Source organism: Zosterops lateralis (assembly GCF_965231275.1).
Source record: "Zosterops lateralis genome assembly, chromosome: 9".
Lineage (NCBI taxonomy): Eukaryota > Metazoa > Chordata > Aves > Passeriformes > Zosteropidae > Zosterops > Zosterops lateralis.
This window is the reverse complement of record NC_139769.1, coordinates 1,121,932-1,367,910: the sequence shown is the minus strand read 5'-3', so window position 1 is coordinate 1,367,910 and position 245,979 is coordinate 1,121,932. Positions and strand designations below refer to the sequence as shown.

Genomic DNA, 245,979 nt, shown 5'->3' with positions numbered 1-245,979 from the left:
GGGCTCTGTCCTCAGCAGCCTCTCCCACAGGAATTTTCCCCTGGGAATTTGGCAGCTCACACCTGCAGAGTCAAGGTCCCACCATCAGAGCAGGAGAGTTTTTCTCCAGGGACACTTTCAGACTTGGAATCTTATATTCCAATATTTTTTTTGCCATTTTTCTGTTGTTGGTTCCAAATACTCACAGTTCTCAGCCAGCTCATGGTGCTCCTCACAGGAGACCCTTTCAGAGCACTTTTCTATTTTAACAATATTTCTTAATAACTCTGAAATCTCTCAATAGTAGGAAAAACCACCAAATAATGAGCTTTTCTTTTGGTGCCTGCATTTGTTCTTAAATATCACTGCCCTGCTTAAATCTTCTTGGTTTTGCTGTCATTCAGTATTTCAGTTAAACTCGTTTGTCTTCACTCTGCCCTTTCAGGTTTTATCTATTAATTTTTTAAACATCAAGTGGGAAATCCCTGGAGGTTTCTATTGGAATGCCATCCCTGTTTAGCCAGGCAGAGCAGGGATGGGAAGGGAAGGTACAAACCCCCTGCCACCCTAAAAAAAAAAGTCACCACCTCTCTTTCTCCCATTGGAAGCATTTTTAAATGGCTGGAAAATGCACTCAAAAGGTGACAGATTTTTAAGTTACCTAAGAGAGGGTCAAACATTTTTTTCCCTACCTTTTTGGGTTTTTTATGTGAAAATATCTCAGTTAAAAATCCCTAACTTTAAAGCTTGTCATGACCAAAATATGTAATATCATCTTGTTGTACTTTCCTGGTGAGAAAACACAGTCTCAAAGATTTCATTTCCTAGCCAGAATTCTTCTGTTCCACTTTTCCTCCCAGTTTCCCAAGGAAATGACTCCGTGTAGAGCCAGGGAGGTTTTATGATAATCAGGATTATTCCAGGCAGGATTTTAATTCTTCTTTCCCTGCAAGGCAAGGAAAAGATTTGCAGGAATATCCCCCACTCCTGCCTGGCTTCCCTTGTCCCTTTAGGAGAGATGATGGTGCTGGCAGTGGTTCTTGGAGCCACAGATTGATGGTGGTGATGCTCTGCAAAGGTTTATTAACACACCAGATCCCAGTGAGGTTTTTGGGATACCTTGTTCATCCATCAGAAATCCCAGGTTTTCTGGGAGAGCAGGAAGTGCTGTGGCTGTGCTGTCCCTATGTCGGGTTCCTCATCCATGCAGGAAAGGGGTTTTCATTCCCAAATGTTCTAAGGTTGATGAAATCCCCTGGATGTTTGAATGACATCAAAAAAATGGAGAAGTGTCATGGTCTGAGCCAGGAATTGAGTCGGGATGTGCCAGGAATCTCCCAGGGCTGGTGGGAGGAGGGCCCAGGATGTGGAACAACCCCACTGTGACACCCCAGCAGTGAATCTGATATCCCCAGGTATCACCCTGGGCCATTTAATGAACTCCCTCGTGTATAAAATGTTTATAAATATTTGTGGATGAAGATACACAGGTCTATTTTTCAGATTTAAGTTAAATAAGTTAATGAATGGCTGGCCTTTTCTGCCTAAACGTGCAATGAGATATATTATACCTTTAGTCTACGATGGCCTAGGTACTGCTTAGTCTGTGATGAAAACTTTGCTGCTTTCCTACTGTTCTCAGAGAAAAAAATAATAAAAATAAAACCTATAAAAGACGTACAGGTTTGTTGCACAGGGACTACTGCAGCGAAGCTTTGTATTTGACCACTGGTAATATGAATGTGTTGTATTGACTTGTTGAAGATAATCATGAAACAACATATTTTAAATGTTACTTGCCTTATAGATTAGAGTACGACTATGTGGATATCATTTTTTTGTAAATACTGTTTTTTATAAATGTCTCTCCTCCATCCTCCCCTGTCACCCATTTCACCCACTCTCAAAATATGCAATTATTTACCATGCAGAGCGTTGTGACAAAGAAATCCCCATGTCAGAACAAAGTTTATCCATTCTATACATAAGAACCACACGAACTACCCGACTGAGTTGCAATTTAAATGTGATTATTATTTTTTTTTTCCTTGAAAATAAACAAAAAAATGTAAAACATTTTTTTTTTTGCTCTGAGTGAGTTTTGCTTCCACGTGCAGGAGCACCCAGAGGAGTGGGCAGAAGAATTGAAGGCTGGCCCAAAATAGGACCCCTTGTCCCAAAAGAAGGGTCCCTGTTCCAAAAACTGTGAGGATGGATGAAACTTAAGGGAATGGGACTGTGGGGACACGGGTAGGTCTCTGTGGATCCACAGGGATCTCGGGAATCTGTATGCACCCATGGGTGCCATACAGACCTACAGGGCCCATAGGGACATCTGTATGGACCCAGGGGTGCCATAGGAACATCTGTATGGACCCATAGGTGCCATACAGACCTACAGGGCCCATAGGGACATCTGTATGGACCCAGGGGTGCCATACACACCTACAGGGGCCATAGGGACATCTGTATGGACCCATGGGTGCCATACACACCTACAGGGGCCATAGGGACATCTGTATGGACCCATAGGTGCCATACACACCTACAGGGGCCATAGGGACATCTGTATGGACCCATGGGTGCCATACACACCTACAGGGCCCACAGGGACATCTGGAGGGGCTCTGGGGGCCATGGGGACCTGAGGAGGTCACAGGGACCCTCAGGAGCCTTGAGAACACAAAGGAGCTGTGGGGACATGTGGAATCTTTAGGTTTATGTGGGGACATGTGGGAACATTTGGAGGCCATGGGGCCACGTGGAATCTTTAGGTTTGTGTGGGGACATGTGGGAGCTGTGGGGAGCTGAGGGGATATGTGGAAGTTATGGGACCATGGAGGGACCTGTGGGGACACACAGGGACCTGTGGGAGCCGTGAGGATCTATAGGGATATATGGGAGCCATGAGAACCTCTGGGGACTGTGAAGGAATACAGAGACCTGTGGAAAACACGGGGACCTGTGCGAGTCATGGGAACCTGTGGGGACACACAGGGAGCTGTGGGGACACCAGGGACTGACTGCAGGAAAATATGGAAGCCCTGGGGACACACAGGGAGCTGTGGGAGCCTTGGGCACCTCTGAGGGCTGTGGGGACACACAGGGAGCTGTGGGGACACCAGAGACTGACTGCAGGAATATGAGGGAGCCGTGGGGACACACAGGGAGCTGTGGGGACCTGTGGGATCCATGGACACCTCTGAGGGCTGTGGGGACACACAGGGAGCTGTGGGGACCTGTGGGATCCATGGACACCTGTGAGGGCTGTGGGGACACACAGGGAGCTGTGGGGACCTGTGGGAGCCATGGGCACCTGTGAGGGCTGTGGGGACACACAGGGAGCTGATGGAGACTAAGGGGAGCCGCAGGAACAACCAGCCCTGAGGGCGGGAACGCCGGGGCCGGGAATGGAGACGGGGAACGGGAATGAGGCGGGATGGAGCCGGGAACACGGAGGGATGGAGGCGGAGAAGGGGAATATGGAGGGATGGAAGCAGAGAACGGGGACACGGAGGGATGGAAGCCGGGAACACGGAGGGACGGAGGCGGTAACAGGAATACGGAGAGATGGAAGCCGGGAACACGGATGGATGGAAGCCACGGAGGGACGGAGGCGGGGAAGGGAAATATTGAGGGATGGAAGCCGGGAACACGGCGGGATGAAGGCGGAGAAAGGGAATATGGAGGAATGGAAGCCGGGAACACGGAAATGAAGGCGGAGAAAGGGAATATGGAGGGATAGAAGCCGGGGATATGGAGGGATGAAGCCGGATAACATGAATACGAAGGGATGGAAGCCGGGAACACGGCGGGAAGGAGGCGGGGAACAGGACTGAGGCGGGTAACGGGATGAGGCGGGCGTGCCCCACTCCCAGCACCGCCTCCCCTCAGCTGAGGGCCATGGAGGGCGCTGAAACTTTCTCCGAGCCCAGCTCGGGTGAATCTCCATTCCCTCTCCAAATAAAACCCCTTCAGCGCTGCTATTTTCCCTTTATTAACTGGATCTTTGCCCCGCAGGGCCCGGCGGGCGGTTCCCGGCGGCGGCGGTGCAGGAGATCCTGAGGGAGGCGGTGGGCAGCGCCCTGAGGGAGCGGCGCTACCAGCCCGGGCCCTGCCGGGAGGCGGCCAGGGACATCGCTGAGGTGGGCGCCCACAAATATCCCCTCTAAAATAGTGAATAAAGTGTGAGATAAAGGTTAGAGCGGGTGGAGTGGCTCGGAGAGGGGTGAAGATATATATGAGTTGATTAATTGATTTATAGACTGGGTGGAAGGTCATAAAGCTCGTCCAGCCTCACTCCTGCCATGGGCAGAGATAACTTTCGCTGTTCCGGGGAGTTCCAAGCCTTATCCAGCTTTACCTTGGACACTTCCAGGGATCCAGGGGCAGCCACAGCTTCTGTGCCAGGTCTGCCCATCCTCCCAGCCAGGAATTCCTGCTCAATATCGCTCCCAACCCTGCTCTCTGTCAGTTTAATACCATTTCCCCTTGTCCTGTTTCTAGAAACTGATGTCTTGGGAAGGCTGACCTGAAACAGAGACTGGACAGAGCTAAAAGAATAGAGTAGGGATTTATTGAAAGGCCTTTAGGATCCACCTTGGGCAGGACAAGAGCCTGGCCAGGGCTGCACCCAAGGTGGACCCAAAATGGTCAGAAAATGGACACAAAATTGTCACAAAATGGACCCAAAATGGGCACAAAATGGTCACAAAAATGGACAGCTGGTTGCAAGGTTTCACACTTTGATCAGTTTTGGTCCATTTGCACATTGGGGTTTAATTGTCCAATTCCAGCTCCAGGCTGGGAGGTCCCATCCTTCTTGTCCCTCCCTCCAGCCCAGCCTTGTTTGTGCTTTTGGGGCTGAGAGTTGTCCTTGGTGTGCAGCAGGAAAAGGGTTTGTTTTGTGTCCCTGCTGTGTGCAGAGCTGAGTGACACTGACTGTGAGCTCAGAGCTGCACCCCTGGGCACCACAGAACCTGAAACACAGGAAAGATAAAACTTCAGGCATCACTGCTATAAATCCATCCCCATCTTTTTAACACGTAGGGATCGAATATGTTTTTCTCTGCAGGTTGTCAAGGCGCGGGTGAAAGCCCTGGGCGTGCCCAGGTACAAGATCGTGGTGGTGGCACACGTCGGGCAGCTGGGGGGGCAGAGCCTGCAGGTGGCCAGCAGGTGCCTCTGGGACCCCCAGAGCGACACTTTCTCCTCCTACGTCTTCCAGAACACCTCGCTGTTTGCCGTGACAAATGTCTATGGGGTGTATTTTGAGTAGGGAGTTTAACAGCAGGAGAAATGAATATTCAGCCTAACTCTTCCTGTCTCTGTAGCTGAAAGTATCTGTGAAGGATCAAGGTACTCTGACCTGCTTGGAAACGTGAGCCTTTGGATGAATGGAATAAGGGGCTTTCCCAGAGTTTTCTATGACACAGTTTTGCAGCCAATTGCTGCTTTCAGAACTCGCCCTGTAGGGGAAATACTTTCAGGATAATACCTATAAATAATGTTTTCCCTGTTCTCCTCCAGAAAACATTACTGGAAGTACCTGGAGTAGGAAATAAACCATTGGTTTCGCCTGCCTGGTTCTGGGGCTGGTGCTGATGGTTCTGAGTCTCTCCTGTTGCAGCCTTTCCCCGTTGAGGTGGGGTCTGCCTGACCTGGCCCTGAATCTGAAACCAGACTTTTTGCTGCCCCTATTTCCTTGCTGTTCCAAGTCAGAGAACAAATCTGTCACAAATCGCTTTTTTTATTACATTTTAGGTGCAAAGCTGAAACCAGAACAGTATTTAGTTGGGAAGCAATACTTCATTGTACTCACAACTGCAAGTTTAAACACTGTGAAATGCTGACTACCCAAAGCCACTTGGCTGGCGTGCACTGTGACATTTTAACACCTAATTAAAGAACACAACTGAGAGCTGGTTTATGTCATGATTGTTTTAATCTCCGTGAAGCTGCTGCATTTCAGCAGAGCGAGCTGATCTCTCTCCTGCTGCAGCCCACGTTGCAGCAGGATGTGGCCAGCAGCGTGGCTGCCTCACGTTTGTTCAGCACAGGAGCTCTGCTGGTGTTTGGTGAGTTTTGTTGAGGTTTGACATCCTGGGCTTCCTGGCTGTGGATGCCCAGACTGGGCTCGGGGTGTGATGAGAAGTTGATGTCACCCTCGTCCTCATGTGGGAAGAGCTGGGGGTTTTCACTCTCTGTCACAAAATGAGAAACTAAAAGTTGAAAGTCATGAAGATGAGTAATTTATGCTTTTTATCTTTACTAGAAAGACAAGCTACAGCCAGAGTGTTACCCTCTGTTATGATCACCTCATCACAGACTCCTCGCTGTGAGGAACAATCTGTGACCAACATGGTAAAACTGAGCAGTTCAGGGATTTATATTGAGGAGTGTCCTGTGCTGCCTTGAGTTTTACACTGATATATTTGCTTCTCCAGGAAAATCTGGGGTTTGATGTGTCAGAGACTCTTGACCAGCACATTAAGCTGGACCTGAGGGAGTTTCCTGAATTACAGGTGTTGCATTAAGGCATCAGCTACCCCAAAATTCTGGGTGTTCCCACAGAAATTCCAATCCAGCTGCAGTCGAAACACCTCAGTACAGCTGAGCAGTCTGTAAAGGTGTAGGAGTTCTCACTTTTTAAAAGCAAGATTTTGGGGAAGGGGTTGCCCATGTTACCACCTTGGTATTTGTCTAAAGCTGCTGAGAATTTTGAAAATTAAAGCTGCAAGAGGAGTTTCCAAAAATGCAGATGTAGGAAGTGCAGGAGGCCTCTGTTGCTGTCATCTGCCTCAGTTATTTTCTTGTTCTCTATTTATTTCAATCTATCAGAGTACAGATTTCTACCTCTGTGTGTAATGGTTGAATTTTCTGACTATCAAATCAAACTTTTTTGAGTATCATGAAACGTGCTAATAAGTATAAATATACACAAAAGCATGTGAAGATGCTTAAATTGCAGAGTAGATGTTCAACATGCTTGAATTACGAAGTTTTATAAAGTTTCTGTTTTGGGAACAGAAAATGTGGGGAAAGTGAAGACCACAGTAAGACACTTGCACCAAAACTTGTCACTGTCTGTTGCTTTGATTTTCAGCTTTCTTATGATCTTATTTACATACCTTATAATGGAGTTTATCAAAACAAAGTAAATTGTTTTCATTCCTCTCTGTGATGGACTTCTAAATTAACCACTGAGGTCAGAGAGGTGTTCCTGCTGTCCTGCAATCCTTAATCAAATTCCAAATCTTATTTAAACCCCAAATCATAATAAACTCCTCTTCTTTCCTCACTTCAACTGGAGTCAGAGAGGTGTTCCTTCTGTCCTCCAATCCTTAATCAAATTCCAAATCTTATTTAAACCCCAAATCATAACAAACCTCCCTTCTTTCCTCACTTCAACCTGACGATGACTGTGTGGTCCTTTCGTGTCCCTAACAGTGACTTCTGTCACTTGAAATGTGATTGGCAGAGAGATTTTCAGTGACAACCTTGCCTTGAATCCTGTTCCTCAGGTGAGCTGGGAAAACCTTGGTCTAAATTATTTCAGACAAGGTGTGAGGAGAGGGAACAGGAGGAGAGGGAACAGGAGGAGAGGGAACACGAGGAGAGGGAACACGAGGAGAGGGAACAGGAGAAGTTGCAGCTCCCAGCACAACCTGGAGCTGCAGGGATTGAGGGGAGCAGGGGATGTGCTGCTCCCCAGCCCCCCTGGATCCCCTCTGATCCCCTCGGATCCAGGTGCAGCAGGCAGGGGAGAGCCGGGAGCTTTCCGTGGTACTCACCCGGCAGGTGGTGCTCGGTGAGGTGCCTTTTCCAGCGGGAGCCGCCGCAGGTGAACACCACGGCCCTGATGAAATCCCTCCCGCAGAGCCTCACCGTGTTCCCTTCCCCTCTCCCTTCCCCTGCCAGGAGCAGGAGGATGAGGCAGCTCAGAACCAGCACCGTGCCCTTCATGCTGCCAACGTGGTGCTTCTCACCCAGGCCAGAAGGGATGGAGTGGGGAATTCTGCTGGAATATTCCCATTTTTATACCGACGGTCTGTCCACTCCACTGAGTTACAGCTCACTCTGAGGGTGGCAATGTTTGCTAAAAACAAATAAACTGCTTTGTTTCTGGTCATGTTTGAAGTGCTTTGGGATGTCAGTCAGGTAGTAAAGATTTCTGAAGTCTACGTAGCTGCTTTTCTGGGAAACACCTGAGGTGTGACAGTTTATGGGGTATGGTTTAGGTGGGTGCAGTTAATGTGTGTTTTACCAGAGCAAAAGGGTGTTTATGACGTGATTTGTACTTAATGGGTTTGGTGTCTGTGTTCCCTGCACAGCCTCATTCCCAGTGGGGTCTTTTTGAGTTGGTGAGCCCAAAGAAAATTGGAATTAACTGGGTGGAAATTTTAAATCCCATTTAAAAATGGACAAAATGGAATTAACTCCTTCCCGTGATGTTTGTGTTGTCCACATCGTCATTCCCCCACCTTGTTTACTGGTAACTGAGGATGTTTGTGGGGAAAGCCCTGCCAGTGCCAAGCACTGCTGAGAAAATCCACTCCAGAGGGGGTTTGTGCCAGGATTCCTGGTTTGCCATGAGATAGGACATGATGCTGCAGCACATGGAGCTGAATCTCTGCTCTGGGAGCAGAGCTTTGTTCTGAGTTATTGGTTCCTAACGTTGACTTCAGTGAATTTACATTTCTATAGAAAAAATCCTTGCAATAAAATGCCTCTAGGGAGAAAATTTCTCAATTACACGGTCAAAAATTCCATGTTTAAGGACAAAATCCATAAGGAACTTTGGAGATCTTGTGCCTTTCCCAGCACCATAAGGATTTTTCCAGCACCATAATGTCACAGGTAATTAATTTTCACTATGTGCTGGGTGGGTTATGATGTGTTATGGAAAGCTTGTTTTTTAGCAGTAAGCAAACAGTCGTGGGCATGAATGGAAAATACGGGTGTATTTTGGTCAGATTTATAATAATGATTAACAAATGATTCACCTTAACGAGTGGCTTTCTTTGAAACACACCAAGGTGAGTTTTATGCCAGGGGGAAGTTTGCATGGCCCCCGAGAGATGTGCAGCACACAGGAGGAAGTGGATGTTAATGCAGCACAAATGATCCTTAATTCAGTGATGTGTTTGAGTGCTGGCTGTTTATTGTCAGGGTAATGAGAGAGGCTGGATGCTCTGCATCTATAAAATATACGTTTCCAGACGTAATGTGCTCAGCAGCAGGGCTACAACTTGTGCTTTATCACTCCTCTGGAGATGCTCCCCATTTCCTGTGGGCAGGAAGTGCCTGGAAATCCTCCAGCTGGGTGGTTTTGTTCTGGTTCTTGGTAGTCCTATCTAACTTTTTTTCTCAGTGTCATATTTCTGCACATTTTTTTTCTGCTCTGTCCCCCCCAAAAAAGCCAACCTAGGCAGCCAAACACTGGCTGCTTTCAATCCAAGGAGAAAAGACCTCGGGGGAAAAGCAGAAAGGGATAAAGGTCCAAGCAGAAAAGACTATAGAGACATTTCCATGATCAGGATTGCAGAGAAAGCCATCCATGTATGAACACTGATGGTGCAATGAGAGCACTTCCAGGAGGAAATTGAGGGCATTTGAAAGAAGTTTCTGAGCAGTGTGGCTTCAAAGAGAAACTTTATTGACTAAAAAAGGATAAGCAGTTTATGTTCATACCACAGCAAGGGTTTCCTGAAGGAGAAGGGATATCAGCTACTGTTGAACAGCTCCAGCAGGAGCAACAATGTCAGAAAAAGAAACAACCTAGAAAACAAGAGGGAAAAAAGAGCTGATTCTTCTTTGGAATTCTGTTAACACTGGGAAATAACACTTTTTGGCAGGCCAGCTTGGGTTGCATTCATGCTGTCATATTTTCAGCATGTAAACATTTATCTTGTTGATAAAGAAAAATGAATTCCCAGCGGTGTGGCAGCAGAAGAGCACGACCCACCACCTTTTTTTTTTTTTTCACCCTGGTGCTGGAATTGTGACCCCACCTGTTGCAATATTCCCAGAGGAAATGAGGAAAATTTCCCAGAGGAAAACGAGCCCTGTGAGCAGAGCCGTACCTGGTGGGCGCTGGGGACGGGCAGGTTGTGCAGCTGCCACACGCCCACCTGGCCACAGGTGTCCCCCAGGAGGAGGCACTCGGCGTTCCGGGCAAACAGGAGGGAGCTCAGCTTCCCTTCAGGGCTGGCAGCACAGCAGAGCACCGGGTCGAAGCTGCAAATCCAAGAATTAATGGTGTCATGAATTGATCAGTGCACATTTCACTGTCTGTGTTGTAGGTTGGGTCAAAAATTGGGAAGTGAGGCAGTGTTTGGGTTGGGGTTTGCCAGAAGGAGAATCCCAGCTGGTGTTAACTGAGAAATCCTGCTTGCCTAAAATCTGTCCTAACCTGGTGGTTCGTATTTTTATTAGATGAATAATTTGGAGGATGTGGCAGAGCTCTGGATCCACCAGGGCTTCACACTGTCAGTAACACAAAACCCAGAGCAGCTGGACAAGGTCACAGGTAACTGAGTCATCTCAACTTCAGACCAAATCTTACCAAAAGTAAAGATTTTGTTCTTTTCCCTTCTAATTTCTGCAGAAAAGGGGTATTTTTACACTCTATCAGCTCCATGAGGCATCCAGCTCCTTCTCTTCTAACCCCAAATCTCTGGTAACCACCATCTGCTTTTCCACAACACATATTTCGAAACGCAAAGTGAAGTGTGGAGCTGTAATGATCTGATAAAAACACTGATGAGGGAACAATGTGAGACAAATAAGTTTCAGACTCTTCCCTGAGAAGGGTCATTACTCACATGCTGACAGTCAGATCCCAAATCTCCACCCTCCTCTCATTCACTGCTGCAAAGACAAAGGCTGATTTTGGAGCCCACTTGATGTCGTGCACAAAAGCTGTGACAGAAGTGAAGGTTAAAAGGGGGCTGTGGGAATCCCGGTGCCACAAAAGGATGCTCCAGTCTGCAGAGCAGCTCAGGAACATCTCCGTGCTCGAGGGGTTCCAGGCAACTTTGTACACAGGGCCCTGTTTGGAGAGAAACAAAAACACAACTTGGTGTTGCTGTAGAGCTACAGAATCTATTCCAGAGCTACCCAGCCTTCCTCCCACAGGTAAAACTATTTAACTCTACAGGACAATCACATTTCTGATTGCTGTTTCAAAATAAAGCCAGACCTAAAGCTTTAAACCACTTTATAGTACCAATTTTAATAAATTGAAAAAATCCTGACAGCATAGAAAGTAATGCTGTAAGACTGTGATGCTTTATGCTATGAGGATTCATTCCTAATATAAGAGAAGTTCAGGTTTCTTTTGTTGCAGATAAACATGAGCAAAGAAACTGTTACATTTTTGAACTGAGCAGTTCCTGCTGTCCTTGTTTACAGTGCGTCACTCACCTTGTGGCCTCTGTATGTCCCCAGAATCTGCTCCTTGCCTGAGCAAGAGCAGCAGTGGATGTGGCCTTCCTCTGTTCCAGCAAGAAAAATATCAGGATTCTGAAAGAAAGGGAAAAGTAGCCTGGGCTGGATAAATTCATCACTCCTGCAGGTGAGTTCAGAGCCAAGGAGGAGCTCCTGGGAGTGCTGGGTAAAGTGGAACCACAACGTTGCACATTTGCTGGGTGTGTTCTCCAACAGTGCACAACGTGCTGGGGTTTGACTCCTGGAAATCTTGGATTTTCAGCAATCCATGTGGAAAATGCAGGAATTCTTTAAGTGCCCTGTGGAGGAAGTGCTCAGCTGGATGAAGAGAAGCTCAGCTGAGTCCTGGATGTTGAAGTGTTGAACAAATTCTGCCAGGCTTGGCCATCACACAGAGGGGAACTGCCCCAAGGAAATGTAAGTAAGGTGGCTGGGAGGGCAGGGCTTGTTTTACCATTTCACCCATTTGGGGTAAATCTTAGTAGCCAGAAAGGAATTTATTATTTCAAAATAATATCCTTTAAATAGCAGTGCCAAGTCCCTGGCTAGTTCCCATGAAAGCAGCTCCAGCTGAGCATCCCACCTCATCTACTGCTGAGTTTTCCTGGGTAGCACTTCAGCCAGGATGGGCTTTCTGAGCCTACCTCTGGATGGAAGTCAAAGCACATTCCAGCTGCCTGTTGTGATAAGGGAGCTTCACTTTTCTTATCTTTTTCACCTGGTAATTTTTTCTTCCCACTTTCCGTTCGCTTGATTTTCATCACATCTGTGCAAAGAGCAGGAGGTTTTGTCAGAGAGGTGTGAGGGGTTTGTGCTGCTTTGGGGTGCCCAGCAGCTCTGAAATGCTTTGTGGGGTAACTGGGGTAAAGAATGTCAGCTGGGATCAAAGAGAGCAGGTTCAGGTGCTCACCAGAGCAGTCCAGCCTTTGCTGGATGAACCACTGGGTCATCCTCCCATCTCCAGAGATGCACATCAGCCTCTCTTTTTTGTCATCTGCTGTTGCCCCTCTGTCCTGTTCCACCCACCTCAGCTGCCACAGGGGACCTTTGTGTTTATTTAGGGATGTACTGGGACAAAAAAAACCCAACAAAACAACACGTGGTAAGTCATAGATGAGCAAAGATAATTCAACATGTTTGAAAAATAATTAAGCTTCCACTTTGTAATGAGTGTTAAGTCTTATAACAGAAATGTTTTCGCTTTTCTTTTTAAAAAATAGTCTGAACGTTGGTTTTTTTCTCCAGGAAAATGTTTCCTTCTTTAAACTTGTTTGATAATTAGTTTCAGGGCACTGTTTATTTGTTTGCACCATGAAATCAGTCTGACCTTGTAGGGGAGTGCCCAAGACCTGGGGAGCTGCCCTGGGGCAGGTGCTTCCCTCATCACACACCCATCCCCTCTCTCATTTTCTTCTCAATTCCTGCTCACCCCTCACCTACTCTGATGTTCTCTCCATTTTTGGCAAGAGGGATCAGAGAGAAAGCACCAAAAGCTACCACTGGTCTCCCATAAGGATTTATTAGGACAAGGACTATAAATGACAGGTGGGAGTAAATAGCTGCAATTCCTTAAAGGCTGAGGGAATGGCACTGCTTTTTTGCCTCTGTTGGAACCCTGGGCACTGAGAATTCCAGATTTCTGTGCTGACAGGTACTGACCCCCAGGCAAACACTGCATTGACCTGAGGCCGTGGAAAAGGCTCCCAAAACTGAGTGACAGCCCTGGGATTGTGGGTGTGGGGTTTGGATAGAAGTGTGTGATAGCACAGGGTGGAAAACTTAGAGTTTAAGGGTTTAGAATATAGGAATATATATATAAAGCAAGGTGGAGGTTTTAGGGCAGAGGCTGGGCCCTTCTTTTTCACCTTCTTCATGGTCTGGGTGGTGTTTTGTGATTGGATAGAAAAATCCACATTGTGGGCCAGGGGTGGTTGGTTATTGGATTAAAAGTAAAAATAATTTAGGTATCATTTCCTAATTGGACAGTTTATCCCTAAAAGGCCTTGTAGAGAGATAGAGACAGAGCCATTTTCCACTTTGTCAGCTGGAAGTGCTGCAGAACTCATGAAACTGTAACATAGATAAGAATTAATAAACATCCAGACATGAAACACTGTCTCTTATGCAATTAGTGCTGATTCTAACAGAAAAATAAGATTAAAAAGCCACAAAATAAAGCTCAAAAAGCCACAACTAGAAGCTAAAAAGCCCCTTGCCAAGGTTTGCTCTGTCTGAGGTGCCCCAGGCTGACCTGCTGTCCAGCAATGCGGCGTCGCTGCGGCTCCGCACGTCGTAAACGGCCACACATCCATTGGTCATCCCAACTGCCAGGAGGTTTGGCCTGGCCAGGGAAAAATCCACAGCAGTGACACCGTGCTCACAGCGGAAAATGCGCTCTGGCCACTGCCCAGGGGAGAGATACAGCACAGTTGTGAGGTGGGTTATTATTTACCTCTCTTTTCTTAACACTGGGCATTAAATGTGTGCTGGGAAACTCAAATGATGGTGGCCACAGTGATCAGAAATAATTCTCTGTTCTGATTGGAAATGTGTTTCCATGTATATCTGCTAAAATTAAAGAAAAGATTGGGTAGAAGTATGACATTAGAAAAGTTAGGTAGGGCTACTTGAAAGCAAATACCTCTTTTTTCTTAACACTGGGCACTAAATGTGTGCTGGGAAACTCAGATGATGGTGGCCACAGTGGTCAGAAATGATTCTCTATTCTGACTGGAAATGTATTTCTATATATTTCTATGTATCTCCATATATTTCTTGCTACAACCTCTAAAATTAGGAAAAAGATACAGATTGGGCAGAAATATGACACTGAGAAAAAAGTTAGGTAGGGCTACTCCAAACCAAATACCTCTTTTTTTCTTAACACTGGGCATTAAATGTGTGCTGGCAAACTCAAATGATGGTGGCCACAGTGGTCAGAAATGATTTTCTATTCTGACTGGAAAAGTGTTTCCATGTACATCTTGCTACAACTGATAAAATTAGGAAAAAAGATAAAGATTGTGCAGAAATATGACTCTGGGTGTGATGGTGGCCACAGTGATAAGAAATTATTCTCTGTTCTGACTGGCTCCATGTATTTCTTGCTACAACTGATAAAATTAAGAAAAAGATAAAGATTGTGCAGAAATATGACACTGGGAAAAAAAAGTTAGGTAGGGCTACTCCAAAGCAAATACCTAAAAATGTCAATGGTTTCAGCAGGGAATCATGAGAGTATTTGATGTGGTAAAGATGCATCAAAGATTTGGCTCTGCCTGGTTTAAATTAGTCTAATACAGTTTTGGCCAAGAGAAGTTTGTAGTAGAAATCAAACTGAAATGTTGTAATTTATGGCAATTGGAATTTTTTTACTGATTTTTGTTCCTACAGCTGAACTGAGAGTGTAACTGAGATTTCCAAATATTTTTTTTTTAATCCCTGGTTTTAAAAGGGTCCCTTTTCAGATGGATCTGCTGAGGTGTAAATGTTACATCTATGAAATTTCCTCTTTTATTGGCAGTGTAGTGAGAAGTTAAGAGTAAATAATTGTAGTCAAAAGGGAAATAAAGCAGAAATTGCCCAGAGAAAAGCAGATTGCAGGAAAAGCAAACAAAGGGGCTGGTTACCATGGGGTTCTTCAGTGACCAACAGCAAGCCAGGCCTTCCTTCTGATCCTGAGAAACAAACTCTCTGTAACCAACTGCTAAGAGATCCTGCAAGCACAGAGCAACAGCAAGATCTCAGTTCCCCTGGAAGCTCAGCAGGATATTTCCAAAGGCACTTTGTGTCAAGGCAAAGTGTGGAATAACAAAACTTCTGCTCTGTGCAGGGAGGAACAGGAGATTTAATCATTGTTGTTCTATAATCATGTTTTAATGTGCATTATTTAATGGAGCACAGGAGAATAATTCTCATTTTCCCTCTCAAGGTTAGGTAAAAGGAGATTCAGAGAGCACCTCAAACCCCTGATTTTAGTTTTCTACAGTCCAGTGAATTCCCTTCATTCCTTTCCATAGGCAGAAGTAAAAACCACAGCAAGATTTTAGCTTTCAGCTCTGTTGATTTTTCTTTTCTTGCACTCAACAAGTAGTTTGTGAAACTCACATTTTAAAAGTAGCTGATTGTTTGCCTTGTGTTCTAAGACTGAAGTCTCTAAATGTATTTAACTTTTTAATATCTGGAGATTTGGTGCACTAAAAGGATTAAATGGTCTTTTTTTTCTTTTTTCCCTTCACTGGGTTTCTGTTTCTCATCCTCAGCCATTTTAACCTCTCTTCCACTCATTATTTTTGTTTCATAAGTGAGTTTTGTTGGGAAAACAGAGCTTTACATGAGCAGAGTAAAGAAGCTTTGGCTTCTGTGCTGCTTTTGTGCATCTTATCCTGAAATTTTGAGGAATTCTGCTTTTTTGGGAGGATCCTGTTAGAGACAAAGATGTGATGTCTAAACTACCACAAATAAACTCCATCAATGATAATTAAGTTTAGCAGCAGGGGTTAAATTTCAGTGTTAGAACAGACCAACTCTGTTAACATTGCTGTTCAGGGTAAACTGGAATAATTAACAAAATTCTGGGCTAATTAAAGCTGTGATGAGCCTTGTGCAGGCAAAGTGCAGCCTGTGGATAAAAACAGCAAGAAGGAGGGATTGGATCCATCTCTGAGATCCCTCCCAGCAAAGCAGAACCCCCAGAACTCCCAGAATTTTATTGCCCTTGGCCCAGTTTGTGCCCAGCTCAGGAATGATCTGAGCACTCACAGGGTTCACTTTGTTCCAGGCCATGCTGCTCACACTGTGCCCTCTGGTTAAATCACAGCTGTATGACCACAGCTGCTCCAGCCTGGGATTTCCATCTTCTGCTGGGCTTTCCTTTGCCTCTGCCAAAATCTCCTCATCCTCCTCAGAGTCTTCCTCCTCAGAGCCTTCCCCCTCAGTGTCTGAGACAACAACAGGTTCTAGAATGCACAGATGTGAAATCTGAGTAGAAATATTTCACTTACCTCACTCTAATTAGTCACACAAGGAGAAAAATTTGCTCTTTCAGCAAATATTTTGCAGGGAAAAAAAACACCCCCCCAAAACCAACAACAACAACAACAACAAAAAAAAACCTAAAAAAAAACCCTTAAAAAAAAACAACCCTAAAAAAAAAAAAAAAAAAAAAAAGTGAAGATTTGAGGAATTAAGACATCCTAACTTCTAAAACCGTGACTAAAATTAAATTGGGCTGGAGTGAGCCAGGTCTGCTGCAGGTAGGTTTAGCTACCCAGCCCCAGAAATGAGGAATTTCTGTGGAAAATGAGGAATTCCTGCCTGGGAAGAGGCTACTGAGCAAAGAACAAACCTATAAGGACGGGAATCTGCCGATAAAGTGCGAGTTTGGGTTGGAAAATGTTCTCCATGAGAATCCTCTCCATGACAACTAAATCCCGCTGCAGGTTTGCTGAGGTTAGGATTGAATGGAATTCCTTCTCCTCGTGGCTCCTGGCAGCAACAGCACTCTCTGCAATGATTATGGAAGAAGTTGAGTCACAGAATGATGGGATATTCCAAATTGGAATGGATCCATGAGGATCATGGAGTCCAACAGGGCAAACTGCCTGATAAATGAGAGATAAATGGGGTAGAAATGCTTTGAACACGATAAAACTTGACAGAAAAATCAAGGGATAAGAATTCTTCCCTTGCAAAAAGCAGAGAGTTAAAAAAATACTTTTACTATTAATTTTTTCTTGCTATAATTTTTTCTTATAATTTTATTATTTTTTCTTATAATAATTTTCTTCTCTTTTTCAGATATTTCCAGAATTTTTCACAAATGGTGTTTTGCTTCTACTTTTTCAAGCGAGTGCCATCAAACCTTGTCCCTGAGTAATTTCTCTTTATTTAATTTCTGATGGCAGAGAAGTGCAGCCCTGTCCAAGATTCTTTAGCAAATTTTCTTTTGCAGGATCCAGGCAGTGTTTTTCAGGAAGTTTTCCTCCCAAATCCCAGGGACGTGCCTGGTTTAGGAGGATGAGGACAGGGCAGAAATGGAAATGTTACCTTTGGTAGATGGGACAGCCACAGCCTGAGCTTGATCTTCAGCTGTGGGAGATTTGCTGCTTTTCTCTGCTGGGGATTCTGCTTCTTCTGTCTCTGTAGGTTCTGTTTCTGGGGCCTCCAGGGAATTGTCCAAATCCCAGGAAGTCACCATCATCCCTGGGAATGAATTTCCCTGTCACACAGCACTCTTTATTTGTGTTCATTATTTCTGAGCTAGAAACAGCTCTGGTTCCAGAGATGTTGATATTTGAATTTATATTTTTGATTTAATGTTTCAACTTCATATTTTACAAATTTACAGAAAAGGTTGCCTGTGTTTAATAAGAGTCGTTAAAGCAGATAAAATAACTTTCAGGTTCCTCCTGTTGTGTGACTGTTGCAGTTCCATCAGGAGTTTGGTTTTTTTTTTGGGGTGTGGCTCCCCTTGAGCAGGGCCAGCTTCCCCCCAAAATTTGCCTCAATGTGCTCAGGGGGTGGAATGAGCCCTGCTGATACTCCAGGCACACAAAAAAGTGGCAAATAGCTTTTTAAAACAGGTTATTATCCACTTCTAGAGCTTATTCCCTCATTTTACATACACTAACACAAAGGAAAAGTGTTTGGAACAGCGTTCCCCACAATTTTTTTGGCCTCTTGCACACAAAAATAACATTCTCTGGGAGTGTTAATAACAATTTTATTGCAATGGATTCAGCACTAAATTCAAGATTTAGGAGGGACAGAAAAGGCCACCCCAACCCACACTGTACTAAAATTCTGGAAGTGGAGGTTGAGGAAACATGTCCTGTTTAGAGATGGAATTAAAAAAATCCCTTTTGTCACTGTCCTGCCCAGGTTTACCTTTGTCTGCCACGGTGATTTTCTCACATTGCACCTCCTTGGTTTTGGCAGCTCCAGAGATGGTTTGTGCCATTTTTTCTTCAAAGTACTCACTGTCAATTTTAGCATTGCAAATCTCTTCATAAATCTTATTTCTCTCTCTGCAAAACAAAGGAAACATTGGCTGGTGATTCCCTGGAAAAATTCTGCCTGGAATTCTCAGTGTCTTTAACAAGGAGCTGATCAGGAGAGGCTTTTTCCATGTTTAAAATTTCCTGCTTTCTGGATTCCTGGATGTTATTTCAGTTTTTCTATCATCTTTTAGCAGCTTTTTCTGATCTTTGTGATGCTGTTCTAAAACAGGAGTGGCCTATGGGGAACAGAAGCCAAAAAAAGGCAAAAATCCCTTTTCCAGCTGCCTGTGAATTTTGGGAGAATTCAGAGTTCAGAGCTCTCATCACTTGGGAGTGAAAGGCAGAGCATCAAGAGATAAAAAGAAAACTTTTCTATTTCAGCATTTCCACCAAAGTTTTGGAGCTCAGGGAGGACCAAGGGGAGCTGCCTGCTATGTTTAATTCTTCTTAATTAATAAATAATTATAAGCTAGACACACGAGTCAATGCAGCAGTTTGAAATGACTTCCTGTTTTCATGAAAATCAAATTATCACCCTCCTCCACCCCTGGATTTTCTTAACCTGCCATCATTTTTTCGATGGAAGGGAGAAATGATTTCATCAAGAACATGGAGCTGTAAGAAATGGAGGGAGAAGAAACTCAGAGAAATGGGTGCCAGCTGACTTACAGGACTCTCTGTCTCAGGCTGCAGTGGAAGATGTAACCAGCAGTTTGTATTTTATTAGCAGCTGTTAAATCAGGTGGGGCAGAGTTCTTTATCCATTCCAGGACCTGTCCCCCATCACTCTGGGGATCTCTGCTGTTAAACCAGCTGGGGCAGAGTTCTTTATCCATTCCAGGACCTGTCCCCCATCACTCTGGGGATCTCTGCTGTTAAACCAGCTGGGGCAGAGTTCTTTATCCATTCCAGGACCCATCCCTCATCACTCTGGGGATCTCTGCTGTTAAACCAGCTGGGGCAGAGTTCTTTATCCCTTCCAGGACCTGTCCCCCATCACTCTGGGGGATCTCTGCTGTTAAACCAGCTGGGGCAGAGTTCTTTATCCCTTCCAGGACCTGTCCCCCATCACTCTGGGGGATCTCTGCTGTTAAACCAGCTGGGGCAGAGTTCTTTATCCCTTCCAGGACCTGTCCCCCATCACTCTGGGGGGATCTCTGCTGTTAAACCAGCTGGGGCAGAGTTCTTTATCCCCCCCAGGGGATCTCTGCTGCCCAGGGCCCATCCAGGTCACTGCAGGGCTGAGACAATTCCATCATCCCACGGGAGATGCTCCACCCAGGGGGAGGAGCCCGGAATTCCCCCCTGGATCAAACCTGGCATTGGGAACCCCAGCACAGCCTGTTTGGATTCCCAGAGGGAGCCCAGACCCAGCTCAGCACCACTGGACCTTCTACAGGATCATCTCTGCTCCAGCAGAGCCACATCTGGCACTGCAGGAGGGTTTATTGGGACCAACAAGGGGTCAGGAGTGCTCTGACTCTGGCAGGGTTTGCTTTTTTTTGTACTACTGCATTTTTATTTTTAATTTTCCTATTCCCATCTCTTTGCCTGAAAGCCCCTTAATTTCAAAACTATAATAATTTAGAAGGAGGAGTTTTACATTCTCCATTCCAAGGGAAGCTCCAGCTTTCCCTGTCTTTCCAAACCAAAATAATATCACAGGTGACTCACACAATTCTTGCAGCCTCCTCAGCCTCTGTGGACACCACAAGGGTTGGCAGATCCAACATCCAGAGCGTGTCTGTCTCTGACAGGAAAATCTCCACCACCTCCTCCAGCTCTGCTTCTGTCAGGGCTGTTTCCCCCTCCTCCTGCACTCCTGGAAAAACAGGGGAACAAAAAAAATTAAATTAAATTAATAGAAAAATAAATTTTGGAAGTGTTGGAAGGCCCTGGGCTGGCTCAGGGACTCACAAATCCCAGAATATTTCAATTTATATATTATTTATTTATTATTATCTATCTGTACTTTATTTATTTATTATTTATTATTGATATAATTTTATATATAATATAATTTTTATATAATATAATTTTATATATTATATAATTTTATATATTATATAATTTTATATTAAATAGTTTTATATTCTATAATTTATATATATTATATATATATCATATATATAATATATAATATTATATATATATATATGATTTTAAATTTTTAATTCTTGGATGTGTTCTTTCTTTACCAGACAAGCTCAAACCTGGGTCTTGTTGAGGTTCTGTTTCATCTGTTTCAGACTTGGTTGTTGATGTGCTGCTTTCATGTGTCCTTCAGAGATAAGAAACAAACAGGAATTTTCTCAAAAAACTGAAAAAAGTTTGTATTTTCTGGAAGAACTGTGTAATTTTAAGTAATTTTTTAATGTATATTTGCTACTGGTTGATATCCCAACCTCTGGGATTGTCCTTTGGAAAAACTACCCTGGGAAATTTGGCAAAAAAAAAAAGCAACCTCTTAATCTCAGAAATCAATTTTTATAATAGTAATTAGAAATTGTAAATAATCACAATTAATCTTTGCATTTTGATAATGCTGTGGCCCAGGATTTTTCATTTACAACATCAATAATTATATTTATCTTCTTTGCATGACTTAATTGAGTTTGTCAGCCCAAAGTCCACTGACTTTGTTTTTTCCCCTCTGTGCTGGAGGTTTGTAAATGAAAATGAAGTGAAACATAATTCAGGAGTTTTAACTCCAAATTTTTTTTGTTTAAGAGCATTTTTGGAGATGGATGCACATAATCACACAGAGGTAACTTGCTTAAATATTATGAAAGCAGAGAATTTTATTCTTATTTATTTAATTCTTATGATGTTAAAAATATTTTGATAGTTGAACTGATACTTTTAATATTTTAGTTTATATATTATTTAATTTATATATTTTATAATTTTAGATAAAGGGTTATCTGCACTTAATAAATATCATAAAAGCAGATGAAATACTTTAAAATAAAACTTTTCTTGCCTTGGTACAGCAGTGTTTGGGTCTGGATGGATGAGGGGGCGAGGTGTCACATTTTTCCCCTCATCATCAAAAACCTGGAGAAAAATTGAAATAATCAGGATAATTTCCCTGTTTTCCCACCCAAGGAATAGGGAGAGCACTTGGGAGGTGTTTGCATTCCTGTTTTCCTGCAGTTTGCTGGGATTTTTTGGGAAAAGCCACATTCAGAGCCACTTCTGCTGCTTCTCCCTGTGGCTTTTCCAGCTCATTTGTTCCATAGCGACCACCAAGGGTGAATTATTGATCCTGATTAATCCACTCCAATTAACAGGGCAGCCAAAGAAATCAGATGAACAATCTTTTTAATGGCAGTGTTTAAAATATTGGAGTGCAGGGAGGTCAGTGAGGTGTTTAAATGATTCCCAGGTTGGGTTTGGGGAATATTCTGGATTTGGGGTGAAGACAGGAGCTGTTCTATTAACGAATCTCAGGTTAGAAATGTTAATTATTGTCAAACTGGGGCTGCTCCATCAGTGGAAATGTCCAAGGCCAGCTTGGAGCACCCTGGGATGGTGGGAGCTCCCTGCCCTTGGCAATGGGATGAGCTTGGAGGTGCAACCCGACCATTCCAGGGCTTTTTTGTTCTTCCTGCAGTTGAATTTGGGGTTCTTCCCACCTTTCCCAACCCAAGCTTTCCACAGGTGGTTTTGGGACTCTTCCCACCTTCCCAAACCAAACCAAACCAAACCAACCCAACCATGCCAGGACTTTTTGGTTCTTCCTGCAGGTGGATTTGGGGCTCTTCCCACTTTTCCCAACCCAACCATTCCAGGATTTCTGTCATCCTTCCCACAGGTGGATTTGGGGCTCTTCCCACCTTCCCAAAGGTGCCCAACCCAACCATTCCAGGCTTGATTTTGAGCTCTTCCCACCTTTCTCAACTCAACTATTCCAGGGTTTCTGTGATACTTTTCACAGGTGGATTTGGGATTCTTCCCACTTTTCCTAACCTAACCATTCCAAGGCTTTTTGTTTCTTCCCACAGATGGATTTGGAGCTCTTCCCACCTTCCCAAGGATCCCCAACCCAACCATTCCAGGGTTTCTGTGATCCTTTCCACAGGTGGATTTGGAACTCTTCTCACCTTTCCCAAGGGTGCCCAACCCAACCATTCCAGGCTTGATTTTGAGCTCTTCCCACTTTTCTCAACCCAGCCATTCCAGGGCTTTTTGTTTCTTCCCACAGATGGATTTTGGGCTCTTCCCACCTTTCCCAAAGATCCCCAACCCAACCATTCCAGGCTTGATTTTGAGCTCTTTCCACCTTTTCCAACCCAACCATTCCAAGACTTTTTGGTTCTTCCTGCAGGTGAATTTAGGGCTCTTCCCAAACCATCCCAACCCAACCCAACCCAACCATTCCATTTTTGGTTCTTCCCACAGGTGGATTTTGGACTCTCCCATTTTTCCCCAGGTCCATCTCACCTGCAGAGGTCCCTGGCTGCCCACCAGGACCTTCTTCTGTTTGGATTTTTCCTGGGAAGCCACAGAACTTCTCCGGGAGCTCGAGGCTTTGCTGGATGCAGCGTATCCCACCCTGGAATCACCACAGGATTATATTTACATTGATAAATCATCAAATTTAATACTAAATTCAATTCATTTTAGTATTAAATCATAGTTATTAAATTAAATTTATTAAAAATTAAATTAAATTTATTAAATCACATTTATTAAATGATAAAATTATTAAATTATTTATCGTATTTATTAAATTTAATACTGCATATTTGTCAAATTTAATACTAAAATAATATTAAAGGTTTGTCCATTTATTGGGTTATTGTCATTCCCAATTTATTATAATGGATTGTATAATACCAAATATTTTAAAATATGTAAAACATCTATAAAACAGAATTTTTACCATTTCTTAGATATTATACTTTATTTATTTATTTATAGTTATTTTTTAATTTTTTATTTTTATTTATATATTGCCAAATATTTTAAAGGATGTAAACCATCTATAAAAAAAGAATTTTTACCATTTCTTAGACATTATACTTTATTTATTTATTTATATTATTTATTTTTAAAATTTTTATTTATATATTGCAAAAATATTTTAATGGATGTAAACCATTGATAAGAAAGGATTTTTATAATTTCTTATATCTTATAACTTATCATATATTACCAATAATTTTAAAGGATTTTAACCATTTATAAACATTAGAATAAAGGGTTCTTACTATTTCCAATGTGTTATAATTTATTATAAAATAACAATTGTTTTAAAGGATTTTTAACCACTTATCATAAAGAATTCTTATAACTGATCATATATTGCCAATTATTTGAATTATTAATTAAATCACTTCATAATCAATATAATAAAGGATTTTAAACATTAATTTATCATAAACTATTATATATTATGACATATTATAAATGTAATTTGCTATGTAATTTCATTTATTATGTATTGTCAATTATTTTGAGGGATGTAAACCATTTATAATAAAAGATTGTGGGATTGCAGCCATTTATTGATTATAATTTATTATATAATAATTATTTCAAAAGGTTTTACATTTCTAAAGAAAGACTGCAGCCATTTATTATAATTTATTGTATATAATAATTAGTTACATGTTAGCAATTATTGTAAAGGATTTAGACCATTTATAAAAAGGACTTTTGACTATTTATTTGTTATAACATCTTATGTCTTATAGTTTATTAGAGGATATAATTTATTATAGGATATAATTTATTATAGAATGTAATTTATTGTACAATATAATTTATTATATATTACAATTCATTATCTACTACCCATTAGTTTAAATAGGTAAATTAATTATAACAAGGGCTTTTTACCATTGATTTATTATAGAATATAATTTATTACAGTTCATTAAATGTTACCCTTTATTTTAGGGGATGTAAACCATTTATAATTAAGAATTTTGGCCATTTATGTAATTTACTAAATAGAATTTATTATACAATACAATTTATTATGTACTACAAATATTATAATATAATAGATAATAAATTATCTTATTATATTATAATTTATTATATAGTACCACTCAATAATACATTATTATTATTATGTATTACTCAACAATACCTTATTATGTATTACTAAATATTTTAAGAGATCTAAAGGATAATAAAGGATTTTTTCCCATTCATAAATATAATAGACAATAAATTATATGATTATACTATAATTTATTATATAACACTAATCAATAATACATTATTATTATTGTTATTATTATGTATTACTAAGTATTTTAAGAGATCTAATCCATTTATAATAAAGGAATTTTTCCCATTCATAAATTATAATTAATGATCTATTAAAATTGATTCTGTATTATAATTTATCATTTATTCTCAAGCATTTTAAAGCCTTTTAATTCCAATAACGGCGCCGCTCCCACTCACGGCGGAGGCCGCGGGCCCGACATGGCGTCGCTCCGTTACCATGACAACGCCGCCCAAGACGCGGCGCGCCGATTGGCCGCCAGCAAGATCGCCGCTGATTGGTCGATACGCGGCGCGCGGGCCGCGCTGTGCTGGCGGCCGCAGCCCCGGGCCGTCCCCGGTCCCGGTTCGGGTCCCGCCCCCGCCCCGTGTCACCGAACCGGCACCGCCTCGGCCCTGCCCGCGGGGCTGCAGCGCCTCGCTCGGGGCGGGGAGTCACCCCTGAGTCAGCAAAGTCGCGCCCGCCGCTTCTTTTCGGCACTGTGAGGGTTGGTTGGTTGGGGATGCGGCTCCTCAGCGGAGGCGCCGGGCGGGCGTGAGGCGTGCGGGCTCTGCAGGGGCACGGCAGGGGCGTTTAACACAAGGCGGGCCCGCGGTGTCCTCGCCGTGACACGGCCGCGATGGCCGACGTGAGCAGGGGGCGCTGCCCCGCGCCGGCCCCGGGACAGCGCTGAGCCGGGCAGGTGAGGCGGCACCGGGGCTGCGGGGCGGGCACGGCGCGTCACCGCTGCTTCCGCACCTTCGGGGTGGTTTTTCGGGTTTTGTGTTTAACCTAGAGCTGTTGTTGTGTTACCCTAGAGCCTCACGCCCAGCAAGAGTCCCCCCGTTCCCTGAGGACTCCCCGGTTCGCCTCACGGCTGATGAGACACCCCCCGCGCCTCTGCGGCTCCCCGAGTGAGTACGGCGGCCGGGCCGGAGGGGGGAGGCGGTGATGTAGAGCCGGTGCCGGCGGCGGGCGGGGCCGGAGGGGACTCGGGGCCGTGAGGGGCCGTGAGGGGCCGCGGGGAGCAGAGCCGCAGGACCGGCCGGGGCGCGGCCTGGGCAGTGAATGAGCGCCGAGGGGGCGTGGCCTGTGATGATTGGCACCTGAGGGGGCGGGGTTTTGTCCGGGAGCGCGCACGGGGGCGTGGCTTGTACCCAATGACATATATGGGCATGAGGGGGGCCTCGGCGGGGCGGGGGCGTGGCCTCGCCTTAGGAGTGACAGCCGCGTCCTGTGGCCTCCGTGACAGACCAGGGGGCGTGGCCTGTGCGCTTTGATTGACATGTCAGGAGGAGGCTTTAGACTGTGAGTGACGGATGAGGCTTAGCCTGTGCGTTGAGTGACACGCGAGGGCGTGGCCAATCCTCAAATGACAGGAAGGGGGCGTGGTCTCCACATTGATTGATAAATTGGACTAGCGCTATATTGCATGCGAGGGGGCGTGGCCTTCTGATGATTGACAGCCGTGGTGGGCGTGGCCTCCCCTGACTGACAACCACCGCGCGCGCCCTGCCCGCTTCCCGCGGTGCGCGGTGACGTCGTGCGTAACGTGGCCACGCCCCTCCCGCCCCTCCGCCGCTCCCGGTCCCGTCCCCGCCGCTCCCGCCGCTCCCACCGGGACCCGGCGGCGCTTCCCGGCGATGTGACCCTTTCCCGGCAGCACCAGCGATCATGGCTGAGGTGAGAGCGGCGGGGGCCCTCCCGGGAACTTGTTGCGCGGGGCCGTAAGTTTGTTGCGGGCACCGGAGGCCCGCGGGCACCGGGGATCCCGCCCGTTCCCCTCAGGGCCCTTGAGCCCCTCGAACGGGCCCGTCCCGGCGGCTGAAAAGCCCCGAGAAAAGCGGGCGGGACCGAGCGCGGCGCCTCCCGCTTTTTACAGCACCGCCTATGCTTAAACATCGCTTTATTTCCTTTAAATATCTTATTTTTGTGGTGGTTAAGACAAAGGGGGGATTGCTTAAAAGGTAGCGCGGTGTTCTGGAAGGGAGAAGGTTTCTCGTGGAATTCCCTGGATTTGAGGGATGTGGGGGGGTTATTTGGGGATAAAGGGACTTGTGTTGTGGGATATAATGGGGATGGAATATGATAATGATAGGGAAATAATGGGGAAATTGAAAAAAAAAGCCTTTTTATCTCAGTGTTGGGGTGGTGGGGGTTGGATTTGCCCATCCCAACAGGAGCAGCTCTTTGCCTTTCAGGAGGGGGATTGGGACTGATGAATGGATATTCCATTAAGTTTTCCTCGAATTATCCCCAGATCCCAATCTCGAGGCTGTTTGCTGCTTCCAACAGCATCCACAAATGTGTCAGAAATTAAAATTTGAGAACTATGTGTTGGAAAAGTAAAATCTGTGGGACAGGTGTTGCTTCCAGGGCAGGATTCAATTTTATAGATGAAACTTCTCCCCTCGAAAATCCCTGAATATGTGGGGGTTTCTCCTTGAATTCTCATCTCTTTTCCTCCCAAACCAAAACTTTAATGGAGCACTCTTCCTGTTGTTGGGACAACACGTCCTGAGCTAATCTTAGACGTTCTAAAAAACCTGCCTGGGTGGTTTTGTATCTTGAAAGGGACTCACAGCTCTGATCCCCAAAAAATGTGGGTATTTTATTAAATATTTTATAAAATTGGAGGAAGAGTGTGGCCTTTGCTGTGGGAATTTGTGATGTTTGACTGGAATTTTGGTCAATTTTGTTCATTTTTTGGTTAATTAAGCCCAATATCCTGTGTTGATCCTGGTCTTTGCTATGTGTCACTCTCCATATCACCTTCAATTTTGGGTGGTTTTTTTTCATCTTTGCTTTTTTTGGAGGTGAATTCCTTGTGGTGTTTTGGCCTCTCTGAGGTGTAGGAGCAAAAAAAAGGATTTGATTCACCCCTGGGTGAGTTCAGGAGCAGCAGGAGCTCATCCCCAGGCAACTGTTGCATCTACAGGAGAAACAGTAATAATTGAGATGATTTAACCAGGATACAGTTCCCAGCTCAGTTTGTGTCCAGCCCATGGCAGAGAGTTAGAACTGGGTGGTTTTTAGGGCTCCTTCCAGCCCAAACCTCCCAGGATTTTATGAATTTAGGAAATACAGAGTGAGAATTCTCCTTAGTGTGGCATTTCCTCACAGCTCTGTATCAACCACCTGCCTGGAAAATCAAAATATGGATGGGAAAGTGTCAGACTGATGGTTCTTGCCTCTTTCCCATCCTCCCCCAGTGGAAAACTTTGTTCTGAGTGTTCTGAAGGGACACCCAGGAGCTCATCCCTCCCTCAGGAACAATCCTAAAATATTGTATTGCAGAGAATCAGCCCCAGACACAACCCCCAAAACCAGCACAACTCTGAAACTCTGAGTTGCACAGGAAGACTCTTGAGAAAGTGAAACTAAAAATTCACCAAAAACTGCTGCTTCACTTTTTTGCAGAAACGATTTGAATACAGGACAGACAAAAAAAAAAAAAAAAAAAAAGACTTTAAATATATATTAAATTTGGGATTAATAACTTTTATTCAGGTTCTTTTTTACTTTTTCATGATTCCTCCTACTCCAACATGTCAGAAATTTGTTCCGGTCATGAACTGGAAATAAAATATCTCTTCCTTAAGATCAGCTGAAGCTTTGTGACTGTTATTTACGGGGTGCTTTTGGTGGAGGGAATGCTGATACACACAAATTTCCTCCAAAATAACTATTTTAATGCCTCCTGAGAAGAAAAGGTTGGGGTTGAAAAGCTTCATTAGCAGCTGAAACAGATTTTTTTTTTTTTTTTTTTTGTTAATTCAGCCTTTATAACGTTGGAGTGAAATGTAAGTGAGAGGATGAAATCTTCTGATCCCAAAACTGGAAGAGCTGGGCTCAGATTTTGGTGTTGAACAGAGGCAGCTCAACACCTGCTGTAATTTCCAGAAGTGCCCAATTCCTGCTGCTCCTTTAGTTCCAGAAAAGATGTTCCTTTAGTTCCAGAAAAGGTGTTCCTTTAGTTCCATAAAAAGATGCACTAAGGTTGCTACAGGATCCTGAGCATGGAAAACTAAAGGGAAAAAAATGAGAATTTGGGGTTTTTTTTGTTGTTCTTCAGTGAATTAGGAGGAGTACCAGGGTTGCTGTGTGGGAAAGAGGTAAAGATGTGTGGGCAGAGGTGAAGTGGGACCTTTGGGGATTAAATATCTCTGATTTTTTGATTGGCTTTAACTTGGAATGAACTTGAGGCTGCTTTAGGTGTGGATTGAGGTGATCTGACAGGTCCTGGAAGGGGAAATCCTGCTCCTCCTGCTGCTCTTGTGTTGTGATGTCTCTGAGACCTGAAAGATCCCAGAGGGGCTGGAAAGGGGCAGCAGGAGCAGCTCAGGGGGGACTTTGTGGTCCCTGCCAGGAGGAGATTTGGGATCTGCTCCCAAGGAACAGGAACAGGAAAGGGCTTCAAGTTACCCCAGGGAAGGTTCAGTTTGGATATTATGGAAAATTTCTTCATGAAAAAGGTTTTCCATCTCAGGGAAATGCTGAGTCCCCATCCCTGGAGGGGTTTAAAATCCCTGTGGTGTGGCACTTGGGGACAGGGGACAGTGGTGGCCCTGGCAGGGCTGGGAATGGTTGAACTCGATGATCTTGGAGATATTTTCCAACCTAAAAGATTCCATGATTCCCTTCCCTGTGAAACATAATCTCTGTTTCTCCAAAACCTCCAAATCCCAAACTTCCCAAAACAAGCTGAGCAGCTCCTTGTGGTTCTTACCCACAACTCTGGGGTTCCTCAATTTTCTGACTTGCTGAAATGAGAACTTCACGTTTTTTGTTTCTGCAGAGTGAATTTCTGAGGGGTTCAAAATCTGGATTGGTGTTTTATGATATTGGGAAAGTGTGGGAAGGAGCAGGAGCTCTCCTGTGGTGTCAGTGAACAATTAAATGCTTCAACTTAATTTCTTTGAATCCATTTTAATGTTTTTAAAGTTTCTGAAAGTTTAGTTGTTTTCAACCAAAAATCAGTTTATTAACATTTTGTGCTTTAATAAATCATCTATAAATTCCTGTTGTCTGGAAAAAAATATCCCTTTTCTTCAAATATCCCTTTTCTTCAAATATCCCTTTTCTTCAAATATCCCTTTTCTTCAAATATCCCTTTTCTTCAATATCCCTTTTCTTCAAATATCCCTTTTCTTCAAATATCCCTTTTCTTCAAATATCCCTTTTCTTCAAATATCCCTTTTCTTCCTTTTATTTCAGCTGGAGAATTTTAAATTTTGAGAATGTCACTGAATTCTGTTTTTTCATATTTTGAACATTACTTTCTGGTTTCTATTTTGAAGCAGTTTCAGGCCAGAATACATGATCTGATAACTGTTCTTAGTCACCTTTTTACATTCTTGGTATTTTTATTGAACTAAGGTGTAGTAGGAAGCAGCAGGAAAGTTCACACAGTCACTGATGTGTTTGCAAATTGAGATGTTTGAACAGTCAGAGTTTTTGAGGAGCTCCTGGATCCAGAGCAAGCTCAAAATAGATTCAATCTGTATTTCCTACTGATTTAAATCACCATTAAAATCAAGGATTGACATAATAAATCATATTTTCCCTGGTTTGATCTTAACTAATTGGGAGTTTTTGTGTCATTTTGAGCAGTGTTTGTACCTGAGGGATCAGTGAACCTAATGGAGAGCTGAGAATTCTGGTTTTTTCCCTTCTTTGGTGAGGGAATAAACCCCAAAGTGGTTGATTGGATTCCCTCAAGGGAATTGCAGACAACACAGTGACACTCTCCCTTTTTAATCTTAAAAACAGGGTGGCCCTTGAGTTATTTTGTCACAACAGAAGATTTTTGAGGAGATTTTTTTACATTAATAGTTTTGGGCTTCCAGTCAGGACTTCAGGCCCTTCCTGAGGCAGCAGAGGGATTTAGGCAGAGGCTGGAATAGTTGTAAAATTGTTTCTTTTTGAGCCTTTTCCTGGCCAGAAGCCCCAGGCTGCATTAATATTTCCCTCCTAATCCATCCACGTCACAAATTATCCATAGGAATGTTTCCTTGTGGTGCCTGACTGTGGCTGCTTTCCTCTGGAATTCTGTAGCAGGAATCCTGTCACTCCACAGAATCCCAGATTTCTTAGCAGGATATTTTAGATTATTCCAAGAAGTTGAGGAAGATGCTGAAGAGAAAATAAATAAAGGGAAGTGTGGGATTGTGGAGTTCTGACTGCCTGTGGTGTGGTGAAGTCCAGAATTCTCTTGGAATGGGAAATTCTCCTGGTGAAGTTGCAGAGGGAACATTGTGTGCTGTCCTTTCTCAGCCTGCAGCACCAGCACTTCCCTGAGGACCCAATTCCTTGGGAAAATCCTCTCTGGATTTTTGTCCTTGGGAAAATCCTCCCTGATGTTTCTGGAGTGGGACAGAACCTCCCGTCACCATCCTGGTGTTCCCTGGGCACCTGCAGCAGCTCTGAGCTCTCCCTGGGAGGGGATTTCAGGCTGGGATGGACCTGAATCCTTCAGGGCAGGGATCCAAAGGGGATCAGTGGTGTCACTGTCACCTCTCTGTCCTGCCCTGTCCCCACTGCACACCCCAGAGCCCCTGGCAGGGCCTGAAGGGGCTGCAGGAGAGCTGGGGAGGGACTGGGGACAAGGGATGGAGGGACAGGACACAGGGAATGGCTTTAAGCTGGAATTGGGGAGATTTAGGTGGATATTGGGCGGGAATTCCTGGCTGGGAGGGTGAGGAGGCTCTGGAATAGAATTCCCAGCTTTGCTGTGGCTGCCCCTGGATCCCTGCAGTGCCCAAGGCCAGGCTGGAGCAGCCTGGGATACTGGAATTGTCCCTGCCATGGCAGGGGTGGGATTTAAGGTCTCTTCTCCAGGCTGAACACACACAGCTCTCTGAAAAACCTCAAACCTCCTCATTATGGGCTGATTTGGGGTGGGAGGAGCTCAGGAAGTCTCTGCCCTGACCTTCTCTGCTCTCAGGGCTCCAGCGTGGTCTTGAAAACTTCCAAGAAAAAAAAACAAACTGGGAAAAAAAAAATCCCCTTGATACAGGAATGAAATCTCAGAAGGGACTGGCCAAGGCAGGGCAGCTTTGCTGAGGTAGAAACTTCAAGGCTTTGATGTTACATTTGGGATCTGTGAGTTCAGATATTGCACTTGGTCCTCATCCTCTGGAAGAACAGGAATTTTTTTATGTAAAAATCCATGGATGTAAAAGCTTCCATTTGAGGGGTGTCACTGCAGTTTGGGCTGTGCAAATATTCACATGTAGAACTGGAAAAGAAGACCAGAAGTGGTTTTTTTTTCTTTTTTTCCTTGCTTCAATGCTTTGCTGTTTTCTCCCCAAGATAAAAATGGGGATTTATTTTATTTTTTTTTAATGTATTTTAACACCAGTTAATTTGTAACACAACACACAGAGAGGGGCAGGCTGGGACTGTAGCCTTCCTCTTCTGGAAAGGGACACGTTCCCTCTGGAATTAAATATGTTATTCCCTATTTTACCAGTTCTTATTTTTCCCAATTCTTTTCTCCAAGCCCAACTCACAGGAGAGTTTATTAACTTTGGGAGATTTTCCTTGTTGCAGAGTTCACGACCTGAACAAATTGATGGGCTTGTCAGGCACGTTGCTATCAATACAAACAGAATTTAATTCTGATTTTTAACTGTTTTATGTAACACTTGAAGAGCTATTAAAGACAGCTGAGTCAATTTGGACAGGATGTGTATTTGTCTTGTAGATTATTCTGCAGATTTTGAGATGTTCCATTATTCATCAGTTGTGTTAAATGGTGTGAAAGGTGTCAGCAAAGAGTTCTGTGGGTAGAAGTGAAACTGTGCCTTGTCCTGGCCCTTCTGCTCAGGTGGTTTTGCTGGAGGGGAAAGAGAGAAAGCTCATTCCACTTGGAATATCCCAAGTGCTGGAATGAGACCTGACATCTCCTGGCAGCCTGCAGCACTGGGAATTGCCTGGAATTAACTAAATCAACTGTCCCAGTGCCAGCTCACTGGGATTGTTTCATTTCCATCCTAAATTATGGGATCAGACACATCCCAAAGTGCAGGGAGATGTTTTGGGGGAATGCTGTGGATGTTCCCATTTCTACTGCATTCACCTCTAGGATCTGTCCCATCTATTCCATATCCAGGGAATGGATGGGGTGGGATCTGTCCCATCTATTCCATATCCAAACCCTTGGGAATGTTCTGGGATAGGATCTGTCCCATCTATTCCATATTTGGGGGATGTATGGGATGGGATCTGTCCCATCAATTCCACATCCAGGGAATGTATGGAGTGGGATCTGTCCCATCTATTCCATATCCAAACCCTTGGGAATGGTTCCATATCCAAACCCTTGGGAATGTTCTGGGATAGGATCTGTCCCATCTATTCCATATTTGGGGAATGTTCTGGGGTGGGATCTGTCCCATCTATTCCATATTTGGGGAATGTATGGGATGGGATCTGTCCCATCAATTTCTTATCCTGGAGAATGGATTGGATGGGACCTGCCCCTTCTATTCCATATCCAAACTCTTAGGAATGTTCTGGGATAGGATCTGTCCCTTCTATTCCATATCCAAACCCTTGGGAATGTTCTGGGGTGGGATTTGTCCCTTCTATTCCATATTTGGGGAATGTACTGAATAGGATCTGTCCCTTCTATTCCATATCCAAACCCTTGGGAATGGTTCCATATCCAAACCCTTGGGAATGTTCTGGGATAGGATCTGTCCCTTCTATTCCATATCCAAACCCTTGGGAATGTTCTGGGATAGGATCTGTCCCATCTATTCCATATCCAAACCCTTGGGAGTGTTCTGGGATAGGATCTGTCCCATCTATTCCATATCCAAACCCTTGGGAATGTTCTGGGATGGGATCTGTCCCATCTATTCCATATCCAAACCCTTGGGAATGTTCTGGGATAGGATCTGTCCCATCTATTCCATATCCCATATATCCTACATATTGGAAATCTATTGAATGTGATCTTCTGTTTGGTTGTTGCTGCAAGTGTCCCTCACCCTGGGAAGTCCTGTCTTTGCTGAGATTCCTGAAAATCCCCCTGGAATAAAACAATGGCATTCCTGCAGTGCTGCTGGTTTGTCCTTTTTCTCTTCCCTTCACCCCTCAGCTCTGGGGTCTCCTCTGGGTTCCAAACCTGCTCCTGGCTGTTTCCATGCACAGCAATCCTTGGCACTGGAGTTTTCCCTCACTGTCCATGAGTTAGGAGTTCCTGGATGATTTTTGAGCTCACCCTGGACTGTTCAATATTCCTTTTGCTGATGGTGCAATTCCAGGACAATCTCAGTGTGGATTGTCAGGATCCCATAATTTTCTCTCATATTTTTCTTTCCCTGGCCGTGGATCCTGTTTTATCCTTTCATAGGTGACAATTCTTTGTTCCCAGGAGTGCCCTCGAGGTCAAAAGTGCTTTTTCCTGGGAATGTCTGAGCAGAAAATGAGGATCCACTGAAGAACAGGGATCTTTTCCCAGGAATTCCCAAGCCGGAGCTAAATCAGCCCTTGGTGCACGGAGCAGCCAGAATTCCCCATGGATTCCCACAAAATCTATTGATTTATAAACCCAGAAACTGCTTTCCAGCAGCTGAGACCTTCTCAAAACTCCTTTGTTGCATCAAAAATTACCCAGGGAAGCAGGAAACATTTTGGAAAGAGTATTTATTTATTTATTATTATTTTTTTTTACAAAGTGGGTGTTAATTTGTGTAAAAATCTCCCAATAACATTCCAATGGTTTTTAATAATGGTTATTCCTTCATTCCGTGAGGAATTTTCATTGTGGTTTGGGATTCCTTTAAAAAAATATGTCCCTAAATTGAAGGAGAACAGGGAAATAATTTTCTTTTAAACTGGGATTTACTGGCAGTGGAATCTGGGTTGTGGAAAGGGGATTTATACCTGAAGTTACATCACAGCTAAAACTTAAATAATTTTAATTTAAGAGGAGTTCTGAGATGATCTTTGCAGAATTTATTGTTTACTAAAGAAAATATTTCATCCCTCATAAATAACATAAATGACATAACTATAAATTTTATCCCTCATAAATAATATAAATAAAATAAATTCTCCTCAGGCCTTTCCAGGCCTTTAAATCTTGGAAAGGGCAGGGTCATTTCTGGAATAATTTTTTTCATCATGGAATTAAAGTTGGAAAAGATTTTTTTAAGATCATTGGACTTTGTTAATTGAATTAATTTAATTAATGATTGCAATTCTGTTAATTACCCAGCTTTATCAGCCAATCAAAACAGCAAATAAAGTCCTGATATTCAGCTCCACATCAGTAAGGCTGGACTCTGGAATTTGTTAAGATAATCTTTTGCAAATAAATATCTTTTTTTGGGTGTAGTGATTAACAAAACTTCCCCTGCTGTTGTGCAACCAGCTGCAAAAAAAAAATGTTTGTGGTGTTTCCCCACTTAATATGATTTTTTTTTTTTTTGGGAATGCAGGAGAGCTGGATTTGGGATAAGGGGACACAGGGAAAAATGGGATATTTGGCAAGAAATTCAGTGTTTATATTCTTTATTTTCCACATTTTGAGTTCATTTCTACATTAGACACTCCCACAAAAGGGAGGCAGATGTGTAAATGAAATTATTCCCTAAGAAATTCTCTTTCTTCTCACTTTGAAGAGTTTTTAATATAAAAGAATTTCAAATTAGACACAATTTTTTTTTTCAATTTCATATTTTGCTTTGCTGCATCACCAGGCTGATTTGAGAAAGAGGCAAATCCTTTAAAAAACCAAATTTTTTTTCCTTGAGGACATCATTATATATTAATTAAAACAACAATATCCACAGTGCCAAACAAGATTTGAGTTTGCAGGAGGTGACAGGAGCACCGCAGGGAAAATTCAGCTTTTCCTGCCTTGGAAATAAAACACTTCATCACTCCCTGCCTGAAAAAAAAAAGAAAATTCATTTGCCTGAATTATCCAAACAAATGAGCTTTGAATGGCTGAAATGCAAATTTCCTCCTCCAGGAGGTTAAAGAAAGGATTTTATAAAAAAAATTATAAAAGAAAAAAAGTTATAAAAAATTATAAAAAATTATAAAAGAAGGATTTTATAAAAAAAATTGTTTGTGGAGGTGATAAACATAAAGTTACCAAATTTTGGGCCAAACAGGAGCTTTGGTGTGTGACTTATTGGGGAAATATAATTTTATTTATATCAAAAATTGTGTTTTTTGGGTTTTTTTCCTCATATTTGGGTTGGAGATTAAGATTAAATTGATTTTTTTCCTTTATTCTGTAAGGAATTCTTGTTATGATTTGGGATTTATTTCAAAAATGTGTCCCTGAATTGGAGAATTGAATGGAAGAATAATTCGTCTTAAAATGGGAGTGGAATCTGGGATATCCAGATTTATATATATATTTTATATATGGGGATTTATATATATATATTATATATGGGGATTTATATATATATATTATATATGGAGATTTTTATATATATATATTTTTATATGGGGGATTTTTATATATATATTTTATATATGGGGATTTTTATATATTTATTTTTTATATGAGGATTTTTATATATTTATTTTTTATATGAGGATTTTTATATATATATTTTATATATGGGGATTTTTATATATATATTTTATATATGGAGATTTATATATATATATTATATATGGAGATTTATATATATTTTATATATGGGGATTTTTATATATATATTTTATATATGGGGATTTTTATATATATTTTTTATATATGGGGATTTTTATATATATATTTTATATATGAGGATTTTTATATATTTATTTTATATATGGGGATTTATATATATATATATTTTATATATGGGGATTTTTATATATGTATTTTATATATGGAGATTTTTATATATATATTATATATGGGGATTTTTATATATATATTTTATATATGGGGATTTTTATAAAAGAGGATTTATATATATAAGAATTTTATATACCTGGAGTTACATGACAGCTAAAGTTAAAATATTATTTACCTTGCTGCATTATTTATAAAAATAAATATTATTTATAAATATAAATTATTATTTATAAATTATTATTTATAAATATATTTTTCTGCAGTGAGTTGTTCTATATCAGCTGAATAATTTGATTTATACAGGTTCAATAGAGCAAAAATAATTTCTTTTCTTTTTTCTTTCAGCCTTCTGTTGAGTCTTCAAGCCCAGGTAAATATTTTTAATAATTTTTAAAGGTTTTTTGGCATTTTATGAGTGAAAAAACTTTCCAGGAGTTCCTTCAGCTGGTTCATTGTTGCCTCTTGAGGTTTTATTTCTTTCAGAGAAATAATTAATTGTTTCATAATGAAACCTTGGAGTCACTTCTCCCTGTCACAGCCTTAGTGTGGGGACAAGGTGTGGAAAATGGAATTTCAATTGTCAGGGGAAAAAAAAGGGGGAAAAATATGAGGAGGGTTGAGATTAAAAATCAGTAAAAAAAGGAGAAAATGTGAGCAGAGTTGGGGGTTAAAAATCAGGAGAAAAGGGAAAAATATGAATAGAATTTGGATTAAAAATCAGGGAAAAGGGAGAAAATACGAGGAGGGTTGAGATTAAAAATCAGGAGAAAAATATGAGCAGGATTGGGATTAAATATCAGGAGAAAGGGGAAAATATGAGCAGAGTTGGGGTTAAAAATCAGGAGAAAAGGGGGAAAAGATGAGCAGGGTTGGAATTAAAAATGAGGAAAAAGATGAACAGAGTTGGAACTAAAAATCAGGAGAAAAGGGGGAGAATATCAGCAGGGTTGAGATTAAAAATCAGGAGAAAAGATGGGCAGAATTGGGATTAAAAATCAGAAATTGCTGAGTGACATCTGCCAAACCTTTCCTCCCTTCATTGCTTTGTCCTTGTCACCAAATGGAACCAAAGAATTGAGGAAAAAATAAAAAACTTCAAAATAAAACCTGCATAACTGGGAAAAAAATTAGTCAATGTACAATTTGGAAAAGGCTTTTTTTTTTATTTTTTAATCTTTGCAGCTGTAAATGAGGAAGTTGCCTGAAAATAAAGGAGTTTTTATTTGCTGAGTTTTTTATTTGCTGAGTTTTTTACTTTGTGTAGAGCTCGATTGAGGCAGATTTAAGATTATTTCAAAGTAAAACAATGACAAATTGAATTTTGCAAAGATGATGTGCAGAAAGAGGGATCTGGAAAGAGGGATCTGATCCTCCTTGCCAGGATCTCAAATCCCCCTGATTTGATAAATGATAAATGATAATTTATCAAGGATAAAAGACCCAGGTGACAATAATTTGAATTTTTCCTTTTCAATTCTACCTCGCGCATCACCTAAAAAAAAAAAAACAAATTAAAAAAAACTCTGTGAGGCTGTGATAGAACTAAAAATAGAATTAAAACCTGATTTTTGGGGATGTTTTTGACCAGGAGGTTCAGCAGCATCTGACGACCATGAGTTTGACCCATCAGCTGATATGTTGGTGCACGACTTCGATGACGAGAGGACTTTAGAGGAGGAGGAGATGATGGAGGGAGAAACCAACTTCAGATCTGAAATCGAGGATCTTAACAGGGTAAGGGGGTGGCCTGAAGGAATCCACAGATTAATTCCAGAAAATGTGCAGGGTTTTATCCTTTATTGGTGGCATTTTTTGGAAAAAATCATCCTAAAACCATTAAAAATAAATAATAAATTTACCAAAATTTGGAGAGAATCAATGGTAAATAAATATTAATAATGTGGTTGGTTAGCTGCTTTTTGCATCTATGGGATTTGTATTTTAGGAGTCATATAAATGAAAATATCATTTAGATAAACTCGTGTATTCCAACTGCACCTGAGCCTGAAGGAATCCCCAAATTAATTCCAGAAAACATTCAGGGTTTTATCCTTTCTGTGTGAATTTTTTTGGAAAAAATCGTCCTAAACCCATTAAAAAATAAATAATAAATTTACCAAAAATTGGGGAAAATAAATGGTAAATAAATATTAATAATGTGGTTGGTTAGCTGCTTTTTGCATCTATGGGATTTGTATTTTAGGAGTCATATAAATGAAAATATCATTTAGATAAACTCGTGTATTCCAACTGCACCTGAGCCTGAAGGAATCCCCAAATTAATTCCAGAAAAAGTGCAGGGTTTTATCCCTTCTGTGTGGATTTTTTGGAAAAAATCGTCCTAAACCCATTAAAAAATAAATAATAAATTTACCAGAAATTGGGGAAAATAAATGGTACATAAGTATTAATAATGTGCTTGGTTAGCTGCTCTTGGATTTGCATTTTAGGAGTAATGTAAATGAAAATATCATATTCCAACTGCACCTGAGGCTGAAGGAATCCCCAAATTAATTCCAGAAAAAGTGCAGGGTTTTATCCTTTATTGGTGGAATTTTATGGAAAAAATTGTCCTAAACCCGCTAATAAATAAATAATAAATTTACCAGAAATTGGTGAAAAGAAATGGTACATCAATATTAATAATGTTCTTGGTTAGCTGCTTTTGGATTTGCATTTTAGGAGTTATATAAATGAAAATATCAAATGGCTAAACTTGTGTATTCCAACTGTACCTGAGGCTGAAGGAATCCCCAAATTAATTTCAGAAAACGTGCAGGGTTTTATCCTTTATTGGTGGAATTTTTTGGAAAAAATCGTCCTAAAGCCATTAAAAAATAAATAATAAATTTACCAAAAATCGGAGAGAATCAATGGTAAATAAATATTAATAATTTGCTTGGTTAGCTGCTTTTTACATCTCTAAGATTTGCATTTTAGAAGTCATATAAATGAAAATATCATATTCCAACTGCACCTGAGCCTGAAGGAATCCCCAAATTAATTCCAGAAAATGTGCAGGGTTTTATCCTTTATTTGTGGAATTTTTTGGAAAAAAATCGTCCTAAACCCATTAGTAAATAAATAATAAATTTACCAAAATTTGGAGAGAATCAGTGGTAAATAAATATTAATAATGTGCTTGGTTAGCTGCTTTTTGCATCTATGGGATTTGTATTTTAGGAGTCATATAAATGAAAATTTATATTTCCATATACTTTTGTATACTAAACTTGACACTCAACTTGTGTATTCCAACTGCACCTGAGCAGTGCTTGGAGATTTTTATTTGAAAACAAAAAAAAATTATAATTTTATTTTATATTGTTCTGCATTATTTTGTTTTATATGATTTTATTTTTAATTTAGTTTTTTAAAATTTTATTTTGTTTATTTTTATTTTTAATTTGAAAACAAAAACCCCTCATAATTCACATTTCTTGTGCATTTTGATACAAATATCTGTCTAATCTTGTAGAACACCCAGAAATATCTCTATATTTAAAGACAAATTATGTCCAAACCCTATTTAACATGAATGATGATGCCAATAACACTTTAAATTAATTTAGTGCATTTGATCAATATTTCCAGTGTAAATTCTAATTTCTCTTTAGTTCTGTGTTTTCTTTAGTTATTCCTCAGGCAGGAATAATAATCTTAAATGACCAAGTAGGTTCATTAGAAATGCAAATTAATTGAGATTTTCTTGGCCTCCAGGACAGATCATTAATGATTCACAGGTGAATATTTGATGTACAAATCCTCTTTAGCTCAAGTGATTCTGATTCATTTACTCCATTTAATCTTTATTTCCAGTGGAAAATGATTTTTTTTTTAAATCTGTTAATTTGCAGGTTGATACTGAATGGAAAAACATAAAGAGAAATAAATAGTTGGTGAATCTAAATGTGTTTAATGGGGATTAAATGAGGAGTGGAGCTCCACAAGTCTCTCATTGGGGTTTAAATTGAAAATGTGCTTTTTTATCTTCATATTTCATGTAATTCACCACATTACAACCCTTCAGTTTATCCTTTCATTTCCAGTGGTTGCTTCTGATTGTAGGTAAATAATAAATAATTTATATAAAATAAATAATAAATAATTTATAATATATATAATAAATAAGAAATAATGATAAATAAAAATTAAAATGAAATAGAATAAAATAAAATTAAATTAAAATGAAATAGAATAAAATAAAATTAAAGGGAAATGAAATAAAGTAACATGAAATAGGATAAAATGAAAAAAATAAAATGAAATGAAATAAAAAACAAAATAAAAATAAAATTAAATTAGATTAAAAATAAATTAAAAATGGACTTAAATAAAATAAAATGGAAATAAAATAAAATGGAAATAAAATAAAATTAAACCAAATAAAATGAAATAAAAATAAAATGAAAATAAAAATCCCCAGTTTTCACCCCTGGCCCTGTTGTTTTCACCCGGCACAACCAACCCCACTTTTGTCATTGGGATTATTGGGATTTTTCCAGAAATTACATCAGGGCAGGCCCTCAGGATAGGAAGTGTAAGGTCAGCCAAGAACTAAAAATATCTGATTATCAGCCAACATCTGCATTAAATACGGAGAAAAAAAATATTTAGAGCAAACAGAGACAAGTCCAGATAATAATCCAGATATTAAACAAAGGATTTGATGTTTTGAGAGAGAATTTTGAAATTATCCCTGAAAATTTCTGTGAGGGTTGATTGTCCTGAAGGCTGGACAATGAGGATTAAAAGGAATAAAGGAATTAATTAACAGAATTAATTAACAGAGCCAGCAATTTTTATTATTAAAATTTTATTTAAAATATTTATTAGTGATTTTTATTAATAAATAGAAGAGTTTGGGAGCTTTTGTTGTACTTGAATTAATTTGAGAATTGATAATATAAATTGAAATGTTTCCTCAGAGAGGACCAGCTTTTTAATGATTTTATAAATAAAATTTTTTTAAGGTTTTAGCAGATTTGCTTCCAGCTGGGGGATGGATTTGGAGCCAAGCAGCTTAAAATAAATGAGAAATAAAAATTCCTGCTGTTTTTATATCAAGGATCCCTCGCCCCACCCAAACTGTCAGAAAAAGGAGAAATACAAAGACACTGAGAGGAGAATTTGGGGTGGGATTTTTAAATTCCAGAATTGGGGAATTTAAACTGGAGAACAACTTCCCCTAAAAGATGGAATTCCATGTATTTACAATATACTTATATATATATATATATATATATATATAAAAGTATATTGTAAATACAAAATTTAATATAATATATTGAATTTTATATTATAAATATATATTGCCAATAAGTATATATATAATACATATATTAGAAGTATGTATAAGTATATATATTATATTTTATATATACTTTAATAAGTGTATATATATATTATATTAAAATATGGAAATATCTATTACTAATAAATATTCCAGTAAGGAATTTGTGGGTACTGAAGGTGTTTGATAAAACCAAACCTTTTTAATGAGTTTTATTGCCCTTTGGAGATCCTGTTGGGGTGGAAGATTTGCTGGAAATAAATCAAGGATTGGGAAATAAATGATCCCACATTTTCCTCAGAGCCCAAAGTTCTGTCCATCCCTTTTGGAATGACCATTCTTGATGGTGCCCGTGATCCCTGTGGTTTGATTTCTGTGACAATTCCTGTGAAATTATCCCAGTTAATTCCCAATTTTTGTTGAGGTTTGGCCCAGGAGAGCAACATGCCCATCCAGGAGATCCTGTTGGGGTAGGAGATCTGCTAGAAATAAATCAAGGATTAGGAAATAAATTATCCAGCACAAAAACCCCAAACATTCTTCTCAGCAGTCCAAAGTTCCCAATTTTGCCAACCCATCCCTTTTGGAATGACCATCCTTGGTAGTGCCAAGGTGATCTCTGTGGTTTGATCTCTGTGATAATTCCAGTGGAATTTCCTTTCTTAATTCCCAGTTTTTATCTGGATTTTGTCCTGGAAGAGTGACATGCCCATCCAGGAGATCCTGTTGGGGTGGAAGATCTGCTGTAAATAAATCAAGGATTGAGAAATAAATGATCCCACATTTTTCTCAGCAGTCCAAACTTCCCAATTTTGCCAACCCATCCCTTTTGGAATGACCATCCTTGGTGGTGCCAAGGTGATCGATCTCTATGATAATTCCAGCAGAATTACCTCTGTTAATTCCCATTTTTTTGTCTGGATTTTGTCCCAGGAGAGCGACATGCCCATCCAGGAGATCCTGTTGGGGTGGAAGATCTGCTGTAAATAAATTATCCAGCACAAAAACCCCACAATTTTTCTCAGCAGTCCAAAGTTCCCAATTTTGCCAACCCATCCCTTTTGGAATGACCATCCTTGGTGGTGCCAAGGTGATCTCTGTGCTAATTCCAGCAGAATTACCTCTGTTAATTCCCATTTTTTGTGTGGATTTTTCCCCAGGAGAGCGACATGCCCATCCAGGAGCTGCTGAGCCGCTATGGCTACGATGGCACCGTGCCCCTGCAGGAGGAGGAGGAAGAGGAAGAAGAAGAAGAGGAGGAGGAGGAAGGAGAGGAGGATGATGATGTTGATAACGATGATAACAGTGGCTGCAGTGGGGAGAACAAGGTAATTAGGTGCTCATTTGCATATGTAAATTAATTATTTGCATACCTGTGCCACTCAGTGTCCCAGGTCATGGCACAGCTAATTTGTAAAAGAGTTGATTCCAAGCCTTGCTTTGCTAATAAGGTTTGTTCTTAATTACCCATCTGCATTTCTCTTAATTGCTCCTCTCTCATCCCAAACTGAGGCAATTGAAAATCCAGGGATGCAGCTTCGTGTAAAGGAGGGGAATTGGCCTTCAGACCTTCAGCAGTGACATTTAAATGCCTGCAGGCACCAACTTCTTACTCTTGAGTAGAAAAGCTGATTATTGAAGCTGCACAAGTGTGGAGTTGGATTAAATGTGGCTCTGGGGCTTGGAAATCCTGCAAGTTTTCCAGCTTGAGCCTTTGAAATTATATTTTTCCAGCCTGGTTGGACTTGATTTAACTGAACCTAATGCTTCAAGTATCTTTGCAAAATGTTTCTGTTTGGGCTTAGAATCTTCCAACTCCTTTTTTGTGTTCTTTTCAAATAATTTTCTGATTTTAAAGAAGAGTTTTTTTCTATTTGGGATATAGAATCCTGTCATGGGCACAGCTGCTGCATCCTGAATTCCACTAAGATCCAAACCCCTTGGAATTCTCAGTGCCACAAAAGCTGAGGATGTTTCATTTCCTAATGTGGCTTTAAAAAAGATCCATTCTGAGTTTTTGGTACCTTCACCTGTTTTAGAATCCCTGGAATGGCACAGAGGGATGAGGAATCTGAGTCAGGAAGTGAAGCTCCTGGGGTTTACAAGCTGCCTTGACAGATGCTGGAGGAGATTGTTCTTTGTGGGGGTTGAACAGTTCAAAAGGAAGATCCAGAGTTAGATTGGAGCAGGAAAGGTTCAGGAGAGGGAGAGAAATTTATGTAACGTGAAGGGTGCAGGGAGAATTCTTTCAGAGAAAATTCTTGCAGGAAAATTCCCTCATGGAAGGGGCTGGAGTCTCCTGGAGGTGTCCAAGGAGCCCCTGGATGTGACACTGGGGGTGACAAGGTGGGGATGGGTCCCTGGATGAGCCTGGAGGGCTTTTCCAACCTCAATAATCCTGTGCAGGATCAAACTAAGGCCCAGATGTTCATTTTGTTGGGCTTGGTGCTGCTCCTGAAGTGTCACTTCCTTCTGTGTCACTTCTTAATCCCCTCCTAAGACAAATTCCATCCTGGAATGTTCCAGCCCTGTCCTCAGGGTTCTGCAGCAGCCGAGTGAAGGTCCTGTGCTGTCCCTGTGTCCCCTGCAGGGCCACCCTCCACAGGGACAGGGCAGAGCTGGCACCTTCCTGCCCCTCGGCAGGACTGGCCCAGTTCACACCAGTTCAGCCCAGCCCAGCACTGGGATCAGGCCCTCCCCAGTCCCATCCCAGTTTAGCCCATCCCAGCACTGGGATGAGGCCCTTCCCAGTCCATCCCAGTTCAGCACTGGGATCACACTCTCCCCAGGCCCATCCCAGCCCTGCACTGGTCTAAAATCCAGCTGTGATGGGACTGGGGAGGGCCTGATCCCAGTGCTGGGCTGGGATGGGAGTGGGATGGACTAGGGAGGGCCTGATCCCAGTCCATCCCAGTCCCATCCCGGCCCTGCACTGGGATCAGACTCTCCCCAGTCCATCCCAGTTCAGCACTGGGATCAGGCATTCCCAATCCTATCCCAGTTCAGCCCATCCCAACCTAGCACTGGGATCGGGCCTCCCCAATCCCATCCCAGTCCATCCCAGTTCAGCACTGGGATCAGACTCTTCCCCAGTCCATCCCAGTTCAGCACTGGGATCAGACTCTCCCCAGTCCATCCCAGTTCAGCACTGGGATCAGACTCTCCCCAGTCCATCCCAGTTCAGCACTGGGATCAGACTCTCCCCAGTCCATCCCAGTTCAGCACTGGGATCAGGCCTTCCCCAATCCCATCCCAGTTCAGCACTGGGATCAGGCCCTCCCCAATCCCATCCCAATTCAGCACTGGGATCAGGCATTCCCAATCCCATCCCAGTCCATCCCAGTTCCGCACTGGGATCAGGCATTCCCAATCCCATCCCAGTCCATCCCAGTTCAGCACTGGGATCAGACACTTCCCAATCCCATCCCAGTTCAGCTCATCCCTGCACTGGGATCAGGCATTCCCAATCCCATCCCAGTCCATCCCAGCCCAGCACTGGGATCAGGCCCTCCCCAGTCCATCCCAGTTGGATTTTAGACCTCTGATCTCTGAGGTGCTGCAGGCAGCTGTGGGGGTGGAATAATTGTAGGAATCATTGAAGCTTTCCCTGCTCCATCTCTGCTGAGCCCATTGAGCTGGTTTCTATTTTTAATCTGCTTTAAGCTGCACATGTAACAATGCTCTGGTGGCTGCTGGAGGTGCACAGCCCTGAGTGCACAGCCTGATGCACAAAATGGACAAACAGCAGCCTTGGATGAGCCAAAAATGGATTTTAAAAAAAAAAAAAATTCTAATTTTTATCTTCTCTGCTTGTAGTAATTCCTGTAGTTGTGGTGGTTTGTCTACAACTAAAGGAATTTATTCAAATTTAGTTTTGATTCAATGTACTGAGGCAACCCTGCTGTTCTGTTCAATTCACATGGGTTTTTATGGAAGGTACTATTTCCACCTTAAATCCCTCCTGTTATTATTGAAAATTCCCAAGAAAGGGCTTTAAAAACCAAAGTAAAATTTCAAGTAAAATGAAAGCCACGAGGACTAAAAAAAAGGCAAATATTAAGATTTCATTTGGGTTCCTATTTCAGATTTGTTACATTCTGGCTGTTCTATTGATCCGCCTAAAAACAACCTCAGAATATGTTCCCACATTAAAATGGTACTAATAAAAGAATAAAGGAATTTATTCTAATAAAGGAATTTATTTAAAGAAAGGAATTTATTCTAATTTTTGATCTTTACTCAGTGTTCTGAGCCAGCCCTGCTGTTCAGTGGATCTTTATGGATCATCTAAATCCCTCCCCTTAGGTATTATTAAATAATACCCTTAAGTATTATTAAAAATACCTAAGAAAGGTATTATTAAAAATACCTAAGAAAGGTTTTTAAAGACCAAAATAATATTTCAAGTAAAATGAAATTCAATAAAAACCACAAGGATTAAATAAAATTAAATATTTAAGTTTTATCTACTTAAAAAACAACCTCAAAATATATTCACACACTAAAAAAATCCCATTTTTGGTGGCTCAGCCTGGACAAACCACAAATTAAAAAAAAATTTTTGAGGCTCCACCTACTGATAACCCAAAACCATTGCCAAAAATCACATTTATCAGGGACAACTGAGCTGCTGCTGATTTATTTTTTTTTTTCTACTCTCTTTGATTTAATTTTGTGACAGGAGGAAACCATCAAAGATTCCTCAGGGCAGGAAGATGAAACTCAATCCTCCAACGACGAGCCAGCCCCGTCTGTGGCTTCCCAAGACCCCCAGGAGATGATTCGCCCCCGGCGCTGTAAATATTTCGATACCAGTGAGTCCAGTTTAATGTTCAGCCCAAAAAAATCCCAGCTCTGGGAAACTCAGCTCCAGTTTAATCCAGCTTTCTCTGCCAGAAATTCATGTTGTTCCTTAAAAATACTGAGTTTTGCTCTTTGTGTCGCTGCTGGTGGTGAGAATTGCGCTAAAATAAAACAAAACAAGAAAATTCTTGTTTTGGCTGCAGGTTGAAGCTGCTCTTCTGATTCTGTGGAATAATCTCTTGATTTTATAAGAAAGGATGGAATCTAAAGGGGAAATTGAAAATTTGAAGTTTTGCAGGTTGAAATTAATTGGCAAAATATTTGCCAAATGTTATTTTGTTATTTGCCAAAGCCTTGGCTCTGTGCTCATCCAGAGTCCACCTGAAGGGAAAAACCAACTGAAATCTCCTACAAATAAAACACAGATTTCCTTAAAAACAGAAAAGCAATAAAATCTGGGCAAGGCCAAAAATTATTAACCCTGAAATAATGGGGAGGGAGTGTCAAAAATAAGAAAATTTGCTTCAAGAATTCCACTTTTGATTTTGTTGCCAACATTGAACTGATCATTTTCATTCTTATTTTGTTTACAAATTGATTTTTCCATCCACTTGAACTCTGATTTCCCTGGAATCTCCCCTTTTGGGCTGATTGGGACAGCAGATATTTTATCTTTCTTCAATCAAATTTGAAATTCCTTCTGTTCTCTGAATAAATAAAAGGTTCCTCTCCATACCTTACACTTGATAATTATGAGTTATGACTTTGTAGAAATGCAGGTTTTAATTTGTAGTTTATTTAAATCCAAAATTGCCAAGGAAACTTTAAATTTAAATGGAAAAAGTCCAAAATTGCCAAGGAAACTTTAAATTTAAATTAACAACTACCAAGTGTGTAGCTGTGCAGAGGATTGCAAACATCTTCAATAAATTCCTGTTTTTAAGCAGAGAATTAACTTAATTCAAGTGTATTTGCATTAAGTTTGGAGATTTTCAGAGCTTTCATTTGTGTAGAAAAGGTCATTTAATATATTAATTTTATAAATATTTTTATAAATCGTTTTAATCCCATCCTGTAGAGAAACCAGCACCTTGTGAAAGGCATAAAGAGCTTTACATTCCAATCCTGATCCCAAATAATCTCCTGGAAGTGCTGCATCCCAGGAAGACACACTCCCAATTTTTTATTTATTTTTTAATTTATTTTTTATTATTCACACACCCACATTCTGCTGAGATCTGCCTGAAATTCCCTAAAAAAAAAAACAACAGCAGCAAAACCAGGAACTGATTAAAAAAGACTTAAAACCCACGAAAATAATCCGACAAAAATTTAGAATAAACTCAGGGATCGTTCAGAGCTGAGAGAGAAAAGAAATTTGAATTTAATAACAAAATTTAAGCACATGTTTGTTTATTTCTATCTTAATTTCTTGGTTTGTATCTCAGTCCAAATGTGGGTGGGTCATATTTTGTTTTTTTTTAATCTTATCATGAATCTTGTCCCCAAAAGTGTCCCTGGCCCTGCTGGGGGTGAGATAAGGAGGGAGGGAGGGAGGGCTGGAGCTCTGCCAGATCTGCTCTCCTGCCCTTAAATGTCTGCAAAATTCCTTCCAGATAGTGAAATAGAGGAGGAATCTGAAGAAGATGAAGATTATATCCCTTCAGAAGATTGGAAAAAGGTAAATATTCATGAATAATTAATTCATCTGTTATTAGGTTAACTCTGAGCTTTGTGGAGCACCTAAATCTTCTGCAGTTATTTTTTTTCCTTATAAATGGTAATGAGAAGTCTTTAAATCCTCTCCAAAAAAATCAATTTCTATACAGTTATTTTAAATTTTAAACCTGCTCATTGCATTTTTAGGTTTTAAAAAAGGAAGGTTTTAAGAAAAGAGGAAAAAAAAGATGTGTTTTTATTGGCAAACACACTCCCGCTAATAAAAATAAATAAATCTCAGGATTGCTTCACTTCTTCTTTTTCTTTCCCATCAGGAAATCATGGTGGGCTCCATGTTCCAAGCTGAAATTCCAGCTGGCACCTGCAAATACAAAGAGAATGAAAAAGGTGAGATTTGACCATTTATTACCAGTTTGGGATTAAGATCCAATTAGGAGAAAAAAAAGATTTGGTTGATTTCGTGTGTTTTAATAAATGAGTGACAATTAGAGCCACCATCATCAAATTACTGCTCATCCTGTACTTCAGCAGAGCTGGGGGAAAAGGAAAAAAAAAAAGATTTTATTCTTGAACCCCTTGGATTGTGATTTAGTGATCCACACACGAACTGTAACTTCTCCACTAATAAACTTCTTTTATGTAAAATAAAAACAACTCATGGAAAATTTGGATTATCACACTAAAAAGGGAAAAATACCACCAGCAGCTTTTTGGTTTTCATATTTTGTATCTCTTCAATCAGGAATAAAATTTCTGCTTTTGTGAATTTAGGGGTTTTTTGTTTATTTTTTTTCCCCTCATCCCAAGCAGAGGCTTTGGTTGGATGTTGTCAGGAAAGGCAGATCCAGCTGGGAGCAGAAAAAAAAAGGAATTTTTTCCTGTTTATTCAGCTCAGTCCTAAGAATTTGCTCCCACTGCAGGTCAATGAGAATGGATTTTCCCACTGCAGGTCAATGAGAATGGATTTTTTGGGTAGTTTTGTATAATTTAATTTTTAAATAACCACCACAAGACCTGGAGCTTTTCTGGAACCCAAATTGATGCTCCATTATCTCATTGCCCAGAGAGGTTTTGGATTCCCCTGGAATTGCCAGGCCAGGCCTTGGAGCAGCCTGTGCCAGCAGAACTCCCTCCTCCCACTGCAATCCACGGAATTGGATGATTTTTCAAGTCTTTTCACACCCAAACCATCCCAGGATTTTCTGAGGGTTCCTAAAACTCTTTTTTTTTTTCTTGAATGAGCAGCCAAACATCATGAACATCACCTTTGGAACAAAAAAAACCTCCCAGAAAACTCCTGGCAGCTGTTCCCAAAGCGTGTCCTGTTTTATTTGCAAGACATTTCATCATTTTCTTTACCACTTTTGGGGGTTTTATTTGTATTTATTTCCATTATAAAATACTTTTTCCAAGTAGAGATTAATCTTTTAACCCCCTGAGCTCTCCCTGTATCTCCCTTCCTGCTTTGCCAAAAATTCCTCTTGGAATCAGTATTCAAATTCTTTCCTTTCTCAGGTTGTTGAAGCCCACAAAAAAGTTCTGGATGGATATTTTGCTCCTTTAATAGCCAAAATTTCACTTTGTTTTATTTTTTATTATTACTACAGTCCAAAGTTTGGCTCTTCCAAAATAAAACTGGGGGACACTTTCACTTGGCTCACATTTCTCCAATAATTTCAGTTTATTGTGGCTTCCTTGTTCTCAGCCTCCTGTGAAAGCTCTGGAAAAGGTGGAAATGAAAATTCTGGATGAATTCTATAATCCAGAACTCAAATCATGCCAGGGATTTGAAGGATTCCTCTTGAAATCAATGTTCAAATTCCTTCCTTGCTGCCCTTTCTCAGGTTGTTGAACCCCACAAAAAAGTTCTGGATGGATATTTTGCTCCTTTAATAGCCAAAATTTCACTTTATTTTATTTTTTATTATTACTACAATCCAAAGTTTGGTTCTTGCAAAATAAAACTGAGGGAATATTTCACTTGGTTCACATTTCTCCAATAATTTCAGTTTATTGTGGCTTCCTTGTTCTCAGCCTCCTGTGAAAGCTCTGGAAAAGGTGGAGATGAAAATTCTGGATGAATTCTATAATCCAGAACTCAAATCATGCCAGAGATTTGAAGGATTCCTCTTGAAATCAATGTTCAAATTCCTCCCTTGCTGCCCTTTCTCAGGTTGTTGAAGTCCATAAAAAAGTTCTGGATGGATATTTTGCTCCTTTAATAGCCAAAATTTCACTTTATTTTATTTTTTATTATTACTACAGTCCAAAGTTTGGTTCTTGCAAAATAAAACTGAGGGAATATTTCACTTGGTTCACATTTCTCCAATAATTTCAGTTTATTGTGGCTTCCTTGTTCTCAGCCTCCTGTGAAAGCTCTGGAAAAGGTGGAAATGAAAATTCTGGATGAATTCTATAATCCAGAACTCAAATCATGCCAGAGATTTGAAGGCAAAGTCCAAAATTCAAGTCTAAAATCCGAATAATTTGGATTTCTCCATCCATGAGGTTCCACTTCTGTGTTTAATTAACGGCGCTCCAATGCAGACAATAAATACCTTTAGAATTATTTCATTTTATTCTAATTATTATATTTTTTTGTGTTCTCTTTGGGGTTTATCCAGTGTATGAAAATGATGACCAGCTGCTGTGGAATCCTGATTTTTTACCCGAGGATAAAGTGATAGAATTCCTCAAGGAGGCCTCGAGACGCACCGGGGAGGAGAAAGGCCTGGATGCAATTCCTGAAGGGTCACATATTAAAGACAACGAGCAGGTAGAGAAAAATAATCACAATATTGAATTTATTTTCTAGAATTCATCCTATTTTTTTGTTTAATTTTACTCCCAAGAGGTAAAATTTGGTTCGAAACAGTTTTGTCGTTCCTTGTGAAAATAAAAATTTGAGAGTTTTTTATCTCTCAGTGAATATTAAACTGTTAATTTTTTTTTTTTTACCTCTCAGTGAATTAAATTGTTAATGTTGCTTTATATAAAATAAATCTAGAATAGGAAAGAAATAAAATCAGGTTTTATTTTATATATTATATATTATGTATTATATATTACATATTATATAATAGATATTATATATTATATATTACATATTATATATTACATATTATATATTATATATTATATATTATATAATGTTATATATCTACTATTATATTATATTATATTATATTATGTTATATTATATTATATTATGTTATGTTATGTTATATTATATATTATGTTATATTGTATTATATTGTATTGTATTATATTGTATTATATTATATTATATTATATTATATTATATTATATTATATTATATTATATAAATCTCTGTGAATTCAATCTCTCAGCTACAGAGTTTTTCAATTATAAAATTCTCTATAACTACACCCATAATTTTTTCTTCATACCCAAAAAACCCCAACACATAAATTTAAAAAATGGATGAAAATTAAAAAAAAAAAACCCTCCATCAATTTTACAAATATGTGTAATGGATGAAAAAATTGCTTTGCTTGGGTATTTTCTTTGAAACTGAATCAGAGCAAATACATCTCAAATTACACCTGGTTCATTCCAAGAGTTTATTTTTAATCTGATCTTTATTTAGATTTATTTTTATCACCGCTAGTGATTTTGTGAGCGCGCTGCTGGGGCACAGCAGAATTTTGGAGCGGTAAAAATGTGGATTTTCCTCTCTGCAGGCTTTGTACGAACTGGTGAAGTGCAATTTTGATCCTGAGGAATCCCTGCGAAGGCTGAGATTTAATGTCAAAGCAGCCAGAGGTGAGAACACCCTGAAAAATGAGTTTTTATTTTTAATTTTTGGGTTGATTTCACAGGCAGACATTGAGATTTGCTGTCAGAAGGTCGAGTTCAATTCATTTAAATGCAGCCTCAGTGAATCTGTCATTGTTCTCTGGGAGAATGGAATTAGCAGATGTGGAAATTCACTTTATAAATACCTGAGACTTCAGCAGCAACTTCAAACTGAAAATTACTTTTTAACAGCTCAACTGGGCATTTTTTAGATATTTCATTGTGCTCTTCTAGACCTGTCAGTCATCAGAGTGAATGCAGCAAATATGAGCCATGAAATAATTCTAAATAAAGGAAAAAATGAACCTTTTATTTCCCAAAGTGTGGCATTAAAAGCCCTGATACATCAAGTAAAATAATTCTAAATAAAGGAAAAAAATGAAGCTTTTATTTCTCAAAGTGTAGCATTAAAAGCTCTGATACATCAAGTAAAATAATTCTAAATAAAGGAAAAAATGGACACTTTATTTCCCAAAGTGTAGCATTAAAAGCCCTAATACATAAAGTAAAATAATTCTAAATAAAGGAAAAAATTAACCTTTTATTTTCCATAAATAACATTTTATTTTCCATAAATAACATTTAATTTTCCATAAATAACATTTTAAAACCCTGATATATCAAATGAAATAATCCATCATAAAGGAGCAAATGAACCTTTGATTTTACAAAATATAACATTAAAAACCCTGATATGTAAAATAAAATAATTCTCAATAAAAGAGCAAAAAAACCTTTTATTTTACAAAATATAACATTGAAACCCCTGGTACATAAAATGAAATAATTCTAAATAAAGGAACAAATAAAGAAAATAAATAATTCTAAATAAAGAAATTCTAAATAAAGAAACAAATCAACCTTTTATTTTACAAAAATAACATTAAAACACCAGATACATAAAATAAATAATTCTCAATAAAGGAGCAAATCAACCTTTGATTTTACAAAAATAACATTAAAAACCCCTGATATATAAGAGGAAATAATTCTCAATAAAGGACCAAATAAACCTTTTATTTTCCAAAGTGTAGCATTAAAAACCTTGATATGTAAAATGAAATAATTCTCAATAAAAGAGCAAAAAAACCCCTTTTATTTTCCAAAATATAAATTAAAAAAAACCCTGATTTAAAGGTGCTGTGGGAGCTGCACTCAGGAACCACAAACTGAGGAAACTCAGGGATTTTTTTCAATATTTTCAACATTGATTTGATAAAAATGAGATTATTTTCCTCTCCCAACTCTTTTAAACTTTTATTTCCTGAAGGATCAATGAAGCCACATCAGGTTGAGTTTCTAGGAGTCCACACAAAGAAAATTCCCATTTTTCTACTAAAAAAATTAAAATTCTGGGGATGATTCCAATGGAAAAAGGACCCAGCTCATCCCAGATCTTTTCTATCATTTTAGTGACTTTTTTAATTAATTTTTTTTCTTTATTTCTGTTTATTTTTTTTTTGCTTTTCCTATAGAAGAATTATCAGTTTGGACAGAAGAGGAATGCAGGAATTTTGAACAAGGACTGAAAGTTTATGGCAAAGATTTCCATGTGATTCAGGCAAATAAGGTAAATTTTAAATGCAGTTCTCCCTTTTTTTTTACATCTAATCAGGAATAAATTTTTATCCTTCATAAAGAAATGGATAAAATAATTTAATTTTTGGTGTAAAATCACAAAATCCTGGAATATTTTGGGTTGGAAAACATCTTAAAGATCTCATTTCCACTATCCCAGTTTGCTCCAACCTGGCCTTGGGATAAATCCAGGAATTAAATTTTTTTTCCCAATATTTCCATCCAAATCTGCTTTGGATTTAATTTGGAATTTTGAGTTTCTCAAAGCCCAGAATTTATAACTGAAAGTGCAGAAATCCTGCAAAAAAATCCTGTGAATTTTTATTTGTTTTGTATTTAATTTGGATTTCTGGGTTTCTCAAAGAATTTATAACTGGAAGTGCAGAAATCCTGCAAAAAAATCCTTTGATTTTTATTTGTTTTGTATTTAGTTTGGATTTCTGGATTTCTCAAAGAATTTATAACTGGAAGTGCAGAAATCCTGCAAAAAATCCTGTGATTTTTATTTGTTTTGCATTTAATTTGGATTTCTGAGTTTCTCAAAGCCCAGAATTTATAACTGGAAGTGCAGAAATCCTGCAAAAAATCCTTTTGATTTTTTTGGGAAGAGCTTCCCTGAAGGCTGAAGAGACACCCTTGGAATTTTCCTCCTGGAGCTGCTTTTTCCCTAAAAATCTCCAACATTTTTATTCCCATCTCCAGAAAATAACTCCATAAAAAATTAAATTTTATTTCAGAATAAGCCAAGAATTTCCACTCATCCAACCGGCTTTGACTCAGAATTTCAAACTAATTTTTTTCTGTATTTTTTTGCTATAAATACTGGATTTTTTTGGTCCAAAAATCCTTTTAAATTAACCAATTTTTTGCATTTTTCTGCTGCCAGGTCAGGACACGCTCCGTGGGGGAATGTGTGGCTTTTTATTACATGTGGAAAAAATCAGAACGTTACGATTTCTTCGCTCAACAAACTCGTTTCGGCAAGAAAAAATACAACCTGCACCCTGGGGTCACGTAAGATGTGCCTGATTTCATCATTTTTTTTTTGTGGGGGGGGATTTAATTTAATTTAATTTATTTTAGCATATCCTCAGCTGAAAAAAAAAAAAAATCAGGGATTCAGAGCTCGGTTTGCAGCAGGAAAAAGCAACCAAAGTAAAAATGTCGTAAGTAAAAAAATAAAAATAAAAATAAAAATAAAAATAAAAATGTCATTAGTGTGTGTAAATAATCTGTAAAATACATTTTAATGTGTGTAAATAATGTATAAAATACATTTATTTGGAGCAAAGCCAACACTTTGCACTCAGAAGCAATTTGAATTTTGTTAGAATTTGGTTGGTTTTTCTTTTCAAATGTTAATACGTTTTTATTTCAACTGCTCATTGGAATTAAATATATTTCCTAAAAAAAAAAAAAAAAAAAAAAAAAAAAGTGAATCCACAAATTTTCAGGTGGATTTTATGGTGCATTATTTATCCATCATCCCACCAAACCCAGGTGGATTTTTTGGGGTCTCCAAATCTCCTTTTCCCATTGCTGAGCAAAGAGGGGAATGTGTGAGCAGAGCTCATTCCAAAGCTCTGATTTGCCTCGGCCCAACTCTTTCCACTGCCTCTTGCCAAGCTTTTTTATTCTTATTTTCATTCCTCATTTCTTCCTGGCTCCTCTCTCTTGAGCCTTCTTTGGAATATTATTGTTTCTCCAAACATTTCAGGCCTCTGGGACACCCAGAGTTGCCATCAGGGACTTTGTGGATGTTACAGAGAGTTTCTTACCTGTCTGGCTCCTCCTCTCCTTCCATCTCTTGGTGGGTTATTTTCCCCCTATTTTCCATTTTTTTCCTTCTATTTTCCATTTTCCCTGTTTTCCATCTTTTCCTGTATTTTTAATTTCCCACCATTTTCCCACTATTTTCCATTTTTTCCTCCTATTTTCCATTTTCCCCCCCTTTTCCCCCCCTATTTTCCCTTTTCCTCCTATCTTCCATTTTGCCCCAATTTTCCATTTCTCCCCTATTTTCCATTTCCCTCTATTTTTCCATTTATTCCCTATTTTCCATTTTCCCCTCTATTTTCCATTTCTCCCCTCTTTTTTCTTTTCCCTCTATTCCCCCCATTTTCGATTTTCCCCCTATTTTCCATTTCTCCCCCAATTTCCATCTTTCCCCTATTTTCCATTTTCCCCTATTTTCCATTTCCCCCTATTTCCCCCCATTTCCCCCTATTTCCCCCCATTTCCCCCCTATTTTCCATTTTCCTCTATTTTCCATTCCCCCCCCTTTTTTATTTTCCCTCTATTCCCCCCTATTTTCCATTTCCCCCCCTTTTCCATTTCTCCCCAATTTCCATTTCCCCCCTATTTTCCATTTTCCCCCATTTTCTCCCTATTTTCCTTTTCCCCCTATTTTCCATTTTCCCCCTATTTCCCCCCCTATTTTCCATTTCCCCCAATTTTCCATTTTCCCCCAGTTCAGACATTTTTGGTGGTCGGTCACCCAATCCTCTCTCCCTGCTGTGTCATGAAGGGCTGGGCTTGTCTGTTCTTGACTGATTTTGCAGATAAATTCAGTGAATCCAGCCTGTAATTCCAACACAGTGACGTGTCAGGAGAAGCTGTTTCTGGAATTAATCCAACCTTCCCATAAACTCCAAGGATTTTATCCCTTTTTTTCCATTCCTGCCCTAAACTGGAGCCCTGCAATAAATGGCAGAGATGGGAAATAGGAATATCTCAAACTCTGCACTTTTTCACTTGGTTTTAACTTTACCCCTTTGATGTTTTTTGTGCACAAATATGATTTATATTTACTAAAATGCTTTGGGATTGGTAGCTCAGCAAATTCCAAGGCTTTAATGCCTGAAGGGATCACTTTTGGAAACCAAAAATAAAGGATTTGGAATCATGGAATGGTTTGGGTTGGGAAGAAACTTGAAGTCCCAGTGAGCAGGAACAACCTTCCACCTTCCCAGGCTGCTCCAAACCCCATCCTTGGGCACTTCCAGGGATCCAGGGGCACCCCCAGCTCTTCTGGGCCTGATATTTCTGGCTCTGATGGATTTTATCCTGCTGGCAGCTGTTGACTTTTTCCCAAGGAAAAATTTTTCAAGAAAGTTTCTTCTCAAAACAACCTTGGCCAACAACTCTCCTTTCTCAGGACAATCTTTCTCCGGGTGGAGTTTTGCTGTTTCTCTGGTTTAAACAGTGGCATTAGAGAGGTGTTGTTCCTACTCACCAACCTGTATGGGAACACCTTATAAAAGGTAGTCAGAATTGGAAAATAAATCCTTTTTTCTGTGCTCTTTGCCTTCTGAAATATTTAAAGTTTTTCTTTTGTGTTCTACAATGACATCAACCCTTCTTTGCCCTCCCAGCAAACAATTCCTTCCCAATCTCCCATCCCTCCCTGCCCTCTATGAACAGGAATTTTTTCCCAGATACAAACCCCTCTCTGCAGGGTGTGCAGGGATATTTTCAGCCCATCCCAGCCTGGCTGAGCTGTGTGTGTGTGTCCTGCAGGGATTACATGGACCGGCTCCTGGACGAGAGCGAGAGCGCCGCTTCCAGCCGGGCCCCGTCCCCTCCTCCCACGGCCTCCAACAGCAGCACCAGCCAGTCTGAGAGGGATGACTGCACCACCAGCAGCAACCAGAACGGTGAGAGGGGCTTCTCCTGCCTCTGGAGCACAATTCCAGATGGATTTGGGGTGGGAGAGCTCATCCAGGGACACCTCTCACCATGCCAGGCTGCTCCAGCCCAGCCTCAGGCAATGCCAGGGATGGAGCAGCCACAGATTGTCTGGGAATTCCTGTCCAGCCCCTCCTCACCCTCACAGTGATGGATTTTTTCCCAATATCCCATTCATCCCTGGTGTTTTGCCAGGTTTATCATTCCCTGTGTCCTGTCCCTCCATCCCTTGTCTCCAGTCCCTCTCCAGCTCTCCTGGAAATGACTTTAATCTCTCCCAAAACCTCCTCCAGGTGAACACCCCCAGAGACAAACAGCCTATTTCAAGTTAAAACTGGTTGTTAAAAACCATCCCATGTTTGCATTTAGGCAGGAGCCTTGTCTTGGAAGATAAATTCCCCCTGGAATTTCCTGTTAACTGAGATTTGTGAGTTCCTGTGTGCCCTGTGCCAGTGCAGAGCTGTAATTCCAGTGCTCTGGAGGTGGGAACTGGGTTTTGGGGAGCTGTTCCTGAGGGCTGGGAATGGGAGAGGAGCCAGGAGAGGAGAGCAGAGCTCAGGGAGGAGCTGGGGACTCACTCAGAGCCTGGAAATCACCTGGAAGCTGCACAAAGTGCCCAGGTGAGGAGAGCCCACCTGCAGCTCCTGCCATTCCAGGACATTTCCCTGCTCCTTTTAACAACTTCCATAAACTCCCTGTTACCATTTGTCTGCACACAAAGGAGAAGCAAAGAGAAGGAGGAAAACACCAGATTTTTAAATCAATTTTTAATCCAAATTCTGCTTTCCTGACCCAGCCCAGGTTTTTGTGGTGCTGCTGAGCTTTGCTGACGAGGTTTTTTCTCCACCTCAGGTGTCTCTGCCAACGGCCCAGGGGAGGTTCCAGGGAAGGAGGAGCCAAAAGTGGAGGGAATTCACATCAATGGACCCTGCAGTGGGAAGAAAACCCCTCACCCAGAGCTGGATACAAACGGTTACGAGCCCGAAAACATCCCCAGTGAGCCCAAACTTGCTCATTCAGCCGCAAGGAACGAGCCTGAGCTGGAAGAAAAGAGTGAGAGGCCTCTGAAAAGGAGAAGAATTAACAGCAATGGGAAGGAGAGTCCAGGTGCTTCAGAATTTTTCCAGGAAACCAACTCCCACGGGAAGCTGGAGGAGCTGGAAACGTTGGATGACTGATGAGTGCTGATGGGAGCTGATTTTATTCCTTGGAGTAAATTTTGGGTGTCTAAAATTTTCAGGGTTGATGGGTTACCTTCCAAAATCCAGTTCCATAAACAATCTGAGATTTTTTTTTGTTTTGTTTTGTTTGTTTGTTTCCTGAGACCTTCTAAATCCCATATTTGGGTTTTTTTTCAGAATACTGAATTTCTCAGCAGAATACTGAATTTCTCAGAGCTGCAGTTCTGGGATAAAAAGCTCTTAAATATTTAAGGAACAAAGCAGTGAGTTGCTGCAAAAAAAAAAAAAATATTCCCAGCCTAACACATGAAAGAATGTGTTAAATACAGCATTTAATGTATAAAACAGCATTTAATCAGTGTCCAAGTGAACAAAGCATTTTGGGGCTTTGCAGGAAGTTAAAATAAAATAAAACAGGAAAAGCCAAGACAGAGCAGGCACAGAGACTTCCACTCCTGCTGGAGAGAGGAAAATGTCATTCCCCATCATTAAGGAACCCTCATGAATCCTGAAAGTTATGAGCACAACTATTTTTATATATAGAAGTTTTAAAAGGTAAATAAATAAACCAGGTCAGGTTTGTCTTATGTAAAATTGTTGACATCAATGATGTCTTTCCATATTCTTTTTTATCTGGGCTAAAGAAATACATTCTGTATTTTTCCAGATTTCCTTTGTAGCCTTTGAAAGATTTTTACAGTACTTATTGTCTTGATTGAACTGTCCTTTCTTAAAACAAAAGCTTGTATAATTTTCTTACCTTGTACAGTTGGTAAACTTTTATGAGAGAGTTGATACCCTGAGTTTAATGTCAGCTTCCTTTTATTTTGCTGAAGTCTTTTCTAAAAAAAAAAACCCAACAAAAAAAAAAAAAATATATATATATACCAAAACAAACCCAAACCAAACCAATGGACTTTAAAAAGTTAATCACCAACTTGTTAATTTTTTTCTTCCCAGAAACTAGTAAATAATTAACATAAGAATGGTTAGGAGGCATTTGATTTTGGAGATGTGTTTGTGTGGTTTTTTTTTTCTTGTTTTATGGGAAATAACGTTTCCATTTTTTGTTTTAAGCATGCTGCTTGCATTGCACACATTTCCTTGCTCTCTTCCTCCCTTTATTTGGAACTGGGAGAAATTTCACAGCAGCCAAAATTGTGGAATTTGCTGAACCTTCTTCCTCAAGTTCAGCTGTTCCATCATCGCGGTTTGTTTTCAGCCTGTGCCCTGTCACCTCTCAGGGGGCACAGCAAGGGCTGCGCTGCTTGGAAATGCAAATTTCCTAATAAAAAACAACCCCACCGGTTTAAAAAACTGGTGCTGGAATTCCTGAGGAGCACAAAGATGGGCAGAGGTTGGACCTGATTGATCTCAAAGGTCTTTTCCAACCTAGAAAATCCTGGGATTGTGTGTTGCTGCTCACCTGGAGAAGGGAGAGCAGGAATTTCAGATTGAGCTGTGGACAACTGATTTCAATGTGAAAACCAAAAATTCCCCATCCAGCAGCACCACTGGCAAGTGGTGGATGTAGGATTTACATCCAGCAATCAGGAACACTTGAAATCCAAATTAATTTTGGTTTTGTTTGGTTGTTTTTTGTCTGTTTTTTTTTCCAGCCCAGCTCCACTTCTGCTCTGTTAAAATTCGGGGTAATTGTTCATTTGTATCATTGATAACCCTGTGTCCTCCTCCTCCTCCTCACAGGTGTGCTCTTCATCCTTAACTGCTTATTTTCTCTCCAGGTTTATGCTCTTTATGGTTCCAAGTTGAACTGAATGGTTTGCAAAGGATGTTTGAAGCCAAAGCCCAGTGCTGAGGCCTTGGGCTGATCTCTGGTTTCTTCTCCACTGAACTTTCCTTGGACTTTGTGATCAGGAATGAACCAAAGGCCGGGATGAGGATGGAGCTGCTCAGCCCTGCTCCTGGAGAGAGGCTCTGGGTGAGGTTCATTAATTAAAGCCTGTGTTAATTAAGGAATGCAGTGATTAATGCCTGAGGCAGAGGTTGCTGTTAACTCTCCCCCTCCGGTTATGAGCACGACCTCAACGTTTCCCCTTGGCTCAGAGACGGTTCCACACAAGCAGAATCCTGTTCTCAATTCCACTTTTGATGCTCTTTTGTTTGCAAGTTGGAAATTCTTCCCCCCAAAAAAAATCCATAGGAAAGTTTCCAAAGGAATTGTCTCAGGCTCGTGTGTGAAATCCAGCACTGTGTATATTTTCAGGAATGTTGCTTTGTTGTTTTTTTTTTATCTTTCCTTATTTTATTTCTTATTTTATTTCTTTTTATTTTGGTGATACTTAGAAGAGACCTGACATTCCATAACCCACTATGTAATGCTCAGCTAGACTTTTAAAGAATATTTAATTCTAATTTACCTTTTGTTTATTGCTGGTGTTTTATACAATACTTTGTTCATGTTTCAAACTGCAGCCACTATAACTCGATAAGTCATTGCACTACTAAAAGCTATTGAAAATCCTGGAAATCTGCTAACTTTGCTTTCTTTCTCCAAGCCTTCAGTCCCAACAGGAAATCCTTGGGCTTCCCAAAGGGTTCAATGTGCTCTAAAATCCCCACAAACACACAAACCCTACAGATGAGTTTGATACATTTTTGTTTTGTTTTGTTTTGTTTTCCACACAGTATTTTGCACTGTCAGTAATTCCCTCCTCTTACTCCCTTTCCCTGTCTGCAATTCTGGAAAAGCTTATTAAAATATTTTTAAACTTATTGTCTGCATCTAAAATTCCTGACTTGTCTTTGCTCCAGACAGGGGTGGAATATTTCATCTCAGAGAGCAGATTCTGTTCTCTGCACTGAAACAAAACCCATTTTCCTGGATCAACTTCATTCCCCAGAATGTTTCCCACATCCCTGTTTTCCCTTCTCAAGGAATATTCAAAGCTGGAAACTCAGAATTCCCAACCTCACCCTGCTGAGGGTATGAACAGCCCCCAAAATTCCCTGATTTATCCACCCCCAGCATTCCTGGGAAGAGAAGGATGAGGCAGGAGCAGCTTTGGTTCATTGGTTTTATTGGAAGCAAATACAAAAATAACAGAGGCACATAAATCCTTTCTGCTCTCATTCCTCACATCCACAGCCTGCCATACATCCGAGCTTTTCATCACTAAAATGTTCATTTTCTAAATAGATTCTCTATAGAAAACACTTTAATTTTTTTAAAACTCAATTAATAGCATAAAAAATACTGTTAGAGGAATTCTTGGCTTTCCCAGGGTGCAGGATCCCAAAAGAAGCTTTAAAAATCCTTCCCTGTTAAGACTGCAAATCTAACCAGTAGATTCAAAGATAAACAGAAAATTATTAATAATAATAAAAAAAAACAACTTCTGACAGAATAATCAACCCCCTGGCTGTGAACTCAGCACAGCAGAGTGGGAGCACACAGAGGAAATAAAAAGGGAATTTGGGAGCAGCTGGGAGGGAACAGGAAGGGTTTGTCACCCTCCCTCCCCTGGGACAAAGCCGAGGTTTTTGCTGGAATTTTAGGAGACAAAATAATCAGGGATTATTTTTTTTTTACTGTGCTCAGAAGAGGAATGTGCTGAGGAGCTGCTCCAGGACACCCCAACTGTCCCTTGTCACTGCAGGGGCCACAAAATCCCACAAAAAAAAGGAGGAATTGTGGCTCTGGGATTGCTCCAGGAGTGGGATGTTGGAGCTCACTCACTCCACACTTTCCCCAGCACGCCAGGCTGGAGCTGCACCCTCACAGAAAATCTCCTTCCCATCCAAAACCTTCCAAAAAAAACTCCACCAAATGCAGCTTTGCCCAACAGCACTTCCAGTTTAAGCAAATATCTCCTAAAAAACCCCACTGTCAGTGTCTGGAGAAGCTGTTAAGGTACAAAAATCTCTAAATACCTTATTTTACTAAAAAGTTGGTGGTTTTTTTTTGTTTTTTTTTTTTAACCAAGCTTAAAAACAATTTTTTTTAAACCAAAAAAACCCACCAAGTGCTGGGTCAGACAACCTTTAAAACTCACTGAACACTGCCCAGTGTATTCCAATTCCATTCTTTTAGTGGGTCACAAAGCCAGGCTGATTCATTCCACGGAAAACAAGAGTTACGGGGCATCCTGAACTTGCCAAAAAAAAAAGGAGATTTAAGTCCTTGTGCCTCTTCCAGGGGTGGGAGCTGCAGCTTTTGCAGATTCCCTGGATGTGCTTGGCTCTCCTGTGCTCCCAGCAGCTTCTCCCAGCAGCTTTCCCAAATCCAAGGCTGGAAAACCCTTTGGAGCCTCGGAAAGCCAGAGGCGAACACAAGGAGGGCAAACCCAGCTTGAGAAGTGGGTTAATGGACCAAACAAACAGAAAATAAAACAGGAAAACAGCTGAAAAAAAAAAAAATTCAGTCCAGAGAGCTCTGAAGATTCATCCAGGAGGTTTTTGGCTCAGCCCAGGAGAAGCTTTTTCCAGGGAATTGGAATCCTCGGAGCTGGACAGTGCTGGGTCTTTGGGCATTCCCGTCCTTCCAGAGGGCTCAGAGCCAGCCCAGCCTCCCAGCCAGCAAATCCCTGGATTCAGGGAGCAGATCCAGCCAGGAACAACCCCTGGCTCATCCCTGCCAGCAGAACTCCCAGCTCTCCCTGCCCTCTGTCCGTGCCCATCTCCACCGCCGACCCCCAGCTTTGATTAGAAACCCGTTAATTCCTCCCGATCACTCTCAATTAGGCTCATCCTTTTCTCCCCTTCCCCCTGTGCAGGCTGGGATGGGTCTTCCCAAGGATTTGTGAAGGCAGCAAATCTCAGCTGTGCAAATCAAAGGCATCCCCCGTGTCCCGGGGTCCCTCCCCACGTCCTGCCCGCGATCAAGCCAGCAGGAGGAGGTGGCTTCCCAAAAAAAAAAAAATCAAATTAAAGCCTCTTCCCTGCTCACACCGAGCTCTTCCCTTTAATATCCATCTTGCTGCCAGCATCTGACTCCTTGTTCATCTGCTCCTCGTTGAAGGTGATGTAGGAATACACCAGACTTCCAGCAATACTGCAAAGAGAGTCAGGGAATGAGCTCAGCTCCAGGAGAAGCCACAGCCACTGCTGGAAGCATCAATTTCCATGAGAATTCCCAGTTTTCCTCCTAAATCCAGGTGGTTTTTTAAATTCCTGCCTAGTGCTGGATCCATTCCACCCCCAAGGACAGGAGAGACTCCCACAACACAGCCCAGAAAAGAGACTTTTCCAAAAGCTGAATAATAACAAATACCAGGTGAAAAAATAAAATTAAAAAAAATCTTCTTTTGCTGCCTTAATTCCATGACTCAGCTTGGCAATTCAGGGAAAATTTAATTTCCCTACAAAATTCTCCTATGGATTCTCCTGGCTTTAAAACAAACAAGTTTGGGAACATCCCACAGACCAAACATAAAAAACCCAATTCCATGGGGGGATTTTTTTTTTTTTTTGGAAAAAAAAATCCATTAAATCAGTCAAATCATTTCAGTTTCACCCCAATTTTCATTTACAAATCATAAATAAATCACTGCTCTTACCTGATATTTAGACCAATGAAGTTCATCCATGTAAAAATATAATCTCCTCCAAAAAACATCCCAATATAGGTTATTAAAATATTCTGCAAAGGAAGAACGAGATGGGAGGAACAAACAGCCTGAGACACAGGAATTTATGGAAAAGGAAAATCTGTGGGAAAGGGGAATTTGTGGAAAAAAGGAATTTGTGGAAAAGGGGATTTGAGGGAAAGGGAAATTATGGAAAAGGGGATTTGTGGAAATTATAGAAAAGGGAAATTTATGGAAAATTATGGAAAAGGAAAATTTATGGAAAAGGGAATTTATGGAAAAGGGAATTTATGGAAAAAGGGAAAATATGGAAAAGGGAAATTATGGAAAAAGGGAAATTATGGAAAAAGGGAAATTTATGGAAAAAGGGAAATTTATGGAAAATGAAAATTTGTGGACAAGGGAAATTTATGGAAAAGGGAAATTTATGGACAAGGGAAATTTGTGGAAAAGGGGATTCATGGAAAAGGGAAATTATGGAAAAAGAAAAATTGTGGAAAAGGGAATTTATGGAAAAGAGAAACTTGTGGAAAAGAGAAATAAATTATGGAAAAAGGAAATTATGGAAAAAGGGAATGCTGGGGGTGGAACATGGGAGATGTAATGAGGGGTCAATGGGATTTCCCAAGGGATAATGAGGATTTTTTTGGGATCAGGGATCTCACCTTAATGCAGCCAACTATTGTAGTTGTTAGAGCAGAGTTGTACTGAGTGCAAAGGACCGTGGAATACATCAAAATAAACCTGTGGGGAAGAGCCACCAAACATCAGGGAGAACAAACACCCTGGGAATCTCCTCATCCCATGGGAAGTGTCCCTGAGTTAATTCAGGGAATGAATCAATGAGGGGAGCCAAAGGTCCCTCCCAGCCCATTCCAGGATTCCAGCATCCATTATTCCCTGCCTTTCTCCAGCAGTTTTTATCCCATTTTTTTTTTAGCTTAAACCTGCACTGGAGGAGGGTGGGAGATAATTCCTACCCACCACAACTCTCAGGAATCACAGGAGTGAGAATTTAGGGTGATTTTTTTTAATACCAGGACATCAAAATTCCCTTTTTCTGGAATGGAGATGATGCTTTCCCTGTTCCCAGCCCAGCATCCCACCACAACTCTCAGAAATCACAGGAGTGAGAATTTATGGTGATATTTTTAATACCAGGGCACCACAATTCCCTTTTTCTGGAATGGAGATGATGCTTTCCCTGCTCCCAGCCCAGGAATCACAGGACTGAGGATTTAATGTGATTTTTTTAATACCAGAGCACCACAATTCCTTTTTTTCTGGAACAGAGATGATGTTTTCCCTGCTCCCAGCCCAGCATCCCACCACAACTCTCAGAAATCACAGGAGTGAGAATTTATGGTGATATTTTTAATATCAGGGCACCACAATTCCCTATTTCTGGAATGAAGGTTCCCAGCCCAGCATCCCAGTCCTTACCCCATCACACAGGACAGTGTGAACTGCACGAGGAAGAAAGTGTCTGCCCAGCCCTGGTATTCCATTGCCTGCAGGGAACAGCACCTTTTTAGAGCCTTGGGAAGCACAAAAATTCCCAGAAAAAAAACCCCAGCATTGGCTTTCACCTCGCAGCAGGAAAAAAAAAAAAAAAAAAAAAAAAAAACAAAAAAAAAAAAAAAAAAAAAAAAAAAAAAAAAAACAAAACCCAATTCCAAGCCTGGAATGACATCCCAAGGCTGGGGATCCCCCTCCAGCCTCAGAACTCAGCTCATCCCTCCTGGAAAAAGCAGGGAATGAGTCTCCCAAGGCAGAGGAATCAGGAGAGGAATCTCCCAGCTGGATCCCAGCCAGGATTGGATCATTTTGGAATTCACTCCCTGCAAACCACAACACTCAGGCAGCACATCCCAGGGGAGCTCTGACCTTTGGAGCTGCTGCTGATGTGGAGTGGCTCGAGGCAGAGCCTGGATTGCAGGGAAAGTTTTTTGGGTTTTTTTTTTTTTTTTCCTGGGATTTTTAGGGTTTTGGGAACATCTGCATTGCTGGATCTCACAGCCAAGATCCTGCAGGGTCTGGAGCAGCTCCCTGAGGAGAACTGGGAGCAAAGATCTCACCCAGGAGGTGCCCAGGGACACCCAGGAATGTCCCTTTGGATCTCTGCAAACACCTGGAGAGGTGCAAAAGCTGCTCAGAGAAGTGTGGGATTCTCCAGAGCGGAATCCTCCAGAGGCAGGAGCTGCTCCTCTCATCCCTTCCCACAAATTCCAGCCTTGGAGGGACCTTCCTGCAGCTCAAACATCCCCCTTTTCCCCCAGGAATGCCAGGCAGGGCTTTGCTCAGCAGCAGCAGCAGCACAAAGCAGGATCTGTTACCTGGGACCCTTCCCAAGGAACCACAAGAATTCCCAGATCCAGGAAAAGGCTCCCAGGCCCTTCCCAAGGGGTTTTTCCTGGAGCTGGCAAGGAGGAGTTTCCTGGCAGCAGCCCCAGCACAGAGCACATCTTTGTGCAGAGAGGAGTTTATTCAGGGCAAAAGCCAATAAAATAAAAAAAAAGCCATTTCTGTGTCTCTGGGCTGAACAGAGGCTGCTCACAGCAGCTTTTCCCTGCCCAGGCTCAGCTCCTGCTCCTCAATGAGGACTTTTATCCCAAATCCAGCCCTTTGAGCTGCTCTGGAGGGTGGGGCTGAGCCACCTTCACCTCCTGCTAATCCCAGCTCATTATCAGGCCTGGAGCTCCTAATGAGGACAAAGTCACCCAGTCAGGGACAGGAGGGGCCACCCAAGGGTGGGGGACACCTCCAGCCCCTGGAGGAGGGAATTGACCTGAATTCCCTGCCCAAAACAGGCAGGGAAAAGGAGTTTGTTGCTGCACATTAGTGAGTGAAAAAACAACAACTACTATTATTATTATTAATAATAATATATAAATACAAAATATATAGTATATATAGCGTATATATAATATATAAATTTATATAATTTATCTAATCTATATAAAAATACAATATATTAAAAGATTAATTATATAAATATATAAACTATATATGTCTTTATATAGGTATATAAAATTATATATATAATATTTTATATAGTTATATAAATATATATTGTATTCATTTTTATAATATTTATAATATTTATAATATTTATATATATAAAAATATATATATTGTATTTATGAAATTTATATATAATGTTATATACATTAAAACATATAATAATATATATGTATATAACAAACAATTAATATAATATTAATTATGATAATCACCTACTTATTATGATTTATTACTATCAATATAACATATTGTATTGTAATACTATTATATTATTAATAATATTTTTACTAATAGTAGTAGTAATAGCAATAATAAATCATTTCAGGTATACAGGACCACAGGTAAATAATCATAATAGTAATAATAAAGAATAATAAAGAATAATTTAATGTAGAGAGGACCACAGGTAAATTATTATTAATATTATTATTATTAGTACTACATTCTTTCATAACAATAATTATATATATATATATATATATATATTTCTTCACATCTCCAGGACCACAGCCCTGATGGGGCACCACAAGCAAAATGAACCCACACAGCAACTGAACAAAACAGCCCCAAAACCAGAGGGGAAGGACAGAAAAAAGTCTGAAAGAACTCATTGATTCTAAACCTACTCAGTTTGCTTTCAATAATATTTGGGTTTTCTCCTCCCTCTCCCCTTCCCCGTCCTTCAGGCATTACAGAAACCCCTGAATGGAGCAACTCTGTGGCTTTGTGTCCAACGGAAAAGCTGCAGTTCCTCTCTGGCTGAGGAGCTTTTGGGGCTCCTCCTCAGCCCCCCAATGCTCCTCATGGGATATTGTGACACAAACCCCATGGCTTTGGGCTGGAAATGTGGAAATGTGGAAATGTTACCTTCTGTGCATCTCCAGTGATGTAGGCAATGCCCAGGGTGGGCAGGATCATGAACAGTGCATTGTAGTAGAGCAGCCCGTACTTCCCCAGCTCCTGGAAAAGGGAAAACACCCCAAAGGGGTCAGTGGGAACAGGGACTGACACTCACATCACTGCTGGGAATGGGAATGGAGCTGATCCTTCAAACACACAGGGCTGGAGGGTGGCAGTTTGGATATTGTGGAATTCCACACTGGGTTGGTTTGGGAGGGACCTTAAAGCTCATCCAGCCCCAGGGACAATTCCACCATCCCAGGCTGCTCCAAACCCCATCTGGGAACAGGAATTCACACTGACATCACTGCTGGGACTGGAGCTGATCCTTCAAACACACAGGGCTGGAGGGTGGCAGTTTGGATATTGGGGAATTCCACATTGGGTTGGGTTGGGAGAGACCTTAAAGCTCATCCAGCCCCACGGGCAGGGACAATTCCACCATCCCAGGCTGCTCCAAATCCCATCCTTGGACACTGCAGGGATCCAGGGGCATCCCATCCTTGCCCACCCACCCAATTCCATCCCAAAATCCCACCCATCCCTGCTCTGTGGCAGTGGGATCCATCCCCTATGTCCTGTCCCTCCATCCCTCCATCCCTGGCCAGTTTTTGGCCATCAAATCCCAACAATCCCAAAGGAATCCAAAGCCCATCCCACCTTTGAATCCAGCTTCTGTTTCACGTAGGCACCGTTTGCAGCTGTTAAGGCATCGTTGATGAGGATAAAAATATATCCCTCCAGGTCGAATGCCAAGTCAGCACTGGGAAAAGGGAAAAAGCAGGAGTTAAAAAAGAAATAATATAAAAAAAACCAAAAACCTGGGCTCTGCAGGGAAGAGCCCTTCCACCTTCTGTGCAGCCAGCAAGTTGTCAGGAAAAGTTAATCATCCAGCTGGGATTTGGGTCAGGAAAGAATTCTTTCCTACTAGAGAGCATGTCTGAGGAAAGGGGGAGAAAAAAAAAATCAGTTTAATCCCTCTATTCTTGGGACACAGCGTGGAATTGGATTCCCATTAGGATGGACCCTCTGGAGATAATGGGAATGGGGACAGCTCACCTGGCAGCCACAAATGCACCAAAGATCATTGCAAATACTGTCATCTGAATGCCCCAGGAAAACTTCTTCCTGCAAAAGAGAGGCAGGAGGAGGACATCAGCCACTGCTCAGCCCTTGGGAATAATCTGAGGGTTTTGGAGCAGAGCAGGGAGAAAGGGGAAAAAAAATCCTTAAAAAATCCCTAAAAATCCAAACCCCAAACAAACCGACCTGTGCAGGAGCTGCTGCGAGTAAAGACACTTTTAGCCAATTATCTCTGGGATTTTTTTTAGGCGATAAAGAACTCAGCCAGGAGGAGTTGGGAGCTCTGCCTGGGGCAGGGAAGGGCTGAGCCAAGCACTGAGCAGCTCTCAGCCCTGGGAAAGGGGCTGGGGGCACTCTGGGGTCCCCTACAGGAATTGGGGAGCTCCCTGCACCTCCCAAGGGGCTGGGGGCACTCTGGGGTCCCCTACAGGAATTGGGGAGCTCCCTGCACCTCCCAAAGGGCTGGGGGCACTCTGGGAGGGCTTTGGGGTCTCCTACAGGAATTGGGGAGGTTGGCACAGCTCCCTGCACCTCCCAGACTGCTGCAAGTGGAGGCAGAGCAGCACATCCCCTGTGCCAGCTCCAAACACCGGGGATGGGATCGAGGCCAGCAGCTCCTGCACCCACCCCTGTCCCTCCCATCCCTGTCCCCTCCTGCCCCTGTCCCCTCCCGCCCCTGTCCCCTCCCGCCCCTGTCCCCCCCCAGGACACGGAGCTGGCACTGTCACCAGGGGCTGGGAACACTCACTTGAGCAAGAATCCCTCGGCAAACATGGTAAACGGGATGGAAAACCTCCTCAGGACCGTGAACATGGGCAGGCTGCGGGAGAGGAAGAGGCAGTGGGGTCAGAGGGTGGCCTCTCCTTTCCCCACGTCCCAGTACAAAAACCAGCATGGAATTACTCCTTATGGACATGGAATTACTCCTTATGGACATGGAATTACTCCCACAGCCACTCAGACCTGACCCAGCCCGGCTTGGGGACCCCAGGGACACCCCCAGACTGTCACCCCATAAATGAGGGCCCAGCCCTGTGTCCCCTCCCCTGCCCCCTGGGAAAAGTTTGGGAACAAAAATAACAAGAAGCACCCAAATCCTTTCTGCTCTCATTCCTCACATCCACATTCAGCTTTTCACCACTAAAATGCTCATTTTTCTAAATAGATTCTCTACAGAAAACTTTTTTTTTTTTTTAAGTGAATTCATAGCACAGGAAATAGTGTTCAGAGGAATTCTTGGCTTTCCCAGAGTGCAGGATCCCAGCGTGGCCAAAATAAAGCTTTAAAAATCCCTCCCCTGTCAGGACTGCAAGTCTAACCCAGTAGATTCAAAAGGCACCGTGGGCAGGGAAGGAAGGGAAGTGCCCAGGATCAACCACAGCCCCCAGAGCTCCCAGCAACCCTGGAACAACCCCAAGGGACCTGATCCAACCCTCCCCAGAGCAGGAAAACCCATCCCTACTTCAGTTTCTTTGTGCTGAACAGTCCTGTGATCTGGTTCCCGAAATACAGGAGAGGTAGAGGAAATGTCTGCGAGGAAAGAGAGGGATAAAAAAAGCTGTTGTGAGCGACCCCAGAGCACCCTCGGGGGATAAATATAGCCTGGAATTGTTCCCAGCCCGCCATGGAAACCTGCACACACCACACTGACACACTCACATGTCCCAGAGCTGCTCCATGGCCCAGGGATCCCGCGAAAACACATCCCAAAGAGCCCGGGATGGGATAGAGACACCCAGGGGTGGGGAAAGGAGCCCAGGGAGGGGAGCTGGGGGGTGGGAAAGGGGATTTGGGTGCCTGGAAAAGGGAGCTGGGTGCTGGGAAAGGAGATTTGGGAGGTGGGAAAGGGGGTTTGGGTGCCCGAGGAGAGGATTTGGGTACTGGGGAGGGGATTTGAGTGTCCAGAAAAGGGAGCTGGGTGTCTGGAAAAGGGATTTGGGTGCTGGGGAGGAGGTTTGGGTGCCCAAGGAGGGGGTTTGGGTGCCAGGGAAGGCTCTCACCCGCCGGGGGACGTGTCTGTCCAGGTCAGGGAACTTGACCACCCGCAGCGCCTTCCCCACCCAGAGCACGGCCACGGTGGCCACCATCTGCAACAGAGCGGGGAGGGGTCACCTCAAAGTGGGGTCACCCCAAAATAGGGCCACTCCAAAGTGGGGTCACCCCAAAGCAGGGTCACCTCAAACCAGGGTCACCCCAAAACAGGGTCACCCCAAAGTAGGGTCCCCCTAAAATAAGGTCACCCCAAATTAGGGTCACCCTAAAGCAGGGGGTGTGAGGACACAGGGGGTCCCACTCACCTGGCCCAGCCCCACACACAGCGAGGATGGGAACCTGCAGGAGGAAAACACAAATCAGGGGGGGCACCCACACCCAGGGGGGTCCCCAAACGCATGGCCTGGGGACAACAGGGGACACCAGGGGACACTGGGGGACACCGGGGGACACCCTGGGCCGGGGAGGGAAAGGAGGGGGTTTGGGGTGCCAGGGGTTGGGAAGGACATGGGGCAGGGGAGGTGACACGGGGTACCCGACCCCAAAGACTGGAGGTGAATGGAGGGGTCCCAATCCTCACCCTAAGGGTGACCCCACGGTGATCCAGGGGGAGATTCCTGATCGCAGGGTGGGTACCCCCATTCCAGGGGGGTTAACCCAGTTCTAGGGGGGTTATCCCAATCCCAGGGTGGGTATCCCATCCCAGGGGGGGTTTAACGATCCCAGGGGGGAATTCCCGGTCCTAAGGTGGGTATCCCAATTCCAGGGGAGTATCTCGATTCTAGGGGGGGTATCCCAATCCCAGGGTGAGTATCCCAGTGCCGGGGGGGGTATCCTGATCCAGGGGTGGGTATCCCAATTCCAGGGGGGGTATCCCGATGCCGGGGGGGGTTATCCCGATTCCAGGAGGGTTATCCCAATTCCAGGGCGGGTATCGCGATGCCGGGGGGGTTATCCCGATCCCAGCGTGGGTACCCCGATTCCAGGGGGCTATCCCGACTCTAGGAGGGTTATCCCGACTCCAAGAGGGGATTATCTCGATCCCAGTGTGGATACCCTGATTCCAGGGGACTTATCCCGATTCCGGGGGGGTTATCTCAATTCCAGCGTGGATATCCCCATTCCGGGGGGGGGTATCCCGACTCTAGGAGGGTTATCCCGATTCCAGAGGACTTATCCCGATTCTAGGGGGGGTTATCCCGATCCCAGTGTGGATACCGCGATCCCAGCGTGGATACCCCGATTCCAGGGGGCTTATCCCGATTCTAGGGGAGGTATCCCAATTCCAGGGGGGTTATCCCGATCTCAGCGTGGCTACCCCGATTCCAGGGGGGTATCCCGACTCTAGGAGGGGTATCCCGATTCCAGGGGGGTTATCCCAATCCCAGGGTGGGTACCCCAATCCCAGCGCGGCCACCCCGATCCCAGGGCGGGCAGCCCCATCCCGGAAGTGATTCCCGGCCCGGCGGGGTTGGATTCCCTTTCCCGCTCCCCTCAGGGCCCCCATCCCGGGCCCAGGGGGCTCCGGGGCGGCCCGGCCCTACCCGTATGTGGTGAGGACGCTCTTGTTGACCACGACGATGAGGAAGGAGCTGAGGCCGTAGGCGGCGGCGGCCAGCAGGCGCAGGCAGAGCGGCGGGGCCGCCATGCCCCGCTCCGCATCGCCGCCCGCGGGGGCTCCGCCGGGGGCTCCCCCCTCAGCCGCCCCCTCGGGGCCCCCCCCGCCTGCGGCTGCGGCCGCGGGGCGTCTGCGCGGGGCCGGCATGGCTGGGCTGGGGTGGGCGGGGACAGGAACGGGGCGGGGCGGGGACAGGGACAGCGGGGCCGGCATGGCTGGGCTGGGGTGGGCGGGGACAGGAACGGGGCGGGGCGGGGACAGGGACAGGGCTGGGCTGGGATAGGCTGGGCGGGGACAGGGCGGGGCGTCTGCGCGGGGCCGCGGGGAGGGGCCGTGGGGAGGGGATGGGGGACATGGTACAGGGGGATGGGATGGGGACAGTGATAAGGGGACATGGCACAGGGGTGTGGGATGGGATGGGATTGGGGCTGGGATGGGGGGACAGGGGAATGGGATGGGGGACAGTGATGGAGGGACATCACACAAAGGAATGGGATGGGGGACATCACACAGGGGTGTGGGATGGGATGGGATGGGATGGGATGGGATGGGATGGGATGGGATGGGGGACATTGCACAGGGGATGGGATGGGGGGACATCACATAGGGAATGCGATGGGGGACATCACACAAGGGTGTGGGTTTGGGGCTGGGATGAGGCAGGGATGGGGGGACATCACACAGGGGAATGGGATTGGGGCTGGGATGGGGGGACATCGCACAGGGCCTGGGATGGGGGCTGAGGTGGTGGGACATCGAAAAGGGGATTGGGATTGGGGACATTGCACAGGGAGCTGAGATGGGAACTGGGATGGGGGGCAGTGATGGGGGACATCCCATAGGGGGTTGGGGTAGGGGACAATGGTGGGGGGACATCAAAAAAAGGGCTGGGACAGGGGACGTCGCACAGGGGGTTTGGATAGGGAACAGTGATGGAGGGACATTGAAAAGGAGGCTGGGATGGAGACATGGCCCAGGGGCAGTAATGGAGGGACATCCCACAGGGGAATGGGATGGGGACAGTGATGGGGGAACATCCCACAAGGGTCTGGGATGGGGGACACTGGCAGAGGGACAAGGCACAGGGGGCTGGGATTGGGGGGACATTGACCATAGAGGGTTGGGATGGGATGGGATGGGATGGGATGAGATGGGATGGGATGGGATGAGATGGGATGGGATGGGATGGGATGGGATGGGATGGGATGGGATGGGATGGGATGGGATGGGATGGGATGGGATGGGATGGGATGGGATGGGATGGGATGGGATGGCATGGGGGACACAGATGCAGGTGAACAGCTGAGGGTCTGGGACAGGGGGCACTGCCAGGGGAGGCCATCACAGCGGGGCTGGTGTGGGGACAGGGATGAGGAGAAGGGGACATCACACATGGGGGCACGGAGCACTGCATGGGCGGCACTGCAGGGACAAGGGGACACCCAACTCATGTCCCCTGTGTGGGCAGGGGGACAGCGGTCCCTCAGCCCCTCCCCACAGCAGAACTGGGGGCTCAGAGCTGTCCTGGCCCCCCTGTCCCAGCACGGTGGCCCCAGAGGCCAGGCTGGGTGCTGCCCTGGGCTGACCCCGCACGCAGGATTTTGGCACCAACCCTTCCCTTTCAGAGATTAAATCTTCCCCTCCGGGCTATGCTCTGCCAAGTGGAAAAATCCCAAAACAAGGCGGCTCAGAGCACAGAAAACGCCTCCACCCTACGAGGGAACAGATTGAGCTGGGGGACAAGGAGTGACAGGGACACCTTTGTGTGTCCCCAGGGGGGAATCTGCTCCCACCAGCCTCATCCCAGCCAGAGGAGCCAATCCCACCCGGTCACAGCTCAGTCCTGGAGCCCCCAAAGGGCTGGAGGGACAAAGCTGCAGCCAAGGGAAGCTCCTGAGGTGGTTTGGGGGGAATGGAGGGTGAGAATAAGGAGTGAGGGATCAGCCTCAGCTTGGAAATAGCAGCAATTCCCTAAAACTTTGGGTTATTTAGGTTGGAAAAGGTCTCAAAGACCATCCAGCCCAACCACTGCCAAGGCCACACTTATCCCATGTCCATCCACTGGGCTTTTAAACCCCTCCAGGGTTGATTTGGGGTCACTCTCAAAGAGAGGAGGGCAGAGAACAGCAGGACATTCCTTACCCATGGCTGTGCCTGTTTCCAGCCTCTTTTGGGGAGCTTTATTCCCATTTTTCTCACTGCCATGACCTGCCTGGGCACAGGCAGGGCCTGCCTTCCCTGCTGAGAGAACTGGGCCATGGCTGGAGGTGCCTCTTGCCCCGGCACGCTCAGCTCCCCCAGCACTCTCCCTTTACAGGGAGCGCAAACTCTGCCCAAACTTTGCTTTTCACACTTTGCTGCTGCCCTGCTCAGGGGCTGTTCCCTGGCACGGCTCACAGGAAGGACAAACTGACTTTTACAAGTCCGGGAGTAACTTTCTCCTATCTCGGGTGTCCTTTTACCCCGAGCCAAAAATCACAGTCAAACTCCCTGTGTGACATTGGCATCACCTTCCTTGTTCCTGCACTGAGCTTTGGCTTTCCTGGACCCACAGAGGAGCTTGGACTTGGGAATGTTTCCTCCTCCAGGGGCACAGAGAGGAACCTTACCCTGCCTGGAGCTCGGTGCCAGGGGACTGACACAAACAGCACTGACTCTTGTAGCGGTGTGGGTTTGGTTTTAGCAGTTTTATGTATGGATTTGTTACTTGGTTTATGTTATTTTTTATAAGTTGCAATGGTTTGTTCCATGTTCCACCCTTATTAGTTTTACCCCAACCCCAGTTTTGTGTCAGTCAGAAGTTTTCCAGCCCCAGGGCCTTGTCTGGCACTTTGGAGTCTCTCCCAAAAGTCTGGAAAGTTCCAGTGAGGACCCCAAGTGATGGGACAAGACTTCAGCTGTCTCCCCACCCGAGTTATTGATTTGTTACACTGTGTGTCATTTACCTGGATTTACCTGATTTGTCCCCAGTTAAACCATCCCTGAGTTCTCCCCCCAATAAAAGGTGTTGCATTGGGGGTTTCCTGCTTTTTTTTCCCTCTCTTTTCCCCCCACTGCTTCTGCTGGGGCAGATCCCCTGATGAATAAAGCCAGAGTTAACCCAGAACAGCCTCCTCTTTTCTCCTGCTGTTGTTGCTTCACTCCCTCAAGCAAGACAAGAACTCACAGGGATGGGTGAGGTTCATCCTGCTACCAAACCCTTCCCTGTCGAGGTGTCAGGGCTGGCCCAGGCAGAGACAAGACACCTCTTCAGACTCTGGCATGTCCCTGTCCCCAGGGGACCCTCATGGAGGGGACAGGGAAGTTCCCATGGGGACAGAGTCCTCACCCTCCCACCACCACCAGCCACTGTGGCAGTTTTCAGATCAAATATCTGATATATCAAATATCTCTGGGTGTCACCTCGAGGTGGTGCCAGCATAGTATATTAGTATATACTATACTATACTGTACTATACTATACTATGCTGTACTATACTATACTATACTATACTATACTATACTATATATTAAATGAATTATATAAACAGGGTGAGAAGGGGATGAGGCTGTGCCGTGTCTGTGTCACCAGTACCACCAGTGTCCCCCAGGCCAGGCACAGCTCTGGGGGTGTCACCAGAGCTCAGTGTTGGCAGCAGAGTCAGGGCTGTCCTGACCTTTCCGTCCTGCTGCTCTCAGGCTCAGGCAGGGCACCAAAGATAATAAATGTTAAATAAATCCTCTTTTATCTTCAGGCAGCTCTGTGCCAAAGCTCTGAGGGCTCTGGGGCACCTCCCAGGGAGGGGAAAAGGGGCTCCAGAGCTGGCACTGGCAGGGCAGGGACACAACGGGGGTGACAGTGGCAGTGACAGTGGCAGTGATAATGACAGTGACAGTGGGGCCAGGCAGATCGGGGCAGGGCAGTGCTGGGGTGATGCCATCAGCAGTGCAGGGGCAATGGGAACAGCACAGCACAGCCCCAGGGAGCCCCAAAATCTGGGAATGAAGGGGCTGAGCCCATCCCTGTGCTGGGCTGGAGCTCCAGGCACCGTCCTGGCTGTGCTGGGAGGAGCTGCAGGGCCAGGGCAGCCTCGGGGGGGACTCTCTACAGGCCACCAAACTGCTGGAAAGGAATTTCCTGGAAAGGTTTCCACCTCTGCTCAGAAGACTGGGGTGGTTTGGGCTGGAAAGGAGCACAAACCTCACCTTGTTCCACCTCCCAGGCTGCTCCAAGCCTTGTCCAGCCTGGCTGGCCTTGGACATTTCAGGGATCCAGGGGCAGCCACAGCTTCTCTCCACCTCCCCACCCTCACAGGGAGGAATTTCTCTTTAAATCCAACCTAACCCTGCCCTGTTTCCATCGGGCTCTGAGAAATAACTGAACAAACCACAAGGGGTTGGAAAGTCGGGGCAGAGAAAAGCATCAAAACTGAGGTTCCTGAGCATGGGAAAGAGAAATCTGCAGGCAGGAGCTGTGGGAGAGCCCTGACTCTGCTCCCCTGCTGCCCACAGAGCTCTGAGCTGCAGCTCTGAGCGCTCAGGAAGAGAGATAAGGACACATCACTCGGCGGGGGCGGAAGATCTGGGGGCTGGGAAATGCTCCCAGGGGCTCTGACACCTGTCCTGGGGAAGCTCCACATCCCCAGAGCCCTGTGCCGGCTCCAGATGTGCTGCCCTGGCTCCAGATGTGCCTGGGCCCAGATGAGATGAGCTGGCTCCAGATGTGCCCAGATGTGCTGCCCTGGCTCCAGATGTGTCCACTGCCCGTGCAGCCCCAGCTCCATGTCCCTGGTGTTAAACCACTCCCAGAACATCCCAAAGCTGAAATTCCCACTAAAAACCTCCTCCAAGTCTTGCTCAGGGTGTGTGTAACTCCACAAACTCAGAGGTTCCTACGACCATCCAGGCACATTATACACATTATATATATTATACACATTATATACATTATATACATTATATACATTATACACATTATATACATTATATACATTATATAACCCACACCACCCAGCACAGCTCCTGCTCTCACTTCCACAAAAAAAAAAATTCCCCATGGATCAGTGAAATCCCAGAGCAGGCAGAGAGAAGCTCTTTTTGCCTTTTTCCCCCCGGGGTGGGTAAATTCTCCTCACCATTTCCTCCCGGCAGAGGCGGGAGCACTGCGGGGTTTCCTGTGGTTGCAGTGTCTTAATGAGGTTAACACTGTTTTTGAGGTTTAACTCTTCAACCGACACGGGGAAAGGAAAGGAAGGCCCAGGGGCTCTGCAGAGTCAGGGTTTGGGAGCGGCACAGGGAGGTGGAGCATCCCTGGAGCATCCCTGGAGCATCCCTGGAGTGTCTCTGGGCCATCCCTGGACCATCCCTGAGCATCCCTGAGGCATCCCTGGGGCATCCCTGGACCATCCCTGAGCATCCCTGGACCATCCCTGGACCATCCCTGCACCATCCCTTGGGGCATCCCTGGACCATCCCTGAGGCATCCCTGAGCATCCCTGGAGCATCCTTGGAACATCCCTGGGCCATCCCTGGGGCATCCCTGAGCATCCCTGGAACATCCCTTGGCCATCCCTGGGGCATCCCTGGAGCATCCCTGGAGCATCCCTGGGGCATCCCTGGATCATCCCTGGAGCATCCCTGAGACATCCCTGGGGCATCCCTGGGGCATCCCTGGAGCATCCCTGGGGCATCCCTGAGGCATCCCTGGGGCATCCCTGGAGCATCCCTGGAGCATCCCTGGAACATCCCTTGGCCATCCCTGGGGCATCCCTGGAGCATCCCTGGAGCATCCCTGGAACATCCCTTGGCCATCCCTGGGGCATCCCTGAGGCATCCCTGGGGCATCCCTGGAGCATCCCTGGAGCATCCCTGGGGCATCCCTGGAGGTTTGGATCACTCAGAGCTGGGAATTCTCTGCCTGTGACATCCTGGGATGAGCTGAGGAGCACCACGAGCGCGGTGGTCCAAACAACCCCATTCCTTCAGGATTTTCCATCCCTTTCCTCTGGGATGGGCAGGAAAAAGTTCTGGCCCTGAGAGCAGCCAGGAGTGTCCTCAGCTCTCACACCCAGCGAGGAACCACCCGCTCAGCCCTGCCCGGGTGGCTCCAAATCCTTTAAGCTGCCCCTTCCCCCGAGGCTGCTGCTCCCAGGGATGTTGGGATTCCCCATGGACTGACTCAGCCTGGGAGGGAAACTCTGGGTCAGCCCCACTCTGCCCTGGCTCACAGAGGTCCCCAGGACTGCCAAGGTAAGGATGAGAAATTCCCCTGCTTTCCCCAGCTCCCAGCTCTCTATATTTCACCCCAAAATGTCCCTCAGCTGCTGCTCCTCACCCTCTGCTGCTGCATTTCCCACTCCTGGCACAGCCACCGGTGAGGATTTTACCTGGTTTGGGTTTTTCCCATAGAGCAGCTTCTCCTTTTCTTTGTTAAATTCTCATTTCTTTAATCTTTAACCCTCCTGCGCGGGGAGGCTTTAGCAGAGATGAGATCAGAGCTCAGCATCTCCAAATGGCCTCGTTCCTTTTGGCTCTGGGGTTTGCAAAGGCCTCTAAATCAGAATAAAATCAGAGATGTGATTCCCAGAGGGGGCAGAGCCTGCGATCCCTGGGAGAATTTTGTGTTTTCAGCTCTTCTCATAAGGATCCCCCAATTGATTTTATTTTAATTTTTTTTTAATCTTTTTTTTTTTTGCTCTGATTTGCAGAAGCTTCGTGGGCTTTTGGGAACCGACAGCTTCTCTTTGTAGGTCAGGTAAGAGGGGAGGCACTTGAAAATTGCCTCACTCATGATGAAACCTTGATCAGCCCTAAAACCAAACCAGGTCACCTCACCCCGCACGAGAAATACTGAAAATACTGAAGCCACTCACTGCTGCTGCTGCTGCTGCTGCTGCTGGCCTGGTTTGGGTGGAAAAATCAGCATTTTGAAGCTTTTACTCTGAACTGTGGCCTCTCTCCAGGGAAATTTGCCATTCCTGACAGCAGGTATTGCGTGGGGAAAGGAAATTATGGATGTGGGGATGGGCTGGGTGAATTTGGGCTGGTTCAGGGTCTGCTTTGTGCCCACCTCCCACCTCCAGAGGAGCCTGTGGGGGTCCTGGAGCCACCCCAGCTTCAGGGGTGCCCTTCTGGCTGCTTCCAGGAGGATGATTTCCTTGGAAAAAAGCAATTCCCCCCCAAAAAAATCTGCATTTTCCTGCTCCTCACCTCTCTGAGCCTCAATTGCTGCAAAGCCCTCCCAGCCCCACAGCCCCACCAGGCTGGGCTTTCCTCCCTGGATTGTGGGGATCCCCCCAAAGAGGCTGTGGGGAGAGGAAAAGGGAAAAAATTGAAATTTATGGGAGTTTCCATCCCATAAAACCATGTCTGAGCATCCCCAGGGATGGAGATTGGAGGACGAGCAGCAGCCCCGCTCTGGTCCAGCTTTAAAGAGCTTTTTTCTTGAATTTTAGCTGGAATTCCCTGATTTCCAGACTCTGATCCACCTTTAAAGAACTTTTTTTCTTGAATTTTAGCTGGAATTTCCTGATTTCCAGACTCTGACCCACCTTTAAAGAGCTTTTTCTTGTGTTTATCTGGAATTTCTTGATTTCCAGACTCTGATCCACCTTTAAAGAACTTTTTCTTGAGTTCAGCTGTAATTCCCTGATTTCCATACTCTGGTCCACCTTTAAAGAGCTTTTTATTGAGTTTAGCTGCAATTCCCTGATTTCCAGCAGGACCCCATTGCCTCCTGTCCCACACCAGGAGGAGTTTTGCTCCCCCACCATTCCCAAGGATTTTCCCCCAGGCTGAGCATCTCCCTGAGCCTTTCCACCCCTCTCAGGTGCTCCTGACCCTTTGGTGGGCTCATCCCAGAGTCTCCCCATCCCTCCCAGCCCTGGAATCAGCCCTTGGGATGGGTTTGAGCAGAGGGGCAGCACCCCCTGCCCCTCCCCAGCCCATATTTCACTCCAAGAATCTTTTCAAATTTCCCTGCCATAAATCCACATTTCTCCTCCCCTCCTGGTGGTGCTGGAGCTGTTTCCCCAGGAGGATTTTCCCCATGTTTTTTTTTATCCCTCAGACTATGCAGCAGCCCAGGCCATGGTGGGGGTTGGAAAGGTGTTGGTGTTCCATGTCCTGCTCTGCTGCCTGGGCCATGGTGAGTGACACTGACAGTGACAGTGACAGTGACAGGGCCACCTGAGCTCCTGGATCCCCTGCAGGGCATTCCCAGTGTGGGACTGGGGACAATGGCACAACTGGGGGTTTGGAGGGGACCATTGCAGGGAGGTCCAATGTCCTGCAGCTTCTTCTCCTTCCCTCTCCTCTCCTTGGAGCAGGGACATTTCCAGGCTCCTGGGGGAATTTTCAAGCCCCTGGGGACCTTTATAACCTCCCAGGGACATTTCCAAGCTCCTGGGGTCAATTCCAAGTTCCCAGGGATATTTCCATCCTCCCAGGGCCATTCCCCTTCTCCCAGGGCCATTTCCAATCTCCCAGGATAATTTCCAGCCTCCCAGGGGTATTTCCAAGCTCCCAGAGTCATTTCCAGGCTCCTGGGGGAATTTCCAAGCCCCTGGGGAACATTTACAACCTCCCAGGGCCATTCCCAAGCTCCCAGGGCCATTTCCAAGTTCCCAGGGCAATTCCCAATTTCCCAGGGCATTTCCAGCCTTCCAGAACCATCTCCCAGGACCATTTCCAAGCTCCCAGGGCAATTCCTAAGCTCCCATGGCAATTCCCAACCTCCCATGGCAATTCCCAATCTCCCAGGGCCATTTCCAGCCTCCCAGAATCATCTCCAGCCTTCCAGAACCATCTCCCAGGGCCCTTTCCAGGCTCCCAGGTCAATTCCCAACCTCCCAGTGCCATTTCCAGCCTCCCGGGGCCGTTTTTCCCCTCCCTCCCCGGTGCTGAGCCCTGTCCGTGCCCTGCAGCCCCCGGGGCACGGCCCTGCCCTTTCCAGGAAGGCTCAGATGGAGCCGATAGCGCCGCTCAGCTTCATCTGATAGGGAAGGGCAGCGCCTCCCTCTCGCCCTAATCTTGGGGATCAGAGAGCTGCAGGTTATTTCCCTGCACTCATTTAAACATCGCAGCAAAAACCCAAAAATGGGGCGAAACTGGCTGGGATGAGTCAGAGGGGCCCGGGGGGTTCATCCCAGTGCCCAACTGGTTTGGACTGGGAGACACCTCAGAGCTCACCCAGCCCTGCATAAGGATAATTCCCATTGTTCCAGGCTGCTCCAAATCTGGTTTTGGGCACTTCCAGGGATGCAGGGAGAACAATTTCCCCTCCAGCATCACTGGTGATCCTTTGGTTTATTCACATCCCATGGGGTTCTAAGTGGCCAGGGAGGGGTGTAACCCCCTGGGAGGGATCAGAGCAGCTCTGGGCCCCTCTCTGCTCCCCTGGATCCTCCCCATCTTTGTTCCAGGTGCTGCAAACCTCAAATGCAACGGGCGCGTGTGGATCGAACCCGCACCAGTGGTACCCATGGGCTCCAACATCTCCATCAACTGCCAATCCACCTTGAGATGCTCTTCATCCCAGCTCCTCGTCATCCTCCTCAACCTCAACCTCACCGAGGGCAGCCCTGTGGCCCTGCCTGGGGGTTCTGCACGGCTCCTGGTGCGGGATTTTCGGATGCCCTTGGCCACCGTCACCTGTTTTTCCCGTTGTGTTGGCAGCGACAGGGATCGCCTGGTGTGCGGGACGGAGCTGCGGGCAGGCTGTGAGTGACCCCCATGTCCTGGTGTGGGTTTGGTTTTGTTCCTTGTTTTAAGTTCGTTTTTATGGGTTGTAATGGTTTGCTCCCATGTCATTCGTGTCCCGCCCTTATTGGTTTCACCCCAACCCCAGTTTTGTGTCAGTCAGAAGTTTTCCAGCCCCTGGGCCTTGTCTGTCACTTTGGGGTCTCTCCCAAAAGTCTGGAAAGTTCCAGTGAGGACCCCAAGTGATGGGACAAGACTTCAGCTGTCTCCCCACCCGAGTTATTGATTTGTTACACTGTGTGTCATTTACCTGGATTTACCTGATTTGTCCCCAGTTAAACCATCCCTGAGTTCTCCCCCCAATAAAAGGTGTTGCATTTGGGGGTTTCCTGCCTTTTTTCCCTCTCTTTTCCCCCCACTGCTTCTGCTGGGGCAGATCCCCTGATGAATAAATCCAGCAGTTAACCCAAAATAACCTCCCTCTTTTCTCCTGCTGTTGTTGCTTCACCCCTTTGGGCAAACAAGAACTCACAGGGGTGGGTGAGGTTCATGCTGCTCCCAAACCCTTCACTGTCGAGGGGTCAGGGACAAGACACCTCTTCACCCCCAGCCCCGGGGAGTTTGGGGTTGGGCTCCCCCTGTGCTCTGACCTGACCTCGCCCCCCTTTCCCCAGACCCTCCGGATCCCCCCAGGAACATGAGCTGTGCCATCGCCGAGGGCTCGGAGCGCCTGGAGTGCGCCTGGGATGGAGGGAGGGTCACACACCTGAACACACAGAACAGCCTCCACCTGCGCAGGTGAGACCTGGGACAGCACAGGGAGTGGGGAGAGGGGGTGACAGCACTGGTGACAGTCCCGGTGACAGCCCCAGTGAGAGCCCTGGGTGACAGAGCCAGTGACAGCCCCAGTGAGAGCCCCTGGTGAGAGCCCTGGCTGACACCTCTGGGTGACAGCCCCTGGTCACAGCCCCGGTGACACCCCTGAGTGACAGAGCTGGTGAGACCCCCAGTGAGAGCCCTGGGTGAGACCTCTGGCGACAGCCCTGGGTGACACCCCGGTGACAGCTCCCAGTGACAGGCCCAGGTGACAGCCCTGGTGACAATCCCGGGTGAGACCCCCGGTGACAGTGTCAGTGACAGACCCGGGTGACAACCCTGGTGAGACCCCCGGATGGGAGCCTTGGTGACAGTCCTGGGTGAGACCCTCGGTGACAGCCCCGGGTGACACCCCGAGTGGGAGCCTTGGTGACAGTCCCGGTGAGAGCCCCTGGTGGCAGCCCCAGGTGACAGCCGTGGTGACACCCTCGGTGACAGCCCCGGGTGGCATCCCCTGGTGGCAGCCCCAGGTGACAGCCGTGGTGACACCCCTGGTGACAGTCCCGGTGGCAGCCCCTGGTGGCAGCCTCTGGTGACAGCCGCGGTGGCGCCCCCTGGTGGCAGCCCCAGGTGACAGCCCCTGGTTACAGCTCCGGGTGACACCCTCAGTGGCGCCCCCTTGTGGCAGCCCCGGGTGACACCGACGCTGCCGTGCCCCAGTCGCACTTCCTCCAGCTCACGTTTTGTCACCTCCTGCCCGCGGACCGCACGTCCCACCGCAGGCGGTTCTGTGAGCGCCCGGCTCACACCGTGCCCTGCCCCGGGGAGCTGCAGCCTCCAGGATAGAGACAGGGTGACCCTAATGCTGCCCAAACCCCAAAAGCCAAAGTCCAGCTTGCAACTTGTGTGCCACACCCTGGGATGTTCCCTGTCACCAAAGTCCCCATGGCACCCCCTGGCATGTCACAGCCCATCCCAGGATGTTCCCTGCCACTGGAGTCCCCATGGCACCAGCCTGGCAGGATTTCCTGGAGAGGAGAAGCTCCAGGGAGAGCTCAGAGTCCCCTAAAGGGGCTCCAGGAGAGCTGGAGAGGGACTGGGGACAAGGGATGGAGGGGCAGGACACAGGGAATGGATCCCACTGCCAGAGGGCAGGGATGGGTGGGAGATTGGGAAGGAGTTCAGTTATCCTGACTCAGTTTTAAAGACATTAAATCCCATCACATGGAAGCTCTGTGAAGAGAAGGGACAAAGCTGCTGCTGAAGTTTGGGTTCAAACTGAACTGTGCAGCCGGAAAGGAAGGAAAGAGTTCCCTTCCCACTGTGAAAATACAAATCCCCAGCAGTGATGTCAGAGAAGGGAATTTCCAGTTTGCTTTAGGGGTGACAAACTCGGGGTTGGGGACAGCCATGTCCTGGTAATGAGCTGTGACACCTCAAGAACCAGGGTGGCACTGACAGGGCTCCCTTCTGCTTCCAGGCTGCTGGCACAGGATGAGGAGGACGAGGAGGAAAAGGTCTTCCCTGCAGACTCCCCTGTGCTGCTGAGAGAGCTGCACAATGAGAGCCACTACTGGGTGTGGGTGGAGGCCAGCAACGCCCTGGGCACCGCCCGCTCGGCCCCTCAGAACCTCAGCCTGCAGGAGATTGGTATGTCTGTCTGTCTGTCCATCCATCCATCCATCATCCATCCATCCATCCATCCATCCATCATCCATCATCTATCATCATCCGTCCATCATCTATCCATGACCCATCCATCCATCCCTCCATCTATCCATCCATTCATCCATCCATCCATCCATTCATCCATCCATCCATCCATCCCTCCATCATCCATCCATCCCTCCATCCATCCCTCCATCCCTCCATCCATCCATCCATCCATCCCTCCATCCATCCATCCATCCATCCATCCATCCATCATCCATCATCTATCATCATCCGTCCATCATCTATCCATGACCCATCCATCCATCCCTCCATCCATCCCTCCATCCATCCATCCATCCATCCATCCATCCATCCATCCCTCCATCCCTCCATCCATCCATCCCTCCATCCATCCATCCATCCCTCCATCCATCCATCCATCCATCCATCCCTCCATCCCTCCATCCATCCCTCCATCCATGACCCATACATCCATTCCTCCATCTATCTCTCCATCCCTCATCCATTTGTCCATCAATCCCTCCATCCATTCATTCCTCCGTCATCCCTCCCTCCCTCCCTCCCTCCCTCCCTCCATCCATCCATCCATCCATCCATCCCTCACCATCCCTCCATGAGCAGCACTCTGTGCTGGGGCTGTGTGTGGCCACCCTGCCCCACCCTGGGGTGTCACTTTAGGGACACTCCCGAGCCCAGGGCCCACCCTGTCCCCCCCTGTCCCCGCAGTGATCCCCGCCCTGCCCGAGCCCCTCGGCGCCCACACCTCGGAGTCGTCCCCGCCCAGCACCGTCACCCGCTGGAGGAGCCGGACGCGGCTGCAGGACGTGCAGTGTGAGGAGAGGCACAGAGCCACGGGCACCCCGGCCTGGCGTGTGAGACCCCCAAACCTCTCCCCACACCCCCCCGTTAAAGCCCCGTTCCTGCTGGAGACCCCCACGGCCAATGGGAGTATTTGGGGTGGCTCCAAACTCATCCCTTTGCTCTGGGTGTGCCCGCAGGGTGACACTGGAGGGGACAGAGTGGCACTGGAGGGGACAGAGAGGAACCTGAGGGAACAGGGTGGCACAAGAGGGGACAAGGGGGCACAGGAGGGGGCAGACAGTGTGGCACTAGAGGGGACAGGGTGCACTGGGAGGGTCAGACAGTGGGGCACTGGACGGGATAGGGCAGCACTGGAGGGGACAGACAGGGTGGCAGTGGAGGAGACAGAGTGACACTGGAGGGGACAGAGCGGCACTGGAGGGGACAGAGCGGCACTGGAGGGGACAGAGTGGCACAGGAGGGGACAGAGCGGCACTGGAGGGGACAGAGTGGCACAGGAGGGGACAGAGCGGCACTGGAGGGGACACAGTGGCACTGCAGGGGACAGACAGTGTGGCACCAGAGGGGACAGACAGGGTGGCACCAGAGGGGACAGAGGGGTCCCACCCATGGTGCCAGTTCCAGGCGGTGACATTCCCTGTGCCGGGGGTGGGGGTGACATTCCCCGTGCCAGGGGACAGTGGTGACATTCCCGGTGCCAGGGGGTGGCGGTGGCACTGGGGACCCGCTGGTACCCTCACCCCCCAGCGTTCCGCCCCTTCCCTTGCAGGTGTCGCCGTGTGACAAGGTGACCCGGGAGGGGCCCCGGTGGCAGCACGAGCTGCAGAGTGACACCCAGTTCGTGTTCCAGGTCCGGTGCCGGCTCAGCACCGCCCGCAGCCCCTGGAGCGCCTGGAGCCCCCCGTTCCTGTACAGGACCCCCGAGGCAGGTGGGCTCAGCCCCAGGTGTGGTGTTTGTCCATCCAGGGGTCCATCCCGTGGGGAATGGTGTGGCCAGCAGGAGCAGGGGGGTCATTCTTCCTCTGGACTCAGCACTGGTGAGGCCACACCTTGAGTGCTGTGTCCAGTTCTGGGTGTCTCAGTTTAGGATGGACATTGAGTGCTGTGTCCAGTTCAGGATGGACATTGAGTGCTGTGTCCAGTTTAGGATGGACATTGAGTGCTGTGTCCAGTTCAGGATGGACATTGAGTGCTGTGTCCAGCTCAGGATGGACATTGAGTGCTGTGTCCAGCTCTGGATGGACACTGAGTGCTGTGTCCAGTTTAGGATGGACACTGAGTGTTGTGTCCAGTTCAGGATGGACACTGAGTGCTGTGTCCAGCTCTGGCCCCTCAGTTCAGGAAGGACATTGAGATGTTTGAACGTGTCCAGAGGAGGCAACAAAGCTGGTGAAGGGATTGGAAAACAAACCAGATGAGGAATGACTGAGGGAGCTGGGGGTGTTTATCCTGGAGAAAAGGAGACTCAGAGGTGACCTCATCACTCTCTACAACTCCCTAAAGGTGGTTGTGGACAGCTGGGGTTGGTCTCTTTGTCCAGGCAGCACTGACAGAACAGGACACAGCCTTGAGCTGCACCAAGGGAAATACAGGTTGGATATTAGGAAGAAGTTTTTCACATAAAGAGTGATTAAATACTGGAATGGTCTGCCCGGGGAGGTGGTGGAGTCACCATCCCTGGGTGTGGCACTCGATGCCATGACCCAGTTGAGGTGTCAGGGCTGGGTTGGACTGATGATCTTGAAGGTCCCTTCCAACCTGCACATTCTGTGATTCTGTGATGTGGCCCTTGGGGACACCGGGAAGTGCTGGGAATGATTGAGCTCGATGTTCTCAGAGGGTTTTTTCCAACTGAGCATGTTCCATGATTTTTAGCGATTTCCTTGGGTGGAAAAACCACATCAACTGCAATGTCACGACCAATCTCTGTGCCGGCTCCCCTCCATCCACCCCAGCTCCCCTCCATCCATCCCAGCTCCCCTCTTCCATCCCAGCTCCCCTCTTCCATCCCAGCTCCCTTCTATCCATCCCAGCTCCCTTCTATCCACCCCAGCTCCCCTCCATCCATCCCAGCTCCCCTCCATCCATCCCAGCTCCCTTCTATCCACCCCAGCTCCCCTCCATCCATCCCAGCTCCCCTCCATCCATCCCAGCTGGGGATGAGCCTGGGGATTCCTGGGATCCATCCCTGATATATTCCCTCTCCTGCCCTCCTTTAGTCAGCTCAGTTATTAGGAGGATTTGGAGAGAATTATACCAAGGATGAGGTGAGATATCTCAGAAGAGGCCCTTTCCCCAGGACATTTGTCCCAGGCGTTTATTCTTCGAGTTTCCAGGGGGGAAAGAGGAAGAACAAAGGAAGGGGAGACAATTTATAAATTTCTATCCTCCCAGCTCAGAGGAGAGACAGCTGGACCACAGGCAGGGGGGTCAGAGAAGGAAGGAAGGGTCACTCTGAGTGGTCAGGGAATCCAGAAACCATTTCCCCAGAGAATTACAACACATCCCGGTGCCAGGGCGGGACAGGGGATCACCTCACCCCAAAATCCATCAGCGCCCTCTGGGACCGGGAATCACCTCACCCCAAAAACAAACCTCCGGTGCCTCCATCCTCTCTGTTCCCTCTCCCGGGGGCACAGCCGGGCTGGGGAGGGTCTCCCCGGGGGGCTGGGGGTGTGGGTGTCCCCCGTGTCCCCTCAGGGCTGTCACCGTGTCCCCGTCTCCCCTCAGCCCCCGCCGCCGCTCCCGCCGTGTGGCGCCGCCTGGGCGCGGCCCTGCCCGACGGCCGCCGCCAGGTGACGGTCTTGATCAAGGTAAGGAGGTTATTTGGTACCGATTTATTTATTTTTTGGGGCTCTGCTGCTTCTCCTCCACCTTGGAGGTGCTGCCCTCCTTTGGGGATGGGAGGGAAAAATCCAGCCCAGCTCAGAGAGGAATCTCTCCATCCTTTTAAAAGAGGGGACAAGCGGGTGTTTCCCTGTCAGACACCACAATCTCTGTCCCTTTTGCAGCCTCTGCTGAGGAGATTATATTTTGGTGCCGATTTATTTATTTTTTGGGGCTCTGCTGCTTCTCCACCTTGGAGGTGCTGCAAAGGATTTGAGGAGCCTTTTGGGGATGGGAGGGAAAAATCCAGCTCAGCTCAGAGAGGAATCTCTCCATCCTTTAGGTGTCTGTCCCCTGTCAGACACCACAATCTCTGTCCTTTCTGCAGCCTCTGCTGAGGAGATTATATTTTGGTGCCGATTTATTTATTTTTTGGGTTCTGCTGCTTCTCCACCTTGGAGGTGCTGCCCTCCTTTAGGGATGGGAGAGAAAAATCCAGCCCAGCTCAGAGAGGAATCTCTCCATCCTTTAGGTGTCTGTCCCCTGTCAGACACCACAATCTCTGTCTCTGTCACAGCCTCTGCCGGCCCGGGATGCCCGAGGGAAGATCCTGGATTATTCTGTGTCCTTTCAGAGCCCCGAGGGGCTGCGGGTGCTGTGTCTCACCCCCGGTACTGAGTGCCCGGTGCTGGTCCCGCCGGGGGCCCGCAGCCTCCTGGTCACCGCCCGCAATTCCAAAGGGGATTCCAGCCCCGCCAGCATCCCCCTGCACTGGGGGGAGCCTGGCCAAGGTAGGATGGTGTCCCTGTTCATATCAGGGGATGTGTTCTGCCCGGATTTCAGGGGGAATTGGTGGGATTGTGTGATGGAAAAAGTCCTGGAAGAGCTCAAAGGGCTCCAGGCAAGTCCTGCATCCCCTGGAGATGCTGCACAGATCAGTGTGGGGTCATGGAATTGGGGGATCAGGGAATTGTGGGGTTAGGGAATTGGGGGATCATGGAGTTGTGGGATCAGGGAATTGTGGGATCGTGGAATTGTGAGATCATGGAATTGTGGGATCAGGGAGTTGTGGGATCAGGGAATTGTGGGATCATAGAATTGTGGGATCAGGGAATTGTGAGATCAGGGAATTGTGGGGTCAGGGAGTTGTGAGATCATGGAATTGTGAGATCATGGAATTGTGGGATCAGGGAGTTGTGGGATCAGGGAATTGTGAGGTCATGGAATTGTGGGATCATGGAATTGGGGGATCATGGAATTGGGGATCAGGGAATTGTGGAATCATGGAGTTGTGGGATCATGGAATTGGGGGATCATGGAATTGTGGGATCAGGGAGTTGTGGGATCAGGGAATTGTGGAGTCATGGAATTGTTGGGTCACAGAATTGTGGGATCAGGGAATTGTGGGATCAGGGAATTGTGGAATCAGGGAATTGTGGGATCATGGAATTGTGGAGTGGTTCAGGCTGAGAGAGACCCCAAAGCCCATCTCAGTTCATTGTTCCCTGGGCAGGGACACCTCCCACTGTCCCAGGTCACTCCCAATGTCCAGCCTGGCCTTGGGCACTTCAGGGATCCAGGGGCAGCCACACTTTCTCCAGGAATTCCATCCCAGCCCCTCCCAGGGAACAATTCCTGCCCAAAATCCCATCCAGCCCTGCCCTCTGGCAGTGGGATCCATTCCCTGTGTCCTGTCTCTCCATCCTTTTTCCCAAATCTCTCTCCAGCTCTCCTGGAGCCCCTTCAGGCATTGGAATCTCAGCTTTTTCACCTCCTAAAGCTGCAGCAACAAATTGATTTTTCAGTGTGGCCTGCCCGTGTTGGTTGGCAAAGCAAAGGGTGCGAAGCTGCTCCTCTGCTCTCTGCCAACCCCCACTGTGAGCTGGGCCCTTCCAAACTGAAAAAATAAACGGGGGGGAAAATCCTTTTAAAATAATTTTAGGACCACTTTATACTCCCTGTGCCCTGGGCTGTGGTTTCCCCCCATAACCACACTCTCCTAATTCTGAAAAAACGTCTCTTTGAATGAGCAACGAGAGGGGGAAAGTCCCACTCGAGCTGAGGACAAATACGTGACTAAAAAGAAACTGAAGAGAAATAAGGTGGAAAAAAAAACCCTCACTGAGCACTGATGTTTATCAGAATCGTGCACGTTTCTGGTAAGAAGTGGCAGGTGCAGCATTTCAGGGACGTGACAGAGATGATGATGTGGGGTTTTTGGGGTTTTTTGGGATGTGTAAACACAGAGCTCTCCACATCTGCCTGGGGAGGATGAGCACAGGAGGGACACAAGGGATGTGCCTGTCTCAACCTGTCCCCTGTACTGGGGACAGCTCTGGGGTCACCAATCCAGGGGGGACATGGAGGGGCTGGAGAGTGTCCAGGGCAGGGAATGGCGCTGGGGAAGGGTCTGGAGCCCCAGGAGGGGCTGAGGGAGCTGGGGAAGGGTCTGGAGCCCCAGGAGGGGCTGAGGGAGCTGGGAAGGGGCTCAGCCTGGAGAAAAGGAGGCTCAGGGGGGACCTTGTGGCTCTGCACAAGTCCCTGCCAGGAGGGGACAGCCGGGGGGGATTTGGGATCTGCTCCCAGGGAACAGGGACAGGAGGAGAGGGAATGGCCCCAGGCTGGGCCAGGGATGAATATAATTAAAATTTCCTAATGAAAAACTTCTCCAGGCCTGGCACAGCTGCCCAGGGCAGTGCTGAGTCCCCATCCCTGGAGGGATCCAAAAGCCACACGGATGTGGCACCTGGGGACAATGGGACAGTGGTGGCCTTGGTCTTTGAAGTCTCTTCCAACCCAAATAATTCTATGAAATACAGATCAATACATAAAACTAGATTTATATATTTACATATAAACCCTGTTTATGTATAATTGTATAATTTTCAGTTCACCCTTCACTTTCCAAACACTTCCAGAAAACCCACATTTGCCCTGGGCTTGGCTGACCCTTCCCAGTCTCCAAGGATGATTTTTTGGGGTGAGATCCCCTTGCCCTTTCTTTTCTCCACAGAATTCCCAGCACCAGGAGCTGTGGAGGTGAAGGTTGAGAACCAGAGCAGGGTCCTGGTGCAGTGGGAGCCCCCCCAGCCCAGCCAGAGCCCCCTGCTCTGGTTCATCCTGGAGTGGAATTCCAGCTCCCAGCACGGCCAGGAGGAGAAATTCTTCTGGGAGAGAGTCCCACACCACCAAACACACACCTACATCCCAGGTAGGACAGCCCAGGAACTCCTTTTCTGGTTGGAACAGCTCAGCAGGACAGTATAAACCTAAATTAGATCACAAATCTCGGTTGGATCACAAATCCCAGCTGGATCACAAATCTCAATTGAATCACAAATCTAAATTAGATCACAAATCTCAATTGGATCACAAATCCCAACTGTATCACAAATCTCAATTGAATCACAAATCCCAGCTGGATCACAAATCTCAATTGGATTACAAATCCCAATTGGATCACAAATCCCAGCTGGATCACAAAAGCAGTTTAATTGGAATTTGAGCCCCTGCCCATTGGTTTTGGGGGAATGGGGCTATGAAGAGCCCTTAGGGAAGAAGAAGGAGGAGGGAAGAAATTGGAGATTTGGGGACAGACAGTGGGATTGGGGTCCCCGGGTGAAGATCACAGGGAAAGGAGGGGATGGGAAGGGAAAGAAAACAAAATAAAAATGATCTGGTGGTGCAGGAACAACCCCAGACCCACAAAGGCCAATCCATTTACTTTCACCACTCAGTAAAAAAACCCTGATTGAGCCTAGAGCCTTGAGAGCAGATAAAAAAAGCACATTTTGAGGGCAGCTCTGGCTTTTCCCAGCAGAGGCAGCGGGTGCCCCCCGAGTGTCGCTGTTCGCGGTGTACCCCGGAGGGATCAGCGCTGGCACCTCCAGCCCAGGTGAGCCTGTCCCGGGGGGAAAAACTGCTGCTCCTCCCCATGGCCTCAGTAAATTCTGTTATCTATATTGGCTGTCAATGTTCAAACTAATCTAATTATATATATCTATTATTATTATTATTATATATCTATTATATCCATCTATCTATTATTATTATATCTTTATTATTATTATATATCTATTATTATATATTATATATATTATTACATCTCTATTATTATATATATTATATCTCTATTATTATATATCTATATATAATATAGATATCCTTTTATATATTATAAAATATACAATATATATTATCTATCTATTATTATCTGTCTATCTATTATATCTATATATTTCTATTATTATATATCTATATATAATGTAGATATAATTATAATATATTATAATAAATATATATTTATATATATAAATATATTATATTATAAGAAATATTTATTATAATACGATATATTATAGTAAATAAATAATAAGTATTTTATATCCTTATAATTTTGTAATAATTTTATATCTATAATTTTATAATATTTATATATTTATTATATATAATATATTATAATATTTATTTTATATATTTATCTATATATCTAATATATATATATAACTAATTATAGCTAAACTAATTATTTTAGCTATAACTTCTTAAAAAATTTACTTCTCTGATGTTAAAGCACTACATTACTGTGGCAGGGGGTTCAGCTGCACAGAAATAACCAGGAAATTCATTCAGGCACTTTGGGAAATCCCAGAACCCCACAATGGGCTGGGTTGGGAGGAATTTCCAGGGAAGATGTTTTGGGATGGGGCCAGATGTTGATCAACATCTCATTTAATTGGATCTCTGGGAGATTGGGAGACCCCAGACAGAGACAAAAAAACCTGACAATAAACTGATAAACCAAAATACAAATCACAAATAACTCAAGGAACAACCTCCTCAAGCCATTCATTACTTCAGCAATGAAGTAATTTAAATTTTTCTCCTAATTTATTTTTTTAAAAAAGATAAACCCAGGCCAGGTTTTGCGTCCCTCTCAATAAATCTCAGACATTTTTCCCCTCTCTCTGTTCCAGCCCCTGCAGAGGAGCCCCCCCTGGGCAGCACCTCCAGTGAGATCTCCCAGGGTAAGCCCTGCCTTGCTAAGCCAGGCTTATTCTGGGAGCTTTAGAATAAATTCCCTGGCAGTGGGAACTGAGAATTCTGGATATTTTGGGGAGGTCAGAGCAAAAAAAAAAAATTATCTTTTCACTCCATGGGGACACAACCCACCTGCAGGGTGGTGCTCTCTTTCGGTTGAGTATAATTATTTCTGGTTTTTAATATCAATAGATAAAAATAAGACACTTTTTGAGGTGCTGACACGAGCAAAAGGGTGCAAAAAAATCCCTGTTGTTTCTCTTAAGTAACATTTTAAGGAATAATCCCAGACAAATTATAATTTGAAGTGCAGGTTCTCTATCACAGGGAGTTTTCTGTTGAAAAACAGCTCAAATTGTGGGGTTTTGTTTGGGGTTTTATTTGTTTGTTTGGGTTTTTTTTGGTGGGTTTTTTGTTTTGTTTTGTGGGGGGTTTTTTGTTTGTTTGGGGTTTTTTGGTGGGTTTTTTGTTTTGCTTTGTGGTTTTTTTGTTGTTGTTGTTTTTGGGTTTTTTAAGCTTTTTTGGGTTTTTTGGTGGGTTTTTTTTTGGTTGGTTTTTTTTTGTGTGTTTTTTTGGTTTTTTTGGGGGGGGGTTTTTGTGGGTTTTTTTTGTTTTTTTTTTTTTTTTTTTTTTTGTTTTTTTTTTTTTTTTTTTTGGTGGGTTTTTTTGTTTTGTTTTGTTTTTTGGGTTTTTGTTGTTGTTGTTGTTGTTCAAGGGAGGTCTTCAAAATCCAGTCTTGTGTTATTTTTTTTAATCCTAATATCAGGTATTTAGAGGTGTGGTAAAAGTGCAGCACCCACAGACTGAGAGCTCTGAGTTTGATTTTCTAACAAAGTTAAAATATCACGTCCAGCACAAGTTGGGAGGTGCCCAACCCAGGAAAATACAGAATTAACCTGCACAAGGGGCTGATTCCACCCTGCAGGTTGAGCCAGAGATTGTTTCATCCTTTGGGGATGTTCTGCTCATCCTCTGGCAAAGGTCGGGCTCTGTCACAGCCCTCAAACCAAAAACAAAACTGGGGTTGGGGAATTCACATCAGAATTTCTGGCAGCAGAGGTAGGAAAAGGTGAGGGACTGAATCCCTGCCCTCCTCCCTCTCCATCCTCTTGCAGGCGACACCAGAGTTTTGTTGGGACTGAGCCTCAGCACGGTTGGATTGTCAGTTCTGTTTGCAGTTGTGATGTTTAAAAAGTCAGTCAGGAAAAGGTATTTCTTCTTCCTCCTCTGTGTCTTTCTTCCTCATTTCTAATTAATCTTTTTTTACTCTGTATTTTTTTTGTATATAGAAGAAATATAAAATTTTATATTTAAAATATTTCTTCTAGGATACATATAAAAATATATATAAAATATTTCTTCTGGGATACATATATAAATATATATATATAATATTTCTTCTGGGATATGTATAAATATATATATAATATTTCTTCTGGGATATATATAAAAAATATATAAAATATTTCTTCTGGGATACATATATAAAATATATATATAAAATATTTCTTCTGGGATATATATTAAAAAATATATAAAATATTTCTTCTGGGATACATATATAAAATATATATATAAAATATTTCTTCTAGGATATATATAAAAAAAATATATAAAATATTTCTTCTGGGATACATATATATATATGTATAAAATAAAATATTTCTTCTGGGATATATATATATATAAATATATATAAAATATTTCTTCTGGGATGTTTTAAAATCAACCGCAGAGTCTTTTTCACCTCAGCCTGAGGTCAATGTCACACATTTGTTGTATGAAAGGACTTTTTGGTTGCTTTACATTAGGGCAGAGGCCAACAAAAAAAAAGTCAAATAAACACAAAATTGGTGAAATTAAAGAAAGGGGAACCCAGAGTTTCCAAGCCCTGCTCAAAGGCTGGGTGTTCTTCATGTGTCTTTACTAACCACAGAGTTAGTAAGTGAAAAATAAATTGGATTAACGTTTGGGGTTTGGTTTTTCCCTCTTGGTGAAGGATGAAGGCCACCCTCGTGTTCCTCCTGCCCAAGTGGCTCCTGGAGGACTTTCCCCACATGGAGAACAGCACCGTGGTGAGGTCACTCCAGGTGAGGGCAGAGTCACCTCCTGGCTCTGCTTCCCCCCAGGATAAATCTTGGATTCACAGAATCAGGAATTGCTCAGGTTGGAAAACCCCTCTGAGATCACCAAGTCCAGCAGTGCCAAGGCCACCACTGCCCCCTGTCCCCAAGTGCCACTTCCACAGGGATTTTAAATCCCTGCAGGAATGGGGACTCCACTCTTTCCACAGCCCTTTCCACAAAGAAATTTTCCCCTAAAATCCAACCTGAACCTCCCCTGGCCATTTCCTCTGTTACCTGGGGGGAGAAGGCAGCTTTGCTCCAGGAACACTGGTGGGAAGAGGCTGAAGTTCTAAGGGACTGGGAACTGCTCAGGAATCATTTCTCGGGTGTTTTTTGAGGTGTGTGGGAGCCTGGATTAGCTGAGGTCTTTAACCCTTAATTCCACACACTCTTTATTCCGTGGCCACAGCTGCCCCGGGGTGGGAGGGACCTTAAAGCTCATCCCACTCCATCCCCTGGGCCAGGCTGCTCCCAGGATTCACAGAATCAGGAATTGCTCAGGTTGGAAAACCCCTCTGAGGTCACCAAGTTCAACCAGGCCACCACTGCCCCCTGTCCCCAAGTGCCACATCCAGAGAGATTTTAAATCCCTGCAGGAATGGGGACTCCACCATCCTGGACAGCCTTTCCACAAAGAAATTTCCCCTAAAATCCAACCTGACCCTCCCCTGGCCATTTCCTCTGTTACCTGGGGTGAGAAGGCAGCTTTGCTCCAGAGCCATGAGGAGCACTGGTGGGAAGAGGCTGAAGTTCTGAGGGACTGGGAACTGCTCAGGAATCATTTCCCAGGTGTTTTTTGAGGTGTGTGGGAGCCTGGATTAGCTGAAGTCTTTAACCCTCTTCATTCCGTGGCCACAGCTGCCCCTTTCTGGGAGAGACCTTAAAGCTCATCCCCTGGGCCAGGCTGCTCCCAGCCCTAATGACAGCTCTCCTAATCACAAAATTTGCCATTTTCTTGCCACACTCATCATTTTTCCCCAGGACAAGAGTGATTTCCCCAGTGAGAACCTCCACCAGCCGTTCCTGGGTGACCCCGCGGTGACGGAAATCGAGGAGGTGCCACCACAGGAGCAGCACCAGAGGGACACCAAGGCCAAGGCAGAGGTGGCTGAGCACAGGGAGCTCCCAAGGAATGTGGTGACCCCCAAAACCCCAACCCCAGAGCAGCTGGGTGCCTACAAACCCCAGCTCTCCACTCTGGGATACATCTCCGCTGGAATTTACCAGGCGCAGCCGCCCGCAGCGATCCCGGAGCCAGAGATGGGGATTTTCTCCCAGGACTACACCAGCCCTGTGCCCCAGCTGTGGGAGCAGCAGGCAGGGACACCTCAGGTGTGTCTGCTGGAGAAGATCAACCTTGTCCTCAACAGCAGCCAGGCATTCCCAGTGCACCCCCAGGGATCCTTTCTCTGGGAGCAGAGGCCGCCCAGCGACGTCCCGGAGCAGATGTTGGTCCCTGAGGAGCTGCTGAGCTGCCTGAGAGCCACCAACAGGGAAAACCCCTGCTTCCCACAGATTGTTCTGAGAGGAGCTGGAATTGTGGATAAAAGCCTGGAGCAGTGAGCAAGGCACAGTCAGCATTGGGATTGTCAATGGAAGGACCGGAGCAAAACACGTTGGGATTTTGGCTTTACTCCACTGCAGGTTCTTGTGGCTGCCTGGGAATCTTGGGCCAGAAAATCCCAGTTTTGACCTTACCTCGCACTGGCAGGAGCTAAAAAATCCCATAAAGTTTGGATTCCTGGAGTGCCAAGCAGCAGATTCCTGCAGGGTGGAATATCTTCAATTACTGCTCCACGTTGTCCTTTTGTCAACGGTTTGGAGCATTTCATTCCCAAAGGTTTGGAGCATTTCACTCCCAAAGGTTTGGAGCATTTCACTCCCAAAGTTTGGAGCATTTCATTCCCAAAGGTTTGGAGCATTTCACTCCCAAAGTTTGGAGCATTTTATTCCCAAAGGTTTGGAGCATTTCATTCCCAAAGGTTTGGAGCATTTTATTCCCAAAGGTTTGGAGCACTTTTCACTCCCAAAGGTTTGGAGCATTTCATTCCCAAAGGTTTGGAGCATTTCATTCCCAAAAGTTTGGAGCATTTCACTCCCAAAGGTTTGGAGCATTTAATTCCCAAAGGTTTGGAGCATTTAATTCCCAAAGGTTTGAAGCACTTCATTCCTGGAGGTAATTTCAGTTTAAAATGGATTTTAAAAAATCCCTCAGACATCCTGGCAGAGACGTGGAAAATATTTTGGGATTGTTCCTGATGAACAGACACCTCACCAAGGAGGATTTATGGATCACGAGGGTACCAAGGACACGGAATCTTTTCTGTATTTCCTTTTCCTCCCATTCCCAATAAAAAACCCACTCGGGTGAGAACAAACCCCCACTTCCAACCCCTCTGGATTGATCCCTGGCCAAATCCTTCCCCTTGGGTGAGGGATTTGTCACCTCCCAGGGCTTTGCCACCCCTCAGCCTCGCTGTGGGAAGGGCAGGGTGGCACAGAAAAATGGGATTTATCAGCCACATCAGCAAGAACTTGGATTTTTGGACACTCAAAGAAGGTAAAACACGGTAATCTCCTTCCTTCAGCAGCCCTGGAAACATTTCCAGATATTCTGGGACTTACAAAATATTCCCAATTCTTGTTTGTTGGGGTTTTTTTTTCAATTTTTCCTAGGCACTGAGAGCATTTCTCCATCAGCTGTTGCACAAATGGATTAATTCTGTTGTTTGTCCTCAACACATCCCGATTTCTGGGATTTACAAAATATTCCCAAGTCTTTTATAAATTCTTTTTTTTTTTTTTTTTTTTTTTTTTTTTTTTTTTTTTTATATTTTTTCTTAGGCACTGTGAACATTTCTCCATCAGCTGTTGCACAGATGGATTAATTCTGTTGTTTGTCCTCAATACTTCCCAAGTTCTGGTACTTACAAAATATTCCCAATATTTTGGGAATTGAATTAAAAAAAAAAAAATTCCCACGCATTGTGAGCATTTCTCCATCAGCTGCTGCACAAATGGATTAATTCTGTTGTTTGTCCTCAATACTTCCCAATTTCTGGGATTTACAAAATATTCCCAATATTTTGGGAATTCAATATTTTTTTTTTCAAATTTTCACAGGCACTGTGAGCATTTCTCCATCAGCTGCTGCACAAATGTATTAACTCTGTTATTTGTCCTCAAACCACCCTGGTGTGTGCTGTGTTTGTTCCTTCTATTCCATACCCCAGGAATGTGTCACCATTTCCAAACCTGGCAAGGAGGAGGGGAGGATTCTTCTCCAGAAGCACCAAACAAACACAGAAATGTGAGTGCAGCAGGGCAGGGAGTGCTGCCTGTGCAGGAAGGAAATCGTACAAGAACAGCCACACGACGTGAGCTGGAGAAGGTTTTTCGGTGGTTTTTATTCACTGTCCACATCCTGAGCCTTGTGCTGCCTCTTCAACCTGAGCTCGAGCCAAACCTCGAGGGGGGAAATGTCCAGGCTGGCCCTGGATTTTGGGAATGGGGGAATTTCCAGCCCCACTGTCCTGGTTTGGAAAGACAGGGAAAGATGGAGCTTCCCTTGGAATGGAGAATGTAAACCCCCCTCCCTCTGAATTATAATAATTCTGAAATTAAGGGGCTCTCAGGCAAAGAGATGGGAATAGGAATAACAGTTCTTTACTAGGAATATTAAAAAATAAAAATGCAGCAGTACAAAAAAAGCAAACAAAAAGAAAATCCTGACAGAGTCAGAGCACTCCTGACCCCCTGTTGGTCCCAATAAACCCTCCTGCAGGGCCAGCTGTGGCTCTGCTGGAGCAGAGATGATCCTGTAGAAGCTCCAGTGGGGCTGAGCTGGGTCTGGGCTCCCTCTGGGAATCCAAACAGGCTGTGCTGGGGTTCCCAATGCCAGGTTTGATCCAGGGGGGAATTCCGGGCTCCTCCCCCTGGGTGGAGCATCTCCCGTGGGCTGATGGAATTGTCTCAGCCCTGCAGTGACCGGGATGGGCCCTGGACAGCAGAGATCCCCTGGGGGGGATAAAGAACTCTGCCCCAGCTGGTTTAACAGCAGAGATCCCCCAGAGTGATGAGGGACAGGTCCTGGAAGGGATAAAGAACTCTGCCCCAGCTGGTTTAACAGCAGAGATCCCCCAGAGTGATGAGGGACAGGTCCTGGAAGGGATAAAGAACTCTGCCCCAGCTGGTTTAACAGCAGAGATCCCCCAGAGTGATGGGGGACAGGTCCTGGAAGGGATAAAGAACTCTGCCCCAGCTGGTTTAACAGCAGAGATCCCCAGAGTGATGGGGGACAGGTCCTGGAAGGGATAAAGAACTCTGCCCCAGCTGGTTTAACAGCAGAGATCCCCAGAGTGATGGGGGACAGGTCCTGGAAGGGATAAAGAACTCTGCCCCAGCTGGTTTTAACTAATTGCCCTTTTAAGATGCCAAATAAAATACATATTTTTGGTTACATCTTGTAACTCAGGACACCCAGGAGGGATCCCTGCAAACAAGGCAGTGGCCAGAGGAGCACAACTCCTGTTTTTCCAGCAATGGGGCAGGGATGGAGCATTCCCAGCTCCCACTATGGACATCAGGGAGTCCATCAATGCCAACCCTCCCAATGATTCCCGGGAGATAAAGGAAATATTCCTGATTTCCATGGGAGCAGCTGGTTAATCTGGACTGAGAAGGAGGAGGGCACAAATACACACAGAGTGCTTCACAAACAGAGAAAAATATAGGGAGGGGCTGAGATTGAATTCCCAGAGCAGCTCTGGCTGCCCCTGGATCCCTGGAAGTGTCCAAGGCTGGACAAGGCTTGGAGCTCTGGGACAGTGGAATTGTCCCTGCCATGTCAGGAGTTTGAAACAAAAAGAGCTTTAGGGTCCCTTCAACCCAACTCATTGTGGGATTCTGTGACCCCAAACCCCAACCTGGCCTTGGACACTTCCAGGGATCCAGGGGCATCCCATGAATCCCATCACAAAGTCACTCTTGATTGATTTATTTTAACATCTCAGGGTTCCCTCCTTCCCTCAAACTCCCCAATTTTTGATATCAGGCTTTTCTATCCCCTGTCTTAAGCTTGGTTTTACTGTTGGATCCAGTGCCAGAGATTTTTCCCACCTGTTGTTTACCAGCTCAGGGATGAATTCCATGATTTTCACACCCCACGGTGCTGCCTCATCACTACCAAAGTTCTCACAAAACCTCTATTTAAAAAAAGGCCTTTTTTATATGAAAGGAAGGAAGGGACAAATTAAAAGAAACAAAGGATTGGGTGCAGAGAGTTCAGAGCTCCAGGAGGGTTGGAGAACAGAGAGCCACCCACTCCTGCTCCATCCCACCAGAGCAGGATGGGGAGATCCAGGAGTTCCCACCTCCCCCAGAAATCAGCCAGAGACTCCCCTGTGGGACTCATTTACCTCTTCAAAAACCCAGCTTGGAAATTATTTACACCAGAATGAGAATAAAGAAGAAATAAATAAATGTAACACATAATAAATGATGCATTAAACGTGCCCCTGAGTTGCAGCTTTAAGCTTTTCATGCCACTACCCTGCAGGAGGATGTGGAATTCGCTCTGGTTTGAGGTTGGCAGCACAGAGAGCTGGGTTTAGGCTCAGCTTAGTCACCCACTGAGGGCGTGACCTTCACCTCTTCTTATCTGCACAGTCTGGGTTCCTACAGCTGGTAAAACCTCAGGATTGAACGTTAAAACCCTTTTAAAGCTTTTGGGAAGAGCAGCAGGAGCAGGAGGTCACAGAAACCTCCTCATGGTGCTGTTGGGTTTTACTCTGTTCTCACCCAGTGCTGGAAGCCCTGCAAGGGTTGGGTTTGTCAGTAAATCGTGGGAGAGATTTGGTGGCAGATAAAGGGCCCTGCAGAGACTCAAACTGGATTTCAGGCTGGGAGGTTTCACAGAGCTCAGTAACACCCGGAGACCTCCGGGGATTTCTGAGCTCAGGGTGCAGAGATCGAAGGGCAGATTGTGACCAAGGCTGGTGCAGAGCTGCAAAGCTGTGCCTGGGTCAGCAAAACCCTCCTGGAAATGTGGCAGGGCAAAAGCTGCAGCAGCTGGGACAGGCTCACAACAAAACTGGGAATAGTCAGTACAAATGATGGCATTTGGGGGAGCCTCTCCCATCCCTGAGTGTTTTTTGGGGAGGAGGGTGAGGAGTCCTGCACAGGGCTGAGCTCAGGGGGGTGTGTCAGAGCAGAGGATGTGAGAGGTGAGCCTGTGGTTTGGGTCTCTCCAGGCTCCCTGTCAGTGCCAGCTCCTAAATGTCACCTTCCCAGGGCAAATTCCATGAGAAAAGCCAAATTTCACCTTCCCAGGGCAAATCCCATAGAATGGCACCAGACGAGCCAAATAAATGTCATCTTCCCAGGGCAAATCCCATAGAATGGCACCAAAAATGCCAAATATCAGTTTGCCAGGGCAAATCTCACAGAATGGCACCAAAACCCCCAAATTTCAGCTTCCCAGGGCAAATCCTAGAAAATGGCACAAAAAAACCTCCAAATTTCAGCTTCCCAGGGCAAATCCCATAGAATAGACTGGAAAAGCCAGGAAGATTTCCACTTCCCAGGGTGAATCCCATGAGAATGGCACTAGAAAAGCCAGATAAATATCATCTTCCCAGGGGAAATCCCATAGAATAGAACCAGAAAAGCCAAATAAAGGTCAACTTTCCAGGGCAAATCCCATAGAATGGCACCAAAAAAAATCCAAATTTCAATTTCCCAGGGCAAATCCCACAGAATGGCACCAGAAAAGCCATGGGAGCAGGGCTGGGATTTAGGAACAGAGATGGGATTAAGGAGCAGAGATGGGATTAAGGAGCAGGGCTGGGATTTAGGAACAGAGATGGGATTTAAGACCAGGACTGGGATTTATGACCAGGACTGGGATTTAGGAACAGGACTGGGTTGTCAGAAAGGAGCAGAACAATGGGATTTTCCAGGACTGATTGACTCATCCCATCCTACACTGAGAGTCCCCAGCACACAAAGGGATGGGAAACGTGGAGCCACCGCAGAGGGGACCCTAAAAAAAACCACCACCCTGGAGGGAGGGAAAGCTCATTGTGCTGCTGGGGCTCAGCTCTACCCGGCCACAATTCCATAATCCAGGTTCCAAGGGAGCAGAAAGGGACACCAGAAAGAAGTTTTGGACACCAGAAGGAAGTTTTGGACGCCAGAAGGAAGTTTTGGAGCTGCTGCAGGGCTGGAGCCCCTCTGGAGCCAGGCTGGGAGAGCTGGGGGGGCTCCCCTGGAGAGGAGAAGGGAGATAAGAAATAAGAAAGGGAGAAAAGTAAAAAAAAAAAAAAAGGGGAAAGGGGAAAGCAGAAAAGGAAAAAGGAGAAAAAAGAAAGGGGAAAAGGTAAAAAAGGGAAAAGGAGAAAAAAAAAAGGGGGATGAGGGAAAAGGGAAAGGGGAAAAGGAAAAAAAAAAGAAGAAAGAAAAGGAAAAGGAGAAAAAAGAGAAAAAGGGGGAAAGGAGAAAAAAGGGAAAAGGGGAAAGCAGAAAAGAAAAAAGAGAAAAAAAGGGAAAGCTAAAAAAGGGAAAAGGAGAAAAAAAGAGAGGGACAGAGAAAAGGGAAGACGGAAAAGGGAAAAAGGAAAAGAGAAAAGAAGGGGGAAAGAGAAAAGAGAAAAGGGAAAAGGAAGACAGAAAAAGAGAAAAGGGAGAAAGGCAGAAAAAGGAGAAAAGGCAGAAAAAGGAGAAAAAGGAAAAAAAGGAGAAAAAGGAGAAAAAGGAGAAAAAGAAAAGGGAAGAAGAAAGCAAAAATAATGGAAAAAGAACTAAAAGGAAAAGTAAAACCTTTCTTTTAAAAGGAGAAGAAAAAGGAAATACGAAAAAAAAAAGAGAAGTAAAAAGGAAGCAACAGTGTTTTCTGTGCTGGGTGATGGAGCGGTGGTTTCCTCCTGCCCCTCACTGCAGCACAAACTGATCACCGGGGCCATCCCTCGGTGTCTCCCCTTAAAAAACATCCTGGATGGGCAAAACGGGATTCCAGGAGTGAAAATTCCTGGGAAATGAACGGAGAGAATGGACCAGGCAGGAAAAACGGGATTGGATTCCCCAGAACTCCTCCTGGTGTCCTGGATTAATTAAACTCATCCTGATCCTGGATGGAGCAGAGCTGGGAAAGGCTCTGGAAAAGGAGAATTGATGAAGAAATGAGAGGTAAAAAGATGTTTCTGATATTTGGGATTTTTGGGGGGGATTAGCTCTCTCAGCCCCTCAACCCCCCCCCCAAAAAAATTAATTAATTATAATTATTGGCAGGAAATAATTATCAGGCTCTGTAAAAAGGGAATTGATGAAGAAATGAGAGGTAAAAAGATGTTTTTGATATTTGGGATTTTTGGGGGGGATCAGCTCCTTCAGCCCCTCCACTCAAAAATAAATTAATGATAATTATTGGCAGGAAATAATTATCAGGCTCTGGAAAAAGGGAATTGATGAGGAAATGAGAGATAAAAAGAAGATTTTGATATTCGGGATTTTTGGGGGGGATCAGCTCCTTCAGCCCCTCCATACAAAAAAAAATAAATTAAACTAATGATAATTATTGGCAGAAAATCATTTCCAGGCTCTGGGAAAAGGGAACTGATGAGGAAAACGAGAGGTAAAAAGATGCTTTTGATATTTGGGATTTTTTGGGGGGGGATCAGCTCTCTCAACCCCTCCACCTAAAAAAAAATTAATGATAATTATTGGCAGGAAATAAATTCCAGGCTCTGGGAAGGAGCCCAAATGTTGCTCCTGGCTTTGGGAGGGAGAAAAAGCTCGAAGGAGGCTCAAAGGCAGAATTTGGGATTCCTGGAGGTTGCAAACGTTGTGTCTCCTCATTTTTAAAGCTGCCCCTGAAATACCCACCCTGAGGTGCCTGAGGTAAGAAAAGCTGATCAAAACCAGCCAGAAAAAATGAGTTTATGTCATGGACGGCCTTAGAAGAGAAGGAACAGTGACAGCAAGATATTCATTCATTTAAAACTGTTAAATGTGAGATTGTGGGAGCACTGAAAAAAAAAATGAGACAAAGCAAAACTCATCTCACAGAGAAGGTAAAATGAGAAGGGAGGTGTCTCTGTACAAGGGGGGCTGGGCTGAAATTTATTTTATGTCTCCTCTTCCTTTTTCCCCTTTTTTTTCTTCCCTTCCCCTCCTTTCCCTTCCCGAGCATCCCCCGTGGGGTTTGGGGTGAGTAAGATGGGATTTTTCACTGCCCTGGGATGGGATTTTTCACTGCCCTGGGATGGGGATGGGATTTTCACTGCCCTGGGGTGGGGATGGGAATTTTCACTGCCCTGGGATTCTCCTGCCTTGGGATTCTCCTGTCCTGGGATGGGGATGGGATTTTCACTGTCCTAGGGTTCTACCCTGATGGAATTTTCACTGCCCTGGAATTCTCCTGCCCTGAGATGATGCTTTCCTGGGATTTTCATTGCTTTGGGATGTTCCTGTGCTGGGATTTTCTTTGCCCTGGGATTTTCTTTGCCCTGGAATGCTGCTGTCCTGTTCCCCAAAAACTCAGCCAGTGTCAGTAACTGGGGGTTTGGAACAGGAAGATTTGGGGTTTTGTTCCCAAAAACTCAGCCAGTGTCAGTAATTGGGGGTTTGGGGCAGGAAGATTTGGGGGTTTGTTCCCTAAAAACTCGGGCAGTGTCGGTAATTGCGGGTTTGGAACAGGAAAATTTGGGGTTTTGTTCCCAAAAACTCAGCCAGTGTCAGTAATTGGGGGTTTGGGGCAGGAAGATTTGGGGGTTTGTTCCCTAAAACTCAGGCAGTGTCAGTAATTGGGGGATGAAGATTTGGGGTTTTGTTCCCTAAAAACTCATCCAGTGTCAGTAATTGGGAGTTTAGGGCACAAAGATTTGGGGTTTTGTTCCCTAAAAACTCAACCAGTGTCAGTAATTGGGGGGATGAAGATTTGGGGTTTTGTTCCCTAAAAACTCGGGCAGTGTCGGTAATTGGGGTTTGGGGGAGGAAGATTTGGGGTTTTGTTCTGCCTGAGCTGTTCCTCTTTCCACCAGTGACCAGCCCATTGTTCCTGCCAGTTCTTGGAAAGCGCAGAGAAGGTTTTCTAGGGAGAAGTGTGTGAGGTTTCTTATCTCCTTTTATTTGTGTTACAGCTGAGATTAATGCAGGGGAGTTGCAGTTTCGTCTTTGGACTCAGTGTTAATTAATTCTTATCTATAATACAGTCTCAGGAGTTGTGAGGTAGAAAATGAAGGTGCTTCTAACTCTTCCCAAGGACTTTTAAGCATTAATTATTCATTAATGAGATGACACCTGTATTATTTATACTTTTAACCAAAGTCTGTGGGCCTTTTTCACCCAATTAGAAAAAAACACCCAAAACCAAGAAGAAAGACCCAGACAACACCTTAAATCCTCCATATTGCCCCATATATATTAATTACTATATACTAAATTTATACTAAATTGATACTATTTATACTAAATCTATACTATTTATACTAAATCTAAGTTTTCTATGGAAGATGCATTGTAGCAGGACCCACGAGGGGGTAATTTTAGATTATTGGCTTTAAGGCATTTACAGCATTGTGTGGCAAAAACTGATAAACCAAAAAACTCTTCTAATGGATTGGAATTAGGAAATAATTTTGCTTCTGATTGTGATGGCGTGGATTGTAACATCTATATTGTCTCACCCTTCACATGAGACTGAAAATGGAATAAAAGTTTTTAAAACCCCTCTCATTTGCCCCATCTCTGGGCAAGAAAATCCGATAAATTCTCTATAAATTAATTTTTCCCCCTCCTGCAGCAGGACAATGTCCTTTGTGTCTCAGCCCTGCTGATTTCCCCCACTGAGGTGCAAATTCCCCATGGATTTCCCCCTCTCCTCAGCTCTGGGCAGGAGTCTGCTCCTCAGCAGTTTCTCATCCTTTACTCCCATCACAATTTTACATCCTCAGCTCTGCCCCTCTGACCAGAGGCTTTTTTTTTTTTTTTTTTTTTTTTTTTTTTCCTCCTCTCAGCTGGTTTTTTTTTGGGCAGTTTGCAGCTGTTTGCACAGTCTCGGTTTAGTGGAAAGCAAAGAGCATTTCCCTGAAGAGCTCTGGGTGCTGAGATTGCTCATCTTGGCACCTACGAATCACCTACAGAAAAAAAACATCACATCAAGAAACTCTGGGGTGAGCTGATGTAAGGCTGAGCTCCTCAACCTCTGGATTTCACCAAAACAAGGGAATGTCCATCAAAAAAGCCCCCCAAAATGAGCATTTGGGATTTTCCCGAGCAGTAAAGCAGGAAAAACACAAAGATCTGGATGGAACATCCCCAATTTTTAGGAGCTGGTGACAGGAATTCCTTTCTCTGCAGGCGCAGAGATGCCCTTTGAGTGGATGGTGCTCTCAGCCCTTTGGTTGGTGCTGCATCTCATGGCAGGTAAGAGGAGTTTAATTATTAAGTCAATAATAATAATAATAATTAGCCATTAATTATCTCTCAAATGAAATGCTCAGCCTAATTTTCTTTGCCCTGGAATTTTCTCTTTGCCCTGGGATTTTCTTTTTGCCTTGAGATTTTCTTTGCCTTGAGATTTTCTTTGCCCTGGAATTTTCTCTTTGCCCTGGAATTTTCTCTTTGCCCTGGGATTTTCTCTTTGCCCCTGGGATTTTCTTTGCCCTGGGTTGTTTCTGTAGGATTTTCCTGCTTCTGCCCAGGGATCCGTGTTTTTTCCCCAGTGATGCTGCTGCCCTGCAATATTGTTATCCTGGGATAATTCCAAACCTGGGGATGCTGCTGCCCAGGAATTCTCACTCTGTGGCAATGGAGCATTTTTACAATCCCCAATGAAAAATTTTGTTGGGTTTTTTTTACCCTGGTAGTTTTTACATGGGGTTGTGTCAGTTTTCTGGGCATTGGGATCGATCCCTTGGCTGATCCCAGACAAGATCCCAGAATTTCTCCACCAAACCCCTGGGGAGGCTCTTGCTGGGGCACAGCACGTCCTGTGATATTCATTGGTTTGGGATTCTTGTGCTCAGGGATTCTCCTGCCCTGGGATGTTTCTTATTTGGGATTTTCTCTCCCATGAGATGCTCTTGTCCCGGGATTTTCCTGCCCCAGGATTTTCTTTGCCCTGAGATTTCCTTGCCCTGGGATTTTCTTTTTGCCCTGGGATTTTCTTTGCTTGGGATTTTCTTTGCCCTCGGGATTTTCTTTGACCCGGGATTTTCTTTGACCCGGGATTTTTCTGCTCCAGGCTTCTCCTGCCCAGGGATCTGTGTGTTTTCCCAGCGATGCTGCTGCCCTGCAATATTGTTATCCTGGGATAATTCCAACCCTGGGGATGCTGCTGCCCAGGAATTCTCATTCTCCCAGACATTCCCTGGCAATGGAGCACTTTTACAATCTCCAATGAAAATTTTTACTTATTTATTTATTTTTACCCTGGTAGTTTTTCCCTGGGCTTGTGTCAGTTTTCTGGGCACTGGGAGCCATCCCTTGGCTGATCCCAGACAAAATCCTGGAATTTCTCCACCAAACCCTTGGGGATGTTTTCTGTGATGCCCAGCACATCCTGCAGAACTCCTGGCTGAGTGTTTTTTCCCTGCCATTCCCATCAGGACGGTGCAGCAGAGGGGCCGTGGGGCTCTGTGACAGGGGCAATGTCACCGCCAGCCCCGGCTCTGCCATCCGGCCTGGCACCAATGTCACCCTGAGTTGTCACCTCAGGGCCACCTCAGGCCGCCCGTGCAGGGCAGCGATTCTGCACAACGGCTCCGAGCTGGGCACTAACTGGGTGAGTCTGGAAAAGTGAGAAAAGATAAGGGTAAAGAGTGTCTTGGTGTGTTGGAGGTGGGAAATGGGGTGGTTTGTGTTTTGTTGGGAGTTTGGGGTCACATCCTAAAGGGGTGACAGAAAATTACAAGGGTCTTTGCCCTCTATTTATTTCCTAAATCTTGTATATACTATATATATTACTATGTTATATAGGAATTATTTATAATTTATAAATATATAAATATAATTTATAAATATATAAATATAAAAATATATAATAAATTATAAATATATAATATATAATATATATTATACATTATATATTATATATTATTATGTAATAAATATAATAATATATAATTATATTACTGTATGGAATTCATATAACATATAAAATTATATATACTCTTAATATATCAATTATGTAATATATATCATAATATATAATTATATTACTGTATATAATTAATATAACATCTGAAATGATATATACTCTTAATATATTAATTATATATAATATATAATAATATATAATTATATTACTGTATACAATTAATATGACATATAAAATTATATATACTTTTAATATATTATTTATGTAATATATAAAATAATATATAATAATATCATTGTATAGAATTCATATAACATATAAAATTATATATACTCTTAATACATTAATTATGTAATAAATATAATAATATATAGTTATATTACTGTATATAATTCATAGAACATATAAAATTACATATACTCTTCATATATTAATTACGTCATATATAATATATAATTATATTGCTGCATACAATTTATATGACATATAAAATTATATATATTTTTAATATATTAATTATGTAATGTATATAATTATATATATTTATATTACTGTATACAATTTATATAACATATAACATTATATATACTTTTAATATATTAATTCTGTAGTATATATAGAGTATCTTATACATGTGTTTATATATATAAAATACATATATTATATATATCTATATATATTATTGAATTATCTACATTTGCATAATCCCAGCATCTCCATTCTCCAATTCATATTAAAATGAGGTTAAAATGGGGTTAAAATGAGGTTAAAAGTCCTTCACACCTGTGCAATTCTCTTGAAGGATGAAGTCAGGAAAATCTTCATCACAATGACCTTTTTACCTTTTCATGACCTTCTGGCACCATCCAATCCCTCCTGTTTGGTGATCAATTAATTATTGAGTCCAGGTGCTGGTCATGGTTTCAATTTCACTGATTTTAATTTGTTATTATTTAATAACATATAATATTTTATATATATATAAAATTATATATATTATATATATATAATTTTATATATATTATATATGTATTTTATATATATTATATCATATATAATAGATTACATATAATATATTTTTATATATTATATATAATATATTTTATATAATATATATAATATAATATATAAAATATATTATTATAATATACTATTATATATAATATATATAATATAATAATATCTATTCTGTCTATTTAATTTCCTCCTATAAAAACTAAAACAAGCAACACATCATCCAGCTCTAACTCCAACATCTAACAATCATTAATTTCTATTTTGATTTTTTTTCTAATTTGCATCCTGAAAATAAAAACTGCTTCTAACCCTTGGCTAAAAAAATCCCTTTTAACCCTTTAAAATGGTGGTTCACAGGGAGGCTCAGTGAGCAAAACCATCCTGGTCAGTGCCTATGGCAAACACACCTTCACCTGCAAAAACATCTGCCCAAATGGCAAAGAGAAAATCGTCTGTGGGATCGACATCGAGTGTGGGAGTAAGGAAAATCAATTATTGATTATTTATTGGTCCTCTGGGGACAGGGATTGCACTGCCAGGGGGCGGCTTTGCACAGGACTGGTGCTGACTGTGGAAATATTCCAATAAATTGGAAGATTCCCCATGGAAATTGGAATTTCCCATGGAAATATTCCAATAAATTGGCTGGAATTGTGCAGCTCTGTTATTTCTGAAGGGAGAGAGGCTCAATAAATCTGGTCAGAGAAAACAACATCCTCCTCAACAACAAGGAGTAAGGAAAATCAGTTATTGATCACTTATTGATCCCCTGGGAACAGGGATTGCACTGCCAGGGGGTGGCTTTGCACAGGACTGGTGCTGACTGTGGAAATATTCCAATAAATCGGAATATTTCCCATGGAAGTTGGAATTTCCCATGGTAATATTGCAATAAATTGGCTGGGATTGTGCAGCTCTGTTGTTCCTGAAGGGAGAGAGGCTCAATAAATTTGCCTGGTCAGAGAAAACAACATCCTCCCCACCCAACAAGGAGTAAGGAAAATCAGTTATTGATCACTTATTGCTCCCCTGGGGGACAGGGATTGCACTGCCCAGGGGTGGCTTTGCACAGGACTGGTGCTGACTGTGGAAATATTCCAATAAATCGGAATATTTCCCATGGAAATTGGAATTTCCCATGGTAATATTGCAATAAATTGGCTGGAATTGTGCAGTTCTGTTGTTCCTGAAGGGAGAGAGGCTCAATAAATCTGCCTGGTCAGAGAAATAACATCCTCCCCACCCAACATCCCTCAAAATATCTCCTGCAACATTTTTGAGGAGGAAACTGCTGGTCAGGCTGGGTGGAGCTCTGCTCTGGCTGAAAGACCCTGAGAGGTCCAACCCAAACCAGGCTGGGATTTCAGGATTTCAGGAATTTCTGTTTCAGATCCCCCAGACGAGCCCAGGAACGTGTCCTGTGTCCAGATGGGGACACGGGGACATCCCACCTGCACCTGGGACAAAGGAAGGGTCACCTACCTCCAGACTGCCTATGGAATAGAGTAAGTGATGGGGCTGTGAATGGAATTAATTAATTAATGCCTAATTGTGCCCTGGAGCAGCTCTGACCGTGTCCTGCAGCTCCCTCAGGGGTCAGCAGAGAGGTTGTGCCAACCCATCCCTTTGGAAAGGGAAACCTGTCCCCACATTCCCAGGATTTACCCAAACCCCAGGATTTATCCTGTCCCCACACCCCCAGAATTTATCCTGTCTCCACATTCCAGGATTTACCCTCTCCCCAAAGTGCCAGGATTTACCCACTTCTCCAAGATTTACCCTGTCCCCATCTCCCCAGGATTTACCCACATCTCCACATCCCCAGGATTTACCCTGTCCCCACATCTCCAGGATTTATCTTGTCCCCAAAAGCCCCAGGATTTACCCTGTCCCCACCTCCCCAGGATTTACCCACATCTCCACATCCCCAGGATTTACCCTGTCCCCACATCTCCAGGATTTATCTTGTCCCCAAAAGCCCCAGGATTTATCCTGTCCCCACCTCCCCAGGATTTACTCTGTCCTCACATCCCAGGATTTACCCAAACCCCAGGATTTATCCTGTCTCCACATTACAGGATTTACCCTCTCCCAAAGCCCCAGGATTTACCTTGTCCCCACCACCCCAGGATTTATTCTCTCCCCAAACCCACCAGGATTTACCCAAACCCCCAGGATTTACCCTGTCCCCACATCCCCAGGATGAATCCTGTCCCCAAACCCCCAGGATTAACCCAAAACCCCAGGATTTATCCTGTCCCCACATCCCCAGGATTTACCCTGTCCCCGCTTTCCAGGATTTTTCCTGTCCCCACAATCCCAGGAATTATCCTGTTCACACAACTCCAGGATTTACCTTGTCCCCACACCCTTAGGATTTACCCTGTCCCCATCTCCCCAGAATTTATCCTGTCCCCACATTCCAGGATTTATCCTGTCCCCACATCCCCAGGATTTATCCACATCCCCAAAGCCCCAGGATTTACCCTGTCCCTACAATCCCAGGATTTACCCATATCTCCACATCCCCAGGATTTACCCTCTCCCCACATCTCCAGGATTTATCCAAACCCCCAAAAGCCCCAGGATTTACCCTGTCCCCAAACCCCCAGGATTTATCCTGTCCCCAAACCCCCAGAATTTCTCACTCCACAAAAAAATCCAACCCAACCTTTCCTTCTTCTCCAGGCTCTCCAATGGGACCGATTCCTTTCCCTTTCCAGAAGAAACTCCCCATCACTCCCAGCTGGGCTCTGGGGCTCTGAGCCAGCTGGATTTTGGCCCCAATTACACCGTGGTGGTTTTTGCCTCCAATAAATTGGGAAATTCCTCTTCCCAGCCATTCACCTTCACGCTGATAGACATAGGTAAAGCAGCACTCCCACCTCCCAGACATTGGGGAAGAGCTGAAAATATTCAGGATCTCATGGAAAAAAAAACATTAAACCTCTTGGAAAAACCAGCCTAAAGCAATAATTCTATTTTTCACCTAACCCTGGGATATTCCTGCTCCAGGATGCTGCCCTGACACTGTTTAGTTTAAATATTACTTAGTTTAAATTATGTTATTTTAAATTCTATTAAGTTTGGGCCCTGTTAAGTTTAAGCTTAAGTTTTATAAAGTTTAGGTGATATTAAATCTACATCCTGTTAATTTAAAATTCTATTACATGTACATTTGGTTTTATTGAACTTAAAAATTATCCTGGGTGGTGTTAAAATATGCTTACCTAACTTGCCAAGTTTAGTTATTCATTTTAGCTTATATTTATTTAGCTATATTTATTAATTTGTAATTTTTTAGTTATTTAGTTTAAACTGAACTTTGCTTTAATTAAACTGGGATTTTCTATGACCTGGGATTTTCTTTTCCTTGGGATTTTCTTTTCCTTGGGATTTCCTTTGCCCTGGGATTTCCTTTGCCCTGGGATTTCCTTTTCCCTGGGATTTTCTTTGCCCTGGGATTTCCTTTTCCCTGGGAACCCCAGGAACCTTCTAAAGCTGTGCTGCCTCTCTGAGCCTTATTCATTTCTCTGTTTTGGGCCCAGTGAAGCCACATCCTCCCAGATTTTTGGTGGAATTTGATAATAATTCTGCCACCAACTGCACCCTTTCCTGGCACGACGAGGCACAGGCACAGCACTACAGGCTGAGATTTGCACCCCGAGCCCTGGTCAGGACTGGAGCCTGGAGCACGGTAATGCCTTTGGGATTGAGGGAATTCTGGACCTGCTGGAGAAGAAAAAATCTCCAAGGAGAGCTCAGAGATAATTTCAGTGCCTAAAGGGGCTCCAGGAGAGCTGGAGAGGGACTGCGGACAAGGGATGGAGGGACAGGACACAGGGAATGGCTTTAAACTGGGAAAGTGGAGATTTGGGTGGGATATTGGGAAGTCATGGAATAGAATTCCCAGATTTTCTGTGGCTGCCCCTGGCAGTGCCCAAGGCCAGGCTGGAGCACCCTGGGACAGTGGAAATGTCCCTGCCATGGCAGAGATGGGACAGGATGGGATTAAAGTCCCTTCCCACCCTAAATATTGCATGAATTTTTTTTTCTTTTGCTTTTTTCCTTTTGCTGGGAGCTGAGCAAATCACTCAAACAGAGATTTTGCTGTTGGCATTTAAGAAATGATGGATCTTTCAGATGAAGCCCCTGATGGATCCTCACATAATCCTTTGAGTTCTTGAAGCTGCCTCAGGCCAGGGTTTCTCTGTTGTTTTTTAAAGTTATATCAGACTTTGTAATTCAGCCTCTCACTGCCTGCTGTGAGTTTTTCTTTGGGAGTTTTGTTGGAACCCTGGAGGCTGAAAATTCCAGATTTCTGTGCTGACAGGCTCTGACCCCCCAGCAAACACTGCATTGACCTGAGGCCGTGGAAAAGGCTCCCAAAATGGAGTGACAGCCCTGGGATTGTGGGTGTGGGGTTTGGATAGAAGTGTGGGATAGCACAGGGGGGAAAACTCAGAGTTTAAGGTTTAATATATAATAATATATATGGGGCAATATGGAGGATTTAAGGCATTGTCTGAGTCCATCTTCACCTTCTTCTTCACAGTTTTGGGTGTTTTTTTCCTAATTGGGTGAAAAAGGTCCCCATTGCAGGCCCTGAGTGGTCAATTTTTGGGTTAAAATATAAAAAATATAGGTGTCACCTCATTATTGGGTAATTAATGCTTAAAACTCCTTGGGAAGAGTTGGAGGCAGCTCCATTTTCTACCTCGTTGGCCAGAACTCACAACCTGTCAGATATTATAAATGTAATATATATATATAAAAATGTAATATATATATATAAAAATGTAATATATAAATATAAATGTGATATATAAATATAAATGTAATATAAATATAAATGTAATATAAATATAAATGTAATATAAATAAGAATTGTAATATAGATAAGAATTGTAATATAAAGAAGAATTGTAACATAAATAAGGATTAATATAAATAAGAGTTAATATAATTCTTATAACATAAATAAGAATTAATTAACACAAAACCGCGACTCCAAATATAAATATAAATATAAATGTAATATAAATAAGAATTGTAATATAAAGAAGAATTGTAACATAAATAAGAATTAATATAATTCTTATTAATATAAATAAGAATTATGTTATAATTCTTATAAGTAAGAATTAATTAACACAAAACCGCGACTCCAAATATAAATATAAATGTAATATAAAGAAGAATTGTAATATAAATAAGAATTGTAATATAAATAAGAATTAATATAATTCTTGTAACATAAATAAGAGTTAATATAATTCTTACAACATAAATAAGAATTAATTAACACAAAATCGCGACTCCAAATATAAATATAAATGTAATATAAATAAGAATTGTAATATAAATAAGAATTGCAATACAAATAAGGATTAATATAATTCTTGTAATATAAATAAGGATTAATATAATTCTTATAACATAAATAAGAATTAATTAACAGGAAATCGCGACTCCAAATATAAATATAAATATAAATATAAATATAAAATAAATAAGAATTGTAATATAAATAAGAATTGTAATATAAATAAGAATTAATATAATTCTTGTAACATAAATAAGAGTTAATATAATTCTTATAACATAAATAAGAATTAATTAACACAAAATCGCGACTCCAAATATAAATATATATATAAATGTAATATAAATAAGAATTGTAATATAAATAAGAATTGTAACATAAATAAGGATTAATATAATTCTTGTAATATAAATAAGAGTTAATATAATTCTTATAACATAAATAAGAATTAATTAACACAAAACTGCGACTCCAAATATAAATATAAATATAAATGTAATATAAATATAAATGTAATATAAATAAGAATTGTAATATAAAGAAGAATTGTAATATAAATAAGAATTAATATAATTCTTGTAACATAAATAAGAATTAATTAACACGAAACCGCGACTCCAAATATAAATATAAATGTAATATAAAGAAGAATTGTAACATAAATAAGAATTAATGTAATTCTTGTAACATAAATAAGAGTTAATATAATTCTTATAAATAAATAAGATTTAATTAACACAAAACCACGACTCTTGTGCGTCAATCCCAGCTCTGACACCCAGAAAAGCAGATAAATTTAATATGAATTTCTTCACCCCCACTACAGGTGGAAATCTTCAGGAGGGAGAAATATCCTCTCCAGGGGCTGGATCCTGACACAGTTTACGAGTTCCAGGTGAGCTGCAGGATCCAGCCGGGCCGGGGGCTCTGGAGCGACTGGAGCAGGAGCTGGAGCCGCACCCCAACTGCAGGTCAGTGTCAAAAATTATATTAGAAAATTGGCTTTTCCCAAATATTAACATGAATAATATATGTACATAATACTATATGAATAATATATATTGTATAATTGCATAATATAATGGTATTGTATAATTGCATTGTATAATTGCATTGTGTTATGTTTTATTAATAGGTGATAATTAAAAAGGTGATAAATGTAGATTTTTTTGAGTGTGTCGTAGAGTTAACAATAAAAAGATTGAGTTGTTTTCTTGTTGTTTTTATTTTCTTCTTTGTAACATCTAAACTGACCAAGCCAGAAGATATGGGGAGAGATGAATGTATATTATGAATGTATATTTTTTGAGTGTACCATAGAGTTAACACTTAAAAAACTAAGTTGTATTGGGGTTTTTTGGGTTTTTTTTTCTTCTTTGTAACATCTAAACTGACCAAGCCAGAAGGTATGGGGAGAGATGAATGTATATTTTTTGAGTGTACCATACAGTTAACAGTTAAAAAACTAAGTTGTTTTAGTTTTTTGTCTTTTTTTTTTTTTTTTCTTCTTGGTAACATCTAAACTGACCAGGCCAGAAAGTATGGGGAGAGATGAATGTATATTTTTTGAGTGTACCATAGAGTTAACAGTAAAAAGATTGAGGTTTTTTTGTTGTTTTTTTTATTCTTTATAACATGTAAACTGACCAAGCCAGAATATATCAGGGAGAGATGAACATATATTTTTTGAGTGTACCATAGAGTTAACAGTTAAAGAAATAAGTTGTTTTGTTTTTGTTTTTGTTTTTTCTTCTTTGTAACATCTAAATTGACCAAGCCAGAATATATGGGGATAGATGAATGTATATTTTTTGAGTGTACCATAGAGTTAACAGTTAAAAAAACTAAGTTGTTTTGGTTTTTCTTGTTTTTTTTTTTTCTTCTTTGTAACATCTAAATTGACCAAGCCAGAAGATATGGGGGGAGTGAGGGTTGTCACCTTGTAACCCTGCATAAAAACTGCTGACTTTCTTTTTTTTCTTAATCAAAATGAAAATAACCAAAAAAACCTCAAGAGAAAGATTTAGGAGACCCATGTTACCAGACAGAGTACAGCCACCCACAAATAAATCTATGAGATGAGATGAGATGATTGGGGGATACTTGAAACAGATAAAAACTGGAAAAGAATGTTTGAATAATTTATTAAAAACCATTGAATATGCAACACAGAAATTCTTAAATATAGAAGTCCAAAAGGGTGTGGGTGCTACTGGCAGACCTTGTACCAAACACCCTTGGCCCAAATACTTTTGCCTTTTTATCTCCTAATTGTCTGTTTTTACTTTTTATTAAAGTTATAAATTCCTCTAAGAGAGGGGAACTTGTTTTTCACAATAAATTAATTTTATAAATTATAAATTTTCTCTTAGAAAAATTTATAAGTTTAATCAAAAATAAAAATAGGCAATTTAGGAGACAGAAAAGCATAGGGATCTATGAAAAAAAAATGAAAAACACACCTTCACCCTTTCAGATTTCTATTTTTAAGGATGGCTGTGTTACCTATTCAATAGATCTTAATTAATGATTCAAACATTCTCTTTGGGTTTGATCCGTTTCAAATATCCCCCAATTATTTTATTATTTATTATTACTATTTATTATTACTATTTATTATTAATATTTATCACCTTTTAAACTCTATTAATAAAACATAACACGGTACAATTATACCTATAGTATTCATTTTAATATTTGGGAAAAACCACCTTTATAATACACATTTATAACAAAGTCTAAATTCAGACCCAGAGCCAAGAGAGAGGAGTTTTTGTAATAAAATTGTGGGGTTGGTTTTTTTGTGAATGAATGGTGAAAAGCTGTTGATGTTCCTCACAAAAGAGGAATTTCCAGAGGGTTGGAATGAGATAATCTTTAAGGTGCCACCTGACACATGTAATTCTGTGATTCTCATCTCTCCTGCTTGACTTTGGGTGGGTTTTTTGGTGAATTACTGTTGGTTTGTGGGGCTGGTGCTGCTGTGACTCAGCCCCTGTACCCTTTCCCCAGTGACAGCAGCATTTTCTGTCAGAGGATTGATTGAAGCCTTTCCTCCCTCCCCCACCTTCTCTCAACAGTTTTCTCCCCTTTTTGGTTGCACCCTGACTTTGTGGTCAGCGGGTTTTTAGCTGATCAAGGAGCACTTTGTGCCCTCAGACACCGAGGGGAGGCTCTGGGTGTGAGGAGCTGCAGTTCTGCACAAATTTTCTCCTTACAAACCCCCCCAAATTTAACCTTTTCCAGCAGAAATTCCTTTTTCTGCCAATTCACTTTGCTCATGGCTTTCAAACCCAGCCTGGAGGGCAGCAGATGCAACCCCACGTTTGAATTTTTTCTGCTCTGAGCTCACACAGACAATTGTTCTGAGCTCTGGTTTTATTTCTGCTGCTGCTTCTTGTTTCTGTTCCAGTCACTCCTCGCAGTCAATCCAGGACAAAGTGCTCTGAATGTTGCTGATGTGGAGGGTTTTGTGTCCTGGGTTGTCCATCAGCTGCCCCCCTGCCCCAGCTATTCATAATTAACTCACCAAATTTTAATTTGATGAATTGATGCTGCTCAGAGTCCTTGAGGGACAGAGTTCCATCATCCTCCTCTCTCACTTCAGCTGTCCTGAAATATTTATGTCTGATTTTGGATTTCAGGAGCATCTCCACCAGCCACATCTTCCCTTAAATATAATTTTGGGAAGTTCCTTTGAAATATCCAGAATTTCCAGCCAGAGCTGTGGAAGGAACCAGGTTTCAGCTGCCTCAGAGAGGCTGTTAAAGGCATTTATTGCCCAGAGCCAGACAGGGAAATCCCACACATCCCACAAAAAAAACCCAATCCCATCTCATCCCTCCCTGGCTGCTGTTCCAGGATGGATGGAGACGACCCCAAGGAGCTCTATAAACCTCAAAATTAATGCAAAGCCAGGAGTTAATGCTGTGCTTTGATCTGTGGGTTTCCTTGGGATTACTGAGGTCAGGATGGAGCCACCAGCAGCTCCAAACTCCTCTCCTTGTGTTTTATGGCTTGTTCTCCTCATCCCCAAAGCAGCCAAACAGCAGCAAACAGGGGTTATCACACCCTGCAGCATTTCAGGGATGGTTTAAAGCCTAGATTTGAATTTTCTCAGGGGTTTTAGCTCCTTTTTTGGTGGCTTCCATCCCCAGCCATCCCCACTGCTCCTCTTTTCCTCCCCCTGCAGAGCCAAGGGGGATCCTGGATGTTTGGTACCGACAGCAGGACCTGCACTCTGGGCACCAGAACCTCACCCTTTTTTGGAAGGTGAGTTGGGTAAAAGCCCAGCAGAGGCAGCAAAACCCGGCCAGGTGAGAGGGGAAACAGAGCCAGGGGAGAGGAGAAATTCTCGTTTTTAGGATTGCAGGGAAGGGCTGAGCCCTGGGAGAGCACAAGGGTTCCCAGGGACAGCCTTGGGAGGAGATTCATTGTTGTTTTTCCACCTATAATTTCATGGAGTGCCAGAATTATTTGGATTGGGGGGTGGATCTTAAATGTCACTTTATTCCAAGGACAGGGACACCTCCCTCTGTCCCTGGGCACTGCCAGGGATCCAGGGGCAGCCACAGCAAATCTGGGAATTCCATCCCAGCCCTCCCCACCCTCCCAGGGAACAATTCCTGCCCCAAATCCCATCCATCCCTGCCCTCTGGCAATGGGATCCATTCCCTGTGTCCTGTCCCTCCCTCCCTTTTATCCCAAGCCCCTCTCCACATTCCACAGCAGTTTTGGGGTCTGGTGGGCAGAGCTGGGGGTTGAGACCCCGCAGGGAACATTCCACACAGAATTTGGTTTAAAACCCACCAGAATTTGGTTTAAAAGCCAATTTTTTTTAACCCGGGTACAGAAATGTTCCCCCACACACACACAGACTCCCAACAAGCAGCAGGCTGCAAGTGAAAGCAGAAATTCTCATGAGATTCTGTGACCCCAGACGTTGTGGCTTTAACTTGAAGACCTTTATCTTGCAGCACTTTCTTTATCAGGAGCGAACTTCCTGCAGCATCATTCATAAATAGCGGCAATAAACTCCTTTCAGAGGTTTTCACAGCAGCTTCAAAGCCAGACTGACACTCAGGACCACTTCCTGCCAAGGGTGTGCTCTTATTCTCAGAAAAAAAAAAGACCCAGAAGAGAAGTTGGAAATTTAATTCCAAGCAGGTTTCCAGTGCTGCCTCTGTCCTGAGCCTCTGCCAAAGCACAGCAAACGTTTTTTGGTTTGTGCTCTGTGCTTTGTGTTTCGTTATGACAAAAAAAAAATCAGCCAAAGGGATGAATTGATGTCACAGAAACATCAGGAAACTGAAACTGGGAGCACAAGTGCAGGGGGAGCTGAAACCAGGGTGTGGTGTTCCACAGACTGTCAGAGATGTGTGTGATGAGTGGTTACATTTAAATAACTCTTTATGGTGGCTTTCAGTAAAATCTGGGGTTTTCCTCACAAGCAAAACCTGCTCGTTTTGACAAATCCAGCTGAGCTGTTGATGATCCTTTTTTTTTTCCTTCCCTGGTGCAAAGTGTGGCTGGAATTCAGGCTCAGGGCAGGGAGGGTTTCATTGTCCCTAGTTGTGCTGCTGCTGCTGGAAAAATCAGCATCTCACAGCAAAAGAACTTCACTGAACTGGAGTTGGGTGGGAGAAATAAATCCTGGGATGGTTTGGGTTGGGATGGAGCTCAAAGCTGATCCCATCCCACCCCTGCCATGGCAGGGACACCTCCCACCATCCCAAGATGCTCCAGCCTGGCCTTGGGCACTGCCAGGGATCCAGGGCAGCCACAGCAAATCTGGGAATTCTATTCCAGGGTCTCCTCATCCTCTCAGGAAACAATTCCTGCCCAATATCCCACCCATCCCTGTCCTTTGGCAGTGGGAAGCCATTCCCTGTGTCCCATCCCTCCAGCCCCCATCCCAATCCCCTCCCCAGCATCCCCAGGTGACAGATTCACTCTCCCTCCACAGGCTCTGAGCAAGGCAGAGGCAGGAGGGAAAATCCTGGGATACACAGTGACTTTGGAAGCCCTGGAGGCCAGGGAGCTGCCCCCACAATCCCAGCAGATCCAGCAGACCAGGTTCTCCATGGTGACCCCCAGGGTGGCTCACAGGGTGACGGTCAGTGCCCGCAATGCCCGGGGCAGCTCCCGCCCCGCAACTGTCCTGAGCCGCCCCGACAGCCCAGGTGAGAGTGCATGGGATGGAGTGAGTGATGGGGGTGCAAGTGTAATTAATTCATGCTTAATTATTCCCTAATTGTGCCTGGTAAGAGTCCCCAAGGCATCTCCTGCTGCCTCGGGATCCCTGGTGGTGCCACACACACTGAGAGGGTTGTGGTCCCTTGGTTTGTGTTTGTCTCAGTGGGACTTGGGGAATGTGGAGATCCCTTTTCCTGTGGTGTTCTCCCCCAGCTCTGCCAGCCAGAGGGGCTCCAGCCCTTGGAATATCCCTGTTCCTCCTCTGGGATCACTGCACATCCCTCCTTAGGGAGTGGTTCCAGCCCTTGGGATATCCCTGTTCCTCCTCTGGAATCCCTGCAGTAGCTCCATGCTCTTCCTTTGGGGGTGGTTCCAGCCCTTGGGATATCCCTGTTCTTCCTCTGGGATCACTGCAGTAGCTCCATGTTCTTCCTCAGGGGTGCTGTGGAGTGTCCAACCCATGAGAAAAGGCAGGAATGTGGCTGTTCCTGTCAGCAAACCCCTCACCCTCCCACTGGCACCTTCTCTTGAGTTTATAACTTGTTTGGACCTTCTCTTGAGTTATAACTCATTTTTATCCTCAAAGGGGATGAGATCCAGTATCAGATGTCACGGTTTGTCGTTGTAGGACATGAAAGAAAGACTCCAAATATTTCAGGAGGCAAAGAGCACAAAAAAAGGGCTTTATTCTGTAATTCTGATTACCTTTTATAAGGTGTTCCCATAAAGATTTATCATGGTTGGTGAATAGGAACGACACCTCTCTGATCCCATTGGTTAAACCAGAGAAACAGCAAAGCACCACCTGGAGAAAGATTGTCCTGAGAAAGGAGAGTTGTTTGCCAGGATTGTTTTGAGAAGAAACTTTCTTGAGAATTTTTTCTTTGGGGAAAAAGCAGTTCCCAGCAGGCTGAAAACTCTCAGCCCCAGAAATATCAGGCCCATAACTGAGGCTGTGACAACTTTGTGCTGACATTGGGTTTTGTTCTCCCCTGCCAGAGCTGCCCCCTCCTCAGCGAGTCTCTGCCCTGGCCCTGGGAAACAGGAGCATCCTGGTGAGCTGGAGCCCCCCCTTGGGAGCCCCTGTGCCCATCCAGGGGTACGTGGTGGAATGGGCAGAGCCCCGGGGGGAGCCCCCCCTGCAGCCCCAACACTCCTGGGTGAAGCTCTCCCCGTCCCACCTGAACACAGTGATAACAGGTAAATGCCAGCCTGGGGTGGGCACAGCACCAGCTTGGGAAATATTATTGGGAAATATCTTAAGTTACAAGTCAGGTGTGGATTTGGCCTCCAAGGCCAGGCTGGATGGAGTTTGGAGCAGGCTGGGATGGTGGGAGGTGGTCTTGACAAGGTTTTGAGGTCCTTCCCAAACCAAACCAAGTCTGGGATTTTATATTTCTATAGATCCATATTTTTACTAAAATCACTTCCAGGGATCCAGGGGCAGCCACAGCTTCTCTGAGCACCCTCCCCACCCTCTCAGGGAGCAATTCCTTCCCAATATCCCATCCATCCCTGCCCTCTGGCACTGGGAAAACATTAATTTCCAGCTTAATGCCCAGTAAGGCTCAGATCAAAGAAAATTTCCTTCCCTTCTTTATGAAAGATCTATCAATAATCACAAGATTCATCTCAGATTTAAGCAGCTGCTGCAATATCTCTGCCCTGACTGCAAATCCTTGAACCATCAATTCCCCAGTTGTGATTTCTCCCTGCAGAGCACATCAGAGATAACGTCTGCTATCAGATCCAGGTGTCTGCACTTTACCAGGACAGAGCTGGGCAGGCAGCAGCAGTCAGGGGAAACTCCACAGCACAAGGTGAACCCCAGGAATCCCTTTTTAGAAGGTTTTTAAGGTGTTTTAAGCTCAGCTCTAACAGCAGCCCTGTGTTTTGCAGCCCCATCAGCCGGGCCCCAGATGCTGAGCACCCCCTTGGCCAGCGGTGTCCTGGTTTCCTGGGAGGAGATCCCAGCTGCCCAACAGAGGGGCTGCATCACTGCCTACCTCATCTACCTGCACAGGAGGGACAGGCAGGGCCAGCCCGAGGTCCACGGTGAGTGCCTGGGGCTGGAAATGCTTCTGCTGCTCCCCTTTTGTCACTGAAGGGCTCCAGCGGGATTATTATAAGTTCTGGAACTGTCAGATTGATCCCTGCTTTTTCTCCTTTCTCCTCTTCTTTTTCTTCCTTGTCTTCTCTTCTTCCACCTATTCTTTCTTCTCTTATTCCTCTTCATTCTTCTTCTTCCTCTTCTTCTTGTTCTTATTCTTCTGCCTCCTCCTCTTCTTCTTCCTCTTTTTCTTCCTATTCCTCCTCTTATTCATCTTCCTCTCCTCCTCCTCCTTTTTTCTTCTCTTACTTGTCATCCTTTTCTTTTTCCTTATTCCCCCTCCTTCTCTTCTTCTTCCTCCTCTTCTTTCCTCTTTTATTCTTCTTCCTTTTCTTCTGCCTTATTTTTTCTACTCCTCTTCTTCTTCCTCCTCTTCTCTCTTCTTATTCTTCTGCCTTTTCTTCTGCCTTATTTTTCCTCCTCCTCTTTTTCCTCCTCCTCTTCTTCCTCTTGCCCCTCCTTCCTCCTCCTTTTCTCCCCTTTCTTCAGAGCCCCATTCCAGGCTAAGGCAGTCAAACCCTGTACCAGTCTCTCCATTCCCATCCATGATCTCCCTGCAGCCGTTCCTGCTGGGAATTCTTCTCTCTCCCTGCACATCCCAGACCTGGAGCCGGGAGAGCAGCTGGACCTTTGGATGACAGTGGTGACAGCGGCCGGGGAGGGGCCCCAGGGCAACAGCGACAGCGTCCGCCTGGAACGTAAGGAGGGGCTGCCAGGACAGTCCCTGCCCTTGGGTCCTCTTTTCCACACTCTGGGAACGCTTTTCCTCCTCCTCTGTAATCCCTGGAGGTCTCTTGGTTGCTGAAGATTTGTAGTTTCAGCTGGTTTTAGGATGCGGCGTCTCTTTCTGTGCCATATTAAGGTCCCAGCGCTGCTCCTCAGAGTTGAAGGGTGGTTTATTCATGGAGAATAGAAAGATTTTGGGGTTTTTTTTCATCCTTTTGAGGGAGCTGAATGGTGGCTTGTTGTGGTTTGAAAGCAAAACAAGTGAGAGGCTCAAAGTCAGAGATACAATTTAATAAGAAGAAAGGTAAAAAAGTAAAATAAAATAAAATAAAATCAATGCAATAAGACAAAGGAGCACTGCCAGAGTCAGAACACACCCTGAGCAGGGTGGGGGGAGCAGTCCAGGTGAGGGGCTCTTCCTGAAGCAGTGATCCCACAGAAAGGTCTGGGAGCTCTGCTCCTCTGGGAATCCAGTGGCTCAGGGCTGCTTGTCCTGTCCCAAATCCCAGATTCTCTCCAGGTGGGAATGCTTGGCTCCTCCCCCTGGGCATTGGGAGCATCTCCCAATGGGATGAGGAGTCGTGCAGTGGCTCCTTGATGGCCCATTAAACAGAGAGAGCTCCTGGAGGGAGTTCCCTGTGAGTCCTGGGCAAGGCATTGATGGGCCATGAGCAGAAGAGCCCAAAGGAGGGGCCTGGGAAAACACTGCCCCACCTGGTTCCAGCAGCTCATGGGGATGGGGATGGGATAAATACTGTGTGCACATCCCACACCACAACCCAGGACACGGCTGTTCTGTTTTTCAGGTGCTGGGAGTTGGGTGACTCTGGTGCTCGTCTGCAGCTGCTTCATCCTCTTGGCCTGTGTTTGTTCTGTGCCTCCAGGGAGGAAAGTGTGAGTGGATCCATCAGCTGTGCCCCAATAAAACCGGGATGGGCGTTAGGAGGGATTAAATCCCAGGATGGTTTGGGTTGAAAGAGATCTTAAACCCACCCAGTGTCACCCATAGGACACTTTCCACTGTCCCAGGCTGCTCCAAGCCCCATCCAGCCTTGGGCACTTCCAGGGATCCAGGGGCAGCCACACCTTCTCTGGGAAGTGGATTTTAAAATCCTTTTCTCCCATCTAATTTAAATCCACCCTCTTTTAGCTTAAAACCATTTTCCCTTGTCCTATGGGATGGTCACACCTGTTAATGAACGTGGAACAGTGATGATTGTTCACAATTAAGGTTTCAGAGTACACAGATTATAATAAAAACAGGCTCTGAGCTTAAGATACACCCGCAGCCCATAGATGTGGTGAATTTTTAACCAGATCTTGGAACCAAAGCGAAGGGGAGCAATCCTGGGGAATTATCCCCAGCTCTGCAGGTCCCTCTGAGGGTGGATCCACTATCACACCTGGGTTAATTCTACACTCAAGGAGCACGAAGGTCCTGCAGGTCTCACCATTCATGTTTTTATTGCATTTATCTCCCCCTGCAGGTTCCAGTGGCTGCTGTCCCTCCTCCTGCCCCAGTGGCAGAGCAAAGCCATCCCTGACCCTGCCAACGCCACCTGGGCCAAGAGCTTGACGGCGACCAAGGTAAATTAATGAGAGCAAGGTAAATTAGTGAGAGTTTGAATTCTAATCCTACAACCTTCATTAAAAAAAAAAACAAAACCAAAAAACCCAAAAAACTAAAAAAACAAAAAAAACCCAAAAAAACCCAAAAAAACCCCAAAAAACCCACAAAAACCAAAAACAAACAAAAAACCAAAAAAAAAAAAAACCAAAACCAGACAAAAAAACCAACCAACAAACAAAAAAACCCAAACCAAAAAAACCCACAAAAAATCCACAAACAAACAAACAAAAACCCACCAAAACAAACAAAAAAACCACCAAAACAAACAAACAAACAAAAAACACCCCCCAAAAAACCCACAAACAATCGGAGCCATGCAGGTCACTAATCTCCTAAATCAGCAAATCCAGCAATCTGTGGCAAGGGATAATCTCTGCTGGAGGAGCCTGGAGGATGTGCTGGGCAAATTAAAAACCCAGAACAACTGGGAGCTGTTCCATTTTTAGCCAGATGAGCGATGGCAGGGAGGGAATCCTGGGAAAATCCATGCTGGAATTCACACTCCATATCTTCCCATCCTTGCAGGAGGAGCTGAGCTCTCCCTCCATCCTTTTCCTGCCTGGAGCCTTCGAGGAGCCCGAAACGAGCCCAGTGGAGGAAGAAAACTCTGAGCATCCCCAGCCTCCCATCCTTGGGGACAAACTGGAGATGGGCAGTGCTGGCAGCAGGGGACACGGGGACTGGGAGCAGGAGAAGGAGGAGGAAAACTCAGAGCATCCCCAGCCTCCCATCCCTGGGGATAAACTGGAGCTGGGCAGTGCTGGCAGCAGGGCCTGGGAGCAGGAGGAGCAGCAGCTCCTGGAGTTTTACCAGAAGCTCCTGGTGGAGCCTGAATACATCTCCAACCCCGGGATGTCCACCCTGAGCCCTGGATCGGACAGTGAAGCCGAGCCCGAGCTCATCTCTATTTTCCCAAGCGCATTCCCAACTCCTGCCCTTTGCTGCCAGGGGAATCTCACTTTGGACCGGGTGAAACTGAACTGGACTGAACTGGACTGAACTGGACTGGACTGAACTGGACTGAACTGGACTGGACTGAACTGGACTGGACTGAACTGGACTGGACTGAACTGGACTGAAATTGGACTGGACTGAACTGGACTGAACTGGATTGGACTGAACTGGACTGGACTGAACTGGACTGGACTGAACTGGACTGGACTGAACTGGACTGAAATTGGACTGGACTGAACTGGACTGAACTGGATTGGACTGAACTGGACTGGACTGAACTGGACTGGACTGAAATTGGACTGGACTGAACTGGACTGAACTGGACTGGGCTGGACTGGACTGAACTGAACTGAAACTGGAATGAACTGGACTGAACTGGATTGAACTGGACTGGACTGAATTGAACTGGACTGGACTGGACTGAACTGGACTGAACTGAAACTGGACTGAACTGGACTGAACTGAACTGAAGCTCCTGCCCGAGGTAGGCAGGGGGCGATGTGAGCCCAGCAGGAATTTCAGCACTTTATAGAGAATTTTGGTGTTTCTATGTGAGTTCAGATGGGATTTTGGCATTACAGAGCGTGTCAGTGTGAGCTCAACCGGGATTTTGGCACTTTACAGAGAATTTCATAGTTTTATTGTCAGTTCAGCCGGGATTTTGGCACTTTACGAAATGTTTCGATGTGAGTTTAGCCTGTATTTTGGCATTACAGAGTATTTTGGCATCTCAATGCGAGTTCAGCCTGGATTTTGGCACTTTACGGAGAGTTTTGGTGTTTCAATGCGAGTTCAGCCGGGATTTTGGCACTTTACAGAGAATTTCAGTGTTTTATTGGGAGCCTGGCCTGGATTTTGGCACTTTACAAAGTATTTCAATGTGAGTTCAGCCAGGATTTTGGCATTACAGAGTGTTTTAGTGTGAGTTCAGCCTGGATTTTGGCACTTTACAGAGAATTTCAGTGTTTTATTGGGAGCCTGGCCTGGATTTTGGCACTTTACAAAGTATTTCAATGTGAGTTCAGCCAGGATTTTGGCATTACAGAGTGTTTTAGTGTGAGTTCAGCCTGGATTTTGGCACTTTACAGAGAATTTCAGTCTTTTATTGTGAGTTCAGCTTGGATTTTGGCATTACAGAGTATTTTGGCATTTCAGTGTGAGCTCAGCCTGGACTTTGGCACTTTACAGAATATTTTGGTGTTTCAATATGAGTTCAGCCTGTATTTTGGCATTACAGAGTATTTTGGCATTTCAGCATGAGTTCAGCCAGGATTTTGGCACTTTAAAGAGAATTTCAGTGTTTCTATGTGAGTTCAGCCTGGATTTTGGCACTTTACAAAGTGGTTCAATAGGACTTCAGCCAGGATTTCGGCATTAGAGCATTTCAATGTTTCAATGTGAGCTCAGCCTGGATTTTGGCACTTTACAGCGAATTTCAGACTGTTTTGATGTGAGCCCAGCCTGGATTTTGACACTTTACGAAACATTTCAGCGTTTCAGCACAGCCAGTCCAGTCACTCACCTGTGACACCTCCAAGTGACAAAACCCTTCCTCAATCACATCTCACCTCTGCACACTCAGGGGCACAGCTGGGGCTGCCAGAGCTGAATTTGGGAGATTTTGGGATCCCTTCCTGCAGCCTGGCTGGACTCAGCCCAGGATCAGAGCTGGAAATTCATCATTTCCAGCAGAAAGAGCAAGGAACTGCAAAAGGGAAGGATGGAACATCAGGATGACACCAGAACCACAAGGGACAGAACACCAGAATCTTCCTTCCTTCTTGTCTCAGTTCAGTTTAAGGCAGGAAAATTCCTCACCACAACTAAAAGCAGCAGGCAGCATCTGTACTCAGTCAAATGGATTGTCAAGAGGAATTTTAGTGATTTATTGGGGTGTGCTAATTACAGCCTGGAAGGGTGTCACACATTTAATGACTTTGTTTACCAGATGTGTGCATAGAAGTAAAATGTTGGAAATCTGAACTTGGCTTCCTGTTGTTTTCTGTGGTGTTCCAACTTTCCACAGAACAATTAAAAATTAAAATTAAAGCTGAAATGTTGCAATTAGAGATGGAGCAGTCCAGGTATGAACTTACCTGGAGCATCCTCAACAAGCTGTTGATGTCTCCATTCAAGTGCAGATTTGGGTTTTGCCAAATACCAGCTCAGCCATTTCACTTTGGGTTTCTGAGGGTTTGGTTCCACCTTGTGTCACACTTGGCTGGGTGTCACCAAAGGAAAATATCTCCTTCAGAACTGGGGCAGGAATCCAAAAAACCACAATTTGCTGCCTGCTCTCCACACCCTGCCTGGGAACCACCCTGGCCTGAGCACAACTCAGCCTCTGCAAAACAAATCAAACTAGAAAGGCAGATTAGATGCCAAAAAAAAAGGAGTTTTTGGTGGGAGTTTTTTTTGTTTGTTTGTTTTTGTTTTGGTTTTTTTATATATATATAAAGCACTATTTGGCCTTTCATATCTTCCTGCACGTTGATTTTCTACCTTGACATAAGGATAAGAAAAACACTGGAAGTTATTTTCTCTTCTCTGCAAATCTCAAAATCATTCAAAAATTTGCTTTCATGTCTAGTATTACTCCTAGAGACAAGGACCAGAATTTTTAACTCCAGCCTGGAGCCCTGAGCATCCCAGGAAGTGTTTTCCCCCTCAGGATCCCTTTTTCCAGCAGGAATATCAGGTTTGGATTTCCTGGGGACAGCCCAGGGGAGGGAGTTTGGTCATTGGAATGACTCTGGGGAAGCAGCAGGGTGGCACTGCTGCGTTTATTAAACCAGGGAGTTTATTAAACCAGAGTTTATTTAATAAACTCAGGCTGTGCAAAGCCATCCCTGGGGGCAGAGTTGTTACAGGTGAAGGTGGGCTCAGCTCCTCCAACTGCTGCCGCCAAACATTCCCAGTGATTCCTGAAATTCCAGCAGAATCCATGTCCTTTCCCACACAATTCTTTGAATTAATTGATCAATCAATCAATCAATCTCTCCTGCTCCTTCCCACCATTCCACCTCTGAGATCAACTTTCCTGCTCCAACCTTGCCCTTGTTCATTCCAAAGTTAATTTGCTTCAAATTTTTTTTTTTTTTTTTGCTCTATTTTCCAAACGATCAGAATTTCAAAGTTGTAGTCCCCTGGATTTGGTGTGACAGCAGGACCAAGCAAGAGAACAGAAAATGTTACTAAAAGCAACTTCATTTACATAAATAAACCTACTTGGGAGATGCTTTTCAAAGGCAAAATCCATCCAGGAAATGGGAATTCAAGCTGGACTTCCTGGGATAGACGTGGATGAGCCACTCTGAACCTCAGTGGTTTCATTTCCATATGTTTTCAGGACTTTTTTTCTTTTTTTTTTTTTTTCCAAAGAGCATGAAAATAAACCTTTATTTCAGTTAACACCCACCAATATTAAAGATAAATGTTCACAGTTTTAGTTCTTGACACAGGCAGGCTGGTGCTCCACATCCCAAGGTCTCCAATACTTTTTTTACCTGTCCTGTACAGTTTTTATAAAAATAAGGTGTTACCTTCTATAAATATGTTCTAAGCTGGCCAAAGAGGAAAAAAAAAGAAATAAAATGATATTTGTTCCTATTCTCCTAACAAATGCTGATAAAACCCCCCAAGAAATCTTCTTTATCAGTCATTCACTCAACTCCTTTTGTGTATTGAAGGGATACATTGAAATCTGATGAAATTGAACCTGTGGATGAAAATTGAACCTGTGGTGGATTTTGATGGGGAAGAAGGAATTTCATTACAATTATTGTCTGGAAAAAACCATTCCTTGGTGATGTCCCAAGCAGATCCTGAGCCCCGCACTGAGCCAGAGCTGCATTTGGATGGAGAGAGGCGAAGTGTTGAGGTTTTGGGTTGGATTTCTGGTGACTCAGGCAGAGATTCCAAATTCCTTCCTGGGAATAACCTGGAGCAGGGCTGGGAATGCCTCAGGTACTGCTGTACCTGTGGGGCAACCCCAAATCCCTCCTGGAATCCAGCTGGGCTTCCAGAGCCACAGCTGCCACCTTCCCCCAACTCCCAGCTCCAAAATGACCCCAAATTCATGGAATACCAGCTCCAAGGACAGGGATTTCCCCTATTTCAGGCTATCCCGGCTCCAAGGACAGGAATTCCCTCTGTTTCAGGGTGTCCCAGCTCCAACAGTCACCCCAAACTCATGGAATACCAGCTCCGAGAACAGGAATTACCCCAAACTCATGGAATGCCAGCTCCAAAATCAGGAATTATCCCCCTCTTGAGGTATCCCAGCTCCAAGGACAGGAATTCCCTCTATTTCAGGGTATCCCAGCTCCAACTCTCATGCCAAACTCATGGAATACCAGCTCCAGGAATAGGAATTACCCCAAATTCATGGAATTCCATCTCCAAGGACAGGAATTCCCCTCTATTTCAGGGAATCCCAGCTCCAAAGACAGGAATTACCCCAAACTCATGGAATCACAGCTCCAAGGACAGGAATTCCCCTCTATTTCAGAGTTTCCCAGCTCCAAGGACAGGAACTCCCTCTATTTCAGGTCTTCCCAGCTGCAAGAACAGGAATTCCCTCTATTTCAGGGTATCCCAGCTCCAACTATCACGCCAAACTCATGGAATACCAGCTCCAGGAATAGGAATTACCCCAAACTCATGGAATGCCAGCTCCAAAACCAGGAATTATCCCCCTCTTGAGGTATCCCAGCTCCAAGAACAGGAATTCCCTCTATTTCAGGGTATCCCAGCTCCAACTATCACCCCAAACTCATGGAATCCCAGCTCCAAGAACAGGAATTACCCCAAACTCATGGAATTCCATTTCCAAGGACAGGAATTCCTCCAATCTCATGGAATCCCAGCTCCAAGGACAGAATTTCCCTCCATTTCAGGGAATCCCAGCTCCAACAACAGGAATTCCCCCAATCTCAGGGTATCCTCTCAAACAAAAAGCAAAAGTAATTTTAAAACTCTTTCTTTTTTTTTTTCTTTTTCTCTTTTTTTTTTTTTTTTTTTTTTTTTTGCCAACAAAGCATCTTGTTCTGTTGAAGGAAAGGAGGAGGAGGGAATAAAGGTCCAAAGGGGGAGTGAAAGGTGGGATTACAGGAATTTTAAAAAACCTGGTTTTCAGACCAGTTACCTCATTGCTGGATCCATACACAGGTATTGAATCATAAACCAATGTGCTCTGAATCTTGATTTCAAGCATCTGCTTTCAATTTCCTAGAAAGATTTTTGTGTAAACAAACTACCCAGCAGAGATGAAAAAAAAAATAAAATAAAATAAAAATGACTGTTTTTTTTTTTTTCATGTTGGAAATAAAGCACTAAAACTTGAGTACTCCAGGAGTTCATTCCATACAGCACTAGCAATCTGCCAAATTAATATTCCACAGATTCCATGGGCTGAGAAAAAGGAAACTGAAGTAGTGTGCAATAATTAAAACCTAATATGGGAGTTTTGTGGGGAGGAGGAAAGGGAGGGGAAAAGTCTAAAATCCTGAATTAAAAAAAAATAAAAATAAAAATGAACACAAATGAAGGGAAAGCTTTGAACTGGTACACACTGTTCACACCTATATTTCAAGTTTGGAAACGCATATTTTCAAGCAGCAATACAAAAAAGTATCCATGAAGAATGCATAATCTCTGAAAAAATTATGAAAACATCCCTGCTACCATTACATTTCTAAATACAAAACTTGACTACCATATTTGTTGCTTCTGTGTAGCGAGAGAAGTTCATTTTCAAAACAGATAAAATTCAGTCTTTAGGTGTGAATGGTATGAATGACAGTCTCTTTTTTTTTTTTTTTTTTTTTTTTTTTCTCTTTTGTTTTTTTTTCAATTTCTTAGTTGTTTTAGGATCCTTAAGCATGCAAGCCTCGGAGAGGAAGGCCCGACCAGGGCAGGGTTGGCTTTTTTTTTTTTTTTTTTTTTTATGACATCCAGTTTAGGACAGAGCTGGGAAAGCCTCTGGGTCATCTACGTCAGGAGCAGAAGCACTTGACTGAAAAGAGAAACATCACAGAGTTATTGCCTTGAGGAAGAGCTGGCACTTTAGGCTGGAGAAATTACTATAAAAACATCTATTTTTTTATTTATTCCAAGGATTACAAACCCTCCTCTATAATTTTTTTTTTAATCCAAGTTATCTAGAGAGGAATTGTAGGCAAATTGATCTTTGCAGATCATTATTGCACAATTTTTTTTTTTAATTTAAAGAGATTTTAGAATGATCTGGGTTGGAAGGGACCTTAAGGACACCATGGAATTCCAACCTCCTGCCATGGACCAATCCTTATTGAGGGACACAACTGAAATATTCCAGAAAAAGTCTGGAGCACTAATTAAGTTTTTCATGTTTAGTTTTTCCCATTCAGAAACCAGATGTTGATAAAAGTAAATTTTTTTGTGCTAAATTTTCAGCCCTAAAAAATTCATGCATTAACCAAGGATCTCCTCAGTAGTTTTCAACAGAGTTTTTTGAAAAGCTCTGCACCTCATCTAAAAACTAGTGCAGAAATTAAGAATTTCATACTCTTCATTTGGTCCTTGGAGAAAAATGGGAAGAGCCAAGATAGTGGAACTTCCCCTCATGATATTAATTTACCAAGAAATACATTTAAAATGAGACTTGCATCAACACCTGCAGAGTCTCTGCCTTGCCTAAGACTCCACAGGCCACAAACCCAGAATTAAAAAGTAATAACAGGGTTTGAGCTACAGGCTCAGCATCTCCAGTTGCTCAGCACACAAGAGCAGAAAAAGCCAAAAAAAAAAGGGAATTTTTGCTCCCTGATCCCAGGGAATGCACAGGCAGAGCTCACCCACCTGGTTGGGCGTGTGGATCACATCAAACTCCTTGACCAACTGCAAGGAAACACAGACAACACAAAATTAGGTGCAGGAAAGGTTGGAATTACTTTATGGCAGCATTCTTGAAGAGTATTAGTGAAATAACATAAAGCAAACCATTCCTGTTTGATTTTAATTAATTAATTCCTTAAAATATTCTGATTTTGTTGTCAGGAGAGACCTTCCCAAGTAATAAATTAAAATTTTTAAAGTCTGTGTCTGCTAGAAGGGACCAAAAGGAGCAAACTTGTGTGAAGAAAACCACAGCACACAGACTGAGCTCATTTTCCAATCAGTAACAATTTGATTGATGCCTTTAAGGCAAGTGATTGATGACAAATCAAATTTTCACTATAGATACATTACAGTGCTTGAACTTCACATATTCTCTCTCAAAGCCCATTCAGTATTTTTCCAGGGTATTCCCCTGGTGCCTTAACACCAAAAAAAGGGGAAAAACATTACTGGTGGCTAGAGAAAAAAAAAACCAGTAAGAGCCCTGTTTCCAACTGGAAAATGTGAATTCCTCAGGCTCAAGACCAGACATGCAGCTGTACAACCAGTCCTTCACCCCCAGCAGGTCACAGTGCACACACAGTGGCTGAAAATAAACCAGGCCAGCACTTGTGCCTCTGCTCTGGCACAGCAGCTGAGCCAGCTCATGGTACATTCAGACCTGTCCACACTGGAAAAGTCATTTTTTAGGTTTAGACACAAAGAGAGGCAGTTTTTAAAAATTCACCCTCCCTTTTTTTTTTTTTTGTGTTTGATGACAACATTGTTAAAACGTTCACCCTTTTGTCCTAACAGCTTGGTCTGAAGTAAACTCTGCACAAAAGGATTTTCACTCTGGTTTTGTGGAATCTTCCCATTTTGAGGAAGCTGAAATCTGATCTTACTCTCCTTGTGTTCTGTACTCCCTTGACCCAAACTCTAAAACTTCTTCCCTGCAATACTTGATAAAACCCCACCACCCTGCCCCTGCTCTCTCTTGGCTTGGGGGTGGAAATAAAATGGGACTCTCATGTTTAAGAAAACTTATTTTTTCTGTTTCCCTGCCAGTGGCTGCACCTCCCTGGACAGGATGACCACGGTAGCCACACAATAGTTTTCTGGAATCTTCCCATTTTGAAGAAGCTGAAATCTGATTTTACTCTCCTTATGTTATCTCCTCCCTTGACCCAAATCCTAATACTCTTTCCTTATAACACCTGACAAAAACCCCACCACCTTGTCACCCCTGTTCTCTCGTGAAAATAAAATGGACTCTCATGTTTAACAAAACAGAGACTTGCTTTGTCTGTTTCCCTCCCTGGACACAACGCTACAGGGTTTAAAACGTGGTTTGTTGTCAGAGCAGAAGCAGCAGTTTTTCCCTCAGAAAAGAGGAGATCCAGCAGGGAACGAAGCAGATTTCCCAGGTGGGATGATGGTGGTGCTCACCTTGTCGGTCCTGCCCCCGCGGCTGGCGCGGCCCCCGCGGCCCCGGCCCCCTCTGCCCCCTCTGCCGCCGCGCCCGGGGCGGCCCAGGTCTCCAAAGTTGATCTCCAGCTGGGATGTGATGTCGTTGGCGGGCTTGCGGAAGTGGTGATCCATTACCGAGTCCTCAGCGTGGGCCTGCCAGGAGAGGTTCTCCATCAGAGAGAAAACGGCACTAAAATTCCCTCCTGGGCACCTGGAGCTGTGCTCTGGCTGCCACAGCACACCCTGCCCAGCTCTGACTGTCCACGGCCTGGAGAGACTCAGGAAACTTGAGATTTCTTAGCAATCAAAGTGGTTTGCCTTTCCGAGATAATTCATTGTTTCACTGGAAAAGTCCTGTAGGATTGAGTCCAACCTGAGCCCAATCCCCACCTTGTCACCAGCCCATATTCAGTCCTTCCAATGCCTCCCTGGACAGCTCCTTCCAATGCCTGACCACCCTTTCCACAGAGAAATCCTCCCCAAAATTCCATCAGAGCAATTCTGATGGAAATCCCATCCATTTTCCTTATCCCAGACCAGACTGACCATCACCAAGCCAGTAGAGAATCTCATGCTTTAACAATTCTCATTTTGTGTCCTGATTCCATCAATTCTTTCCATTCTTTTTCCACTCTTGGTCACTCACTCTTATTGTGCTCCCTGAGGATTTGCACTTCATTTGCTTTAGCCCTTGATAAATCCTTAAGAGCAGGGATCTGCTGAGAATCCCTCAGTGCTCTGCAATCACTGTCACAGCAAATGAGGCACAAAAAGCTCAAACACAAAGAATTGAAGGAGCTAAAACAAAACCAGACCCAACAGTGGAAAATGTGGATCTCAGCACCTTGGCCATGATATTTCTCTTACTGGTTTGTTCCCAGTGCCTTTGGTGGAAACCTGAGCCTGGAGGAGCAAGAGATGCTTCCAGGAATTACAAACACCAACAATGTTGTTATTCAGCACCTTGGAAAATTCCTGAACCCCACCAGGTGTTTTTAAAGCAATTATTTCTCTTATTTCACACAAATATTGTTTCCATGTGCAAGCCAGTTTTTGGCATCTAGGATAATATAAAAAAATGTAAAAACCTTGCCTATTACAGCTCAACCAGAGTGTTTTGGAAACATGACAACGTCCAACACCTTCCCCTTCTCTCCAAGCCCCCAACTCCTGGCACAGCAATCATCAATTCCCTGCTTTTCCTACACAACTTCCATGTGCAGGCTCAAGTTTCCCAACTCCAATTGACTTTTCTGCTGTAGTTATATATTTATTTCACTCTACACCCCCTTTCCCTTGGAAATCTCTTTGCCAAACTCAGGAAGTTTGTCTCAAGAAAGAAAAGTCATTCCACACCTCAGCCTGACATGGCAGCACTCAAACCTAACACCAGCACTCTGTAAAACTTTACACAACACCTCAGAGATGCTTTAAATTCCTTTGTTACTATTTCATATTTTTATCTGCAGTTTTTATCGCTGCAGGGTACTGAGATTCTATTTTCAACAACTGGTTGCCACAGTGTTAATTCTCTTTTCTGCGTGGATTTGGACAATATTTCTGTGCATTTCTGTCCCTATGCTGTTTTTGTTTAAAAAGAAGTCACTACAATTTACCAAAAATCATTGTATTTTCACAATTTGACTTTGGTATAATCACTGAGCCAACAAATTGCAAATTCCCTACGTAACCTGATGATTCCTCTATCCAAAGTAATTAAAGCTCTTTTAAAACTGCAACAAAAGATTTGGCACATTCTCTTCAGCCTCTTCCATCACTTGGGTGATAAAGCCAGACCTACTGAACAAGTTGAAACATTAAATTTCTATGTATTGATGACTTAATAGTGCTCTGATTTAATAACTGATCACTTCTTGAATGCAGTGATGATGCACTTCAGGGTCTTGGGGAAAGCTGTCAAAAATGAAGAACAAACTACCAAGAGAGCCAAAGCAGACAGTGATGGAAAAACAGCAATAAAAATAATAAATAGAAGATGATAGAAACTTTTATAAGGTTTGAATTCAGCAGGATGAGGAGCAAGGGGACTAAAACCATGCTGGGTGCTGGATGGTGCACAGTGAGACAACAGGCACAGACAGAAAAGCTCCATGTCCAATAAAATCCTCTATTTTGGAGAGTTTTTAATATCCAAAGGCTCCCTGCTGAAGGGGCTGATGTCAACACCCAGTATCACCAGTGAGAGAGAAAGGATCAGTACCTCATTTGAATCCAGCAGACTCCCCTGCATTTCTGTCATCGCCTTTGTCTGGTGACAGTTGTGTGTCCACGCCATAAAGTGACAAAAAAAAAAAAAAAAGGAACAAAGGGAGAAAACAAAAGGAAGAAATGAGACTCAACTCCATACAGGAACAACAGGTAATCAGGTCACACTGAGAGCTGCTGGGTACAGATGGCACTGAGCACAGGGAGGAGGAGCTGTGCAGGCAGAGGATGGATGGGCCAAGTGTGGAGACAAGAGAAAGCTCAGATGGACGGGCCAAGTGTGGAGACAAGAGAAAGCTCAGATGGACACCAGGAAAAGCTCAGGTGGACACCAGGAAAAGCTCAGGTGGATGGAGAACAAAAAAAGCTCAGATGGATGGACAGCAAAAAAGTTGAGGGGGATGGAAATCAAAGAAGCTGAGATGGGACACCAGAAAAAGCTCAGACAGATGGACACCAAGAAACGCTCAGGTTGAGGGACATCAAAAAATGCTCAGGTGGATGGACACCAAAAAACGCTCAGAGGAACATGAAAAAAGCTGAAATGGACACCAAAAAAAGCTGAGGTGGATGGACACCAAAAAAAATGCTCAGGTGGATAGACACCAGGAAAAGCTCAGATGGATGGAGAACAAAAAAGCTCAGATGGACGGACAGCAAAAAAGCTGAGAGGGATGGAAAACAAAGAAGCTGAGATGGACACCAGAAAAAGCTCAGATAGATGGACACCAAAAAACGCTCAGGTTGATGGATACCAGAAAAAGCTCAGATAGATGGACACCAAAAAATGCTCAGGTGGATGGACACCAAAAAACACTCAGAGGGACATGAAAAAAGTTGAAATGGACACCGAAAAAAGCTGAGGTGGATGGACACCAAAGAGTTGCCCAGGAGCTGCTGGAAGCCCTGGCACAGAGCACACATGCAGGCTGGTCTCCAGCAAGGCACAGAGATGAGAAGAGCTGGGATGTTTGGATCACTGCTCATGGGAATCTTCCTGCAGAGCCTTCGTTCAAGAATTATTCCTCTCAGCTTTGAGGAGATGAATTGTTCTTTTCCAAATAGATTTCCTTATCTCTCACTGCAACCTCCTCTAAGGAAGGGTCTGGATTGGTGAGGAGGTTTGAAGAGGGACAGAGATCTACCGGGGATCAGTTTTTCCAGGAGTCCTGGATTCCACTTTTGGGATAAATTTTAGGATTTGTCCTGTGTAACTTTGTCCACAATGTAACTCATTCCTGTTTTTTGTAGGAATTGAAGACTCAAGCCACTAAAGCAGGTGGAGAGAAAAGAGGATCTGTTTTATGGCATAACCCTGTGTGTCCTGGCAAGAGGCTCACTGGACCAGGGCTCCTCATGACCCTGGATTTCAGATTAAAACAGCAAAGATCTGAGACAGAACTTAGAGATCACTTTATCAGCACCTGCAGAGCAAATGGAAAAGAGAGACAAGACCTCAGGAAGGGCCAAGCATTTCAGCAGGAGGAAAAGGAGAACAGCTCTTTCCCAAGACTGAGGCAGATGAGCAGAATCAGATCCTCATTCTCCCTTTTCCCAGATTCCTGGGGAATTCTCCAAGGAGTTTTCAAGGTACAGGAATGCAGGTGCTCACCACAATGCTTCCCATTTCTGACAGATCTGTTGGGGCACACAGTTTTTTTCAGCCACAACACAACAGAAGATTTGGGGCTAAAAACCAAAATTTACCTATAAATCAAATCACTTCCACACACCATTTCCTTTCTTACCAAGAAGAATCACAGAAACCTTAATTTCTTAATTCTTAAGAATCCAAAAGGACAAAGAGAAGAAACAGCAGGTGATTGGTGGTTTTTTTTTTTAATATTTTGCCTTCTAAAGCTGCTCACAATGAGCTGCAGTGGAAGCTTTCCTAAGGCCTGTATTATAGAGCTATTCTCCCATAATCCTGAGAGAAAATCCCCACACTGCTTCCCAAGGGATCAGGGAACAATGAGCAAGGGAGATGGGGAGACACATCTGCTGGCTGGACAATAAAGCAGCCTAAAAGCAGCTCAATTTAAAGGCAGATTTGTTAATACCTCACTTTCGTGCTTATGCAGCAAGAGGTTGTTACCTTCTTATGTGTGATGGTGCTAAAAATATCCCACTTGTTTATTTGAGAAGTTCACCTCTTAAATAGAACAATCTATTAATTATGTCAGGTCTTCCATGGCAGTAATTTGATTATTCGCAGTTTTTGTGCAGATTCTTTTATTTGTTATTGGGTTTTTCTTTTTTTTTTGGTTTTTTTTTGTTTTTTTTTTTTTTTTTTTTTTTTTTTTTGTTTTGGTTTGGTTTGGTTTGGTTTTTTTGTTGTTGTTGGTTTTTTTTTTTTAGTTAACTGATTGAGTTTTCAAATGGAAAATAGTCTGGATTTTTCAAGCCTCTAAATTTCTCACAAGTAGCATCACCTTTACTATCCCATATGTTCCTATGTTAAAAAAAAAAGTGCCCTCAGATGAGTAAATGTCAAATAAATTTGATTCAGAGAGACTGAGGGAATTTAAAGCACTACAGGTGTAGTAAATCTTGGTAAAGTATATAAATACTTCTGTTTAATACATTCTTTCAGTACACAGCATCCTTAAATGTAACTGAAATTCCCTTTTCTATCCAAGCAGCATTTAATGAACACTTCAGTGAACAGCTCAGAGGAGACACAGCCACACAATCATTTCCAGAACTGAACTACCCCACACAGCAAGAAAAAAAACAGCCTGATCTGTGAGCAAGGCAAACTCACTGTGAGCTCAGTCAGAACAGAAATGGAATTTTCACTGGAACACTGAGCAGTGCCCCCCACCCTGTATCACATCCCAGCTCCCAGGAGAAAAACTGGCAAGGTGTGAAAAAGCAGGAATACATTTCAGGAGAGCAGCCACTTGCAAAGGACTCAGCACCATCAGGATACAAAAGTTGCAGCCACCAAGCTGCTTAACATATTACCAGAGTGTTAAAAACAAAGATTAAAACTAAAGATTAGCACAGCCCTGCGTTACAAAATTACATTACAACAGCTCTCAGCACTTCCCTCCCTTGTGCATCTCCCCTTGCCACTCTTGGAACAGAATAATGAACATTATGCAATGCCTGAAAGGAGAAACTACAAATTTAAAACAATTCTGGAGCAGCTATGCTGAGTGTCACTGGAGCACTTAAATCATTTCAAATCCTTTCCCCAGAACTCTGTCTGTGTCACAGCACTAAGGGAGGAGACACCCACGTCTCAAATTTAAGATGCACAGTTTGGGTTTAAGGTCTTTGAGGCATGACCAGTCTCTCTTCAAGCTGACATCACTCAGCAAGCACCATGGATCTGTGGACTGCAGAACAGATGCTAAACAACACAAGTTTCCTTTTTTAAAAAGCAAACTTGACAACATTCCTCTCAAACTCTCACCAAAGAGAGGCAGCTCTTACAAACCTAAGGGCACAGCTCAGCTCTCAAACCCAACCACACAGTCAGAATGGCCACTTGTGCTGCTGCACAAGTTCAATTTTGCTGAAAGAATGTATAAATGTATAAAGTATAAATTAAAAAAAAAAAAAAAATGCTGTTCCCACTTTCTAAACTCGCAGCTACAGGTCAGCATCACCCAGAATGGAGCTTCCACTCTAATAAAAACTCATTAATAATAAAACCTTGACAAAGTGGACACTCCAAGCGTGGCAAGGCACGTTTACCTCCTCACTCTTTGACTTGTGGAGCACAAATCCTTTTTTCCATTGCCCATCAGCTCCCTCGTTTGGTTTGCGGATGTTGAACTCGACTTTTGCGCGGTCCTTGCTTTGGATGGCTTTCCACTCATCCAGGGTCATCTCCTTAGGGCCTTCTTCCTTAACTTCTTCAACCTCGTTCTCTCTGCAGGGAATTCATGGACATTATCATCACAACTGACCATTTACACTCTAGATATAATTTCAGAATCATTCTGCTGGTTGGTACCAGGTTAAAAATTGAGCTTTGTTACAGGTTTAGCAGTTTAAGAGGTGAAAATATAAACAATCGTTTCCACCATAAAGGAAAATTCATCTCCTTTAGAGGGAGTGCCAAAAAAATTACACCCAGCCACCTCTGAGCACAGCAAAATGTTAAAATTAAAACTGACCCATGCCATCAAATCTCCACAGTACTGTCAATTTTAGTTCCAATTCCCCCCTTTTTGAAATATATTTCTCATAAACATTCATGTCAAGGCAGTGAGAACTCGTTCTTCCCACAGTTTTCAAGCTTTTCAGTATTTTAAAAACCAGAATTTAAGCAGCTTTGGGCAATTGCTTCTTTTGTTGAACCAAAGACAATTATTCAAACAAGTTTTACTTCCAGCTAATTTGAAAAATTAGGTGAGCACACACCTCATTTGTGAGATACAGCACGTCCACCTTATGCCAAAGGCTATTTTTAAAGTAAAACACAAAACCACTGTGCTCAATAACAGATCATATTCCAGCTACTGGAAGCCTCTGGTTATTGTTCAGTGTGTTTATGCAACTGAATTTCTCATTTACAGGAAACCAATGCTGTGTATGTGCAGCAAAAAGATCGTGAAAGTCTCAATTCCAAAGGTTTTCATTTGGCAGCCAAAAATTTTGAACAATAATGCAAAGGTTTTATGTTAAAATTACTGTATTTCACTTTTTTCTCCCTGTGCAGGAGAGAATGATTTTTGACATGGGATGTAATCAGAATTTGTTTTGTTCAAGGCAAAGATTTTACAGCAGTAAAAGATCCTACAGTTGTGCTGAAACATTGAGGGCAGAGATCCACATAAAACCAAAGAATTAAAGAATTACCCATGTGGAGATGCTTTTCTATATCAAGTTTTTGGTGAGGCAATCAAGCCATGGCAAACACATTAGGAACAAGTATTTCAAAATTCTGTTTGCCATTTTTTTGAGTCCTCTACCAAGCCCTCTCCTCATTAAAACACAACATTAGTCATACTGGGCTACCATAAAAAAATCTGTATTGTATTTTTACACCAACTCAGTATCAGTATAACTCCTTCTGCCTCCCTGGTTACTCTTTCATTCATCCAGCCCTGGTTCCTTCTGTAACAGTGTCCAAGTGGGATGGGCAGAGATCCAGGGAACTTTGAAAACTGCCTGGAGAATGAAAGATACAACCTTTCTCCTCCAGCTCAGCCACACAGTCTCCAAGGATGTCCTGGAAAACTTAAATTTAAAAAGTTGCCTTTCACTGGCATTTCTGTCCCATTTCCTTGGTGTTTCTATCTAGTCTGAGCACAGATATTTTGGGTTTGGAATTTGGAGTTGCAATCCCAAAACTCAAAGTGTATGAAAAATTATTATTAATAAAGAAATCTGAAAGAGCCTGCAGGATACCAAGGAATGGTTTAAAGGCAATTTCCAGACATGAGGATTTTAAGGACACTCACTCAGCAGCACTGTGGATGATCTACTGATAATGTGAGTTTGGCCAAACAGATGTGGGAATAAATAAAGAGCAAGAGGTTAAAGGCAATGCAGCAGCACCTCTGAGGCAAGGCAGGAGCACAGGGAGGGGTGGTACTCACTTATTTTCAGAATCAGCAGGCGGATGCTCCTCTCCCTCTGGCGTTTCCTCAGTTACAGCTGACTGATCCAATTCACTGCAATTACATAACGTTGGGAGTTGGGGCTTTTTTACAACTTCATCCCTCTTTAAAGCTATGTAAGATTAACAATCAAGATCTACGGTGGATTTAGTGTTTCAATAAGGATTGGTGCTCTCTGTGCCTTTTAAATTCTATGCTTTTCACTTAACTAATGGTTTTCCCCAACCCTTGCTACCCCTCCTGAAAGGCTCCTGCTGTCCCTCCCAACACAAAATGGATCGGGGCATTAAAAATAGATTTTGAATTTTTGTAACACAAAATGCAGGCTTATCCTGATCAAAATTAACTAAGAATAGTTTCATTTTAACAAAGAATTGCTACAAAACCAGCACAAGGCCTCCCAAACCACCCCAAAATTCTGTCTGAGCAGCAAAGCTATTCTTATATTACAAGAAAATCGCTGGGGGTTTAAACTCTGCAAAAATCACTGAGATCAAAGGCAAAAAGGCAGCTAAATCTGGGTGTTCAGCAAGCCATAATTAGGGGTGATTAACAGAGTGCTAAGAGCTTTGTGAGCAGGGAGAGGTTACTAACGTTAGCTCGTCTTTGACGGTTCCCCAGTTGTGCGATCCGCTGCCGCCGCGCTTGTCCTCGTGCTTTAGGCCGCTGAAATGTGAATGTGAAACAGAACTAACAAAACTGAGTTAACATTATAGTGTCCAGACACAGAGATTCAAAAAGATCAATGTTCAACAGGGGAAAGGGAGGAGGGTGAGAGTGGCAGAGAGGAGGGGAGGAGGTGAAGACTCACGATCTATCGCTGCCGCTGTGTCTGTCGAATTCCCGTTTGCCGCGAGAGTCGAATCCGTCTCCTCGGCCCATCCCGCGCCCGCGGCCGCGGCCCCGGCCCAGCCCGCCACGGCCACGCATGGGCCGCTCCAGGATGGGTCTGCCACGGAACACACACAGCTCAGGCATCCCTGCCACTGACAGACTGCACTGCTCAGGGGCTTCTGCCCTTTCAGGGGTTTGTTTATTGGGTTTTGCTTTGGTGGTTGTTGTTTGTAAGTTGGGGTGAGTGATTTGCCTCTGAAAATGTCCAGTGTGGTTTTCTCTTCCTCTTTGAGAACTTTATTTACTGGTTTTTCCTTTGATAATTAGGTTGTAGCTGGGTTCAGGCTCTTAATTTCTAAAAAGTCACTCCTCTATCCCTGGAAGTGTCCAAGGCCAGGCTGGAAGGGCTTGGAGCAACCTGGGATAGTGGAAGGTGTCTCTGCCCATGGTATGGGTTGGAACCAGATCACCTTTAAGGTCCCTTCCAACCCAAACCATTCTGTGGGTCCATGATTTTAGAATCTGGAAACAAATGCTCAGAATTGTTGTTTGTTTGCATCTTCTGGCTTTAATTCCAAAACTTAATCTTTGTATTGTGTCACACAATTAACTGATGCTAACAACTAAACTCACTTTTAATCAACTTACTTTTAAAAGGAGGTAAACTCTGCAACTAAAACTTTAATATTTGAACATCACTCAAATTCTGGCTGCCTCACAATACTCAAAACAGTTTAAATTTCATGTAGATCTAAGATGGCTTCACCACCTCCAGGTCTGAAGCCATTGCAGCCAAGGTGCAAACACCTACATGGACAAACTTTAGCTGGCTTTAATTCAGCTGTGCAGATTAAAGCCACAGCTGTAACAGCAAATAATTCTCATCCTGCAGGAAACAGCTATGCTTGGGTTCCCTTCCTGAACTATCTGCTACAGAAATATGGTTAATATCTTGATTTAAACCTTTAATTCAGTTACACCTATGAACATGTTCATGTAGATCACTCCCAGCTCAAAACGTAAGTTTGCAAACAAAACTTAAGTTGGAAAAGGGAAGTGTTATCCTCTGCATGACAGGAATTTAATCCTGATTCAACCAGCTTTTTCACCTGAGCAGCAGAAGGCGGGACAGCCCTGTGCTGCCAAAGCTGGGAAAGCTGTTTATCAGCAAGACAAAACTCTTACTTATCCACGGAGAACTCTCCTCCCTCGCCCTTCTCCTCAGCGGGTTTCTCGAAGCGGCGCTCGCGGGGAGGTCGTCGCTCGGGTCTCCTGTCGATGGGTTTGCCTTCTCCCTGCTGCTGCTGCTGCTGCTGCTGATCAGGCCTCCTGCCAATCCTCCTTATCCCTGAAACATCAGGCCAGACACATCAACGGAATGAGGAGTGCTCTGGGACAGATATCAACACCCCCCAGACAAACAAGCAGGAAGAGAAGTTTTATTTTTGTGTAAACTGAGTGATTCTGCTTTCACCTGACTCTTCCCAGCCACGTTTTTACACCCAGGATTTCAAATTGTGTTGGACTGAAAACTTAAGTAATCCCTGCTGAAATGACAGGGTCAACTTTCAAGCACAGATTAAGGTAAGCAAGATTTTATTACTATTTTTTTTTTCCTATGAAAGGTACTTTTCAGGTAAAACAGGTGGGTTTTATTTGAAGAACACCCAAATGAAGGGAGCATCACCTCACTGGTCCTAAGACAATCAATCCTGTGCTCCCCAAGTCAGACATCCTGTGCTGTTCTGACAGCTGGATTCTATGATCTTGGAGGTGTTTTCCAACCTAAATGATCCTGTGATTCTGTTTTTGGAAACTCCTCTGGGCAGCAGTGCCCCCACCTGTACAGACAGGTGTCACCTGCAGTGACTAACTGGGCTCCTCATCCCCACATTCCCTGACAGAGATTCTCCTCCTGGTGCACTTTTTAAAATAGTTTAACAATCCACAGTGCCATGAGCTGCCCAGTGCTCTTCCTCCCTGCCTGGGCCTCCTAAAAAGGTTTTTATAGCAAATAAAACCCTCCTGTGAGCATTGCCTTCTTTACCAAGCCCTCTCAAAGATCTGACACAAGTTTTCTTTTCCACTCTTGTTTACTCTTCTTTAAAAGATGAGAACAAACATCTTTGTTGCTTTGTTACACCATCTTCTTGCCAAAACACTGCCTCCAAAATTTAACAGACCAGCTTTTAAATTCAAAACCGATTTTTAATTTTTTAAATTTTTTTTTTTTTTTAAAGAACCAAGTTCCTGCCTAGCAAGCAAATGTCAAATTCGGGTGGGGCTACAGAAGTTGCAGTTGTAATGATATCCAAGCCAACACACCCAGATGAACAATGTCTCCCTCACCTTCCAGGCTGTATTTACCATGAAGTTTGCATGGCACACAGAGCTCCCTGAGGAAACAAGGGGTTAAACCCAGCAGGCTGCACTGGGAGAAGGGCTCTCCAATGAGGACAGGACAGGAATTCCATGTGGAGGAGAAGCAGGGAGAGGAGCAGGCATGCTGCAGAACTGGAATGGAACAGCCACGGCTTGGCTTTTGAATTTCGAGCTTTTGAATTTCGAGTTCGACACCCTGCATTCAGAAAAAAACCCGGTTCTTGCTGAAGCCTAACCCAAAATACGAGTTATTTCTCAGCATCACCAAGCTTTGAACTGCTAATTCAGCAGGCAAATCACTTGCAGCCTTATGGAGTAGTGGAATAGCTTAAAATACATCCACACAGGAAACCAACCCTGGCATCGAGCACCTTTATGGTGCCAGAAATGCAAAAAAAAAAAACAGCCACGCACAAAAATAGACATTTTCGAACTGGAAATTGACTTTGTTTACGACGCTGCTACAACAGCAGCCTCACTTTTTCTCTGTTTCACTCCCATAATAAACCACGAAAACGACTTATTTTTTCACACTTGTGAAATTCGGGAGGTGAAGAGGAGCTGCCCAAACCTTTCCTGCGATGCCAAAGTCGCTGCCATGTCCCACATGGATCTCGTGGGGACAGCACTGGAATCCTGCACCTCCCTAAGGCTTCCAGAGGACGCGGGTTTAGTGAACTGGGACTCCCGACAACAGAAAACATTCCTAAGCCTTAATGAGGAAGAGATCCACAAGCAAAGAGTATTTCTAACAGAGTTCCTAAATTTTTCTTCTCATAAAGTGCTTTCAAATAACATTTACAACACCAACTTTCCGAAACAAATAATATATTAAAATGATTACTCTCCTTAACAGCATAAACTAATGGAAAACCAGCATCACTCTGTACCATAAATGCAGCAGCATTAAGATGCTCTCACTTAGCACCGCGTGCTTTGTGAAAAGCTTGTTGAAATCGCATTTAACCTGTTATTCCCTCGTTCCCAGGTCACCTGTGGATGCTTTTCACTGGGTTTGTTTGTGACCCACCTGCGGGGCGAGCGCTGAAGTTTGGGCGCGGTGGAGCTGCCGGGACGGGCCGCCATGTGCTGCCCCACATCCCTCCCTGTCCATGTGCCTCCTCAACTCCCCAAGCATTTCCTTCAATCTGTTTGTTTGTACTTTCATTTCCTCGTTTTCTAAAGTTTTTCCACGTAGGATGGCTTAGAAATTTAGGATAATTAGAAATTAACGCGAGTTATTGTTTTTATATATATATATGAAAACTAGAAGATTGTTATCGATGTTGTTCTCCTTACAAAAATGACCCAAAAGAGATTTAGAAAAGCCCAGGAAATTCTAAATATCCTGTCAAATCCATCGGAGCACCTGAAACACGAGTCAAGTTCAGGATACGAGGCTGGAAGGGGCTTGGTGTAACCTGCTCTAGTGGAAGGTGTCTCTGCCCATGGCAGGGCTGAACGAGAAGGGCCTTTCCAACCCCAGCCATTCCAGGATTCCATGTGCCGGTTCAGATGGGATATTGGGAAGGAATTTCTCCCTGGGAGGGTGGTGAGGGGCTGGGATGGGATTCCCAGAGAAGCTGCGGCTGCCCCTGAATCCCTGGCAGTGTCCAAGGCCAGGCTGGGATGGAGCCTGGAGCAGCCCGGGCCGGTGGAAGGGATGGCCTTTAAGATCCCTTCCAACATGAGCCGCTCCACGATTCTCTTCCCCGCTGATAAATTCCCCATTCCACGTTCTCCTCTCTCCCTCCCGCGGGCCCGAGGCCGCTCGGGCCGCCCCGCACACCCGACTCCATTTTGCGCGGGACACGTGGGGCCGAGCCGAGCCCGGGGCCGCCACCGCCGCCACCGGCCCCGCGGGCGGGATCCCCGGGCCCCCTTTGTCCCCCCTTGGTGCCTCCCCGGCGGGCTCACCCTCCTTCCGCAGCGGCGCTCCGGGCTGGCCCCCGCCATCCTCCCGGCGGTCCCCGCCGGCGAAGGGCGGCAGCGGGTTCTTGCGCTCTTTCTGCGATTCCCTACGCAGCTGCTTGGCCGCGCTGCCCGCGCCGCCGCCGGCCTGGCCCGCTCCGCCTGCCCCGCCCGAGGAGCCGCTCTGAGCGCCCGCCGGCCCTCGGGCTCCTCCGCCCGCTTGGCTCCCGCCGCCGCCGCCGCCGCTCTCCTTCCTCCGGCTCTCCGCCGCGCGCAGCACCTCGAAGGGGTCGGACTCGTCATCGAAGAGCTGATCGAAGCGGTTGGTGACGACGCACCCGAAGCCCTCCTGCAGGTGTCCGGGCATGATGGGCCCCCGACGGCGGGATCCTGCGCGGATGCTACCGGGCCCCCCGCGCCCTGCTCGCTGCCGCACAAGATGGCGGGCCCTGAGGAGACGCGCTTCTCTTCCGGCGCGGCCACATCCGGGCACTTCCGCGGGGAAATGGGCGGGCGGGAACTGCAGCGCCGCCAGCGGCCGCGCCGGGAATTACACCCTCATTGTGTGAGGCGGGCGAGGGATTTCCCGCCTTGGGCTGTACCATTGACAACAATAGGGGGGGACAAGTCGATGGGGGAGGCGGGGGGGGGACGCGGGGCGGGGCGTTATATTATATTATATTATATATATAAATATATATTTATATTTAAATATAAATATATATTTATACAGTATAAATAAATACAGTGTATTGATATATATGTAATAATATATTATATATTAAAATATACATGGTATATTATAATATCTATGGTAATGTATAGTATATAATACTATATAGTATATAGTATATAATACTATATACTATAGTATATATAGAGAGTATATATATACTATATATACTATATAATAGTATATAGTAGTAAATATATTACATATATATAATAATATATATGTAATAATATATTTTATATTAAAATATGCATGGTATATTATAATATCTATGGTAATGTATAGTATATAATAGTATATAGTAATAAATATATTACATAAATATAATATATATGTAATATTTTATATTATAATATACATGGTATATTATAATATTTATGGTAATGCATAGTATATAATAGTATATAGTAATAAATATATTACATATACATAATAATAGATATATGTAATAATATATTTTATATTAAAATATACATGGTATATTATAATATCTATGGTAATGTATAGTATATAATAATATATCATGCATAATACATAACACACAATACACAATATAATAAATGTTGTATATTAATATTAATATTAATATATTTGTGTAATTATATGTCAGCATACCACTATTATAATATTGATACATTATATATCAATTAATATATCAAAAATAATATTGATATATTATAATATTGATATATAATAATATATATACACTTATCTGATTATAACCAAAAGGCTTTCTATCAAAACATAGACATAAAACATTATATATATATATACGGCATAATAAACAGGCACAGATTGAACACGTCCTTCAAAACACAATTTGATTGCTCACAGTTTACATCTCTTAAGTCATCAGAACATTTTGGCACCTGTTACAAAATAAACTCTGCGCTCAGCGAGGATGTTATTTCCAATATTTGCTTTGCCCGCTCCGAGAAGCTTGAAATAATTGCCTTAAAAATTAATTTAATTACATTTGTTCCATTCTTGAACACGTATTGCTCATGAATTCAAGACTCAACGCCAAGTGGTTTGGAAAACTCCTTAGTTTAGTTTCTTCAAATAAAGGGAAAAAAATTAGGGATTTAGGAAAAAAAAATTAGAACAATTTAGGATTGTTGTTAATTTTATTTCCCTGCAGTCCCACAACTCCCTGTGCTCAATTTTTTGGGACTTTTTTGAGGAAACCCCTCTTTGCCCTGACTCTGAGGGGGGATTGAAACATCTCCCTCCCTTGTTTGGGAAATGAATAATCCCCATAAATTACACCCTAAGAACCAAAAACATTCTCTCCTCAAAGCCTTTTAGGGATGAATCAAACAGCACCAAGCGACAGCTCATTAAAACTCTTTGTGGACATTTGCAGGACGAGCCGGGATGGCCCGTCACACGCTGCGGGGCCACTTTGCATCACACACACAAAAAAACCACATTTTATGGACAAAACACAAACCATTCCCTGACATTGCCTTTGCCAGATGGCACCGGCAGCTTTATGGGAGGGGATTTGCTGGCGGAAATGGAGCCTTGTCTCCGAGGGTTGGGGATTTGCAGCTCCAAGGGAAGGCAGAGCATCTGCCTTTTGTTGCTTTTGGAAGGGCTGTGCATGTCCAGCTCCCCTGGTGCTGCTGATGTTCCATCATTTTCCAAGTGCAGGCATGGCATGAAAGGTTTGGGGTGAGAATTTGAGTTAAACACATGCCAAACACAGGACACAGGGAATGGCTTCTCCCTGGCAGAGGACAGGGATGGGATGGGATATTGGGGAGGAATTTGGGGATATTGGGAAGGCCCTGGCACAGGGAAGAGAAGCTGTGACTGCCCCTGGATCACTGGAATATTCAAAGTCAAGTTGGAACAACCTGGAACAGTGGAAGGTGTCCCTGCACATGGCAGGGATAGAACCACATAATCTGTAAGGTCCTTTCCGACTCAAACCATTCCATTCTCTGATGAAAACAGATTTGAAATATTTAATATAATCACCACATGAACACAATCCCCAGAGCTGAGGGTTCTGTGCAGCAGGAAGCAGGAATTGCAGGCTGCAGGAAGCCCCAGCTCCGCTCTGCCCTGTCACACTCTGTGCTTGCACGTTGCTGTTTGCATTAAAACGGCCCCACAACCAGCCACACGGGTCAAAAGTCCAAAAGACAACACTGTACATGAGTATAATTCGCTCGGTTTTCAGGAACTTCTGGCCTCAAGACAACATTACTATTCCTGATGTTAAAAAAGGATGTTTAAAATATTTAAACTAAAAGAAGCCTTTATACCAAGGGAAGATCCCAGTGCAAGAGTCATCGATTGTGTGAAGGACCAGGACAGGACAGAAGTCACCTGTGTTTTTCAGCCTAATTTGAAAAGCAACGCATTAATTGGCACATTGAAATTGCTAAATTTTCCCCAGTGGACAGGCAGAGCCTTGCAGGAATCCCAGCCCACACTGGATCAGGACACAGCCCACACTGCACCCAGCTGAGGGAAGGATGGATGGCAAAGTCTTCACTCATGAGGCACCAGCAGACAGTGAGAGAATGATTAAAAACACACAGAGATCTCCCAGGAGCTGCCACCAAAACCTGGGCTGGCTTTTCCATCCTCCTGCACCACAGACACGTGTGTGTTCTCCTTTCCCCCTGGAGCAAACCAGCATTTCCAGCGGCCAAAGGAGCAGATTCCCAGAGCTATTTCTGGCTGGGACACGCAGCTCTCCGTGGCCTATGGATATCCCACCTAAGGAGCTGCTCCAGAGCTGCTGCCCAAAAGAGGCCTGGAGAGCCTTGGGACACGCTACACTCCTCTGCTATTCCCAAGCTCTGCCAGCAGCTGTCGGCTGCCTGCTTAATAAGCAAGAATAGGAAATGCAGCAAGTTCACAGCACGGGGGAAAAGTATTCAGCTGAGTCCTTGCTCCATTCCAAAATCATGGTTTTCCTGATTTTTGACTTGGTAAATCTGGTTTGTGGGGTTTTCAGTTATTTCGCTGTCAGTATAGAAAATATATGGACAAGGAGGATGTTGCTTGGAGGTTTTTTTGATGTGAATCAAAAAGTCTGATCATCATCAGACTCGATGATCTTGAATGTCTTTTCCAACTTTAATGATTCTGTGATTCGAGGCCACAGGTAACACAAGGATTGCTCCCAAATAAAGTCAAGTACGGCCACGACTTCTGAGCACAAAAAAAAATCACATACATCACAGAGAAATGCAGCAAACTTCTCAGCTTGCATTCATCCACACGTGGATCCCTTCTGAGAAGAACTCCCAGAATTACCCAGCACTGCCCAGCTGGACAGCAGGAATGAGCAGGAGAAGGCAGAGCTCACGAGGAGATCCACGATCTGCAACGCACGTCTTTATCCTCCCACATATTCTGCTCATTTCAGCACATCACTGCTTGGTTGTTTGGTTGGGTGCTTTTTTTTTTTTTTTTTTTTTTTTTAATATGGCAGAAAACGCAGCAGTTTCATTATGAAGAGGGCTGTAAACATGTGAATAACAGCAGTATTTCTACCCTAAGTACGTGCAGAGAAAAACGCCCTCCCACAGCATTGCTGTGTGCTTTAAAATGTGCACAGACAAGCGGAGCAAATCATGCAGACACAGAACTTGGCTTGTAAATTAAGGCAGACTAATTGAGCTCTGCCTGAACTTTCTTCCCCTGAATCCTAAACAACCTGCCGAGCAAGTGTTCCTCCTTGGAGCAGTCAAGGTAAAGAGGTATTTTTAGTTTGGAAAAGCAGCACTGGAGCTGTACAAAGCAGAAGGTCGGGTACACCAAACCCTCCTTCTGTCGCTGCTATTTCTGTGAGCTGGGCTGGTTCCTCTGAGCTGTGCTCCAGCCACCCCTTCCCTGGCTCCCAGAGCTGAGGGATGGTGGTGCCAGGAGGGGCTGGGGGATGGAATCATGAAATCACTGCATGAGTTGGGTTGGAAAGACCTAAAAGCTCATTCCATTGCCGTGGACAAGGACACCTTCCACGAGACCACAGTGCTCCAACCTGGCATTGAACACCTCCAGGGATGGGCACACAGGAGCCTCCTTGGCTGCAGTGATCACACACCGCCCTTGGAAACTGCCCTGGAGGAGAGAGGCTTTGCCTTCCTAATCTGAAAAGATGGAGAAGAGGAAAAAATTATGTTTCTCCTCCTGAGAAGCTCAGGAGAGCTCAAGCACACTGGGACCACAGTGCTGTGGGGACCAAGGGGAGCCTCCACACCCCAGCACCCATCTCTGCTGGGCTCAGCAAGCCCTCCTGCCCCAGCACCTCCATCCCCCACAGCAGCTCTTCCCAGGGTCATTATTGAGGGAAAAAATTAGGGATGAAAAATCAAGAGGTGTCTCACACCCCAAAGGCCGAGAGCAGCAGAGCTGAGAGCACTGGGATGTGGAACCTGCCGGGCAGGCTGGTAACTGTCTGAGCAGAGATCTGCTCCTCCTTGGCAGCTCAAAGTGCCACAGCTCCCAGGGGCAGCTCCTGCCCGGCAAAAAGCAAAGATGCTGCTTTTATTTCCTTCCCCCCGTGTCACTTTGTCTCAGGCTGGCTGTGCCGGTGTCGCAGCCCTGTGGGTGGCAGGAAAGGGAATATGTTAAGCAGCAGAGCGTGGGGAGCCCACAGGCTGCGTGTGCCAGGTTGGGAGGGGAGTTGGGCTCCTCTCACTCCATCCCCATGTTGAGAGTTTTGTATTTTGAGTTTTGTGCCCCACTGCCCGTCCTGGAGCAGCTCAGCCTCCTGCTGACCCTGACCCACAGGCACAGGCCTCAGTGCTGGGGGAATCAGGGCCCAGAGAGGGATACGGGGGTGGCAGTGATGACTGGGACTCTCTTGCCCATGGAACGTGCACAGGAGCTCCAGTACCTGCAACAGCCATCTCACAGCAAGGCTGACTCACTGCCCTGAATCCTGAACAGCCAGCCAGCCAAAATCTGGGCTGGCACCATCCCTGGGGCACTGAAAACCTCTGGGGGACAAGTGGCAATGTGCCCCATGGTGACACTGCCACCAAGACTGTCCTGGAGACCCTCATCCAGTCACGGTCCCCCTGGGGAAGTGATGGTGGGGATGGAGCTGTGCTCAGCACTGCTGCCTCCAAGCCCTGCCAGCACCTTCTCTCCATGCTGAGAACCAGCCCGGCCTGTTTGTGCACCCAGAATGGGGCAGGACGGGCCCTGGGGTGTGGAGGGAGGCCAAGGGAGCTGGGCCAGGCTGCTGAGCCGGCAGCTCTGCTGGATCTGCGGGAATTGCTGCGGAGCTGGAGCAGGAGAGAGAGCCCTGAGTCACCTCACATCCACCCTGCCCGGCGTGGGGCAGTGCCCACCTTCATCAGCCTCATCCTTCCTGCTCATCCTCATCATCCTCATCCTTCCTGCTCACCCTCACCATCCTCAGCCTGCCCATTCACCCTCACCATCCTCATCCTGCCCTCCCACTCTCACCATCCTCATCCTGCTCTCTCACTCTCACCATCCTCATGCTGCCACCCCAGTGGCTGTGTGCAGCACAGAGTTCATCTGCCACGCAAATGAAAAAGGCCTTTTTGTTTTATGGAGCACAAGGCAGGGCAGGAACGAGCGTAGGTTTATTTTGAGGCACTGCCAAGGCAGGGCTGAGTTAAGGAAGACACGTTTTCCCACCTGGCAGCTGCAGGAGAGTGAGGAGCAGGAGCTTGGCTGAGCTCCTGGCTGCACCAGCTGAACCCTGGGATAACTCCTGGAGCAGGATCAGTGCAACCCACCCCAGGCCCTCGGGCACCCAAAGCCCTTCTCACACCTGTCCCAAACACAGCCCAGCCGCGGTGCTTGGTTTTTCTTGTCCCTGCAGATGCATTTGACACAAAACTGACCCGAGCCAAGCTCTCTGTGCCAGCAGAGAGGGAACTGTGTTCCCACAGCCTGGGAACACCCAGCAGCTGCTGTTTGCTCATGGGGCAGGGCCCCCAGCTCTCCTCATCCAGCCTGATCCTCCTGCCTGCTTCTCCTGCCTGTTCGGGTTCTGGGAGGAGCCCAGCCCTGCAGGACCCCTGGGGAAGTGGGGAGATACCCTTGAGGGGTGTGCAGCACATGGAATGACCCCATCATTGGCTTCCCAACACTCGGCTGAGCACCCCTTTTCCCTGCTGTGCTTGATGGAAACAGGCTTGGGGCAAACTGCAGGATCTGGGTGGGATCCTGGGCAGAGCAGGATGTGCAGGAGCAGCAGCTCCAGTGGAGAAACCTCGAGTGTTCTGGGCCCGGGGGTGACACCAACTCTGCAATGTCAACTTTGGGCTGTGAGCCGGAGCCATTCCTGCCAGTGCTGTCAGTCATGGACCAGGCTGGCATTCCCAGTGTGGCATTCCCAGGGTGGCATTCCCAGGGTGATATTCCCAGGGTGGCATTCCCAGGGTGGCATTCCCAGGGTGATATTCCCAGGGTGGTATTCCCAGGGTGGTATTCCCAGGGTGGCATTACAAGCCCGGTATTCCCAGCCCAGTATTCCCAGGGTGATATTCCCTAGTCTGGCATTCCCAGTGTGGCATTCCCAGCCTGGTATCCCCAGCCTGGTATTCCCAGGGTGGAATTACCAGCCCGGTATTCTCAGTCCAGCATTCCCAGTGTGGCATTCCCAGGGTGGCATTCCCAGGGTGATATTCCCAGGGTGGCATTCCCAGCCTGGCATTCCCAGGGTGGTATTCCCAGTCTGGCATTCCAGTATTCCCAGGGTGATATTCCCAGGGTGGTATTCCCAGGGTGGCATTCCCAGGGTGATATTCCCAGTGTGACATTCCCAGCCCAACATTCCCAGGGTGGCATTCCCAGAGTGGCATTCCCAGGGTGATATTCCCAGTGTGGCATTCCCAGTGTGGCATTCCCAGGGTGGCATTCCCAGGGTGATATTCCCAGTGTGGCATTCCCAGTGTGGCATTCCCAGGGTGGCATTCCCAGGATGCTATTCCTAGTCTGGCACTCCCAGCCCGGCATTCCCAGGGTGGCATTCCCAGGGTGATATTCCCAGTGTGGCACTCCCAGCCCGGCATTCCCAGGCGCGCTCAGACCACGCGCGCCCGCCCGGCCGGAGCTGGTGCGGGTAAGGAAATACAGGAGGGGGCAGATCAAAGAGGCCGAAAGGAGGTCAGGGAGCCGCCTGTGCTGTGTGTGCCGTGCCGTGCCGTGCCGTGCCGTGCCGTGCCGTGCCGTGCTGTGCTGTGCTGGCCCAGGCACCCGCTCATTAGGGCGATTACAGGCACTGGGCGCTGCTAAGGAGGCGTGGGCCGCCCGAGCCGCACGTCCCAAACAAACCCCGCGGCTGTTGTTGCACGTTTGGCTCGGCTGAGGCTCGAGTGGCAGCCTGGGAGGTGTCCCTGCTGTCCCCACCGCTCCAGCCTGTCCCTTAAAGTCCCCTCCCTGCCCTGCCCTGTCCTGCAAAGGGACCCCAAATCCTGGTCGGTGCAGTGCAGGCTCTCTGTGCGTCCTTGGGGTGCAGAGCAGGGTCGGGGCGTTTCCAGGGATGTTGAGGTGCAGAGAGCACCTTTTCCATGGATGTTGTGGGGGATGGAGGGCTGGAGCTCAGGGCTGCTCACAGGCTGAGCTGGCTCTCCATCACACACGGTCCCTGCGGCATCGGCCTCAAAATGCCTGAGGAGGATCAGGATGTGTTTGGGAGAGCCCCTGGCCTGGAAGGGAAACTGCCTGGGTCCCACCAGGATCCCCTCTGGATCCACCATCTCTCCTGGATTCAGCATCCCACCTGGATCCCACCTGGATCCACCATCCCACCTGGATCCCTCCTGGACCCACCATCCCACCAGGATCCCACCCATCCCTCCTGGATCCACCATCCCTCCTGGATCCCGCCATCCCTCCTGGATCCCTCCTGGACCCATCACCTCTCCTGGATCCCACCCATCCCTCCTGGATCCCACCTGGACCCACCATCCCTTCTGGATCCCACCATCCCACCTGTATCCACCATTCCTCCTGGATCCCACCCATCCCTCCTGGATCCCACGCATCCCACCTGGACCCACCACCCCTCCTGGATCCTACACATCCCTCCTGTATCCACCATTCCTCCTGGATCCACCATCCCCCTGGATCCCACACATCTCTCCTGGATCCCACCCACCCCTCCTGGCCCCTGGGCTGCAGGCACAGCAGACAACTGAAAGATGCTCAGCCCAGGACCAGCTCAGCCCCCCCAAGCCCTCCCCCTGCTGAGGATTCAACCCTGGGTGCCTCAGCCCCTACCCTGTATCACTCATGGGCTGTCCCTGATGTCCCACAGGGTCCCCTTAGATAAGGACACAAACGAGCAGGGCCCTGCAGGGCTGCCAGCTCTGATAAGGCCCCACAGGGGGTGCAGTCCCCGGGCTGGTGGCACCATGGGCATTGTCCCCAGGCTGGTGGCACCATGGGCACTGTCCCCAGGCTGGTGGCACTGCAGACACCCCATCCTGTCCATGGCACAAGTTCATGGTCAAGGTCATTGGATCACATTTATTTGGGCTGGAGGGGACCTTAAAGACCATCTTGTTCCAACTGATCCTAATTCTAATTAGAAAATTATGCATATTGATTTAAAATTTGTGTGTTTTCTCAAGAAACAAATCACCCTTGTTACAGGTTTGTGTTAAAGGATTGGCCTGACAGGTGCTGATTCAGAAAGTGGGGGCAGATCCTCATCCCCCCTTGGAAAGCAGTGTCACCCACACCCTGGTGACATCCAGGAGCCCCCAGGCTGCCCCTGCCCCACGGGACATTGCTGCTCCATGAGGCCAGGCAGGAAGCAGCTCCCTGCAGCAGCCCTGTCACACGTGCTGCTGCATTTTTCTGCTTCTTTCATCACCTCTAATTCCTCCTAAAGAGCTTCTGGGCTTGGGGCACCAACCCCACATTCCCCCAGGGCTCCCCCACTCTCTGCACTGCTGGACGGGTTTGGTGTGGAGATGCCACCAGGATGGGATGTCCTGAGCTCCATCCCACATTGCTCCAGCCTCCATGGGATGGTTTCTCGCCCTTTCTCCTCTGGTTTTGCAGCCCGAGTGGGATGTTGGTGTCCCCCAACCTGCAGCCCCACAGTGGAGCAGGAGGCTCAGCACAAACAGATCCCAACCCCAGTGCCCCCACCAGGATCTCCATGTCAGAATCCTGTGATTAAAGGCTGGGCTCACCGTTCTCTTTTTCCTTTCTGCAAAACTACAATTAAAATAATAAAAAACTAAACTTATTTTTCCTGCAGCGCGAGAACCGCCATGGGCCCATGGGTGCTGTACCCAGTGTGGCCGCCAGAGGGCACCAAAGCGACAGCGGCAGCGTCCCCGCCGTGTCCCTGTCCCCATCCCCATCCCTGTCCCCGTCCCTGTCCCCATCCCTGTGTCCTGGTCCCTGTCCCTGTCCCTGTCCCCATCCTTGTCCCCATCCCTGTCCCCATCCCTGTCCGTGTCCCCATCCCTATCCCTGTCCCCATCTCTGTCCTTGCCCGTGTCTCCATCCCTGTCCCCCTCCCTGTCCCCGTCCCTGTCCCTGTCCACAGCAAAACTGGGAATTCCATCCCAGCCCCTCCTCACCCTCCCAGGGAACAATTCCTGCCCAATATCCCATCCATCCCTGCCCTCTGGCAATGGGATCCATTCCCTGTGTCCTGTCCCTCCATCCCTTGTCCCCAGTCCCTCTCCAGCTCTCCTGGAGCCCCTTCAGGCCCTGCCAGGGGCTCTGAGCTCTCCCTGGAGCTTCTCCTCTCCAGGGGAGCCCCCCCAGCTCTCCCAGCCTGGCTCCAGGGCAGCTCCAGGGTCTCCTCTGGACTCATTCCTCCACATCCTCCTGGAGCTGGACCCCAGGACTGGAGGCAGCTCTGAAATAGGATCTCATAACCATTATATACATTTTATATTATATATTTATATTTTTAACTCTGCTCTCAGATAAACACCTCGGTTTCATTATCTCAGCTGCGATGACCATCAAACTCTGGGCTCCAAGGTCCTTCCCCTTTGCTTTCCAAACACTCTTCCCACTCCACGCATTCATAGGAGACAAAATGAATTCAGGTTAATGATTTAACATCCCCCCTGAGCTCCCCACTGCCCACGGGAGCACCAGTGGAGATAACTGTGACTGGAGGCTGAACCAGCCCAGTTCCCTGATCCCATGTGCACAGCTGGGGGCTGGTTTGGGGAGGGTCCAGCCCTCCCTGTGCTCATCCCAGATCTCTCCTGGGAGAGCAAAGCTCCAGGGAAACAGAGATCTTCCCCGTGGGAGGCAGGATGGGAGCTGCTGCCTCCTGTCTGTCTGCAGCAGGGCACAGAAAGATAATTCCTTGTTGTGTGGGACAGTGTTCCCTCACGGAAGCGTGCTGCTTTATGGCCCCACGCTGCCATTAAATGGACACAGTTTGTTTTTTTTATTTCCCTGCAGCTCTCTCTGTCCCCATCCTGGACTTTGCCCGGCGCTGCCTGGCCGGGCCATTCCCACCAACATCCAGCTCTGCCACGTGTGCCAGGCATGCACAGCCTGGGAAAAACTTCCCTTCTGCAGGGACAGGGGATGGAGGGATGCAGGCAGGGCCAGGGGGGACAGGAGCAGGGGATGTCCCTGCCAGGAGCAGCTTTGTGCTGCCCTCAATTCACAGGCACCAGGAGCTGAGCAGGGACAGCACCTCACTGGTTGGGGAAGGAAAAGATGTTCCAGCATCTCCTCAGGGTGGTGGGATGTGAGTGATCTATAAAATCACAGAATCCTGGAATGGTTTGGGCTGCAAGGGACCTTAGATCTGATCCAGTCCCACTTCCCTGGGGAGCTGGCAGGGACACAGGCAGGGGTGACACAGGCAGGGGTGACAGGTGCAGGTTTGTGCTGCCCTCAATTCACAGGCACCAGGAGCTGAGCAGGGACAGCAGCTCATGGGCTGGGGAAGGAAAAAATATTCCAGCAGCTCCCCAGGGTGGTGGGATGTGAGTGATCCATAAAATCACAGAATCATGGTTTGGGTTAGGAAGGACTTTAGATGTGATCCAGTGCCACTTCCCTGGGGAGCTGGCAGGGACATCTCCCACTGTGCCAGGCTGCTCCAAGCAGCACTTCCAGGAATGGAGCAGCCACAGCTGCCAGGGTCTCACCGCCCTCAGGGCCAAGAATTTCCTCCTAATCTCTAATCTCCACCTCCCCTCCTTCAGTTTAAAGCCCTTAAAGCGCTCCCAGGCTCCCACTTGCGTTCCCTGTTTGCAGAGTTCCTGCAGCCGAGCCTCACCAGGGAGACCCAGCCCCACGGAATGTGCTGAGCTCAGGCAAAAGGGGTGGGATAAACACATCCTGGATCTCCTGGTCTCCCAATCCCGCTTTTGGGAGAGGTAACCCCTGCAGAAGGGGGATGTCAGTGCCAGGGAAGTGCCCCCAGCAGAGCTCTGAGCTGCACTGCAGTGACCCGGGAGGTTGGGAAAGCTGCTGGAGCCCTGCCCAGCTCCAGAGCCGGGCCCAGCCTGCCCTGTGAGCTCCCAGCTCTGCCCAAAGCCAAACCCTGAATGGCAGCAGGGGTGGCTGCAGCTGAGCCCCGCTTTTAGCTCCAGCAAGGATGGAGGAACTCCGAGAAAAAACAGGGGGGAAATAATTTAATTCTCTTGTCGTGCTGCCAGTGCTGGAAGGGGCATAAGAGACAATCCCAGGCTCTTGTCCTGCTCCACAAGGGAGGCAAAACCAAAATTTCCTGGTGGATCTGCTCCTGCAGGGCTCTGGGGTGGGATTTCCCACTCGGGGAAGGTGGATGTGCCCGGACACAGCAGCGGGGTCAGCTCAGTGACACTGGGAAAACAGCGACTCTTGGGGCAGAGGCCGCCCCAGGAATGTGCAAAGTGCGCGTTTGTTCTGCGGGATCCGGCACATCCATCCACAGGGGGCTGGGGATGTTCAGTGATACCCAGAAAAGTGGGGGTGTCCCAGCAAAGGGACATGGAGGGGTTTTCTGTAGCAGAGAGATGGTGACAAGGGACCAGCGGGGCTGGACAAAGGTCCTACATGGGATGGGACAAGGCAGAAAAACAAGGGAGAGGAGTGAGGACACCCAAACCAGGCACTGCAGGGAAACAAGGGAGAGGAGCAGGGACACCAAACCAGGCACTGCAGGGAAACAAGGGAGAGGAGCAGGGACACCCAAACCAGGCACTGCAGGGAAACAAGGAAAAGGGAACAGGAGCCCCTGGCAGAGCTCTGGAGGCTCCAGGGCCAGGACCACCCCCAGGCAGCCCCCGGGAAGGGCCCTGGCCTGGGATGGGGCTTTGTCACCTCTCACTGTTTGATGGTTGGTCTCATTCCCAAAATCTGAAATGAAGCAACTTGATGCTTTTACGTGCAGGAAACACCCCTCCAGCTGGCCCAGACCTCCTCCCCAGCGCATCTCCCACATCCCTGGGGATTAACCCATTGCTCTCCCACCACGGGCAGCACAGAGAATATTTGGGGTGGGGGGAAGAGCTGAGCCCCCCGGCAGAGCCTGAGCCCCACTCGGTGATGCCCAACATGGAGGGGAGGGCAGTGCACAGCCTGGAGAATGATGAAAGTCAGGATTAAAGGCCAGAGGAGGGGGAGAAAACACCCCAGCCGCTTTTGGCAGGCGATGAAAGGAAGGTTTAGCAGCAGCTGCCAGCTGGGAGCTGATGGAGGGACAACTGCAGCTCCAGCTCCATCCTTGGGCTGTCCAGGCACGGCCACCCACTGTCCCTGTCCCCGCAGGACACCGAGACACCCTGACACCTCCCGAGCTGCTCCTCCAGGACCAGGGAGAGACAGGAACAAACTGCGCCAGGCCGGGAAAACCGCAGGGAAAAGGCAGTTCCAGAGCATCATCCCCTGCCGGCTCCTGGAGCATCACCGCCACCCTGGAGAGAGAGAAAAGAGGCTTCAGCTGCTTCCCAGCTGCCTCCGAGACTGATTTAGCTCTGGGGCCGGCACAGATGGGGCTGCGGGGCCGGAGCCACAGGCACAGCCCGGAGCTCGCAGTTGTTAATGGAGATCCAGCAAATTAAGCGAACTTAATTGGGAGGGTCACCACACAATGAATGCTCCCACCTGTTTTGCTGCGGTCCTGCCATCTGCCATCCCTCCACCTGATGCAGAAAGGGCTTTTTTTCCCCTTTCTCCCCACGCCCAGGGCTTGGTTAAGTCGTGTCAGGTCTCACCAGGGGCAGAGCAGGGCCAGGGGGGCACTGGCAGAACAAACCCCTGGGAGGTTTTCTCCCTGAGCCAACACAGCCCAGGGACACTGAAATCACCCTCTTTATCCTGCTGCAGAAACTCTCTCCTGTGTCTCTGCAGTGTTCCAGGCTTGGAGAGGATTTGGAGCAACCTGGGATAGATGGTGGGAAAATAAAAAACATCCCTGAAGTCCCTTCCAACCCAAACCTGTGATATCTGTGATATTTCCTTTCCCCAATTCTCTGAAGTGTTCCAGGTTTGGACAGGACTTGGGGCAACCTGGGATGGATGGTGGGAAAATAAAAAACATCCCTGAAGTCCCTTCCAACCCAAACCTGTGATATCTCCTTTCACAAATTCAGTGATCCTGCAGGAGGTGCATCCTACAGGAGCCTGGCATCACCCTGCACATTGTGTTCAGCTCCTGCTGTTCAGGAGCTGGAGAAAAACACTGACACAAGCAAAGCTTTAAAGCACAAACTCTCCATGAGGGACCACCAAGTGCAGCCCTGCTCTGTGGAGCCTGGGGGAATGTGCCAGGCCACAGCCAGGTTGGGAAAGAGCTCTTGGCACAGGCTGGGGGAGGATGGAGGGGTTTGGGTGCAACAGCTGAGAAAGCTTTGACACAGCAGGCAGCAGGAGAATTCCTCCCTGCAGCTCTGCAGGGCTGACACGGGACATCTGGAGCTGGAGCAGCTTCCTGGAGAAGCCCCCAAGTTCTTGGAAATGTGCAAAAGGGAAAGATCACAGAACTGCAGCTGGTTTGGGACTTTAAAGATCAGCCAGTGCCAGCCCAGCCATGGCAGGGACACCTCCCACTGTCCCAGGCTGCTCCAGGTGTCCAGCCTGGCCTGGGGCTCTTGCAGGGATGGGGCAGCACGTTGTTCCCTGTGACAAACACTGTTTGAAAGCTGGTGAGGCTGCCCTGAGCACAGCGGTGTTCCCTGCATGGAGCTTTGCAGGAGTGCAATCCCTGTGGAGGGGGGAGACAGAGAACAGCATCTATTGAAGGAGGGAATTCTGTCCCATTGCACCTCTCAGGTGAGGCCCCACCTGCAGAGCTGCCCCAGCCCTGGGGCACAACAGCAGCAGGACCTGGAGCTGCTGGAGAGAGTCTAGAGGAATCCATGGAGATGATCCAGAGCTCTGGAGCCCCTCTGGAGCCAGGCTGGGAGAGCTGGAGAGGAGAAGCTCCAGGGAGAGCTCAGAGCCCCTGGCAGGGCCTGAAGGGGCTCCAGGAGAGCTGGAGAGGGACTGGGGACAAGGGATGGAGGGACAGGACACAGGGAATGGCTTCCCAGAGGGCAGGGATGGGTGGGAGATTGGGCAGGAATTGTTCCCTGGGAAAGTGGGGAGGCCCTGGAATAGAATTCCCAGCTTTGCTGTGGCTGCCCCTGGATCTCTGGCAGTGCCCAAGGCCAGGTTGGATGGGTTTGGAGCAGCCTGGTCTCTGGCAGTGCCCCTGTCCCGGTCCCATTCCCAATCCCATTCCCATTCCCATTCCCATTCCCATTCCCTTTCCCATTCCCAGTCCCATTCCCAGTCCCATTCCCTGTCCCAATCCCATTCCCATTCCCAATCCCATTCCCTGTTCCCCATCTCTCCCAGCGGGGTCAGACCCGGCAACACCTGGGCGTGGCCTAATTTACATGAACCAATAGAAACCGCGTATGCAAATGAGGGCGGCGCGGGTTGGCCGGGGCGGGCGGGGCAGCGCGCGCGCCTTTGTCCGGCACGGGCGGCGGGGCCGGAGCGGCCGGAGCGGGGCCTGTCCCTGTCCCTGTCCCTGTCCGGTGTCCCGTGTCCCTCTCCCGGTGTCCCCTGCCCCGTACCCCCGTGATGACTCTGGAGGAGCTGCCCGGGGAGCTCCGCAGCGCCGGGAGGTGAGGCGGGGAGGGCTGTCCCGGCGCAGGATGGAGCAGGCGGGGGACGCGCTCGAGGAGGTGCTGAGCAAAGCGCTGAGCCAGCGGAGCCTCACCCTGGGCGTCTACGAGGCGGCCAAGCTGCTCAACGTGTGAGTGTGTCCCCCGTACCCATTCCCCAGCCCGTCCCCCCCTCCCCGGCGGAGGGGATCTGTGATTTTATGGACGGCGCTGCCCCGCAGGGACCCCGATAACGTGGTGCTGTGCCTGCTGGCGGCCGAGGAGGAGGAGGCCGGGGACGCGGCGCTGCAGATCCACTTCACCCTGCTGCGGGCCTTCTGCTGCGAGAACGACATCAACATCCTGCGCGTCAGCAACCCGGCCCGCCTGGCCGAGCTGCTGCTGCCCGCCGCGGGCCCCGACCCGCCCGCCGATCTGCACTGCGTGCTGGTCACGGTGAGACCGGGGGACAGCCCTGGGGACAGCCCTGGGGACACCCGCCGGGTCCCCGGTGCCGCTCGGGCCGCCCCGAACCGGCGCTCCCGGGATTCGAACCCGCGGCCTCGGGGGGCCCGCGGTGCTGCCGGGACAGCGGCTGCTTTCTCCCCTCGTTCTGTTGTGTTTTCCCATCTTTTTCCTTTGTTTTTCTCCTGTTATTCTGTTTTTTCTTTCCTTAGTTTTCCTCCTTTTCGCCTTTCATCTTTATCTTTCCCCTTCCCTCTTTATTTTCCCCTTCCCTCTTTATTTTCCCCATTCACACTTTATTTTCCCCCTTTCCCTCTTTATTTTCCCCTATTTTTTCCCCCTTCTTTCCCCCCTTTTTCTTTCCCTCCCCCCTTCTCCTCCTTTTATCTCTCCCTCTTCTATTTTTTTTCCCCTTTTCCCTCCTCTGCCCCAGAGTCCAAAGCTAAACTCCTCACATGCTCGCAGGCCTGACTTGTTTGTTTGCCTCGGTAGCAATTTAAGATGATTCACACTCCTGGGCTTTTCTTGCTGCGCTTTTTCCTCCCTCTTCCCTCCCCTCCCCTCCTCTTCTGCACCTCCCGCTCAGCTGGGGGTTTTTATTTATTTTTTTAAATTATAATTATTATTTTTTGTTGTTGTTTTTGTTTGTTTTGTTTTGTTGGGTTTTTTTCTGGTTGTGGGTGATTTTTTTTTTTGTTGTTTTTTTGGGGGTTTTTTTGGGGTTTTTTTTTGTTTGTTGTTTTGGTTTGGTTTGGGTTTTTTGCTGATTTGTTTTTTTTTTTGTTTGTTTTGGTTTGTTTTGGGTTTTTTGCTGGGGTTTTTTTTGGGTGGTTTTTTGGGGGGTTTTTTTGTGTGTTTTTTTTTTTAATTTGTTTTTTTTTGTTTGTTTGTTTTTTGTTTGTGTTTTTGGTTTTTTGTTTTTATTTTTTATTAATTTTTGTTTTGTTTTTTGCCTTTTTTTTTTGCTGGTTTTTGTTGGTTTGTTTTGTTTGGTTTTGTTTGGGTTTTTTTGCTGCCTCACTGAATATTTTTTTTTTTTTCCCCTTTTTTTTTTTTCCAGAACCCACAGGCATCGCAGTGGAAGGACCCAGCACTGAGCCAGCTGATGTGTTTCTGCAGGGAGAGTCGATACCTGGACCAGTGGGTGCCCGTCATCAACCTCCCAGAGCGGTGACCCCCAGCCCAGCCTCACCCTGGTGATGCTCAGGAAGAAAATAAACCTCCCTGCCCTTCCCTCAGCTCCAGATTCCCATGGGGAGGGGAGAAAAAATATATGTGACTCGATAAGAAAAAAATAATAGGTGTAAAATAATAAAAGTGATGTCATGGGGGGGAAAAAAAATAAAAATAAAAATAAAAAAGGGGGGTTTGGCTGGAGCTGAGAGATGCTGAGTGTGGAGCTGAGGATAAAAATTGGGATGAGCCCAGAGTGCCCTCCCTGAGAATTCCCCTCACTCTCTCTCTGTCCTTAAGTGCCACTTAAAAGTTCCTGCTTTAAACACCTTAACGAGCAAATGAGGTTAATCGAGGCCTTTTGCCAGCAATGTTGTTGTATTTTATTTTTTTTTTTTGGGATGTTAATTCTCACGTTTTTATGCTAAGATATATAATAATAATAATAATACTAAGTTATTTTCTCATATCGATGGAAAAAATTATTTATACTCGGAGGTTTGAGAACTGAAATGCCCCTCAAGCAGTTGGTCTGCAACCACAAATCTTCTCCCAGCTGGCTGCAAAAGCAGCACCTTTAATATAATTGTTTGAAAATTCGAGTGGTTTTTTTTGGGGTTTTGGTGTTCTTGTTTCGTGTTTTCTTTTTTTCTTTTTTTCTTTTTTTTTTTTTTTTTTTTTTTTTGGAAATAAAGTGTAAAAATCAAACCTTTGGCCCAGGTTTTTTATTTATTTCCTTGCTCCAGGAGTGTTGCAGGCACAAGGGGCTGAGCAGCAGCTGCTTCCTTGTCCTGGCCACGGGCAAGGTCCTGTTGTGCAGCTCCAGTGTGGCTTCATTCCCGGCCCCTCCCAGGCAATTAAAGGTTGAAGCAGCCCAAGTGCTGCAGGAAATGTTGGGAATGTTATTTATTTATTTTGCTCCAACGCTGCCACAACAGGAGCTTAAAAAAAAAAAATATAAAAAAAAAAATAATAATAAAAAAGGGGTTTTTCTGCTGAGGCTTCCACACTTCTGCTGTTCCTCCTTGGCTGGTGGGAAACCTGATTCCTTGGAGGAGGAGAAGGTGTCCCGGTGTTTCCTTGCAAAGCCCAGGGATTTGTTTGCACCCCCAGCTCAGCCCGGGGCTGGCAGCTCCCAGTGCCAGCTCCTCTGCAATAATCACCCAGCCGGGCTGGCACAGGGGGCACCCAGGGAAATCCACACTCCCCCTGCTGCTGGCACTGCCCGGGGGGCCTTTGGGGACAGCAGGGACCCAACACTGTCCCGGCCAGGGTCACTGTGTCCCCAGCCTGGCCAGGAGGGGAGGCTGGACCTGTTCTGCCACTCCTGGGATGCTCCAGCATGAGGCCACCTTGTCCTTGTCCCTGTCCCCTCCCTGGGGACACTGCAGCAGCCCCATCACCAAATTTATTTCCCCAAGCTCAAATCCAATCCAAACCCCTCTGGTTTCTCCCTGTCCCTGTGTCCAGCCTGGGGACACTGCAGGAGTCCCATAACCAAATTTATCTCCCTAAACTCAAATCCAATCCAAACTCCTCTGTTTTTCCCCAGTGTCACCCCCAGCCCTGTCCCCACAGCACAAAGTGTTTGGTCCTGGGGGCACCTGGCCCAGCACACAATTTCTCCTTTTTTTTCCCCAAATCAGTTTGGTGAAAGACAAGAGGGGCAGCCCAGTGGTGGAGGGGGGGTGTCACCATGGGTTTCTCCCTGTGGATGCAATGATCTCACTTCTTTTTTTTAAAAATTCTATGAAGGCAGAGTCTGTATTTCCCCCAAATTCTGCAATTCTTTCTGGGGGTAGTGATGGCAAAAAGTGAACCACTCCAGATTCCACATATTCTGAAATGTTGTATTTTAAGATGTGCATTTTGTATTTTAAAATATGCATATTGTCTTTTAAAATGTGCATATTGTATTTTAGAAATGCATATTGTACTTTAAATATGTGCACATTGTATTTTAAAAATGACCAGTTTAGCAAAACTCTCTGGATTAAATTTTGTCAAGATTTGGCCACTTGTGCTGGAATCACATCCATGACCCCATAGCTGGATTTATTTAGGGGCAGACACCAAGAACATCCCTGCAGCCACACCAGGGAGCTGGATTTGGGCTGAGAACAGGGACTTCAAACCAAAAAAATCCCAATTTCTTCCCAGATTCCTGGAAAAACAACCATCAACAGCACGAGGCTCCTTCCCTCCCACCTGCAGCTGGAGCCCTGCACCCTCATCCTGAGCAATTAATTAACAAAGCTCATTAATTCTGACCACGTTAGTTTTTAAGACTGTCACTAGAAAAAATACTCTACAAAAATAATTTGCACGAGGAGAAGCAGCAGGTTCCTGTGTCAGGCTGACTTTTGGGAGCTCTGCCAAAGAGATTTGTGGAAGCAAAGCTGAATTTTTTTTTTATTTTTTTTTTTTTTTTCAATCTGTATCAAAAGTGAGGTCTGTAATTTCATCTAGAAAGGACAAATATGCAAAATAAATGACAAGTGGTTCATAAATCCTGCAAAGATCTTCCCAGAAATGCAGGGTTGTGGCAGAGCCAGTTGAAGTCAGGACTGTTTTCTGAACCCTCCAAAATTTGCTGTTAATTTATCAAGTTTATAAATCTACACAAACAAACACAGAGAGAGAGAAAGACTTTTTTTATTATGTGTACATATAAAATATATACCAGATGGAAAGGCCCTCCCTTTATAAATGCATAACCACAAGCTGGAGATAATTTGGCATTTTTTTCCTGTTTAAAAATGAATTTATTTTTTTTATAAAAATGAGTCAGGTTCTGCCTCCCTGCACAGAACCCAGCTGGGATTGGGAGTGAGGGCAGCTTTCCTCCAGCTCTGCCAGGGCACTTCCAGCCTCCCATTTTTTTCCACGGTGTGTTTTATACCAACACAGATTTTTTTTTTTTACTCGAGAAGAAAATGCAGCAAAATCCAAGCTGGAAATTCTGCTTTTTCAAGGAAAGCATCTCTTGATTCCCTTTAAAAGCCCTGGGAAGAGAGGCCAGCAGGAGGAAAGCTGAGGCACAGCTCCCTGGAGCTCCCCAGCAGCTGCTACAATCATTTTGCAAGGTAGTTTTTTATTTTTTTTTTTTTTTTTTTTTTTTTTTTTTTTTTTGCTAGAAAATGCACTTTAAGCCTGCACAAACAGGTGCTACCAGCACAGGCACAACCCCCCACAAAAAAAAAAAAAAAAAAAAAAAAAAAAAAAAAAAAAAAATTAAAAAAAAAAAATCCACAATTAAAAAAAAAAAATGTAAACCCAGTGATTATTCCATCAGATCTCTACAACTCTGCTTTATCTGCAAAGCTCAGGCAACTTTGGTCGTGTTGGAAGTTGGAAAATCCCACCAGGAACCTCCCCAACAATGCAGAGACCCTGGAGCTCATTCCCTCAGCCAGGAAAAGGCAGGGATTGAGTCAGAAAATTCCTCAACAAGAGGCAGGGATCAGCAGGAATGCCTTGGGAAGCTCAGGGAATGTCAGGGAGCAGCCACGGGGTGCAGGTACCTGGGGAGTGGTTGGTGCTTGGCCCTGGCAGGGGCTGGGCAGGAGGAATTTCCCCTTTTTTATAATAAAATACAAGTTTTCTTGTCCTTGAAAGGGTTTTCAGAGGCTGGGATTCCCATCAGCAGGGGATCCTTCTTGGCGTGTTCCTCACAGTACAGCATGAGGTCTGCGGAGGCTTTGGACACCTGCAGGACACAGGGAGGGGGAAATCAGCATCAAATGGGGTTTGCACGTGGAAATGGGAGAAAAAAAGGGGTTTTTTTCATGGAAATGGGAGCAAAAATGGGGGTTTCTCGTGGAAATGGGATAAAAAATGGGAGTTTTCCCGTGGAAATGGGAGCAAAAGTGGAAATGGGATCAAAAATGGGGTTTTCTCGTGGAAATGGGATCAAAAGTGGGGTTTTCCCATGGGAATGGGATCAAAAGTGGCGTTTTTCATGGAAATGGGAGCAAAAATGGGTTTTTTTTCATGGGAATGGGAGCAAAAATGGGGTTTTCCTGTGGAAATTGGAGCAAAAATGAGGTTTTTCATGGAAATGGGAGTAAAAGTGGTGTTTTTCATGGAAAAGGGATTAAAATGGGGTTTTCTCACGGAAATGGGAGCAAAAATGGGGTTTTCCCGTGGAAATGGGATAAAAAAATGGGGTTTTCTCGTGGAAATGGGATAAAAATGGGGTTTTTCATGGAAATGGGAGCAAAAATGGGGTTTCCCCGTGGAAATTGGAGCAAAAATGGGGTTTTTCATGGAAATCGGAGCAAAAGTGGGGTTTTCCCGTGGAAATGGGATAAAAATGGGGTTTTTCATGGAAATGGGATAAAAAGTGGGGTTTTCTCGTGGAAATGGGAGCAAAAATGGGGTTTTCCACGGAAATGGGATTAAAATGTTGAGGGAACTGGGTGGGGTGGGAGATGGATCCACAGGGGATGAATGAAAAGATGGACCCTGGTGTTCTCTGGGGCTGGTTGTGACACCAGGCAAAGGCTCCACCTGCCTCAACAAACAGGAAAGGCTTTCAAAATCATTCCAGAGGAATTTTCATCTCTCCTGGAGCAACAAAACAAAGGGGAACAGCTCCCCACTGCCAGAGAGGGCAGGGCTGGGTGGGATATTTGGGCCACAAGAAATGGATTTATTCAGATTTGCTGAACTTTGAGAGAGGAAAACTGAGCTGTGAGTGCACAAAACACACACAAACACTCTGTTATCTCACTGTGCTACAGCTGGGAGGGGAAAAACAAGGCAAAGGAGGAGAAATGAGGCTGTGCCTCACCTTTATCCTCTCGATGGAGGCTTCTATCCTGAGCTGCTGCACGGTCCTGCGGGCCTGGGCGATGTTGTTGGTGGTGGTGGCTGTTTTGCCAGACATTTTTCAGTGGAAAAAAAATTTTTCAGGGAAGTTCTGCTGGGAAAAGACAGGGGGTTGTTATTCCACAAGGCAGCACAGCACCCTGGAAAGTGGTTTTAGGCAGAGGTAGCCACTGCATGCTGGAAAAAGTGATTTTTTAAAATTATTATTGTTATATCCAATCAGCTAAGAAACAACTCTGGAAGTAAAACAGGCTGCAGAGAAAATCATGCTAAAAAGCAACTCTGGAAGTAAAAGAGGCTGCAGAGAAAAGCTTGGAGCTGCTGTGCAGGTTTATGAGCCTGTGCAACAGTTTTGGCCAGTTGTTCTCCCCCATCTGCAGCTTCCCCTGGGATTCCAGGGAGCCCAGAATGTGCTGGAAAAGTCACAAATCCCCTGTGAGCTGCACCAAGGGAGGGGATGAGGTTCTGAGCCCACCAGAGGGTGAAAATAAAGAGGAAATCAGGGAATATTGAGGCTGGAAAAGTTCTCTTCCCCAGCACGGCCAAGTCCTGCACTGCCCCACATCCCCAAGTGCCACATCCACAGGGGTTTGAAATCCCTGCAGGGATGGGGACTCTGCACTGCCCTGGGGAGGAAAAAAAAAACATTTCTGGGGAGAAATAATAACCCTGGCACAGGCTGATCTCAGCTGATTCTCTACCCAGGCTCAGCCCTAAGTGTTGGATATTGGAGCAGCCTGGGACAGGGGAAGGTCCAGCCCCTCTGGATGGACTTTAAGTTCTTTCCCAACCAAACCAGTCTGGGATCCCAAATTTCTCAGGTTTGTGGGAATCCAGAGAGTTTATCCCAGCCCAGCTCTGGATCCCAGGACTCTGCACAGCTCCTGGAGGATGATGATGATGTGTCTGATCCCCTCCTGGCTGTGCAGTGAGCCCCAGGCCAGAGCAGCTCCCTGACCTTTCTGAGCAGCTCCTGCAGGGCTCAGGTTTCTCAGCCTGGCAGCAGAGCTCTGGTGGTGCCAGCCCAGCAGGCAGGAACAGCATCATCCTGCTCTGAGTCCTTGTTTTTCAGGGGATATTGCTTGGGAAAGCTTCGGGCAGGGCAGGAAATGCCTGTCCAGGCATTCACTCCTCATATTTGGTGTCACTAAAAAATGATTTCCTACAGTAAATAGCAAGAGATTCCTCCTGGATGCTCCAAGAGAATCCTCCTGGATGCTCCAAGGCTTGTCCCACCTGGCCTGGGACAGATCCAGGGGCAGCCACAGCAAATCTGGGAATTCCATCCCAGCCCCTCATTTCCATCCCAGCCAGGAATTCCTTCCCAAAATCCCATCCAGCCCTGCCATCCCCTGTGTCTTGTCCCTCCATCCCTCATCCCCAGTCCCTCTCCAGCTCTCCTGGAGCCCCTTTTAGATAAAAAATGAACTTTCCAAGCAGGAAAACTCCACACCAGGCACTGCCTGGGTTCAATAGGGGCTCTGCCCATGTGCAGCTCCAAACTCACCATCTCTGGGATAACAAGGACACAAAAGCACAAATCCACCACAAACTCAGCCCAAATTCCCAAATTTGATTATTCCTTTATAATAATCAAAAGCTGCAGTGTGAAAAAAAACCCAAGGCAAAGCAAATTTATTTTCATCCAGTAATGAATGCAGCTAATGAATGAGAGGAGTTGCCGATTCCTGTAATTTTAGTATTTTTTTTAAGGTTAAAAAAGCTGCAAAATTAAAAGATAAACTTCTATAAGATAATAAATAAATTAAAGATTATCTTCTTATTAAACTGGGGAAAAGCCACACTCAGCCTTCCCTGCCCCAGCCTCAAACCCCCTTTTTGCCACTGGAGCTGTTTGATCCTCTGGATCCCTTCCCACCCTACATGGATTGACCTCCTTAGCAAAGTTCCAGGGCTTATTTTCCCAGCTGCTCAGCTTTGTTAATAAATTAGATGTTTAGAAAAAAAAAAATACAAACCAAACCAAAACAAAACCCAAACCGTAAGATTTGAAAATCCAGTTGCTGCTTTTGCCCATCTCCAAACAAACAGGAGGTTTAATAGCCCTCCTAAGATTACTAAATCTCTTCTGCAGGGAGATTTACAACAACTAGGTCAGCTCCCAATAAATCTGTTTTTCCTTCCCAGTTGTTGGCAATGAACTGGGAGCTGCTGCAGTTGCTGGGATTTCTCACAGACCACCCTGGACTCCACAAAACTCTCCAGATTTAAACTGGAGGTGTCAGAATTCTGCACAACTCGGGGGTTCAGAACCCTGGGTGGGGTTTTGTGGGGTAGGAGGATCTGCCAGGAGAAGAGGTTGTTCCCTGAAGAAAAAAAACCCTCAGTCAGAGAAGGCACAGCTCTGATTTCTAGGAAAGGATCCCTCGTGCTCAGCAGCCAAAAGGAGCCTTGAGAACCTCCCTCATCCCAACACTTTTCCTTCATGGATCTCTCATGTCCCAGCACTCACAGTCACAACTCCTCATTCTGGGCTAAATACACCAAAAATGAATTTTGAGGAAGTTTTTCCATTCACCACCTAAATCAAAACATGGATGATGATCCAGGCCAGGCTGGACATTGGGGCTTGGAGCCACCTGGGACAGTGGAAGTTTTCCCTCCCTGGGACAAGGGAAGGTGTCCCTGCCTGGGACAGGGGTGGCACTGGATGGGCTTTAAGGTATTTTGCAGCCCAAACCTCCTTCTGTGCTAAATGCACAAAAAACCCAAACTTTTAATAAGTTTTTCCATTCACCACCTAAACCAAAACACGGCTGGTGATCCAGATCAGGTTGGACATTGGGGCTTGGAGCCACCTGGGACAGTGGGAGGTGTCCCTGCCTGGGACAAGGGTGGAACTGGATGGGCTTTAAGGTATTTTCCAGCCCAAACCACTCCAGGATTTTCTGCTGTGATGTCCAAGCAGGAGAGGGTTCCCTGTGGTGACACCTGGGTGTGACAGAGCTGAGCAGGGGCTCACAGGAGCCAGGGAGGTTGTGGTGACAGAGATTCCCAAAGCCCAGAGCAGCTGCAGCTCTCACTTGGGTCTGACTCACAGCCTAAAATGAGACAAAAGGGTCAGACCCAGAAAAGTCTCCTCTGCCATGGGTAGGGACACCTCCCACTGTCCCAGGCTGCTCCAAACCCTGTCCAGCCTGCCTTTGGGATCCAGGAGCAGCCACAGCTTCTCTGGGAAATCTCAGAGCTTCCCACCCTCCCAGGAAAAAAAATTTCTTCCTCATTTACCCATTAAAAAATGAGGCTTGCAGAGGAAGATTCCCAAAGTTGTGCTTTTGCCAGAGAAAGACAAAAAAAATAAAAAATAGGAAACTTTCAGTGCACTTCCTGCAGCCACAAACCTGCACTTTCCTCTTTCTTGAAACACCTGCAAACAGGTGGAGCTGCCCCTCTCTTCCACAAAAAAAAAAAAAAAAACCAAAAAAACAAAAAGTCCTATTTTTCCAGGCCTTGCCCTATTTCTCTCCTCAGGCTTTAGGTAAGGAGGTTGCCATGCAGCAGATCCCCAGATCCGCCTGGGCTGGCTGCCAGACTCAGCTCCAGTGGGATAATTAAACTCTGGACTGTCTTATTTACTCTCTCACATCCAGGACTGGTGAAGCATCTGCCCAGTGAAAGGTAATTAAATCAGGGCTGGGAATCTGCTGGAAATCTCAGCAGCTCTGCCTGGAAAAAACAGCTCCCAGTTTGCTCCAGTTGTGCAAATCCAGCTGATACTGGAGCAGCAAAGCCTGGCTTGGCAGCAGGATAAAGGCTCAGAGGTGGATTGTAACTGTTTCTTTGGAAATAAAGTAGATTTTGAGGTGAATAACTCGAAACTTGGGTCAACAGAGGAGGTTGGGCAAAACACAAACTAACAGCAGTGACAACAACAGCACCTACAAGTGTAACAAACACCCTGGTTTTCCAGTTCCAGGGCTGGCAGCAAAGATCTAAAGTTACAGCTCATCAGCAAATGCAGCTCTCAAAGGCCACTCACTTCCCAGAGCTGTTGGAGCTCTGCTGTGGAGGATGGAGCAGAGAGGTCTCTCTGCCAAATTTGCCAAGGAAACTGCAGGAAAAGGATGTGGGGTGTTCCCAAAATTCCCAGTGACCTTGTCCCCCCTGGTTTGGGTGCCATGGGAAGGGAGGGAGCACCCCAGGGAGTCACTGTTCCTGCTGCTGCTGCTGCAGGGAATTAATGCTGGAGCTGCTCCAGCCAGGAAATGTTTGGATGCTGCTGCCTGATAAAACCAGAAAAAACCACTGCTGGAATCCTAGAAACTCAGAATTTGAGGTTTTAAATAATTCCACCATGGGAATTATCCCACTTTTCTTAAAAACACAGGAACGGGGGGGAAAGAAGGAAAGAAGCAGCTGGACAAGTTCAGAGCTGCTGCTCTCAGCTCATTCCCAGCCCTGAGCTGGAGTTAAAGGTTTCAGTAACTTCACCACAAGTGATGCCATTCCCAGTCTTGGTGTTTTCTGGGAGGGTTTTAAGCTGGATCTGGTTTGTCAGCACCACTAACACAGGCTGTGATTGCTGCCTCACAGCCCTGCCTGCAAAACCACTCTACTCCCTCCTCCCTCTCCACCACGCTGCCTTCAGCTGGGACCCTGCAAAAAACACCAGCAAATCCCAAATCTCAAATCCAGCTGCCTCCTCTCAGCAATTCACACTCCCCAGAATTCACAGGAACAAAAAGAATAAAATATTTTGCTTCTGAAAATGCAAAGATTTGTTATGCAGGAAGGTGATGGGAGGAGGAAAAGAGGATGCACAGAGTGACACCAGAGGTAAATCCTTATGGAGAAGAGGGAAAAAGAGCTCCTGTAGCCCTTGGAGGGGTGGCACAAGCAGGGGGTGATGCCAGAGCCTGGGCTGACCCCCGTGGGGTGAGGTTTCCATGGATTTTGGGGCTGTTTTGCTGCTTTCCCAGGAGCTCTGCAGGAGCGCCAGGCCCGGTGGCTGGTTGGGACTTGAATGCTGGAGCTTGGTTTTCCTACAGGGCACCCTTGGGAGCTCAGGAGCAGGTTTGTCATGACTTGCAGAACCTGAAAATGCTCCCAGTCCAAGCCAGGAGGCCACTGCTGGCAATAAAGGTGGGGGCAGGAATAAACAGCTCAGTTCTGAGGGCTCATGGAAGCACAACCCTCTGCAGCAACAGATAAAACAACCCCACACAGGCACCACAGAGTCTCTGCAATTGTGACATTCCCTCGTTTTGATTTTTGCTTTTTTTAGGTCCCCAATGGCAGAACCTGCTGGAGGAATCTCAGTGTGCCTGGCTCTCAGTTCTGCAGAGGATTTGGAGGCCCAGTGAGAGCTGATTTGTCCCCCCAGATCCTGCACACCTGGGACAAGGTGACACACAGGAGGGGTGGCACAGGCACAGAGCCCCTGGCAGCAGCAGCAGCAGCAGGTGGGAGAAAGGAGCAGCCAAAAAAGGATGTCTCTGCCCACCTGAAACCCTCAGGGGTGCTGCTTATCCCCCAATACTGACAGGGATTGAAGGAGGTGCCTTGCCCTGGCAAACCCAAGAATTTTGGGCAGGACTTTGGGAAGCCTGGCTGGTTATCCAGAGTGGAAAAGGAGCAGAAGGGCTGGTGTGGAGAGGGGGAACAGCCCTGAGCTGTGTCCCCAGAGCCCTGTGTGTGTCCCCAAAGCACCTCTGGGCACTCTGCCATCCCCATCCCCACCTCCAGAGCAAACACAGCTCTCCCTGCAGCACTGGGGCCCCACTGTCCCCACTGTCACCTTCCCCAGGGAGCCTGGGACGGGACAGGCACGTCCCACACTCCTCCTGCTCCAACCGGTTGTCCTGCTGGGGGAAGGAAGGAAGGAAGGAGATTCCAGCCCGACCAGCCCCATCCCGGCTGGGGCAGAGCTGTTCCCAGTCCAGGACTGGTTTTTCCAGCCCGAGGGAAAGCCCAGGGCTCTGCTGGTTCAGTGCAGGGCCGTGCTGACACCCAGTGGAAAGTGCTGGAGATGGAATATTCTCCTTCTTCTGCTGTGCTGCCCTAAAGGATGGGAAAGGAACTGGGAAAAGCCTGGGGTGCTGCCCTCAGGCAGAGAAATGAGCTAAGGGGAAGGTAAATCAGCGTTTGGAGATGCTTTGGGGTTGTTTCTCTGTTTTATGGAGCTTCTGTCCCATTCCTAGAAGGGTCCGAGGGCAGGATGGAGCAGCCTGGGACAGTGGGAGATGTCCCTGCCCAAGAGTGGCACTGGATGGGATTTAAGGTCCCTCCCAACCCCAAACCAGTCTGGAATTTCCCAATCCTTATTCCCCACACAACCAGCAGAGAGACAAGCAGTGCAATATTCCACAGATTCTCTTTTTTATGGAGATTTTGTCCCCATCCCTAGAAGGGTCCAAGGGCAGGATGGAGCAGCCTGGGACAGTGGGAGATGTCCTTGCCCAAGAGTGGCACTGGATGGGATTTAAGGTCCCTCCCAACCCCAAACCAGTCTGGAATTTCCCCATCCTTATTCCCCACACGACGTGCAGAGAGACAAGCAGTGCAATATTCCAGATTTCCAAGAGTACCCCAAGCTCCTCCTGCACTTTGCAGATTGAACACAACATCCACAGTGCCAGGAAAACTTCCCAGGAAAAAAAAAAAAGGGATTATCCACGACCTCCCTGCTCCCATCACAGGAACCAGTGGCCAGGAGAAGGATTTTTCCACACCTACCCCAAACCAGGCTGTGAGCAGCAGCTCCCTGGTCCCTGGCAGGTGAGAAGGGATGGAGTTTTAAACAGGAGTGGATTTTAAACAGGGCTGGATTTTTAAACAGAGCTGGATTTTAAACAGGACTGGATTTTCAAACAGGGCTGGATTTTAAATGGGATTGGATTTTTAAAAAGACTGAATTTTAAATAGGATTGGATTTTTAAACAGGAATGGAGTTTTAACAGGACTGGATTTTTAAACAAGACTGGATTTTAAACAGGGCTGGATTTTTAAAAAGACTGGATTTTAAAAAAGACTGGACTTTTAAACAAGACTGGATTTTAAACAGGACCGGATTTTTAAACAAGAATGAATTTTAAATAGGATTGGATTAAAAAAAAGACTGGATTTTTAAACAGGACTGGATTTCTAAACGAGAATGGATTTTTAAACAAGAATGGATTTTAACGAGAATTGGATTTTTAAACAAGAATGGATTCTTAAACCAGGTCTCAGGTGAGATTTACAGTCGTGGCACAAATATTTTATATGCCCTAGAAAAAGTTTGGGTTTGGTGAAAAGAAAGCAAGATCCTTCCCCAAGGATCACAGTCTGGAAAAGGAAAGCTGGAACATGTGGCAGCTGCAGGACTTGCAGTGGTTTTGGGGAAATGGGGATGCTCTGGGATGCACCAGCTGGAGGGATTGGGGGAGCTCAGGTTTCAAACCCAATTTTCCAGCAGAAAAGGTGCTCCAATCCCTCTCCTGGAGGAGGAGGAGGTGCAGTAGGGCTGGGTGAGAAATGGGAATTCTGGCCATGCAAACACACCTGGTGTGCACAGGGTGACTGTCAGTGCAAACAGACAAAAAAAAGCCCCTTAAAGCACAGAACATCCATTTGTTGTTTCCTCCTTCAGGGAATTTATACTTGAGAGTAGTGAGAGATCCTACACTAAAGATCTTTTTTTTTTTAAATTATAAATAACGCTGCCAGTGTCTTAATTGGGGATTAAAATCCTTAAGGATGTGAAATGAAAGGAAACAGACAACTGCTACAAGATCTCCAGCAGGACTTGGTGTTCTGGGTGTTTAATTAAAGCTGTGCTCCTCCATAACCTCCACTTCAGGAGTTATTCCAGCACCATCCTGCTGATCAAACCTGGCCTGCAGCTCCCTTTGATTTTCAAAGTCAACTTCCACTGTGGGATTCTGTCAAACCCAATTTTTTGGGGGGGAGAGGAGCAGTGGAAAAACCTGCTTTTGTTTTCCTCTTGTATTTCTTCCGACTTGGCTTTTTATATCTTCAGCACACACACCAAAAAGTGACTTTTAGATCAAGGTTGCTTTGAAAAACATTATTTTAAAGACATTCAGCCTGGAGTCACTGGAAAAGGCAATGAACTGCAGGGCAGATTCTCCACAGAAAGTCCCTGTTCCTCATTCCCATTGGGAAAAAGAGGGAAAAAAAAAAAACAAAACTACAAAGAGACATTTGCAAAGAGACTTTCAGCTGGATGAAACTCAGGCTGGAAAGCAGGAGAGGGCTGTGCACAAAGCTCCAGCCTGGCCCCAGGTTATGTGACCTTCAGCAAATTCTTTGTCTGTCACAGATAAATCCAAGGACGAGATGCTCTGGGGAGGGCTCAGCTCAAAGAACTGGGAAGGTGGGAAGGGTTTCAGCACCTCCTTGGCTGCAGGGATTTGTCAAATTATAAATAATGATGCCAGTGTCTTAATTGTTTTTTTTAAGGATGGGGAGAACACAGAATAATTTGCTTTTTTTTTGGATGGTCAATTAAACCACGTGTAGCACAGGAAATGATGAAGATTTGCAGGCTGGTCCTTCCTAATCAGGGGAAAAAACAAGTAAAAGCTTCATTTCTGTGAGAAAAGCAGGTTTTTCTGCCCCTCTAAATTCAACCCAAAAGCAGTCAGGCAGTTAAAAGAACGAGGTGAAAAGTGTCAGCAATCCTGCCAAGGACTTTATATTTGCTCTGCTGCGGAATAAAATTAAAGCACCAGGGTTTGGGACCTGTTGTGCTGCTTTGTATTTAGCATGAAAGAAAAGAACCAGAGTGGACTGGAAACTCACCTACATAGGCAGACTTGCTCCTTGTCCAGCTTGCCTTGATTTTATCAGTGTAATGATCCTGAAACAAAAAGAAAATAAAAATTATAAGGATTTCACAGTGCAAGAATGCCAAAGCTGAGGGGGGGGGCGGGTTGGCACTTGTGGTTTGATGCAAATCACAAAAACAGCATTTTGAGATTGGAAAATCTCCCTCAAACTTGGAGCAGCCTGGGACAGTGGAAGGTGTCCCTGCTCATGGCAGGGGTGGGACTGGATGGGATTTAAGGTCCCTTCCAACCCAGACCACTCCAGGATTATTTTGTCTCTGGAGACTCAGAGCTGTCAGCCTCCAGTGATGTGTTCTCACAGCTGGGTTTAAATCACTGCCTGAACAAATCTGAGAGCTCACATTCCCTCTGGAGGCCTTACACAGCCAGAAAGAAAACTGGAATTGTATCAGTCCTCATGTCCTGGAGCCCCTTTAGGCACTGGAAGGGCTCTGAGCTCTCCCTGGAGTTTTTCCTCTCCAGGTGAGCTTTGTGAGGGTGATGAAAACCATCAGGTGATGAGAATTCTGTGAGAGCTGGAGCAGGGAGTGTATTTACAAGTAAAATCATCTTTCCTTTCATCCTCCTGCCTGTGCTGCTGCCAAGGGCTGCACAATCACTGCAGTTCACACACAGGTGTGCAAACAGAGCTGTCAGGTTCTAACAGCCCATAATCCACCAGGGACTGGCAATTCCCTCTCCTGGAATTCCCAGTGCAGGTTCCCAGCCCTGCAGAGCCCCAGTGTGGAGCTGGATCAGAGGAACTGGGCATTTCCTGAGCTGGCACAGCCAGGGCACGGCCGGATCTGGGATTGCCACTGACACTCTCTGGAATTAATCCAAGCTCCAGTTGCCAAGGGCTGTTGGAGCTCTGGCATCCAGCCCTGGAGCTGCTCCATGTCCATGGGGCTGGAGAAGCCACAGAAACCCCCTGCTGGAACCCTGAGCACTGAGAATTCCAGATTTCTGTGCTGACACGCACTGACCCCCAAGCAAACACTGCATTGGACCATGGAAAAGACTCCCAAAATCGAGTGACAGCACTGGGATTGTGAGTGTGGAGTTTGAACAGAAGTGTGTGATAGCACAGGGTGCAAAATTTAAGAGTTTAAGGGTTTAGAATACAGTAATATAGATATAAAGCAAGATGGAGGTTTTAGGGCATAGGCTGAGCCCTTCTTTTTCCCCTTCTCCTTCATGATCTGGATGGTGTTTTGTACTTGGATAGAAAAATCCACATTGGGGGCCATGGGTGGTTGGTTACTGGGTTAAAGGTAAAAACAATTTAGGTGTCATGTCTTAATTGGACAGTTTATCCTTAAAAGGCCTTTAGAGAGAGAGATAGGGCTCCATTTTTAGTTTGTTAGCTTGAAATGCTGCAGAACTCATGGTTTGTGAGACTGTAACATAGATAAGGATTAATAAACATCTGAGTCCAAACTGTCCCGAGCATTTAATCCCAACTCCGGGAAAAGAAGATAAAATGTGACAATGCCCTTCCCTCATTCCCAGGGAATAAGGAGGGAAAACCCACCTGGAATTCCCAAGGGATTGTCCTGAGCAAGGCAGAGGAGGCAGAACTTGCATTATTCCCGTTATAATCACACCCCACTTCCCGTGCTGGAAATGGGATCACCCTTTTAATAACTGCTGGTCAAATCATTGTGTGGAGGAGGAAAATAAATTATGTAAAGGACAGTTCTGCCTTGCCACAGTCCTTGTCCCTGTGCCAGGCTTGTCCTGTCCACATCCAGGCAAGGAAACCAAAATAAATAAATGTGACACGTAATCTCCTCCACGGGCCCTGCACAAAATCAAAGTTTGAATGGAAAAGCTGCTGCTCTGCTTTATCTGTGCAATGTCCCAACCTGCTCACACCCCCTGGAAATCGTCAGGGAAAAATAAGAAAAATCTTAAAATTGACTTGTGCATCCTGAGGGAGGTGAAAACACAGTCAAAACAACCAGGGAGCACAGGGAATGGTTTGGGTTGGGAGAGACCTTCAGGGACCAGCCAGTCCAAGCCCATCTTTAATACATCTGATAAATAATTCTGGCTCCTGGGGCCGCTTTCCTCCCCAGAGCCACACTGATATATTCCTGCCTAATCAAAGCTCCTATCAAACCAGTCATAAAAAACCCACAACCCCAGCATTGCTGGCATAGTTTGAGGCTGGTGTAATGCACCCCCTGCAAAAGCCTCCACTGAGAGAGGCCAGGCCGTGCTCGGGAAGGAATAAATCAGGGAAGGACCCGTGGGCTGAGGAAATTCCACAGCTGGATGGGTCCCAGTCCCTCTGGCCAAGGCTGGCAGCACCAGCCAGCTCCTCCTGCACTGCAGGACTTCCAGTTCCAGCTGGAGCATCCCTGCTTTGCAGGAGGAATCCCTTGCAGGTTTTACAGCAACAAAAACCAGATTCAGGTGGGACAAGGGTGGTCCCTCTCCCCTAAAAGTCAGGGACACTCTGCTTATCCCAGCTCCAAGCTTAGCCCAACAAACCCTGCCTTTGGGAGGGGGCTTGAAGCTACAAACAGAGCTGAAAATGTAATTTGGGATCTGCTCAAAAATTATTCACAGCAACTACAGAATCACAGACTGGTTTGGGTTGGGAGAGAGCTCAAAGTTCACCTCATCCCATTCCACCCCTGCCATGGCAGAGACACCTTCCACTATTCCAGGCTGCTCCAAGTCCTTTCCAGCCTGACTTTTGACACTTCCAGGGATTCAGGGGCAGCCACAGCTGCTCTGGGAATTTTTGTGCCAGGGCCTCCCCACTCTCACAGGGAGGAATTTATCCCTAACATCTCATCCAAACCTGCCCTATTTGTTTTTTTCCCTTTGTATGATAACCACCAGTCCCTGATGCTTCAGGCAGCAAGGGCTGGGTCCCAGGACACCCCCTTGGCCTTCTCTTGGAAACTGGGAAGGAGAATTTTTTCTCCTGAGCTTAAAACTCCAGAAAACTTCTGGCTATGTGCTCTGAGGGAGGTTGGGCACAAGGAAAACTCTCATTTAGATGGGAAAACCAGACAAAATCTCCCCCCGTGTGCCCCACAGGGAAAGGTTCTGGAGAGCAAAGGGTGACGGTGCAGAGCAGCTGAGCACAGGCTGGGAATGCAGGCTGGGAATTCAGCAGGCTGGGAATTCAGCAGGCTGCTCCCTTCCCAGCAGGGCTGAGATGGGCTTTTCCACCTCTCAACATCCCAGAGAGCCACGCTGGAGGAGAACAGCCCACGCAGAGAGCCAGGGCTCTGAGCTGCGGGGCAGGAAGGCTGGGATCACACATCCCAAAGGAAAATGTGCCCAAAAAACCACCTGTCCCTGCACAGCAGGTTTGGAAAGCCACGGGAGAAGGGATAAAGGGAGTAAACAAAGAGGGGAGCGAGGCTGGTTCCTGCCTGAGTGTTTAGACAAGGAGCAGATCCCAGCTGCTGCAGCACAAATAATCCTCACAACACACTCCTTTCCCTTTCCCTCCTCCCTCTGGAGCTCCATCACATGCCAAGACGCTGATACGGACACAGGAAGCTGAATATAAACACATTGCCTGTTTTACCAAATATTCAAAGGAACACAACTAAAAATACTCAGCTGCTGGTGTCCAGGAACATCCCAAAGCTGGGATCCATCCCCAGCCTGGGGCTCCAGGAACCAGGGATTTGGGATACACTGAACCCCAGGCCTCAGCTTTCAGAGAATCCAAACTGCTTTGAGTTGGAAAGGACTTTAAGATGATCTTGTTCTGCTCTCCTTGCCATTTCTGTCACAGCCTCTGCACTTTCTCATCAATCCTTCCAAAATACAGAATGGAAGCTTTTTGCTCGTGTCATCAGTGTTGTCTCACCCTTCCAAATTCCCCCCCAGGTTATTCCTGGGAGCAGAGATGATGTGAGTCCAAGAGTTCCCAGCACTGAGTGCAGGATGAACACTGGGGTTTGGAAAAAACGAGCCCCAGCTGTGTAACATTGCAAAATTCACCAAATAGCTGCACAATTCCAGCAGGGCAGGAATCCCAAGAGTCACCAAACATCTGCAGCTCCCATTTCCCAAGAAAAAGCAAGTCCAGGATGACTTTCAAGAACTGGGGGTGTTCCATCCCAGCTAATGGAGTTTCACTCCAATCCCTGCCCCTGCACAGGGATATATTTCTGTGCCAGGACACGGGAACCAGCAGCCTTCCCCCATTCCCATGGTTTGTGTAAGCACAGATGGAGTTGCAGCAACTCAATCCTCCCTGGAATACGGCTCCGTGGCTGGGCCAAGGCTCTGCTGGTGCTTCCCTTGATAACCATAAACCTTTGGAAATGATTCCCTCCTCCCCCTGCAGTGATCTCTGCTCTGGCAAAGGGGACAAAGGGAAAGGGTGGAGGGTGAGGATTTATGGGGATTTCTGGAGCAAGATGGGTTTGCTTTCACAACAGAGCCCAGTCAGAGAGGGATACTCTGGGATTTGGGAAGCTGAGTCCGGGAAAGGAGCACCTTCCCACCCCACTGAGCTGATGAGTTCAGCATCTTCCACTCAGCATTCCAGCAACTCTGGCAGGGATGGTGGAGCCACAGAAAAATGAGAGAGAGGGACTTTCTGGGCAGGCAGGGAGAGACAGGACACAGGGAATGGCTTCCCAGTGCCAGAGGGAAGGGATGGAATGGGAGATTGGGCAGGAATTGTTCCCTGGGAGGGTTCAGGGTGCCCCTGGATCCCTGGCAGTGCCCAAGGCCAGGTTGGACATTGGGGTTGGAGCAGCCTAGGACAGTGGGAGGTGTCCCTGGGACAGTGGGAGGTGTCCCTGCCACGGCTGGGGTGGCACTGGAGGGAATTTAAACCCCCTTCCAACCCCAAACATTTGGGACTCCACAATTCCACTGTGTCACCCCAGGCCCTGCTACAAAGAACCCAACGTGAATCTGGTTCAAATATTCCGAGTCTTTTTAGCAACAGAACCTAAAAATTTAAGAACTTTCATCACTTAAAAAAGTTATCACATTGCCAAAGAAACATTATATTTGAAATAAAAAAAATATCTAAAACCTACAGCACAACTCAATGATTTGATTTAACACCAGGAAGGTACAAGAGGTCAGTTGTTCTGCTGCCTGGAAATCCAAAAAACTCCAGGATAACAGGAGAACTTTATCTTTCAAGAAAAAAATCCTCCATCAGCTGGGGGATTATGGAATGAGCTCACCCTCAGCACCAGAGCCCCATGCACTGCTCCTCCCTGGGATTGATTGCTCCTTGATTAGAGACATCCCAAATGCTGAGGTGCATCCCACGGTGGGATAAAACACGGGATTGAGGAGTCATTAACTCCACACTAATCCCTCAATTTCATTTAGTGGCACTGAGCACAAAATCCTGCCACTCACTGTCCACCACTCTGCCTTTACTCCCAGAAATGCATTTCCAAACCAATTTACACCCCAGACAAACACACACAGGGAATGTGTGTCCCTGATCCTGTGGGTTCTAAGCCAATTAAAATTGCTGGGAATTCCACTAATTAACTCACAGAATCAGGGAATATCCTGAGCTGGAAGGGACCCACAAGGATCATCAGGATGCACAGAACAATCCCAAAATCTCAGCCTGAACTCTGGGACATTCCCTGGGGATCTGTTCAGTGCAGGAAAAACCTTTCCCAACATCCCTAAACCCCTCCTGACACAGCTCCTTCCTAAAAACACCAAGTTAAATTCACAATATACCCCCCAAAACCCTCTTCCCCCCCAAAAAAAAGTAAAAAATTTAAGTTTGCAATAGAGAATCACAATTTAAAAGTTACTAAAAGAACTAAAAAAAGTTCCAGGAATTGAGCTCGATGATCCCTTGTGGGTTCCCCTTTCCAACTCAGGATGTTCTGCAATTCCACGATTCCCAGCAAACTTCTTACGGCAACAAGGGCTGTGTAATAATCTCAGTTATCAACACGAAACCTCCCGGAATAATAATAATAATAATAATAATAATAGTAATAATGACGCTTCCCACTAATTAACCTCCTTCCCACACTCATCCCACAGCTCCCCACACGTGGGAAACTTCCTCCGTCAGGCAGAGCTTTGTGATTCCAAGGAAAAAGCCACAGCCAGACGGTTGGAAAAAATTAAAATTGTTAAAATTTAAAGGATTTAGGTGAAAATTGAGGTGGCTCTGTGTAGTTGGAGGTGGCAGTTCTAGGGATGCATCAGAGCCATGGGGAAGGGCTGGTGGGAAGGAGGAGGAAAGGAAGAAAAAAGTGCCTATTTTAGAATTATTTTTGCCTAATTAAGCAGATTAATTTTTTTTTTTTACATAATTAAGCAGATTTTTTGCCTCATTCCCACTTGTTGAAGAACCACATCCCAGCTGCGCGCTGCCTCCCGCCGGGAATCCTCTTCAACACAACAAAAAATCAGGAAAAAAATATAAAAATAATAATAAAAAAAAAAATCTAAAAACCAAGCCCAAAACTAGCCAAGCACCGCTCGGGCCCGGCCCGCCCCGCCAGGCCTGGCAGCCAAAGGGGCCGGGCTGGCGCTTCCAGCGGCTCCCGCAGTGCCGGGCGGGCTGTCCCGGCAGGGAGGGCTCGATATTCCCGGTGGGACCCCCCTGGCCCGGGATCCCCCGGCCCCGGTACTCACCGAGCGCCGCTCCCGGTGTCTCCACGGGCGACCGGAGCGGGAGCGGAGGCCACGCCCACCCAGATAAACCACGCCTTCTCTCGCTTAGGCCACGCCCACTCCGTTCAGGGCGGGGACTGAGGGTGGGCGGTGTCAATGGGGGTGGGCGGGGCCAATGGGATTGTAGGCGTGGCCAAGGGGGATGATGAGCTGATCCAATGGGGCTTGTGGGCGGGGTTAATGTGTGGTGGGCGTAGCCAATGGGAATTGTGGGCGTGGCCTCGCTTGTATCCCAAATCCATGCGGGATTCCTCAGCCAAATCCGGTTTATCCTGTTCCGGAGTGTGGATTCGGGCGTGCCCCGTGTGTGTTTGGGAAGGGGTTGAGTGAGAAAAGCGTGAGCCCCAGGGATGGGAGCACACGCGGTGATTCAGGGGGTGGTGATAGGAGAGAATCCGGCGGGATGGAGAGGTGGGAGCATCGATATCCTTAGGGAATTTTGGGAGTAGGGGTTGTGGCGGTGGCCAGGGAGGGGCGGATGTGGTGTTTGCAAAGGCTTGTCTGCTGCCCGAACGAGCCCGGCGTGCCTCTGCTTGTGGGGCTTTGATCCTGGCATCACCTGGGAATACATTTGTCTCCAGAGGCAGGGGAGGGTGTGGAGTCAAATTTAAATACGGGTTCCTGCCTGGGAGCTGCGGGAGGGAGAAGGGAAAATGAGGGTGTGGGGGCCCTGGCACAGATTGTCCAAGGGAAATGTGGCTGTCCCTGGAAGTCTCCAAGGCCAGGTTGGACATTGGGGCTTGGAGCAGCCTGGGACAGTGGGAGCTGTCCCTGCCCATGGCAAGGGGTGGAATGGGATGGGCTTTAAGGTCCCTCCCAACCCAAACCAGTCTGAGATTCTACAAAATCCCAATAAAACTGGGGAAGATGCTGCGCTCATCCCCATCACCAGCTCTGCCCACGGGACATCCCTGCCCTGAGAGCACCAGGAAAACCTCTCCTTGCTCTTTTCCGTGGTTTTGCCCGGTGCTGTCCCAGGCGGGTTGTGGCTGTCCCTGGCGCTGCCAGCCTCTCCCGGCTCCAGCCTGTCTCCGCAGCAGCTTTTATGGGAGAGGAGATGGGATCTCCCGTCTGCTCGGCTCCTCTTTATTGCCATTCCAGCTGGAGACACAGGGATGCACGGGAGGACCTTGTCCTGCATGATGCCCCAATGAAAAAAACCCCGACCATCTCCTTTAGGAAGACTGTTAGAAGGAATTTCTCGTTCGATTCCTAATTAAAGCTACAGGAGTCCGGTTTTCCCCAGTGCGGCCACCAGGCAGGCGGGAAGCGTTGCCCTCTCGTGGGCTAAAGCAGCAGCTTCCCACCATCCGGTCCTAACCGAGAGCTTAATTAGCCAGCGTTAATTAAATTAACTACCTGTTAAGAGAGAGCAGCCCCTGAGCCGGGCTCGTCGGGGTTCCCTGGAGCTTGTCAGGGCTCCCCAGGAGCTTTGCTGGGGCTCCTGTCCCATTGCAGCCAGTTTGCCACTGGGCACACACTGGGGGGGCACCCTGGGGCATGGACGGGGCACACTGGTGACACTGGGGCTCGTGCTGGGCATACTGGGAACACTGGAGCATGCAGTGGGGAGGACACGCTGGTTTGAACTTTGTATTTTCTCTATTAAACATTTATTTCCCATTCCACCAGGGGCGGGATGAAAGCTCGGCAAGAGGAGATCTCTTGGTTTTCCTTCCTTTTGTTCCCTCCCAGGCATTCACCCGGTGGATGTCTCACCTTTGTCTGAAGGCAGGACTGAGTTCTTCAGATCCCAGTGATACAAGCACAGGGTTTCCCTTTCTCCTACAAAGACAAATATATATGTAAATTATGATGGTGGTGATGATGATGATTATAGCTCTTGTTATTGTTGTTGTAATTATTATTATTATTAGTGTGTGGTAGTAGCTTAGATCAGGGCACTCACTCTTAGATATTGGGAAGGAATTCTTTCCTAGGAGGATCTGACACAGGGTGCCCAGAGAAGCTGTGGCTGCCCCTGGATCCCTGGAAGTGTCCAAGGCCAAGCTGGATGGGGCTTGGAGCAGCCTGGGACAGTGGAAGGTGTCCCTGCCCATGGCACTGGGTGGGCTTTGATATCCCTAAATAACCCACATATAACCCAAGATAACTCTGATATCCCTTTGCTAACCCAAACCAGTCTGGAAGTGACATACTGGGAGGGACTCGGAGCAGTATCCAGGATGGAATCCTGTCCCCCAGCACCATTTATCTCTGTGAACTCTTGTTATTTCCTGCATGAGGAGGTTCAGAGTTCAGCCAAGGGCAGCCTGCAATGCACAGCCTGGGAGGGTTTGCAGCAGCTCTGCTCTCAGGGTGCACTTTGGTCAGAGAAAGCAAAGGCAGATTTCTTCTGCCTGTTTGACACTGCTGCTCCTTCCCACCTTGGATGATCTGTATCCCAGAGGAGGTGGGGGATTCACTGAATGAGCTTGGGGGGCTTCCCCAGAAGGATCATGGAAATCTCAGATGCTGGAGAAAATGAGCCACATCACTCCCAGCCCCAGTGATCCTGGCAGGAGTCAGGCAGAGCAGAAAAACTCAATTCTTGGACAAAATAATCAAAACGATACCATGTTCCCTCTCAAAACCCAATGAATGTTCTCCAGGATTTGTGCAGAACAGGAATTTTTACTTGGTTTTCCCAGGATCTTTGCTGAGTGGGAATTTTGACTTGGTGGCTTTGCTGAGCTGGTACTTAACCAGAAATGCACAGAAAAACAATCCTGAAATTAGCTGAGGGCAGGCAGGGGCTCACTCCTGGTTAAAGGCTGGTGCAGAGTGGAGATCGTGGTCGTGTCTTTCAGGAAGGGGGAGCTCCCAGCAGTCCTGGGATTATCCCTGAGCATGAAGTCCAGAGTGACAGTCACAGAAAGGGACTTCATAAACAAAGCAGACAGCTGTGCACAGGCAGCAGCCAGGGAAGGCTTTCTCTGGAGGAGAAGAGTAATCAAATTCCGCGTGGGAGAACCGGAGGCGCAGGAGACGGCACAATGTGATTTCCAGGACAGCCATCCCTCATCATTGCTCCTCTCTGCAGGGCCACAGCCTGGGCCTGTCACCGTGTGCCTGGCCAGGAGCAGCTCCTGCTCTGCCCTCTCCATCCTTGCTCTCCATCCATTCCCTCCCTCCCTCCAGTGTCATTGGAGGAGGAACAGGAGCCCAAGCTCTCGTTGCTTTTACCACCCTTGTCCCAAAGAACCAGCCCCAAGAGTATGGTCTGAACCCCCTCAATGCTTATTTTCCCTGATTATTTATCATGCATTCCCTCCACAAAGGAATCTCTTAAATCCCTGTCTCACATCCCCATCCCTGGGCTGCTGGACTCAGCTTTCCCTGGAAAAGGCTGTCCAAAAGGAGCGTGTGTGATAAACAGCCCCACGCTGGACACCCCCAGGAAGAGCCTTGCTGAGGCTGTTTTGAGCAATCATTAACGCAACAAAAATTAGTAAACACTAAACATCCTCGTGTTCTATGTAACAAACACCAGCCACCCTTCAACATCCTCTTTCTTGGGTGGAAAGGCTTATTTTTCCACTAAAAATTAACCAAATGAATCAATGCCTGGAATTATGCCTGGGGGAATGAGTAATTTCTTACAGTTCATAGAAATATTTCCCATTTTTGAGCCATAATCTGTCTCATCTTTCCAGATAATCACAAAACCAGCCACTCTCCCCTAGTTCCAGCTTGGCCAGCTGGTAAAGCATCTGACAGCAGAAATGGCTAAAACAATCTTAGCATTAACATTCCCTTATTTATTAATTTTCTTCCCTATTTTTGGTTTTTATATTGTTGAAATGACACGTCAGGACTGCCTAGGGACAGAGCTGCGTGCTGCAGCTCAGGTGTGCTCTTCCTCAGGGGCACGAGGAGTACATTCCATTGTTCCCTCAGCTCCGTATCAATCCCAGCAGGTCCATATGGACCCGTACAGGGCTGAACGTGGGTGCAGGCTGGGATCTGCTCCATCCCTGCTCAAGGGATGCTCCAAGCAGTCAGGAGGATGTGGGCAGCAGGATGTGGGCAGCCAGTGCTGGCAGAAGGAGCCTTTTCATCACTCGCATCCCAGATGAGACCTTGGTGTTGATCCAAAGACTCCATGTGATGGATGGGTTTTTCCCTCCAAGGAGGGATTTTCACTGCCTGGGTGTGAGCTGCTCATCCTTCACCCACGGGCAGCCTGAGGCAGATAATGGGATGCAGGGGTTGGAGGAAAACATGTAGGAACAAAGGGAAACCATAACGTAGGAGAGAAGAGTTTTCGTATCTCCATCCTTAGATATTTTTAGTCTGAAAGGCACAAATGCATCACTGAGCTATGAAAGGAAAGCTCCCTGCTGCTCTCCATGTCAGAGGCTTCGGAGCAGTGCTCTGCCTGCTTTGAAGGAGGGACCTGTGGGCACCTATATCCAGGTGTAGGAAAACCACATCCTTTCAGCTGGAGGAGACATCACAGGCAGAAACATCTTCCACTATCCCAGGCTGCTCCAAGCCCCGTCCAGCCTGGCCTTGGACACTTCCAGGGATCCAGAGACAGCCACAGCTTCTCTGGGCAACCTGTGCCAGGGTCTCACCACCCTCCCAGGGAAGAATTTCCTTCCCAGTATCCAATCTAAAACTGCTTTTCTTCATTTTAAGCCAAATCCCCCTTGAGATAAGCCCATCTCACAGCAGATCAGCTGCATTTGCCCTCTGCTCAAGGCTTGGAGCAAGTTCTCAGCACAGCTGCCAAGAAGAGATGGGCTCTGGTGGGACCCCACACACTCTTCCCACCTGGATAAGAGCTCAGGGCAATGGGAGGAGCATTGGGATGGCTGGGTTGGAAGACTCTGGTTCTGTGCTAATCCAGAAAAACACCATCGTTCCTTTCCCTCTAATTTTCAGGCTTGCTGGAAGTGTGAAGAGGACAAAGAGCAGCAAATGTGATGGAGGCAGCAGCCCAAGCCAGACCCTGTTTCAATGCCCAGCTGTTACAGTGAGGTTTGGCTCCACTACCACGGGACTGAGAACAAACCCAACCAAGCCACGGCAATGCTGAGTTCCCCTCCTTCCTCTGCTCCTCCATCCTTTTTGCATTATTAAATGTACTCCCATCTAATAGGATTTTCTGTCATCATTTTTCCCCAAAGTGGGAAAAAAGGAAACAATTAGGGGTGGCAGCTCTAGCCTGGCACGCAGCAACACCATTAAAGCAGGAGGCAGCTACGCTGCTGCTGCCGTTGGTCTGGAGCCTCTTTAGCATTTTCATTAGCTCTCCAAAGCTTTTGATGTCCCTAATTTACGCCACAGACACTGCAGAGGAGGCAGGCGATGATTAAGACGAGCTTTTACTCTTCTGGAGTGCACCAGGTACCTCGTGGCTACGGACCCTGCATGTAAAGCAATATTGCTTATTATTCCGAGCTGTTTGTTCCGTTAATCATGAGCCTGCTTTGCTCTGGGAAGAGGAATTGGAATACAGCAATATTCTGTCTGCTTGTTTTTAAAATACATGTGTGGGTGGACACTCCAGCTACTGCTCACATTTTTTTCTCTCGCAAGAAGAGCTGTTCGTGATTCTCCTCCCCAGTGTTTTCTCCTGACGCTGATTTTGTTTGTCGAACTCGGGAAGGGAACTGCCTCAAGCCTGTCAAAGGGTGTTGTATGGAAACAAGGAATACTAACTGAGAAATGCTTGAAATTCAGCATCCCAGAGAGGGAAAGAATTTCTTAATGGAAAGGGTGGTCAGGCTGGACATTGGAATGGGCTGCCCAGGGAGGTGGTGGAGTCCCCAGACAAGGAAGGGTTAGATGTGACACTCTGTGCTCTGGGCTGGGTGACAAGGTGGGGACTGGGCACAGACTGGACTTCATGATCTTGGAGGACTTTTCCAGCCTCAATGATTCCACAATTCTGTGATTCAGTTCAAAGTCACTCACTGCCCTCACAGTCTCAGCCTTCACCAGCCACCCAGCCCACAGTGGGTCTTGGGATTCCTCCAGGATATCCCAAAGGGAATTTTCAGGGACTGCGTTCACCTCATGATCCCAAGAAGACACTATGGAGGCACTAAAAACAACTCAACAATTGTGTCAGCATCTTCTGTGACCTTGTCTCACCACATCTGATCTTGTAAAGAACCTTCCAGAAAACCAGAGAGTTCTGGGGTAGAACAAAAGGAAAAAGGGAATAAAACAACCAACTTGAGAATTATTAGTGAGTTCCCATCCAGCTCTCCAGACACGGACAATGTGTCAGGGCATGTCTCCAAGCTGAAAGGTTTACAGGATGCATAAACAGCTCCATGAAAAACACATCACCAGCTCCTGGAAAAGCAGTGCTGGAAACAGCAGGTAAAGCCAGAGCAGCTCCATCAGACAGCAGAGCAGCTTCTTCATTGCTGACATAGCTTCACCTGAATGTCCTTCATCAAAAGATAACTGAAACACTACAGGTCTGTTACTTTTCTAAACTACTTATTGAATCTTTCCAATCCCCTCACTACAAAACACAGCATCCACTCCAATGAAATTAATTTCCCTTCCTATAGGAACGATGGATTGCACACACACAAACCAGGTTAGTTCAGTTCATATGGAAACAGCCAATTACGTAATTTATTTATTAATACAGTTTTAATTTACAGAACAATTGAGCTGCACACCCAAGACATAGATTATTTACAGAGCATGAAAGGCAGACACAGCAGGTGTCACTTGTTCCCCATCTGGTTTGGGTTTCTGAACTGGGACACCCCCAGGAGCACCCCAGCATCTCCAAAGGCTCATGGCAACCAAAGGAAGCTTTGAATTGTGGAATTGTTCAGGTTGGAAAAGTCCACTAAGATGATCCAGTTGAATCATTTCCCCAGCTTTGCTAAGGCCACCCCTGACCCGTGTCCCCAAGTGCCACATCCACAGGGATTTTAAAAGCTTCCAGTGATGGGGACTCTGCACTGCCCTGGGCAGCCCCTTCCAATGTCTAATCACTCTTTCCATGAAAAAATTCCTGTTGATGTCCACCCTGAGCCTCCCCTGGCCCAGCCTGGGGTTGTTCCCTCTCCTCCTGTCCCTGTTCCCTGGGAGCAGATCCCAAATCCCCCCCCGGCTGTCCCCTCCTGGCAGGGACTTGTGCAGAGCCACAAGGTCTCCCCTGAGCCTCCTTTTCTCCAGGCTGAGCCCCTTCCCAGCTCCCTCAGGGATTCTCCCGGGTGCAGGAGTGCCTGAGCCTGTTTTGCTCCAATGGATTGTTGCTCTGACAGATCCCAGCCCTCGGAGACCTCCACACCCCGCACAGGGAACACACAGCAGTGCTAATGACACATTCAAGAACATCCTGGCTGCGTGAGTAATTGCAGATCCTTTGCACAGGCATCTCCATGAAGGCAGTGGGAGTTGTAGAGACATTATTAGGTCTCCTGACATTTTAAAAAGGCTTAGACAGAAAACGTCTTTGAGGGGTTTCAAAGGCTGCAATGGAACTGAAATAGTTTTTGTAATAATAACCAAACAACCCACGAGGAGCTTTGTGTAACTGCTTGGACATGAGAGAACGGAGAGAGAAAATCCATGCACAAAGTCAGAGAGGAGAAAGGAAGAGTTATGTCCAAGCAAAGCCATCAGGGCTGCTCCCACAGGCCCCTGACTGCCCCAGGAGAGGTCACTCAAAGGGGACAACACCAGACAGCACCACAGGTCCAGCACTGGGAGCTTGGGGGATCCCTTCTCCAATAGGGGAAATCAGGAGCAGAGCCTCTGTGCTGATCCTGGCAAGTGAGCATAACCTTTGGACAGCTCCAAACCCTCCTGCAGAAGTTGGGTTTCTGGAATCGTAGAGTAATATGTTTTTCTGCTGAATCAAATGGTGTGAGGGCTCCAGATGAAACTGTGGCAAACTCCTTTGGCACACACAGAGCCATCTGACCCCATGAGTGTGGAGGGACAGCCTAAGGAGATTGGAAAAGCAGCTCAGGGACAGCACAGGAGACAAGGGAGCATCAGGTTGCTCAAATGTCATATATTCACATGGATACAAATTTCATGGGTTTGTGTATTAGCTTGCAACATGGACAGAGACCTCTGGGAGAAAAGGCCCTTCTACAGCACCTTTCATTGAAACTCAGACTGGTTTGGGTTGGGAGGGACCTTAAAGCTCATCCCATTCCACCCCTGCATGGGCAGGGACACCTTTCACTATCCCAGGCTGCTCCAAGCCCCAGTGTCCAGCCTGGCTTTGGACACTGCCAGGGATTCAGGGGCAGCCACAGCTTCTCTGGGAATTCCTGTGCCAGGGCCTCCCCACTTTCACAGGCAGGAATTTCTTCCCAATATCTCATCCAGCCCTGTCCTCTGGCAGTGTGAAGCCATTCCCCAGGCCCCCATATTTCTCACAGGCTCCTCTCAGGTCATTCTTGACATGAATATTTTCACAGTAAGAGCCTGAAAGCCTCCAGCACCTCCCATTCCATATCACGTTCACCTTCAACAATGAAATCACTTCACTAGAAAAGTGCTATAAAAAGCAGCAGTTCCTCTCCTCCCATGTCTCGTGTCAAGACCACGTTGCTGTGTGAAAATCAAACCTGCAGTGCAACACTGAGGTCTTACAGTCTTCTGCTTGGGCTAAAACACACCCAAAGTAGGAGACAGAATCATGGAATTATTTAGCTTTGAGAAGCCCTCTGAGACCATGGAGTTCAACTGTTCTCCAGCACTGACCCACATCCCCAAGTGCCACATCCACATAGATTTTAAATCCTTCCAGTCTCTTCATTCACATGAAGTGTCTGCTAAAAGTTCTTATCAAAGAGGGGTTTGCTTCCAGGTGTAGATGCTCCTTCCCCGGGCAATATTATCTAAACTGACTCATCCCAGGTCTCAACTAAACCCTGGGTAACTTGGATGGAAGGGAGAAAATAAACATTTAATAGAATTCCAGGAAGGCTGGGGAAAGGAGCTTCAGACAGCAAAACCAGGGTGATGGTTGAGCAAGGAAAAGATAACCAGCTTCTACATCAATGGGCACTTAGAACCTCCCAGTTACCTTCACCAGGAGGCAGCTCCTGCTCCAGGATAACAAGGATCACTCCTGGACTGGGAGTGAGAGCACGTGGAATCTCCTGCCTCAGTGAACAGAGGAAGCTGGAGTAAAGCAGGAATCAAAGCCTCATTTTATGCAGATAGAGCTGTAATCACTCCCAGAACTGCACAAGTCTTGGGAATAGCACAGCACACAGGAAAACTTCACTTCTGCCATACAAAAACTGCAGATTTGGTGGCCAAGCCAGTCTGTCAATCAAAATTTTAGGCACCCAGAGCCATACACATGTTCATTTTTACAGCAAATGCCTCACTTTGTTAGAGATTTGCTCTGGTCAACAGATTCCTGAAAACAATTTAACTCTGCACATTATAGATGATTTTTCTCTGAGTTAACAGGCTGGAGATATTTAAAAACTGGCATGTACGCACAAGAATAGAGAGGTTTGTTCTGACAGACATTTTTTTCCTCTGGAAAACTTCTTACATTAAAAACTTCTAGTCACAGGTAATTGCTAACATGGAACATTTATTGGTTAAAAAAAAAAATAGACATGCAGAAGCCAGCCTCCTTAAAAACAACACATACAATTACCCAGTGGGGATTTTAGAGGAAAGCAACAACCCTGCAAGGCGTGGATTCCTCCAAAACCTCCAGCAGAAATGTATTTTCTGTGGGAGTCCACGCTCCAGCTGTGCCGTGCAGCAAGTCCAGCCAAAGGCAATCACATAACAGAGCATTTGCCTTGCAGTTTATCTTTCTTTTTCTGCTGTTTGGATTTCTTTCCATCCACCTGGAGGCTGATAGTTCTCCTCTGCTCCAGATTCAGGAGCTCCTGGAAGAGCTCCTGCACGTTGTAGTTCATTTTGGCTGACGTCTCCATGAAGGCACACTTCCACTTGCTGGCCAGCGCTTGCCCCTCGCTGGCATCCAGCTCCCTCTGCGTGTCGTCGCTTTTGTTCCCCACCAACATGATCGGGATCTTCTGGATGTCGCCTTTGATCTGACAAATCTCCTCGAAGATGGGGTGAAGATCTTCCATGGATTGCCTGCTGGTGACGGAGTACACCAAGATGAAAGCATGCCCTTTGGAGATGGAGAGCCGCTGCATGGCAGGGAACTGATGGCTGCCCGTGGTGTCCGTGATCTGCAGGGTGCAGATGCTCTTGTCACAGCTGATCACCTGCCGGTACGTGTCCTCGATGGTGGGGATGTAGGTCTCCCTGAAAGTGCCCCTTACGAAGCGCAGGACCAGGGAGCTCTTGCCGACCCCCGCCGCTCCGAACACCACCACCCTGTAATCATTGCTCTGCTCAGGCATCTTCGCCGCGCCGAGACGTGAGCGGAGCTTTCCACCCGAAAGGCCCGACTTCCACCAAGTTTACACACCCCTATGCAGAGGTGGGCTGCGGAGAGGGAGGGGGGAAAGGGCGCGTGATTGAAATCAGCAATTAATAAATCGCTCCCATCCTTTTCCCCTTGAAATAAATCACTATTCCTCCCCTACTACCCCAGCCATGCACGTTTAACGCTACGAGAAGAGGATAAGAATTCACCTGCAGCCATCAGCTCCAGCGAGCAGCGGAAAGGAGCTGAAATCTCCTGGCAGCCGCGGGGAAAAGGTATTCCGGCTGCAGGGAAGCCGCGCTCCAGCCCCGGGAAAGCCGCGCTCCAGCCCCCGGGAAGGCGCGTTCCAGCCCCCGGGAAGGCGCTCCAGCCCCCGGGAAAGGCGCGCTCCAGCCCCCGGGAAGGCGTGTTCCAGCCCCCGGGAAAGGCGCGCTCCAGCCCCCGGGAAGGCGTGTTCCAGCCCCCGGGAAGGCGTGTTCCAGCCCCCGGGAAAGGCGCGCTCCAGCCCCCGGGAAGGCGTGTTCCAGCCCCCGGGAAGGCGTGTTCCAGCCCCCGGGCAGCGGTACCACCCTCGCCCGGAGCGCCGCCGCCGCCGCCGCCGCCGCGGGAGGGGAAGGGAGCGGAGGCTCCGCAAATCCAACCTTCCACCCAACCGCCCCACGAAAATAAATAAATAATCAGCACAGCCGCCTGAATTAAAGCCGCTGCAGCCGTGTTCTGCCGTTCACATCCCTCACAAAGGCGAGTCTTGCTCTCCCTCAGGCCCCCCTCACCGCAGACTCCCCCGGAGCTGCCGGGCTCTGCCGTCTTTTATCCACCCTAGGCATCTCCCAGTTTAAATTTAGGGCTGATTTAATTTTAAAACTTCAAATCCGGGTCAGGTTTTCGCCCCCACTGACATTAAGCGGGGCAGGGATGCCATGAGCAGCTTCTCAGCGCTCCCCGGGTAAGATATCGAGCACTGGGGCCATGGGCAGCGAGGTCCACCCAGGACCTTATCCGTGTAATCCCTTCCAACGCGGGATACTCTGTGATTCCACTGTTTGGTTTGTCTCCCTCACACCGCCGAATCAAACAGAGTAGTTGCGTGTCACAAGCACAAGTCGTATTTCTCCTCGTTTATTAGGAATTTCCCCCAGCGCAGTCTCTCCAGACGCCCTCATGCGGGGACAGCGGAGCTCGCGCCACCCGGTGCCTGACAGAGGCAGGTGCCCCGTGTTGTCTCCGCTGTTCCACCTCCGGCACGGCCGGGGAGGAGAGCTACCCCCGGCTCCTCCTCGTCCTCCTCCGTCCCAGCGCCGCCGTGGGCTCGGCTCTGCCCTCACGGACCCTTCCCACCCATGGGTTCCCGTCCCGGGCTCGGCTGCGCCCTCAGACCCTCTTCCCGCCCGCGGGGTCCTGTCCCGGGCTCGGCTCTCCCCTCACGGCCCCTTCCCGCCCGCGGGGTCCTTCCCCCGGCTCGGCTCTGCCCTCACGGACCCTTCCCGCCCGTGGGTCCCTATCTCGGGCTCGGCTGTGCCCTCACGGACCTTTCCCGCCCGCAGGGTCTTGCCCCGGGCTCTGCTGTGCCCTCACGGACCCTTCCCGGGCTCGGCTCTGCCCTCACGGCTCCTTCCCGCCCATGGGATCCCGTTCCAGGATCGGCTCTGCCCTCATTGACCCTTCCCGCCCATGGGTTCCCGTCCCGGGCTCGGCTCTGCCCTCACGGACCCTTCCCGGGCTCGGCTCTGCCCTCACAACCCTTTCCCGCCCATGGGTTCCTGCCCCGGGCTCGGCTCTGCCCTCACACCCCCTTCCTGCCCCTTCCCGCCCGCCCTCACGCCCCAAAATGGCCGTCGGCCTCTGAGTGGGGTCTCTCCGAAATTAATGTATTTTATCAAGTGTTTCTCTTTGTGGGTCATCTATAGGCCGGTCACGTTGCAAAGTGTGGAATATGTAAAATCTCCTTAAGAAAGGATGTTCTTTGATGTTTGAGCTTCGTATACTTTGAAGGCTAATCAACAAGAAGTGAGATTGAGTCTTGTGAAACATCAGCCAACAAGCTCTAAGTGATACTCACGTATTGAAAAAAACACAAATGAATTGTTGGTAGAATTGTTAAGGTCAGGGCTGGACATGTTTCTCTGCTCTCAGGCCTGGGGGAGTTTAACAAAGCTTGGGAAGAAGGACGAACCATTGATAGTGGGGACAGGGAATGCAGGATTTATGGGCCACAAGGACATCTGGCAGAACTCCCAAGATCAGGAAGAAATTAATAAAAACAACTCTGAAACTGTGCTGAAATCAGCACTTGTGGAGGAACACTTCCCTGTCCTTCCCCAAGCTCATTCTTCCCAAACCAGTTGTGGTTTTCTGGGTTATCATTCCTTATTTCTCTGATCCTTGTTGCATTCCAAACTCAGTGGTATTCTATTTTAAATCCATTTCTATCAGCCTTGTCATGCTCCTATCCCAGACCAACAGATCTATTTAGATCTATTTTATACTGCTGTGGAGTTTTTTTCTCTAACACAAAAAATCCAGAGGGTTTTCAATCTTGATATGAGGCCAAAATAACTTGGGATAGAACTTCCAGGTATTCCAAATCCATCCCCACACAAGGGGAACTAAACCCAAGATCTTAAAAAATAAATGGCCTTTCTAAAGCCAATAAGGTGCCCATTTGTGCTGAGATGCTTTGAAAGTTCCTGTCTGAATTAATAATGATAATAATGAAAATAGAGGAATAAAGCAGAACTGTGAAAGTCCATTAATCAATATTAGTGAGGGTCAACGTGGGGTCAGGGATTTCCCCTCACCTTCCTTTTGCTGGAAAAAAAAAATCTTGTTCATCTTAGATCTGCTTTTATGGCTCCTGTCTCTCCAATCTCTCCAGGATGCAAGCCATTCACTTTTCCTGAATCCCCATCATTACTGGGGATTTTCAGAGCACATTTACAAACCGTCATTTCTGGTGTTTATGAGGCATTTCTAAACCATCATTTCTGGTGTTTATGAGGTATTTATTAGCCACAATGAAATGCTGGCTAGGAACGAGTAGCTCATTCGCTCTCTGCGCTAGCAACTTTTGCTCGGTTATCACGTTTTCAGATATTTCCCAAGCTTTCCAATGGTTCTTTCTAAGAGGTGTTTTATTTAAACCCCCAGATCTAAAGCTTGAAGCTGGGATTGATTTCCTATAATAGGCTCTGACAAGGGAAGAACTCTGAGAGCTCTTGCACAGTGTGGTGTCAGGTGCTAAGTGGGAAGCAGACCCGTGACACGTCCATGTGCCCACCACAGATCAAAACCCTCCAAAAATAAATCTGCTGCTGCTCATTGCTTATTTTACCCCCCAAAAAAGTGCACTGACGCTGTCCCATCGTCGAGAGCAGGTGACTGTCATTGTCACCAGAACTGGAACTCACCTCCTGCGGCTCCATCTCTTGCCATTCTGCCCCAGCAATGCACCCAACCCTTCATTGGCATCCTGACAAAATCCCAGAAAACAGCTTTGGGCTGCAGGATTTGGGGTGGGAGAAGGGACGTGTTTCGTTGTCCCACAATATATGAATTGTTTGGGGGATGCTGGAAATGGGTTTGAAGAGGACAAGGAGCAAACCCCAGCAGCTCCCTGTCCCCAGCCAATGCCGACGGTCTCAGGTGGCTTTTCCCATTCCTGCAGGTTCTCATCGTGTCCCTGCACACCGATCTCTAGGGACAGCCCGGACTCCGAGCAGCACCTTGCAGGCAATTGTGGCTTCCGCACATCACCGAATTCCCCACATTTCATTGAGGAGGGATCGCTGCTTTGTGTTCAGCCCAGCCGGGAGCCGGGTACTGGAGGCAGCAGGTGGCAGCAGAGCCCTGCCAGGGCAGGATGCGCCCGGGAAAGGAGCGTGTGGGAGGGGTTGGCGGTTCTACAGGCACTAAAATCTCATTTATTCGCTCTTTTGACACTCATTAGGCCCCAAAGAGCTGCACTGCCTGTGGCCTGGCTGGAGCCAGCACAGGCTGCAGCGGGAACGGAGCCACGGGCTCAGCCTGAAGCTCACACACGGACCCTCTCTCAGGTGATGTTTTATCAGGGCAGCCACTCCTCCTGCAAGGGGACTTCAGGCTCTTGATAATGAACTTCGTCTGTTTTCATCAAACTTTCCATTACTCCCTAAGTGCAGATCGAAGAATTATGGCATTATTAGGTTGGAAAGGCCTGGTCAGACCATTGAACCCAGTCATTCCCCCAGCACTGCTAAGGCCACCACTGCCCCGTGTGCCCAAGTGCCACATCCACAGCCTTTCAAATCTCTCCAGGGATGGGGACTCCACCCCTGCCCTGGGCAGCTGTGCCTGGGCTGGACAACTCTTTCCATGAAAAAATTTTCCCAAATATCCATCCTGAGCGTCCCCTGGCACAACCTGAGAATGTTTCCTGTTGTCCTGTCACTTGTTCCCTGGGAGAAGAGACCAACACCTTTTTTAAAAAATTTATTTTCCCCAGATTATAGACAGCAAGACAACATGGGGAGAGCAGGCTCCAAGCACCTCGAAATATGGCAGCAGGTGGAGGGTGATGCCCAAATCAACACTGCAGTGGGGTGATGGCCAACACACAAAGGTCACAGCACAGCTGTGACAACTCCAGGGCTGGAAAGCAGGGACAGGAAGGGAACAAAACCCTGCAGGGTTGTTCATCCTGGAGAAGAGAAGGCTCCGGGGACACCTTAAGAGCTGCTTCCCATAATCAAAGAGGCTCCAGGAGAGCTGGAGAGGGACTTTGGATGAGGGTCTGGAAGGACAGGACAAGGGGGAATGGCTTCCCACTGCCAGAGATGAAGAGAAATTCCAATGACAAATCCACAATATTGTATATTTTATTTAAATTAACAAAACTACGTGTTTTCCAGGTTGCTTAAAGCCTTCTGTAAAAACTGAACTCAACCTAAACAAAACAAAACAAAAAGGATATATTTTAATAAGACCCAGAGACTATTTCCGAGACATATGAGTAGGGCTGAGGAATGAAGAAATAAAAAACCCACACATGCACACACATGTAACATACGCCCCGTAAACAAATTGTTAGTGTTTGACACAAAATTTGGTTTGAAAGCTGCAGCTCCCGGTTTGTGGGGAGCCTTTACAAAACGCAATGCTAGAGTCTAAGCTGGGAAAAGAACCCACGGACACAGCTATGGGAACAACATAAATATCACGTAAGAACCCAAGGGAAAAGGGATGGTAAAGTTGCAAAGTCGAGTGTTCAGCTGGGAACCTTCCAGGGTTACAGGGATGTGCGTTGATTTAATTCACTCTGTAATGGAGTAACTACTGCAAGTAGGAACCCTGCTTGGACTTGCTTTGCCTCCAGGGGCAGGGGAAGCTGGGGGTCCTGGGGAGGGCAAACACAAGGAACAGAATTGCTTTAAGAAAATCCAACAGGAGCTCCAATTAATACACAGCGGGGTCTGCCCAGTGTGACACATCCTGACTGGAGGAGCCCCATGTGATGGTGCCCAGCAATCAAACCCACAGAAGGTGATCTTGTGACGCCACCCTCTCTTTTTTCATAGTGTTGAGCTTTAATAAATGCATGAGGGTAAATGAATACATTCTGGGGTTGGAATTGTTATGATACCTGGAATCGTGGTGGTACCTAGGCTGACAGGAATGAGTTTCCCCTCTCTACCTCCTCTCTAACCCTTCAGCAACACACAGCAGCAGCAGATTCTTGTCTTGTAGGGCCAGAACTGGGAGGGTGAGTTTCATGTTACCAGCAGTTAACACAGACATTTACTCCTGCCAGCTCGTGAGGCTCTCTGGATGCTCCAGGCCATGGAAGGGGTGCCCTAAGCAGCACAGACCCTTCCCCACCATTCACTTCTCTAAAGTGGCCCCAGCAGGGCTCAGCTCAAGCCTCCACCCCAGATCAGTTCTCACTCCTCTCTCTCTGCCAAAGGCCTCCCAGCACGGGGCTGAGCGAGCCCAGTGCCAGTGTCTGCTCTGGGAAAGCAAAGATCCACATTAGTGCGTGACCAGCGGATTCTTTCAAGTCTGATAATCCCTGGAAGAATCCAGCTCTGCTCCAGCCTGGCAGTGCACAGAGCGAGACTGCCCAGCTCCCAGGGATGCACTGTAACAAAAGGGGAAGGTGGAGGAAGCCACAAAAGCATGGGAAGCCAAAGGGACTGAGAACAGGGAGGAGCTGGCTGTGGGATCAGCCAGCTGGGAACTTGGGTCAACAGTGCTCTGTTCTTCTGCACCTCAGCTCAGCATCCAGCCTGGACATTCCCTGTATTCAGCAAACAGCTGTAAAACCTGCTGAGAAAGCACTCACTGCTTCTACTAAAGCCTTACTAACAGCCTGCTCCTCTCCTAGCTGTGCTTCATCCAGCGACAGTGGGTGGCTGCAGGGCTGCACCAAAGACTCAGACAAGAGTCAAGACAGCTACAGTGGTGGAATTAAATGTTTTTACAACAAGGCTCCCCCCTGCAACCAGCACCTTGCGTAAGTTGCACACAGGAGCAAACCCAGAGTACTGAGCACGTGCTCCTGCCTGAGCTCCCTGCAGCACCTTTATGCACCAGCACACCCAGCAAAATCAAACCAGCCCCACGGCAGCTCTGCCCCGGCCCCACATCCGGACGTGCGACTTTGCAACCTCAGTGCCCTTCCAGCAGGGTTTTACGTGCCCGAGTGTAACACAATATACACAGCCCTCCCCCCAGGAATAACTACACCATAGTAAAGAGTTAACAAATGTTCTGCTCGCTGTCGCTGCTCTGTGAACGCACCAGGGACGGGGTGCTCGAGGAGCGGGTGCGGCCGGAGAGGGCTCCAGCCAGAGGGACTCGTGTGTCCTCTGCTCCCCACCTCAGAGGTGCTCCCCTCCCTGCTGAGGCACCTCCGTGTCACTCCTGAGCCTCCTTCCGAGCCAGCTTGTAGACCTCTGTGGGCCCGTCCACGTGGGTGATGGTGGTGGTGAGCTGCAGCTCCTCCCCGCTGTTCACCCCCAGGTCACCTGAGAAACAAAGGTGTTCCATCAGTGCGGTCTCATGATAAAATATGGGACTGTTCAAAAGAAAAAGATCCAGTTTATTCCCTCCAGCCTTTCACCTGCCTAAGCCACAGACCTTCCTAGAAATTATTTTATTTACAGTTATTTAAGTAGAAGCACAAGAAACACATTGAGGGGCCATAGCATGTCCAGAGAAGGGAACAGACCTGGAGAAGGGGCTGGAGCACCAAGACAGGCTGAGGGAGCTGGGAAAGGGGCTCAGCCTGGAGAAAAGGAGGCTCAGGGGGAACCATCTGGCTCTGCACAACTCTCTGACAGGAGGGTCTATTTTCTCCACTCTTCATCCCTCCATCTGAGCTATACAGTTCCATCTGGGCAATGCTAAAAGGCACAAAAGCCATCCCGAAGGCTCCAGCCAGCCTTGGCTGAAAGTCAACCCTGTCTAACCCAGCCATTAATTCAAACGCCTGCTTGGAAACCCAAACCATCATTTGCAAAACTTTTCAAGGCGCTGAGTGTGCACTTGGGCCAAAGAAAAGGCATAGAAGGCATCCCCTCCTTGGTACCTCTTTGTCCCCATGAGGTCACTTAGGGACATTTACCATTGGACTGGTCTTCACCGTAGTTCTTGTGGGATGGGGCATACAGGAACATGAGGGCAAACACGTAGAGGTTCCACATCCCGTAGATGCCGGTGAAGAAGGCGCTGTTCACCTGTATCGTGATGTCCCCCCACTTCCAATGGCCTTCTGTCACCTGTCCAGAGACAACAGACAGGCCATCAGGAAGAGAAAATTCCGTAAAGACACAGCCTTGGAGTGAATCAGTGAGAACAGCATCAATTCAACAGGATGGAGGAAATGGAGCGTAATGGGTTCAGTGAGGCACAAGTCAGGCTGGGATTCTCCTCTTCAGACTCAGTGTGCAGGGAAAAAATGCTCCTGACAAAATCATTCCCTCAGGACTTCTTCAGCTCTGATGTCTCATTTACTGTGACCAAACCGCTGTGCTCTGCGATCCCCCTGCCACAGGCATGTGCTCAGCACAGATTGGCACACAAAGGGCACTACCTGGGGACACCACTGACATCCCAGAACATCCCACTGCCAAAAATAGACCTTTTATAGTGGGAAAACCAGCATGAATAATGAGGGAATTGATGTGCAGAGCACGGCTGGCTGAGGAGGGGCCAGGCTGACAGCACCAACCTGCCACACGCTGAGGGCTGTCAATATCCATGAAAATATCATCAATATTAATATTCCTTGAAGATACACAGACTGCTCAGACTGCAATGTTGCTTTCTGTTAAAGAACAACATAAAGGCCAAGAAGAAAACTAAAGTAGCTTAAAAAGAGAGCCATGGAGATTCTCCATGGCTGGAGCCCCTCTGGAGCCAGGCTGGGAGAGCTGGGGGGGCTCACCTGGAGAGGAGAAGCTCCAGGGAGAGCTCAGAGCCCCTGGCAGGGCCTGAAGGGGCTCCAGGAGAGCTGGAGAGGGACTGGGGACAAGGGATGGAGGGACAGGACACAGGGAATGGATCCCATTGCCAGAGGGCAGGGATGGATGGGATATTGGGCAGGAATTGTTCCCTGGGAGGGTGATGAGGGGCTGGGATGGGATTCCCAGATTTGCTGTGGCTGCCCCTGGATCTCTGCAGTGTCTAAGGCCAGGTTGGATGGTACTTGGAACAGCCTGGGATAGTGGAAAATGTCCCTGCCCATAAGATGGGCTTTAAGGTCCCTTCCAGACCAAGCCAGTCTGTGACTCCATGATTCAAGCAGTGATAAAAGCTCATTCCTACAGAGGTGACATCGGAGCTCAGGACAAACAGGTCCAGCAGGGCTGCAGAGTCAGCCCAGGGAAAGTTGGATGCTGTAATGTCTGTGTGGGCACACAAAGCCACCCGAGTGTTTCAGTGTGAACAGAACATTTTCCTCTCGCTGAGTGCTCAGAAATGGCCAAAGCCTGTTGGCTGATTTCTGCACAGCACAGCCCCAACACTCCCTGGGAACTAAGGGCCTTTGTGCCAGCTCCAGCCTCACCAACTGCATGGCAGAGCTTCAAAGAAATGAAAACAACTTCTTCAAAAGCAACTTGTTATCAAACGTGCTCAGAACAGGCCAGTCCTGTCTGACCAGCCATGAGCCGGCGCCGGGAGCGGCTGAGAGCAGTGGCTGATGCTGTCCCGGGAAGCCCAGAGCCATCCCTCACCTGGCTCACAATGAAGAAGATGACGGTCATAGCTGCACAGGCCAGGGTGATGAGCATCAGGAACTTGAACCTAAAAATCAGCCCCTGTTTAGAGAGAAATGTCACTGGTCACATTAACAGAATCCACAAAACCCATTTTTGGTTTTAGGATAGACAAGACAGGAGGATAAAAAATAAAAAAAAAATAAAAAAAAAATAAAACAAGGGTCCAACCCACGAAACCCCAAAGCAAAACAACCTCCACCCACTCCTGTGCCGTGCTCAGCACAGCCCATATCCTCCGCTCCCCACACATCTGCGCTCCTGCCGGAAGCTCTACGCAGGGTGGGCACGTCTGGACAGCGCTGCCTTTCCATGACATTTGCTGGGTGACTGATTGAGCAGTGGTTAATTGAGTGAGCTGGGCTGCAGGGGGGCACGGCCCGACAGCTCACGGCTCTTGTAAAACAAACACTTGGCCAGTCGGTGTCTCAGCGTGGGCTTGGGGTCTCACCACACTCATCCTCACCCCCAGGCTGGCTGGGAAGGAGCTGCAGCGATTCCAATGTCTGGAAAACCTGGCTGGCTGTCACAGAATGGAGATTCCGAGACCAGCTCCTTGGCTGGCAATCCCACTGCCCACCACCCCTGCTTTCACTGGTTTTATATTTTTTTTACTTACAAATTCTTTTGGTTTTGGGTGAGCGCGTGGGTTTTTTTAACCTGGTTCTGGAATTTAGGTGGAAATGTCAGTGTCTGCGTAATTACCCTGTCACACCACGACAACAAAGGACTATTAATTTAACTCTTCCACACCAGATCCGTGCTCCCCACATGTTTGGATGTGGAGTGTGGCAGCAGCAGCAGCTCTCTGCACCACTGTGCCTCCTGCTAGAGGAAAAAACACTCAGTATCTGCTTCAAATTCTTTCAAGTGCAATTCTCTAATTTTTTTATGTGCATTCTTGATGGGTGATAACGACTTGTTTAAAGAAGAAGTGACCATAATTTAACAGAATGACTTTGGGGATAAATATTTGCTCCCCTGTAGAAGCAGGTTAAGCACTGAGAGTGACCTCCTCAGGTTTGACAGCAGGCAAATCAGGTTTGGCAGTAAAACATACAAAATCATGGGCTAAAAATGGGGATAATGGGGAGAATGGGTTGTGCTTTGACCCTCCTGCAACTTCGTAAGGAAATGACAACTCCAAAAATCCAAATTTATACCATGAAAAAACAGATGGTCTTAGCAAGACCTCCCATTAAAATCAAAAATTAGTATTAGAAGAGAAGAAATGGAAGTATGAGGAGATTATGGATAAAGGGGGTCTCAGAACAGACTCTGACGTCCAAAAGGTCTTTTAAAAACAAGGAATCTGTGTCCCAAGGACAACCCTCACCTCATAGTGAAGGCGGCGAGCCTTGCTCATGGCAGGGAGGCTCGACTGCTTCCCACTGATGTTTCTGAACACTTGGAAGACCATGAAACACAGGAAGAGAAAATAGAGGCACAGGCAGATCCCTGCAACTATAATAAAGGCCATCTGTGCAGAGGAAGTTAAGGGAAAATGGTACAAACTAACGAGAAATCCTAGAAAACATTATCCAGGTGATTCCCATATTCATTTCCCCAGTGATCTCCTCCAGTGCCCAAGCCACCCGCCGTCCCCCAAAAGCAGGAGGGACCCAGGGACCTGGCAGGAGGGAGCACCTCCCTCTCCCACAAACCAGACGAAGGATACAGCCAGCTCCGTGCCCACCTCGGTGGTCCAGATGCTGTAGAAGGGGTTCTTGAGCTGCACTCCCCTGCAGAGAGGAGAGAAAACACCAATCACAGGGCCCCTTGTCCATTCTGCAGCCTGGGAATCATACAGTCAGGGAATATCCTGAGCTGGAAGGACCCACAAGGATCATTGATCCAACTCCTGTCCTGCACAGACACCCCAACAATCCCACCCTGCGGCTGAGAGCGTTGTCCCAGTGCTCCTGGAGCTCTGGCAGCCTTGGGGCCGTGCCCATTCCCTGGGGATCTGTTCAGTGCCCCTCTCTGGGGGAAGAATCTTTTTCCCAGGGTTCTGCAGGAAGCCAGCTGTGCTGCTTTCCCATGTGGGTGAGGAGAAGAGGTGAGGTGGGAAGTGTTTTCATGGCCAGCACACTTCAGAGCACCCACGGGAGCCTCTCCTGGTGCTGGGAGATGCCAGGCATGGGGTTGAACTGCTGGTCCCTGCTGCAGGAGGTGACCATGGGCCTGTCCCTGGGGAGTGCAGCTGCACCCACCTCTCACACATGTCAAAGATGAAGAGGCAGAAGGAGCCCACGGCGATGGGTCCAACCTGCTTCCAGTACCCTGAGAGACGATTCCGCTCGTTCTGGTCCTGAGCACGAGGTGGGGAGGAGGAGAAAAAGGAAAAGCAATGAGCCTGAAATCCCCTCAGCTGGTGCGAGTCCCCACAGCATCATTTCCAGCCACTAGCAAGGGAGCTGCCAGGTTTTCCTGGAAGCAGGGCTGGAAACCACCTTCCCAGGGGTGCAGTACCCACCATCATGTGCTCCCCGCAGAAGATGATCCAAAAGGAGAGCAGCATGGCATAGAAGATGCCCTGTCGAATGTCTCCGAAGAGCAGCATCCAAGTCCAGTCAAATCCGATGGAAAACCACTCCACGGGGATGTTGATGAACGTCATGGAAATCCCCAGAGCGAAGATGACCCTGGAGAGGCACAAACACCATCTCTGTCCAGTGTGCAGGGAAGGACAGAGCCCCAAAAGCCAAAGCTGTGCGTGGAGAGGAACAGAAGGAAATCCAGCACTGTTTGAGAAGTGCCACCTCCTGCCACCAAACCCCCTAGGACTGAGCTCCTCAGAGCAGCTCCTTTTTCTCCAGGAAAGAAAAGAGAAGCTGTGGAGGTCTCCAGCTCTCAGTGTGCCTGGGTGGAGGGAGAGGATGGAGAAGAGACAATTCCTATCTCCCAACCATGGGCTCTGCCTGGGAGCAATGACCAGCTCACCTGGGCCACACAGGCCCCTACTCACTTCTCCAGCAGGACGGGAGCACGGGTCATTAGCGTGATCCTCCTCCAGTACCACACCATGATGATCAGAATGCTGGGCGTCAGGAAGGTCTTCATGGCAAACCACACCTTGGTGAAGCCTCCGTTTTGATGGATGCCCTGAGGAAAACCAGGGTGCAGGGTTTAACATCATCATTCTCCTCATGGAGTGTCAGGAGAGGCCCACATGTGGAAGTGCATCCCAATGATGGACAGAGAACGAGTGCCCACTGAGCCCCCAGGCCACCTGGGCAGGTCCCAGAAGGTCTGAGAACAAATGCCAGCAGACACAGCTTCCATGGCAAGAGAGAGAGAGGGAATTCTGACACAGCATGGAAAAAAGCTGGTGGAATTACTCTCAGACAAGTAACGAGATCCTCAAGGAGCCAAGTCACCCCTGGTGGGAAAAACATGGGCTCATCAACGTGTTTCTCCAGCCACGTGTCCTCCCACCGCTGTCTGCAGCCACCGTGGCCGTGGTGGGACAGCCTCCAGCTGGGAAAAGCATCCCTGCTCACCAAGCCTTGAGGGTGGGCAGAGCAAGGATCACTGAACAGGCAGACCGTGGTGGGAAGCAAAGGACACAGGGAGCTTGGAGGGCTCCTCAGAAGGGCAGGCAGGGAGGAAGACAGTCCCCAAGGAGGCAGAGGAGCTGCAGCAGCCCGGGCACAGATCCCAGGTGGCAGAGGAAGGACAGGGCACTCACCACAAGGCGGATGTCCTTGATCTCCCCGATGCCCACGTTGATGCCCTTCCTGTCGTTGACGGGCAGGCGGATGTTGATGAGGTAGTACTTGTGTGCCACGCTGCCGATCTCCATGAAGGGCAGGAAGTCGCAGTCGTAGTGACGGCCCTCGGACTCCACGGTCTGCAGAAAGGGCAGGGAGCACAACCTCAGCCCACAGAGCTCTGGGAGCACCCAGAGCCTGTCTGCAAATTCCAGCCTGTGTGAGACTGTGGCTGAGGGACCCTTCTCATGGTTTTGATTGTTTAGGATCACTGGGTAAGTAAGGTTTGACCTCAAACAGGTTCACATTTCAGGCTTTAATGAGAACCTTCCAAGATGAACCCTTTAGAGCTCCCTGACAGGAGGTGGGAGCCAGGTAGGGACTGGCCTTTTCTTCCCAATAAAAACTGACAGGATGAGAGAATATGGTCTCAGATTGTGCCAGGGGAGGTTTAGGTTGGATATTGGGGAAATTTTTTTCATGGAAAGGGCGATTCTGTGTTTCTGTTTTTTGGAAGAGGACAACTCCCACTCATCCCCACCACCAGTGTCACTGAAATTCCTTACTTTTGGAGAGCCAAAGGTGCACTTCAGCTTCCTGATCTCTATGGCATGTGCTATTTCCTCCCAGTCATCAAACATGTTGTCACGATAGGCCAGCGACACATCCAGGGTGATCTCTGCATTTTCCTCTGTAACAGCAAAGAGACAGGAGGCTCAGAAGGTTCCCAGAGTAATTAAAAAACATGACACAAAGTTCCTTTATGAAGACAATTAATGAACTGAAGTTGAGCTACACCGGCCTAGCTGGAAAAAAAACCTCAGAACCAACCACACACAACAGCATTGATGTTTTCTATGTGCCTTGTTTAACTTCAGCTGTCCTACAGAAGGTTTTTGGAGCTCTCCCTTCCTCACCTACAGAACATTTTAGAGGCCTCCCCTGCTCCTCCACACCTGCCCTGACTTGTTCCTGCCTCTGCAGATGCCCCAACTCACACCCCAGTGACACACACAGAGCTCGTGGCCTGGCAAGGTCACACACACCCATGTGGGACCAGCAGCTTGTCCCCTCCTGGACTTGTGCACGGTGACAGTCTGGGACACAAGGACACTGCCAGGGAGGGAATGAGGCTGGATCAGGCTGATTCAGGCTGGAACACGCTCACTGAGGAGCCATAACTGAGTGAGTTCATGCACTGGAGCTGCAGCTGAGGCTGCCAAGGAGCAACAACACATCAACACAGTTAAAAACCTGAGGCAAGTCTGTACCAGCTCCACCAGCTGGAAAATCCTCCTGTTTACCAGGCACAGATCCCAGGGAAGGCTCTGAATGAGGAACATGCTCCAAAACGAGCATGTGCATGTTACAGCCCAGCCTCCTTTTGTAGGGCACCAAACTCTGAAAGCCACAGCTGCTGGAAAAGCTCCAGAACCCTCCACTGTGGAGAAGTGTGAGGAGATGGCTCTAGAACCATCCACCATGAAGTGTTGGGGGATGGCTCCAGGACCATCCACTGTGGAGAAGTTTGGGAGATGGATCCAGAACCATCCACCTTGGAGAAGTGTTGGGAGATGGCTCCAGACCCATCTTTTCAGCTATATTTTTGTTGGGAATACGTGGTGCCACACTCATCCCACCGGATGGGAAGGGGCGTGGATGGGATCTGTGGTTTGCAGTCCTATTTTTACATCCGTTGGAGGTGGCTGGGTTGTGCATCTGATGTGGACACTTCAGGATTTTTCTGAGCATTTTTTGGTGCCCGTGATCTGTAACATCCAGATCCGTGTCCAGTCCCTTTCCAGAGCTGCCAGGAGTTGGGTTTCCATGAAACACGAATTTGCCATCTCAGATCCGCTGTTTAGGAGACCAGCAAAACAGATAAATGGGAACATAAGGTTGAACTTGGCTCGGCTAAAAAGAACCATGAACTCCATTTCAGAAGCCATAAAACCAACTGGAATGCTCGGGATAAAATCCAAGAAAAACAGCTTTCAGTATTTCATCTTTACAGTCCAAATGTTGCTGCTGCCATCGAGTATGAAAACCAGAAGGCAGAAGATGAACTGCTGCGTGCCTTTCCAGGCCAATGGATTAGAGGCTCCCTCTGGAATTCCATCAGTCTCTCCTCTGGGGTGACACCTCCCCTTGGAAATGAGTTTTGTGCAAAGACCCTTCAGGGCTGTCAACATAAAATGTAGATATATCCATATATCAATATATTTCAGCTCAGCAGACTGATGGCAGAGCTATGTTAGTGGTTGGACTCCATCTTAAAGGTCTTTTCCAACCTAAATGATTCCATGATAATCCTGTGCCAGCCTTCCATCAGCAACTCCCATTGTCCCTGAGGAACAAATGAGGACAGTGACAGAGAACCAAATCTTAAGAAGATTCCTGCCTTATTCACATTAATCAGATGGCAAATAGACAATTTTCTGGGGAGGGGAGGGCACCCTTTCCTTTCCCTGCACAGCATGATACAGCTTTAAACTGAGAGGGAGCAGGATCAGGTTGGAGCTCAGGGATAAATCTTTCCCTGGGAGGGTGGGCAGGCCCTGGCACAGGGTGCCCAGAGAGGCTGTGGCTGCCCCTGGGTCCCTGGAAGTGTCCCAGGGCCAGGTTGGATGGATTTGGGGATAGTGGAAGGTGTCCCTGCCATGGCAGGAGTGGCACTGGATGGCTTTGAGGTCCTTCCAACCCAAATTAGGACAAGACACACTCCCGGAGGTTTCCAGTCCTGAGCTCTGTGATCCCCCAGTGAGGGACTCCCTGCTCATGCTCCAAGCACCACCAGTGTCATTTTTTTCCACTGGCATTTTACTGCCCAGGAGCTTTTCCATGAATCACTTTATAGGACAATGCTTGCCCAGGATATCTTCACTCATATTACAATGGCCTAAAAATAGTGGAGTTGTTTCAGGAGGGGGCTCTGTGCCAGCTGCACACTAACACAGCTGGCTGGGGAAAAGCCTATGGCAGGCAAACAGAGATGCTGGAATTATTTCCATTACATTTCCATGCTTCACCAGCTCCCTAAAATTACAAAACCTACCAAAAAGCCCAAGGCTGGATGAATTAGAATAGGAGGTTGCAGCCCTCTCATTGCACACAGTTGCTTTCCAGCTGCAAAAGAAACTCCATCTCCTTCTTCTGGCCCCCTCCTTTTTCAGTTCTGGGAAGAGGTTTTAATAATTGAGTGCACAATGCATCAAGAAAGGAAAGGGACAGCACAGAAATAGCCTCTTCCTCAGAGGAACAGTCTGATTCTCTCCCATCTTTCTGGGAAGGATGAAACATCTGCATTCTGAAAAATCTGTATTTCAAAACCACTGGAAGTGCAGAGAGAGTTCCCAAGGTAAAAGTGATTAGGGCTGGTTGTTCCTCTTAAAGATGAAATCCCACAGGGTATTCCAGGAGGCTCAGCCCCTGCCAGGCTCTCTCAGGGCACTTCACCAGGGCTGCCCTTCCCCTTTGTCCAAGCAAAACTCTTTCTGGCTGGATGAGGAGAGCTGACAGGTCCTGGATGAGGAGAGATGACCCAGGCCATGGATGAGGAGAGCTGACCCAGGCCATGGATGAGGAGAGCTGACACAGATTCTGGATGGGGAGAGCTGACACAGGACTGACTCCAGCTCTCTGTGGATGAGGAGTCAGCCATGAGTCACCAGCATTTCCCAAGAGGCCAGCTGCCCCTGCCCCAGGAGGGTTTTGGCACCCAACACCCTGAAAAAAATAAATGCAGGTTTATTCTGTGCCTTGGCCTTGTTCAGGAATTGCAGGGGAAGAGGACAACCAAGGGCCTTTGAGGAAAAACAGCAGGAGATAGTTTGATGTGGCTCAGCAACATCCCTGGTAAAGGCCAAGGGGAGCTGGCAGAGCCCAGGACCCTGCACAGCACCTTCAGACCCTGCAGTGGAATTACAGCAGCCAGGAGAGCAGGATGTGCCCCAGGCAGCAGCCTCTTCAGCAGGATAAATCCTGTGCAGTCCCCAGCACTGCAGCTTTCCTGGATGATCTGAGGCAGCTCCAAGACAGTTTTTAGGACAATGACCAGAGGCTTCAGCAGCTGTGGTGCCTTCCAGGAGCGCCCTGGTTTGGCACCAGCCCCTGCTGGCATCAGCCACAGCTGGAGGAGGCCTGGAGGGCTCAGAGCCCCAGGGAGAAGAAACTTGAATTGTTGCTTTGAAAGAAGAACTGAAGTTATTTCACATCCTTATCACTGTCCCTTTAGAGGAGCTGGTCCCAATCCCCTGACCAATGAGGCCCTTTCATTAAACAGTAGGGGACAGACATAAATGCAATTAATTCAGCTTAACAAATCTGCTGTTTGTTTCCTGAAGAGCTGTTCAACACAATCCAGCAAGCAAGAAACATGTTACCAATTCCTGAGATTCTACACTTTATTTACATCTGCCTTCAGCTTGGCACAAGGTGTTGGAAAATCCCCAAACCTCCTTTTTATTACCCGGGGGGTGGCCCAAGATGAGCTTTTTTGCTCTGAGATCTCAAAAAAAAAAAAAACAAAAAAAAAAAAAAAACAAAAAAAAAAAACAAAAAAAAAACCACAAACAAAAAAAAAACCTCCCACCTTTGCAGGAGTCAGTCACTGAAGGGCACAAAGCTGAAGCAAGGGCTCAGAAATGCTGCCAGAAGCTGGTTTAGCATTCCAGCACCTGCTCCTGACTCCAGCACGGTGGTTCAACTTGAAAATCCTTGGAATAAAGAGCTGTTTCCCTAATGCAATCATCTATCCAAGTGGAAGGAGGTGAGGCCCTAATAAAGGCACAAAGCTGCTCTCTCTGTATTTCAGAGATAATTACAGGGATAAGAATACAGGTGAAAGCTTTCTACAATCTCATTTTTAGCTTATCTTAAGGATAATGCATTAAATCATCTCGGCTCCATCTCTGCAAGTGCGCAAGGAGCAGCCTGGGCTAGTGGAAGGTGTCCCTGCCCATGGCAAGGGGTGGAACTGGAGCTCTGAGCTCCTTCCCAACCCAAACCAGTGCAGGATCCTGGGATAAATATCTGGAGGAACACTCTACATTGAGCAGGAAAGGGGTCAAGGACACAAAGCTGGCTAAAAAAGCTCCTAACCTTGACTAACTCCCTGAACTGATCCCACCCCACGGATCCCTGAGCATGGAGCCAGCCCAACAGCCAGGCTGGAGCCAGAGCAGGAGCTCCACTCAGCCCAGCTCAACCAGTCTGGAAAGAAAATTGTTTATTCATTGTAGTTTAGAGTTAGAGAGGGATTTTCCCCAAACACTTTAAAACATGCAAATATATGGACAACTTCCCTTCCAGGGAGGGTCAGAGCAGTCCTGCCCTTGCTGCTCTCAACATAATTTTGCAGGTTTTATTGCAGGATTATTTTTGAGTTTGGGGGGAGTTGTGTGTTTTGTTGGAAGGAGGGGAGGGTGTTATATATTTATTTAGTTATTTATTTAAATTATTATTTAGTTATTTATTTAAATACTAAAGAGGGGGGGAAAAACTGAAGGAGGGGAAATTAAAGTTAGATATTGGGAAGTATTCCTGTCTGTGAGGGAGGTGAGGCCCTGGCTCAGGGTGCCCAGAGCAGCTGTGGCTGCCCCTGGATCCCTGGAAGTGTCCAAGGCCAGACTGGAGCAGCCTGGGACAGTGGAAGGTGTCCCTGCCATAGCAGTGGTGGCACAGGATGGGCTTTGAGGTCCCTCCCAACCCAAACCATTCCAGGATCATCAATTCCCAGATTCAGGAAGTGCTCCAGCACCACCTCCCCAACACAACTGACGGCACAAAGTCAAAACCCCTTTAGGGGAGGCAACGAGAGCCAGGCAGCCCCTCCCTCCCTCTGCCAGTCACTTACTGAGGTCGTTGTCCATCTTGAAGGCAATGTCCAGCTGCATGATGAAGAGCATGAACTGGAACCAGGGGCTCATCTCCTTGCTGGGCAGCGGGATGTGCACGGCGAACACGATGTCGTTGGCCTCGATCTGCCGGCTCACGGCCTCGTCAAAGTCCTTCAGCTTCTTGCAGTGGTTGGGTCCCCAGGGCATCAGCCACTTGGTTTTGTGGTGGTTCTTCCTCACGTCAATGCACTTCACTGACATGTAGGGGACAGCTGTCGTGGGGCTGGGAGCTGGGGAGGCAAGAGGAGCACACTTGGAGCATCTGCAGACATCTGGTGCAGCGGTTTCCCCACCAAAACTCGCAGCTCCCCGCTCGGCTCTTTGAAGGCAATTTGAAACAAATGCACCCAGTGCTGCTCCTTCACAGCTCTTTGATCTCACAATCAAGTAATTAAGTTTATTACATCCACAGATGTATTACTGACTTTGTAGTGGGATCAAATTAGGATTAATTGAAGAGTTGGGATGTGCTGGTTCAGCCTCGGATACCTCGGTCACACAAAATCATCCTGATTTACTGAAACCTTTCCCTTTCCCTGTGCTCACTCAAGCAAATCCACACAGAAAGCATGTGCCCAGGGAAACCTGGATGGATAAACTAATCCCAAACCTCGTGGTGCTGCAGGGCAGGATTTACCAAGGGGATTTACACCATGCAAGGCCACACATCTCCTTGGGCAGGAAGATGTTCCTCCAGGGCAGTGAGTGACATGGGAAACGAGACTCTGCAGGTGATTTTCACCTTGTCAACATCCTCATTCTGATCATCCAGGACTTCCCTTACAGACCACAGCCTGCCCAAAAACTCCAGCAGCAATAACACCACCCTCCAAAACTCCCAATATTCCAACACAGGAAAACAACCCCAGAGTGAGTTTCACCCTCCTGCTGCCCCCAGCCCCGCAACTGCTACACCCAGATGATTCAGCCTTGGCTCCTTTGTAATTTGGGCACAGCAGGATGATCCCAGCAGCTCGGGAGCTGTTTGGGATGGCAGCCAGGAGCCCTGTGGAGCACCTTGCCCAGGGAGCCACCCCAGCACAGGGTGACATCCACACAGCTTCCCATGGGTGACTCAATGCCAGGCGAGAGGAAGTTACTCAAAAGCCAAATGTTTATAAACTGCATTTTTTCCATTTTTTCACAGCACTGAGTTTCTTCCAGCTCCAAAGGCTCAGGGATGCTGGGATGAGGGTGGGCTCTGGGGGACTGGCATGAGCAGGTGGGCAGTGCTGGGTTAATTGTTGGACTCGCTGACCTTGGAGGGCTTTTCCCACTGAAAGGATCCCATAACTCCCAGATCAGCCCAGCTCTCTGGGATGCTGCATCCCAAACCCTGGCTGCACTCAGGAATCACACAACACTCAGTAATTAAAGCAATCCCAAAACCAAACTAGTTCTTGATATCAGAATCAGGACATATCCTGAATTGTTGCGTGCCCAGCACCTCCTGGGGAAAGCACCTTTCCCAATATCCACCCCAAATACTGCATCAAGAAACAGCAAAGTAGAATAAAACAAAGCATTCAACAAACAAACACAAGTGAAGCTGCCAGTCCAGGCTTACAGAACACTCATGACATGCCCAAAGTGCACAAAACACTGCAATAAATGTTGACTCCTCCACCATGCCTCGATGCAGAGCCCAGTAAGCACAGCTAAAACTGCAGCTGGAAGGGAATATCAGGAATATTGCTGTGAAATAAGCCAGGCATTTCAGATGAGCTCTCTGAGCTCTTTAACTCTGACACATTCTGGGTGATTTCGAAGGCATTTCTGAATTAAGAGACAGCGTTCCCTCTACAGAGAAACCGAACGTTTCTTGCTTTGATGCAACTCATTATAGCCATAAATACATGTTTTCATCACTGCCTGATTATGATTTTAAACACTTGGCACGCTCCCTGCAGCCTCCCCTCTTGCCAAAGTTACAGCTTTGAGGAGCATGAGACAATTACTATACATATTCCTCGTCGGGAATCGCGCACCAAACAAACGTCGGCACTTGGCTTCCATTACTGATTTGGCTCCTGGCCCATTAAATCCAAGTGAGCGTTGAACCAAGTGGAAAAAAAAAAAAAAAAAAAAAAAAAAAAAAAAAAAAAAGGTTTTTTGGAGCTGCAGCCAAGTCAGCCAACAGCATTACAAAGTGCTATGCAAAACAAAGCTCTCACCGAGGGATTTGGGCTGTGCTGTGGTGCCAAGGGCTGCTCCCAGCCCTGCTGCCCTCAGCCCCTCTGCCCCAGCCCGGGGGATGCAACAACTCCACAGATCCCAGGATCTCTGTCAGATAAACAATAATTGAACAGCTCTGGGTGTACAACACAGTGGGGTCAGCCTCGTGCTCCAGGCTGCCGTGAGAACTGCAGGAATGCAGGTAACACTTGGATAAGAGGGGAGCAGAGCTAACAGTGGAGGGTTGGGCAGGAGCCAGTGGAGTGCGGCTCTCCGGGAGCCAGAGCAGACAGGAGTCCCCAGGAGGGAGTTCTGGCCCCAGGGGTTTGGACACCAGCAATGCCAAGGGCCAAAAGCCACAGGCAGGAGGTGCTGGAGCTGCCAGCACTGCCACAGGATCACAGAGAAAGAGACTTTAAAGTTTGTCTTATTCCAAACCCTTTCCATGGCAGGGACACCTCTCACTGTCCCAGGCTGCTCCAACCTGGCCTTGGGCACTCCCAGGGATCCAGGGGCAGCCCCAGCTGCTTTGGGAATTCTATTCCACAGCCTCCCCACCCTCCCAGGGAATAATTCCTGCCCAATATCTAATCTAAATTTCTGTCTCTGCATCTCCTCCAGCTGGGCCTCCAAAGGCACCCAGCTCACTGCAGAAATCCCAAATTACAGGGGCTGGGCAGACCCTGCTGCTCCAGCAAACACTTGGAGAGCTGGACACCTTCACCACTGTGGCCACCACTGTCCAGGGAGGGCTTTCCCAGGACTGCCAGGGCCACCTCAGCCGTGTCTCACTGACTGACACAACTCCTGCACAGAATTTACAGAATTTCATCCTTTCTGTTCAGCCAGGAGGTCAGGGCAGGGTGCTCAGGGCCTGATCTCACCAGGACAGCAGAAAACAAGGTCCAAGGGGCTTCCCTCAGGAGCCAGTCTTCAAAGAAGAAAAAAAATCCACACTGCTTCTCTGGTTTTAGACTTAAATCTTTAGGTTAAAAAAAAATTTAGACAAGTGAGCTCATTTTTTTTTGCATTTTGGGGGGGATATTACGCACACCTAGGTTTGGGTAAGAGCCCCCCATCACTCAGTATTTTAATTTCAATAAATTAGGCAGCTCTTCAGTGTGATAAGACTTCAAACACCTCCTTCCTCCTGCACTCAATTTGCAGGATTTCCATCCCCTCTCAGCTGCCCACCTTGGGAATCATCACATCGAGCACCTTCTCATCATCCCAGCACCTCCAGCAGTGCCATTAACCACCGACCCTTGCTCCAGCACCATAAACAAGCCCTTTGGAAACTCTCAATTGCATTGTGTCCACATTGATTAAAGGCTGAATCCCCCTGACCTCGGGGGGATTTAACTTCTCCCGGCAGCGGGAGCATTCTGCTTTTCTACTCAATTACCCCCTTCGGAGCCAGCCAGCACTTCCCAGCGAGCACACACAAAAGGCTTCTGCTTCATTACCCTAAGCGACTGCAGGGTAGGAATAAACAAGCTAATTTATCATGGATGGACCCAGCTTTTCCAACTGGAACAGCCAGAACCTGGATAACGCCATAGATACACCTCAGGATTATAAATATGTATTTATTGCAGCGTGAATTTGTCTTTTCTGCCTCCCTCCCTCTCTCTCTCTCCAGTTTAATAAATTTGAGTGACACCGAGGCTTTTAATTAGTCTTTCTCTGAGAGTTCTTTTTTGGAACATTGCAGCAGCTTTTATATGCAGAATAATTATGTATTTAAATAACCCTACTGCTTACTGGAACCCCACTCCCCTTGTGAATGGTTTTTCTTTCTTATATTTGACTTTATCCAGACCAAAATCCTATAAAGCCCCAGGGCACCAATTCCACCCTGATTTACAGTGGGAGTTTCCAGATATCCCCTTGCAGCTGAACACCCATATTTCTGTTGTTTCCAAGATATTTTTTTTCAGTACTACAGGTTTCTCTGTATTTTTTATTATTTTTTTCATAAAAATGAACCTGTCCCAACCATCAAACCCAACTTTGCTGGATCAGAACAGAAATTTTGTGGCTGTTCCTGGATCCCCAGAACAGGGATGGGCTTGGAGCAGCCTGGGACAGTGGAAGGTGTCCCTGCCATGGCAGGGCTGGAGTAAAATGGGATTTAAAGTCCTTCCCAACCCAAACCATCCTGGCATCCTGTGACTCCACAATCCAGTCACTTATTGCTGGGCACTCTCACGTCCCTGGTGTTGTGTTTTTCCTCAAGGTTTGTTCTCCAGTGTTACTCTTGCAGCTTTGCTCCCAGCAAAGCCTCTTCAGAGCAGCACAAACTGGAGGTTTTTCCCAATAAACCACAATAAATCAGTTCCCAGAGCCCTTAGAAGTGAGGGAACAGGGGATTCCCAGCTCTCTGATAAGCAGCCAAAGGGCTCCTGGGGAACAGAGATAAGGAATTATTCCCTCAGCCCCAGGCAAGTCACGAAGCAGGGAAATCTTATGAGGCACAACTTGCTGGGAGAACTGAATGAATGATCTCCAGAATTCACATCCATATTCAACAGCAGCAACGAGAATTCAAATGAGGTGAGCATGAGCAGAGCTCCCTAGATGCAGGAATGGATATTTAAAAATATTTTATTTAAAAGAAGAAAAAAGAAAAAGAAAGAAAAAAAAGCAAAGATTGATTTACTAATTGCCTGATCTTCTTCCAAGTCTTTTTTTGCAGTGGGATGAGATGCATTTCCTGCAACGCCCAGCCAAGGTATGAAATCCCTGCAAACAGAGAAGGAGCAGGAAGAGCTGTTGTTATCCAGCAGCTTTTCTCCTGAGCCTGACACTCCCCCAGATAAGATCCCCTGGAAACTGCCCGTGCTCAGATATGTGAGGAATTTCATCTCCATGTCAATGGGCCGGTCCAGGCCACCTTGAGCCCTTCAAAGGCTTTCCCAGGCTAGCAGCGAGTTATAGCCCGACTTCAAAGGCGCTGAATGTTATTTACCAAGGAAAAGGCTTCCTGTGGAGGGGATTTTCCCCTCCCAAAGGGCGGGGAGGCAGCAGGAGCCCCGCTTGGGAAGTGCTCAGGTCACTTTAAATCAACAGAGCCGGGCAGCAGCAGCAGCAGGAGGACTGAACCTGTGCAGGTTTGAGTTTGGAAGTGATGGCAGCTGTGAAAAGAGGAAAAAAATCCAGGATTTCCGAGGATTCTCAGCTCCTGCCTGGGAACTCTCCATTCCTGGCACTTTTGCCCATTCAGCTACAGTTACAGCTCTTCAAAAGAAGAATGGAGCAGACCTAAACTAAACAGACATGACCTTTGGTGTCTGCTTTCTCCTGGGCTCCCAGCGCCTGTGCCAAGGCTGCAGCACTGCAGGAATGTGTCTATACACAGGATCCATTGGCATTCACGGCCACGGAGCAGCGACCAGCTCCTGGAGAGGCCCTGGATGAAAGGAAGTCAGGCACACAAAAATGTTCTTTGTCCCCAGCCTGAAACACTCTTTCCTATCCATACCTTGGGAATCCGAGCGCTTTCCCTCGTCAAAGGATCAGCTCAGCCTGAGGAAGGTAATGAAATCCCAGGAAAGAAAGTGAAATCCTGGAAACTGGGGGCTCAGGAGCCAAATCAGACATTTAGATAATGAGCTGGGATTGTGGAGAGCTGCTCAGCCATGGCCACACATGACTCATTATCTCTCCGGGCCAGACACACAAGGAAGTTTGAGCTCCTCCAGTCACAACAATTCTGTTTTTTCCAGCCTAAGCCAGGGAAGGGAGCAGTGAACCTGCACCTCCTTAAATCCATCCCCTCAGCCCGGAGGACTCATGTGCTAAATAAATCCCTCCACTTTTCCAATCAGTTAAATTTGTAAAGTGGATGGGTGGGCACTGGGCTTCCAGCGTTTCCCTGGCTCTGGACCTGCCTGGAGCACAGAGTTCTCCTGAATTCCCTGGGCTTGTTTGGACCAAGGATCTGTGATTTGGGATAAGGCATCCTTGGAATTACAAAGGTTTGAGTTGGAAAGAGACCTTTAAAGTACCTCACATAAAATAAGTCATTGAAAAATCCCTTTTAAAAACTTTTCGAAGCTGAGATGTTGCTGCACAGAGATCTGGGTTTGTTTTATTTTTCCTTTTTAAAATACTTATATATATAAAAATTCCAGGATGAAAAGGCAACCAGAAAGGGATACCAACAAGCTTCCCACAAAGTTAATTTGTAATCAAAAGCTTCATTTTCAAAACAACCAAGAGGCATCAAACCCACATAAATCCAGGCAGATTCTGCACACACAAGTCCCACCCCAGCAGCTGTCGGGAGGACACCAGCGTGTCCCGGCTCAGCTGTGGTCACCTCCACTGGAACATCCCAGTCAGAATTCCCAGCAACAGGCACAGCCAGGTGGATGCTGCAGCTGCTCCAGCTGTGGGAATCATGGGACTGTTTAGCTTGGAAAAGTCGTTTTAGGCCAGAGAATTGAACTGTTCCCAGCACTATCCCGTGTCCCCAAGTGCCACATCCACAGGGATTTTAAATCCCTCCAGGGATGGGGACTCAGCACTGCCCTGGACAGCCCTTTCCAAGATGGAATATTCAAAATATTCAACCTAAACCTCCCCTGGCCCAGCCTGAGGCCTTTCCCTCTCCTCCTGTCCCTGTTCCCTGGGAGCAGATCCCAAATCCCCCCTGGCTGTCCCCTCCTGGCAGGGACTTGTGCAGAGCCACAAGGTCCCCCCTGAGCCTCCTTTTCTCCAGGCTGAGCCCCTTCCCAGCTCCCTCAGCCCCTCCTGGGGCTCCAGACCCTTCCCCAGCTCCCTCAGCCCCTCCTGGGGCTCCAGACCCTTCCCCAGCTCCCTCAGCCCCTCCTGGGGCTCCAGACCCTTCCCCAGTTCCCTCAGCCCCTCCTGGGGCTCCAGACCCTTCCCCAGCTCCCTCAGCCTCTCCTGGGGCTCCAGACCCTTCCCCAGCTCCATTCCCTGCCCTGGACACTCTCCAGCCCCTCTGGGTCTCCCTTGTCCTGAGGGATCAACACTGCCCCAGGCCTGGAGGTGCAAGGTTTGTCCTCCCAGCCAGCACAAGCCTGGTGCCATCCCAGGACAGCCACTGGATCCAGGGGAGGCAGAGCAGGGAATGCTGGTGTGGCTGTAAATCATCATCAGCCTCATTCCTCACAAATGATAACAGAAACCATTCCTGATCCCGTTCTCCTGTAATCCACACGTGCCATCATTTACAGCGGGGTGGTGGAGACAAGGCTGCATTAGGATTAATTTGGTGGATCTTGTTTTATCTCCCACTGCTGCATCCCAAGTGAACACATCACACAGAGCCCAGAAGCGTGACCTTTAAACAAGATGTTTTCCACAAAGGGAGCAGACACCAGGGATTCTGTGGGGTTTCGAGCAGTGACAGCCCCACTTTTTAGAGCCAGCAGTTCATTACCATAGCACAGCAAAGAAACAGCCCAATAAAATTATCTTTTGGGGTGTTTGAGCTTTGCAAAGCTCCCTCCAGGCATGGAGACTCCACCACTGCCCTGGAGAGCCTGCAGCAGGGCTGGACAACCTTTTCCACAAAGAAATTTTCCCCAATATCCCATCTAAAACTCCCCTGGCACAACTTGAGGCTGTTTCCCTTCACCCAGTCCCTTGTTCCCTGGGAGCAGAGCCTGACCCCACCTGGCTGGATACTCCTGTCAGGGAATTGTTGTCACAGGAATTTCTCCCATCTCTGTGCATCTCAACAGACAGCCCTGAGCATATCCCACCTGAGAGCTGATAAGGTTCCTGCTGCTAAATAAAAGATCTGTTGGAAATGTGGAAGTTGCACTAAAACCCTGACATCACACACCGAGTGCCCAAAGCCGAGCCGGGAACCAGCGGAGGCAGAAACCCCCTGGTGTGAGGAAAATCAGCTTTGTGGTGGTTGTATCAGGTACCAACGTGCTGCATTTGGGTATTTCGGACTGGCACGAGGGATCTGTTAAAATAGAGCACTTAGTCATTGTTTTGAAACATGACCTAAGTGCCTGAGAGGGGAAAGGCTGGCTCGGCTGTGCAGCCCTGTCCCACTCGTGTACGTATTTTGGGTTGTCTAGACCTGGGCACACCAAAATAACCGGATTTTGGTGTCTGTTGGGTGTGCTGGAGCAAACCAGAGTGGGGCCACTGTGGCAGGGCCACCTCTGCTGCCACCCCACCTGGTGTCACCCCTGGGAGCTCTCCCAGCCTGGCTCTGATCCCTTCAGAACCCACAGCTCACCTTGCAGTCTCCCTGTAGGAAACACCACACGCTTGGGAATCACTGAAAGGCTCAGTCCCAAGCCCCTGGATCAGAGTTTGCAAAGATACAGAGAGCCCAAAACAAGGCAGGTTCCTGGGAAGAGCCTCTCACCCTGCCAGATGTTGGGGACCACACCTAAGTTACATATGGAAGTTTGTGTTTCACAAGCACCAAACATCCCTGGATTTCCAGCTCCCAGGAGGGCTGGCTCAGGGAGGAGCCTCTAAACTCCTTAAATGCATCAGAAGGGGGAAATGCTGCAGAGGAAAAAAACTGTTTGGATGGTTGGTTAGAGCAGTTTGATCTGAGGGAAGATCAAAGTGGGGGTTTCCAGGAATTAAAAGAACTTTTAGGGCAGCAGCTCCTAGGATTTGATCACATTTGCTCCAGCAGGATGGAGTAGCTGAGCCTGGGCAGGAATTCCAGCAGGATGGAGGGGCTGAGCCTGGGCAGGAATTCCAGCAGGATGGAATGGCTGAGCCTGGGCAGGAATTCCAGCAGGATGGAGGGGCTGAGCCTGGGCAGGAATTCCAGCAGGATGGAGTAGCTGAGCCTGGGCAGGAATTCCAGCAGGATGGAGTGGCTGAGCCTGGGCAGGAATTCCAGCAGGATGGAATGGCTGAGCCTGGGCAGGAATTCCAGCAGGATGGAATGGCTGAGCCTGGGCAGGAATTCCAGCAGGATGGAATGGCTGAGCCTGGGCAGGAATTCCAGCAGGATGGAGGGACTGAGCCTGGGCAGGAATTCCAGCAGGATGGAATGGCTGAGCCTGGGCAGGAATTCCAGCAGGATGGAGGGACTGAGCTTGTCCAGGGCACTGAACTCAGCCCCAAATCCCTGTCCCTGCTGGCCCCAGCCCATCCAGCCTTGTCCTGCAGTTTTCCAGCCCCACCTGAGAGACCCATCCAGGATGGGAAGGCCCGAGGTGGACCAGCAGCAGCCAATAAAGCAGGGCATAAACCAGCTGGAAAACTGAACTAATGTAATTTAATTTCTTTAATCTCTGAATCCCTTCAAAAACTGAGCAGAAACATTTGTCTTTTCCCTGTAAAGACAACCATGAACATCTGTGTGTCACATCTGTCCCCAGATGCCAGAACAAACACGGCTTCCTGAGCCACTTCAGCCTTTGGAACGAGCTAAATTTCAACTTAGCAGCAAGAAACTGCTAGAAAAAAGCCTTTTAAGATGAAATCTGGTTTCTCTGCACGGCACAGGCCAAGATATTTTATCTCAGGAATCAGTAGCGGGTTCAGTAACCTGCTCTTGAACCAGCTCTTAAAGAGAAGAAAAAGAAGGAAAGAAGCTAATCCTGATAAACTTTGTGTGGTTTCAGGCCTGAAAATGAGTGAGAAACATATTGATGGGCCAGCAACTCCCTTGAGATGGAGGTGAAGGAGTAAGAAGAGAATGAGGGAAACTGAAGTTTTCCAAAATTATGTTTAGGGGAGTTTTATTGTTGTTAGAGGCTGATAATTCCAGGCCACGAAGGCAAAGCACCGATGGGCACCAGGAGCACAGAGAAGTGCTCAGAACTATTCCCTCAATTCCTCTCAAAGAGAGAACAACCCGACTTTATTCTCCCAACAAAGTTTGAGTGAATTTGCCCCCGATTTTTGCTGAAAACCCCCCAGAGTCCCGCAGGGCTCCTGCCCGGGAGGAAGGGCTGGACAGTCCTGGACAGAACAACAACATTCTCAGCCTGGAAATGGCCAAAGCAGCCACATCCATGTGCCCATCATTCCAAGGAGCCGGCGCAGAACTCAACTGCTTTCTAGTAAAAAAAAAAAAAAAAAAAAAAAAAAAAAAAAAAAAAAAAAAAAAAAAAAACACCCCAGGACTGCCCCAAACTCGCTCTCTCTCCTCCATCTTCCTCCTCCCACCACTCATTCCCTTTTTCTTTTCTCTTTTTTTTTTTTTTTTCCCCTAGTTTTTTTTATTAATATTTTTTTGTTCTCATTCTGGCAAGGAGGGAGGCTTCCTCCCGCGGCCGATTCGAGGTGCAGCGCCAAGAAGGGAGGAAAAAAAAAAATCCTTTTTTTTTTTTTTTAAATAAATTATTATTATTTCCCAAGCCAAGTTTGAAAGGCGAGGCTCCCTGCGCGTTCCGTCGCCATACTGAACCTTCCCCACTTCCCTCTTTCTTTAAGTCCAGCCTGAAACCAGGCCAAAAAAAAAAAAAAAAAAAAAAGGGAAAACAACACAACAAAAAACTTTTTTTTTCCCTCCTTGGCAGCACAAAGAAGGGCTCGGAGCCGGGATCGCTGGATACAAAAGCGGATAATGAGATCATGGGAGCGAGTCAGCGATACTGTAACCAGCACTAAAGCAGCGGGGACAGGAGGAGGAAGAGGAGGAGGAGGAGGAAGGCAGCCCCAGCACTCACCGATGAGCCCTCCCACCAGGAAGGCGATGACTTGGAACACGAGCAGGATGCCCCCGACGATGCAGAGCTTGCGGGTGCTCATGTTCTCGATGATGGCCCCGGCCATGCTGGCGGGGCGGTGCGGGCCGGCCGGGGCTCTGCGGGAGGACGGACAGACGGACAGACAGAGCAGAGCCGGGGCAGCGGGCGGGCCCCGCTCGCCGCCCCAGCCGTGATTGTGCCGCTCCCGCCGCCCGCGGCCGCTTTAACCGGGCGGCCACACGTGACCGACCGCCGCCCCTCCCTCGCCGGGCCCCGCCCGGGGCCGCCACAGCCCGGCCCTGGCGATGGGAGCGGCGCCGGGAACGGGAGAGGGAACGGCACCGCCGGGCGGTCACCGCAACCCGCCACCGGCCTGGGATCAGCCCGGGGATCAGCCCGGGGATCAGCCTGACACCGGCCTGGGATCAGCCCAGCACCGGCCCGGCCATGGCAGGGACACCTCCCACCGTCTGCAGCCCGGCCTTGGGCACTGCCAGAGAGCCAGAGGCGGCCACAGCTGCTCTGGGCACCTTCCCCACCTTCCCAGAGAACAATTCCTGCCCAATATCCCATCTAAATCTACTCACTTTCAGCTTAAAGCCATTCCTTGTGTCCTGTTCCTTCCATCTCTTGTCCCCAGTCTCTCTCCAGCTCTCCTGGAGCCCCTTTAGGCACTGGAAAGGGCTCTGAGCTCTCCTGGAGCCCCTTTAGGCACTGGAAGGGCTCTGAGCCCTCCCTGGAGCCCCTTTAGGCACTGGAAGGGCTCTAAGCTCTCCTGGAGCCCCTTTAGGCACTGGAAGGGCTCTAAGCTCTCCTGGAGCCCCTTCAGGCACTGGAAGGGCTCTGAGCTCTCCTGGAGCCCTTTTGGGCACTGGAAAAGGCTCTGAGCTCTCCTGGAGATCCTTCAGGCACTGGAAGGGGCTCTGAGCCCTCCCTGGAGCCCCTTCAGGCACTGGAAAAGGCTCTGAGCCCTCCCTGGAGCTCCTTAAGGCACTGGAAGGGGCTCTGAGCTCTCCCTGGAGCTTCTCCTCTCCAACCTGAACTCACCACCACATTTTCCCCACTGCAGCTCTGGGCAATGCTTTGTTCTTTCCCCAGCACTACTTTGGCTCACCCCAGCTGCTCACACCGAGCGGTTTCCCCAGTTGTGCTCCCCTCCATCTCTCCCCGTTTCCCAGAGGAGGATGCTGTGTGCCCATCCCACCCTCTGGAAGCTGCTGGCCTCCTGCTCTGAGCTCTGTGTGCTCACAGAGTCCTCTGCACGGCCCAGAATGAGCTCACCACCCCCTGCCATCACTTTTTTAGCAGCAGGACAAGGGGAAATGGATTTAAACTGAAAGTGGAGAGATTTAGATCAAATATTGGGCAGACTTTTATAGTGTGGATGGGCAGGCCCTGGCACAGGGTGCCCAGAGCAGCTGTGGCTGCCCCTGGATCCTTGGAATTGTCCAAGGCCACGTTGGATGGAATTTGGAGCAATCTGAAACAGTGGGACATGTCCCTGCCCATGCAGGGGAGGAATGAGATGAGCTTTAAGGTCCTTTCCAACCCAAACCAGTTTGGGATTCTATCTCTGGTTTTTATTTACTGGATACCTCAGGGATCCATGCCCTGCTGCCTGTTGCACATGGAATGATGGAATGCAGAACATCACCCTGGATGGCTGAAACTAGACAGGGCGTTGCCAAAAACACTTGGAGACAAATAAGCCTTGAAAGGAAACAACTGATAACAAAAATACAGACAGGAACAAAATGAAAAGTCAAATATGTAGAAGCACAAACCAATAATGAACTAAAGTAAAAAGTGACAGGGGAAAAAGCTGGGAAAGACTCCAACACACCTTGACCATTTTTTGTAGGAGCACTGTCCATGCTCATGGTTTTGTTGGTAGATGTTTAATAATAATAAAATTTGGGATAATATAATTTGGGATATAGGCACCACGAATAATTTTAGCTCTTTTGTACATGCAGGACAGTTTAATCTTTAAAAAATATTGCAAGTTTTACCTTATTTTAGTTTAGTCTTATCTTTACTTTCCTATTCCAGTTCTGACTTCATTGTTAAAAATAGCTCCTAATGGACGAGTCCTTGTAGCCATAATGATCCCACAGTCACATGGATTTGTTTCCAAAAATCAAAGCCTCTTAGTGGCTTTTTGCCAACACAATTAAAGTCTTCAAATACCAAATACTTTATACTGAAATTATAAAAAGAAAAAAAAAAATCCCACATAGAACAATTGCTATTAAAAAGGCTTCTTTTGAAATATCTAATCATAATTTTTTGGATGTCTGCGTGACGCAGTGTTGATTCTGAGTGATGATTTTTTTGCTCTTTTCTCTGTTGGGATTGTGTTTGTTCCCTCACAGTCTGTAAGCGCTGCTGACAAGGAGAGTCTGACAAGTCCCAGCCACTCTTTGAGGTCCTGATTATCCAAATGCAGGGATCTGTGTGACCAAAGAGAATTCTGGAATGGTTTGGGGTGGAAGGGACCTTAAATTCTGTCCAGTGCCACCCCTGCCATGGGCAGGGACACTTTCCACTATTCCAGGGTGCTCCAAGCCCAAGTCCAACAATTCCAGGGATCCCAAGGAGATCCCAGCATCTTTGGATCGATAACTGCCACTAAATCCAATATGTTTTTAACAACTCTACAAAAGTTATGAAGTGCAATCTTCTGTTAAATGTCCCTTTTGTTCCAAGCCATTCATTTCTGGGACAAAAAAATCTCAGAGGTAGAGCTCAAATCGTGCCATCAGGAAAAAAAGCTGGATTGGAAAAAGTAAAATAACTAAACCACAGGAAGCAGTTCTTCACTTTTATAAGGCACTTTCCATTTCTGCGACCTTCCTACATCTTTAATACTGCAAAGTTTGGAGAAATTAATGGTATGTGAGTTTTGACACGTGTCCAAAGGGCATATGGAGCACATTCCACAGTGACCACACACAGACTGGCACCAGAGAGGAGCCAGCAGTGCTTCCCAGCTCTTCAAAAATCAGAATTCTTGTCTCTGAAAGGATCTGAATCAATTATCTGGGAACTCATCTATTTGCCACTTCTGACATGATTTTTTTTTTTCCCTGCCTGCTTTAGGCTGTTTGGAAAGCTCAGCTTTTACAAGAGCTGTGCCAGGGTCAGCCCCAGGCAGGAGGAGGAGTTTTCCACAGAGAACTCTTGGCAGGGTTGGGCCTAAAGCCCAGATTTTTCAAAAGGATTTTGCTGCCTAAAGGTGCAATAAGGGCTCAGCAGGGTTTCCACACGCTCCCAAATTTTGGGGCTGTGAGCTCTGTTTTCAGGGTGGGTATTGATGCAAGTTCTTGTTTGTTTTGGGGTACATCTAAAATATTACAAAGATGCTCCAATGTGCAGTTTAAAGATGATTAAAAGTGTTCAAAAGCCCTGCTTCCTTCTCATTATGGACTGCTCTGAAAGTTAAATTCTCAGTTCCCCTGCAAATACTGATAACATGGAACGTTTTCTCACTGAACAGGAAAAGTGTGTTTTATGTCATTTCCAGCACACAGATAGTGGAGGACGTTTTCTGTTTGTCAGAAAAACCTTTTCCATGGTTTGGAAAGATACTCAAATGTGCACACATCAAAACAAGCAGGGAGGGTTGAGATTGGTGAGCAGACAGAAATTTGCACCTGGCTGTGACCACAGCAGCTGGGAGTAGGAAGAAAATCCACAGGTCTGCAGTGTTCCAGCTGAAGCCGTGTAAATACTTGGAGAGATTTCCAAGGCAAACATTCATCACTGATTAGGAGGCAGGGAAGCTGAATTTTGCCACTGTTGCTACATCTGGGGAACTCAGAGCTAGACTTGATATTTCACAGAATCACAGGTTGATTGAGGCTGGAAAATACCTCCAAGACCAAGCTGTGACCACCAGAGCAGCACAGGGTGGGGGACACTGCCCAGTTTGGGTCCCTCAGAGCCACTGTCTGCACTCAGCTGTCCTGGGCTCCCTCAGCAAGGAACTGGGCAGGAAAAGCCACAATTCACAGATTCCTGGAGTCGTTTTTATCTCACAAACATGAAAAGAACAATCCCAGACAACTCTCCTGGTGGCTCTTCTCTAAAATCCTTTCAGGTGACAAAGCTTTCCTCACAATGGGTGAAACTTCAGTGGAATTACAGGCTGGAAAATCTCTGAGACCATCGAGTCCAACAGTTCCCCCAGAACTGCCCCATGTCCCCAAATGCCACATTTACAAATAGGGAATCAAAGCTTCCCTCAGTCTGTAAGAGCTGAGCTGTTGATTTGACAGAGCACATTTCAGCCTGTCAGACTGACAGTGCAGACTTGTGATATCCTGAAGGAGGGGGCCAATAACAGCACATTAAAATAATTTATTGAGGGCTGTTTGAACTGGATTTTTTTTTTTCAGTGTTATTTATAGTCTTTATAATTACCATGTGGTTAAAAGGCTCAAACCCTCCAAAGCTGTGGAGGTCTTTGATTTGGGTCTGCCAAGATGTCTTTTTCAATCATCAGCAAACAGGCAGAGTTCCTGCCATGGGATATCTGACAAGTCTGGGGAGGATTCATCATTACTCTATCACTGAATTCCCAAGTTCTTCCATCCAAACCTCTTCCATAACATAATGATCATCTGGCAGTAGGAGCAGCTCTGTTTGAATCCTTCAGTTTGATTGAGCAATCATCTGGAGGCCCATAAGTTTTGTCTCATCAAAACCCCTTCTAACACTCCCCCCTCCACCCATCAGTCCCTCTCACCTCCTCAAAAATCCAATTATTAAAAGCCAGGTCTCCCAGCAGGCCCCACAGGCAGGAATATGGAATATCAGGATGGCTTCAGGCATTCCTCCAGGCTGGAACCTGCCTTTCCCTGAAGCATGACCTCCTCAAAAGCAAGGAATAAACTTGTTTTGCTAACAGATATGGGCATTTTTATGTTTAAAATGATGTCCAGCATCCTATCGTAGCTAAAGTAAAAGCTGAATTGCACAAACATTTATAGCAAAATCTTCATGGTTCCATCACTCCTATCCATGTTCAGAATACAAAGACTGAATTCCAGTTATCTGTTAAGCCTTTATATTTCCTTGAATCCAATCTATTGCAAATTTAGCACCGAAGACTAAACTAGCAGATGCCAAACTAAAAAAAAAAATAAAAAAAAAAAAAAAAAAAAAAAAAAAAAAAATTAATTAAAATGAAGCAATTTCTTCATATTCCCATGAAAAGTGACCTCCAGGGGCCTGAGTGTTTGTACTGCTGGCACCTGGTTTAGAATTATAACACCAAGAAAAAGGCTCTCATTAAATTTTAGTCAATGCTGTTATCAGTTAATTAATGGCAGAGATTTAATCAAGTTCCTGTGCTGTCTTCAGATGAAAAGTTGACCAAAATGAACCTCGTTTTATTCTTCTGCTATGTTAAATAATGTGAATTTTTGTAAGTGCTATTTGGGATTTGGTAAGAAATGATCTGCAGTTCTCAATGTCTGCACCCTGTGTACACACACAGTTATCAGTTCAGGCAATCTGAAACTTTGGAAGTCTGGAGAAATTAGAAATTTCAACTTCAACCCAAGCAATACATGCCCAAAACGCCACCTAAACCCAACCATGAAACATGGATTAGGTTTTAGGGTCTCCTAGAAAGAGAAATCTGTTTTGGAACAGTCACAAAGGGCTATGGCCAAAACTATCCCGTAATATTTACGAGCTGTAATTTGACATTTTAGAGGCACATTCCTCTTGCCAAGCAATATCATATTTTGGCTCTTGGAGGAGGAAAATAAAGAGAAGGATTTGTCCAGGATGAGTAATTTAGTACAATGTAATCAAGGCAAGCTGCCCCACAGACTGGGGACTCAATTAAAATTAGCAAGTCAGGGGTTTTGTCCTCTTAAATAAAAGTGTGTGCATAGAATGGGGAAAAAAATGAGAGAGAAAAATGGTTTTCTTATTAGACATTTTCCATCTGAGCCCAAGTGTGGGCTTGTACTCCAAGAGCAACTGATTTGAGGTGGGGTGGCTGAGGCAGTTACTGGGCTGTGTTCCTTGGAGCTTTCCATCCCTGGAGACACATCCCGGTCAGGGATGTCCCTGTCCCCCACCCAGCAGAGTCACTGAACTCACAGATCCCAGCCTGGCCATGAGGCACAGGCACATCCCAAACTCTCCCTGGCCCCAGAGTGCAGCTGGAACAGATGAATCCACCTGTAACCAGGAGTTGCTTGGAACTGGAGCAGTGAATTGCTGTCTCTGGGACTGTTCCAGCAGCATTTCTCTGAGCTGGAGCACAAACACTGAGTGCTGCAAGGACTCTGTGTTTGAAGATCCTGCCACTCTCATTTTACCCAGTCTGAAGCACTAAATGAGGCAGAAGGACAGTTTAGGGAGAATAATCTGTGGTCTCCAGTCTCCAGACAGGGATTCCTGTTCTTATCCAGCAGTCTGGGTTTTTGGTGAGCCCTCAGCCTCGCTGCTCTCACTGCTCTCAACTCCCAGATCACTATTTAGGTTTTTTTCCAACCTAAAAATCCCATGGGTTTTGTGCAAACCCACCCACAGCAGCTGTAAGGTCATACTGCCATGTGGGGATTCATCAGAGCTCAGGTTCTGTAACTCTCTGCTCTGACTGCAGAGAAAAATGACCCAGACAGTTTTTATTATTGGCTTCTCTCACATTCAGTTTTTTAAATTTGAATAATTTCTTTGGTTTGCTGACAGCATTTCTTTAAAGGCAAAGCACTCAGGGTAAGCACATGTTGTAAACCTTGAGATGGATTTTTTATGTTACTTAATGCTCATTCAGATTTCTCAGAACACAGACCTGCAAATGTATTTGTTAAACAGCCCATTATTTTTAGGAAGTCTTTTGGTATATTAAAAATGCACCAATAGAAGCAAAAGAAGATAAATGAAACAATACATCAAAATGCTTAAATTAACTTGTACCACAATTAAGTGAATATTTCCCAAATTATACCACATGCTGATGCAATTCACTGTAGATTTTTTTTATAATAAATCAGCTGGAAAAGACTAATTTGCTGATCTTGTGTGTTGCTGTTATTTCACATTTTTATCCAAGTGTTTTACCAGGTCAAGCAGTGGAAAACAGTGAGCTGAAAGGGTGAGGAAAGCAAACTCTATTTCTAAACTCCATGAATGAATTTCTAGAGGGAACTCTGTTCTCACAACAGCCAAAAAATTGTTCCCATCTCACGTCAAGGATTATATTTTCATATATTTTCAGGGGATCTGATTCTGTAACAGCAATAAATCCTGGCTAAAAGAATAATGCAGAGTGTGGCACAGTCCAGCCACGTTTCCTCTCCAGGCAGAAAAGAAACCTGGAATCATTGTCCTGGAATGCACCGAAACCTCTCAGCAGAGTTCCTGAAATATTCATGAACATTAAGGAAACAGCAAACTTTTGGGGAGTGTGCTATTTAGCTGGAACTTGCTATGTGCTGCAATGCTCTGAGCTCTAAAATTACCAAGGGAAGGCTTTTTGCAGAAAGTAAATGAAGTAACAGAGACTTGGGAATTTTATCTCCGGGCTGCCACAGACCACACAATGCTGAATAATTCAGCTCCTCAATTACTCATCCTAACTGGGAAGATTCTTATGTGTTTGCTGGGGTAGATCAGTGGGGAGCTCAGAATTTTAAATTGAGATTTACTCTGTGTGTAAATTCTTAGTAAATAGTAGAGGAAAGACCAAACTGCCATTTACCAGCTGAATTTACATGAAGTGAATGACTAAATTTACATTCACCAGCTGATTTATATGGACTTCCCAAACTGCTCCTGTATTTTTGCTCCTTTTGGAAAGTTCAGAGGAAACACTTTTTGATGGAGGAAGGGGGGGAAAAGGGAGGAAAAAGAGGAATAAAGAATTTCAGCTGCAGGTAGGGAACACAGAACAGTGCAGAAGTTTATGTCACCACTTCCCATCCCTTCCCTGCCTGGATGAGGATTTGGGGATTGGATTCTGGGGATTTGGATCTCTGGATTGGGGTCTGGGGATTTGGATCCCTGGATTGGAGTCTGGGGATTTGGATCCCTGGATTGGAGTCTGGGGATTTGGATCCCTGGATTGGAATCTGGGGATTTGGATCTCTGGACTGGAATCTGGGGATTTGGATCTCTGGATTGGGGTCTGGGGATTTGGATCCCTGGACTGGAATCTGGGGATTTGGATCCCTGGATTGGAATCTGGGGATTTGGATCTCTGGATTGGAGTCTGGGGATTTGGATCTCTGGGTTGGAGTCTGGGGATTTGGATCTCTGGACTGGAATCTGGGGATTTGGATCTCTGGATTGGGGTCTGGGGATTTGGATCCCTGGACTGGAATCTGGGGATGTGGATCTCTGGATTGGAGTCTGGGGATTTGGATCTCTGGATTGGAGTCTGGGGATGTGGATCTCTGGATTGGAGTCTGGGGATTTGGATCCCTGAACTGGAGTCTGGGGATTTGGATCCCTGGATTGGAGTCTGAGGATTTGGATCCCTGAATTGGAGTCTGGGGATGTGGATCCCTGGATTGGAGTCTGGGGATGTGGGTCTCTGGATTGGAATCTGGGGATTTGGATCTCTGGATTGGGGTCTGGGGATTTGGATCCCTGGATTGGGGTCTGGGGATGTGGGTCTCTGGATTGGAATCTGGGGATTTGGATCCCTGGATTGGAGTCTGGGATTTGGATCCCTGGATTGGAGTCTGAGGATTTGGATCTCTGGTTGGGGTCTGGGGCTCTGTGATTCTGGTGAGGCAAGGCAGGAACTCCCCCAGTGTGAATTAGTCATATCGAAGGGGGTTTAGGAGCATGGAAACAACAACTTCACATGAAATGCTGGGAATAAGAGACCTCTGATGAAATGTTTATGTGTTTCACAAAGACATAAATATTTGGAGAATAGCAAAGGACACGGCTTGGCCTGGGCAGACTGGAAGCATTTACCTGATTAGTTGGCCCCAGTTGCAAAGACTTTTTTCCTTGGCAGCAGCCCCAGCTCTCTCCAGCCCTGGGCACAGGAGTGGTCCCTGCTCCGTGCTTGTGAAGCTGTTTGTGGTGCTGCACAGGGGAACCCAGGCACGCTGCAGGGAAGGAGAGAGAAAAGGGATGGGGGGAAAATTGTTTCCAGGTGGAGCCTCAGACTGTCTCGCATTCCCAGGCTGCGTTGCCTCAGGCAGAACTCAGCACTCTGTCCTGTCTGCACACAGCACAGACTGAGCAGCAATCTGGCTGGGAGAGCGAGAGCCTTTTTTTTTGTGTTGGAATGGGGATGTGGAGTTCTGCTCCTCCAGCTGGATCGATTTCCCATCCGGTTCATCAAGAGGCTGTGTGAATTCTTGTGCAAGTGGGGGGAACGGGGTGAGGGATTCAGCCCCGTTACAAACACACAGGGGATGTTGGGTGTTGGTGATTTTGGGGCTTTCTGGCCTGATTCACAGCACAGCTACAACAGTCAGACAGTTCTGCTTCTTCTCTGTGTACTTTGAGATCAGAAGCTTTAGAAGGACAGGAGCACAACCTGTTCTGAGGCAGCAGGAAGCTTTTCCCAGGGCAGGACTATTTCTGGCAACACTCTCCCGGCTATTGATCACAAGTCTGATGTTGTGAATAACACTCTGATCTGGAGTCTGTCTGCAACTGCTATTTTTGTAGGTGTAGGGACTTCTTTTGGATGCAGATATTTTGAAAAACAGCCAAGCTTTCCCACACTGTGCTTAATAAAATTATTTGAATATATAATAATGTCAAGTTGCAGCATCGTGGGGTTTCTTAGAGCTTGTTACTGCCTCAGAAGGTTTGGCTGATTAGAACATTTAATGAGAGGAGTTTGGCAGAGGGCTGGGACAAGATCATTAAAGTCCCTTTCAGCCCAAACCATTCCAGGATTCTATAATTCCATGAATTTAGGACGCGGGGATTTGTTTAAAGTATATAATTCCAAAATTTTATTTCATTGCTATTTTGCCATTCTGCACCTTTGTTTTCAATGTCAGGGCCACTGTAGCCCCAATCTGTGCATTTACACAGCCCCTTGTGCCAGGATAACACAAGGTTGGGAATAAGCAGCTGGAAGTGGCGAAGGTGCTGTACCCTTGAGCCAGTGCTGCCCCTGAAAAATATCTCACAAAACAACCTCAGAGGTGGAAAAATGAGATGGGGGTGAGCTGAATGAAATGGGGGAAGGGATTTTTAAATCAGCATTGGCACTGGAAAAAATATTTTTTATGTGTTTCTGCTGTATCTGTCATGTCCTGAGGCTCACAAAATTCGCCTGGGAAGAGCTGAAAAAGCCTATTTGCTACTCAGTGTTTTTCATGCTCCTGTGATTCTCTGGGTTTATGTATCTTGTACATGCATACGTAAAAAAATCTCATATTTTAGTTATTTTTTTCTTTTCTTGTATTCTTACCAGTGAGGACTTGCTGGAGGCTAAGCAGGCATTGTTTAAACACTTCCCCTGCAGCTCCACTGGGATGCTTCAATCTGTCTTGCTAAAGAGAAAAAAAAAAAACAACAACTATTAATCATTCTTGTTTTGTGCTTTTTATTCTGAATGCTTGATTCTGACAGTGAAAGCTGTTTGTGGGCCTCAACTGTGATGCAGACACTTTTCTCCTGTTGTTTTGAGTCATACCCACCTTATTTTATCCAAGTTTTTTTTTTGAAATAACTCTCTGAAAGGTCAATCTTAGTTTAGTAATTGGGATTTGGGGGGTTTGGTAGGAACCAAACTGGTTCCAAATCATTAACCTGGATGTGTTATTCAAGGAAGGGAAAATACCTCCCCCTTTCCTCTGTCTGCTCACCTGTTTGCCTCTCTGGGAGAGGTGAGGAATGAGCAGAACGTGCCTGAATTCCCCCTGCACAGGAGAGCTGAGCTGGGGGGGGAATAATTGACTGCAGATACAGACTGACAATAAATTAGCACACCCCCAAGAGTCTGGAAGGAACAGAGGAGGAGCAGTGACTCATTCCTGAGTCATAGAGCCTCCCTGGATTTATCCTGGGATGAGGTACTGCACGCACCACTCCTTGATCTGGTCTGCCTCGAAAGGACAACCCTGAAAATAATTGTGGAAAAATAAATGCTAGCAGCAATCATTCCCTGGCAGCAGCAGCAGCAGGCTTTATGATGTTTTGTAAGAGCCTCCCTGTATCAGGGCAGTGTTTTGATAAGAAATGGTGGAAAAGATGCAGAGCAGGTTGGTTTGGCTGCAGTCAGGGCTGTCCCATCACCCCTGGCATGGGCTGTGAGGGCTCTTTGGGGAGGTTTTGGGGATCAGTCAGAAATCCCTGCTTTGTTCAACAGGCAACACTTTCTGTGCTTTTTTTCCCCTCCTCTTTTCTGTAAAGGTTGTGCCAGCTGGGAGCATTTTCCCTGCTCAGCACTGGTTGATGCCCGAGGGCTCAGGGATGTCCCAGCTCAGCTCCCATTCCTGAGGGCACAGGGATGGAGGAGACCTCTGGCACAAACAAAACCTCCTGCAATCAAAACCAGCTGGGCTTTGCACTGGGTGGGAACCACCACTGGGGAATACCAATTGTACCAGGAGCTTGTCCAGTCCAGCAAAAATCACAGAAGGGATTTGTGCTCATCCTGAATTCCTTGTTCCAGGAACCCTGCAGTCTCCTGTGCCTGGAGCTCCTGTGTGCTCTAGTCTCTGATATTCCAAGGATATAGAGTTTTTGGGGAGCTGATAAAATTCCCAGATAAAAACTGTGTTTTCTGCTTGGTTTGCAGCTGGAGGGGCCCAAGCAGAGAACATGATAAGCTCCAGGAATGCAGGGAGGAGGAGGAGGAACAGTTCCTCCTCTAGTAAGGATCTATCAGATCAGGTTGCTCCATCTCTCTGTAACTTCACCCTGAACCTCCCACCTTGTTCCAAATAACTGTTCAAATTTTGGAACAAGGTTGAACAGGCAACAGGTTAATTAAAACTGAACAGCTTTCAAACTCAGGGAGGGACCAGCAAGTCAAAACAACCCCAGAAACTCAGCTGAGAGTGCAAATGGACCAGGAGATCTCTGATTTCTTCTTGTCTACCAGACCTCTTTGGGCTTATTTGATCTCTTTCCTTTGTGAAAGTTTTATGAATCTTAAGTACATTTAATGGACCTATTTTGGCAGAGGTCTGTCCCAGTGACAGTTCTATTTTAAAGATGATGAATATCCACTGTAAAAATTCATTTGCCTTCTTCCTCTTGACTGAGAGAGGTATTGATAAGACCCAGAAGGTGAAGCCTTCAGAACTAAGTGTCATAAGCTGTTAAAATGTTTGTAAATAAATAAATTTCCCTATTACTATTTCTTTTGCACACACTAAGTATAGTAAAGAATGAGAATTTTGGGTTAAAGATTGGTGCTGATTTTAAGATTTAATGAACTAACTGTGGTGGACACTGTGCTGAACCATTCAGTGTCACCAGTGGTGAATATACCTGGAGGAAAAAAAGCCAAATTCATTGGAAATGTCATTGCACAAGAAGAAACATTTATTTCTGTGGCTTTTCTATCAGGTGGAGTTCTGATTCATGAGCAGTTCTTATTTTCTGCTGCATGAATAGCAGTTCTCATGGAATCGTGGAATGATTTGGGTTGGAATTCACCTTAAAGCCCATCCAGTGCCACTCCCTGCCATGGCAGGGTCACCTTCCACTGTCCCAGGATGCTCCAAATCCTGTCCAATTTTTGATCTTGGTCACTGCCAGAGATCAAGGGGCTTCTCTGGGCACCCTGTGCCAGGGTCTGAGTAAATAAACAATTTAAAGAAAACATAATTCCCCATCAAAATCCCCTTAAGAGCTGAAGATAAGGAAAAGAGCAACTCCCAAGTGCCAAGACAAGAGGCTGTCAGTGAATTCTCCCTGCTTTCTGTGATGCTGAGGCCCAACACTCCAAAACATCTCCATTCTCGTTTTGCCTCAGAGAATTCAATAACTCCAAAAAAAAGGGGGGAAAAGCTGGAAGAGGGAGGTGCACTGTGCCCTGCCTGGCAGAGGGAACAGCACCTGAGCGACCCTCTGGGGCCAATCCATGTCCTGGAATACCGAGAGCTGCCAGCCCTGCTCTCCCCTGGCAGTGTCCCAGCCCCAGGCGTGCCCGGCAAAGAAAGAGCAGGCAGGAATTCGCAGCATTCCCGCCCGGATTAATCCCGCTGCGCCTCAATGAGCCGGCCTGGGCTTGGGAGCTCTGCGGATTGCTCGGAGCTCCTGGGGACAAGTGACACCGAGAGCAAAGAGGGGAGGCCGGGGGGACAGAGCTCAGCTCAGTCTCAGCTCTGCTCTGCTCCTTCTCCCAGGAACAGGGAAATTCCAGGCTCCGTGGCCGCTCCAACCCCCAAATTCTCCTCCTCAGTTCCAGCCTTTCCAGGCTGGATAATAATTAAATATCAAATGATAGCGTTCTTTAAAAAATGAGAGCAAATGTAGGAGTGGTGGGAAAGCTCTGGAGGTGTTAAACTTCCCAGAAATTCATCCTAGACTTGGAAAGTCGCTCAGAAATCTGATTAACTATAGTACCTCGGTACTATGTGGAAATGTGCATGGAAATTCTAATTATTCAGGGCCAGGTTGGGCTGGGCTTGGAGCAACCTTGTCTATGGAAGGAGTCCCTGCCCATGGAACTGGATGAGCTTTAATGTCCCTTCCAACCCAAACCATTCCAGGATTCTGTTCCATGATCCTGTGGAAGTTTTCATTCTGAAATCTAGTGTGCTGACTCTGAGAATATTTACAGAGCACATCCGTAAGTATAAATGCAATAAACAGAAAGCAAACAGCAACTGGCATTTGGGTTATTTGATCAGTTATAAATATGAAGCACAATTCTGAATTTTGGACTGAAAAATTCACAGCAGATACATTGTAATCATGCTGTAGCATTGAAATAAATGAAAATCAAGTATTTAAAACACTGTTATAATTGAAATCTCTGTATAGACACTGTGCAATCCACCTGCAATATTTCCTCTTTTAAATTTGTAGATTCAAATTAAATTATATTTTTCACTATTTCTTTTACCTTTATATTTATTCCTGCTCTCACAGTCCTGATTTTACTGGATTCAAGTCTCTTGCCAGGACATTGATATTTCCTTCCATTTCTTTACAATTATCCAGAACAGCTCCTTAAAAGTAGCTGTGTGCTTCCAGTTTGAAAGCCTCTGTTCATTTTTATTTTTTTTATTTCATTCCTAACAATACCAGCTAAAAATATCTCCATCAGAATGGAGAACCCACTGTTAGGGTTTATTTGTCACCTGAAATGATTCAGTTGTGGCCATCAAGGCTGGAGGCTGGAAAAAGGATCCAGTCAGACAAAACAGGGGGAAATTTGAAGGTCTATTTATTGCACCAGTGAGGCTGAGAGCTACAATAGGTGAGCCCAGCTCAAAAAGATTTTGAATCAAAGGATCTCTTCCCTGCCTTAGGGGTTCCAAGGAGGCTTTTTTGTCCTTGAGAATCGCAGCCCAGCTGAAGGGCTCCCTGCTGAGGGAATGTTTCTCACACACAGCTCAATTAAAGCAAAGCTAGCAGGGGGAAGATGATCCAAGTGCCCTGGAGAGGAGAGGTGATCCACGGGGGGCTGGAGAATCCAAACCCTCCCACCAAGCCTTTAAAATGTACCTTAACACTTCACAGGGTGCTCTGACTCTGATTTTAATTTTTCCCTCTTTTTCTGGCATCATTAATTGCTTCATACCACGGACATAATTTTTAGTGGATCCAACTTAGCTAAATATGTTACCAAAAACTAAAATTATTATTGATATATACTTGCAAACCAAGGGTAAAACAAATCCAGTCTGAAGAGGCAACAGAATTTTTACAAAAATCTAACAACTATTAATTTTTTATCATGATTCCATTTGAGCTGTAAATGTTCACTTAGGGGTTACCAGCAGGAGTAAAATAAGCTGCTTGATGTGTAAATCCATGGATTCTTAGAGACTGGGGGGTTGTAGCCCTGGTGTTTGCCAGAGCTTGAGATGCTGAAGTGATTTTTTGGAGCCCCATTTCTGTTTCTGTCACTGCAAAATGTGAATTCACATGGTACCAATTACTGGATCTTGGACAAAACAAGTAGCAGTGAGAAGAAACCCCTGTGGTTTTTATGGGAATAGTAAGTAGGAGTCAAGAAAACATTTCATGCCAAGTGGATCAGGAGAGCAGGAACTGGAGGAGGATTTTCTGGTGTCACTGCAGCATCTTGCCTGTGATTTTCTATGTCTTGTTCCTTAATATTCAGTTTTTTGCTGAAACTTTGCATCATAACTCAAGGTAGAGATATTTTACAAATCAGGGCAAATTTCATGGAGTTCAAAGCTCAGAAATGAGGTTTTTGTCTTCAAAAATGTGCTCCATGATTTTAAAACTATCTAGCTTTGCTGAGGACTTTGCTGTCCCAGAGAAGGGGCTGGTGGCTAATGGGGTGTCCCAGCACCCACAGGGAGGGTGAGACTCTTCAAGCAGATTTATATTTATTTATCCACCAGGATCCTGGAAAAAGTGCAGAAGAGAGGACAGAAAACTACTTGCAGGGCTTTTTTTTTCCCCCCTGATTTTGGTACTGTATCACTCTGGCCTCTTTCTGTGGTGAGCAAATCACAGTAAATGGTATTTTTATCCTTTTATATATTACATGCTTGCAAAAATTGCTGACAGAAACTGCCAACAGGCTGCTCTAATCACTATAATGCTGCTTCACTGGCAAAAAAAAAAAAAAAAAAAAAAAAAAAAGCCTTTTTGCTTTAACCCAGACCATCTGCTTTGGGGGCTTTTAATGATGTAACTATGCTGGCATTTACAGAATGAAAACTTCTCTGCTGTGACCTCAGAGTGGGGGATCAGCTCTAAGGGGATGGGTAGGAAGAAGAGATGTTAAACTGGTCTGAAGGAGACAAGAGATTGCATGAGGAAGATGTGGAGCTGCAGATTTGGAACACATCTAACCTCAATTCTTCTTTCAAGTGACATTTTCCTGAAAACAAACACGTCACGTCCACCCCCCAAAGGTGCTGTGAGTAACAGCAGCTCCTCCAGCATCGATAGGATATTTACTCAGTGATTCAGCCCCTTCCTCCAGTGTTTATCTGCCTGCCCTGACCACATCCAGTCACCAATTACTAGCTGGGAATGGCCTGACAAACCCCTGGGCAAGGCACTCCAAACAAGTCGGGCACAGGCTGAGGCTTTGGTGTCGGCGCTCAGTGCCAGGGGTTTGCACAGGGGAATAAATCCATCAGCACTTTCCTGGAGTTTGCAACGGAATCTGCATCTCCTCTCACCCACAAAGAGCTTTTTGGATTACCTCAGAACACTCTTGGTTAGGCCTTTGAAACAGAGATCTGCACACAGTTGTTGCATTTCAAACGGGACAAGGGCAGCTGCTCAGAGATCTCACACACCTGTGCAGGTAAAACCAACAGGGTTTGGCCCGTGAAAGTTATTTTTCTTCTGATTTGGGTATCATCACCACTTACCTGCATTCTCAGAATAAAATTCTGTTCTTTTCAGCTCTTATCAGTTATTTAGGTTAATTGGAGGTTAATAATACCAGTTGTTAACAATTCAGGAGAACCTGGCCCTGCAACAGGGAATTGAACACATTATTAATTATGTACACAGTATTAATTATGTACACACTATTAGTTATGTACACATAATTAATTATGCCTTAATCAGAAGATAATTCTGTCCCTCAAAGATAATTCTTCTCTCTTTGCTCTATGCATTTTTTGCAGGAGGAAGGCAAACCATGAACTCACATTTCTCAGTGATGGAAGCAAGAGGACACGTTGTTTGTCTCCTCCAAACCAGCTGTAATTCCACAATTTGAGTTATTGTGTGATTTTTCTTGGGTTTGTCAACTCTTTGTGACAGCAGGCTGAGAAGCAGGGAAGGCTAAACTAGAGTTAAAAGTACTGTGATAGTGTTAAAGGATGTGAAAAATGATTATGTCTGAGGGTTTGATGGTAATATATAATTTTTCTGAGGTGCTGTAATGCAGCTGCTGTCTCATACAGCTGTGATGAACAAATGTGCACAGAACTTCCATGACTCAATGGGTCACCCTCATCTTTTGGCACAGCTTGGGAAAGACATCCCTGGATCTCTGTCTGGGGATTCAGAAACCCTCAAACCACCCCAAAGAGGAAGGTGAATATTTTGGGAGCATCTGATATACCCTCAGTGGGAGTGGCATTTACTTACTGAGGATCAGGCTCCCAACTTCTCCTGTATCTTCCAACTTCTTCATTTAACTCCTTGTGTTCTCTTGGATCTTCCAGCACTTAAAATAAATAAACTTCTTAATTTTTCATATCAAATCCAGATTCTCCCTCAGCACACCTGCCCAGGCTCAGCTCTTCCTTTGGGGTAGATGCAAACACATCAAGTGAGAATTACTTTCTTATCAAATTTGTTTTGAATCAAATCTATTTTAGAATGATGTAAGTCCTGAAAAACGCTGCAGGACTGTCCAAGTCTGTTAGCACTTTTAAGTAAACAAACAAAATCTGCTTTAATTTAGCTCAATTTTCAGGCCACCACGGTCAGAACCCAACTAAAAGCTCTTTGGGCAGTAAAAAACAGAATCTAAATATGAAACAGAAGCTCCACGAGGAGGAGGAGGGCTCTGTGGGAACCCTCCTGCCTTTGGTCTGACAATCCAAAAAGTGTGTTCTGGTTTCCCCCAGCATCCGGTGCACTCCAGCAAAGTTTCTAAGTTTAAGCTTCACTCAAAGCTTCAGTGTTCCTTAAATGGCACAGCTCAGCTTGGCTGGCAGAGCTGCAGCTCATGGTAAAGGAAGCCACCACCACATGAACATTTTCCCTAAATGCTGCTCTATATATTCTCAATGCTCAGCTCGGGAGTGGCTAAAATAAGCTCCTAAAAAAAAAAAAAAAAACCAACTTCAAACACTTCACCAGGCTGCAGCCTCTCAGAGGGGCTGGGTTTTCCTACCTCAGGGTGCCTCCAACAAAGGATGCTCCGTGCCATGGCAGGAGAGGAAGGCTGAGCCCGGCTGGAGGACTAACATAAGTCAATTAGGATCTCTTGGCTCTTAATTAGAGGATTTGTTATTTATCCCAGGCTGCCTCCCAGTACAAACTGGTGGCTGATGCCTTCTCTCTGGGATAAACAGGCACTCAGGAGTGTGGGGGCTGAAATGTGAAGAGTGTTTCTTTCTCCTTTCATCTGAGCAAACGGCATTTAACTTTCATGAGAATGAAATTAAATTACTCTTTTAAGCCTGAGTGAAAATCCTTTCTGTTACACAGAGCAAATTCTGTCTGCGACACTGATTCTATCTACTGGAAAACCTGTAAAATAATAAAGAATCAGAGAGAAATTTAGGCTGGAAAAGAGCTTTGAGGTCATCAAGCCCAACTGTTGAACCAGCACTGCCAAAGCCACCACAGTATAAGCCAAGAAATTAACAGCAAATGGTGTTTATAGAAAATCTGCACATTGAAATCACATATAATGAAATTGCTATGCAACACCAGTGATTTAGAGATAATGTCTCCTATTGAAGAGTAACAATTATGGAAAATGAAATAAGCATGAAAATTACAATTGGACAAGAGCCACTGATACATTCACAGAACAGGGAACTCAAAAAATCTTATGAATCCAGGGAAATGATATGTGGGTCAACTTTAAAAGGAGCCCAGAAACACCAGGGAGCCCAAATCTCACTTCAAACACATACCCAAGTGTTTGCATCTGCAATTCCTCCTCCAGGGAGCTGAGCACCACCACCAACTCTCTGAAATTCAGACTTCTTCAAATGTATTCTGCTTTACACGGATTTCTGTCACCACTCCCTCCTTCCCCATTATCACCTGCACTACAGAGAGCACAAGAATTCCCACATGATATCCCACAGGAAATGCAAAAAGATCTCTGTAAAGCTGCACAGTGACTCTGTCTCCTCTTCAGCTCTTCATAAGTTTCTCAAAGTGTTGGGAGAAAAGAGTTCTGGCTACATCAGGGGTGGAGGGAAGAAGTGAAATGAGCAACAACTACCCCCAAAAATGCCCCAAAGGAGCCTGGATGGTGCAGCAGCTGCTGGATTCAGGCATGGAGGGAATGACTGATACAGCCAGGAACCTCTCCTGGCTGTATCAGTCCCCATAACCACGGATCAGTGGTTTTGTTGAATTTCATTGTTCAGTCCAGAGGAAGCCATGGAGATACTGCAAGGGATGGAGCCAGGCTGGGAGAGCTGGGGGGCTCACCTGGAGAGGAGAAGCTCCAGGGAGAGCTCAGAGCTCCTGAAGGAGCTCCAGGAGAGCTGCAGAGGGACTGGGGACAAGGGATGGAGGGACAGGACACAGGGAATGGCTTCCCAGAGGGCAGGGATGGGTGGGAGACTGGGAAGGAATTCCTGGCTGTGAGGGCTGTGAGGCTGTGACAGTGGTGACTGCAGTGTCTGTGCTGCCCTGGAGCACCTCTGCCCACTCCTCCCGGGGCTCTCCCTGGCCCAGCACAGACCTTCTCCCTGTCACAGGGTTTGGGACAACCAGAGGGACTCTGGCACATCCCCTGGGACAGCTGCACCACCTCCTGCAGCTCCACCTGGACTGAGTTTCTTGCTACAAGGGAGCACAGCACTGAAAAGTGTCCTGTCTGCTGTAACGGTAAAAGGACAACAAAATATTATTTTAAATTATTATATCTCAGGAAATCGTAATTATTACCCTCAAGATTTTTTAATAACATATATATAACTTATTTACCTACGAATTCCAGCCCATGCTGGATACTTCCACTCACGAACATATTAGTCATCCCTTAATTATTGCTACCCAGGCCTATTAATATATACAACACAGATAAAGAGCTCCCTGGCAGGGATGCATTTTAATGAAGGCACTGAAAAGCAACACACAGTAATTTCTAGAAGGTTGTGCCATGGTTGACAACAGCAAACCAAAGCAGCTCAGGGATGGGCTGAGGTGTGGAAGGAGAAAACTCAAATTCGTTTTAATATTGTAATGATAAGCTTGATTTGAGAGAGGACACCTGAAGCACAGGACACGCAAGGAAGGGGACACCCAGGACACTCGGGGCGTGGGACAGAAGGGACAAAGGATGCACATGGCATAGGACACTCAGGGTACAGGACACCAGGGACAGAGGACACACATGGCACAGGACACCGAGGGCACAGGACACCAAGGACAGAGGACACCACACATAGCATGGGACACCGAGGGCACAGGA

At 46.3% G+C, this 245,979-nt stretch overlaps 12 protein-coding genes across 17 annotated transcripts; 5 read left to right on the top strand and 7 right to left on the bottom strand.

Annotated features, from left to right (window-relative positions):
* Positions 1 to 3,825: 3,825 nt before the first annotated feature.
* On the top strand, positions 3,826 to 5,907 carry DYNLT5 (dynein light chain Tctex-type family member 5). Its single transcript, XM_083868137.1, has 3 exons — positions 3,826 to 3,919; positions 4,000 to 4,124; positions 5,054 to 5,907. The coding sequence occupies exons 1-3, from the start codon at positions 3,832 to 3,834 to the stop codon at positions 5,255 to 5,257; spliced, it is 417 nt and encodes a 138-aa protein (XP_083724263.1). The 5' UTR covers positions 3,826 to 3,831; the 3' UTR covers positions 5,258 to 5,907.
* An 11-nt stretch (positions 5,908 to 5,918) lies between these two features.
* INSL5 (insulin like 5) lies at positions 5,919 to 7,944 on the bottom strand (the record flags this gene model as incomplete). Its single annotated transcript, XM_083868138.1, has 2 exons — positions 5,919 to 6,182; positions 7,773 to 7,944. The coding sequence occupies 2 exons, from the start codon at positions 7,942 to 7,944 to the stop codon at positions 5,947 to 5,949; spliced, it is 408 nt and encodes a 135-aa protein (XP_083724264.1). The 3' UTR covers positions 5,919 to 5,946.
* A 1,688-nt stretch (positions 7,945 to 9,632) lies between these two features.
* Positions 9,633 to 24,886, bottom strand: DNAI4 (dynein axonemal intermediate chain 4). The gene is made up of 17 exons (XM_083868130.1): positions 24,858 to 24,886; positions 22,878 to 22,989; positions 21,415 to 21,488; positions 20,645 to 20,712; positions 20,106 to 20,253; positions 18,319 to 18,458; positions 17,479 to 17,634; positions 16,778 to 16,936; positions 16,192 to 16,388; positions 15,060 to 15,146; positions 13,682 to 13,833; positions 12,341 to 12,498; positions 12,075 to 12,196; positions 11,407 to 11,505; positions 10,806 to 11,032; positions 10,065 to 10,218; positions 9,633 to 9,759 (listed from the first exon to the last, which is right to left on the bottom strand). The coding sequence occupies exons 1-17, from the start codon at positions 24,878 to 24,880 to the stop codon at positions 9,709 to 9,711; spliced, it is 2,127 nt and encodes a 708-aa protein (XP_083724256.1). The 5' UTR covers positions 24,881 to 24,886; the 3' UTR covers positions 9,633 to 9,708.
* Positions 24,887 to 25,475: 589 nt separating this feature from the next.
* MIER1 (MIER1 transcriptional regulator) lies at positions 25,476 to 61,255 on the top strand. 2 transcript variants are annotated; one of them, XM_083867345.1, is made up of 14 exons: positions 25,476 to 25,571; positions 36,824 to 36,848; positions 38,067 to 38,212; positions 42,932 to 43,099; positions 46,453 to 46,585; positions 48,191 to 48,255; positions 48,569 to 48,641; positions 50,879 to 51,030; positions 51,959 to 52,040; positions 53,549 to 53,643; positions 54,538 to 54,665; positions 57,171 to 57,307; positions 58,191 to 58,445; positions 60,265 to 61,255. In XM_083867345.1, the coding sequence occupies exons 3-14, from the start codon at positions 38,114 to 38,116 to the stop codon at positions 60,336 to 60,338; spliced, it is 1,461 nt and encodes a 486-aa protein (XP_083723471.1). In that variant the 5' UTR covers positions 25,476 to 25,571; positions 36,824 to 36,848; positions 38,067 to 38,113; the 3' UTR covers positions 60,339 to 61,255. The 2 variants fall into 2 exon arrangements, with proteins under 2 accessions (XP_083723471.1, XP_083723470.1); XM_083867344.1 differs by lacking the exon at positions 25,476 to 25,571 and adding an exon at positions 26,226 to 26,340.
* Positions 61,256 to 61,543: 288 nt separating this feature from the next.
* SLC35D1 (solute carrier family 35 member D1) lies at positions 61,544 to 72,832 on the bottom strand (the record flags this gene model as incomplete). Its single annotated transcript, XM_083867347.1, has 12 exons — positions 61,544 to 63,533; positions 64,039 to 64,121; positions 64,734 to 64,812; positions 65,512 to 65,579; positions 67,960 to 68,052; positions 68,653 to 68,755; positions 69,052 to 69,120; positions 69,824 to 69,895; positions 70,538 to 70,605; positions 71,076 to 71,162; positions 71,373 to 71,406; positions 72,612 to 72,832. 12 exons carry the CDS (start codon positions 72,830 to 72,832, stop codon positions 63,425 to 63,427), a joined length of 1,086 nt encoding a protein of 361 aa, XP_083723473.1. The 3' UTR covers positions 61,544 to 63,424.
* Positions 72,833 to 79,136: 6,304 nt separating this feature from the next.
* Positions 79,137 to 97,230, top strand: IL23R (interleukin 23 receptor; the record flags this gene model as incomplete). The annotated part of the gene is made up of 15 exons (XM_083868157.1): positions 79,137 to 79,651; positions 80,733 to 80,810; positions 82,087 to 82,383; positions 83,038 to 83,161; positions 84,660 to 84,829; positions 85,580 to 85,725; positions 86,445 to 86,604; positions 88,406 to 88,488; positions 89,079 to 89,292; positions 91,515 to 91,712; positions 92,322 to 92,396; positions 93,487 to 93,528; positions 94,657 to 94,750; positions 95,541 to 95,631; positions 96,649 to 97,230. Exons 2-15 carry the CDS (start codon positions 80,753 to 80,755, stop codon positions 97,228 to 97,230), a joined length of 2,334 nt encoding a protein of 777 aa, XP_083724283.1. The 5' UTR covers positions 79,137 to 79,651; positions 80,733 to 80,752.
* A 9,800-nt stretch (positions 97,231 to 107,030) lies between these two features.
* IL12RB2 (interleukin 12 receptor subunit beta 2) lies at positions 107,031 to 126,766 on the top strand (the record flags this gene model as incomplete). The annotated part of the gene is made up of 16 exons (XM_083868155.1): positions 107,031 to 107,088; positions 108,273 to 108,448; positions 110,138 to 110,258; positions 111,171 to 111,285; positions 112,469 to 112,647; positions 113,329 to 113,477; positions 115,933 to 116,077; positions 119,299 to 119,378; positions 121,072 to 121,288; positions 122,301 to 122,501; positions 123,020 to 123,121; positions 123,201 to 123,356; positions 123,972 to 124,109; positions 124,944 to 125,029; positions 125,563 to 125,724; positions 126,293 to 126,766. 16 exons carry the CDS (start codon positions 107,031 to 107,033, stop codon positions 126,764 to 126,766), a joined length of 2,559 nt encoding a protein of 852 aa, XP_083724281.1.
* A 5,511-nt stretch (positions 126,767 to 132,277) lies between these two features.
* SERBP1 (SERPINE1 mRNA binding protein 1) lies at positions 132,278 to 148,450 on the bottom strand. Of its 4 annotated transcripts, none has more exons than XM_083867217.1 (10): positions 147,988 to 148,450; positions 144,874 to 145,036; positions 143,666 to 143,803; positions 143,449 to 143,520; positions 142,834 to 142,908; positions 140,981 to 141,158; positions 137,271 to 137,318; positions 135,029 to 135,202; positions 133,562 to 133,600; positions 132,278 to 132,737 (listed from the first exon to the last, which is right to left on the bottom strand). In XM_083867217.1, exons 1-10 carry the CDS (start codon positions 148,346 to 148,348, stop codon positions 132,681 to 132,683), a joined length of 1,305 nt encoding a protein of 434 aa, XP_083723343.1. In that variant the 5' UTR covers positions 148,349 to 148,450; the 3' UTR covers positions 132,278 to 132,680. The 4 variants fall into 4 exon arrangements, with proteins under 4 accessions (XP_083723343.1, XP_083723346.1, XP_083723344.1 ...); XM_083867220.1 differs by having other exon boundaries at positions 143,449 to 143,544; positions 147,988 to 148,447; XM_083867218.1 differs by lacking the exon at positions 137,271 to 137,318 and having other exon boundaries at positions 143,449 to 143,544.
* A 15,086-nt stretch (positions 148,451 to 163,536) lies between these two features.
* GADD45A (growth arrest and DNA damage inducible alpha) lies at positions 163,537 to 165,506 on the top strand. The gene is made up of 3 exons (XM_083867852.1): positions 163,537 to 163,895; positions 163,986 to 164,199; positions 165,269 to 165,506. The coding sequence occupies exons 1-3, from the start codon at positions 163,552 to 163,554 to the stop codon at positions 165,380 to 165,382; spliced, it is 672 nt and encodes a 223-aa protein (XP_083723978.1). The 5' UTR covers positions 163,537 to 163,551; the 3' UTR covers positions 165,383 to 165,506.
* Positions 165,507 to 167,784: 2,278 nt separating this feature from the next.
* Positions 167,785 to 185,738, bottom strand: GNG12 (G protein subunit gamma 12). Of its 2 annotated transcripts, none has more exons than XM_083867065.1 (4): positions 185,628 to 185,738; positions 178,981 to 179,038; positions 170,177 to 170,305; positions 167,785 to 169,090 (listed from the first exon to the last, which is right to left on the bottom strand). In XM_083867065.1, exons 3-4 carry the CDS (start codon positions 170,270 to 170,272, stop codon positions 168,965 to 168,967), a joined length of 222 nt encoding a protein of 73 aa, XP_083723191.1. In that variant the 5' UTR covers positions 170,273 to 170,305; positions 178,981 to 179,038; positions 185,628 to 185,738; the 3' UTR covers positions 167,785 to 168,964. The 2 variants fall into 2 exon arrangements, with proteins under 2 accessions (XP_083723191.1, XP_083723190.1); XM_083867064.1 differs by having other exon boundaries at positions 167,790 to 169,090; positions 170,177 to 170,308.
* Positions 185,739 to 195,218: 9,480 nt separating this feature from the next.
* Positions 195,219 to 196,428, bottom strand: DIRAS3 (DIRAS family GTPase 3). Its single transcript, XM_083867514.1, has 2 exons — positions 196,248 to 196,428; positions 195,219 to 196,097 (listed from the first exon to the last, which is right to left on the bottom strand). Exon 2 carries the CDS (start codon positions 196,010 to 196,012, stop codon positions 195,416 to 195,418), a length of 597 nt encoding a protein of 198 aa, XP_083723640.1. The 5' UTR covers positions 196,013 to 196,097; positions 196,248 to 196,428; the 3' UTR covers positions 195,219 to 195,415.
* A 4,122-nt stretch (positions 196,429 to 200,550) lies between these two features.
* Positions 200,551 to 225,876, bottom strand: WLS (Wnt ligand secretion mediator). Its single transcript, XM_083867760.1, has 12 exons — positions 225,717 to 225,876; positions 214,860 to 215,132; positions 209,572 to 209,696; positions 208,984 to 209,145; positions 208,261 to 208,397; positions 207,769 to 207,937; positions 207,506 to 207,603; positions 206,971 to 207,034; positions 206,629 to 206,772; positions 205,251 to 205,334; positions 203,639 to 203,792; positions 200,551 to 203,039 (listed from the first exon to the last, which is right to left on the bottom strand). Exons 1-12 carry the CDS (start codon positions 225,820 to 225,822, stop codon positions 202,930 to 202,932), a joined length of 1,626 nt encoding a protein of 541 aa, XP_083723886.1. The 5' UTR covers positions 225,823 to 225,876; the 3' UTR covers positions 200,551 to 202,929.
* Between the last annotated feature and the right edge of the window lie 20,103 nt (positions 225,877 to 245,979).

Excerpts from the sequence above, each read along its gene's own strand:
- DYNLT5 (XM_083868137.1), top strand. The coding sequence starts at position 3,832 with ATGAGGCGGGCGTGCCCCACTCCCAGCACCGCCTCCCCTCAGCTGAGG. Across the intron at positions 3,920-3,999 it reads TTTCTCCGAGCCCAGCTCGG|GGCCCGGCGGGCGGTTCCCG; the intron begins GTGAATCTCCAT and ends TTTGCCCCGCAG. Across the intron at positions 4,125-5,053 it reads CGGCCAGGGACATCGCTGAG|GTTGTCAAGGCGCGGGTGAA; the intron begins GTGGGCGCCCAC and ends TTTTCTCTGCAG.
- DNAI4 (XM_083868130.1), bottom strand. The coding sequence starts at position 24,880 with ATGTCGGGCCCGCGGCCTCCGCC. Across the intron at positions 20,713-21,414 it reads CCAAACACTGCTGTACCAAG|GACACATGAAAGCAGCACAT; the intron begins GCAAGAAAAGTT and ends TTATCTCTGAAG. Across the intron at positions 10,219-10,805 it reads TGGGATCTGACTGTCAGCAT|CTTCGACCCGGTGCTCTGCT; the intron begins GTGAGTAATGAC and ends TTGGATTTGCAG.
- MIER1 (XM_083867344.1), top strand. Across the intron at positions 43,100-46,452 it reads GCTGCAGTGGGGAGAACAAG|GAGGAAACCATCAAAGATTC; the intron begins GTAATTAGGTGC and ends ATTTTGTGACAG. Across the intron at positions 48,256-48,568 it reads CTTCAGAAGATTGGAAAAAG|GAAATCATGGTGGGCTCCAT; the intron begins GTAAATATTCAT and ends CTTTCCCATCAG.
- SERBP1 (XM_083867220.1), bottom strand. The coding sequence starts at position 148,348 with ATGCCCGGACACCTGCAGGAGGGCTTCGGGTGCGTCGTCACCAACCGC. Across the intron at positions 141,159-142,833 it reads CCTGCTGATTCTGAAAATAA|AGAGAACGAGGTTGAAGAAG; the intron begins GTGAGTACCACC and ends AATTCCCTGCAG. Across the intron at positions 133,601-135,028 it reads GCGGGGGCAGGACCGACAAG|TTGGTCAAGGAGTTTGATGT; the intron begins GTGAGCACCACC and ends GTTTCCTTGCAG.
- GADD45A (XM_083867852.1), top strand. The coding sequence starts at position 163,552 with ATGCAAATGAGGGCGGCGCGGGTTGGCCGGGGCGGGCGGGGCAGCGCG. Across the intron at positions 163,896-163,985 it reads GCGGCCAAGCTGCTCAACGT|GGACCCCGATAACGTGGTGC; the intron begins GTGAGTGTGTCC and ends GCTGCCCCGCAG. Across the intron at positions 164,200-165,268 it reads TGCACTGCGTGCTGGTCACG|AACCCACAGGCATCGCAGTG; the intron begins GTGAGACCGGGG and ends TTTTTTTTCCAG.
- GNG12 (XM_083867065.1), bottom strand. The coding sequence starts at position 170,272 with ATGTCTGGCAAAACAGCCACCACCACCAACAACATCGCCCAGGCCCGC. Across the intron at positions 169,091-170,176 it reads CCTCCATCGAGAGGATAAAG|GTGTCCAAAGCCTCCGCAGA; the intron begins GTGAGGCACAGC and ends TGTGTCCTGCAG.
- DIRAS3 (XM_083867514.1), bottom strand. The coding sequence starts at position 196,012 with ATGCCTGAGCAGAGCAATGATTACAGGGTGGTGGTGTTCGGAGCGGCG.
- WLS (XM_083867760.1), bottom strand. The coding sequence starts at position 225,822 with ATGGCCGGGGCCATCATCGAGAACATGAGCACCCGCAAGCTCTGCATC. Across the intron at positions 209,146-209,571 it reads GCACCTTTGGCTCTCCAAAA|ACCGTGGAGTCCGAGGGCCG; the intron begins GTAAGGAATTTC and ends CCCTTTCTGCAG. Across the intron at positions 203,040-203,638 it reads CGGTGAAGACCAGTCCAATG|GTGACCTGGGGGTGAACAGC; the intron begins GTAAATGTCCCT and ends TTTGTTTCTCAG.